The 262,428-nt window shown below is 32.9% G+C and overlaps 31 protein-coding genes, 2 non-coding genes and 2 pseudogenes across 62 annotated transcripts; 6 read left to right on the forward strand and 29 right to left on the reverse strand.

Annotated features, from left to right (window-relative positions):
- Window positions 1-3,832: 3,832 nt before the first annotated feature.
- On the reverse strand, window positions 3,833-12,550 carry LOC107422298 (uncharacterized). 9 transcript variants are annotated; one of them, XM_048477975.2, is made up of 9 exons: window positions 12,433-12,550; window positions 11,264-11,817; window positions 10,319-10,759; window positions 9,616-10,129; window positions 6,737-8,184; window positions 6,116-6,621; window positions 5,536-5,741; window positions 5,155-5,319; window positions 4,297-4,571 (listed from the first exon to the last, which is right to left on the reverse strand). In XM_048477975.2, the coding sequence occupies exons 2-6, from the start codon at window positions 11,796-11,798 to the stop codon at window positions 6,506-6,508; spliced, it is 3,054 nt and encodes a 1,017-aa protein (XP_048333932.2). In that variant the 5' UTR covers window positions 11,799-11,817; window positions 12,433-12,550; the 3' UTR covers window positions 4,297-4,571; window positions 5,155-5,319; window positions 5,536-5,741; window positions 6,116-6,505. The 9 variants fall into 9 exon arrangements, with proteins under 9 accessions (XP_048333934.2, XP_048333932.2, XP_048333935.2 ...); XM_048477978.2 differs by having other exon boundaries at window positions 11,264-11,805; window positions 12,433-12,503; XM_048477979.2 differs by lacking the exon at window positions 12,433-12,550 and having other exon boundaries at window positions 5,536-5,611; window positions 5,714-5,741; window positions 11,264-12,426.
- Window positions 12,551-15,734: 3,184 nt separating this feature from the next.
- LOC112492447 (small nucleolar RNA SNORD14) lies at window positions 15,735-15,858 on the reverse strand. The gene has a single exon (XR_003056831.2). It is a non-coding gene; the product is annotated as a small nucleolar RNA SNORD14 (small nucleolar RNA).
- A 145-nt stretch (window positions 15,859-16,003) lies between these two features.
- On the reverse strand, window positions 16,004-16,127 carry LOC112492446 (small nucleolar RNA SNORD14). Its single transcript, XR_003056830.2, has one exon. It is a non-coding gene; the product is annotated as a small nucleolar RNA SNORD14 (small nucleolar RNA).
- Window positions 16,128-17,766: 1,639 nt separating this feature from the next.
- On the forward strand, window positions 17,767-38,218 carry LOC107422300 (uncharacterized). Of its 3 annotated transcripts, none has more exons than XM_048478348.2 (31): window positions 17,767-18,104; window positions 18,274-18,396; window positions 18,525-18,682; window positions 19,460-19,504; window positions 19,653-19,731; window positions 19,855-19,928; window positions 20,951-21,057; window positions 21,550-21,732; window positions 22,832-23,035; window positions 23,139-23,355; window positions 23,441-23,527; window positions 23,617-23,966; window positions 25,074-25,266; window positions 25,362-25,611; window positions 25,696-26,035; window positions 26,626-26,806; window positions 26,890-27,030; window positions 27,138-27,399; window positions 28,099-28,557; window positions 30,355-30,818; window positions 31,149-31,285; window positions 31,364-31,545; window positions 31,650-32,039; window positions 32,216-32,338; window positions 33,048-33,113; window positions 33,239-35,040; window positions 35,119-35,398; window positions 35,962-36,201; window positions 36,484-37,008; window positions 37,255-37,387; window positions 37,582-38,218. In XM_048478348.2, exons 1-31 carry the CDS (start codon window positions 18,036-18,038, stop codon window positions 37,833-37,835), a joined length of 8,118 nt encoding a protein of 2,705 aa, XP_048334305.2. In that variant the 5' UTR covers window positions 17,767-18,035; the 3' UTR covers window positions 37,836-38,218. The 3 variants fall into 3 exon arrangements, with proteins under 3 accessions (XP_048334305.2, XP_015887217.3, XP_048334306.2); XM_016031731.4 differs by having other exon boundaries at window positions 23,453-23,527; XM_048478349.2 differs by lacking the exons at window positions 17,767-18,104; window positions 18,274-18,396; window positions 18,525-18,682; window positions 19,460-19,504; window positions 20,951-21,057 and having other exon boundaries at window positions 19,657-19,731.
- A 1,926-nt stretch (window positions 38,219-40,144) lies between these two features.
- On the forward strand, window positions 40,145-44,240 carry LOC107422305 (autophagy-related protein 13a). Of its 6 annotated transcripts, none has more exons than XM_016031739.4 (5): window positions 40,145-40,647; window positions 40,994-42,692; window positions 42,807-42,834; window positions 42,902-42,988; window positions 43,663-43,904. In XM_016031739.4, exons 2-5 carry the CDS (start codon window positions 41,316-41,318, stop codon window positions 43,758-43,760), a joined length of 1,590 nt encoding a protein of 529 aa, XP_015887225.3. In that variant the 5' UTR covers window positions 40,145-40,647; window positions 40,994-41,315; the 3' UTR covers window positions 43,761-43,904. The 6 variants fall into 6 exon arrangements, with proteins under 6 accessions (XP_015887225.3, XP_015887224.3, XP_015887222.3 ...); XM_016031738.4 differs by having other exon boundaries at window positions 40,154-40,647; window positions 40,994-41,109; window positions 41,186-42,692; window positions 42,807-42,988; window positions 43,663-44,240; XM_016031736.4 differs by having other exon boundaries at window positions 40,154-40,647; window positions 40,994-41,109; window positions 41,221-42,692; window positions 42,807-42,988; window positions 43,663-44,240.
- A 3,379-nt stretch (window positions 44,241-47,619) lies between these two features.
- Window positions 47,620-53,087, forward strand: LOC107422307 (probable magnesium transporter NIPA1). 4 transcript variants are annotated; one of them, XM_048477629.2, is made up of 9 exons: window positions 47,620-47,925; window positions 48,070-48,249; window positions 48,370-48,426; window positions 49,474-49,564; window positions 49,777-49,937; window positions 50,356-50,480; window positions 50,600-50,737; window positions 51,807-51,899; window positions 52,616-53,087. In XM_048477629.2, the coding sequence occupies exons 2-9, from the start codon at window positions 48,123-48,125 to the stop codon at window positions 52,796-52,798; spliced, it is 975 nt and encodes a 324-aa protein (XP_048333586.1). In that variant the 5' UTR covers window positions 47,620-47,925; window positions 48,070-48,122; the 3' UTR covers window positions 52,799-53,087. The 4 variants fall into 4 exon arrangements, with proteins under 4 accessions (XP_048333586.1, XP_048333587.1, XP_015887227.2 ...); XM_048477630.2 differs by having other exon boundaries at window positions 48,084-48,249; XM_016031742.4 differs by having other exon boundaries at window positions 47,621-47,925; window positions 48,176-48,249.
- A 1,018-nt stretch (window positions 53,088-54,105) lies between these two features.
- On the forward strand, window positions 54,106-56,138 carry LOC107422306 (uncharacterized). Its single transcript, XM_016031740.4, has one exon. The coding sequence runs from the start codon at window positions 54,546-54,548 to the stop codon at window positions 55,896-55,898; it is 1,353 nt and encodes a 450-aa protein (XP_015887226.2). The 5' UTR covers window positions 54,106-54,545; the 3' UTR covers window positions 55,899-56,138.
- A 5,044-nt stretch (window positions 56,139-61,182) lies between these two features.
- Window positions 61,183-66,332, reverse strand: LOC107422284 (uncharacterized). Of its 5 annotated transcripts, none has more exons than XM_016031711.4 (12): window positions 66,171-66,332; window positions 65,936-66,044; window positions 65,727-65,790; window positions 64,997-65,098; window positions 64,842-64,906; window positions 64,501-64,599; window positions 64,068-64,159; window positions 63,770-63,986; window positions 63,249-63,304; window positions 62,247-62,342; window positions 61,626-61,809; window positions 61,183-61,475 (listed from the first exon to the last, which is right to left on the reverse strand). In XM_016031711.4, exons 1-12 carry the CDS (start codon window positions 66,248-66,250, stop codon window positions 61,350-61,352), a joined length of 1,290 nt encoding a protein of 429 aa, XP_015887197.2. In that variant the 5' UTR covers window positions 66,251-66,332; the 3' UTR covers window positions 61,183-61,349. The 5 variants fall into 5 exon arrangements, with proteins under 5 accessions (XP_015887197.2, XP_048332994.1, XP_048332995.1 ...); XM_048477037.2 differs by having other exon boundaries at window positions 65,727-65,809; XM_048477038.2 differs by having other exon boundaries at window positions 65,727-65,809; window positions 65,936-66,083; window positions 66,171-66,292.
- A 1,512-nt stretch (window positions 66,333-67,844) lies between these two features.
- LOC107422277 (uncharacterized) lies at window positions 67,845-72,047 on the reverse strand. Its single transcript, XM_016031706.4, has 5 exons — window positions 71,674-72,047; window positions 70,315-70,586; window positions 70,152-70,230; window positions 68,815-68,915; window positions 67,845-68,531 (listed from the first exon to the last, which is right to left on the reverse strand). Exons 2-5 carry the CDS (start codon window positions 70,546-70,548, stop codon window positions 68,286-68,288), a joined length of 660 nt encoding a protein of 219 aa, XP_015887192.2. The 5' UTR covers window positions 70,549-70,586; window positions 71,674-72,047; the 3' UTR covers window positions 67,845-68,285.
- Window positions 72,048-73,431: 1,384 nt separating this feature from the next.
- Window positions 73,432-77,210, reverse strand: LOC107422308 (uncharacterized). Of its 2 annotated transcripts, XM_016031743.4 has the most exons (6): window positions 76,767-77,190; window positions 75,829-76,076; window positions 75,675-75,753; window positions 74,668-74,777; window positions 74,036-74,296; window positions 73,432-73,826 (listed from the first exon to the last, which is right to left on the reverse strand). In XM_016031743.4, exons 1-5 carry the CDS (start codon window positions 76,780-76,782, stop codon window positions 74,066-74,068), a joined length of 684 nt encoding a protein of 227 aa, XP_015887229.2. In that variant the 5' UTR covers window positions 76,783-77,190; the 3' UTR covers window positions 73,432-73,826; window positions 74,036-74,065. The 2 variants fall into 2 exon arrangements, with proteins under 2 accessions (XP_015887229.2, XP_048333273.1); XM_048477316.2 differs by lacking the exons at window positions 73,432-73,826; window positions 74,668-74,777 and having other exon boundaries at window positions 74,051-74,296; window positions 76,767-77,210.
- A 1,861-nt stretch (window positions 77,211-79,071) lies between these two features.
- LOC107422299 (beta-galactosidase 9) lies at window positions 79,072-94,565 on the forward strand. Of its 2 annotated transcripts, XM_016031730.4 has the most exons (19): window positions 79,072-79,371; window positions 80,581-80,676; window positions 80,793-80,905; window positions 81,306-81,372; window positions 81,786-81,878; window positions 82,526-82,669; window positions 82,831-82,919; window positions 83,068-83,173; window positions 83,661-83,748; window positions 83,938-84,059; window positions 84,883-85,044; window positions 85,971-86,200; window positions 86,860-86,972; window positions 87,429-87,526; window positions 88,669-88,779; window positions 92,292-92,402; window positions 93,095-93,303; window positions 93,502-93,850; window positions 94,183-94,565. In XM_016031730.4, the coding sequence occupies exons 1-19, from the start codon at window positions 79,180-79,182 to the stop codon at window positions 94,321-94,323; spliced, it is 2,634 nt and encodes an 877-aa protein (XP_015887216.1). In that variant the 5' UTR covers window positions 79,072-79,179; the 3' UTR covers window positions 94,324-94,565. The 2 variants fall into 2 exon arrangements, with proteins under 2 accessions (XP_015887216.1, XP_024931807.1); XM_025076039.3 differs by lacking the exons at window positions 79,072-79,371; window positions 80,581-80,676 and having other exon boundaries at window positions 80,892-81,012.
- Window positions 94,566-96,085: 1,520 nt separating this feature from the next.
- On the reverse strand, window positions 96,086-100,683 carry LOC107422274 (RPM1-interacting protein 4). Of its 2 annotated transcripts, none has more exons than XM_048477314.2 (4): window positions 100,406-100,683; window positions 97,408-98,196; window positions 96,595-96,786; window positions 96,086-96,400 (listed from the first exon to the last, which is right to left on the reverse strand). In XM_048477314.2, exons 2-4 carry the CDS (start codon window positions 98,092-98,094, stop codon window positions 96,362-96,364), a joined length of 918 nt encoding a protein of 305 aa, XP_048333271.1. In that variant the 5' UTR covers window positions 98,095-98,196; window positions 100,406-100,683; the 3' UTR covers window positions 96,086-96,361. The 2 variants fall into 2 exon arrangements, with proteins under 2 accessions (XP_048333271.1, XP_015887188.2); XM_016031702.3 differs by lacking the exon at window positions 100,406-100,683 and adding an exon at window positions 100,179-100,399.
- Window positions 100,684-102,589: 1,906 nt separating this feature from the next.
- On the reverse strand, window positions 102,590-121,638 carry LOC107422309 (uncharacterized). Of its 3 annotated transcripts, XR_007242099.2 has the most exons (17): window positions 121,131-121,638; window positions 120,836-120,937; window positions 120,656-120,722; window positions 120,284-120,465; window positions 119,760-120,020; window positions 118,836-118,919; window positions 118,674-118,721; window positions 118,505-118,569; window positions 118,058-118,106; window positions 116,375-116,633; window positions 115,286-115,407; window positions 114,732-114,812; window positions 114,568-114,642; window positions 113,811-114,019; window positions 113,556-113,706; window positions 112,333-112,921; window positions 102,590-104,120 (listed from the first exon to the last, which is right to left on the reverse strand). XR_007242099.2 is itself a non-coding variant. In XM_016031744.4 (16 exons), exons 1-16 carry the CDS (start codon window positions 121,509-121,511, stop codon window positions 112,724-112,726), a joined length of 2,334 nt encoding a protein of 777 aa, XP_015887230.2. In that variant the 5' UTR covers window positions 121,512-121,638; the 3' UTR covers window positions 112,292-112,723. The 3 variants fall into 3 exon arrangements, 2 of the variants coding, with proteins under 2 accessions (XP_015887230.2, XP_024931644.2); XM_016031744.4 differs by lacking the exon at window positions 102,590-104,120 and having other exon boundaries at window positions 112,292-112,921; XM_025075876.3 differs by lacking the exon at window positions 102,590-104,120 and having other exon boundaries at window positions 112,292-112,921; window positions 120,836-120,947; window positions 121,131-121,269.
- Window positions 121,639-122,043: 405 nt separating this feature from the next.
- On the reverse strand, window positions 122,044-122,939 carry LOC107422273 (major strawberry allergen Fra a 1.05). Its single transcript, XM_016031701.4, has 2 exons — window positions 122,666-122,939; window positions 122,044-122,570 (listed from the first exon to the last, which is right to left on the reverse strand). Exons 1-2 carry the CDS (start codon window positions 122,847-122,849, stop codon window positions 122,272-122,274), a joined length of 483 nt encoding a protein of 160 aa, XP_015887187.1. The 5' UTR covers window positions 122,850-122,939; the 3' UTR covers window positions 122,044-122,271.
- Window positions 122,940-124,536: 1,597 nt separating this feature from the next.
- Window positions 124,537-125,408, reverse strand: LOC107422286 (major strawberry allergen Fra a 1.05). The gene is made up of 2 exons (XM_016031715.4): window positions 125,133-125,408; window positions 124,537-125,029 (listed from the first exon to the last, which is right to left on the reverse strand). The coding sequence occupies exons 1-2, from the start codon at window positions 125,314-125,316 to the stop codon at window positions 124,731-124,733; spliced, it is 483 nt and encodes a 160-aa protein (XP_015887201.2). The 5' UTR covers window positions 125,317-125,408; the 3' UTR covers window positions 124,537-124,730.
- Window positions 125,409-126,919: 1,511 nt separating this feature from the next.
- On the reverse strand, window positions 126,920-127,772 carry LOC107422288 (major strawberry allergen Fra a 1.06). Its single transcript, XM_048477297.2, has 2 exons — window positions 127,495-127,772; window positions 126,920-127,378 (listed from the first exon to the last, which is right to left on the reverse strand). Exons 1-2 carry the CDS (start codon window positions 127,676-127,678, stop codon window positions 127,080-127,082), a joined length of 483 nt encoding a protein of 160 aa, XP_048333254.1. The 5' UTR covers window positions 127,679-127,772; the 3' UTR covers window positions 126,920-127,079.
- A 2,364-nt stretch (window positions 127,773-130,136) lies between these two features.
- Window positions 130,137-131,076, reverse strand: LOC107422289 (major strawberry allergen Fra a 1.05). The gene is made up of 2 exons (XM_016031718.4): window positions 130,798-131,076; window positions 130,137-130,613 (listed from the first exon to the last, which is right to left on the reverse strand). The coding sequence occupies exons 1-2, from the start codon at window positions 130,979-130,981 to the stop codon at window positions 130,315-130,317; spliced, it is 483 nt and encodes a 160-aa protein (XP_015887204.3). The 5' UTR covers window positions 130,982-131,076; the 3' UTR covers window positions 130,137-130,314.
- Window positions 131,077-132,699: 1,623 nt separating this feature from the next.
- Window positions 132,700-133,594, reverse strand: LOC107422291 (major strawberry allergen Fra a 1.05-like). The gene is made up of 2 exons (XM_016031720.4): window positions 133,310-133,594; window positions 132,700-133,178 (listed from the first exon to the last, which is right to left on the reverse strand). The coding sequence occupies exons 1-2, from the start codon at window positions 133,491-133,493 to the stop codon at window positions 132,880-132,882; spliced, it is 483 nt and encodes a 160-aa protein (XP_015887206.1). The 5' UTR covers window positions 133,494-133,594; the 3' UTR covers window positions 132,700-132,879.
- A 2,635-nt stretch (window positions 133,595-136,229) lies between these two features.
- LOC107422287 (major strawberry allergen Fra a 1.05) lies at window positions 136,230-137,153 on the reverse strand. The gene is made up of 2 exons (XM_016031716.4): window positions 136,874-137,153; window positions 136,230-136,714 (listed from the first exon to the last, which is right to left on the reverse strand). Exons 1-2 carry the CDS (start codon window positions 137,055-137,057, stop codon window positions 136,416-136,418), a joined length of 483 nt encoding a protein of 160 aa, XP_015887202.1. The 5' UTR covers window positions 137,058-137,153; the 3' UTR covers window positions 136,230-136,415.
- Window positions 137,154-139,100: 1,947 nt separating this feature from the next.
- Window positions 139,101-139,676, reverse strand: LOC107422268 (major strawberry allergen Fra a 1.05). The gene is given in 2 exon segments (XM_060816046.1): window positions 139,101-139,399; window positions 139,493-139,676. Coding segments are annotated over 2 exon segments (483 nt in total).
- A 5,487-nt stretch (window positions 139,677-145,163) lies between these two features.
- On the reverse strand, window positions 145,164-146,085 carry LOC107422290 (major strawberry allergen Fra a 1.05). The gene is made up of 2 exons (XM_016031719.4): window positions 145,801-146,085; window positions 145,164-145,636 (listed from the first exon to the last, which is right to left on the reverse strand). Exons 1-2 carry the CDS (start codon window positions 145,982-145,984, stop codon window positions 145,338-145,340), a joined length of 483 nt encoding a protein of 160 aa, XP_015887205.2. The 5' UTR covers window positions 145,985-146,085; the 3' UTR covers window positions 145,164-145,337.
- Window positions 146,086-149,048: 2,963 nt separating this feature from the next.
- On the reverse strand, window positions 149,049-149,887 carry LOC132799062 (major strawberry allergen Fra a 1.05-like). The gene is made up of 2 exons (XM_016031721.4): window positions 149,614-149,887; window positions 149,049-149,522 (listed from the first exon to the last, which is right to left on the reverse strand). Exons 1-2 carry the CDS (start codon window positions 149,795-149,797, stop codon window positions 149,224-149,226), a joined length of 483 nt encoding a protein of 160 aa, XP_015887207.3. The 5' UTR covers window positions 149,798-149,887; the 3' UTR covers window positions 149,049-149,223.
- Window positions 149,888-151,725: 1,838 nt separating this feature from the next.
- On the reverse strand, window positions 151,726-152,644 carry LOC107422275 (major strawberry allergen Fra a 1.05). The gene is made up of 2 exons (XM_016031704.4): window positions 152,368-152,644; window positions 151,726-152,195 (listed from the first exon to the last, which is right to left on the reverse strand). Exons 1-2 carry the CDS (start codon window positions 152,549-152,551, stop codon window positions 151,897-151,899), a joined length of 483 nt encoding a protein of 160 aa, XP_015887190.1. The 5' UTR covers window positions 152,552-152,644; the 3' UTR covers window positions 151,726-151,896.
- Window positions 152,645-161,603: 8,959 nt separating this feature from the next.
- Window positions 161,604-164,776, reverse strand: LOC107422264 (cysteine-rich receptor-like protein kinase 25). Its single transcript, XM_048476721.2, has 7 exons — window positions 163,914-164,776; window positions 163,603-163,743; window positions 163,300-163,421; window positions 163,004-163,214; window positions 162,505-162,742; window positions 162,190-162,340; window positions 161,604-162,104 (listed from the first exon to the last, which is right to left on the reverse strand). Exons 1-7 carry the CDS (start codon window positions 164,764-164,766, stop codon window positions 161,772-161,774), a joined length of 2,049 nt encoding a protein of 682 aa, XP_048332678.2. The 5' UTR covers window positions 164,767-164,776; the 3' UTR covers window positions 161,604-161,771.
- Window positions 164,777-172,057: 7,281 nt separating this feature from the next.
- On the reverse strand, window positions 172,058-172,928 carry LOC107422301 (major strawberry allergen Fra a 1.04-like; annotated as a pseudogene).
- A 20,499-nt stretch (window positions 172,929-193,427) lies between these two features.
- On the reverse strand, window positions 193,428-196,621 carry LOC125423508 (cysteine-rich receptor-like protein kinase 25). Of its 2 annotated transcripts, none has more exons than XM_060815223.1 (7): window positions 195,790-196,621; window positions 195,479-195,538; window positions 195,176-195,297; window positions 194,880-195,090; window positions 194,382-194,619; window positions 194,066-194,216; window positions 193,428-193,980 (listed from the first exon to the last, which is right to left on the reverse strand). In XM_060815223.1, exons 1-7 carry the CDS (start codon window positions 196,610-196,612, stop codon window positions 193,648-193,650), a joined length of 1,938 nt encoding a protein of 645 aa, XP_060671206.1. In that variant the 5' UTR covers window positions 196,613-196,621; the 3' UTR covers window positions 193,428-193,647. The 2 variants fall into 2 exon arrangements, with proteins under 2 accessions (XP_060671206.1, XP_048333928.2); XM_048477971.2 differs by having other exon boundaries at window positions 193,430-193,980; window positions 195,479-195,619.
- An 11,123-nt stretch (window positions 196,622-207,744) lies between these two features.
- LOC107422270 (major strawberry allergen Fra a 1.05) lies at window positions 207,745-208,585 on the reverse strand. Its single transcript, XM_016031699.4, has 2 exons — window positions 208,311-208,585; window positions 207,745-208,219 (listed from the first exon to the last, which is right to left on the reverse strand). The coding sequence occupies exons 1-2, from the start codon at window positions 208,492-208,494 to the stop codon at window positions 207,921-207,923; spliced, it is 483 nt and encodes a 160-aa protein (XP_015887185.1). The 5' UTR covers window positions 208,495-208,585; the 3' UTR covers window positions 207,745-207,920.
- Window positions 208,586-210,551: 1,966 nt separating this feature from the next.
- On the reverse strand, window positions 210,552-211,465 carry LOC107422265 (major strawberry allergen Fra a 1.05-like). Its single transcript, XM_060815274.1, has 2 exons — window positions 211,192-211,465; window positions 210,552-211,014 (listed from the first exon to the last, which is right to left on the reverse strand). The coding sequence occupies exons 1-2, from the start codon at window positions 211,373-211,375 to the stop codon at window positions 210,716-210,718; spliced, it is 483 nt and encodes a 160-aa protein (XP_060671257.1). The 5' UTR covers window positions 211,376-211,465; the 3' UTR covers window positions 210,552-210,715.
- Window positions 211,466-213,521: 2,056 nt separating this feature from the next.
- On the reverse strand, window positions 213,522-214,354 carry LOC132803210 (major strawberry allergen Fra a 1.05-like). Its single transcript, XM_060815540.1, has 2 exons — window positions 214,067-214,354; window positions 213,522-213,974 (listed from the first exon to the last, which is right to left on the reverse strand). The coding sequence occupies exons 1-2, from the start codon at window positions 214,248-214,250 to the stop codon at window positions 213,676-213,678; spliced, it is 483 nt and encodes a 160-aa protein (XP_060671523.1). The 5' UTR covers window positions 214,251-214,354; the 3' UTR covers window positions 213,522-213,675.
- A 3,334-nt stretch (window positions 214,355-217,688) lies between these two features.
- Window positions 217,689-218,655, reverse strand: LOC107422293 (major strawberry allergen Fra a 1.05). The gene is made up of 2 exons (XM_016031722.4): window positions 218,381-218,655; window positions 217,689-218,289 (listed from the first exon to the last, which is right to left on the reverse strand). Exons 1-2 carry the CDS (start codon window positions 218,562-218,564, stop codon window positions 217,991-217,993), a joined length of 483 nt encoding a protein of 160 aa, XP_015887208.1. The 5' UTR covers window positions 218,565-218,655; the 3' UTR covers window positions 217,689-217,990.
- A 1,910-nt stretch (window positions 218,656-220,565) lies between these two features.
- On the reverse strand, window positions 220,566-221,383 carry LOC107422294 (major strawberry allergen Fra a 1.05). Its single transcript, XM_016031723.4, has 2 exons — window positions 221,121-221,383; window positions 220,566-221,023 (listed from the first exon to the last, which is right to left on the reverse strand). The coding sequence occupies exons 1-2, from the start codon at window positions 221,302-221,304 to the stop codon at window positions 220,725-220,727; spliced, it is 483 nt and encodes a 160-aa protein (XP_015887209.1). The 5' UTR covers window positions 221,305-221,383; the 3' UTR covers window positions 220,566-220,724.
- Window positions 221,384-229,899: 8,516 nt separating this feature from the next.
- Window positions 229,900-230,818, reverse strand: LOC107422297 (major strawberry allergen Fra a 1.05). The gene is made up of 2 exons (XM_048477865.2): window positions 230,550-230,818; window positions 229,900-230,391 (listed from the first exon to the last, which is right to left on the reverse strand). Exons 1-2 carry the CDS (start codon window positions 230,731-230,733, stop codon window positions 230,093-230,095), a joined length of 483 nt encoding a protein of 160 aa, XP_048333822.1. The 5' UTR covers window positions 230,734-230,818; the 3' UTR covers window positions 229,900-230,092.
- Window positions 230,819-232,864: 2,046 nt separating this feature from the next.
- Window positions 232,865-233,714, reverse strand: LOC107422285 (major strawberry allergen Fra a 1.05). The gene is made up of 2 exons (XM_016031714.4): window positions 233,414-233,714; window positions 232,865-233,315 (listed from the first exon to the last, which is right to left on the reverse strand). The coding sequence occupies exons 1-2, from the start codon at window positions 233,595-233,597 to the stop codon at window positions 233,017-233,019; spliced, it is 483 nt and encodes a 160-aa protein (XP_015887200.1). The 5' UTR covers window positions 233,598-233,714; the 3' UTR covers window positions 232,865-233,016.
- A 1,916-nt stretch (window positions 233,715-235,630) lies between these two features.
- On the reverse strand, window positions 235,631-238,156 carry LOC107422262 (major strawberry allergen Fra a 1-3-like; annotated as a pseudogene).
- A 9,082-nt stretch (window positions 238,157-247,238) lies between these two features.
- On the forward strand, window positions 247,239-253,828 carry LOC107422414 (probable sucrose-phosphate synthase 2). Of its 2 annotated transcripts, XM_048478168.2 has the most exons (12): window positions 247,239-248,020; window positions 248,820-249,052; window positions 249,656-249,719; window positions 249,826-250,521; window positions 250,915-251,052; window positions 251,138-251,269; window positions 251,353-251,529; window positions 251,610-251,663; window positions 251,753-251,815; window positions 252,124-253,077; window positions 253,158-253,285; window positions 253,393-253,828. In XM_048478168.2, exons 1-12 carry the CDS (start codon window positions 247,742-247,744, stop codon window positions 253,679-253,681), a joined length of 3,207 nt encoding a protein of 1,068 aa, XP_048334125.2. In that variant the 5' UTR covers window positions 247,239-247,741; the 3' UTR covers window positions 253,682-253,828. The 2 variants fall into 2 exon arrangements, with proteins under 2 accessions (XP_048334125.2, XP_048334126.2); XM_048478169.2 differs by lacking the exon at window positions 247,239-248,020 and having other exon boundaries at window positions 248,914-249,052; window positions 249,579-249,719.
- Window positions 253,829-262,428: the final 8,600 nt, after the last annotated feature.

Here is a 262,428-nt window from a genome sequence, read left to right on the forward strand (position 1 = left end):
GTCACAATTTGGGAACAACCACGGCAAAAACAAGTTTTCCAACCGAAAGCACCTTGAAAACCAAGTAATCAAAAATTATTAAACCCATGAAGCTAATCAGGAGAAAGAACAGCAAAATTTTCAAAGTTTGACAATTGGAAAACAGCCAAATACCTGTCCAGCTATTACAATTATCCTTTTTGGTGAAATATTTATTGCTTTCCTTGACAATGCAAACTTTTGCTGGTCCGAGATTTAGCATGTAAAGCAATCAATACTCTTTCTACTCTTTTTCCTTTTTAAAACTAAAAATATTTGTTTGTATTTATGACTTGTGACCTTTCCCCCACAGCTTTTTCCTGATCGTCCTTTTTCCGAAGAGAAAAAAACATGGAATTCAGTCCATACAGGCTGTCCATTTCTCTGTAAACGTTTTTCTTTTTTCTTTTTTATGTTTATAAATCATGTGTTGGGTTCTATGAATAGGCTTCCACTGGATATTCATTTAGGATGCTTTTGATATTGGAAATAATTATTTCATTATTTCTTCATAAATAAATTAGATATTTTTTAAAATAAAAATTATAAAATAGAATACTATTTTTATTTTATGTTTGATTGATTTTATGAAATAGAATGTTAAATCTTTATTTTTGTTATTTAAATAAATACTGAAATAGACTTATTATTAACAATTTTTTTTTTTGAAAAAGAAAATAATTTTACATTTGACTTTATCATAGTCTTTGCTATCTGAATATAAATATATATATATATATATATACAATATCTATGAAATACACAACAAAAATTGAAATAATTTTTTATTTGCTAAAAAATAAAATAAATACATAAATACATACATCCAAGAATTTTGATGGAAACCATCCAACATAAAAATTGGAAAGCTTAACTATTTATATCCTTCCAACTGGAACTTCACAATTGCAATATGCAATAGGGGGTGATGGGAAGCCAAAAAAATGGAAAATATACCCAAAGTAAACAAGAGTAATAACACTGTAGGTATAACAAACCGTGAAATATGCACGGTGAGGAAAATAGGGGAGAAAATATATATATTTATATATACATTTATTCAATAATATATAATAAGTCATAAATCATGTAAATTTAATTTTAACTATAGTTGAAGTAAGAATACAAAGTTGAGAATCCTAATATATAGGTATCTAAGAAAAAGTATTGGAGGTCTCAATGGTAAAATCCAGCTTTTTTAATTCGGTGATGAACTTCAGGTTTTGGCTTCCCAGTTTGCTGATCAACACCAAATTTTCTAGTTCAGCTCTAACACTTTGCTTTGACTAAAGTGCTTTGACTAAAGTGCCTTTTCTAACCTTCAAGAGTGGCTTCTAATTCTTTCAGAATCATACCCAATTGAATTTAAACCACTCTCATCCAAGACAAAGACGGAGTTAAAAAGATGAATATCATAAGTTAAAAATAAAAAATAAAAAAAATTTATCTTTTGTAGATGAATTGAGAGAGATGGAAACCTAATGCTCAAAATCAATGAAGTATAGAAATTTTTTCGTGAAACATCAAAAACTCAAAGCCTAATCTTCACTTTACATAAATGTGTTTTTCTTAGCTTCTTTATTCCACCGTATTAAGGAATATGTATTTTTTTTTTTTACCTATTTTGTAGAGATAAGTTAATTTTTAAATCTGAAAAATACTTTAAAATAAACAAGATATCCAACGAAATAAGTTACTAATCACTCTTAAAAAATGGTTATGTTCCCTTCTCCAAATTTACTCTTAATGTTTTAAATCCTATCACCATTAATAAACCACAATGACACCCATCATAAGCCCTATTGAGTCTAACAGAAAACTTTTGTATTATAAGATGAAAAATGTAACCTACTAAATAACAATTACCATGAGTATTTTATTAGACGATTTGTCATTTGATTATATATAATCCATGTTAAAAAAATAAATTAAAAAAAAAACTTTTTGTGTTAAAGATTATCAATGTCCAAGGTAAAATGGACAACATCAGACAATAAAATAAAGTTATATAAGGATATTGTCAAACTAAATCCTTAAATTATATGATTTGCATCAATTAGGTCCCCAAACTATTTTTTGATCACAACTAAGTCTCTAAACCCATTAAAATTGTGCATCTTAAGGATAAAATTAAAATATCATCCAAAAGCCTAATAGAAAATTTAAAGAGGATATTGAAGGCATTTGCACCCATCTCATTTGCACCCATCATTCTCGCATTCCTCTATGCGACACTAATATATTCTAGGGCCCTTTGAAATCTTTTATAGAATTAGAAACTAATATTAATACTTAAAAGCATCTCTAATATGCTTTTTTTAAAATCTTATCTTTCTTATTTTAAAGAATTAAATATTTTTTCATAACTTTAATATATTTTTTAAATTAAAAAATTAAAATAAAAAATAACATTTAGCTCTTCCACAAAAAAATAAAAAATCAAACTCACTTTCAGATAAATATTTTTACTGCATACATTTATTACACGAAAATTTTTCCATCCTTGTACAATTAATATAATTTATTTGATTATATATATATATATATATTATATGTAATGAGAGAAGCTATCGATTGAAAAAAATTTAAGACAAGTAAATATTAATTATTTGTTGAAAAATGTAAAAGTATTGATGTGATAAAAACCAAAAAAATATCATCGGAGTTTGATTAAAAAAATAAGGGTGTATTACATTGTAAGATTTTTTTTTATTACAACCGATATTTTTGTATTTATATTTTTATAGTTTCATAAAAATATCTAATTAAATTAAGAAAAATTTAAAAAATATACAAGATAATATATCCAAAAAATAAACTCTTTATTTACCGTTATTCAAAAAGATGGGAAAATAAAAAAGAAATAAAGGAACCTTGGAAAAGAACAGCTCTTTCCTTATGAAAAGATCCTGCTTCTCACATCTCATGGAAATGGATTAGACTAAATGTTTCCATCAATCATTGTCCAAAATAATAATAATAACAACCTATTGGACTGTTTACAGTGTAATAGAACAATAGGCTTTTCTCCAAAAACGTAATTTAATATTTTGAATATAAAAGAGATGTGCCACTTCGAATTCGATTAGTAATTAGCAAAATATTGTATTATGACAACCCAAACGAATACTTTACAACATCCAATACCAGATTCAACCAGTCACCCTCTAGATTCAGAGCTAGTCTTGCTAAGAATTTTTCTGTTTTAAATTTTATTACTATTATTTATTTATTTTTTTTTTTGGGACCTTTTTGGACGCCATGTTTCTGGGATTGAGCTACTTTTTATTCCTCTTCCAACTCTTTATTTTTTCCTTTTTCCCTTTCATTCCTGCTGTGAATGAACGTGCAGATCTATCAGATTCTCAACTAGCATAAAGAATCTTTTTACTAATTAACATAAGAACATCGGATCAAAGTAAAAAAACACTACCAAATTGAATTAGAATGGTCACCACGGTATGCCACTGACATAAAAAAAAGAGGAAAGTATGCTAATGGCCACCATGTGCATTTTCTATTAGGTATTTGGATGGAATTTTAATGTTGTCCTTGCGTTGCACACAGTTTTAACAGGTTTGGGGACTTAAACTGTCACAAAAAATAGTTTTGAGGACCTAGCATATACAACCCATATAGTTTAAAAACTAGACGTCATCCCAATTATATATACAGAGTTTTGCTATAGTTGATTTGCACATCCACCACTTTTGGCGTTACCAGTCTGTCTCAAGAGATTGGCATAATCAAACTCAGCATAGAAATTTGTTATGCCCATGGTTTAGTGGGCAAGCAAAGTTGCTAAAGCAAAGACTACATTAATATATATATATATATATATTTAACGCAGACATCCACATGTTTTATTTATGAATATCTACATCAGACAACATTTTACCAAAAAAATATCCACACTGTATTATTCCAAGGGTTATGGCATAGTTGATAATTGATCTCGAACAGGTGCTCATAATCTCACATTATAATTCACATGAAAAAAAATAAATAAATAAAAGGGAAGCTCGTAGAGAAACAATCCTATCACTCACCGATAAAAGGATTCATTTCCCACAACCAATGACACAATTCTTATATGACCACAGCCATAAGTAATACCATCTCTTATTTTCTTTTTCTTTTTCTTTTTTTTTTTTAATTTTTTTTCCCCCGACATTTTCTATTCAAATCTTAAAGAGGGTAAATCCATCTGCCCTGCAAGAACAAAGATCTGTTCGTGCAAAAATTAAAGTTTGCGACAATGATACCAATCCAAGAATAAGACCTCCCAAGCAGTAATCTCCAATATCATGCAGTACCAATCTAAATGCCAAAACAAATATTAACGTATCTATACATATGAGGGATTCCTTTATTAGCCAAATCCCCACAGAGAGGATAGAGGTTCTATGAAAAACATAAAACAATATCGAACACCAAAACCAAAACCAAAAACTGGAAGAATAAAAGACTTGGAGGATAACTTTTTGATATCCGTAACTTATTCGCCAAGTTGAGACCCAAAGGACGCTCTCTAAAATCATCCATAGCTTACCCTTAAAAAAAAAAAAAAAAAAAAAAAAAAATAGAAGAGAGAGAAAAAAGAGGAAGAAGAAGATGAAGATAAAAGAAAAGAAAAAAGGGAGTGATCCATGGGGAGAGAAAAGTGGAGACCTTTGAGACAATATATACATTAAGAGCCTTCCAGAGAGAATGCAATATTAACAAAGCATTCGACATGTAATCAAGGTTAACATAATGGTTTAGAGATAAAAGGGAAAAATAAAATAAAAATTATTGAGGAAAAAAAAGAATCATAAATGGGTCCCAGATTTCTCTACAGAATACCTAGTCTAAGGTTATCAAAGAGTTACCTTGCCTAAAATGCATAAACCCCTCCTAATAATAAATAAATTAAATCTGGAAGCATCATAAGGTAAAATTTCTTTTACCCCAAATGGTTAATGATCACAATATTTACAACTTTACCCTACCAATTTACTGCGCAGTAAGGTTTGTTCATCCACCAAGTTCACATCAACACACAGGCACTAGAGCTATACTTTTATAAATTTCATGTCTATACATAAGCAAAGGCTATACCGTAAATGGAACTCAACCAGTTTCGAGAAAAATTACCTGTTACAACGACAACATTTGCATTTCACCATGCATTTAAGCAAAACATTGTTAAGTGATGCCAGTCTGTTCATACTCAACATGGTGGCATTTTGATGCAATTCATCCCAGCAACATCTGAATTTCACTTGTACTTAGACGTACCATTGCCTAACCAGACATGTCCTTGGGAAAGGGGAGGAAAAAAAAAAAAAAAAAAAAAAGAGAGAGAGAGAGAGAGAGATGGTGGAAGAATAAGGCACACGGTATATAACATATTGGCATAAGTTACTAATGTCTATTTCAAACTACTACAGCCTAACTCCCATAAACTTTCAAAAGTTGGCAGAACCTAATAGCACAAGTCTCCATGTACAACCATCAATATCTTTGACTGCATACCTTCATTTTACATCAGAATAATCGACTCTGCCAAAAAAGAATCTCAATATGCTCCAATGTAATCACCATGAATAACCTGCATGTGTTTGAGACATAACAGGCCCACCACTCCATCAAATGTTTCAAAAAAATAAAAAAAGGGGGGGGCTAAGATCAACCACATGAAAGAAAGGCCAACCAGAGGCACAGATACTTCGAGTATGCACCTACAACAAGAACACAAAAACCCAAAAAAAAAAAAAAAAAAAAAAAAAGGAAAAAAAAAAAGGCCAACAAAAAGGTAAATATTAGACAAAAATTGACTCAACTTGAAAGCAGACATAAGTTTGAGCTTATTAGAACATCAAGCATGCTTATCCTCTCATTTGACAAAACTATATAACCAGCGTGGTAAGGTCATACATTGTTCATGTATCAGGAACTCCACTATTTCATAAAACTGCTAATGGAATGTATAAAAAAACAAATGACATACGTCTGGAAGACAAAGTCTAAAAGCGCGCAAAGTAGCATCCTTTAAATAAACAACTTTAATTGAGGAACTCATGTTCGAAATGATAAAGGTGATGGTCCAACATACATCAACCAGTAAAAGAAGCTTGCTACAAACACCGCATGGCTGATAGCAGAGCAAAGTAGAACACCCTTTTCATACTTATAGAACATCCCATGAGCTCGGACATTAATCCCAGTCAATTCCACAAATACCTGCAAAAGATAAAAAAAAAAACACAGAGCATGTTCATGAAGAGATGCACCAATTGAAACATTAAGCAATCTTCCGAAAACACCGCCGTTCTTGCAAGTCATTTATCAGAAATTCAAAACTTTTGACGAGCTTCTCAAATCAGAATGAGGTTTGGCAAATGGCATGAAAGATTTTAAACTGCAAGCTGCCTGTGGTCCACATTAACTTTTTCATGTAGATTTTCCGTCTTCTGCAATGGGGATAGCTGAAAACACATATATATCAGGTGTTGGCAAGTTCTTTTCCCAAGTCTTCAGAAATTTCAGACCTGCCAGAGCCACTTCTACTGATATTACCAACATGCCTTGACTTTTCACAATCAATATGATGTTCCAGTTCTGTTAACCACACAAAAAAAACAATTGAGCTACTATAAGTTTGATTAACTGGAATAATTAGTTTCCTTTCCAGTTCTAGAAAAAAAGTTTCAATATTCAAAATTATGGGTGATACCAGCTTTGTCAAGGTCTAGATGCTCAGCGATAGGCAATTCATGTGTACTTGCTTCCTCTGCATCCCAAGAGATTCTAAAAGTTTGAGCTCCCTGACCAACTCCAATAGAAACATTTTCTCTTGAATCCTTCAACTTATTGTCCTCATGTAAGTTACTAACCTTTGATTCCAGATCCATATTGGCATCTTCGCAATTCTTTGATTTTTTGTCGTTGTTTCCATTTTGATACTTACCTTCAGAGTCTGACCGATGGTATCTTTTCTGCTTTGATTCATCCTCATCCAAACCTTTTGGAGATAACTTTCTTCCTCTGTTATACTTCCGTTCTTCGGATACTGACCTAGACCGTCTTCTCCTACGACTCCGTGACTTTTCATCTCTACTTTCATTTATTTTATCGCTGGAATGCTGCTTGTAATCAGCAGACTTTGATCTGGAGCGCCTTCTGTGTTTCCTTTTATTTTCTTCCAAACCTCTTGGGGATGACTTGCCTCCTCTGTGATGCTTAGCCTCAGCAGATGATGACCTGGAACGCCTTCTTTCACGATGCTTTGGTTTCTTGTCCCTGCTGATAGATCTCGACCTAGAACACCTCCTATCTCGATTTTTTGATTTTTCATCTTTGAATTTCTCATCAGAGTGAAGCTTCTCGTCCAAAGATTCTGATCTGGATCGTCTTCTACCACGGTGTTTTGATTTTTCATCTCTCGTGTCGGCCGCTTTCTCATCAGAGCGATGCTTACCTTCCAAAGATTTTGACCTTGACCGCCTTCTATCACGATGCTTGGATTTTTCATCTCCCGCTTCATCCACTTTCCCAACAGAGGGCTTCACTTCAGCAGATTTTGACCTGGCCCGCGTTCTGTGTTTGGATCTATTTTCCTCTGGACTTTTTGGGGACGACCTCCTTTTCTGATTCTTATCTTCTACAGATACTGACCTGAATCGCCTTCTTTCACGATGTTTTGATCTTTCATGCCGAATTTCATCTCGTTTATCGCTGGAATGATGCTTGTCCTCTAGAGATCTTGATCTAGAGCGTGTTCTGTGTTTCAACCTGTCCTCATCGCCAATTCTTGGTGATGACTTATTTCCCCTATGTGGAGAATTTTCTCGGCGGTGTTTAGGTGAAGCCGAATCAACTCGATATGATTTTCTTGTACGACTACCACTTCTACTCCTATTTCTTCTAGAACTCAATGAATGAAGATCACGTGATCTACCTGAATCCCGCCGTCTAGCTTTATCACTGCCATCCCTATCATCCCTATAAGATCGTCGCTCACTGTCATAGCTGGAATAATGGCGAGACCTCAATGGGGATCTGGATCTACGATCTCTTAGGTGACGGGATGGGGGAGAGTAAGAAGGGGATCTCCGCCTTCGACGGTAATTGATTGGTGATTTTGACTTGGACCTGGACCTTGCACCAGAGGGTGAAGGGGACCTGTAGATTGAATAATTAATTAGCAAAGATATTTAAACCACAGATCTGTAATGATAAATAAAGAAGATTACAATTGAATTATCCGAATCATATTTTTAAAATGAAAATAAACATGGGATATTATTCAAAACAGAAAGAAGCAATGTGTCAAATTCATATCTGCTACATTCTGTCACCTTGAACCAATATTGTAACAGCATCTTGATTTATAATTCACACCTAGCCAAATAAGTGGCTAGTATGAATTATAATGTAAAAAAGGAATTAACAAAATAAACTAATATATAAGCTTTTTGTTCAATATCACTTTTCAGCAGTTTGTTCACAGTAAACTTCCAAGACTATTTTGACTTTTCACAAGCTATCATACCGAATTAACCTTCAGTTTGCCAATATTTCGTACAACACTTTTCGGTAACAATCAAAGGTCTGGTTAAGTAATGCATGTTGCATGACCATGCCTATAAGCTCTTCTGTCAAGTAAATAAGCCTACACCACTATTTCTGCTTCTATTTTTCTTGAGAAGATCAGATTCTTTTTTTTTTTTTATCAACTCCTAAACATTATCATTGCCAACAGAAAACTAATGCAACTTACTTCAGCAAACATCCACATCAAATTTTAATTATCCCCTAAGACTGTTTCAGTATTCTCCACCCAAACAAAAGCTATATCACCAAAGAGCTAAAATTTCCCAATCTTAACAAATATAGAATGCATCGACTCAGGACTTCTTAAAAAAAGTAAAAAAAAATAAAAAAAAGGTCACATCTTGGGATTTGCCATAAGAAAAAATGGAAGGTAACCTAGAAAATTCAGGTCAAATCATGCTAAGTAACAACTTGATGAGTTAGCAGATCAAAACCATCAATTAATGTTGTGTGTTGGCGTGTGGGCAAAATGATTTAAAATGCTAAATTACAGAAACATTTTTTTTAAATCCAGCCACATAAAATTAAACCCAAATTCTAACAAAGAAAACATTCCATATCCGTTTACACTCAATAAATTTAAACGACAACCCAAGAGCAATCTTTTACAAACTAGATATCTAAGTAAGATTCCTTTGATGTTCCTAAACAAAACTAAAAATCCCATTAAAACACAGGATACATCTTATCTATAAAACATTGATTTATCTTCTATATAAAATCTTCTTCTTGTTGTCAACAAAGAAAACTTAGTAAATTTCCTTTATCCTTAAAAACTAGTAGCAATATAGGCAAAATTTATACATATGGCAATAATATAACCGATTTAAAACTTAAAACAGCATCACATGCAATTTATCCACTGTCTAGAGGCAACTGAAGTTTGTAAATCCATAAAGTTGCAATGTCAAGCATCACATGATACAAAATCATCATGCTGATAACAAGCTTTGACTTAACATTATACTTCTCACGAGAGAAATTAGCAAGTTAACTTACCTAGATTTCGGCTTTGTTTCTGTCTCTTCAGTCACAAATCCATCAGCCTTTAGTTTCTTACTTATTTCAGCAGCTCTTGCTGCTGCCAGCTCTGTTGCAGACTTCATGGTCGCAGCTCGGTTAGCTGCCTGCTGTGCAGTCATAGTTTGCTGCATAAGCAAAGCCTGCTGGAATTGCATCTGTTGCATAGCAACAGCTTGCTGCATCACCATAGGCAGGGAGGTAGAGAGTTGAGAATTTATAGCTGGTTTTTGAGGAAGTGATTTTGCCATTTCAACATTCATGGGGCGACCACCAACATCCATATTATTCAATGCCAAAGCAGCCGTTGCTTCTTCAGGTTTTGAGTATTCTATGTAAGCAAAATGCTTTGAATCAGTTATGGTACACTCAACAACCGTACCACAAAAGCTAAAAAGTTGTTTCAGTTGCTCCACCGTAAGAAGTGGGCTAAGATTGCTAACTTGTAGTGTTTTCTTCAGTGCGTCACCCTTGCTAGCTTTGTCAGGCGAACCTAATTAGAGGAGCCATGTATAAAGTAAGTTGTTCTTTACATAAAAATCTTAAGCAATTAAAAACCGGAAGATACATAATATAAAGAAAGAACAAACATTGGATAAAGAAAAGACAGCAGGAGATAGAAGAAGCTAGCAACTTAGGAGCCATATAAAATATTAATCATGTAAATGCATCAAAAGAATACCAGATAAGTCTTTGGCTGACTGAGATTGTGATTGCACCTGTGCAGCATGGGCCTGAAGTGCCTGAGCAGCAACAATTGCCTGAGCAGCAGCCATTGCAGCTGCAGAAGGGGCCATAGGAACTTGACTTACAGTACCCATGGTGGTTGTTGCAGCTAATGCAGTCATTAGGAGGTTGTGGGGCGGATGATTCAACTTACAATCAGTTTTAGGACACCGACCATTAAGGTATTCTCGACAAACTTCACCAAGAGATGCTCCAATTCCAGGCAAAATAGCCCCCCCTAAAGCTCCAGGAATGATGCCAGGAATCATTCCCAGTAATCCAGGCAATGCCCCTGAAACTGATCCAGAATAATTTGGCATGTTTGGCATGTTTTGGTTAACTAGATTTGGAAATGTGGAAGGAGGAGCCAAACCCAGCAGTCCTCCACTACTAGTACCTGCTAAATACAAATCAATTTTTTAAAATAACTAAATAAATAAATAATTAGCCACCAAGGACATATAAGTTTAGATGCCTAGCAGATTGCAATTTATACAAGCCTAAAAGTACATTGTAAAATCTTCAACAATGGATCAGACAAAGTACAAAACAATGTTTCTTATAAAGAGAAAACAAAATAATCCCCTCACCCAAAATTACTACCAGTAACATTCCAAAAGTTTTCTTCCTCCCAAAAACAACATTTTCCCTTGTTGGATATATAAATATATTACCTTCAATCCTTTCCTACTTCGCCTGCGAAATCGCATCCACCATACCTTATAAGTGAAAACATATTTCAGATAGACTAGACGTTGCTTTCAACATTCAACATGCTGACATTAAATACTACCCAGAATACCCAATAAACCACAAAGTATCAACAAATATGTTTTGACAATTACTATCTACAACACAAAACAAAAGCAAAGACAACCATGCAAAACGTCATAAAGAGTACCTTGACTGAAGAAAACAGGGAATGGGCTACCCATGATTGGCTTCCCATTACATTCAACATGCACCATGTAATTCCCTCTTTTTGGCACCACATATGTAACTGTGTAAGTCCCATCCCCCATATCCTTCACCATTCCTTCTTGCTCCGATCCTCCAACTCCCACTCCCGGCAATACCTTCACCTTGATTTGGGCACCGCCATTCGGCACCTTCCTCCCGTCGGCATCCTTAGTCAATAGTGTAAATGAAGATGGGGCACATGCAGTACCGCCAGCAATCCCACCCCCGAGTAACATACACTTGGCCGGGTCCACCGGCCCAATGGGCTTGTTGGACAAATCCTCGGCTTCTTCTTCGCCTTCACTATCCGATGAAGCCGTTGTTTCCTTCTCGCTTCGACTCTTTTCCACATCTTTGAATGTGGCTTCGAAAGCAGCTTTAGCTGCAGCGGCTTTCTCAGCCTCGCTTTTCAGTTTTGCCTCCTCAGCTTGTTTCATCCATATCGGTTTAGCAACCGCAGCGTTCCGATCCGCCATCAGAAACCTACCCAAATTTCTAGAATCACCAAATTCAGAACACAAATCCTAAATGTTATATCTTATTCCCCCAAAAAAAAAAAAAAAAATTCCTCTAAAAAAAACCCTAGTAATTCAACCAGCAATAACCACCGTTCACACAGTTATATGAAATCAACGCGACAAAAAAAACCCTAAAAGTGAACCCCAAGAAAAAAAGCAGATCAAGCAAAACAACACGGTTTTGTATCAGATAATCGCCCAAAAAAACAAAACCCAGATAAGCTAAGCTTGAAACACGCTGTTTGGTGGCCGAGATTTTAGGTAAGGGTCAATCTTGCAAAGTAAAAGAGTTGATAAGCACAAATTCTTTTTTTTCTTTCGCTTTTTTCACAGAACAAAACGATGGGGGAAAAAACACAAAAATAATGAAACAGCAATAATAAGATTTGATTTTTGAAATCCTTTATTGGGATTTTTCTTTTTCTTTTTTTCTTTTTTTTTCCCAGCAACCAAACATGAAAGAGGAAGAGGGTGTTAAATAGAGGTTTTTTGGTCCGCGATCTGTTTGACGAAATTCCTGAATGGGCGGAGAATAATATTTTGATTGCGACGAATCGATCTATGGGAGTGGAAAAATTAAAGGGAAACGAACCTGTTCTGTTCTGTTCTCTCTTTTTTCCTCTGACGGCCCTTTTCCTTCACGATAGGGCGACTGGGTTGGGATATTTAAAAATGGTGGGGTAATCAGAATAATAATATAAATAAATTTTATTATATAAAATTATTTACAATTTTATTAAAGTTAGGGATTTATTAACATTAGGTATATAATTTTACAAACGTTTTTTTGAAAGTTTTACACCATCATCGTTTTATTCTCATCCTTTCTTTTTTTCTTTTTTTCTTTTTTTTTTCTGAAACTTCCTTTATTGTTTTATTTTTATTGCATATTTCATTTTATTTTTCTTTATTTTTTTAAGAATAAAAATATAAATTGGATTAAAGTTTTCAAATGAAAAGACATAATAAATAGATAAATAAAATTCACTATTTCATTAATAGATTATAATAAAATAGTTAAATTTCATAATGATAATTATAAATAGTTAAATATGAAAGGACAATATTTACGTGGATAAATCTTTTTGTTTATTTTTTTAGGTAATAAATAATTTCATTATTTAAGAAACAAAAATACAACCATCAACTCTAAATATATTATTAAGCCAGAACGAACCACCCTCAAGCCAAGATTCAAAATCTATTAAGCATGTTGCATAATTAGCAATACAGCACGCCCCATTGTTAGTCTCTCTATAATCTAAAGAGCACACCAAAACCTTTATGGACTGAACGCCCTGCACTAATGGAATCACTTACAATTTCTCCAAGAAAAAAAAAATGCCTCAAAATGGAAAATAATTGCCTCACGAATAGTAATAAGCTTTGCACATTGGATTGACCATAAAGCAACAAAAGGTTTTGCCAAAGCCACCGTAAACTCTCCATAAGCATTTTTTGAACCACAACTCGACTTACAAGTCTAAGATTATTAGCTTATATAGAAGCATCTGTTAGAAATTTATAATGAATAAAAATTATTTCTGAAACATTATGATTTTTTATAAAAAATTACAACTTATATTGTTTCATTTATATCTTTTCCCAATCAATGTGTTTTTTTTTTTTTTTTTGAAACAATGCATCCTTTTGAAATTGTGTGTTTTTTTTCATTATATCCCTTTTTAATATCCTTTTGAAGTCAATATTAATTGAAAGAATTGAAAAATAATTACCAAACGTATAAATAGAGAAAATTGAAACTTTATTTGGTTTGTAGTTATTTGAATTTAAAATGCTATTATTCAAAGAAAAAATTATTATATCCTATAAAACAATCGCTGTAAAACTGTAAACACCATAATAGAGCGAATATTATTTAAAAAAAAAGAGTTCAACTCTTACTTCGATCGTTATATAAAAATCATCTTTATTTGGAATTATAATATAAATATAATATCTATAAGCTGTTCTTCTTTATCTCACTATAATTGTATATATATTGTTTCATATATTTAATATACATGGAGATATTTATATATATATATACACACTTTGGTTTTAGGTATATTAATTTCCTAACAGCATCAACATTTATTTAAGTTTCTTTCCAGCTGGTAGTAACCAACAATGCTCATTACGTTCCGTCGGTTGCCCAGCCACGGCCCCCATAGCTTCCTTCAACTCAACATGTAATTTGCTATTTAATTCAGGACTTGAATATCAGATTTAACGTAATTCCCATGTAATAAAGCATTTCTATTATTCCAAAGACAGCAGTATGTCCATGCAAATCGCTCTCACTAACAGATCGATAGACGTATAAACCAAATAACAGATAGAAGCAAACGAATCATATATACCATATCTAAGAACATTATAGAATTCTAATTATTTCCATATTCTAACCACTTCTGCACAATGCCATAGAGCATGGAGTGTCATTTCCTCCGCATTGAAACAAATAGGGAATCGACTATTATCATCAATACACCAAGAAGCTAAAGAATGCAGACATGGAATTGCGTTGTTACATGCATGCCATAAAAACATCTTAATCTTTTTGTTTATTTAAAAATATAGAAAAAAAAATCGATCAAAAATATATACACAGGAAGTTCATAAATCTGATATGTACGTGTATAATACATTGTTACATATTAAAATTAATTATTTTTTTATATATATAGTAAAAGTATTAGTGAGATGATAATAGTATAATATGTTAACAAATCAATAATAATAAAAAATTGAAAGAATAAAATAAAAATATATATTTTTATACATATATATGTTTTTTTTTTATGTTGTCGTATAAGAGAAAAAAATAAAAATTATTTCTTATTTAAAAAAATAATTTTTTCCATTTATATCATACGACAATATATTTAATATGCATTTTAAATTTTTTTCTTTAAAAAAATGCATATTTTTTCATATGCTTGCAATCGATATAAAAAATGGAATTCTTTAAAAAATACGTACATATGCCTATTATGCATATACTATTCGCAAATTTACTAACTAGTATGATAATATTTAAATTATAATGTCTTTAAAAATTAATTTTTAAGTTATTAGTTGTTATGCTTTTACTATTTTGATAATATATGCTATAGTCTTTTAATTAATTTTTTATTTCACCATCAATTTTGATCAAATAAATTTAATTCAATTGATAAATTATTTACTGTATTTAAATTCTGAGAGATGATGGGAGAGAAGGAATTTATTGTAAATTTTTTTAAAAAATGGTTCAATATCATTTTTTATCCTTAAAAAGAGAAATTGCAAAAAATGAAAATTTAAAGGGAAATTTCATTAAAAAAAAATTGAAAATAGAAGGACAAATTATGCAACAATTTTCAAACTATGAAGAAAGTTTATGCAAAATAGAATGGTAAATATGAAAAGCTTTTTAAACTAAAGGAAGTTCATAAAATTATCAATTCATATTAACGTTTATTTTATCCATTTGAAGCTCATTATTTTTTAATATAAAAAATTAATGGATTTTTTTTTTCCTAATTGTATTTTTACACAAGTTTTCAAATTTTATTTTTTTTTTATGAAAAGAAAAACAAATGATATTGTATTTAGATTTCGTTTAGAAAGTATCAAAATTAAAAAAAATATATATAATTGTTGATAATTAGTTTATCAAAAATTAATTTTCCAGTATTTAATTTCTTAATTAATTTCAAATGTTTAGTTTGTATAATAATATTTAGAGTTTACAAGTAATTAATTAATTTTTATTTTAAAATTTAGAGTTTACAACTAACAAAATCAAACGAACCAAAAAAAAAAAAAAATAAAATTCTAGAAGCAACACCACGAAGATAAAATTCAACAATTATTTAAGAAATTAATGCATACAACAGAAACAATAAAGGCCTCAGACATCCAAGGAAGGATAAATGCAGCATCAGCTCTCTAGCCCCGCATAGGCGAAAGCTCTTAGGCGGCCACTGCGAATGTTTTGAGAAACAAGCCTTTGGATATGTCATCATAAGCATTAATATTCAGACAACAAAATCAAAAAAACCAAATACTTTTGACAATTCTAAATGAAACACCAAAAAAACAAAAAAATCATTGCATTAAGGAATGTATGCACAGAGTAAGAGCAACCAAAACATTAAAAAAAAAAAAAAAAAAAAAGCCTCAGACATCCAAGGAAGGATAAGAGCAGCAACAGCTCTCTAGCCAGGCGTAGGCGAAAGCTCTTAGGCGGCCACTGCGAATGTTTTGAGAAACAAGCCTTAGAATTTGTCATCTTAAGCATCAAGATTTGACATAAGCACATAATACTAATAATAATAAAAAAATCCTACGAGTTACCACCTTAAATTTCATTAGGGCATAAGTAAAAGACAGAAGAGGTCACACATCCAAGGAAGGATTAGGAGCAGCATCAGTTACAAAATCATCACAAGTATATGATACAGCAAAGTTTGAAAAGATGCCATTCCAATCCTACATAGCATAAGAACATTACAGTGTATACCATTCCAATCCTACATAGCATAAGAACATTACAGTTTATGCCAACCAGTTAAAAACATAACTAAAATACCCATACAAAAATGAGACCATTCACAAAAATGAGATAAACTTTTACACAGAAAATATAGCATGTTACAGAAAATAACAATACCATAATTTGAGTTAGAACATATGAGCAAGAATAGTACTTGAATCTGACACTGAATATTCGACATATTTCATAAGAACAAAGCCAAAAGGGACAGATTAACTAGACAAAAACTACTAATCCAGCATATATCACTGTAAATCACCCTAAAAAATTAAAAAAAAAAAAATTCTAAAACGAAGCCTATAGAGAAAAAGAGAGAGAGACAACTCAATCCTCACATCAAAACCACCACTCTGAAAAGAAAAAAAAAATAAAAAATGAATGCATACAAAATCGATGAAAACGATAAAGATGGATAATTTCTTCAAATATTAGTAATCATAGAGAGACAACAACAACAATAATAATAATAATAAATAAAAAAAACCCCTAAATGTGGAGACCCTTTTATAGATGCAGGGTTTGATAATTAGGGTTTTGGGTAGTAGGGTTTGACGGCCACGATTTCTTGTACCACAAAGATTTTGGAATAGAACTATCTAGAGAATTCGGCGCCATCTTCAAGAGAAAATAAATATATATTAAATTTTCTTTTCTTCTTTTTTCTTTTTCTTTAATCAGGTTTTTTTATAAAAATAAAATATTACAACTTTTTTTAATATATTAAATGTAATATATGACCGTTCTTTTCGGATAGGAAATCTAGATTTTTGAGAATTTTAAAGGAGTTTTATAAGTTTGGAATATTTAATATAGAGTTTCCAAGCCACTCTAAAAAAATCAAGGATATTTAATATAAATTTTTAAAAAATAGAATTTTTATTAACTTTTTTATATTTTAAAATTTGAGGATAAAATTATACTTTAATAAAATACATATTCTAAAGCATATTATTCATTTTTCAATCTAATTTTTCCACATTATAATGATATTTAGTTTCCTTTGAACCTATAATTTTTCTCTTTTAAAAACCATTCAAATTCATATTAATTTTGACAATTTTCAAACAAGACTTAAAAAGTTAAATTCTAAAATAAGTAAAAACAAAAATAAATTAAAGCTCTATATAAAGTAAAAACAAAAATTAAGCTAAGCTCTTAATGGCACACATCTATACATTTTTATCGTGTAAATTTATAAATGTCCTTATTATATTTTAATAAGCATCCTGAGAGAGACGCCCATGAGCTCCTCTAATCCAAAACGAACCGGGTCGAATATGATCCAACGACCATATTGTTACTCGTACTAGCATTCACTGTTCAGCGACAGGTCGTTTAGACGTGTATTACTGTGATTGATAAAACCTTGTTAAAACCCTCAAAAGAGATCCGTTTATTACTCAGTTATCACGCGCCGGCGAGAACCACTCTGCCAAAGCATCAGCCAATCTCTCTGTCTGTCTCTGTCTGTCTCTCTCTCTCTCGCTCTGCCGCTTCTCTTCCTTGAAAACCCTTCCACTGGCTTTTAACATATATATATGAATATACATATATACCCAAGAAGGAAAAAGGCTGTCGAACTGTAACATTCAGATTTTTCTGGTTATCAAAAACTTGAATTTTCCATAGAGAGAGAGAGAGAGAGAGAGAGAATGGCCACGCCGTCGCATGCTCAGGCCGTCAAGTCCCTCAACAAATCACCCGGACGCCGTCGTTTTGTTGTGAGTTCCCTCTCTCTTTTTCCCTCTCTGTTTCTGAATTCGCACACCGATTCACACTTCTTAAACCCTAAACCCCATGGGGATAGTAGTGAATTTAGTACTTTATTTTATTTTATTTTATTTTTTTGGAGGGGGTTTATGATTATGTTTGGGTTTTGTATTTCTACAGTTTAAGACTTTCTCTGAGAGGATAGAAGACATCGACATTGATGTATACCATAGCCTTGTCCCAATTAAGGCTGAGCCTTCCGAGGGTTTGTCTTTCTTCAAGGACTGTCTCGTGGAATGGAGGGTATGGATTTTTTTATTTTATGCTCTACTAGAAATTTTATAATTTTTATTTATTTATTTATTTTTTTCCAAACACCAAAAAAAAAAAAAAAGGAAGAAAAATCTGATTTTTCCAATGGCATTTTCTAGGAATTGAACACCGCAGAGGATTTTATTTCTTTCTATGAAGAAATGCTTCCCTTGGTGCAAACATTACCGCTGGTGCTTTTGCACAAGGAGTCTATATTAACGAAGCTTCTATCCAGACTACAAATGAAAGCAAGGCTTTCACTTGAGCCTATTCTAAGGTATAAAAATGAAATCCTTGAGTTTATCTTTCTATGCTTGTAAGGTTTCACTTGTGTGTTAATTTTTATGTTCCTTTTTCACTATTTCTTTATGAAAAATTTGATAGAAATAAGTTGAGTTTGGATTCCTAAGATTGCACCGATAATAGTGGCCTATAACAAAACAATGAACTCCAATATTGTCTAGAATTATTTTCATGGAAGCCCTAGAGCACCTTGCTTTAGCTTAAAAATCAATTAGTAGGAGTACAGGCAAGTATGTCATCATTGTATCCTTTGTAATTTGAGGGTTTGCTAACCTGTGAAATCAATTGATACTACTTCAGCAGAGGAGATAAATTAGATTGTTTGTTGTTTCTTTTTAACTTGTATCTGGGTACCAATTTGATTCTTGTTGAATGTAATGCGATACTTTTGTACAGCCAGTTATGATAACAATCAGCAACATTAATTTATGTAAAAATATTAAATGCTTCCAAACCTATCCAAGTCTCTTCTGGTGATGACATTTGGTGTCATATAAGTAAATCTCATAATAGCAACCATTAATGGTGATGTTTGGTCATTTTTTTTTATTCTACAACTCAGGCTAATAAGTGGCAGAGTCTTAACAAGTTAACATTTAGTCTTGAAGACCTGAAGGCTGCTGAAGTCTTCCAAAATTTCTTTTCTGTTATTTAATTTTCTTGCATATTGATTTTTTTATTCTTCTTCTTATTATTTTTTGGTTAAATTTAAACTTCCTATAGGTTGATAGTGAATGTGGTTCTTTTGCAGGCTAATTGCAGCTTTATCTAGAGACATACTGGAGGATTTTATACCGTGAGTTCGTCCTCCCATAAGTTGACTTTTGGAGGATTGCTGTTGTTTTGCTATTGTATTTCAATGCTAGTTGGCAATTGAGGAAGTTCTTATCTTTTTCCTTTTCGTTTTTTGCATTTTGACTCGTCTGGATATGGGTTGCTGCCAGCTTCTTGCCAAGATTTGTTGATTCTCTAATTTCTCTCCTAGAAAGTGGTGCAGATAGGGAACCAGAGATTATTGAGCAGGTCTAAGCTGTTTCTTAATTCTGGTGTTGTTTATAAGCTGTCTATTTTTTGTTGCCTTTTTATTTCTGGATATATGGCTAATATTGAGATGAATTCCCTTTCCATGTGTTGCTATACATGCAGAGTTTTACATCCTGGTGTCAAATTATGATGTATCTACAGAAGTACCTTGTAAACGATATTGTAAATGTACTCAAGTAAGTTGCTGTATTGCACTGTAATTTTGGTTTGCAAATTCGTGTAAAAGCACTTGTGTTATTAAGAAGTATGAAGCTTTTAGATTTGTTCTGAAGAAGGAAACATATTTTTGGTATTTTGCTGGATGAGCAGAGAATATTGTGGTGATAAGTTATGGATGTAAAAAAGAGATAAAAATCAAAGTAGCATTAATTACAAATTAGTGTGGGATTTATTGGGGGAAATCTAGAAATAAGTAGCATTAATTACAAATTAGTGTGGGATGATTTAAATGTCATAGTTAAGTATCTAATTTGTGGGAGAAAGTGATCTAATCAGGGTTAAGAGACCTGCATATCTTGAGGTTGGTGTGAAGAAACTGTAATGTTTTGTTCCTTCAGTGTGATGTTGCTGTAGTATAAGTTGCTATTTGAAGTGAAGGTGTGTGTGAATCACTACTTGGTGGTTGTCTTTAATTTTTAAAGGTTTTGATGGTTGGAAAAGGGGAAAGTGTTATGGAAATGTGCTGTGTTGGTTCACTCATTTGGCTTTTTGGATGGAAAGGAACGGGAGAATCTTTGAAGAAGATCTCAAGATCTTGAAATCATATAAAGTTTCTGCTTCACTTTGTGCATCTACAACAAAAAAGTTCAATAATTTTCCATTTTATTTGTTAAAGTTGAGTTGGCTAATGTTTTAGTTTGTAGAATAGCTATACTTGTGTTTTGTATTTTTGATTATTTCTTATTCTCTTCAAAATTTAACAGTTTTTCCTGTTTTGGTATAAGTTTATGTTTCTTGTCAAAAGAAGTAAATTACTTGGGATGATAATGGCTTGTTCATTGTAATGCGTGTACAATAGCACAATTAACTGTGATGATTGCCATGTAAATTATTTATGAGTTAATCAAACAGGAAAGAATGAGATGGTATGGTGTCTGTTTGATATTTTTATTTACATAAGTATAAATGTGTTCATACCACTGTATGTACTCCCATGGATGTTGCTGCTTAAGTTCTCTTTTCTTCTGTTATTCTTTAGGGTTACAATGAAATTAAGGTTTTATTCGAAGGAATACATCCAGGAATTTATGGCAGAGGCAGTGTCCTTTCTGCTGAGAAATGCACCGTCTAATAAGCTCAGGGAAGGTATAATGAGGCTATATTCTGTCATTTATATTGGGCAGTTTGCTATGCTGACATAATTAAGTGGGGGAAAAGGATGCAAACATCTTTATGGCAGTTATATTTGTTTGTATTTTTTAATGTATAGTAATTATCTTTTCTAGATTGATTATTTTTTTTATTATAATTTTGTCGTAAAATGTGGTGTGGATTAGCCTTTTGTTGATGACTCTCAGAAGTTGGAAAGTATTATTACAATGCTTTGCAATTTTTGACAAACTTTCTTAATTTTTCTAAATGAGAAATTAGTCTCTTAGTTAATGATATATGGTTTGAGCAGCTCATATATGTATAGAATTTCATTGAATTCTGCATCTTCTGTATATTTATTATTTACACTTATTTATTTGTGTTCATGTGGTTCTGATGTCTTCAGCAAGTGTTGTTATCTTGAAATTGATTTTCGTTTTAAAAGATAGGCGATTTCTTTCCTCTTTAATTACTGGATTGGAACAGGTGTCAGGAAAATAATATTTGAAGTTGTGAAGAAACCTCTAGCTACCAGAAAATATGGAGTCAGTGCTTTACTTTTTTATGTTATGAGAGGAACCTCATCAAAGCTCCATTCTAAAGCAGAGAAAGTATTGCAGTTACTGATGGATGATTCAATATTTGATATTGGTGAAAAATTCAATCGAGGTAAACCTTTCTATTAACTTGTTGTGAACTTCTTACACATGCGCGCGCACACACACACACACACACACACACACACACACATATATATATATATCTATTATAATTTTCAATTGACATTCTTTTTACCATTCCCTTCACATCCTTGAAATGATTGATTTTCCTTTGCTGATCATATTCATGTGGACTTGTTAGAGAGCAACTTCATATGACTTTGTAATTGATAATTGGCTGAGTTTTGCTTTACTTACTGGCCTTTTTTGTGACATCATTTCTTTGTTTGTCTCTTTTCTTTTTTTTTTCTTTTTTTTTTTTTTGAATAATAAGATGGCCTTTTTATTGATTTCCTAGCAATAAAAGGATGTTTTATATTTAAACAAAGAAAGTAAAATAATAGTACTTGTAAGATGCACTACTACAACAACATAGTGTCTTGTCTATCAGTATCCATATGTACTAGACTTGATCCACGTGCAATGCATGTCTTAGAGCTAATTTTTATCAAAAACAATAAATAGGTTTTCAAATAAATAAAGGAGAGAGGATACTTAAGAGGTGAGGATAGCTTAAGAGGTGTTGTACAGAGGTATGAGAGACTTGGAAGACCTAATTTGGGAAGCTTAAATGGTGGGTTTTAGAGTTGCTTTTTTTGTGATTTTTTTTACTTTGAATTAAAAGCTAAATATTTCGTCCTAAATACTTCATAGCTTGGGTTTTATGGTAAGAAAGTTTGAATCAGTAACGTCTTTCAAGGGGTCACATTGAATGGGAGAACTGTCTTAATATAGTGGAACTGATTTTAAAATACCAATTATATTTAAATTCTTGTCTATCTGTCTGTCTCTCTTTTATGTTTCATTTTGTTTTTTGAAAAGTGATATAGGACAAATCCTCTATCTTTATCTGATTTCATGTTTGATTGGTTGGTTATTTTTAATTTGGTGGCAAAGTTGAAGTATTTTATCTTTTCATTATCGTTTAAGTTGTTGCTGATAACGCACTTACATTGGCAGAGAAAATCTTTAGTCAATGATCAATCTATTTTATGAGGAGTTAATTTTTGGAAGTTCTTATCCTCTGTTTGTTCCTCTGTCTATCTCAGGTTCAGACACTATTGTTGAAGTTCTGATTCTTGCCTTCCAAAGATTATGTGAAGAGATAGAGCCCAATGAGTTGAAATTAATGTGGAAATGCTTATATGTGGAAGTAGCTGACTGTATAAAAAACAAACGTGTTGTTCGTTTGAGTTACTTGTTGTCACTGCTTGTTTCTATGGTTCAAATTAATGATGGGCGAAGAGTTTCTGGTGAGCAATAATTTGTCTATTTCATGTTATTGGTGTTCTTTAGTATTTATTTGCTTTGGTATACAAGTCTATAGTATGCTTAAACCTTTAAAATGTTTTGTAGATTACCAGCCAATGCTTGATGCTTTGGATTTGCTTTTGCGGACATTAATCTTGCCTACTGGCATCTTGATCGAAGAAGATAATTTATTACAGGTTCTTGATAAGGTTTTACAGCTGATGCTATGTATTCTCAGTGGGCTCCATAATCATAATGACATGTCAACCATCTCTGCGTGTTCATTGCAATGGGCTCCTGTGTTTGGGTTAAAGAACTCAAGGTAAGCTTTCACTGGTTTTTGGCTTTTTAAAGATCTTTTTTTATTGGTATTTTTTATTTTATTTTTCTTTATTGATGTTTTGAAGGCTTGGTTTCAGTTTGTTAACTTTCATGCGAGGGCTATTACGGAAGGATCCTTCCATATTGAATATTTTCAGAGTTAACATTTTAAGGTAAAATCCATATGTTAATTATTTTGTGGATGTTTCTATGGTTCCTTTGTCTGGACTATAGTTCTCAGCTTTTCTGATTGAATTTTCAGAGCCATGAATACTTTAATAGAAACTTCACAAGAACAAGTTGTGTACCTGTTACTTTCTGTTTTTGAGAGGCTGCATGTGGATGTGAAAAGCTTTAACTTCTTAGATGGAAGATCTGAAGACGTACTTTCAAAGATCCAAGATTTTATGCGGAAAGCTGTCAGCGATTGGATTAAGGTGATAAATGATATTTTATCCGGGAACGCATCATGTACTCAAGTGCATGAAACTGATTTGGCTCTACTATGGGGAATCGTTAGCTGCTTTCCTTATATGTTTGAGGTTGAAGCAGATTCATCCTTGTTGATTGATTTGAGAGGTGCTCTTGATGAGCTTTTAATGGCTGAAACTGGTAAAGCACCTAACTTTTATTGTTAATTTAATTGTTGGGGACCCTTTTGTCCTGCTTTATGATCTATTCAATGAGTAAAATGTAATATTGAACAAGATGCTTTAGGACTTGGTGCATGTTAAAGAGTTAGGATTGACATAATAAATCTGAAACCAAAAATGGTTCGAGCAGACCTGTAAAGAACTCTGATGTATTATTTCTGATTTTAGCAGCAAACTAAGAAGAATATAAGATCCTACAAGGCTACTTTAAATGACTTAAATAAAAGGCTTGGGCTCTTTGCAAGTAATAAAAAACGGTTGCTTTTCTGATTAGGTATTTAGGGTGGAGAAAATTGTTTGAAACCAAAGTGGAACAGGTTATAATGGTCAAATAGCAGACAGATAGTACAAAAAGGATTCTAAGCATTCTATCTAGGGTTCTCAGCATCATAAACCAACAGAAGATGCAACCGTATTAAGCAGTGACATGTCTTTGTTGGATCCAAAGAATATTCTTATACAATAGCTCTTCTGACTCTGATCTCTAACCTGTCACACATGGAATTAGAATTTGTACTGGGAATTTTAAAGATCAATAAGTTGATGTTGACTAATATATAAAGCTTAGAAAACAAAGCCAAACATTAACTTATCAAATTGGCAAAGAAATAACAAGTAACCAATTACATGATAATGAGAAGCTGCCCGTCTCCACCCCTATCTTTTAAGGTATAAAACTAGCGTACAATGGAATATTTGTTAGAAACGTAATTAGTATTCCAGCATTCACTGACTTTGGGTTTCAATTATTGCCACTCATTAGCTGGGTTTTTGAGTTTTGCATTGCATTTGATATTGAATTTTATGAGCCAGTCATATTTGTTTTATCTACCATCTTACTGAATCTCTTGGTAGGGGCTTTTGGCATGGGTCATTGGGAATGTCTACATTTTGTGTTTGCTATTTGCATGTTATTCCTTCACATTAAATTTTGGCTGATACTCTAATAGTTGGAATTTAGTAACTGAATCTTATAGAGGTAGTTTGGGCTGCTCTTTTGATGAGCTCCTGTCACCTCCTTTATTTTCTTTTAGTATTAACATTCAATCTATTGGTACTCTTTCAGAAAATGTCGCTAGTCTCCCTAGAAAAGCTTCCGAAAGTATAATTGGAGCTGCTTTAAAATCCTATTCCCAATTGCTTTGTGGTAAAAAATATGGGTTCGATGAAACAAGAGAATTTTTGCAGCTTGCAAGAAGGCACAAATCGTGTTCACAAGTATTGTCTGCTGTAGCAGATTTTTTGGATTCTTTTCATGGGTAAGCTGAAATGCATGTACATTTTGACATATTGATTTGCTTGCATTTTAAAATGTATATCCTTTTAAAACCTTCTTCTAACATTCAAATCATAGGCCAATGGAAGAAGAATCCAGCTGTAGATTATATCATCCTGAACTTAGTGCAGAAAGGATCACAGATGCATTAAGTGTATTTGCAGATAATTTGTGTCACTGGGACAAAGGAATTCGTGTTGCTACTCTTAGAATCTTGTGCCACTATGAACCTCTGAATTATGATACACGCACAGAGGATCAGCCAGTGGCAAAGAAAATGAAAACAGAAGCTTCTCAGACTTGTCATATGGATAGCAAGAGCTGTAATGTATGATTGGTTTTTGCTGCTTTTATAGTTCGATTTCATGTTCTAATTATACAATATTATGCTGAATTTCTTTTTAAATATCAGGTTCTGCGGCAACTTCTCTCAATTGAGACAACTCCTCTTTCAGTTACTACCAGCAGGAAAGTTACTCTGTTGATCTCTAAAGTACAGATGGATCTCTCTGCTGGAAGGATTCCTGAAGCTTATGTGCCTCTTCTGTTGAATGGAATTATAGGTGTCTTCCATAACCGGTTTAGTAACCTTTGGAATCCTGCATCAGAATGCCTTGCGCTGTTGATAAGCCAAAATTTTGGACTTGTATGGGAAGAGTTCATAAATTATTTTGGAAAATGCCTGAGCATATTTCAAGACTCAAATGTTCAACTTGACAAAATGAATGCTAATTTTGTTAACAAGTCGAGTGGTATGTGTCTACTTATTTATGATGATTTCTTGTGTTAGTTGTGATTTTTTATCTGTATCTTAACTTTATTGTCTCGTATATTAACTAGGGTTATGTCCTTGTGATGACTGGTTTTAGCAGTTGTATTTTTGAAATATCAGTATATCAATAGACGCAACAAGTGATTGTTAAGTGACTTTTAGTTTTTGGATTTTGGACAGTGGAAACAACTTTGGATATCTTCTCCATGGCAGTTGTAGATTATTTCAGTTGGATCTAAATGGCCATTGTTTCTGTACCAAATATCAATATGATTCACATGGTTTTTAGTGTTTTACAATAGCTGATAAGTCATATTGTTTAAAAGTCTTGGAGATTGTTATGTATTGTCCGATACACTAAATTACAAAATGATACATACTCAAAAATGATCCATATGATAGATGATACTATTTGTGTAAATTTATGTTGTTTTGTCAAATTTGGGAAGCAAAAATTTCGTGGGATCTAAGGAGGATGATGATCATATTGCAAATGAAATAATGAATGGATTATGAATAGTTTGCTAATTTGGTTTAAAGTTCATCTATTAACTTGGTTTTGTTTTTCAGATCTGGTTGAACGATTTAATTTGTTTGTTACTCCTGCATCTGATAGCACACCATCTGCAACAGTATTGTCTTTGTTGCTCCAGTCTTTACAAAGAATTCCAGCACTTGTTGAGTCTCGATCTCGACATATTGCACCTTTGTTTTTTAAGTTCCTGGGCTATAAGTCTGACGACCTTGTAAGGTAATGGTTGCTTGGTATTATACTTCCTACTGATGCTTATTTTTCAGAGGTTTAATGTTGCTTTTTATAATTTCTGATTGTAGTTCGGGACAATTCAATTCACTTGTTTGCAAAGGTAAAGAGTGGAAGAGTGTCCTCAAAGAATGGTTAAACTTGCTGAGATTGATGCGGAACCTTAAGTCCTTTTATTTGAATCAATTCCTTAAAGATATATTGCAGAATAGGTTTGTAAAAAATCTTATCCATTTGTGTTTTTTGTTTCATTTGTTAACTTGAATTTAGTAGTTTCACCAAGGAAGTTTGAATGAAATTCTTTTTGGTGTTCTTCAAGGCTTCTGGATGAAAATGATGCTGAGGTACAGATGAAGGTTCTTGATTGCCTGAGTGTATGGAAGGACAACTTCCTTCTGCCATATGAGCAGCATCTTAAAAACTTATCTAGTTCTGATAGTTTTAGAGAGGAACTAACAACATGGAGTCTTTCCAGAGAATCTCATCAGATTGAAGAACATCACAGAGCCTATCTTCTGCCCCTTGTTATCCGTATTTTGATGCCAAAAGTCAGGAAATTGAAGAAACGTGCCTCTCGAAAGGTGTTCATATTTGAGCTTTCTTGTGGTATTTATACTTTGTGTCCCACATTCTTTTCTCTTTTCCCACCATTGATATCCGTATACATACGTGCATATATATATATATATTGAGTTATGTGTCTGTTGGTTTACATATAATGTACAATTAGTTAATTTAGTATGTCCCCTTTTATTGGAAAAGAAATCCCTCCCCAGTTATTGGAATGAAGTGATTTCCTTCCTCTAGAATCACACACACACACACACACACACACACATGCACACATACACACGCGCGCACACACATGCACACACCCCACTTTCAATAAATCCATTGTTTTCTAATTGTTCATCGATGATTTCAACAAATTTATACAACATTTTTAATCCTTCGTTAACGATTTCAAAAGATATATGTAATAATACATAAGATACCTTCAATAGATCTATTGCTTTTTAATGGTAACAGTGTATGTGTGTTTTGAATAATAAATTTTGAAATACCTTCTTTCTCAATAAATATCCTTATATTTGAATTGTATTCTCAAAAGTTCATTTCTTTGAGAATATGATCTTCTGAATCCATTTCCATTTCTTACTTGCAAAAGTTGCTGATTGGTTCTTATAAAAATGCTTAGTTACTGCTGCAGTTTTATGTGTTACAATTCCATTTTATCATTCACATTTTATGCTTGCTGAGTTGATTTATCTTTTGGTCAGCATTCAAGTGTAAATTTTCGGAAGGCTGTTCTTGGTTTCATTGCTCAACTTGATGTTGATGAGCTCCCTCTTTTCTTCACATTGTTGATAAAGCCATTGCAAATTATATTTGTGGGAAGTGATGGTACATCTGACTGGTATTGGGATTCAGCCATAATTTCTATAGAAAAGTTTCGGGCATTGAATTTCTTGAAGCATTTCTCTGTTGACAGTATAACTGCCCTATCTTGGAAGAAAAGATATGGTTTTCTGCATGTAATTGAAGATATTCTTGGAGTTTTTGATGAATTGCGTGTTAGACCTTTTCTTGATTTTTTAATGGGATGTGTTGTTCGGATATTGGGAAGCTGCACTTGTAATCTTGATATTGCAAAAGGCTGTAGTTCATCAGTTGAAAATCATTCTGGTGCCAACATGACTTTGCTCGAGCAAGACAGTGCTGCACAAAATATGTTTCTGGTAATTTTTCTATCATTCTTGAATGTTGCATCTGGAAAACATGTATGGTTAGGTATTGCTTTGCGTTATATCTCTCCTTTTATTTATCAGTGCTTCCTAGTGTAGATGTGGTATTTCCTAGTGTAAATTGGAATGATGTCAGGGGTGGTTGTTTTTCTTTTTTTTTTTTTTTTTTTTTTTTTTTTTAATATGTTCTTTTGTTTTTTGAGGATTTCTTATCCTGCCCTTTATCTTTTGTATTGATTCCTATGAATGAAAGGTTGTCTTTTATAAACAAAAAAAAAGTGTAGATGCGGTGTTACCAGGTCAAAATGCTTTGCTTCTTCGGTAACTTATGTGTGTTATATGTTGATTGATTTTTGCATCAAAATAGCTTTCCACTTGTTTTGTTTAGTATACATGTGGTATTAAATTCATTTACCAGAGCAATATATTTGGTGTTAAATTATCAAAATGCTTTTTCTTCTGATTAGGTTTATACTCTCAATAATGAATGTGTGATACTGTTACAATATTCATAAAAGAAAATTTCCATCCAAAAGGCTGTTGAGGATTTCAAAGAGAGTAAATAAATATGATTATGGACATGTACAGGGTGTGTAAGAAACATCAAATCCTAAAATATGGTCACTGAAATGCCGTATAAGTGATTCTTTATGATTTATGATGTTAGATAATTAAATCCAAGCAGCTTTCTTGAAAAATTGTAGATAGTGAAAGATTAGGGTTATAGTAATTTTTGTATAAGTTGGTCTAAAAAAGCATTGCTTCTTTGTTGGTGATTTGAGGCAGCTTTTACTTTCACTTCTGTTATTTATATTTTAAAAGTAAACTTTATGGAACATTGGATTGCCATTAAAAGAGGATCAGGAGTACATACTATATGACCATCTAATTATAATAAACGAGATACCGTACCAAGAAGCATGAAGATCAGTCCTAAAGAACACTCTTCAACACCCTAAAAGATAGATGTTATGGAAATTACATAGAGGGATTTTGAAATTGAAGCCAGAAACTATTTTTCTCTATCCATTTAAGATGATTATTTATTTTTATCATAGCAATCCCGTAGCCAATGACCAAAACAAAAGAAAATAACTGATAGCAATTTGTTCTCGTAGTATCCAATCTAATTTCTGACACCAGTTCAGAGTCAGCCATGTATACAGTGTGTTCAATTTTTTCTCCATAAAAGGTGTCCACAGATTCTAATTCTTCATGCAAACGTTTTATTCACAAAGGAACAAAACTAGAGGCTAAATCCACAGAAGTATCCTAAAATCTTACCAAAATATGCTGACATCTTTCTACATATTTGAAATAATTTATTTTCCTTTCATTTTAAATTATTGAAGATAGCAGCAGGAAAGAGATTGTCCTCTGGAAGTTTATAGTATTGAATTTATTCTTTTGTTGCTGCAAAGTAGTGGAAAAAATTTTGAGGATAGATGTCGAGGTGAATCTTGTCTTTGTCATAGAAGAATCATATTTTTAATGTCCATGTGAGCTTCCTTGTGGTAGGATTTTTAAAGTATGCCTACCTTAATGGATTTGTCATTGTAAGAGTACTTCTTGTACTCATAAGACCCTGCATATAATATATATCTTTTTTAATAAGTATTTATATCTCCTGTCAAGAAAAAGTTACCGAACGGAGTGAAACTGCATTTTCCAGTTTATTACTTATAATCAAGTGAACTGTATGTCACAATGGTTCATTTTTTTGGTAGCTTAGTTCTTTTTTAATATAACTATTGCTGCTTGCTTAATATAAACATTATTGTCTTTCTGCAGACCAGCTCTGCTCAGAAGCAGTTCAAGGATTTGAGGTCTTTATGCCTGAAAATTGTTTCCTTTGTTCTTAATAAGTATGAAGATCATGATTTTGGCTGTGAGTTTTGGGACCTTTTCTTTAATTCAATTGAAACTTTAGTCGATGGTTTCAAGAAGGAGGGTTTTAGTGGGGAGAAGCCTAGTTCTCTTTTTTCTTGCTTCATTGTTATGACCAAAAGTGACAACCTTGTACCACTTCTGTACAGAAAAGATAATTTAGTTCCTGATATATTTTCATTTCTAACTGTTCCATCCGCATCAGAAGCTATTATAACAGGTGTCCTTAAGTTCATTGAGAACCTACTGATTCTTGATAATGAGTTGGATGAGGAAGAGAGTGCTGTAAGAAAAGTTCTGCTTCCTAATGTTGATGCACTTATCTCTAACCTGCAATGCTTTTTCCTAAGTGATTCTGCAATCAAAAGGTATGATGCTGGCATGGTGCCATATTAATGATTATCTTACACAATACTTCCTCTTTACTCAAAAATATATGAAAGAAGATGTTCAATCACTAAATTTTTATTAACATATAAAAGGCATATGTGAAGATATTATTCAAATAGAAAAATATAAATTTCTTTTCTCTGTCTTTTTTAATTTTTATTAATCTGCTTTACATAGTAGTCAACAATTTGTATTTCATGTTGGCATGATATAGATTACTTTGATCTTGAAAGAAATTCTAGCATAGCAAATGAAAGAAATTGTTAGTAAATCATTCCTCTTTAAGATATACTCTTTTACTGTGGCAGAAAACTGGTCAAATCTCCCGGGGAGACAGAATTAAGAATTTTTAATTTATTGTCGAAGTACATAAAGGATCCACCATCAGCCAGGAAATTTGTGGATATTTTGCTACCCTTTATAACAAAGGGGGTTGAAAATTTGGGTAAGTAATATAATTTTTGAAATTTGATAGTTTAAAAGTTCTGCTTGATGTTTAAATTTTCTTTCATTCATATTGCAGATGTTTGTTTAGGAGCTATAGAAGTTGTACGGTATATGATCCCAATATCAGGGAAAGAGATGACCAGAATAATTCTGAATGCAATTTCTCCACTGTTTGTTGCCATTGATCGAGCTAAGCGATCAAGTCTCTGTGATCTTGTGGACACTCTTGCTGTAGTGGACCCATCTGTGCGCATTTTGGTAATGCTTGTTCCTTGCTTTTCTTTTACCTTATTATTGCTTTTTATGGAGCTTTATTTTTCAGCTTCATACTTGTTGCTGTTCTTTCTCTTGATTGGTTGCAGGCTGAACTGGTACATGAGTTGAATGCAACCTCTGCTATGGAACTGGATGACCTTGATTATGACACTATACAAAAAGCTTATCAAAAAATTACTGTTGATTTCTTCTATACGATTAAAGATGATCAAGCATTGGTCATTCTGTCCCATTGTGTGCATGATATGAAAGTGAGGGAGTTAATGCCCAGTGCTTTTAACTCATTAGTCGAATTTGTTAAATTTTCTGCTCTCATTCTTGGTAAAGAAGTGAATGATAACCATGACATGCCGCACACAAGTAGAGTGTCTGATGATGGTTGGTGGACAAAAGCGTGCATTCAGCGTATGATTAGCAAGATTCTTCTGAAGCATATGGGAAACACTATGAAGGGAGGGGATACTTTTGTCTGGAAGGTATATAGATTAGTTTAGCATTCTTATAGGCACATGCCTTGAGGCTTTAGGCAAAAATGCCTTGAGGCCACCTTAAACCTTTTAAATCCTAACAAGTTTTAGAAAAATTATACATATAATGATATAACTACTCTTTATTGTTGTCATTCATTTATGATTATTTGATTTGGTTTCAGGAATGGATTAAGTTACTAAATGAAATGGTGAAGAAACTTCCACAAAAAAGCTTTAATTCATTGAAGGCTCTTTGTGATGAGGATCCTGAAATGGATTTTTTCAACAATATTATCCATGTACAGGTGAGATTTTGAGCTCAGTCCCTCTAAATCTTTATCTTTTTTCAATTTTTTATTTATTTTTATTTATTTATTTTTAAATAAAAAAAAGTCAATCAGTTCCTTTACCATTTATTTGTAAGCTGTATACGTTCTGTGTTTTTGTACTAATCACTCATAGGTCAATTCAGAATAAATGCTTGTTCTCAAATGGAGTGATTAAAATTGTTCTCAATGGTTTTTTTTTTTTTTTTTTTAAAATTTTTTTTTTTTGGGGGGTTAAAAGTCATTTAACTAAACAAAAAAGTCAAAAGGGCCCATTGCGTAGAAATGGAAAAATAGTCGCCACTAACCCTAGAAGTTGTCTTCCCAATTGGGTAACTCAGAAGGGACATGGTAACAGTCAAAGAGTCACAATCAAAATTCAAAGCCTAATGGTTTTCTCCAACGAGAAATGACAGTTTCGTACCATTTGCATATAAGCTGTTTACCTTCGTATTTGTTGTGATCAATTCTTGGACAACTCATACAAATGCTTCTTCTCCAATGCAATGATTGATATTGATCCCAATGTTTTTTTCCAGTAAGAAAAGCATCGTGTCTGGTGTTTATGTAGTAAAGATTGCTGTATTAACTTGTATAGCCTTTAAGAGAAATAATTTCATCATTTTTGCTGCTTGCTATTACATTACTATTACTTCCTATTCTCACAGATTGGTATTTATTTTTGCAGAAGCATAGAGTAGCAAGAGCATTATTACGCTTTAAGAATGTTATCAATTCAAGCTGTATTTCGGAGGTAATGACTTCTTCTTCTTCTTCTTTCTTTCTTTTTTTTAGTTTATTTTATTATTATTATTTTTTTTTTTACTACAAAGGTTTCTTCAAACTCACTGAATTTATTTTGCTGCTGTTTTCTTCCAGGACATTACAAATAAAGTTTTCATACCTCTCTATTTCAATTTGCTTTTTGATGAAGGAAAACAAGAACATGTAAAAAATGCATGTATAGAGGCCCTTGCTTCAATTTCTAGGGACATGGATTGGAAATCATACTATTCTTTGTTGACTAGATGCTTTAGCGAGATGGCCATGAATCCAGATAAGCAGAAGATTCTAGTACGGCTAATTTGCTCTATTTTAGACCAGTTTCATTTTTCAGAAGCCAAGGACTCATGTGACAATGCTTCTGATTCTGGGACCAAAGCAACTGGTTCTTCACTAATGTTGCAAGTGAGTAGTGATTCTGCTATGGCATCTGAGATACAAACCTGTCTTCATAAAGTTGTGCTTCCAAAGATACAAAAGTTACTTGATTCGGATTCTGGTAGGGTCAATGTTAACATCAATCTTGCTGCACTGAAAATTTTAAAGGTGCTTCCAGGAGACATAATGGACTCACAGCTTCCAACCATTGTTCATCGTATATCAAACTTTTTGAAGAATCGTCTAGAAAGCATCCGTGATGACGCTAGGTCTGCCTTGGCTGCTTGCTTGAAGGAGCTTGGGTTGGAATACTTGCAGTTCATTGTCAAGGTTTTGCGAACTACCTTGAAGAGGGGGTTTGAGCTGCACGTGTTGGGTTACACACTGAATTCCATTTTGTCGAAGTTTCTTTCGACTCCTGTTACTGGGAAACTTGATTACTGTTTGGAAGATCTTCTGTCTGTAGTGGAGAGTGATATTCTTGGAGATGTTTCCGAGGAAAAAGAGGTGGAAAAAATTGCTTCCAAAATGAAAGAAACTAGGAAGCGAATGTCTTTTGAGACACTGAAATTGATTGCACAAAGCGTTACATTCAAAACTCATGCTATGGAATTACTGTCACCTGTTACCTCTAACTTGCAGAAGCATCTAAATCCAAAAGTCAAAACAAAATTAGAAAGCATGTTAAATAGCATAGCCTTAGGTATTGAGTGCAATCCATCTGTGAATCAGACTGATCTTTTTATCTTTGTATATGGCCTTGTCGAAGATGGGATCAAGAATGAACATAACAAGGGAGAAAGTTCTTCAACCGCAGGGGTGAATGGGCATGGTGAAAAGGTTGTGCGTGGAAAAAGACTATCTTCACGCCGGATTATAGATACCAAATCACTATGTTCACATCTTATTGTAGTGTTTGCACTTAAGATATTGCATAAACGTGTAAAGAATGTTAAAATGATCAAAAGTGATGCACGATTATTAAGTATGTTGGACCCTTATGTCTCATTGCTGGGAAATTGCTTGAGTTCCAAGTATGAAGACGTTCTATCTGCATCCCTTAAATGCCTGACTCCGCTTGTAAGGATGCCTTTGCCATCTATTGAATCCCAAGCTGATAAAATAAAAGCGGCATTGTTTGATATTGCCCAAAGCACAGTAAATGCTAGCAGTTCTTTAATGCAGTCATGCCTAAACTTGTTGACTGTGCTTCTTGGGGGTACCAAAATTACTCTTTCCTCAGAAGAGCTACATTTGTTAGTTCAGTTTCCACTGTTTGATGATCTAAAAGGGAATCCTTCTTTTGTTGCCCTTGCACTTTTAAAGGCAATGGTCAAAAGAAAGCTAGTTGTTCCAAAGATATATGATCTTGTGACTCAAGTTGCAGAATTGATGGTAACAAGTCAAGTAGAACCGATACGCCAGAAATGCAGTCAGATTCTCTTGCGGTTCTTACTCGATTATCATCTGTCAGAAAAACGTTTGCAACAGCATTTGGATTTTCTGCTTTCTAATCTGAGGCAAGTTCTGATAAGTGATAACAATTGCTGATATTGTTATATATTATTTTTATTTTTAATGAGATAATTGGCTTGCAGGTTTGAACATCCGATTGGAAGAAAAGCTGTGCTTGAAATGCTACATACAATTATCATTAAGTTTCCAAAAAGTGTTGTGGATGAGCAATCACAGACGTTTTTTGTCCACTTGGTTGTTTGTTTGGCTAATGATCAGGATAATGAGGTCCGTTCCATGTCTGGTGCAGCTATAAAGCATCTCATTGGCCATTTAAGCCAACGTTCACTTCATTCCATCCTAGAGTACAGTATATCTTGGTATTTGGGCGAGAAGCAGCAATTGTGGAGTGCTGCAGCACAGGTAAAATTCGCTGAATTGTGTAGTATGTCTGAAGTTGCTACAAAAGCCTTCTCCTCTGGGTGGTTATTGTTGCTCTGTGTTGTACCTTGTCCCCATTATACTTAAGTATTAGCAAGCAGTCAGGTTTGCAGTCAAAAATAGGAAGAAAGGTTCTAATTTTTTGAATAGTCAAGAGCATCAATCATCTATGGTTATTATTATTACCCATCAAAATTCTGATTACCGAATACGGAGTTTATGCAAATCACAATTGAACAAAATATTCTTCCTTTTCTATCATCTGTGCTAAAGCTTCAAACTCTTTGTTGCTATAGAACTTCTGCAATTTTCAGATGGTGGTTTTTATGATAATTGATGGTACATGGGAGAAAATGTGTGCTTTATTGGAGTATTACCAAATATGATATTTTGACAAATATGGAATATTTCCACATGTTGGGTGTGTTCTCCCGTGTCTACTAAGGTTTACTTATATTTAGAGGTCTGATAATTGATGGCTCTCTTTCTTGTCTCCATTCTTTTATAGTGATCCTTGTTTGATGGCTACGACTGTGTTTATACAGGTTTTGGGACTATTGGTTGAAGTTGAAGTTATGAAGACAGAATTCCAAAGACATATTAGTACTATATTGCCTGTGGCTCGTAGCATTTTACAGTCCACTATCAGTGGTGTTACCAATACGCCACTTACTGTTTGTGATGAATTTATTGTTCCTTTCTGGAAGGAGGCTTATTATTCACTTATTATGTTGGAGAAAATGCTGCATCAGTTCCAGGACATGTGCTTTAAGAGGGACCTTGAGGTAAGCAACAAATTTAACTGTTCCAGTCATGTAACGTGAAAATGTATGTTAGTTTGTTATTCTATGCTTGTGCACCCAATTTTTTCTTACTTGACTCAGCCAGTTAACCAGTGGTAAAGAAACTATGGCCGAATTGTATTGACATGGCTAGTTGTTTGCATGCCTTGTCAAGTGATCTAGCTGTAACACTCATATACTTTTTGGTTATTATGGTTTGAAAATTGTTTCCATGATATTTTTATTTTCATTATGTAATTATTCTATTATGTTTCATTATTTTAGGACTTATGGGAAGCTATATGTGAATTGCTCTTGCATCCTCACATGTGGTTGCGCAACATTTCAAGTCGATTAGTGGCATTGTACTTTGCCACTGTAACAGAGACTAGTAAAAAAAATCATGAAAAATCAATTCAAACTCATTTTCTTATGAGGCCAAGTAGACTGTTCAAAATAGCTGTTTCACTCTGCTGTCAACTGAAGACAAAACTTGATGATGACACTGCACGTGATCTGATAACTGAAAATCTTGCCTTTGCTATATGCGGTGTGCATTCTCTAATGGGGCTATTGGAGCATGGAAAGCCTCAAAAGTTTTGGGCTACCCTTGAACCACTTGAGCAAGGCTGCTTTCTTAAATCCTTAGAGTTGCTGGAAACTAAAAAGGGCCAAAGCATGTTTTTATCTCTTACCTCTGGTGTATCTGACAAAAATGATGAAGGCCACCCTATGGACATCCGATTCTTGCTTGTTTCCAATCTGCTTAAGAAGATGGGTAAAATTGTGCTTCAAAAGGAGGATGTTCAGGTTTGTTTTCTACATTGTTGTTATACTCATTGAAGTTTTCTGTGCATATTTCTACATGCTATTTTTCCTTAATGATTTATGTCTTTTGGATATTTCTTGATCTGCATGTATGGAGAGAGAGTGTATACCTTATTTTCTAGTTTATCAAGCTGCCATTAATTCAAATTGCTTAAAGCTTTTAGCTATGTATGTCAAGCTAAATACATTAGATAGTTTTAATGAAGTTCCTGTTGGTTGTGCATGCAGATGAAAATCGTCTTTGGTACTTTCAAAAAGATTTCTGTACAAATTTCTGGGGAGGACCATGCACTTTATGCATTTGACATTCTGCTGCCATTGTATAAAGTTTGCGAAGGGTTTGCTGGGAAAGTGATCTCCGGTGATTTTTCTCTCCCCAATACTATTTCATACCTGTTTGATAGAATGACATATATAATTTATGCCTTAAGTAATCACATCTATAATTTGATAGAATGAGCAAGCACCGTATATTATGTTATCCTTTTATTTCATTTTACTTTCAGAGTGTAATCTGTATGAGTTGCTTATCAATGGGGTTGTATTCTTTTCCAGACGATATCAAGCAATTAGCTCAGGAAGTTTGTGAATCCCTACGGAAGACGTTTGGCACCCAATTATATGTTGAAACTTACAATGAGATCAGAAAACATCTCAAAGCGAAGAGGGATAAGAGGAAAACTGAAGAAAAGCTCATGGCCGTCGTCAATCCCACACGACACGCCAAGAGGAAATTGAAGATTGCTGCTAAGCATCGTGCCAACAAAAAAAGGAAGATAATGAGACTGAAATTCGGAAGATTGATTTAACCAAATGTTGCTAAAGCATTTATACTGTGTTTCTGAAAGTTTGATCTCTCTTGTGAAGCCCACTTCTTCAGTTCATACACCTTCTGTTGTCGTTACGACCATTTTGGAAGCCTACGAGAAAGACTGGGAGTTTGGTGCAATTTTATGGTCTTTGCCGCCATTTAACATGTAGAAGAGCATGGAGCGGAGACTGATTTTGGCAACACTTCAATTTTGTAGCCTATAGGACTGTCCTTTGTATATATATATATATATATATATATATATATTCAAGCATATATTTATTTGTTTAGATTTCTTTTCATGCTTGTATAATGTTTTCAGTGTCTCAATGGTACTATCAATTTGGTTAACCAAATTACATTTTATTCAAGGCCTTTAAATTACAATACAGCACAAGTTATTTTTTCACTGCCCCGATTTTTGCTTGGCACCAGGTGTCCCAAAAAAATAAAAAATAAAATAAATATATTGCCTAAGCTACATAATGGAGACTTAGGGGAGGAATAAACTCGTGGTAACCACATTTTTTCACTTGAGAATTTTATGGACCTCCTTGTTAAAGTTTGACATAATTATATTTCTATTGGTTTTAGAGTAAAACCAAAGTCATTAAAAGGGAAATAATTAAGTGAGCTTCACTGGGCTCTCTTCTTCATTTTTTTTGGTTTTTTTTTTTTTTGTAAAAGGAAATTCATTGGGACTGGATAAATTGTAAATAGTGCTGTAAATTTATTGATATGCTTTTTCTTTTAAACAAAACAATTGAAAGTCTGGTGGTTCTCTTCAAAATAAAAAGCATCCCTAACAAATTATTGAAACAAATATTCAAATTTTAAACAATAAATCAGGTCATTAAATGAATTGAGAATAAGAGCATTTCTCTTCAACAGTGAATGTTGAATGTGAATTGTGACTTATATGATATAAAAATTGACATAGTTTAAATTTAAATAGTATAAATAATTTTAAAATTATTCTTAAATGGTAATATATAGAATGTAATTTATAATTATTAATTAATTATATTTTATTGAGTTTTTTTTTTTTTTGAAAAAATGAACTTTTTATGAAAAATTTTGTTTTTAAAAATACTTCATAATATCTAATAAAGCTTCGAGAAGTAAAAGAATTATTTTGATAATGTCTATTTTTTTAAATTACGATAATAGCTTGATAGGATATATAGACAAATTTTTTGAAAAAATATTTTTTTTTATAGCTGTCTGATAAACAAAACCTTTAAAAATGTTCTAAAAAATCACTATTCAAATAAAAAGTGGCGTCAACTATAAAAACATTTTATTTTTAATCGTGGTTACTATTATTTAGAACTTTTTCAATTTTTTTTTTTTAAATTACATCTAATTGGGGTTTTAAATTTATAAAAGTTACAAGGCACTACTCCCACGATTTCGATCCATAGTAGAATTTTGAAAGTATAAATTTAACTACAATTAAAACAAAATTAAAAGGTTCTAAATAATTTTTTTTTTAAATTTTAAATTTGGCTTAAATATTCAATTTTTAGTTTTAAAGTACACTAAAATGTATATTTCTGATGTTGACTATGAAAGGGCTTGGGATGCTTCTATTAGTTGTGAAATGTTATTTTAGTTGCTTTAAAAGTTTGTCTTTCTCATACTGCTACTTTTTTTTTTTTCTTTTTTTTAATATATATATATATATATATATATATATTTTAGCTACCAAATCAAATAACTCTTTTTTTGGGTAAATTTTGGTTCCATTAGTTGAGACATTCTTTATTTACTATTTATAATCCTATTTCTTCGAAAAAATTTCAAATATCATTTATTTTAAAACAGATTTTTTTTTTTTATATATAAGAAAATCAATACAAAATACTTATTCGAAATTCTCTTTATTCATTTAGAACCATCAGATTTACTACTTTTCTTTGCACAAATTCTATAATATATATATATATATATATATATATTTTTTTTTTTTTTAACATTTTAAGAACATAATGTACCTAATTAATTTTATTTTATTTAAAAAAAATCAAAGCAATATTCCTACTCTCTGTGACAGGAAAAATCCATGCATTTTTGCAGTTAGAGCATACATGGTTCAATTAATTAATTAATTTTGGGGGGCAATAAGGACAATTTAATTATTTTCTATAAAACTTAAAAGAAAAACAATTTATTTTATTTTCAAAGAGTCGCTGAATGTATACAGTTAGCACAGAAGAAAGAAGAAGGCATTTGAAAATGATATACATATAAAAATAAAATTTGATGCCAGAAAAGGACGCAAAGTTTGTTTACTTTCGACACATATATATGTATATGATATATGAGATACCCAAATGGTTCATTTCTACCATATCATATAAATATAAATTTATTGAAAATATTGCATAGAACTCCATTGGGATTGAAACCTGAAATTCTATCCTTCTTTTTTATTTTTTTGGTTTTTTGCCAAAAGTCCATCCAAAAAGCACAAGTTTTGCAGCTAATCCCACCGAAATTAATTAGTCCCACTTTGTGTTTTTCCAAAAACCACTTTCCCAACTTGGATTTGCATTTTCTCAGATCCATTACAAAGATTGCTGACACCCATCTTTTTTAATAATTTGTTGGGTTTCTTGGGTTGATCACTTAGTTATGGGTTTCTTTGATTGTTTATGACTGTTTTTTTATTGGGTTTTCCTTTTTGAGCAATAAAAAAAGTTGAAATTTTGAGGATGAGAGAGACTTTGTGTGCTCTACGCAATTCCTGACGTTGTGGATGATGGTTTTGGATTTTTTAGTTGCTTCTACGTCTTGTACACTAACTGGTAAGTTTAAATTTCAAATGCATTCCTTTTATAATTTGTAATTTTAACGGTTTTAAATGTTTTGTAGAATTGCTACTCTAAATCCTGCTTTAGATTCCGCTGATTGTACATGAATCTAATACTTTCCCATAACTGGTGGGTATTTTTGCTTTGATTCTTTGATACCCAGATGAGTGATTCTTGTTCCTTTCACGTCTCTTCTTTTTCTTTTTTTGGATGTTGAAAGATTTGGCCTGCTTTGTTTGTTAATTTTGAAATGGGTCATTTGGGTTGCTGATTTTGATCCATATGTTTGTATAAATATATATATATATATATATATATATATATATATATATATATATAGGGTTCTAGCTCGTTGGTTGGCTGAATCATCATCAAGTTCAATTTTTGGATTGCTTCTCTTCTAAAAGCTTCCGAGGTTACACATTTTTGGAGCACAAAGTTTCTTCTTTGGACAAGGTAATTTGATCTTCTCGGTTTCTTTTAGTCTTAGATATTATGGGAAAGCATCAGCAATTTTATTATTGAATCCAAGATTTTGTTTTGTATGGTAATCTGCTATCAAATTAGGAAAGCGGAGGCTTTCGTGGGTTGTATTATGTTAGTGGAAATGCTTTTATGAGAAGGATTGGGAATGCAATTGGAGATTTTGTGATTTAAGGAGTATGGATGTTCAGAATACTTCTCAGCCTGAACTGGCGAAATTGGAATACATTGTTTCCCAATTTCTTCTGAAGAGTTTGCACATTATTTTGGACTCTAGAATTCCTTCCCTTCATCCACATGATCGTAGTGGTGATCTTTCATCAGTTCCTCGAGTGAGAAAGAGTGACAAATGGTTCAACTTAGTACTGGGAGATCGTCCTGCAGCTCTAGATAATTTGAACTTTTGGCATAAAAATGTTATGGATCCGATGATAATTGACATAATACTTGTTCGGGAAGGGCTTGGTTCTTCATCTGTGGACAATCTCTGTAGTACTAATACAGTTGGGACGTCTGTTGAGACGGTGATAGAGAGATGGGTTGTTCAGTATGAAAATCCTCGGGTTGTGGTTCCTCATGTAGGGGAAACTTCTGCCTCCTACAAGAAGGTATATAAGAAGTCAATCATACTTTTACGTTCTCTGTATTCGCAAATGAGGCTTCTCCCAGCATACCGGGTTTTTCGACAGCTAAATACTTCTAGGCATGCATACAATTTTGGCATTATTTACAAGGTGTCCTCATTTGGTGATCCATTCTCAAGGGCAGAAGAGGAATTGATGGAGGAATACAGTTTCACTCCCATAGAGGCGCATCCTGGTCGTCTTTGCGTGTCTGTCAGTTACCGCTCATCACTATCTGATTTCAACCTTGAGTCTTCTATAATGATGCCACCTAAGATAATTACCGATTACGTGGGCAGCCCCGCCACCGACCCGCTAAGATCTTTCCCTTCTTCAGACAAGGGTGTTAGTGCAACTTCTTTCCCAACGAGAGGAATAAGACCTCCATCTTCTACACCTCTTCAACGTCCACATAGCTGGACTAGTGGTTTTCACAGAGCAGCTCCTTATATGCAGAATCAAATCCTTGTTGGGTCGCCACCTGCATATCGTCCATCTCCAATGTCATATGATTATCCATCACCTCCTACTGATATGGGCAGTAACAGAGCCCAGAACTACAGACCCCTAATCAATCAAAGGGCTTTTAATTACGATGAGTATCAGCTTTCACCTCCCTTTTCGCCATCCCCATCCCCATCTCCCCCAACATACTTCTCAAGTGGAACTCCTAATTCAGGGCTAACTCGTATGCATTCAGAAACTGCTCCTGTAACTATCCCACTTCCAATGGCAGGCCGAAGCTCGAGATACCTTTCTCCCAATTTTTCTGATTCAAGCAGAAATTCACTTCCTCCTTTATCTCCCAGAAGCACAAGAACTGATCAATCTTCTCAGGAGTCTCCATCAGGAATCAGGTCATTTAGAAAATTAGAGCTTTCAAGGGCTGGAGAAATGCACTCCGGGGTAACAAATCATTATGCTGGTCAGAAGGTAGTTGTGGTTCTTCTTATTAGCTATGCTACTTTTTCTGTGTTTATACCTTTTTAAGTGCAATTATATAGTATTGTGATAGCTGCTAAGTCCCAACTGTTATTTGTTTCCTAGGTCATAAAAGACAGCAAAGATGATTCAGGTAGGTTTTCAGGGCCATTATCTTCTTGTGACTCACCTCGAATTGGATTTTCTAGAAGCTCTAGCAGATTGTCTTTGCAGGATGACTTGGACGATTGTGACTTTTCTTGTCCTTTTGATGTTGATGATGTCGATACATCAGATTTTCAAGCCAGGTACTTGAGATTATTAGTTATGTTGCTATATTAAAGTCATAAGGCATTACAGCGTAGCATCATATTTGATCCAGCGATGATACTTGTTCAACCGTTTTTATTAATTATTGCTTTTTCTATTTGCTTGCATCCTTTATTGCTTTTCTTGTTGGTTTTGTTTTCGAATTACTAGGCATGCCTCTCAGGATCATTGAATCAGTTTGTTGGTGGGTGATTAGGAGATATTTTACCATGTTTAATGTTCAAGAGGTGTTCTTTCGAAATTTAACGTAGTTGATTAGTCATATTGTCAAATAAAGATGTTTTTCATGCAGTTTTACTTGTTATTCCCTTAGCATTAATACACATGATTAGTGCCATGATGCACTTGACAATTCAATATGGTTTTGACTTGTGAACAATCACTGGGTTTCATGGACTATTCATTCATTGTGCTGTACCGCGTCGCTAGGATATATGGAATTGGCAAGGGTGTTTCCAATAGTTCTGATCCCTTTGGTTTTTTACCTGCTCTTATATCTGTGGTTTAGCTTATGCTACCTCTTCTGGCTTTTCTTTAGTCTCTTATGAGGGTATATAATCACATTTTCATTTTCCGTTCGGCTTTCTTTGTCAGCAAAAACCATGCTTTAGTATTTATATGTTTGTCTGTATTCAAAATTTTGTGTGAACAGTCAAAATGTTGATGGCAAAAATGCCTCTGAGTCCACTTCACAGTCACTGCCAAAAACATCGCAAGGCGCTGCTGTTGGTGTTCTTGTTCACATGTTGAGGACAGCACCTCCTCTGCGCCAAGATGCAAGTTGTTACTCATCCCACTCCTTGAAGCCTGAACCCGGTGAAGGGCTTTCTACAGCTTCCGACTTCTTCGTGCCTCGAAAAACAGCAGATGCTCTTGAAGAGCTTAACAGTTACAGAGAAATGAAAGACCTTCTTCTCTCTAAGAGTGGAATTAGGGTGGTCACAAAAGAAGCATAAGGTGCTTCTCTGGTGTGCCGGATAATCAATGCCCTTGTATGGGGAGGTGTAGAGTCAGTTGCCAGTATCAGATAAACAAAGCATAGTTTTTTCCTTTGAAGGGAGGACTAACAGACTGTACATATTGTGGTTGAGAATTGAATCTTGATCATTCTACTGTTTTTAGGAACTTTTAGTGTAACTCTCTCTGTTGTAAACTTTGCTAGCTTTTGTAATCTATATACTGTGTGATCTTTGAAATGGGAGAGAAATGGAATGGGTTACTTGCTTTTCAGATAGTCTTACTAGAGCTGCCAATGGAATTGATAAGTAGTAAATTTTCGTGAAAGTTGTTTTAGTTTTTTTTGGAAAAAAGTTCTAAATTGGAACCTTTCATTCACAAATTGTGTAAATTATCAAACTGTTCTTTTCTAATGAAGCTGATCTGTAACGATTTTGAAAATATATTTAAAAAAATATATATACTTGAAAGAAATTTGACTCTCATTATCTCCTCCAAAATTTAAAAAGAAAATTTATTGTTTTTACAAAATTAATAAAAATTTAAAAAAAATATTATGTTTCATTGAAATGAAAATTTAAAGCAGAAGTTATTGCTTATAGAAAAGAACTAAAATTAGTGCTATATATGCTCACCCGAGCATGCTGAGGCCTAGACTTGTTTTGCTGCACTCCAGTTTCCAATTTTTCTCTTTCGCACTACTTTTAAATGACAAGGTCAAGTCAAAATTTTTATACAAGGCCTTTAATTTCACCCTTCCAATCAGCAATTTAACTGCCACAGTAAACCATGCAAGTCAAAAATTTTACTTTGTAGGTTATGTTTAGTTGATAGAATATTTATTCTTAAAAAAAAAAAAAAAAGATTAATAATTCCTAAAAATAAACCAGTGATGGAATAGAATAGTTTTTTTTTTTTTTAATTTTGGTAGCAATAATAGAATAAAACATTAAATGAAAAAAAAAATAGCAAGAAAAATGTCTCCAAAAAAAAAAAACTGTTCAAAAGGAATATGAATTTTTTATTTTTAAAAATTAAAATTTGAATAATAATAAATAAGTTCAATTTTAAAAATCTAACCAAATAAAAAAAAAAAAACTAAAATTTTAGCTATGTTTATTTTATTCTACCATTTAATCCACAAACCTTTTATTTACGAGGTAACAAAAGCAATATAATATAGCCACATTTTCTTTTCACCATCTATGTGCTTCCTACTAATAATGTTCCAATGTCCATATATATGAACTGATAAACAGAGACTCCGGGGTCAAAGTTAAATATAATAACACAGTATGTGTGTCAATGGTGTGATATTACCTGGAAGACAAATTGCAAAAATGTAATGCTTCAAAACCTATGTCTATATGAGCATAGGCTTAGACTGTTTCCTTGCTCTAGTACTTATTGCTGCACACTGTGAAACAGAACGTGAGGGGAGGATAATAACGATCTACAACAATTTGAAGAATGTCAGTGGTGCAAAATATCCCAAAACAGCTGCAACTGAAGCAGAACATGTGAAGTCCAAAATAATACCATTAGTTAACTTGTTTATCTTATAACATCTTACCAAAACTTGATATTTATTAATGTCTTAGATTTTATATATATATATATATATATAATTTTGATAAAAGTTACCATGTCCATATATAAAATTGATTATATATATATATATATATATGGATTTTGATATATTAAGGATGCTGTAAGAATTTTATAGTAAAGACATCTTATGTTACAAACCATATCATCCATTTTTAAAAATAAATTATCAATCAATTTTTAGAAAATCCAATACCTTTTTAAAACAATTATTCCTAATTAAGATTTATTTGAAAATTATTCAAATATATTTAAATGAGATGGTATTATTTCGATGATATATATATATATTTTAAATAAAATATCTTTACTATAAATTTATTATTGTAACTCTAAATATCATTTTAAATCTCAACTTTAGCCACTAAAATAAACAGAAACATCGATTTTTCGGCTTTGTCGCATGGCATCCCTAGTCTCATTATTGGCTCTGGTGATCTTGGCGGAGCTTGGCGGTAGATTTGGGAGGCATTGCCGAAGAAATTGTTAAAGGCAACTGGTGGAGCCTGGAAAAAAGAGGTTTCCAGAGCAAAAGGGCATCAAACTAGTGAAGGAACATTTCGTAGTAGTTAAGGAAATTCACTTTAGGAGTTATGAGGGTAATTATTTTCTTCATTTTCTCCAAATCCTGTAAACAAGCTGTAAGAGAAACTTTTCAATTAGAACGTACCACATTTGGTGGTTAGGAAATTCCTTTTTGAATCTTTAGTAATGCCTCTCTAGAAAATCAATTTACTTGAGTGGCTAGTTACATAATGTTATATTAATTTGTATATTAATATGAGTGCGTGACAATCTTCCATCTTCCAAGACACCCACAAGCAAGTCAAAAGTTAAATTCATTTCTCTCTCACCATCCAAGCCACTCAAGAATTAAAAATTAGTGTTATATATGACAAAATAATAATAATAATAATAAACTAAGATTTTTTTTAGTCCATGTTTACTATATGTCCTAATAAAAAGGTAGAAAAACATTCAATCTATTGAAATTCATTTATTTTTAAATATTCAAACGTGCTATTGCTAAAAATTAAATAAATTCAATAACATTCATGCCTATAACATGCGTAGCGTAATCAAGTAGAATATAAAATTCTATGAAATTATATAATTTTTATTTATTTATTTTTGATCATGTACTTAAAAGTATAAAAATATTCCTTTATGAAAAAGAAAAAGTATAGCAATATTAGTTGTTATCCTTTAAAATGAATTAACCCTAATTTGCAAGCAAAATGCAAAGTTATCTTAAAACGACAGCCAAGTTTTTTTTAGAATCTAAGGTTTTCCTTTCTTTTCTTTTTTTTTTTTTTTTGAGTGTAATAGTAATAATTCTACATTGATAACCTTTATCCATTGGTGGCAATAATAATAATTTGAAAAAAAAAATAATACCGTTCATCTTCTATAAAAGGTTTAGTTTAAATTCTAAATTATTGTGGTTTTATTGAATCATATTATCTATATCTTCTTCTACTTTTACATTGACAACTTTTATTGATTAATGATAATCACCACTAAGGTCTATGTTATAGCAACCCATATTAATACAGCAATAATTAATTAAAGCTACTATAAATTTTTGATAAAAATTTGAAACTAAAATCCTATATGTAAAAGTAAACAATTAATAGCGACATATATTGAAACTCATATCAATATTTAAGAAATCGTGAGTTTGAAACATAAGATAAAGAAGAAAATTAATTGTAATTGCAAAAGGTGTATTATTAAAAATAACAAAAAAAAAATATTAAAGAACAACCAATTGATTATAATAAATTATGTCAAATAATATTTTTCTTATTTAATAAAAATAAATAAATAATATTTTTTAAAATTCTATACCGATATAAAATAAAAGAATTAGTATCCTTCTTTTTTAAGTAAATCTAATAAATAATAAATTAAAAAAAAAAAAAGCAAAAAGGAAAAAGAAAGAGTTGGGGAATGATAGTAAATATGCAAGAGTAGATGGGGCAGAAAGTGAAAATAAGTAAAAGTGCGGTGTTTGGCATTTAAAGGAGAACGCGGGATGCGGAAGCCATGTTAAATTGTGGTTACTGTTTTTTCTGATTCGTTTTCTCTGATACTCTTTGTAACGCCCTTTACTACTCCTCTCTTTCACTTTCGCTCTCTCCCTCTTCTTCTTCTTCTTCTTCTTCTTCTTCTTCTTCTTCTTCCCAATTCCCCCACAGAAAGCTTCATTCTTCTTCCATGGAGGCATAAGCACACTTTCCCAGAAAAACCCATCAACCATTTTTCACCAAATGAGCCTCTTTTCCACGTGAAGGACTTGGGTTTCAAGAAAGTTTGTGTCTTTATTTGGATATACGCTTACATATATGTACGTTATTATATAATTTGGAGTTGGGCTTTGTGATTTTTTGTTTTTTTGAATTAAAATGTTTGTAGATAATATATATATTTATATATATATATATTGTTTTTTTTTGTTTTTGATATAATCTGTATATCTTGGCTCTGCAAGGTTTGAAATTTTAGTGTTTCTTTCTATTTTTGCTCTATTCCCTTCTGTAACAAATGGGAATGTCTGTTGATAATATTCGTGGATTCTCATTGGCTGTATCTTCAAGTATTTTTATTGGGACTAGCTTTATCATCAAGAAGAAAGGTCTTCTTAATTCTGGAGCCACTGGAACCAGAGCAGGTTTTATACTCTATTTTTTTCTCTTTCTTTTTTTCTTTTTTTTTTTTTGGGTTTTTTCAATTTTTTATTTTAGATTTTCCCAAATTATACACCCCAGTAATATAACTTTAATTTGTGCAGGGTCAGGAGGTTATTCATACTTGTGTGAACCTATGTGGTGGGCAGGAATGTTGACTAGTAAGTTCATTCAACTATTCCATTTATTCTTTCTAAATGTATTTTACTATTATTTTTTTTAAAAATCTATTTTAATATCTTTTATGTTGAGCAATTTTGATTTGAAAAGACTCTGCCCGTGTTGATTATGTTTCAAATGGTGGCAATATAGTTTATAGAAAGGTGTTGGCAAAGAATATGAGCTCTAAGGAGGATTATAATGCTCATTTGAAATAATAATTGGAAAAACATTTTGCATTAGTTCTCTTGTTGAAAAACTTAGAGCCTAAAAAGCATAGGTAACAGAGAATTGCTGGTATTGTGTTTGGAGACCCTTGAGAAAGGTGAAAGTGGTGTTGCAAAATGTTACCATTCTTTAAAGATGAAACTTTATCTATGAGGTTGGGATCATATGCAAGATGAGAAGAGATGGAGCACTTCATTCTTGATTTCTCCAACAGAAGATGTTATCTTTGTGGATTCTTGCTCCTTGTTAAAGCACCATTGTTTCTTAAAGCTCAAGCTTAGAAGATAAAGCCAAGATCCAGTCAACTGATAATAACATGGTTGAGGATTTTAAATGTGACAGCTGTTTAGATTTAAGGATATAATTACGAATGGCATGTTCAACAAACTTCAGAATCTTTGTAGGAGAGAAGAACATAATAAACATAACCAAGTTTGTTCCTCTTCTCAGACACGCTAAAATATCGTCGTGCGAGTGGGCCTGATATTGTGGTGGCTTTAAAGTCCTAAAATATTTGTTCCTTATATATTAATCCTTGCATGTGAAAAGCTGAATGAAGGAAAGGGATTTATTATTTCTTAGATTTACTTATTTCCACCGGCACTAGATGTGCCATAACTTCAGTAAAGGGTTTTATCAAGTTCAATCATCATTGCCTTTTTAACAAAGCACATGCTGTTGCTTGGTATTTGCTAATATTTATTTTTGTTACTTTTTCCCCTTTATGATATACAAGTTGTTTAAGATTCTACTTGGAATCAAAAAGTTGATTTTCTGGGATATTCTGCCTGTTCTAATGCTGAGTATATGTTCTTTTACAGTGATCATAGGGGAGATAGCTAATTTTGCTGCTTATACCTTTGCTCCAGCTATTCTTGTGACTCCTCTGGGAGCTTTAAGTATTATCTTCAGGTACGGAACATTTTACATTCAATTTGAAAGAGAAACTTATGCAATTGCGCAGACATAAAATTACACTTTCTCCTCAAATGTTCAAATACCTTTATGCTTGTGCAGTTGCATGCTTGTATGTAAGCATGCTAATGCAGGCATTTGTATTTATATAAACGGCTGTTGCATCAGTGTGTGTATGCAAGTAAATTTATGTAGGTGTTATTATGCAGTGCAGTGCTTGCTCATTTTATTTTGGAAGAAAAATTGCATATCTTTGGCGTGTTAGGGTGTGTTCTCTGCGTGGTAGGCTCAGTAAGCATAGTTTTGCATGCTCCACAGGAGAGGACTATAGAATCTGTGAAGCAAGTATGGTCCCTTGCTACAGCGCCAGGTACTTGATCAGTGTTAATTTAGTCTCTTGATTTGATATATTTTTTGTTTAGGTTTTCAAAACTCAAACCTACTTCTTCTTTTTTTTAATTATATTTGCATGAGCCCATGAGAACAATTGTTCCAGAAAATTTAATAATATTTTTGCTCTTTTGAAAAATCTTGGAGATTAGATCTTTTGCACAAGAATTATTGGTCGCTACCTGCTAACTTTTAAAGTTATGAGTATTGGATGTGATTATATTCTTGTACAAAATGCTATGCCTGAAAGAATTATCAGGAACTTCATTAGATGTAAAAATAAGTCAGTCAAGCGCCTCCTAGATGATAACAATGTGATTAGTTGGACACTCGCAAAAGCAATCAGAGAATCACTTAGGTGTGTGTTACACTAACTATCTTATTTTTGCAATTAACAGGTTTCATTGTCTACACTTGTTTAGTTGTACTTCTGGTTGTTGTTCTCATTTTGCTTGTGCCACGTTATGGGACAAGTCATCTTGTGGTTTATATTGGAATTTGTTCTCTCATGGGCTCTCTTACGGTCTGTTTTTCTCTTTTTGTCTTTCCCTTCATTTTTTTTTTTTTCCTATTGTGGAAACTGAGTAACATGATTACTTTCTTTCTTATGTACTAGTCCTTATACTATACCTATTTCATCAGGTTATGTGTGTGAAAGCGGTGGGAATTGCTTTAAAGCTGTCATTTGAAGGAATGAATCAATTTAAGTACTTCCAAACATGGATTTTTACTGTTACTCTGATATTTTGTTGCCTTTTGCAGATCAACTACCTAAACAAGGTATATTTTATTCAAGGAATTTGTGTTTATTATGATGTTGTCTCTGCATGCCAAATATAATCACTGTGATACTTGCAAATAATATTAGAATCCCTGGTAGTTTAGCAGTTCCTGGTGTTTTGTAATGCATGAAATTTGTAGAAATTTCCTATTTTTTAAGGGGATAGATGCAAGTCTGCATCAAGTGTTTCATCTCTCTCTAGTAAACGCATCTGAACTTTTGAGTATTAACATTTAAAAAAAAAATAGAAAAAAATAAAAAAAACAAAATTGTGGATTTACTCTGAATCCAACTATCAAGGAATGGTAAGCGGAAATGGGATCACAGGGTTAGATACTACTCAAGTTTTGACATATAAGTCATGAAATTTAAGCAATGGACATCGTCATGACAAGAAGTTAATTCCAACTTATATTTCTAACCCTGCCCCCCACCCACACCCACCCAAAAAAAAAAAAAAAAAAAAATGTTAAGTTAGTGTCTTGTAAGGATTGAAGACCATTGGCTTTTGATTCTTGTAGTGGCTTCTTGATGCTACAGGTTGTAGGCGGAGATGATCTTGGCATAATAAACAGAAAAAGCTTGATATGTGAATGATTTATGGATCCACATATGTTGAGCCACATTTTGAACCAACAGTTAAAGAATCTTTGGAACTTGGAGTAACTGGCATATTGAAAGGAGACAGACAAAGAGAATAGGAGCAGAAAGTAATAGGGACTGAAATCTATATTGTCTTGATAATGTTAGACCTATTTATATAGGTAGCTTAACATTATAATTAGAAACTAGAACAACATGCTCAAGTAATACCCTTGCACTTATGGTAAAATATGTATGGAAAGCATCAGTATAATGCTTAACACTTCTCTTTGAGGTATAATTCTGATATTATGTATGGAAAGCATCAGTATAATGCTTAACACTTCTCTTTGAGGTATAATTCTGACATTGCTGTATAAGATCAGGATCAATGATGTGAAATTCACTGATTTTCTATTCTCTTTTTCATAATATATGGGGATTATCAATGATCAATCTTGCTGGAATGTGGATACATCCTTGCAGGCTTTGGACACCTTTAACACGGCCGTTATATCTCCAGTGTACTATGTTATGTTTACAACATTTACCATTCTTGCAAGCATGATCATGTTTAAGGTGATTCGGTCTCTATCCTTCTCTAATTGTTTGAACTGTTTTGCTCTTTTTCAGCTAAAATGAAATGGAGATCATTCTTTGTAGTTGTTAGGAATCATTACGAAATTTTATGTAGCTTGTGGTAAGCAAATGGTCTTAATATCATCATCGGTGAAATGGAGCTCTTTTGCTCTTTTACAGCTGAAATGAAATGGAGATCGTTCTTTGTAATTGTTAGGAATCATTACAAAATATTATGTAGCTTGTGGTAAGCAAATGGTTTCATAATGTGATTCAAGGCACTATAGTTGAATAAGAAACGGGAAGTTTGTCAATATCTAAACAAGGAAACAGAGGGAAAAATTAAAAGGGAGGTGGTTATTATTCATATGAATCAACCGTGCTCTTAATATCTCTGATACGAACTGCATTTTTTATGCATATATTTGTAACCCTGTTGGCAAACACCAACCATGCTTCACATGTATCAAGTCCTGATTTTGGATAAAACCACGGTTTCAGAAGACAGTAAAATTTTTCATAAAATGTTTTTTCCTGGCTTGAACTTTGAGTTAAATCCCGGTCTGCTTATTCTCGTATAACATTTGTAACACATCTTGCTTGTCTCTTGTGATTTTATGTCCAAAGAATTTCTTGAAATTCAGTATGCAAGTTAACTATATCCTTATGGTTTTTGTGTTCTGATTTTCTGCCCCCTTTCTCCTTTACAACTTCAGGACTGGGATTTGCAAAATGGATCGCAGATTGCGACGGAGTTGTGTGGTTTCGTCACAATTCTAGCAGGTACCTTTCTTCTTCACAAAACCAAGGACATGGGAAATAGTGCATCAACAACAGAAGTTACAGAACCTCCAGTTTGTGAAAGTCCAAACCACCAAAATGAACCTTCTAATCCCTGATAGCCTTAGATACTAAAAAGTGCTATCTTGTACTTATGCTACAAAAAAAGGTAGAATTAGAGGAGATGGACAAGGTTGTAAAACGGTTAGGATTGAAAAAGAAAAACTGAACCAGCCTGGTATAAGAGGAAAAATATTTAGGTTCATAAAAATGAAGATTCAAGATTGTTCAGTTATCTTTAGTGATTCCAGGATACAGTTTGTCTTTCTTTTTTCTTTTTTCAGGACTTTTATTCTTGAACTGATTCTTTTGTGAAATGAACACCATCAGTGAAAGATTGTGGCTTTTTGGGTGAGATTCTGTCAAAAGGAAGAAAAATAAAAATAAAAATAAAAATACAAGTGAACATAACATATATGTAGTGCATCGTATTTACCACAATCAAGTAGCAAAGCCACCAATTTCTCGAACAATAAGTTTGAATCCTCGTACTGTAATGGTTAAAAAAAGATTAAAAAAAAAAAAGGTTCTTGCCTGAGCAAAATGCAATGACAGTGCAGACTAGGCAAATTGTGAGGCTATATTGAAGTGGACTTGAGCGCTGTCTATGAGCATGCCAATTCAGTGTTTGAAATTTGAACTTCTGCTTTTCTTCATTTCAAATGTGAACTAACTTTTTTGTAAATGTATAGTTAATTCATTTATTTGTGAACTCTATTGAAATTTGACAAAATTAAAAAAAAAAAAAAAATTCAATGAAAAACATTATTACCAAATCCATTACATTTATGTTTCTGTATTTTTAAATATAGTTTATTGAACAAACTACACATAAACATCCCTTAAATTTTTACCTAGCGACAATTAACCTAATTGATCTCTCAAATAACTGTGCTAAACAAAACTGGGGGCCAAATTATTGAACTCTCATTGATAATTACCAAAAAAAAGGGTCATTACAAACAAATTCCATAAACGCTGTACCCCAAAAAAACAAGGAAAAAAAAAAAAAGGATTATTAGATGGAACCTTTCACCCAATATTAAACAATAAACCATTTTAATATATATTATATAATACAAAAAAATGTTTCTTTATTTTCATTTTAAAAAAATGTTTTATTTATACTCTTGATTTTTTTTTTTCATTTTAATAACTACATTTATCCAAACATTAATATTCAATTTACTTTTACATGTCCAAAAATAAATTACTTTCAAATTAAAACAAAATAGAAATTAAACCCTATTTTTTGGTGGGTGTAAGCCACGAAGTAAGCCCATGTAAAATTACATTACAACCCACAAACTCATATTCAGACAAGCTGAGCTGACAACTACGTTAATTGGATTGTCGTCTCTTGCCTATATTTTCTCCCTCAGATTCCGCACAAAATTCTCTCTGCTCCAAAATTTACTCCGCCTCTCAAAAATTGAACCCAAAAATAAAAAATAAAAAATAAAAAGACAAACTGTTGAGTTTCTAACTCTCAACTGCTCTGGAAATTTCACTGCTCACCCACAAAAAGACCGTCGCTTTCTTACATTTGCCCAAGAAAGTCGAACTCCAGAGCTTCGAACACTCCAGCTTAAGGTGAGTACTGACTATCTTAAGCGCTTTTATGCTCGATTCTGATGTTTTCTTGATCTGGGTCTATCAAATTTAAGCTGCTTTAGGCTGTTGGTGATTTGGGTTAGGCTTGAATTCCGTTCGATGCCACACAATCTGGTTTTGGGGTTAAGATTGAGGTTATTTTCTTAGGAAAGTTGGTATATATATATATATATATTTCTTTTTTTTGGCCCAATGATGCCGCCAAGAAGAAAGAAATGGACGGAGGTGGAAGAGAAAACCCTGATCGACAAGTATGGAGAGATGGTTTCCGATGGGACCCTTTTGAAAATGAAAACCCGTGAGAAGAAGTTCAAACCCATTGCTTCTTATGTGAACTCTGTGCACCATGCTCAAGATCCTATTGCCTATCCATGGCAATGGTCTTGGAAGGATGTTTCCACTAAGGTTCAGAACATGAGGCATCAGTATTTACTTGTCAAGCAGAAGATTAAGAAACAGCCTGAATGTAACTCTGGAGGTGGTGGTGGTGGTAGTGGTAGTGGTGGGGAGTGTAGCGTTGAGGAATTTGATTGGATGGAGGGACTTAGCCATTGGTCAAATTTCTTGAGGTACAAGGAGGTTTTTGGGGATGTTGGGATGGTGAATAATAATGGCAATGATTTGACGGCAGTTGTGAATGGGGATGGTGAGAATGGTGGGGGTTTTGTGGGTGGCAGTAGGGGAATTGAGCTTGTGGAGTTTGAGCAAATGGGTCATTCGGGTGATGGGGATTTCGGAGTGGGGATTGATGGAGTCGAGAATGGGGTAATCGGCTTGGGTTTTGAGTATGATGGGGAGGAGGCTGAGGAGACTTATAATGGTAATGGTCGGGTGAGGGAGGATGGAGATGATGGCTTTGTTTATGAAGAAGTTGAGCCAAATGGGTCTAGTCTGAAGAAGAAAAAGAAGAAGAAGGTGTTGAAGGGAATGGGGAAGAAGGCATGGGGGTTTCTTGGTAACCAGCTCTCTAAGTTGAGGGAAATGGAGGTCCGACTTGAGCAACGTGAGGTGGAAAGAGAACGGGAAAGGCAAAGAAGGGAGAGTCTTAGATTGGAACGTGAGCGAGAATGGGAAAGGAAATGGGAGGAGAGGGAAAAGGAAAGGGAGGAGAAGGGGAAGTCTAGGGAAAAGTTGAGGTTGCAAAGGATTCGAGAGTGGGAAGTTATGGACAAGGAGACCGAAGAGAGGGAAAGAAGAAGAAGAAGAGAAGAGGAGTTGATTCGTGAAAGGGAATGGGAGGAAAGAATGAACAGGAGGAGATTAGAGTGGAAGAAGAGGATAGACGAGATGTTGAATCAGCACCGTGAAGAAATGGGTCAGATGCAAACTCGCATCCTCCATGAGCAACAAAACCTTACCAACCAGTTACTTGGAATTGTGTCTCAGTGGACTACTCATCCAGCTGGACTTTCTGATCATACCGGTGCTAATAACCATTACATCTCACAAATGATGCAGAATTTGCACCATGTGAACAGTTTGGTTCATGGTGATGCTAGGGTTGAAGGAGAAAATCAAGATGACCAATTCATTGTTGATGCATGATGACTTTTACTGAGACATTGTTTTCTGCTCGCATGTTCAAGAATATTTTGGAGGGGAGAATTTGGAGTTCAGCAGATTGTTGAATGCACTCTTAACGTATTTTCTTTAAATAGGTATGCATGTATACAAATATGTTTAATTGCAATTCTAGTTAATAATAGATCGGTATTCATCTATTTCCAATTTTTTTGTAACTATGTTGTTTAATATGAATAAAGGTTGTTTTTCTTGGTAATACAAGTTCAGATCAAATTTAAAATGTTGGTGAAGATTTATCAATTGAAGTTTACCTAATTTACTTAGACAAAGGCGAGCAATTTAGTACAGATCTTGGAACAGCGCAATAAGGCATGAAAAACGGCTAACTCTTTCTAGGGAAGAATTTAACTTAAGTCAAAGACAGTTTGCTTCACAATCTACCATCAATTACATTGGCAGATTGGCCTTCCAACATCATTTATTGTCATAAAATTAGTTATTATATTTCTATTTTCATGTACTTTTTATGTTTATTTTAGCAAGAAATACTTACTATTTGTAGTGGTTAGTTTGTTTTTATTGGTTGTAAATACAGAGAAGGAAGTGCAAGTTCACTTTTATGCAGAAGAAGAACCAGAAAAAATCTTCTTTTTGTTGAAAATAAGTTTGTTCTGGAACATGTGGTTTTCAATATCATTATTGTTTAAAAAAGCGTCAGAGATGATTTTTGGTGCACTCTTGTAATATTAATTTCCTTACTGCCATCTTGGTGTTCTAGTCATATGAATTTGTATCTGCCAATTAGTGTTGTATCAGGTTATTTTGGATATCTCCTTAAAAGAACCTTGTGAAAACTTTTGCGTGTTTGACAGCTTTTGTGTGGAATATAGAAAAGCATTCTAACAAAAAGTATTAGAGATGATTTTGGTGCACTTTTGTAATATTAATTTCCTCACTGCCATCTCGTCTTTTCTAGTCTTATGAATTTGTATCTGCTAATTAGTGTTGCATCAGGAAATTTTGGATATCTCCTTAAAAGAACCTTGTGAAAAATTTTGCATGTTTGAGATCATCAGCTTATTTTGTTTCTGTGGATTATTGGATTATAGAGAAGCATTCTGTTTTTATATGCTAATGTTAACTTATTATACGTAATAGGCTTCTATAACCTTCTAATTGATCTACTTAGAAATTCTAAATTTTGAAGTTTCCAGTAGGTATAGGTTAGACTATAATAAATTTTGGCTTCTCAAGCATTGGTAGTTGTAGCTGAAGATCATATTGTCATAGAAAAGTCATTCAAGTTGTATGAGACAATATAATGTTCCATATTTTTATTATCTCGAATTGTAAAAGGACTTTTAACTTGTCATTTATCTCAGATAATTCCATTACCCTGAATCCAATATTTTTCAAACTACATGAAAGTGGGAAAAAAAAAAAAAAATTCAGTAATCTTTCCTAAGTTCTCTAATTCGTATCAAACTATTGCACTGACTTTCCGATTATACTTTGTTGTTATTGTTCTTAAATATGTTGCTAAACATATTATATCCTAAATAAGAGATTTTCCCGGTGGCACGTTCATATATGTTGAATAATATGCTAGCACTGGTAGAATTTGTGTTGAGAATCATGATCTACTCCAAATCGTTGGAAATATTCAAGCATCAGAGGTTGCACTCTCGCACAGGAGAGAATCATGGTAAGGTTTTGTTTTCTGATGAATCATAATTTGTATTCCTCTTTTGTTTTCTGAATCAGAAAACCACAGCACGAACATGACATTAGGTGCTTGTAATAACGATGTATAGTTATATTAAGTTATTGGTGTGTGGATTGTATGCAGAGGCTAACTTTGTTGTCATAGAATCAATTTCTCTCACAAATCGTTGCATATAATTTCAAAAACCTGACTGGAAATTTTAAGGTTCATTGTTGCATTGTCGTGTTTAAAGATTATTGCATGTTTGAGAGCATCAGCTTTTTTTGCTTTGTGGATTCTAGAAAAGCATTATGTCGTCAGAGGCTAAAGAATAATTTACTATATGTAATAGGCTTCTATGACCTCATTAGTTGATCTAACGGGGAAATGCAAAATTATGAAGTTTTCCAGTAGGTATGGGATAGACTGTAATAAATATTACTTCTGAAGCATTAGTGGTTGTAGCAGAAGATTATGTTGTCATAGAAAGACGTGCAAGTTGTGTGACACAATATATTATTCCATATTGTTCTTATCACAAATTATAAAAGAATTTTTTATTTTTTTTTCCACATTTATCTCTGATAATTCCCATACTCTGAATCCAATATTCGTCAAAGTACATGAAATTGAAAATAAAATAAATACTATTCTTGTAAAACCTATTTGTGACCTTTCCCATTAGGCTCAAGGTTTTGTTATACAATTTTCTTAAATATGTTGTTAAACATGTTATATACTACTAAATAATAGATTTTCCTTTGTGGCATGTTTATATTTGATTAATCGAATATGCTAACACTAATTGAGAAATTAAAGGAAAAGATTAGAATAAAGGCAGTGAGGTAGATGCTGTGTGGTGATGATAATCATTGCTTCTACCTTGATGACCAGTAACCCTACCATGTGCTCACATTCAAGAGGAGAGAATCATTGTAAGATTTTGCTTTTGATAAATCATCATGTCAACTCCTTTTTTTGTTTTCTGAATCACCCAAAAAAAAAAACCAAACAAAAAGAAGGATCCTTGCACTTCGCTGCTTAAAGCTGGTGCAAACTTCAAATAACAGCATAGCAATATGTGCTTGTAATAAAAATGTACGGTCATATATTAAAGTTTCGGTGGATGGGGTTACATGGCAAAGCAAACTTTGTTTTCATATAATCAATTTTCCTACACAAAAGCTAAGATGGAAATTCAATGCATTGGAGGTCACAGGCTGAACATGTTCTGTAGAATGGAGATGCATCAATTTGCAAATGCAGTGTCGGAAACAAGAGATTGCCATGGCTTGCAGACGAACCTGAACTGCATAAGTGACAACCATCCTGAGGGAAAACAGTGGACATTGCTGTTTGCTTCTCTGCTTCTCTTTCTTCTAAAGATTTAGCATGGTCAAGATCATATGTAACAAAAATAACAAACTTAAACGTTGCTTGGAAAAATGTAAAAAATAAAAATAAATAAATAAACAAAAAAAAAATGAAAAAATAAAACCAGGGTGTCAGTGTCACATTATCATTGTCCAATATAGACTCAGTAATATGACACAATACTAATACTAAATAAGGTTAAATAAGGGTAGAAAAAGAAATACACAAAATTTTCATTATCTTTCAAAAGAAAAATCGAGTGTAATATATATACTAATTTAATAGTTTGTTATTAAAGGGAAATTTTATGTATTAAAAAATAAAAATAAATATTATAAATTCATATTGTCATATATGATTTTATCAATCGTATTTGTACGTAGACAACTATGAGATACGTTAGGCAACTTATTAGTAATTCTACACCAATATATGGCTACAAAGAATCCAATACTAAAAGAAATTGTCAATAATTTTTTTTCTAGCCATTAATGCATTTTGTTAATAAAAGTATGATTAGGAGTGATTCCTAAAAGTCTCTTAACAAAGATGTTTTAATGTAATTTAATCATAGTAATTTTATTTAGTGAAAATTAGCAATAACTCAATTCCAAAAAAACAAAGTCCCGTGGAGCATTTTTATTCTTACTAAAAATTATGAATATACTATTATATAATACAATCTAGAGATTTTAATGAAAATTTTGTAGAATAATTTTCTTAAAAATATATAAACATTTTCATAATTACTCATACCGCATTTAGACTCATACTACATTTCGCTTGATCAGTGACAACATTATGGAAATGCTTAGGTGCCCTTTATCTCTGCACAGGAATATATCTACAAATATCCATAAGGATTGTTGTTAAAAATGATACATTCAAATTTCTAATTTTGAAATTTTTTTCAGAGTTTTTGATACGTTTTTTAAAATATATTGGATCGAATTTTTACTTTTAATTTAACGTTTGAATAAAAATAGATTACTATAATTTCGGACAAGTTCTTATGGTGAAATCTGTAGACATGCTGCTGTTAGAAAGCAGTGCTAGAGTCAAGTCCCAGTGGCAATATTTAAAATAATTTTGAAATTTTTTTATATAATTGATAAAAAAGAAAATAGCTTATGCTCGTTGAAAATTTTAGTTATTTACATTTTTATAAAAGGATATCAATTTGGATTCACCATTTTATGCCGTTTTGACATAATAATTTTAATGGTTAAAATTATACCAAATCTTCCTTTATATTAGAAACTGTTATACTACTATAAGTTTTTATTAATATATAAGTATTAATTTGATTCTTAATTTTCCTTTTATATCTATATTGAACTTGTTAAAAATCATGATATTTTAATTCAACAAAACACTCAAAAAATCATTTTCTTTTAATTTATATTTCTTTGTTATTTTAATTTTATAAAAAGTTTTTCAACAAAATTTATAATCTAGTAATAAAATTTGAAATGATTTATTCTAATGGAATAACTATTTTATTCTTGCAGTTAATCTGCCAATTTAGACATTCATTAAAGATATTAACAAAAAAATTATAATATAATTGTTGACATAAACAATTAATTGAAGTTAATATGGAACTTTCAAATTTTGATTTCACAATTTTATTACAATTAAGAAACTTTATGTTTTAAATACAACATTCTAATATATCCAACAATTATATACAGGGATATTCTTTTTAGGTGACCATTTTTTCTCATTCTACTTGATTTTGCATAAATTTTTGTTTTTATAGAAGACAAATTGTTAAGTTTTATAATATCAAACATTGTTTGAAAGTTTGGTAGGTTCCAGCAGAACAATATTATGATGTTCAATATATATCATCTAAACAATATATAGATATTGTTTATAATAAAAACTTAAAAATAGAACTACAACATTTCATATATAATATATTTCATCTATATACTTTATTAAATTGTATTTTAGAACCTAAAAGTTATCGAAATAAGAACTTAAAAATAGAACTACAACATTTCATATATAATATATTTCATCTATATACTTTATTAAATTGTATTTTTTGACTAATCAATTGATACTATTTACCTTACCTTATCTTTTTTTCCATTATTTCACAAGCACAGAAGAGTGGACTTTCCATTTTTTTATCATTATTTTTTGGTCGGTAATAAGTGGACTTTCTATCCTTATTCAGTTCGAAGTTGGGGCTTTTAAATGCCAAAAAAGACGAAATGTTTGAAGTGACTGATTTTTATTGCCACAAGAGATCGGACCAGATTCATTCCAATCTTGAGACATCTCATAAGAATTTAGTCTACCGTTGCAGAAAATGCTAAACACTTTTAGCTAGTGACAGCACTCAAATTAAAGACTACACTAAACCTGAAAGGTATTTAACATCACTGAATGGTATTACTATCAGAATTCAGTTCTGAGCTCATCTGGTCGACTAGTATTTTTTCAACAGCATCCACAAAGCTTGACAGATTCTGCCGAATGTGTAATGCCAAGGAATTTGCCCCTTCCTAATCAAACAAAAAATTAATCCAGAAAAAAAAAAAATGTAAGCAAAAAACAATCAGACGTGAAATAGATGAATGTAACATGGGAAAGCAAACCTGCTTCAAGGGCAACACAAGAATAGAAAATAAAAATAAACAAAAGTAAAACCTTACCTTAACTTTGCATAGGAAACTTAAAGAAACTCCCTTAGAATGCTGATCTGAGCTCTTAAGAGATGTTAGATTCAATGGAAAACTTGATACTGGCCAACCTTGAGAGACCTTTATGTAAGCGTCAATTCCTCCAGCCATATGAGCTACTATCATCTCATCTCTGTCCAAGTACTCCAAGGAGTGTCTGCATGCAAACTGTTCTAGTGAACATTTCTCTAAATGATATTGCTAAGTGTGTGCTATGTTGACTTGATATATAGAGCTGGTCCACTTTCTATTAGCTAAAGATTTTGGAAAATGATTACGTGGATCAAAGCCTGAGTTGCCATTATGGTCTATGTTCAAATCCTAGTGATCTCATTCCAGTAAATTGGTAACATATTTTTCTGCACATATAAAGCCCATTCAGTTAGTGGATGTGCCAACAAGGCACGTGTTAAACGTTTTAAGTTTGTCATGTTGACTACAAAAACGTAGTTGAGTCAATTTCTAATTAACTACGTTTTAAAATTAGAATAGATGCAAACTTAACAAATACCAATATTACAGGAATATAAATATAACATCATTTGAGAAACTCAGGAAGTAAATGGACCTGAATTATGACGGTAAATGTTTTACCTTGATTTATTTGCACTCTTCACCAAAAGTCGCCTCATTGTGCATAGAATAATTCTATCTTGAACTTTTGTCACAAACCACTGCAATGAAGACTTACTGCAGAAATGGGTTCCAAATATCTAATTACAAAATATAGCAATTGGTTTTGTTTTAGAGTAAAAGTTCATGTTTCATGAAAGAGTCCAAAATAAATAAATTAAACAAAATCATCAAAATAAATAAATTAAACAAAATCATCTTCTTTTCTCACTTTCAAAAGTGAAAATATGAATACCCTGCACTTCCATGTACAGCCATAGCTGGACAGATAAAGGAAAACAAAGCAAGTATTGCAAGAAAGAAAAGCCAGCAACCACTAACCAATACTTTCAAGAACTTTTTTCAAAAAGAAGAAAACAGGACTAGTGTTGGTGAAAGACCAACAAATTTAGATTTCAGTTCATGCAATTGGAGGACAGATTTACATATTTGTTCTTGCCTTATCTCCTTAGCTATATCTTATGCCTCATTTCAGCGTTACAGAAGTTGCTGATTCAAATGCTTTGTAATTCAGTTCAAGGAAGACCTTAGCTCCTAGCTAATTCAACACATTGTTATTGGCACATTTTCAAGTGTACTTATCCTAAGTACAAGTTATCTCCTATGCTTTGTAGAATACGAACTGTATAAAAATATTTTCAGGTCAGAAAACTTAGGACCCAACAATGGTGCCCACTTGTGTCACTATCAAATAGTCATTAGGACACTTTCGCCTTGATCTACTTGAAAAAGAATGCAAATTATTGGAGGTCCTATGCATTTTGCCTATAAATCATTGACTATAATTCATAAACTGAAAAAAAAAATTCAGAAGTGTGAGACTTAAGCCAAAAAAATAACAGAAGTGTGACAGTTTTATGGTCTTTTTTACAGATTATGGTTCAGACATAATTCAGCAACAATGAAACACAAAACTCAATGGTACAACCTATAATTAAAAATTGTAGGTAATGGATAACAAACCTGAAATGTTTTGCAGCATCAAGAATGTCATCAATACATACATCATTTGGAAATATCTGTAATTCATTACAAATGGCATTAATACCCATCCAGATAATACCTAAAAGAACAAAAATAAATAATAAATGAAAAACAAAAGTCGTTAAGAACTATTTTGCATCAACATTTAAGAAGAGGCAAGATTGTAACTTTATGTTTTAGCTCTAATCTAAATAAGCGTGCCTACTCTAGTTTGAGTCTGAAAGTTGTTAACAATTGTAATTTTGTATTTTAGCTCTTACGTCAAAAAAAAGTTGTCAACACTGTTTAACTTTTTAATGCTCAGTTGGTCTAACATTAAGAACGTTGGATTTTTCATAGAATTTTGTAGGACATAATTTTGAGCTTGCAAGTAGCAAATTATCTTCTTGTTGGAATGGCTAAGATTTAATGTTAAAGTACCACCAAATTATTGGCTAATAATTATTTTTGACAAAGATACATTAAGATAAAGAAATAGGAAGGAACCTCATTGCTAATACCTCAACATTCTTCATATCCATACTCCCCTCTAGAACTTCAATTAGCAACTCATGATTTAATTCATATGGCTCATTGACACCTTCAACTTTTTGTTGGGATATAAAGCCTTGTAACTTTGGAAGGTATGTCTGCAATGATAACCTAATACAGTTTTCATCCAATGCAATGACCTTTAGACCTGTAAATATATCTTCTATTTGCTCTATAGCATCAGACCTGCAATAACAAATGAATTATAAAGCACAGTTGCATAACATAAAGCACACACCAGGAAAAAGAAAAAGAAAATGGAATTACCATTTACATATATGATCTAGATCTTCCAAAGTCTTCAAGATTATTTTTTTGTTCTCAATCTCATTTTCAAGCTCCAGTTGCTGCATGGTACACTGCCAATATCATAAAATGGTTAATCACATTATAAGGGGAATATCCTAAGTAAAGAAACTTCAAACGGAATCATCAGATAATTAGTTGAGTACAGTAAATATACGTTGCATTAATTTGAAGCAGACTAGCATTAGCACTTCGTACAAATTATGTTACCATAACTCTAAAACATGTCCAAGTGGAACACAACAAAACACTAGACAAGCTATTTAGATCAAAGTTCCATGGGCATATGAAGCCATCTCAAGTAAATCCCTCCCTGCATCTGAATTGTCAATTGTTAACTAAAACAGCATCCTAAAAACAAATAATGTTTGATCATATGAGCTTTCAAAAATACCTGCAATGCTTGGTCTCCGTAGACATTCATCACATCCAATTGACCTTCACCATTTGTGGGACAATCATTAATTGCATCCACTTTTCTTTTCTCCAGATCCTACAAAATGATACACAAATATGTTGCTGTAAAGACATGACATAGGATTTCCTTGATAACCTTAGATATGTAAAATACAAAATGAGGTAGTGAAACAGAGAATAAAGAGGTGAATTCCTGTATAATTACTAAACAATGAAAGTCATAAACTAAAACAATCAATATAAGCAGAAATCAAACTTAAAAAATGTACCACCCAATTTGAAAATGAGTTTTCTCACTACCCAAGAATCTAAACGTACCTGCGATGCAGTAAAGTCCAAGGAACATTTCAGTCCTTCAAGATCAACCCCCAGTCGATTAAAATCTACAATTACAACATAAATGAGCTGATTGGCAAACATAAATGTGTATTCACACTGATGCACGTATATCAACACTGAGAATAAAATCTCACCTTCAACATATGCTCTTGTAAGAACTTCGATTTCATTGGACATGTTGGCGCTTTCAGCCTCCACAGAATTGAGCTCCTCACTCAAGCGTTGAAGGCATGCATCTACAACAAAACTTGACCCAATTAAATATCAAAAGCTTAAGGCAGGCAGACAACTTATTAGACTGATTCTTTTTATGGGGAAAAAAAAAAATGGAGCAAAATGTCATAAGAAAGTAAATTTTGTCTAAACATAACTTCTATATCTTTTACATTTTCCAGACTCCTCCCAAGAAGCTTAGCTATCATATCATCTATATCGTACTCCACTTCATGAAAACCTTCTTGGAATTCAAAGGTTAACGAAAACATTTTGCGTTTTATGGTTTAATAACATATCAAAACCACATAGCACCCTTGAAATGGTTGAGAAACGAACTGTACTACAAAAACACAAAATTGAAACGATTATCTTTCAGTATCTTTTCTGTAATATCCTATTTTTCTGAAAAAAAAAAAAAAAAAAAAAAAAAAAAAGAAGAAGGTTTTGCAGTGCATATTCATAAATTTTGACCCTCATTTTCAATTAACTTTCCAACAATTTTGCATATTTCTAGTACTGCATTTCTAACATTTAAAAAAAAATGGAAAATAAATAAATCTGAATCTGAATCATCAAAACAAACCCAATTTTTAAATAATAATAATAATACGAAAAGATTTTTCATTAAAGAGCAAAAAACTGACTAACCCAAGTCGCTATCCGAAGAGAAATCAACATCCGAGCACTCCGAGACTAATTCCTGAACTCTATTCTGCAAATAAATCCCATTTCTCCATCCATTTATATTCCCCATATAAATATATACTCAATTAATACTAATAGTAGTGAATAAAATAGGGCATAGTTTTAAAATTATTTATAAAAAAAAAAAAAAAAAAAAAAAAAAAAAAAAAAACCTGGAAATGGAGAATACAATCTGTGAGTAATTTCTCAGCGTCCGAAGGGCATAATTCGCAAACATCTTCCTTACAATTCCTTTCCATATCTTCCAGCTCTCCCACTCGCCTTTTGCTCAACAAAACCCAAACTTTTTAGCAACACTCACTATTTATAAAAAAAAAAAAAAAAAAAAGAAAAACTGAATAATTTAGAAATATATATATATATATATATATATTGAGAGAGAGAGACCTGTGAATTGCTTGAAGGTCTAGGGTCTCTGAAGAAGTATTAACGATTTCCATCGCATTTTCCACTTCGCTTTCTTCCATTTTGCTACCACTCTTCTCTCTCTCTCTCTCTCGCTCTCAGTCTCTCTGTGAATATCCCTTTCCCGCCCTTCGAAATTGCTTTTTGTTCTACTTTTTCAAAAAAATGATGAACCACCCCAACCCAAAAACTTGTTTTGGGCTTGGGTCGGATCCAGAGTGCACAAAATTTAGCCCACCTTTTTCTTTTATTTTCCCTTAATTGCATTTTATACTTAATCTTATAAAGCACGTGTGATATGCAGAATATTAATAAAAATATAATATTTATTTTATAAAATTGACTAATACTTTATTTTCGTATATGTAAATTTCAACAATATCAATTTCATAAAAATAGATCTTTAATTTTAAAAAATATCTACTCTTTTCAATAAAGTAGAATTATTATTCCTTCTTTTGAAAAATAAATATTTTTATCATGTTTAAGATATATTCAAATCAAAATTAATTATTTTAATTAATAAATACATATTTAGTTAATTTTTATCAAATTTTATATTTTTATAAAAAAAATGTCTTTATAAAAATTAATCGTTGGACCTAATTCAAAATAATAACTAATAGGAATATATATTTATTTTTCCTTTTTTTAATTCTTATTTTCTATTTTATTATAAATAACTATTTTATATGTGACGTTAAAATTTTGTAATTTAGATTCTAAATTTTCAAAAACAGTGATTTAAACTTGATTACCGCAATATCCAATTTAGCAAATGGATTAGCATCGATTTCATTCGTATGGACAAGGTTGAGGGATGGAATTTTTCCTATTTGACTTGAGGGATGCCATGTGAAACTCACGCGTAATTAATCCTAATTATAATTTAATAAATGAAATTATTGATAAACTATTTAATCTGTATTTTTTAAAATTTGATAAGTAAATCTGTTATAAAGTGATAAAATTGAAAGGATAATTTGTGTATTTATCATTATTTGAAATAAAAAAGGATGTCAAAGACATATTTTACAAATAAAATTGAAATCTCCTAGAAAAATAGAGGTGGAAAATTTGAATTGAGCCATAGAATTATGAGGAATGTCTCTAAAAGGCCACAGTTATTTATGTTTAGTTTTATGAGGGATTTGCAACCAAAAAATAATAATAATAATAATAAAATTAATAAATTCAAAAAAGAATTAAGAGGGATAAAAACATAATTGTGACATGGTCAATGCTATCCCTAATACTCTTTCACTTTTACTTTCTTCATTTTTCCAATCTTTTATTTCATTTTCCATTTTGCTACCCTTTATTTTCAAGGTCGCATTGCCTCTTTATGTTATTTATTTAGCAAATAAATTCAAAACTTAAAAATAATAATAATAATATTAATAACAATAGCTGATTCAAGAAAAGAACTATTCCTTCTCTCCCTTGGTGTTAAGAGCTTCAAATTTCACAAAGCTACCACTATTCTCTTTCAAGACTTGAAACTTGAGAAACCAAGTTTTTTTTTTTAAAGAATAAAGTGCCTTAATCTAGCAACCATTATAAATTGCTGGAAGAATAACCGACAAGCAAAGAATCAACTGGACAAGGAAATCAAACCAGTTAGCAATGATCAAAAGAAAAATAAAATAAAAAATAAAAAATAAAATACAATTCCTTTCCTGACAACATCAATTAACAACTTTAGCGTCCGAATGAAGAAAAAGGTTACAGGTGAATTCACCAAACAAAGAAAAACATTCAACTTTCTCGGTGATTAACACATGTTCAAGGATATGCGCCCTCAAAAAAAATTCTTTATGAAGCAAAAGAAAAGACAGAAGGTACATTTGTTGAGCCAAGTAAATGATCTATAGGGAGAGCTATTCTAGTTTCCTATAATAGATCAAATCTGTATCAACTAAGTTTTCTACCAAATAAGAGATGGTGGGTTAACAAGAATTTGGAGAAAAATACCTAATATGTCAATTTTTTTATTTTTTTATTTTTTTATTTTTTCAGTTTCATGCACAAGAAAACGAAAGCATCTAAATCAATTGAAAACACAGAAACTCCACCAAAAAATTTGTGATCTTGGAGCTAATTATTTAGCAGGTGCTGAAGGTAGATCCTGATGGTATCCCGCTTTGTAAGTTTACGGCGGCAGGTAGGGCATTTGTGCTGAGTATCTATCACTTTGTTAATGCACTTCTTGCAGAAAACATGACCACACTTAGTTGATGTCTCTTCAACCAACTGATCCATGCAGACTGTACAGGTGAAGGTAGGTGTGTCAGGAGGGGGATTAATCTGGGTCAGTTCTGGACGAGTGGGGAAATTAGGTGCCTGCAATCAGCATTTCCAAAAGGTTAAACTGAAACTTCCAAAAATCAGCAGATTCAAGCTAGAACGTGTTAGTGTTATACACTTCCAAGACAGTAAGCAAGAATCAAAGCTAGAAGATACAGAAATGGATACACTAGTCCATAGCTTGTTTGTATATAGCTTGAAATGATAGGAGATATGCCTGAATCGAAAATGAGTTGCACCATTCTCCACCAAGAAAGAAATTTAGAAGATAGAACCAGCTTAAGCAAGCAATGATAAATATAATGAAACAGCTTCTTACAGTATCTGGGATTGAGTTAAAGAGTCCAACGTAGCAAACCTCCCACATCCAATCTGGTTGGTCTTGTCGAGTGGGGTTAGAAATAAACCAGTTTGTCAATTCTGTTCATAACAATCCACAAAAAAAATAAATATCACTCCAAGTATTCAGAAACAGCTTACATAAGAACTAACTGAAATTTGGTTTGTACATCTAGCAACTTCCTTCATTACAGCATATTGAGTGGGAAAATTGCTTGCAATTCAAGTAGAATAATGCTAAGCAACATTGTGCAGTATAATACAGCCAATTCAATATTTAACATGCATCGCACTCTGCACTGAACTGTTAGTGGAGCCAAATGATCCTCATAGATCACCATAAAATCTAGTTAAATATTGATAGTTGCCTCCAATAATCAAAGAATGCATTCCTCAAAAAAAAAAAAAAAAAAAAAAAAAATTAATACATTTCTGGTTCCAAAAAGAAATTTTCTACTTTATATCAAGAAAAGAAAAAAAGGAGACCGAACTGAATGTTGGTATCGTGAATCGATTTTAAATAACTTATTTACAGTAATAATATGTTGATTTAGAGTTCACATATTAAAGATATGCTTAACAATCTTGTCAATAAGTTACCTAGGATAATTGTCTTGACCATTTTCTTGCCTAACTCATATAAAAATTTAACAGGATGTTCATCACAGAGCATTTGCCTAGTTTTTGTTCAGACAAAGAGCACATGTATCAAATGAAGCCTAAGAAGTTAAAAAAATCTCCTCAAGAACCAAAAGATGCACTCACTCAAGAAAATCAAGAAAGGTGTAAATTTAGGAAATTGCAAGCCAGTAAGCACATTATTAGACTTCAAAGACAAGTTTCTTCCAGGAACAGGATATTGGTGTGGTCACAAAGCTAAATGAAAGCATGGGCCACAATCCCCAATTAAATCCTACTACAAGACCAATCAACATTTTTCTTAGAATATGATATAGAAAAGCCTTAAAGTCCTACATCACAATAAGCTATGTGAATTTTAATCCTACACTGTACTTAAGCGTCTAAAGTTAAAATTGCAAAGGTTTGGCTGATTATAGTTGCTCCAATAATATTTAAGTTTCTCTAAATCATAATATTCAGCACTAACAAAGAGATCAAGAGTAAGTTAAATATAAAGGATAAATCAAAGATGTGTACAGTGCCTTTTGGGTGTCAACTCACAAATATACCTACATATTAAAATAAAATGAAAATTACCAGAGTAAATAGTCTTCCATGCAGAACGGTGAGCTATTGCAGATACTTAAAATCAGTTATAAAATATAAGGTGTGCATGCAGAAAAAAGGACATCATACCTGTAAGGCTGGGATGAAATTCTTCAACTTCAGTAAGCCTGTCTCTCCCTCCACGACTTCTCAGAAAATTGTTCCTTGCCTAACAATGAGGTGACAACAAAAATCAGCTCAAAAGACTCTTCCATGAAATGTTAAATTGGCTTCAATGGTAAAATTTTCTTACTTCTGCAAATTTTTGTGGAGATATTATAACGACATCATCATCTACGAACCCAGCAGCAGTTATAGCTTGTCCTTGAGAGTGTCCACCTTCTTGAGTTTGTATTTCAGAAGGACCACTTGGACCCCTGTCCTCAACAGGAGGTGGATAATTAAGGTCGAAATCTGTTATCAGCCTTCTTTCCCGAGCATCTCTTAAATTCCCATGTTGATGTTCACTTGATCCCTGTGCGTTCATGCTAATAACCTGATTTATAAGTCCTCAGCCAAGAAGTCCTGAACATCCAGCAATATAAGTAATTTACTAGCAGATTACTCATGATTCAATTTCATAATACTGAATTAAGATATCTGAAATCGCTATTAAATTTTCCTAATGATGCATCTGCTTGCTTAGAAAATGATTGGAAAGGTTAACATATTTATTCTACCTTCATTTCCATAACCATCACATAAGGCATAGGAATATTATTATAAGTTTAAAATACAAATAAAGAATCGAAAACAATATATAATTCGCATTAACATCATAGTACAATAAGAAAAAAATATATACAATCACAACTAGTATCCAGGTCAAATAAACCAAATGGCACATGAAAACAGTTGAGCAAAAAGAAAAGAGAAGTCTGTCAGATAAAACCAGTCTTGATAAAAGTATAACATTTTTCTGTCTTCATTCTAATGAAACCTTAATTTAACTCAGGCAACCTCTATTTGCAAAATTATTGAATTCTTGATCTAGTCAATTTACATTAGGAAACAGTCAAACACAAGTTTTACCACCTCGAGTAAAGTAGATATTAACAAGGTGGTGAAAATTTGAGCAATTCCATAAACAATTGGAAGAAAAGCTTCCCTAAAATGTGATTCTTCATCTGTTTGATATCAAAAATCTCATTTGAGGATAAATGTGTGAAAGAAAATCTCAAACTTTGTCATTTTGAAGGTTTGAACAATATCATCATATCGAAGTTCTAAATAGAACCCCCAAAATGCACATTCACAGAATCAAAATCTTTTAACCCCAAAAGATGCGAACTTCATTGCTTCCTTTCTGTTTTCTTAATCAGCTTGCAAAAATCCAAACCTGGCTCACAAACAAATCATAGAATATATGCCCAAAAGATAAAAGATTAAAAAAGAGGAAAATCAACAGCACAAACAAACCCAGATACCCAAAATAAAAAATAAAAAATAAAAATAAAAAAGGAGAAAAACCCAGAATCAAAATTCTTCAAAAACTCAAAAACAAAAAAAACGAAAATCACATAAGAATCGAAAAACAGGCAACTCCAACTATTCAAAACAGCCAATGACATAAACAAAACAAAAAGAAGATAAAAAAGAAGAAAAAGCATACCTTATGACGGAGAAAAACAGTAAAAGAAAGAGAAAGAGAAAGAGAATGAGAGGCTGATATGTGAAGGAATGAGAAGAAGAAGAAGAAGAAGAAGAAAAAGACATAAAAAGACAACTGGGGTTGAGTGAAGAAAAAAAAAATAAAATAGCCGAGTCTTTGTTTGGCAACAAAATCAATACCCAGAACAGCTAATTTATTGAATTTGGTTTTGGACGTTTATGTCTGATTTCCGTTTCAATGTTTGTGTTTTTTTGGATTTACAAATAAATATTGCCCTTTTTTCTTTAGTTTTCTTTCCCTTCATATTCTCCGCCTTCCCGCTCTCACTTGCTATGGAAGAGAGATATGACCAGTGGCAATGAACCGAGTTTTCAGTTGGAATCGTTCTTTTTAGCCGAGTTTAAAAAATGGACTGCTAAAGCCCAATTCTTATTGGGCTTTCTTTGGCCCATTTACAATTTTCATTAATAGTTTCTATTTAATCAATTAATTCAACCTCTCATATTGAAAATAATAATAATAATATGTTATGAATTTTTTTCCCTTTTCAAAAATTTATAATAGTGGTCTTGTGGTCTAATTTCAAAATAATATATTCTGTTTGCCCTTTTTTATTTTATCAATTCTCAAATATAATTCTTAAAATAAATTTTTATTTTAGAATTATACATAAAAAAAAAATGTCAAATAACAAGGTAGAGATTCAATGTATACCATCCACAATTGGGAAATTTGTAATAGTAGTGGGGCATAGATTGTGTTGGTGTTTGTGTAGTTGGTAGAACTCTCTTGGTAGAAGAGTAGGAATTGATAAATTTTTCCTCTCGCTCTGCCCTAATAGAGTGGGGATTCTCTATTTAATTTTAGAAAAATGTGAACAATAAAAAAATAGTTTTGATTTTATATATTCAGTTTGATTGTATATATACATTTATGTTTATATATTACTATATTCTGTAGATATTATTATATTCAGTCATTCTCTTATTTTATCATTGAATAGTAATTTAGTTAAATGAGGATGTTTTTATATAGCAAGTGCTTAGTAGTTTAATATATTAAAACCATTATTATTTCAACATGTTTGTTTAAAATATGTAGATTTTATTATTCAAAATAAATATTTTTAAAAATATTGCCCTCTCTTCTGCGGCGCTAGTCCCATTACAGGAAAGCAAAAGTCAAAAGCTTCAATAGGAACAAATCCCCCATTCACAAGCAAGCTTTGCGGCCGATGTGGGATTTTCATTGCTTTTCCAATGTCGGGTGGGAAAATAAATAAAGGGTAAAAAAAAGATTTTATTTTATTATAGTTTTTGCCGAGAAAAGGTAAAAGAAATTTTGCAACGTTAAAATCATGCTTAATATTATTATATAATGCCAAAAAACCATTCAACTTACGTTTCTTCCACCTTTTTTTTTTTTTTTGGTCAACCACTTTACTTATCTTTGACTCCTTTGCAATTTTGTACCTTAATATGAGCAATGAAAACCCCACCACATGTCCCTTTAAAGTCATCATATTCTACTGGTAATTTAGGCATTACAAATAAACCAACAGTAACAGACAGCTCCTTTACCTTTCCCACTCTTTGGGAACCCACATATATCTGGTAGATAATCACCCATAATGACAAATAGCAATACTTTTTTCTTTTTCTTCACAATTCAATTGAAAATAACTCATTCAGCATCCCTAAATTACAAAATTGTTTCAGGCAGAAATGTAAACGAGATAGTGTTGTGCATTTTCGAATATAAGAAAAACATTAGATAGAATCATATTACATTAATAACCCAATTGGGAGCAGAAACTGGCTTTTATATCAACAAATTTAATTAACCATAATCCTTCAAAACAAATGCTACAAACAACGAATACATCACAAGGAAAACTTTTCAAGTACCAACAATGTTTTTGTTTACGAATCATTTGAGAAATCAGAAATCCACAATTAGAACAACCCTATGCATTTTAAGTATAGACAAAACATAAGCAAGCTAACCTATTAAGTTGTAGAAGTCCTTGGCCAACACCAAGAAGATCCACTGGTAATTTGTAAATTAAATGAGGTCACGAAAACAAATTGTCCTTTGTCATAAATGTTGCTGTGTCATTGTTCTTTACTTTCCTCCAAAACGAGTCCTAAAGCCTGCATAAAAGGAAATATGTCTCGATGAATAACTAGAAGCAATAGTCTAGTCAAAAGTTCTCTCTATCTTCAACACCAACCTCAGAAACATGCAAAAGAAATGTTTTACAAGACAGAGTAGGCACATGAGGTAGAGCGTTAAGACCAAAAAAAAGAAAAAAAGAAAAAAAAAAGAAAAATAGTGATGGACAGCTCAGAAAAGAACTTACTTTACTGTTATGGGATTTATAGCTTCATTATTAGTTGGTATTAAGGTAGATTCTGATAGTGTCCTTCACTTTAAGCTTACGACGACATGTCGGGCACTTGTGCTGAACTTTTATTGCTGCTTCAATGCACACCTTGCAGAATATGTGACCACACTTGGTAGAAGTTTCTTCGCTCAGTGGGCCCATGCATATTGGACAATTGAAGGAAGGTGGCTCAGGCAAGCTCTGTGTAGTTTTGGGATGAATGTTCACATTCTTTGTCTGCAATGAGAAATCTCTTTGATTAGATTTAAACCTCAACCAGTTTGCCTTTCTTACTCCAGAAAGAATGAAAAACATATATAGTCAGGCCTTGCAACCATAAATAGATCATCGCCTCTCTCAAATCCTATTGTCTGTTTTCGACCTATTTTTCCCATGATTTAAAAAAATATATCAAATATCAACTTAACCTTTGTACACGGTGCGAAAATCATGACAAAACATTTCAATAATTTCCAGGCTTAAGCAAACCTGATAAGTTTTCACAGTAGCAAACTGTCCTCTCTCACTCTCTCCCTCCCACACTCACACACAAAATACCAAAGAGATCACAAAACTCGATCAGCAGAAAGAAAGAATAGTTGAATGACCTGAATGTTGCAACTGTTGTCCGAGTTCATGTAATTCTCCCAATTCGAAACTGCTTTATTTTTTAATTTTCTACGCTTGTTGCAGTTAAGATGATATGATGTTGACAAATCTACAAATTAATCACAGATGCAAATGAGTCAAAGTAGCAAAGAAGCAAGCCAAATAGAAAATCAGCCAAAATTGAAAACACAAACAAAGTCAATAATCACCCTTCGTGACCGAAGCATGCCCAAAAATATAGGCAATAACATATCATGCATATAACACAAAACATGCAGGGTATATTGTGTATAAGAGTAGCATAATTCTTTTAATAAACCATATAAGAAATAACATAAAGACTTGCCAACAAGAAACAATAATTACTAGCTTTTATGACAGTCAAGTGAACAAGAAACTGAATTATTGAACAATTTCATTACTTGAAACTAGTTCCAATTTTAATTTTGGCTGGGTGAGGGAAGAAAATAAAGCTTGTTATATAACTGCTTTTGGAAATTTGAAGAAGTGATAAGAAAGAGGAGATATCAAGGTGAAGATGGAAGAGAGTGGTTTCAAAAGTACAAAACCATTTGATATTGTTTTCAAAATCAGCCAACTTTTAAAAGCACTTACTAAAATATTTTTTTTTTGGGGAAAAAAAAAAAACCAGAGACAAAAATGGTATTGAATAAAGCATATATACAAATTTGAAGTAAAACTAAATAAACTGGAATATTAATAGTCTCTTAAACATGAATTAAGTCCATTAACATCGCAGGAAAACAATTATTTGCAAAATAAAGAGATCAACAAAAATAGTAAACGCATTCAATAGAATTCAAAGCAATCAAATGGGTTCTAGATAGCATGAAATTGCATAAGTAGGGCCCGAACACAACAATCAGAGAAATGATTACAATCTATCACCATATAGAATCAATTGATTCAGTGATGAACAGGTTCCCACATGCAAAACGTCAAGAAGTGCATTCAAAAAATTAAATCGAAGCATATGCTAATGAACCTGAATGGCCAATATTAACTTCTGGTGCTGTGACAACCACATCTACCACCTCAACATTTCTCCTTGAATTGCTCTTTGCCTGACAATACAAATATTGGTCAATAAGCATGTAACTACAAAAATAAAGAATCACAAGAGGAAAAGAGGTACATACCTCAGCAAATCTCCTTGGAGAGATTATAGTAACTTCATCATCAACACCACCAAAATCCTTTGAAGTTTGCGGTTGAAATTGTCTCCAAACTTCAGGAGTGGGTATAACATCTCTAGCCATGTTAAGAAGAGGAGGATGGTTGAGGTCCAAGTCTATTATCACGTTACCATTTTGAGAATTTTGAAATTCATCTTCTACACGCTGGCTTGATTCCCATGAGAACGCAATGTTATCGATGTTCAACATCCCTATATAAGAATATGATGTACGTACTAAGTCAAACCATATACTATGTTCGAAAGAAACCCAGATTTGGCTATAGTATCAAAATTCATCTAAAATACAGGTAAACATGAGATAAAAAAATTAAAATAAAAATTTAAAAAATGGAAAGTAATAACAGATAAGCATTAAATTGACATATTAAGAACCGATGGTGCAAATTTCTACCCTATTTGTGGTTGACGAGAACATAACAAAGCCATTTAGATGAACTTTTCCCCGGGTAGGAAAACAGAAACTCAAGTTAAAAAAAAAAAAAAAAAAAAAAAAAGGATATCAGCAACACAATTTGTTCAACTGGAACATTTTATCTCAAAAGATTAGGCTTTTGAGCTTGAAAACTCACAAAGAAAGCTATTAAAAAAAAAAAACCAACAACAACAACAACAACAAATATGAACATGATAATATCCAAAAACAACCCAAAAACATCTGAATCTGTTTCTGAAAACAGATTCAAAAACTAAGAACATGGTTAGAAAAAATTTTAAAAAAATTTGAACCCACAGAAAAACCCAAACCCAGCATATCAAAGACCGAATCTTTATCATCAAAATCAAAAAGTCAAACCAAAAAGGTTCAAAAGAAATAAAACCAATAACACCATCAAAAAAATTTATTAAAAAAAAAAAGAAGAAGAAGAAGAAAAAAAGCACCTGTTTGATGATTCATGGAGACAGACAGAGAAAGGAACCAAATCAAAGAAATCGATCGGCAGCAACAAAGAAGAAGACGAAGAAGAAGAAGGGAAATGAATAAAGGAATAAAGAGAATTTCAAAGTTTGTTTAATGAAAATAATATTTTAATAGTTGTAGAAGTTCGAAAGGCAAAAGGGTAAGGGAGGTGTGGTGGTGGTGGTGGGTATTTATAAAAGGCAAGCGGTGCTTGGAAAACAAAAAGGCTTTTATGATATGATGATGATGATGATCTGTGATGGTGGTGGTACCCTTTATGGTGCTCTGACCAAGACTGCTTTCAATTTCTTTACCCATTTTTCCTCTTCACTTTCCCAATTCTCTCTCTCTCTCTCTCTCTCCCTCTTCTTCCGCGTCACTGCGTCTCTCTCTCTCTCTCTCTCTTTCTTGTTTTTCAATAAAAAAAAAAAACACCAAATGCTAAACTACAAACAGGGATTTTCTCAGTGCAGTTTCCTATTGGGCCGCCTTCATAGTGTCGATTTCTCACTGTCCATGTTAGCTTAACCCTTTCAATTTCAATTTTTCTTCTTCTTCTTCTTCTTCTCTTTCTTAACAAAAAATAAAAATAATTACGTAAATGTAAAATAATATACCCTTTATTTATCTATTAAGATGTTGTTTAATAATGGTGTCGGCTCTTGTTTTTTATTTTCACTTAAATGTATACAATTTGTTCACCTTAAAGATATTGTTGATATTTATAATTTTTTAAACATTTAAACTAACGAGAAAAAATTTATGTAATCAACATAATTTCAAATTATGTTTGTTTTTTTTTTTAATTATGGTTATTAAAATCTAAAATAAATTATGACCACGGTTAAATATTACATTTGAGATAAATAATTTATACATAATCATATAAAAAAATTTTAAAAAAACTAATTGTGAAATGACACTTTAGCGTAATAAACAATGAAATAGAATGTAATTTACACCTAAGTGTCTGTTTTAAAATACATTGCTCTTTTATAAACCTTTCAGTATTTATTAGTAATATTTAAAGTTTATAAGATATTTCAAATAGATATAAATTTAAAGTGACTAACAAAATTTGAACTAAATGACCAAACATGGAATTAAATAAAAAATAAAATAAATGAAATAAAAACGAAAAACATTGCACTATCAAACTACATTTTTTTTTGTTGTTTATTTTAATATGAGAATATGAATTTATATCGTTGTTGTAAATATATTGTCTCCAAAATGACTTTCTTTGCTTATTATATCAAATTTTCTTTATGCATAAATATTCAACAAACTATTAAGATATTACCAAAAAACAAAAATGAGACAATCATCAAGATTAAATATAGATTATGTAAATATTATAAGTTATTGCTTTTTCATTTAAAAAATTATTTTATTTATGATATAATGTTGATTAAGGGGTGTTTTATTTTTATTAGAGTAATGCTATGAATTTCAAATTGATTTACTAAAATTTTAGATACCAAATGGTGCTAGAGTTTTTTTTTTTTTTTTTTTTGGGTAAGACAAATGGTGCTAGAGTTAATTAAACAATTGATAAGTTCAAACAATCTAAATATCTAAAAATCTAACCTAATACCCAAATTTAGTAATTTCATAATATGATATCCATTTTTATTATTATTAATCACCGATTGAACAAAGTACTTCCTGTGAGGATTTTTTCACGTGCTCATATTATTCTTCTCAAAAAGCTCAATAATTAGCATTTGGACGACTTTAATAGATCGTTGGTGACCGTCTGGTAGTTTCCAATGGTTTTTCAACCACTAGATAGTTGACTTTTTGTTTTATTTATTGCTTTAAAGAAAATACCTAGATTTTGAAATACGGTGTGTGTGAAAGGTTTTAAAAAAAACAAGGAAAGCAATCTAGTCTTTATCTTGTCCAGAGAATAAGCAATCTATATTATCTCGTAGTGAGAAATTGATTGGAAATTATTAATTTGACCCAAAAAAAAAAAAAAAAAAAGAAATTTAACTATACATTTTGACTCAAACTAATCTTATTACTATTATTTTCTTAAGCGAAAAACCGGACGAAACGTTTTTTTTCTTTGAAAAAAAAAAAAACGGTTTCGAAATTTGGAATGCGTCTCATTGCCTCATTGGTTGGCGCGAATAGAAGACACGTAAACGCAACTGTAACCCGACCCGAAAAAAAAACACTGATAAACCGTAACAATCCACAACCCGAACCCGATAGATACGACGTCATTTTCAAAAAATTAATTAATCATTTTCCATTTTTGTTATCTTCTTGAATTGTTTGCTTCATCCGGAGCTCCGTAAACTCCACTCTGTGTCTTTCTCTTTCTCTGTCTCTCTCTCTCTCTCTCTCCAGAGTTTCAGACGGAGAAGTGAGAGCAACTAAAAAATGGCGGTGGCTCAGAGAGCTCGGCGATGGCTTCAATGTCTCTTTGTGTGTTTGACAATTCACTTTTCTCTGGTTTCGGCCGAGTTTTTCAAGCCGTTCAATGTCAGTTATGATCACAGAGCTCTGATCATCGACGGCAAACGCCGCATGCTCAACTCCGCCGGTATTCATTACCCTCGCGCCACTCCTGAGGTACTTGGTTTTTTGATTTTCTACTTAGCTTTTTCGTGTTTCGAATTTTGCTGAGGAAGTGAAAAATTTTAGGTGGAATTGGAATTATTGTTTGGATTTTGGATTTTTTGCGCTGTTTGGATGGTTTTGAAGTGAAAGAACGAAAATTGTTGAAGATATGGTTTGGTTAATTCCATTGCTAATAAAATAATTATTTTTGAACCGTAATTTCATGCTGACTAATGGTTGTCTAAGTTTCGTTGAATCTATATTGTTAGTGAAATCAAATATTTTTATGTACAGCCGTTTTTATGAGTGTGCATTTCAAAATTTGGTCGCTTTTGAAGTTTGATCAATCCCATACATATGGAATTTCCGTCGAAATTAGTTAATATTAGCATTAGAACTTGAATATACCCAAATAAAAAGAGAAGCCAGCATGCTGCACAGCATAAGAATATGATATAGTCTTGGGTTTACCATGTGTTTTGGAACACTTAGTCTACTGTGATAATTATGAACATTGCATTTGTTTATGCAGGATTTAATTTAATCTGAATGAACTTATCTGTTGATATAAAACTGTTATTGTCAATTCTTTTCTTTTGAAAGTTCACCCTGAATGAATATATATTAATGCGTAAAGGTTGGTAGAGCAAGCAATGGGCCAGGTTGCCATTTGGTATGACTGGAGGGTCCTGAAACAGAACACAACTGAATTTAACTGCCCAGTGCCCCCTTTATGTGATCACTATCATATGATAAAAGGAAATAAATTTTTTTTTTCTAATAGGATTTCGAATTTTTGGTCTCTCCTTTCGCTTTTTCCGTAGATTCCATTTTGGTTCAAATCATTTACCTTAGTTTTATGGTAATGGTTGGTACTCTAGGTTTTTGTTCCTCTACAAACTAACATGGTTCACTAATGGACCTCTGAAGTTCAGACCACTGGCTAAGCTGTTATATTGATTGGTATATTGGCCTACCTTCAGAAATCTAATTTTTAAATTGAGTTTCCTCCTTTCTTTTTGGTTAGATTCCAATCTTCCATTTTGAATTCTTGGCTTGGTAGGCTATCATACTTCTATATTGCAAAAAATAGTTTCATATGATCAGCAGTCCTTGAAGCTTTCCTCAGCATGGTTTATTAGACGATTGTTTTTGTATTTTCATGTAGTTTTTCTTTAATCCCTTTTTTAGCATGTATTAAAAACTTTTACATGATGACAGATGTGGCCTGATTTAATTGCCAAGAGCAAGGAAGGTGGTGTAGATGTTATCCAAACTTATGCATTTTGGAATGGGCATGAACCAGTTAGAGGACAGGTGCCATCGATATTATTTTGTTGCTGAACTAGTTTGAGTAGCATTTTACGTTTCTTGAATATAGTTAATATTTTTTCTGCTAGATTACTAACTTTGCTTCTGAACTTCATTGTTAGTATAACTTTGAGGGGAGATATGATATCATCAAATTTGTGAAGCTAGTGGGGTCCAGTGGACTCTATTTCCATCTTCGCATAGGTCCATATGTATGCGCTGAGTGGAACTTTGGGTATTGCTTTCTTTCTCAGTACTTTGGTATTGATGGTAACTTCACAAATATAACTTTGAAACTACAATGCATAACATCCTTCCAGCTCAAATATGTCAAAGGCATAGGTAAGTCCCTGAATTCCTTGGATGTAGAAGCCTATAAATACGTGAACAATATTGTTCTACCCATAGAAGCCTCACAAGTTAAACCTTGTCTTTGAAGAAATTTTAGTTTTTGCGATATCTTCATATCAAAATTTATACCTACAATCACATTCTTTGACATACTTTGAATAAACTTTAGTTTTTGCAATATAGCTGATTCATAAATGCTATCTTTATGATAACACTGTTAAACAGTTGCCTATCTTTTAGTTATTTGATGATTCTTATTATATAAGAACCTTATAATTTTCCAGAGGCTTCCCAGTGTGGTTGCGTGACATTCCTGGCATAGAATTTCGGACAGACAATGCCCCTTTCAAGGTATATACACCTAATTAGCTCCTAGGATTGCACATGTGCACTGCCTTTTAATTTTATTGTATATTAATTTAATGATTGTTCAAATTTCATTGTGTGTGTGTGTTTGTGTGTGTGTACATATATCAATCCGCCTCATGTGAAAGAAACATTATAATTGTGTCTAGATCATTTCCCACTCTTCTAACGAAATATAGCTGAATGTATAATACAGTAATAAAGGGCTTCTCTACCTGAATATAACAGAATATCATATTTTATTGAGGATCTTACTTTGGTGTTGATGATGTGGAGTTTCTATAGTACCGTTGTTTGTTCTAACAAGCAAGGAACTTAAATTGAGCAGCCTAGTTTGTACCCTATAGCTGGTTGTTATCACTATACTAGCATCTTAATGTCGCTTCAATTTTTTCCAGGAGGAGATGCAGCGTTTTGTCAAGAAGCTTGTGGACATGATGCGAGGGGAAAAGCTATTTTCATGGCAGGGTGGTCCAATTATTATGCTGCAGGTTGTCAGATAATTCTGAAATTAAACTTGAAACAATATAAATTAGGAACTTGAATTTGTTATTTGTATGCATAAGAGGCTCCATTTGGACTGTGAGAGTTGGAAGTTAAGAGTCAGAATCATGTTCTTGTTCTACATTCAGAATCATTTTCTTGTTCTACATGGCTCCTAAGCCCGCGTTGCTTTTATTGGGAAGTGACTAGCAAGTCTCATTTTTAGCAGGCAAGGGTTCTCTATAAGTTGTGGTATCTTATAGCATGTGGTACATGTTATTCTTATTCCAGTTTGGTTGGAATCTGACATAAGCAGGAGAAAGGCCAAAGCCCATATTTCCTGGCAAACGACCATGAGGGCGCCTGTGGTCTGGAAAACTTGCAGGCAACAATTCCAACTGTGACTGTCATTCAGTTACTTACATGTGCAACCTGACAATAAAATGAGAATCACCCATTCCAAGTCCGTAGTAAATGTCTGTCTATTTGAGTACAAAATGCAGATTTAACATCCCTGTAATTTATAGTCCATTGGTGGTTAGATTACTTTGATTACTATGGGTTGAGTTGTATATAATCTTTAATCAAGCAGTTTTTTCCTTAAAATATATGCTTTTAAATCAGATGTTCTGTTACTGATTAGAAATTTTATCAGATTGAAAATGAGTATGGAAATATCGAAAAGTCATTTGGCCAAGGTGGCAAGGAATATGTCAAGTGGGCTGCTAACATGGCTCTAGACCTTGGCGCTGGAGTTCCATGGGTAATGTGCAAGCAGACTGATGCTCCGGATAACATTGTAAGGTCTTAGCTACAGATTTTTATGTGTTTTAGTTTTACAGAATCAATGCTTATGAATAATTGCACTAGAGAATGAAAGAGGTGAAATCCTCGAGAGTTTATGGATGGTACAAACTAACTAGAACAGGTACCATTTTGTTTTATTTTGTTCATAAACAGATTGACGCATGTAATGGATACTATTGTGATGGCTACAAACCAAATTCCTTTAACAAACCAACAATTTGGACAGAAGACTGGGATGGATGGTATGATTTAGACATTATTATTTTCTTGTGTTGAATATTGTTTATTTCATTTGGTTAAATGGTATTTTTTATTTTTCTTTTAAAAAAAAAATATAAGTATGTTTTTATTTATAATGGGTAACTTAACTATTTGTATTTTATAATGTAGGTATACATCATGGGGTGGAAGATTACCTCATAGACCTGTTGAAGATCTTGCATTTGCAGTTGCACGCTTTTTCCAGCGTGGAGGGAGCTTTCAGAATTACTATATGGTATTATATGATGACATGCTGTGATTAAGGTTGAGAAATATGTACAAGATATAGTTCTGTCGACATGGTATCAAAGTATTGAGAGAATAAATGTCTCTTACATACACTTCTTTGGTAGCATCACTTGTGTGATTAAAGCCATGTTGGTTTCCTTAGGAGTGATCATTATAATTTTTTTGGGGCCAAAATCAATTTCTCTATTGATATTGTTATTTAAGTTTGGTAATAGAAGATGAATTTAAGTATCAGTGAACTGATAAGGGGGGACTGGCTAGCCCAGAGTGGCAGCAAAAACATCTCTAATTGTTGACTAGAGTCTAACGTGGATTACTTTTGAAGTAAAATTTACAACTAAAACATGTGCAAAGTGTGGTTTCTCCAGATTTTATCAATGTCACATTGATTTTGTTTGGATCAAGTATCATATTTATGATCCATGGATTATATGTGCATGCTGCATCTTGATGAATCTGCTGCGTTGTTGCAGTATTTTGGTGGAACAAACTTTGGCCGGACTTCTGGGGGCCCATTCTACATTACCAGTTATGACTATGACGCTCCAATTGATGAATATGGTAGATGGCACTGTTTCCAAAAAATAAACTTATTCATTAACTGGCTTTTATATTTGTCTTTTTTCCTTTTATCTGTATTTTATTATTTCTTCTTATTTAAACATGTTTCCTGTATGTAGCCTAAAATTTAAAGGTCAGTCTAAATGCTAACATTTGAGTCTAATATAAATAAATGTTTTCTTGCTACAGGTCTACTTAGTGAGCCTAAATGGGGGCATCTGAAAGATCTACATGCTTCTATAAAGCTTTGTGAACCTGCACTAGTTGCAGCTGATTCACCCCAGTATATTAAATTGGGACCAAAGCAGGAGGTTTGTGCTAACTATTGTCTGTCCTTGTTCTTGCTTAACTATTTAGTACATAATATCTACTTGTATTATGTCTGTGATAATTGATATATAAAACGAAATATGTATTTTCTTCATATGTGTGATGAGTCATTGTCATCTACAAACTCTGATGTCCTAGCATGAATTTTTTACATTTTTAAATGTGATATGATCTAGAAATTTTTTAGAGGAGTTAAATAGAGATTGGTCCACTTGACCATAAATTCACAAAGGTAGATCACCATTGTGTACTGTCAATTGTTTCATGTATACTTCAATTCTCAATTATAGTCTTAAGTTAGTTATCTATTATTCCTGTCATATGAAGGACCTTTATAATGTACTTGCCTTTCCTGGTCAGAAAGATAAGTGAGCAGTCCTGTTTTTTCTTTTCTTTTTTCTATTATCCTCTTTTATGATTCCCCCCCAACCCCCTCCTTCTCCTCCTCCTCCTCCTCCTCCTCCTCCCCAAATAAGCACTAAAAATTACAGAAATTACCATAGGCACTAATTATTATGAAAACAGATAACATGTGCAAATTCTAATGATTTCTCACTTCAAATGTATGCTATTATGAAAGAATTTACTCATATGCAATCAAAACAACAAACTTAGAGATGCTTTTAATCTATTAGATGCATGACTGCCAAACCATCATTTTGAAAATTAATTATACTTCCAAACTATGGGAATTATCCCCTGTTCTTGTATAATACCTGTTGAAAATTGTTCTGACATGGAACTTGTACTATTTTTTGTTGTACTTTTGTCTTCAAAGATTATGGTGTTTATATTATTATTCAGGCGCATGTATATACAAGCCAAGGCAGTTGCTCTGCATTTCTTGCAAACATAGATGAACAAAAAACAACAACAGTAACATTCAAGGGCCAAAAATATGATTTACCACCGTGGTCAGTGAGTATTTTACCTGATTGCAGGAATACCGTGTTCAACACTGCCAAGGTATGTTTTATTCCTCTGCATTTGTAGAATTTGAAGTCTCAAACATTGAAATTATTGATGGAAATAAGTAATAGTTCAAGATCACTGACGAAATAAGTATACAAGCTGTCTTAGAAAGTTGATATACGTAACTGTGACTGTTAGAAATTTACTTTTCCATTAGCACTGTTAGTCCAGTTATGGAAGCACCAAAATTGGTTCACTGGAAAACAGTATGTAGAATTATCATAAATCTAAATATCATCACTGGTAAGTGTGGTTAGAGTTATTTAGCTTAGATTAATCATATTTTGCACTCTCATACTGATTGGGAAAGCCCTACTGATAGAAGATCTAGTGGTTACTGTTACTTTGTTTTGTGGAATTTAGCCACTTGAATCTTCTCAAATAATTTGGATTCTCTCTTGATGTGGATACAGGTGAATTAAATATGTTGTTGTACTGCAATAACTAGATTACTAAGCCATTAACATTTTTCTTTTGTCTCAAATTTTGTTGAAAGCCTGAAAATTTTGCTAAACATATAGATATAAAAAGAAATATTGTGCTGCCATCTTAGAAGTTGATGCTGAAGACAAATATGTAGTTTTTACTATTCTAGGTTGTTAACATTGTAAAATTTTTGGTTAGAAATATTACTTAACAGTATCATAGCAGTGCTGGAAGCTTTCTAAAGTATAATTCAAGCTTATAATCATGAATAAAAGGTCAGTTGCATCTGACCTTTCCATATCAGATTATTTTTAGTTCTGCTCATCTTATGTAATTTTTTTATAAATTGATCTTAAATGGTCTATCATTGTTACAATTCATTGGTCTGTCCTACTTCCTTTCTTCTTTTTGGATTTATTTTTGGAAATGCATACAATTCTACCTTTAGTGCATGCTTGTGATATTTTCCTTTTTCCTTTGTTGTGATTGAGCAGGTTGGAGCACAAACTTCTATCAAAACAGTGGAGTTTGATATGCCTCTTTCATCAAATAATTCTCTGCAAAAAGTGATAACTGAGAATAATGGTTCCTATGTCACAAAGTCCTGGATGACTGTTAAAGAGCCCGTTGGTATTTGGGGAGAGAACAATTTTACTGCCCAAGGTATATTGGAGCATTTGAACGTGACAAAGGACGTATCTGATTATCTCTGGTATTTAACCAGGTACATATTATTCTTCAATGTGATGTCAACCAGATCAGATAGTATCATAACTCTTTCCTTAAGTAATCAATTTTCATGTATCCTACCTATGGGATAGTAATTAACATGATTGGCATATATAAGATGTACATTTTCTTATGCAGAACCCCTCTTGTCTTCTAAGCCCTCACTCTCTGCCTTTGTGCTCTTTCCCATGTTATTTGCTGTCAATTTATCATTTATTTATTTTAGTTTTATTTCTAAAGAATTTTGTTTGTATAGATAAATACTACGCTTTTGTGGAATAGATAACTGGAATAATGTTAAACCTTTTCAGCAACCTAGCCATTTGGGAAATTATCATATTCTTTTCTGATTATTGAAAATTAAAATCTCCTTCAATGGGAACTTACCACTAAGCAACTCCTTTTGGTGGAGTTGACAATCAGTTATTCTTACCTTGCAATACATCCTTCAAGTGTTTTCCTGCATCTTATGCATCAATGCCCCTTACCTTATGGTCCCTATCTCTGGGTTGTCTGTGCATAAGGCCATGTCATCGCAACAAGTAATCTATTCTCATACCGGAATGAAATCATTTCTACTCTTTATGCAGTATATTCTAAAATTTTTACCAATGATGACTGTTAGTAAGCGCTTAATGCTCTTATGGAATGTAGAATATTTGTTTCGGATGACGACATTGCATTTTGGGAGGAACATGGTATTCCAGCACTTACAATTGATAGTACTCGTGATGTGCTGCGTGTTTATGTTAATAGCCAACTTCAAGGTAAATTAGCTTTACGCACCGAAATTTTGTTAGAAAATTTGATGAATTATAATATAATGCAGCTAATCTCAACTTGGTAGCATTGAGTTAGTGACTTGGATAAATATATATTGCTTTCAATACATGCTTAAAAAAATAAATCCTGTTTGAATACTTTAAGAACTTGTGCTTGTTGAAAGGTTATTCTGTTTCACCGGTCCTTATGAACAATAAATGTGGGGAAAAAAAAAAGGGGATAAAATGGAAATATGTGGGATGGGCCATAAATCCACAGATTTTCTCATTTTACACTTGAACGAGGTTAACTGAACATTACAGGGAGACATTCATTATTACATTTTCAACCTCCTGTATGGAACAGAATTGAAATGGTTGTTGCCTTTTATATGTGTTATGTAGATAATTACCTCCTGTTATGTTCATTGCTTACTGGGTTTCATGTTTTCCAAAACGAAGGCAGTGTAGTTGGTCGTTGGGTCAAGGTTTTCCAGCCTGTTCGTTTTCACCAAGGATACAATGACCTACTGTTGTTATCTGAGACAGTCGGCTTGCAGGTAAATTTTAGTATTTTCAAACCAACATTCAAATGTCTTCTTTTCAAAAGTTTCTCATGGTAGAGAAATGCTTGTCACTTGTGCTAATTTAAGAGGTGTATTTTTTTGGGGGGCTTCAAGCTGAGTTTTGAGTGCATAGAGAGTGAAGTGTTATAATATATACAGTACCAAACTAAAATGTTTACATCTTATTCAACTTTCTGGGTATCAAACAATTTGCAAGTAAAGCATACATTTACAATGGTGCTAAAAAATGAACTTGGAAAAAAATTAAAAATATGAAACTTGATTTGATTATTGATTTAGGCATGTTTTTATGGAAAGATAAGCCAAAGAAAATTGTTTTCCTAAAAGAGAAACCACTTGTTGGATAAAGATCCCTTTTGTTTGATGGAATTCATCTTCTAGAAATCTTTTTTTTGTTTTTTTTTTTCTTCGTCTTTTTGGTGTGTAGAAAATATCTGGTCAACCGGAAAACAATTTCTTTTTTAAAGTGGAAAAGGGAATATATTCATAAAATCCAACAGTAATTTTCACGAAAAAAAAAATAAAAAAATCCAGCAGATTAAACACTCTTACGTAAATGTTGCTGCTGGTGCTGTCAAAAACTAAACCTTGCCCATGGTCCATTCAAACCAACAGCATCCTCCCTTCTTTTCTGATGCCAAGCATCGCTATGAAATATAGAACAGAACTAATTTCAATCAATAATAGGTTTCTACTTTGGAATTTATTACATCAAGTTGTTTAGAAAAAGCATATGAATTCTGTATAAATAATCTGATAAGTTACCAATAAGTCCAAAGAGCTAGGTTCATAGGAAACCCGATTATGCTTGTGCAGAAGATATTTTTATCTGCCCGTGTCGATCACTGTTGCATTTCCAATTCTATCAGTCTAGTTGCACCACAAAAGTTTTGCTGTAAAGAGATTGAAAGGATTATTAGCCTTTCTTTTAAGACTGCAATTGAAATGGAACGTTGATGAAGAGATTTTACATCTTTTCAATGAATTATGTTGATCCGTATTTCTTTTAATCCTTTTGATTTGGCACATTATAAAAACTTCTTGTATTATATTCCTATAAAGGAATGGTGTTTGCTGATTTTGCATATTCTTTGGTATGGTATGGGACAATGCAGAATTATGGTGCTTTCATGGAGAGAGATGGGGGAGGGTTTAGAGGACAAATTAAACTCACCGGATTTAGAAATGGGGATATAGACCTGTCAAAGTCACTATGGACCTACCAGGTACGCATTCACTTCCTTAGGTTGATCAAATACTTGTTTACTTTGTGCTTTTATGTTTGTAGGGATTTATATAATTAGTCCTTATAGGAATTTTATGTTTCTTACAAATTTTCTTATATAAAAGTTGAGGGATACCTTTCTTAAAATTACATGTAGCCCTAGCTGCAGTTAAAAAGAAAATTTTAAAAATTAAAAAGATATTTTAAAAGGAAAAAGGGAAAAACAGAAAAAATGTATTTTGGGATTTTTTAAAATTATTTATACATATATTTTTTATATTACTAAAGAGATTTTTATTGGATAAATATGCATAAATATCTTATTAAAGAGGTTAAATATGCATAAATGATTAGTGATTACTATAATAGTCATTTACAGCCAAAAAAAGAATTATTATCAAAAAGTACCTAGTCTAATAAATTATTTGAGAAGTTTGAGTCTTTTTTATTTCATTATTTGCTTCCATAAAATAAATAAATACATAAATGATAACTATAAACATTATTTGAAGATTACAGTAAAAATAAATAATTTGAAGAAAAACGTGGACTTTGCATATGGTGCATTTTAGTAATGATTTGGTCCGTTTGGATGATGAATGTAAGAAGAACAAAAGTAGACTACGAAACAAGACCGTTTGGGTCATTGGTCAACGCTAAATATTGAGGGCCAGCTCCACTCAATTCAAACCTTTACCTGTCAGGCTTTAAATCAGGGGTCAAATTCACATTTTCAGCAAGTGGGACCCGTGTCGGGCTTGAGAGCCTACTTTCGTTTAGTAACCACGTGGAACTACAGCAGTGGGCCTGGCCACATGTTCATTTGAGCCAAGAATCATAATTAATTCATTTCATTTCTGATTAATTTATACTTGCCGAGACATGTGCCGTTCCACTGGTCCGTACCCATTGGACCAGCTGTACAGATGATGCCTGTTATTTCGACGCCGTGTGATTCGGCCTCGGCCTTCTGAGCATGCGCCGATGGCCAAGCCCATAGCCAGGTGTTATAGCCACGTGTCATGACCCCATATCCTCCCACATGGTTATTATAGCAATTGGGCATAGCCTTCTGAGGAACGTGTCAATGGGATAAAGGGCCTTGTGGCCGATGGGTCTAATGGGCCAAGACACGTGTCATGGCGACGTGTCCATGCCAGCCACGTGTTAAGTATCCAATTCCGCGTGGTGCCACATGCGAATCATGTGTCATGACACCTATACTAACTCTGTGTCACTTGAAACGTGTAAGGTTACCGTTGGCTAGTTATCAATAAGTGCCACGTGTCTTTCCCACGTGGATATTGGGCCTGGGCCTTCTCAGTTGCGAGCCAATGGGCAGATGGCCCAAGAGCCTAATGGGCCAATGACGTAGCCACATGTGCGGCTAGGCAAATGTCAGTAATCTGTTCGTTGAGACTCTATGGAATGCTATGTCTAGATCCCACATCTCATAGATACGTGCACCGCTACTGTTGGACCAGTTTTGAAGAAGGACCACGTGGGTATTGGGCCTGGGCCTTCCTAGCTACAAGAAACACTGCCAATGGACCTTGGGCCACCATAGGCCAAGACTCCATGTCTATGTCAGCCACGTGTTTGTTATTCATTAGTCCAGAGTCCATTGACAGCCACGTGTAAACACACGTGTTACAACCATTGTGGTACCATGTGTCATTACCTGACAGTTTAAGGTTAATGTTCGACCACTTGTTAAGAAGAGCCACTTATCTTGCCCTCGTGGATATTGGGCCTGGGTCTTCACAACTACAAGCCAATGGGCCAGTGGGCCAGTAGGCCTATTTGCCATAGTCACTGCTTATGGCAACATGTTCATGTCAACCATGTGTCAGTTATTTATTGGCCCAGTTTCCTTGAAGTGCCACGTGTAAATCCCACGTCATGTGGAATATCTATGTGTCATATTATGAAACGTGTAAGGTTATTGTTGAACCAGTTGTCAGGAATGCCATGTGTCTTGCCTGTGTGGACAATGGCCCTGGATCTTCTTTGCCACGGGCAGATGGGCCTTGTTCCCCATGGGCCTATGACTGTAGACACGTGTCATGTCGACATGCTATATCAACCATGTGTCAACTATTCATTAGTTCAGATTCCACGGAGGGCCACGAGTAAATCTTGCCTGTCATGACACGTCTAGTATCTATGTGTCATGTCTTGGGACGTGTAAGGTTACTGTTATACCGGTTGTCAAGAATAGCCACGTGTCGTGCCTAAGTGGAAATTGGGCCTGGGCCGTTTTTGTTACTGGCCTTGGGCCATGTGGCCTGTGGAGTAATTGGCCCAAGACAAGTATCCATATTAGTCATGTGTCAGTTATTTATTGGTCCAACTTTTACGGAGTGCTATGTTTCGGCTCTTTTGTGTCATGAAATGTGTAATATCAACTGTATTTATTGACATGTGTGAGATTAATGTTGGATCAGCTGTCAGGAACTGTCACGTTGTTGCCCTTGTGGACTTTGGCCCTGGGCCTTTTAGCTATGAGTTAATGGGTCTTGTGGCCCATGGGTCTATGACCCATGACACATATCTTGTCCATGTGTCCATCTCAGTTGTGGGCCACGTGGACATTGGACCTGGGCCTTTCTAGCTAGGGCCGATTTGACTAAGGGCCTTTTAACCAATGGGACAAATGAGACAAGATAATTGTTATATCCACGTGTCCGTGACCGCGCCAGCTCACTTGGTTATTGGACCTGAGCCTTCTTTGCTATGGTTCAATGTGACTATGGCTTGCCGCTTGCGTGTGCCCAGCGTCTCAGCTCCTGTTTTGTTAATTTGTGGCCATGGGGCTGCTACGTATGGCCAGCCGCTGGGGGGGTCAGTTGAGCAGTGGCATGTTGGTCTTGCTGTGTTCCACGTGCCATTGTGGCCTCCTGGCCTTGGATTTGGGCCGGATCCAGGGGGGCTAAATGGCCGAAGAGGCTCGAAAAGTTGAAGCGGTTGTTCGAAACATAGACCAGCACCATGTGGTCCGACCGTGCTCGTGCTTCCATCCATCCCAAAGCATTTTGTCGCCCTTTTCTGTAATATTTTTCATTTGGTCTATCTGACGACGTCGTGCGAAGCATCCCTTCTTTCTAAGCAATGTTCTTTTTACAACCATACTTATATATTTATTTTATATATATATATATATATTTATATACGTATATACTTTTTTTTTTTTGGGGTAGACTTTTCGACGATAGGTGAATAATAATGAAAAACAATCCTTTGGTTTGTTATTTTTATCAGAGATTTTGCAAATCAGGTACATTACAAATTGGGGATTATACTTGGGTTTGAGCCATTTAACAGAGATAGACATTGGACTCTGTTTTTATTTGTTGTTTTTGTTTTTCGTAAATTACTAATTGCTATCACATGGTTTATTTACGGCCCCACCACCATTACAAGAATTTAGAATTTTTTTCAAAAGTGTACTTCTGTTTTAGGTAGAAAAGGAATAAAGGTGGATTTTTTATTGTTGTTTTGATATGTTTGTAGGTTGGGCTTCAGGGAGAATTTCTGAAAATTTACAGCATAGAGGAAAATGACAAGGCTGGATGGAATGATTTGACACTTGATGCTGATCCTTCCATATTTACCTGGTACAAGGTAACAAAACAAAAAGATTTTTTTTTTTTTTTTTTTTTTTAGAGAGAAATTTATGAAGTAATTTAAATGTTACATCTGTAAGTGTTCTCTTTGAAATTTTTTCTTATGACTAACATATTATTTGGCACTCCTTTTATCTCATAATAAACAAAATTTATAATTTAAGTTGACATTAGAAGCAGGGAGTATGATTTTCAATCTTTTGAGGCCTTAAAAGTTAAATACTTGGGAGCACAAATAAAGTAACTTCTATTTTTCTGTTACAAACTGATACACTATTTGATTGTATGAAATTATACTGCCATTAGGGTATGATTAATGGCATGATTTTATTTGATGGCAGCCCCAGTGACATTCTCCTTCTAATTAGAAGTTGGGAAACTCATCCAAACAATGAGTTATGGAAAAATGGAATTAAAATAATGAGAAAAAGATTGTCTCCTAGAAATTTATCCAAATTTCCTTTTAGTACAAGTTACTTGTTTTTTATAAGCTTTATAGATGAGTGGTAGGAATGCATTTAAAAGCTACAATGAGTGCTTTTCCATACAGAAAGAGCTGTCTATGTAGTTATTGCTTGCTACATATTTAATCTTTTAAAATGGTAATCCAAATACCTGCACTCTCAATGCATATTTAAATATAATCTCATCGTTATTTACACATATCCTTCTTTTTTCCATTTGGAACAGACATACTTTGATGCTCCTCCTGGTACAGATCCAGTTGCTTTAGATTTAGGAAGCATGGGAAAAGGCCAGGCTTGGGTTAATGGCCACCACATTGGAAGATACTGGACTCTGGTTGCCCCTAATAATGGATGTCAAAATACTTGTGATTATCGCGGAGCATACCACTCAGACAAGTGTACAACAAATTGCGGGAAGCCTACTCAAACCTGGTATGTCCTACCTCGGAATGTGCAAATATACTGGAAACTAGCTCAGAGTGGCATTCTGTCAGATTGAAAAAATCTTGTTCCCTTTTAAAGAATATTCAATTATCGGACAAGCATACATTCAAATGTTTTCTCCCTTGTGTAATTTATATAAGCAATGAATTTTATTGCCTAAAACAGTCTGTATTAATCAATATCCAGGTATCATGTACCCCGGTCGTGGTTACAGGCTTCAAATAATTTACTTGTCATCTTTGAGGAAACTGGAGGGAACCCTTTTAAGATTTCAGTCAACTTACGTACAGCACAAACCATCTGTTCTCAGGTCTCAGAATCTCATTATCCTCCTCCCCAAAAGTGGCCTAAGCAAGATTCATTTGATGGAAAATTATCAGCAAACGATTTGACGCCAGAAATGAACTTGCGGTGTCGAGATGGATATATGATTTCCTCCATAAAATTTGCAAGCTATGGAACTCCTCAAGGTAGCTGCCAGAAGTTCTCTAGAGGCAATTGCCATGCACCCAATTCACTGCCCATAGTCTCTGAGGTAATGTGATTACCAATTTTTTAGTCATTTTTCGGACATGTATGTATGAGACTCAGCTTGAATTACCAATGAACTTGAATAGAAGTTTGGTTTGGTAAGGGAGGAGAACATGTTGGCTTGAGCAGTGATTAATTAAACCTCTCTCTCTCTCACGAGCAACTTATTAACTAAATGTTGGTAGAGTTAAGTTGATTGGGCTAAACAAAACAAGGTAGGTTGCAGAATTGGGGCTCTTGCTATCTAAGACAATTGAAATGACTTATAGTCCTGTACATTTGAAATGACAATTGCACATTTTATATAATGGAGTTTGAAACTTTACCCTTATGCAGGCTTGCTTAGGAAGAAGTAGCTGTTCCATCAAAATTTCAAATCCTGTATTTGGAGGCGATCCATGCAGGCACACTGTCAAGACACTGGCTGTTGAGGCAAGATGCTCTAGATCATCGAATATCGGTAAGTCTCAGTTTTAAGATTAACAAGCAGCAGATGGAAGGAGTTGTCAGCCTCGTAATCTAATCCTTGTAGCAATGATATATATGTGTTTCTTATCATCAAGACTGTTTGGATCTGATTCTTCAGTTGTTATGTTTGTATAGACGATGATATGAGATCACTGCTAATATGTTTATAGTCTGCAAATGTAATAAGAAAACTCAACCCAATGAAATATTGCTTGATTAGGGTTGGCATAATGGGCCATTATATTTTTATAGCTCACTTTTACACACATCACCTTTATGCCATAGGAAAGCGAAATACGTTAAATTTTTGGTCACATTCCTATTCAACCCAAAGCTAAGGAGTTAAACATCAAAAGGTCATTGTCATTTGGACCATCTTTTTCAAAGCATTTTAGAATACCATCTCAAGGTAAATTCCGTGCAGAAAATTTTAATAGCATGGTAGGTCATGGAGTGAATTCAAAGTCGTGACTAGCCCATGGAGGATTCAGTTTTCAACCCTGAGAAAGATTTTGCGGGATCTTTTTGTGTCTCGGTTCAATCATATTCAATATGGTAGGTAGTTGCTTGTATCATACATCATAAAGACATTTTTCTTGACCGCTATTGTATCACATGCAACAGGAAAAAGCCCTTTACGGAGAAATTATTTGCATTACAAGGAATAGAAGTTAAGAGAGGCTACATTTTGTCATTAATAAAGAGAAGCTGAATTTCATCATCCCATGTAATCAAATTGTTTTTAGTCCCATCCATGTTGTAGGTAGATTCACAAGTTACGATTTCTTTTCCTTTATTATTTTTATTCTTTTTTCCTTCACATCATTAATTCATTATTCAATTGCCACTCTTTTTCCCTTTCCAAAATGAGAGGAGAAAAATTAAAATAAAAAATAAAAAATATGTATATCCACCCTTTGTTCCTTTTCTCTTTTCTCTACTCATGGACAACTACTTTGAATACGAATCTCCGCGACCCTTTTCTTCCTGATGGATGAATTGAGTTTTGGCTATTTCTTATATCCTGTTGGCCTGAGAGGCTTCACAGTGTGCCAAAGTGTTAATTCTCAATATACAACTTCAACAGGACTCACCTGTTTATCTTGAGTTCATTCCTAGTCATTATAGTATTTGGAATTAATTATTAATGTAATAAATTAGACAAAAATATTTGAATCATTTTCCTGAGGAATAAAAACTAAAATAGTTGCATATGAATTTTGAATAACAGGCTGCATTGCATTTTCCTTTCTGAATCATTCAGGATTCTCATTCATAAATTGTTCAGTTAAAACTAAAATCTTCATTAACAAGGTAGATGATTTTTGCACAAATTACTATCTGAATACACCACCAAATTATATTATCATGCATTATATTCCTTAAATCAGTACTTAACAAAGATCAACACTAATTATGCATTTTAAGATAAAAATATCGAAATTGCTCAAATGACGTTTGTCCATATCATTGTTGTAGACCCTTGAGCAGATGCCTTTTCCACAAATCCCATATGGTTAGCATTGAAGCTCTCATCATAAGTTTCAAAAGACATCCCACTATGTCAGACTAATTCACTATAGCTATGTATAAGTTTTGTATTCTTATTGTTAATTACCAGAAATCCAAGGTAAGGATACCTAAAAAATCTGAGTAGTTTTCAATAATATCTATACAAGGTCATTCAGCATTCATGATTACAGTTTGTATTCTTGTTTTCCTTCTTTAGTTTGAGTATTGGGCTGAAAAGGACACAAAATCAGACAAAAACTGAAAAAAGAAATGAGAAATGTTTTGTTTCATATAGGTTTATCTCAACAACTTAAATAGGACACATAGGCATACAAGATACAGGAAGAAAGAAAATTATGTGAGATACCTTTTGCATCAACCTTATTTTTGCTCATATTTTTCATCACATAAAGAAAATAAGTAAAATGAATGCACTTAACAAGTGAAGAGTTTATCATACATATAAGAGTCTTCTGAGATACATTATATGTACATGCCCCCGCACACACACTCTCTTTTTGTCTGTAAAGTTGTTTCATGTTTTTCTCCATGTAAAGCAGCAACATCTCTGAGACTGAGAGAAAGAGAGAAGCATCAGGAAAATTTTATTGACAGGATGAAAGCATTGGGAAATGCTGCAATGAATAATTATAAAAGACACGACCAACTTCCTATAATCTTTTAGGCCAAGGTCTGGATTGGAAAGCTGGCTGTCAGTTGCAACAACTATTAAGAAACTATGATTCTTGGTAGTATACAAACACATACCTTTGTATTCTCATTGCTATATTGCACCTGACCATTTGAATGAGAAGTTCCGTTTGTCAAAACAGGTCCTCTTCCTGCCTCGTTCTGCTTCTCTTCACGCACTAAATTGAAAATCTTAGTGTAACCTTCACCAGATGCAGGGTTGCTGTCATCCCAGTCACCAAATTTTGGAACAGCAGAACCATGATCAGGCTGCCAAATTAAAATTATAATCATAAACCAAAGAAATAACTTATTAAAGATGCTCAATAAGATTTGGTCAAGTAACAAGAGCAAAACGTAATGCGATTTGCTACTGGAAAATGTTAAAAAACATATTTTAGCTCTCTCCTCCACATACTCATAAGAAATAAAGAAAGCTAATGTATTAAATGAAAATCAGACAGAGAACAGAAAACTGTAGATAGAAAAGGAATGGAGTAGTAAATTTATTAGAAGAAGAGAATTTTCAGATAAAATTTGATGAGTCTCCATCAAAGTAACTATATTATTTCCTTTCAGCCTTCAACTACCGAAGTTCCCATTATTGCAAACAATAGACAAGAAAATAAATTAATTTGGAATTGCCCATCTTGAGATTCCAATTGTATCAAAGAGATGTTTTAAAAGGAAATATTATATGAGTGCACTATTAGCTATTCTAGATACATGTCTATATGTATATTTATACACATATTCATATTCATATCTTTTCTAGTGCGATAAAGGAGAATATGGTTAGATTTCATGTAATTCTTAGAGCGAAGCAAATATTAACAAGAAAAATTTAATGTTTTCTAATTAAAAAAGAAAAAGAGAGAGAGAGAGATTTACAGTTTCATTGCCTCGGGTAATCGATTTGAGCCGGGATCTTCCAGGAGTTGAAGGAGCAAAGCCATGGCTACTATGTTGAGATGAACCCTTTCTCTCCCATGAGGGAGAAGAGACTCCATTGCCTTTGCCTCCAATCCTTGCCTGGTAATGTTGGTGTAGAGGTGAGTTTTCAATGCTGCGCTCAGACACTGGATTATGCTGCATAGCCTTTGCAGGACCATTACTAGCGACCCTGCCACCTAAAGGGTGAAGAGGTGAATTAGAAGTGACTCTCCGACCTATGGTTTCATGGTGCAACGAAGAATCAAGAGATCTTCTTGGGCGACTATCTTCCTGACTCAAGTGCTGCTTTTGCTTTGACATTGTTGATTCTCTTTTGATAAGAAGCATTAATTCTTCTGGACCCTTTGGTGCCTCAGGCTGTGCCTTTCCATGTGATCTTAAATGTCCATGGGGTTGCTCACTTAAGGTTATCCCCTGGTCTGCAGTGTCATTATGCAACAAAGAGTTATTTAGTCTCCTTAGATCAGCCTCTTCTCGACTAGTTCGGCGTTCATGCTTTGGGCTTACAATCTCCGGCTCCTTCGATGCCTTTCCTTCAAGCTTTGTTTTAAAAGAAGATGCTTGAACTTGAGTTGAGTTATTTGAAAACATATTGGGTTTAGCTCGAGGATAATTAAGATTCATATTTTCACCAGCTTTAGCCTTACTGGCAGCATCAAAGTAGGCTGAATACTCAACATTTTCTTCACTTTCCCAGTCTCCAAACTTGGGCACATTTGAGCGTTGCTAAAATAATAAGCAAATACATAATAAGGTGAAAAAAAGACACATAGAGAAAACAAGAAACATGTATTCTATCAAGATCCAGACTGATCTGAGTACCATAAATAAGTAAATGCAGAAAAATTCCAAACCATTACTACTACTCGTGTTTGTAGTTGAAAGAAAGATAAAGCATGTACTTCTGTCAAAGTGTTTGTTGGATTAGCTTTATAGTTATACATAGCTAGAATCACTTTGTAGCAATTTACGGCAACCTAAAACAGTAACAGATTGATGATAACTGAACTTGGTATCTAATCATTATACCTAAAGTACGAGAATTGGCAAAAGTTACCAAACAATTTTTATTACCAAGCTTCTTATCATTTATCATTCTCCATTCTCCCCTCTATTTTAGTCGTTTTCCCATATAGAGACATGATACTTCAATGTTGTTCTAGTCTTGCACAGAGAGAAAATGCTACAATCTCATTTTAGCAGTTAATCTCCACCCAAAACACTCTTATGGACTTGACACCTCCATACGAGTTCATAGGTGCCTCCCGTTTTTAAAACAATATAGAACTAAGTTAATGTTATTGACTGGGATCTCTAGGCTAGCATAATTCCATCCTGTGGCAATTCGGATAGAACTATGACTAAAAGGCAAGGCATTTCTTTATTACAGAATTGTTTTGAGATTCAACCAAAGAAAACCTTCACAAGCCATATCTGTCACAAGACTCACAACTATGGATTAGATTTTAACCTTAACGGTCAGATTGAGGTTGCTTTACCCTAGCCAAGGCTAGTTGCATGCACAAGTATGAACTCTCACCTATTACCTACTGAAAATAACAAGTTGATTCTATCAGTAATATTATCAACATATCAAACAAAACTGTTTCAAAAACCTTCTTCCAGAAAATAAAAGACCGTGTCTAAAGTGTATCTCAGATGAGCAGCTTTCCTCCACGAAAGCAAAATAATAAACTCCATAACATGCACAATAGATCATGAGTTTCTTTAGAATTTCAAGAAACGGGAAAGAAAGGAAAACATGTTTTAAACTGAACAATCTCTTTAGGACGAGAAATGTCACCTCCCTTTTGATTAAAATAAAGTTAAAATTACGCGACCTTCAAACAAGAATTAAAATTCATGCATAGAAAGCTTATGTGCAGATAGTAACCTAGAAAAGCTCAATAACCAAACTTTCTAATTCAAGAAAAGGCTAACATTCAACCTAAAAACCCATAATTTATATAATGCTTTTCCGCACTCTAAGTTTCGAACACAGCCTCTGATTACCATAGAGATATTTATTGATTCACATCATATCCATCCCTGTCCAATACTCTTCACTAGGATAAAAAAAGAAGTCTATGATAGAGTAGATACCTATAACAAAATTGCTAAGTACAAGAATCCAGAACCATTCTAATCACGGCTAATATAAAATAATATAACCAAGGTGAGCTTATGTCCAGCTAATAATATAAATATAAATATAGAATCTAGCTTATTTCCAATAATATCCAAAGCAGAGCTTCAATTTCTAATATCCTGAAGTAAAATAACCAAGATGATAGATCACACAATCCATGTAACCAACTTTAGAGACTTCAATTCCCAGCTGAATTTTGAAAATCACTACCATATTAGAGAGAGAGAGAGAGAGAGAGAGAGAGAGAGAGAGAGAGAGAAGCAAAAACTCATCTGAATTTCCAAACTATAAAGTTTCCGATCCAACCACAAAAACCATATACACGTAAACACATTATATATCAATTTTAAGACTCAGACAACTACAAACATATCGAAGAAAGACAAACCCATTATGGAAAACAGATAAATTTGTCAAACATAGAAAGCCATGAACTTAGAAAATTAATACCCAGTAAAACAAACGTAAAAGGAACATAGAAATTTCAAAAAGAAACAAAGACCGTAAGAAAGAAATGGAAAAAAAAAAAAAAAAAAAAAGGGGAAAAAAGATACTCAACTGCCATCAGTTTCAGACAAAGCTTAATTTGGATGTATACCAAATCCCAATGAGAAAAGAAGTTGCTAATAAATGCAATCAAACAACTTTTACCAGCTTCACAAGAGAAAGAAACTTTCTAAAAGTAAAGTTTCTTCATCAGAGCCAACAAACGAGAAGACGAAGTGGAAAAATTAATTTGACCCATTAAAAAATAAAATAAAATAAAAAATAACAAAAGCGCTTTACCCTTGACCATAGTCAGCTCTCTCAAAGTTTTCTTCTTCATCTTTTTCGTTATTTGTAATCATAGATTTGATCCGGTTGTAAATTTATTAAGATTACACTTTTTAAATTGAAGATTTGAATCTTAACTAGGATGAAAAAGTAATGATAATATAATTTCAAAATTTAATGGTCTTTAAAATAAAAAAAATTATCACATCTTTTATATATGAATTTTAGAAACTACAAGTCCAAAATCTATGGAATTATTTGCTTGGATGAAAATAATCCTCCCTTGTTTATCATAATAATATAAAAATAAAAATAAAAAAATCTTTCTCGTTATTTTAATTATCTGAACTAACCCCAGTTCCACATTTGCCTAAGGCACCCACTTTCAGTGACTTAGAAAAACATATTTTATAGTAAATAAATCGAAATAAAAACGACATCAAAGAAAATAAAATACCCATGTGGATGGCAATCAATCACATTATCCTTTAATTCAAAGTTTTAATTTTTAAAAAATAATATTAGAGGTAACAAGTAAATCTATCAAGATTTTTTTAAGCAAAAATTTTTTTTTTTTCTTACAAAAATTTTTTGTATGAAACACCATACCTTGTATTAATATTTCATTAATTTATTCTTTTAAAAGCTCATTTATCCATAATTAAATTATACTAATATATTAATCATAAAAAAGTTAACATATTTCAATTGATATTTATATGTTATTTATTTATTTTTTGGTAGTTATTCATATGTAATTGCTGACTGAAATGCAGTATTAAAATTCACAATTTAATTACAAACAGATTTTAAAAATTAAAAGTCAAACCTTAAAAGTTAGAATAGAAATTAAGAGGGTTTAAGGGGAAATGAGGTTTAGTGAATTGGTGAAGATGCCGTGGATAGGTATGAGAAATTTGTGTTTATGATCAGCTGGATAGATTAAACCCACATCAAAACTCATTCTCATAAATTCTTGGTTGATTGATTTTGATTATAAAATCACTTTCTATGACAAAATCTTACATTTTAGGTTAGATTTTGATACGTCACTTAGCCAGAAAAGAAAAAACATAAGCAGTGATGTCACTTGGATAAGTTTTTGGTTTTTTGTATATTTTTTATTAGAAAAACTGATCATTTATCAACTTTTATGGACAATATACACTAAATTAATTGTTCTTTTTTAATTATTATTAAAAGATAAAAATATTGTTTGAGTATTTTTTTTCCTACCAATTTCATTTTGGAAATTTATAAATTAAGCTAGCATTGTTCATATAATATGCTTACGAGTTATATGTTCTTTTTCCTTTTTGTTTTATTTTATATTTTTAAACATGATTATGTATTAGATGAGTGTGGTACTTCAGTTGATAAAAGCAATCTTATCTATATCTATTGGAAGACAATGAATGCTTACGAACATGTAATCAGTCCAAAAAAAAAAAAAATGCTTACGTGTTACATTATATGACCAATTCCACCAAAACCTAACAAGAAAATATTGTACTAAACATTGTATCATATTCATGAACTGCTTTTTCTTTATTTTTAAAAAAGAAAAAAAGAAAAAAGAAATTAAAGCCTGCATTGAGACATTTCAGTAAAGCAAAATTTACATCCTAAAGAGATTTTAACCCAGTGTAGCCTTCAGAAAGACGGAAAAATTTCTAATACTCCCGGAGTACCCACAGCTCAGTCCTCCTCCCCTTCAATACTTGACACGTGTATTAACTTTTCCAGATCATAACCAGCCCCTTTCTACTCCTTATGCACGTTATCTCACTCCGTTTGTCTCGATTTTCACGCCCTCTCTTTCCCTAAAATGCAGCCTTCTCCTTTCCTAAAACACTGGCTTTCTACCTTTGCTGTTTCAAACTCACAAAACAAATTTTATACAAGGAAATAAAGAAATCTATGTGAATGGGGCTGAGGTGGAGAAGAGAAGAGAGAAAAGGGAAAGAGCATCCGATTGCAAATTTGCAAAAAGACAAAAATAAAATAAATATATATATATATATATATATATACTGGAGATAGAATAAGGGCTGAGGGGGGAGAGAAAGAGAGAAGTGCATTTGGTGAGTGTTAACATTGTTGTGTTGCTGGGTTTTTATTTTTAAGTGAAATTATGTCTTGGACCTTTAAAATGGAAAATTTTTTTGTGATCTACTATTTTTATTTATTTATTTATTTTTCCTTTGGGGTATGTAAATAGATGAGTGAAGAAAATGTTAAATGGTTTTGGATATTCTATTATGGAAATGAAGATTATGATTCTTTGGTGAAAAAAAATTTTGAAGTGTAATAATTTATGGGTGATATGGTTGTTTGTAATCTGAGCAAACTAGAAAACTAGAGTTGCAGCATATTCTTAACAAAATTGTCAATTTGATGACCCAATCTGATCAAATTATCATCCCATTTCGACTTCTGCAATTCCATAATCATAGTTCTTTTTTTCCTCTCGACAAAATCTATGCTTGAGTTGTGAGTTTGAGAATTGCTGGAGTAGAAGGGATTGCTCATGAGTTTTGACACATTGAAGACTACTGGAGTGTATGGAACAACCTGGGCATCTATACTTTGATGGGTTGGATTTGCACTCTGCAAAAAATTGACTCTATGGGATTTGGGTGTGCTCTCAAAATGGTGGTTTTCATTCCTTTCATACATGGACATGGTGCTGCAGAGAGATCCAGAAGGTTTTGGCCGTCAACACCAACAGAGAATTATGATTCAAAGCATGGACTCGTTTGATATTACAAGAGAAGCGGAGAGCAGAGACAGAAATGATAGGGAGAGAAAGAGGGAGAGAGGAAGGCGTGGAACAGAGAGAAGAAATGAGCTTGAAGGGCAAAATTCCTTCTTTACTGTTGCTACTATGAAAATTTCATAATTCAAAAAAAAAAAAAAAATTCAAAGAAGAATATTTGGTTTCTGAAAATATTGAGACTAGAGTTGCATCATTTTCTTGACAAAATCGTCAATTTTTATTTATCAATTCGTTACCCAACTCAGACCTCTGCAATTCCAAAATCGTAACTTTTTTTTCCCTTCTTGGTGCTTGATTTGTGAGTTTGAAAATTCCTGGAGTAGGTAAACTGTAGAAGTTGTGTTAGCGAAGGAGATAGCCGTCAAAACCAGGAAAAAAGTAAAAAATGTACATACGGAGTAACAAAGATCCGTTTATGACCTGACAAGATAATAGACATGTTAAATATTGAATGGAAGGAGTTCTGAGCTGTGGATACTCCGGGAGTATTAGAAATTTTTCCCAGAACGACATATCTCTTCACGTGAATGATCAAATAAAAACATGCATATTGATTCATTCAACCAAACAAGCTTTAGCTAACCCCAAGAGGATAATAATAATAATAATAATAACAAGCTTCAGGCATAAAATAGTATTTTAGCTAAATATTCAATTTCACCATTCAATGAACATATGCATATATATATATATATATATATACGGAAATTATATGGTGAGCACGGTCTGCATGAGGATCGCAGTATTAGTGACGGTTTTTCATAGTATTAACGACGATTTTTTAGAAAATCATCACCAATACTATGAAAAACCGTCACCAATATTGTGGTCCACATAAGAACCGTCCGCACCATAGACGGACTGTATATATATATATCGATTTATTTAGTAATTAGTGGAAAAAAAAAAGGGGGCAAAAAACAGAATGGAAGCTATGATAATTTTAACCTACGATAATTTTAACTTTTTAAAGCACATTCCATAAACATTATCCCTTAGAGAAGAAATATGAGAAGAAAAATAAAAAGAATTCTATTACTCTCTTGGAAATAGAATACAAAAATACAAAAACTTCTCTATTGGATTCTCACGTGGAACCTCTCTCTACACTCTCAAATTCTCTCTGGAATTGCTCACTCTTCTCTCAAGCTCTCTCTGGAACTTAAACACTCTCTCTCTCGGAGTTTTCTCTCAATATTCCTCACTTGGGAAGAGTGAGCAATTCCAGAGAGAATTTGAGAGTGTAGAGAGAGGTTCCATGTGAGAATCCAAGAGAGAAGTTTTTGTATTTTTGTATTCTATTTCCAAGAGAGTAATAGAATTCTTTTTATTTTTCTTCTCATATTTCTTCTTTAGATGAGGGGCACAATCTCTTACTTAACTTGAAATGATTTGCAAGTGGAATGCTGACCGGTTTGGCTTTATCCATGTTGAATCTCTTTATCACCCGTTCAACATACTTCTCTTGAGATAACCATAACCTTCTATTCTTCCTGTCTCAGATTATTTGCATTCCCAAAATTTGTTGAGCTGGTCCTAAGTCTTTCATATCAAAGGACTTAGACAATTCTTTCTTCAGCTGACTAATCTTCATTGTATCTTGTCCAACGATCAACATGTCGTCCACATATAGCAAAAGTGCAATGAAGTTTCCACCTGAAAATTTTTGAATATAAACACACTGGTCTGCTGCAGTTCTTTTATAACCTTGACTCACCATAAACGAGTCAAACTTCTTATACTATTGTCTTGGTGCTTGCTTGAAGCCATACAAGCTCTTCTTTAGCTTGCATACGAGGTTTTCTTTCCCTTAAACCTCAAATCCTTCTGGCTGCACCATGTAGATTTCTTCATGTAAATCACCGTGAAGAAATGCTGTCTTCACATCCATCTGTTCAAGCTCTAGGTTTAGACTTGCTACTAAACCAAAAATGACTCGAATTGAAGTCATTTTTACCACTGGTGAAAAAATCTCATCAAACTCAATTCCTTTCTTCTGAAGAAATCCTTTGACCACCAATCGGGCTTTGTGTTTCACCACCTTTCCGCTGCCATCTTTCTTGAGCTTGAACACCCATTTATTCTTTAGTGCCTTCTTTTCTGTTGGAAGCTCAACCAACTCATAAGTATGATTTTTCTGCAAGGATTCCATCTCATCTTGCATTGCTTGCAGCCACTTTTCCTTCTCTTGATGAGAAACAGCTTCCTGGAAACTCTCTGGCTCCCCCTCTTTAGTAAGCAGAATATACTCAGATTTTGGAAATCTCTTTGATGGAATTCGGCCTCGCTCAGATCTCCGAACTTGTAAACCACTTGTTTCAGGAGATGTACCATCATCTGACCGCTGGATGGCCCTGCAGCTGCTTGAGAGGATTGAGTCTCCCCCTGCTCAATATCCCCTTCTTCCTCCTGGTCTGCTTCTGGTATATCTTCATGCACCTCATTATCTTCTGTGGCTATTTGTGCTGGTGCTGGATTAGGACAAAAATTCTCGGCACTAGAACTACAATTAGGAGACATTTTGGGCTTTTCAATGTCTTCCATTTTCTGATTTTCATGGAATACTACATCCCTGCTTCTAATAACCTTCTTTGTTTTCGGGTCCCATAACCTGTATCCGAATTCTTCATCTCCATATCCTATAAAGATGCATGGAGTAGATCTTGCATCGAGCTTCTGTCTGAGCTCCTTGGATACATGTACATAAGCTAAACAACCAAACACTCTTAAATGAGAGTAGGAGGGAATCTTACCCGACCACACTTTCTCCGGAATGTCAAAATTCAACGGTACTGACGGTGATCTGTTGATTAAATAGCAGACGGCACGAACAGCTTCTCCCCAGAATGGCTTTGACAGCTTAGCCATACTGATCATACTTCTGACCTTTTCCATAATGGTTCGGTTCATTCTTTCGGCTATTCCATTATGTTGTGGGGTGCGAGGGACCGTCTTTTCATGTCGAATGCCGTGTATTCTGTAGTAGGCATCGAACTCCTTGGAAGTATACTCCCCTCCATTATCTAAGCGGAGACATTTCAGCTTCTTTCCTATTTCACGCTCTACCATGGTATGAAACAGTTTGAAGTAATCCAATACCTGGTCCTTTGTCTTCAAGAAATATACCCACACCTTCCGATAAGCATCATCAATGAAGGTCAGGAAATACTTGTTGCTACCTAATTATTCCACCTCCATGGGACCACAAACATCAGAGTGCACCAGACTAAGCAACTCTGATCTTCTCAATGCAGAGGAACTGAAGGAGACTCTATGTTGCTTACCAAATAAGCAGTGACTATAAGGATCTAGTGCAGCATCCTTGCAAACAGTGATAAGCTTCTTCCTTGCCAAAGTGGACAATCCTTTTTCACTCATGTGACCGAGTCTCTGGTGCCACAAATTCTTGTTGTGGTTCTCCGACCACTTTAGAGAAGAAAAATAAAAAGAATTCTATTACTCTCTTGGAAATAGAATACAAAAATACAAAAACTTCTCTCTTGGATTCTCACGTGGAACCTCTCTCTACACTCTCAAATTCTCTCTGGAATTGCTCACTCTTCTCTCAAGCTCTCTCTGGAACTTAAACACTCTCTCTCTCGGAGTTTTCTCTCAATATTCCTCACTTGGGATAATATTGAGCTTGCTCTCTTGGCTTGCCTTGCATGCAACGGGATGGAGCCTATTTATAGGCTTACAAGGTCGGTTGCATGGCCACAATCTTCAACAGCTTCTGACAGTAGCCCACAATTGTTGAGCAATCCATTTTCGGTGCAGCAATGGCCATTGTCAAAAATGGTGGCTGTGCAGTCTTCACACTATCGTTGCAGTGGTGTCAAAAATGGTGGCTGTGCAGTCTTCACACTGTCGGTGCAGTGGTGGTGCGGCTGGACTTCACAATTCTCCCCCTCCAGCCGCATTTAAAACTGATGGTCATCTGCCATCCATTCCGGCTATGTCTCTGCATAGCTTCAGCTTCTCTTGAGCAACAATTTTTGTTAGCATATCTGCTGGATTCTCTTTTGTGTGGATCTTCATCAGTTTCAGCAACTGTTGATCTATTACTTCGCGTATCCAATGATAGCGGATATCAATGTGCTTTGTACGGGAATGATACATTGAGTTTTTGCTCAAATCCATGGCACTTTGGTTATCACAATGTATCATGTAATCTTCTTGCTTGATGCCCAATTCTGTGAGAAAACGCTTTAACCACAACATTTCCTTACCCGCTTCCGCTGCGGCAATGTACTCTGCTTCAGTAGTGGATAAGGCAACACACTTCTGCAATCTTGACTGCCATGACACAGCTCCCCCTGCAAAAGTGTAGAGATAACCTGATGTAACCTTTCTATTATCAGGGTCTCCGGCCATATCTGCATCTGTATAGCCTTTTAAGATTGGAGCACCTCCCCCGTAGCACAAGCACAGCTTCGATGTACCTTTAAGATATCTGAGAATCCATTTAACTGCTTCCCAGTGTTTCTTTCCAGGATTTGAAAGAAATCTGCTCACAACACCTACTGCGTGAGCAATATCTGGTCTGGTACACACCATTGCATACATCAGACTTCCTACCGCTGAAGAATATGGTACTGAAGCCATCTCCTCTATCTCTTCTTTGGATGAGGGGCACAATCTCTTACTCAACTTGAAATGATTTGCAAGTGGAATGCTGACCGGTTTGGCTTTATCCATGTTGAATCTCTTTATCACCCGTTCAACATACTTCTCTTGAGATAGCCATAACCTTCTATTCTTCCTGTCTCGGATTATTTGCATTCTCAAAATTTTTTGAGCTGGGTCTAAGTCTTTCATATCAAAGGACTTAGACAATTCTTTCTTCAGCTGACTAATCTTCATTGCATCTTGTCCAACGATCAACATGTCGTCCACATATAGCAAAAGTGCAATGAAGTTTCCACCTGAAAATTTTTGAATATAAACACACTGGTCTGCTGCAGTCCTTTTATAGCCTTGACTCACCATAAACGAGTCAAACTTCTTATACCATTGTCTTGGTGCTTGCTTGAGGTCATACAAGCTCTTCTTTAGCTTGCATACGAGGTTTTCTTTCCCTGAAACCTCAAATCCTTCTAGCTGCTCCATGTAGATTTCTTCATGTAAATCACCGTGAAGAAATGATGTCTTCACATCCATCTGTTGAAGCTCTAGGTTTAGACTTGCTACTAAACCAAAAATGACTCGAATTGAAGTCATTTTTACCACTGGTGAAAAAATCTCATCAAACTCAATTCCTTTCTTCTGAAGAAATCCTTTGACCACCAATCGGGCTTTGTGTTTCACCACCTTTCTGCTGCCATCTTTCTTGAGCTTGAACACCCATTTATTCTTTAGTGCCTTCTTTCCTGTTGGAAGCTCAACCAACTCATAAGTAGGATTTTTCTGCAAGGATTCCATCTCATCTTGCATTGCTTGCAGCCACTTTTCCTTCTCTTGATGAGAAACAGCTTCCTGGAAACTCTCTGGCTCCCCCTCTTCAATAAGCAGAATATACTCAGATTCTGGAAATCTCTTTGATGGAATTCGGCCTCGCTCAGATCTCCGAACTTATAAACCACTAGTTTCAGGAGATGTACCATCATCTGACCGCTGTGATGGCCCTGCAGCTGCTTGAGAGGATTGAGTCTCCCCTTGCTCAATATCCCCTTCTTCCTCCTGGTCTGCTTCTGGTATATCTTCATGCACCTCATTATCTTCTGTGGCTATTTGTGCTGGTGCTGGATTAGGACAAAAATTCTCGGCACTAGAATTACAATTAGGAGACATTCTGGGCTTTTCAATGTCTTCCATTTTCTGGTTTTCATGGAATACTACATCCCTGCTTCTAATAACCTTCTTTGTTTTCGGGTCCCATAACCTGTATCCGAATTCTTCATCTCCATATCCTATAAAGATGCATGGAGTAGATCTTGCATCGAGCTTCTGTCTGAGCTCCTTGGATACATGTACATAAGCTAAACAACCAAACACTCTTAAATGAGAGTAGGAGGGAATCTTACCCGACCACATTTTCTCCGAAATTTCAAAATTCAACGGTACTGACGGTGATCTGTTGATTAAATAGCAGGCGGCACGAACAGCTTCTCCCCAGAATGGCTTTGACAGCTTAGCCATACTGATCATACTTCTGATCTTTTCCATAATGGTTCGGTTCATTCTTTCGGCTATTCCATTATGTTGTGGGGTGCGAGGGACCGTCTTCTCATGTCGAATGCCGTGTATTCTGCAGTAGGCATCGAACTCCTTGGAAGTATACTCGCCTCCATTATCTGAGCGGAGACATTTTAGCTTCTTTCCTATTTCACGCTCTACCATGGTATGAAACAGTTTGAAGTAATCCAATACATGGTCCTTTGTCTTCAAGAAATATACCCACACCTTCCGAGAAGCATCATCAATGAAGGTCAGGAAATACTTGTTGCCACCTAATGATTCCACCTCCATGGGACCACAAACATCAGAGTGCACCAGACTAAGCAACTCTGATCTTCTCAATGCAGAGGAACTGAAGGAGACTTTATGTTGCTTACCAAATAAACAGTGACTACAAGGATCTAGTGCAGCATCCTTGCAAACAGTGATAAGCTTCTTCCTTGCCAAAGTGGACAATCCTTTTTCACTCATGTGACCGAGTCTCTGGTGCCACAGATTTTGAGACGCCTCTCCTTCTGCAATATTGAGGCTATCTGCACATATCTTCACATGAGTCTTGTACAGCATTCCACAAATATGCCCTCGGGCGACAACTATGGCACCTTTCGTCATTTTCCATGTGCCTTTGCTAAAGTAGTTGTCATAGCCTTGCTTGTCTAAGGCTGCTCCCGAAAGTAGATTAAGCCGAATGTCTGGAACATGACGGACATCCTTCAAAGTGATTGTACAACCAACATTCGTTTTTATCTGAATATCACCAGTTCCCATAATCTTTGCGAAACTGGAATTTCCCATCTTTACCGTACCAAAGTCTCCTGCTTTGTACGTTTTGAAGAAATCTCTGTGTGGAGTGTCATGGTAGGATGCTGCAGTATCGACTACCCACTCAACATCTTGGGTTGATATATGAAGGCATGTCTCTTCTTCGGTGGAGCAGAGCGCCACTTCTCCTGTAACAATGACTAGTGTTTCTCCATCCTTCTTCGGCTGATTACCTTGGAGTCTCTGCTCTCTCAACAACTTTCTGCAGTTCTTCTTCATGTGACCCTCCAGGCCACAATGATAGCACTTATATGATGATTTTCTACCGTCTGTAGATCTGCCTCTGCTCTTCCTCCTGCCTCTCCCCCTATCTCGACCACCTCTTTGCTGTCTTCCTCTCTCTGTGACGAGGGCATGTGACTGATCCATGCCAATGTCCTTTCTCCTGGCCTCTTCATTAAATAGGGCATCCTTAACCATAGACATAGTAAGTTTGCCATTCGGGGCCGAATTACTGAGAGAGACTACCAATGTCTCCCAACTGTCTGGAAGAGAGCTTAGAAGTAGGAGGGCTTGATCCTCATCCTCTAGTTGATAATCCACAGCAGATAGTTAATTTACCAAGCTCTGAAACTCACTGGTATGCTCGGCTACAGAAGTTCAACTCTGTAATTTTAAATTTACCAATCGCTTAAGCAACAGGGCTTTGTTCCGAGCAGTCTTGACCTGGTACATGTCCTCCAATTTTGTCCAGAGGGCATATGCATCCGTTTCCTTCGCTACATGATGGAAGACACTGTGAGAAGTATGTTGAACAGGTGATAAAGAGATTCAACATGGATAAAGCCAAACCGGTCAGCATTCCACTTGCAAATCATTTCAAGTTGAGTAAGAGACTGTGCCCCTCATCCAAAGAAGAGATAGAGGAGATGGCTTCAGTACCATATTCTTCAGCGGTAGGAAGTCTGATGTATGCAATGGCGTGTACCAGACCAGATATTGCTCATGCAGTAGGTGTTGTGAGCAGATTTCTTTCAAATCCTGGAAAGAAACACTGGGATGCAGTCAAATGGATTCTCAGGTATCTTAAAGGTACATTGAAGCTGTGCTTGTGCTACGGGGGAGGTGCTCCAATTTTAGAAGGCTATACAGATGCAGATATGGCCGGAGACCCTGATAATAGAAAGTCTACATCAGGTTATCTCTACACTTTTGCGGGGGGAGTTGTGTCATGGCAGTCAAAATTGCAGAAGTGTGTTGCTTTATTCACTACTGAAGCAGAATACATTGCCGCAGCGGAAGCGGGTCAGAAAATGTTGTGGTTAAAGCGTTTTCTCACAGAATTGGACATCAAGCAAGAAGACTAAAAGATACATTGTGATAACCAAAGTGCTATGGATTTGAGCAAAAACTCAATGTATCATTCCCGTACAAAGCACATTGATATCCGCTATCATTGGATACGCGAAGTAATAGATCAACAGTTGCTGAAACTGATGAAGATCCACACAAAAGAGAATCCAGCAGATATGCTAACAAAAGTTGTTGCTCAAGAGACCGGAATGGATGGCAGATGACCATCAGTTTAAATGCGGCTGGAGGGGAAGAATTGTGAAGTCCAGCCGCACCACCACTGCACCGACAGTGTGAAGACTGCATAGCCACCATTTTTGACACCACTGCACCGACAGTGTGAAGACTGCACAACCACCATTTTTGACAATGGCCATTGCTGCACCGAAAATGGATTGCTCAACAATTGTGGGCTACTGTCAGAAGCTGTTGAAGATTGTGGCCATGCAACCGACCTTGTAAGCCTATAAATAGGCTCCATCCCGTTGCATGCAAGCCAAGCCAAGTGAGCAAGCTCAATATTATCCCAAATGAGGAATATTGAGAGAAAACTCCGAGAGAGAGAGTGTTTAAGTTACAGAGAGAGCTTAAGAGAAGAGTGAGCAAATTTCAAAGAGAGTTTGACAGTAAGGGGAGAGATTACACGTGAGAATCCAAGAGAGAAATTTTTTGTATTTTTTGTATTCTATTTCCAAGAGAGTAATAGAATTTTTTATTTTTCTTCTCATATTTCTTCTTTAAAGTGGTATGAGAACCACAACACTGTATATATATATATATATCGATTTATTTAGTAATTAGTGGAAAAAAAAAAGGGGCAAAAAACATAATGGAAGCTATGATAATTTTAACCTACGATAATTTTAACTTTTTAAAGCACATTCCATAAACATTATCCCTTAAAGAAATACCAAACTAAGCCTCTATAGTGCACCCCCTTACCATGACAAAAGAAAAAAAAAAAAAAAAAAAGAGGGGATAATACATTACTGCTTTATGTGTGCAACTTGATGCGAACCGTGGTTGGAAAAAATGATTTCAGAGATCTGAAGCATCTGAAGCACATCCTTTAACAAATTCTGCACGTGCACACGCCCTTGCACCACCTTTCACCATGTATGGTTGTGCCACCACAGCGGGTGACCGAGTTTGTTGATATTTTCTTGTTCAACAAACTATGAGAAAAGCTTGCACCCCCACAGATTGAACTGGTATAAAAATTTCAATGAGGAAGACAGATTACTTCAATAGGCTATAACTCACTTCAAACATCTGATCTTCTTTGTAGTATCTATGACACTTCGGCTAATCTCAGGGTGTTTCAATTTCAACAGTTTCTCAAGCTTACAAGCAGCTTCAGTGAAGCAATCCTCTTTTACAGAAGACTCTGAACATAGAGCAAAGATTACTTCGTTTACATCTTCTTCAAGTTGAAGGCGGAAAAGATGGTCGAACACCTGAAAGATAGATATCACATTGCATATGTTAGAATTAGTGCCACCTGAATTTTATTGATGCTTTAGTTGAGTAAAGTATCAGCATTACATAATAAGACAATTTTACAGGAAAGACATTACATACAAGTCTACAGATAACTAGACATCAACTTGGGGAAGATTCTACAATTTACTTTGATTAAAAAAACATTGGAGTAAGGTAAACTCTGCAGAGTCTGCACCAAGTTATCACACTCATAATCCTAAAATGTGTTTTTGTTGCTCAGCATGTGCATTTCTTTTTCCCTGGCATTGTCCATACTTTGGACAAGAATGCTTGGGTTTAGTAACCATGTGGACACTCAAGGTAGGAACATTTTTTGGAATCTTTTACTTCATGAACTTTCGGTGGGAATTCAAGGCAAAAATCTTACAATATCCGTCAAGTCTATATCATTCTTCTTTCACATGAATTTTAGAAAACGTGACACCGAATTTGGGTCTTTTTTTTTTTTTTTTTTTGTCTGGCCTTCTACCAGAGAATACTTGATAGATAACTTGATAATTTAGGGATAGATGCTTGCCAAAAGACACTACATGTGCAGAGGAAAATATCTCTAATGAATATTAGCATATAAGAAATCTAAATTCTCACCTCTTTCATCCTTGAAATAACACTTTCTTTAATGGCTTGGGATCGTGAAACCAAATTAATAACAAATAAACCTTTCTGAGAAAGGGCATCCTTTACAGTATGCAGAAATGACTCTTCCACAAAAGCAGCAGCAGGACATGTCATCCCAGAGCTGTAAATGACAAACCATAACATTTACAATTCATTTCCAGGCTTATAAAATCTGCTAGCACTTCTCAGTGGTAGTTGATTGCAAAATAAAATACTACGTTTTACCTTGAGTCTGCAGAGTCTACATCAATGATAACTATGTCAACCTTTGTAGTCACCTTGCCTTCTCCATGGGATAGTACACTGCTTCCATTGGAAGAAGCAGCCTCTGATTTAGAGGAAGCATGCTCATTTACTTGAACAGGGGACATTTCATTAGCCGATGCAGAATTTGCAATGTTTTTAATAAACTGAATGCCATCAGCAATATGCACCTGGTACATGAGATACGAATCTAAAATTGATGAAATACATTTCATTAAATTCAATTCAGGATACGAAAGATAAAGATCTATTAAGGAATATTCTTGCTTTTGGTGATTACAGAATTTCAAATCTTTATGAAGTATGATCTAATGTCATTGTCCAGATTCATTCAAAATGCAGTAAATTGCAACTTTTGCCTCATTTTTCTATAGCTATGCTTTCCTCCATTACTGTTCTAATATCTTAGTATGTTCTAGAACATACCATATTAAAAGGCCATATCTCTTTCCCAAAGGGTTATCAAAAACATTAAAAGGCTGGTAGATTTGTTAAAATTGACAAATAAAAGTAAAGCATGCCCCAAAAAAAAAGAAAAAAAAAAGGAAAAAAAAAAAAAAAAAAAAAAAAAAAAGACTTCTCTAGAGCTTTAAATATGATTGAAGATTCTTAACATGTAGCTACTTGTTTTAGAAGATATTGTTATCAAACAAAAATCATTGCTTGAAGCAAGACTTGGTAACATATACAAAGAAAAAATCATGATAGATATTATTACCTGTAAACGTTCATCTTCGGTAAAACCAAAGTAGCCCTTTGCAAGATTGAGGACTGTTGGATCCAATTCCACCACCTGTAAGTATCATGTGCCATCATCTTCTTTGAATTCCATCTTAAAAAACAATATGAAACATTGTTCATTCTTTTTGTGACCAAATATACCTCAATGTGTAAAAGGGGCATACATCCATGAAGAAACATAGGAAGTAAACCTGCTCCAAGACCTATTATAGCTGCTTTAACCTGAGAAAAATAGCTTCTAATTTTCAGACGTATAAAACAGAGGACCCATAAATATCTTGAAAAATAAAATAAAATTGAACATTCTCAAGATTATATAATATTTCAGGTACGGAAACAAGCAGTGGTTGACTTTTAAACTTGATAATTGCACATGTAGGCTTGAATCAGTGAATGAAAGGAACATATAACTATTCCATGTTCCTTTTGATAACAACAATAAAATATTTACTTAGTTTGGTCAAGCAATTATCAGAATTGCAAATTCCCCTCGTCAAGTAACCAGACAAAGAAAAAATAAAAAATCTGATGACTAGAAAAACCACGGTTGTTGACTTAAAAGGTAAAAGCTATTCAATACAAAGTTAAAATTATCTTCAGTTTTTATTTTCTATTCGTAAGACATACAGGAAATGAACCCATAACTTTATCAAGGGAAGAAAACTGAGAATTACAACTTGAGTAGCATCACTTACTGATTTTCCAGCTGATGCCAAACTTTCCATATGAGAAGAAATCAACACAAACCCAGACAGGATCCCTGTGTGATAAGAACTAGCCATATAGCCATGATAGACCATCAGCTGGTGGCTTGGTTCTATAAAATTAAGTAAATGTATCAATAAATACATGAATATAAGAATAACAACCTTTACAGCTGCACCATTGCTTTTACAGAAGAAATGAGCAAGTACAACCAACAGTCAAAACAATAAACCCAATACAAACAGTAAATGTTGATGCTTATTAACAATAAGACCAAACTCTTAAAAGTGTAGAGGACATCCTTTAGCACGTACAATTTCTGAGACTAGGTGAACTTAGCATGAGATAGTATAACTGGGTTTTGAAGATACAGCAACCTCTATGAGACAATACTAATATTTTATATTGCCTATTATCTATACACATTTAATATCCAAGGGATTTCCACTCATATTAGAACAGTGAACTAATCTTATATTGGCCATTTTATATATGCAATATCTATAACTCCTGGTTCCATCTCCATAAGCTAAACATGTATATCAAAACAAAGGCAAAGTAAGAGAATCTTGATCCCTTACTCACCGGTAAGCATGAAATTAATCCATATGGACCATTGCATCAATTTATAATTACTTATATTTATTTCAAAAGAAAAGTAATTTTGTAGAGATTTATTTGAATATCCAGAGGCTGGTGATCGATAAGTTTCCAAACTCAACAGTGAGGAGCTCAAGAACATACAAAATGGGAAAAGTGTACTACCTAAGCACTCTAAAGATACAAGCCACAAAAGGAAATAAAATTGCTCTCCAATTACTTCAAGAAATAAATAAAACTTGACCATGTAGAACATGTGATTCAAGTAAAGCCAAACAGCATAGAGTCACTGACTTTTAATGGTAACACTAAAAGCATTTATTAAATACTTTACTGTCTGATTAATTCCAGAAAAGGAAGAAGTTTTTATCTTATAGATATTTTACAAATTGCTAATTAACCATGTTCAATCCCTGATTCAAGCATAGTTCAGTGGAGTCATTCAATTTTCACATAACATCAAAGCCATGAGTTCATACCAGCATTTCTTCTCTGACTTCCTCTTTTTTTAGATTTTGAAGATGAGTTGGACTTCTTCTTCTCTATCCCACTAATGGTTTTATCAGAATCTCCTTCCCTCGTTAGTAGAGCTTCGGACTGTACAAGACCTTCACTTCTTTGAAAAACAAGACGGCGAAATATTAACTCTTTGGACGGTAGAACGTGACTGACATCACCATCAACATTTTCATAAACCACATCCTCGACAACTATTGGTCCAGTTACAGAAGATGTAACCTACAAATATAGGCAGGCAAAACAGAGGTAATGAATATGGCTGGCACTGAAAAGAAAATACATATAGTTAAAATCTAATACAAATTTCCAATGTGATTCATAAAAGGAAGAGAGCCATTTGCCAATGAATATCTGTCTATAGAAACTTTCATTTTGATATCTGAAAATTAATTTAAATATTTGGCTCCCAAATTTTCATGAGAAAGTTTATAAAAATTACTTATGAGTTGTATATAATTTTATGGTAAACACTACAAGGAAGAAAATGAGTTTTGACCATTATGGTACCTCCACCAGAGGAGCACTTTAAAAGGACTTCCACTTATAGAAAGTAGGCTTGTGGAATACAATGAAAAAGTCTAACAGTCATGAACACTGATCAGTGCCATTATTATGCGTGAATAGGACCACACATAGCAAACATCTTGCTCATATTAAGCTGATGTGCCAAGATGCACCACAGAGGACCTTTGATGCGACAAGAAAGGGAGTAGAGAGATTCCAATCACTCAATGTACACTGCTCCATCCAAACCTGAATGACAGCATACTAAAGGAACTTGAGTTCCATGAGGGGCAAGGGCACAAAATTATTTGGATTGTCAGCTACATTAGGCAACCTCAGATCCTTAGGACAAACAACCTCTCTCATCACTATTTTCCCTCTGAAGTAAGGATCTAAATAACCTTTAAATCAAATTCATTTAGAAACCACTAGATCAGACTAGTGTCGAGAAAAATATCTCATGCATATCCATCAAGATGATTGACAGTGACTTAGTTTGCTTATTGCATAACTATGAAATATATAATACAAGAGCAATTCCACCATCTAAGGCATATTTGACTATGGAAGGAGCATTTTTCCCCATCTCAATGTTTCCTCTGAACCCACAATATAAGGCATTTTATGTGATGAATTCAAGGTCATGTTAGTACCTGCAAAGGCATGTAGATGGCGGTTATATCTTAACCGACAATCATTACTGGCAGTGGCACTACATGTCTGGCCAGCCATTTGGACCAAAGCTCAATCACTGCTAAACTTTTATGTTATTGACAGTGGTGAAGACTGAATTGCGTAATAGTGCATAAACACAACTAGGGTCTGCGGTACAAGCACTATAATGGTTGATGGTATCTTTGACGCATGATATGTAGTCTAAGCAAAACCCTGCTATTCAATTGATAGATGCATAAAGCAATTCACAGAAACACATTATCGTTCTGCAAAATGTGCACATATCCAGTCCAGTTTAGTAAAGAAGGAACAAGAGAAATGGCATTTCCTCTACAATCCCCACCAAGATTATTACATCTTGCTCATAAATAAACCATATTAACAGCCAAATTCCTCAGAGACAGCAGTCACATAAAATGACTAAATTGGGAACCTTAGCATTTAAAAGAGGAAAAAACAAAAACCTGGTGAACAATGTTTCGCTGTTTGATCCCATCACCCGCCATCATGAACCTGAAAACACATCGAGTCCATAGCACAGATGAAGTAGATTTTATGAAGTATCAAACTTCTCCAAATGTTTAGTAGCACAAAACAAAAAAATAGATACACTAATTCATACATGAATAATAAGTTTCCCAAAAGAAATCACTAGAAACGAAAATATTATGGATCCAAGGAACTTCCACATCAAATTTCAAAGTACAGTATGATATCCACTGATAATTGCCTAATGCAAGTTGCTTCAACAACTGTCTGCAGTCTGTTCTAGTGACAGATACCAGGATAAAAAAGTTCGACTATAAATAACAAAATTATGGCTAAACTTTCTTTTCACTATCAAAATAATGGTTTTACTTAAATGCTACCCTCACAATGAAAAAGAAAAGCAAAAGGCACAAGTGACTTACGGAATTTGAGCTCCATCACCATCTTTTTCAGGCGCCAACTGTTTAACCAGGGGAGATAAATCCTTCTGAAAAAGAGTCCAAAGCAAACATTTTAGCAAAAAGCCATAACTGATGTTAGATTGTTATAATGCTAATTCTTTATCAAAACATAGTATGTAATAAAAATGACCTGAATATCATCCATGCTTGCATTACTGTGGCTAGAATCCAGCAAAACCTTAATACAGCACATAAAATTTCATTTAGCTATAGCAATTAATAGTGCGCAATCTATGAACAAACAGATACACCATGCATCTTAATGAAGATGATTGCTATACAGAAATTTCACCATTATGAGACGAGCTGCCTTTGACCTTTCAACTAGCATCCATTGTCCTTCTTCAGAAGAGAATAACCATTCATGAGCTCGAGTCTGGAATCTAACATTCAGTTACATATTTAAAAAATAACTTTTGCACAATGTAGGCATGCAAAATAAAGATTAAAGAAAGCAATCATCGGTAATGAAAAGAAAATAGATAAACATAAAAGTAAAAAATTTTCCACTATAATTGTCCATGTCAGCAGACAAATATAAATAAAAAGTCTAACAGGAAAAAAGATTTAAAACAAACATCCCAGACACATTTTTCTTCAGTTTTACAAGCCAGCCATGTCAACCAATAAGAAAATATCAATTATTGTTACAGTTACTTCTTCTTTTCCCTTTTTTTTCTTTTTTTTTAAATTTTTTTAAATTTTTTTTTATAAATAAGTAACCCTATTAGTTAGTTCAATATTTTCCCAAAACATAAGAATTAAAATATTATTACAGCATACCATAATATAGAATTACTACATCTTGCAGATCAAATGTCAAAAGATGAAATAGATCATTTCAATTTTTCTAGGGAACTGCACAATATTATTTTGCCTTTGCTCAGTTAAGTAAAAAGCTAATTTTGAAATTTACTCCCAAAATTTAGTGTGAGCATTCCATTATAATATAAGTACTGTGAATATCACTGATATTTCCTGCCTATTTGGAAATCGGGTATAAGATAGTTCAAATTGGATTCAGCTAGCCTTAAATGCACACAAAAGGAAAAGCAAATTTAAAATTACTAAAATGGAATATCATATTATAGCCAAGCTACCTAACACTAACTGCAAAGTTGATTAAAAAAACATTTTCTTATGCATGCATATGTACATGGGTGACGTTACCATCACCGATGCAATGAAAAACCCAGATAGATAATATAAGACACACCATAGGTACAATGAAGACCCCGCAATGATATGCAAAAGGACCAGACTGTTCTTGAGCATCAAGAAGTACAGCTCTATAACCGAAATGGGAATCCCCCTGTCCACCCAAATTAACCTTCAACCTCCGACCTTGGGAAAGCTTTCCCAAATCCCCTCTAGCTCCAAGTTGCAGGTCTTCAATAGAATGAATTATATCAGAACCACTGGAGTACTCTGCACGAATTTTATTCTCAATTTCAAGAGCTTCAACAAGCCCACGAGCCTAAGAAACAAATACAACAACTTGTATCAAGCTTTTGAGAAAACTTTATCCCAAAGTTTACATAACCAGGCTAGCAATGAATTTGATATATTTAAAGATAGCCAATCCTTCCTACCAAAATGTTATAACATGATTAACAGGTTCCTGATAAAGTGTTTAATAACTTCTTTTCCTAAACATTTTTGTGTAACGTTATTTATTGCTAATTATTGCTAATTAAATACTCCATTCTTCACCAAAGACATGTAAACCAGTTATTTTACCTGTTCACCACAACCAAGAGAAGAATTGTTGAATACTGTTGTTATCTGGTTCAATAAAGTAGTAGATGTTTCTTTCTCTGCAACCACCATAAATGTTTGAAGGCCAGGCTTAGTGGAAGCTTTCTGGGTTATGGCATGAATACTCGTTTTCCATCCAAACCGGAATTTGGGGAAAAGCAAACCTGGAAATAAGTTAAGAAAACAAAAATGACAAAAAAATAAAAAACCTAAAATTCATCATAAAATGATTCACTGATCTATGACCCTCCGAGGCTCACACAGTAAAAGTTCACCATTAACAAGATAACTAGAAAAAGAGTGAAAAAACAAAATGAAAGATAAACAAATAACAGAAAGAACTGGGAACACTACCTAGAACATGGGTCTCGGACAAGGTAAGGCAAATAAATTTCCCACCAAATTTCAAAACCCTTTTCACCTGGAAAACAATACCATTTTTTCTAAATCCAAGAAAGAATTGCATAAGAAAAAAAACAAAGAAAAAGAAAAAGAAAAAGAAAAAAAAGGGGCACATATAAAAGTTTAGGACACCTCTGAAAGATATTGATTCCCTAACTTAGGCCCAAGCTCTGGCTCCATCAAAGCATCCAATCCACCTTTATCAACTACAGCGTCAAAAGTCCCATCCTCAAACTATATAAAGCTAACAGTTAGAAAAGAAGAACAATAATCATAACTTTTACAACATTGGGTATTCATCAATATGTATTCAAAAGCCCCAGAAAGACCAATTCAGAGGCAAAAAATAATAATAATAATAATAATAATAAAAGCATTCTCTTTTAACATTGAAAACCCATTAAACAATCCAAATTCAGAAGCAAACCTGCATGGCAGTCATGTCCATCACCCGCCACCGCATATCGGGTCGTTGTCGCACATTCCGGCGCAACATGTCGGAAATGACAACCTTAGAGAAATCAATGTTGATGATGGTTTTGAACCCGGCATCGTAGACGTGCTCGGAGAGCCGGGAATTTCCACAACCCGGTACGAGTATCTGCATCGACGCCGTTTCGGACTGTGGGGTTCCATTGGGGCCGGAGAGGTGGGAGAGAAGTGGGTCCCTGAGCTCGTCCCACTCGGCGTACCACTCGAAGGAATCGCCGGTTCCTCTGATGGTGAAGAACTTGTCCCAGTTTTCTTTGCTGGTGAAGTCCCCTAGAGTTTCCAGTATCTCCTCCGACTGACCCTTCTTCTTCCCCATTTTTGCTTCTGTTCTGTTCCAAGAAGTTCAAATTTATGGGTTTCAGAGGGTTTGTGTCCTAAATTCTGTGTTAGTTGGCTAGTAGGGTTTTAGGCACCAAAGAAACGTTTTGTTTTTTTTTTTTTTTTTTTTGGGTGACTTAACAATTAAACCATTTTTTTTATCTATTTATTTATTCATTTTTTACATTGAATATAAAATTGAAGAAAGTTTTTATTAGAGGTCATTTGGTGTGGGAGTGTTTTTTTTTTTTTTTTCTCATATTGAAGAACATATTTAAAAGTTAAAAACAGATTGGAATTTATAATTTTTTTTTTCTTAACAAACAAAATATAATTAATAATTTATTTTTTCTTTTAAGACAGAACAACAATCGGTTCTCCACCCCATAAAAACCCCAAAGACAAAAAAAGACCTTTCTTCCCTTTTGCTTAAGGAATTGCTAAAATCCTTAAGCAAAAAATATAACTATTTGCTAATGTTTTCCAACCCATCAAAAGCATACAAAAGGGAAAATGTTACAGCTATAGGATTTTTCATTTTGGTATTGGAAGTAGAAAATTCATTATATGCAAGTAATATCCTTGATGATCACTATTTAAGATGTTTTTTATTTTCTTTTAACACAAGAAAAACAAATTTCCACACTTCAAAATCCTAAGGGAAAAAGAAAAAGCCCAAGCCAGAAATTGATGGGCATAACAGCAACAAACCACACTTTAATGAACAATATATGGAGAAAACATTGGTAAAACTGGTTTCAGTTGTAGGCATCAGGATTCTCCTGGAGGTACTTCTCGACAACCTTGAAGAGATGAGCTGCCTTTTCTTTCCCTGCCTTGATTTTGTCTTCTGTGATATCATGGTCGTTGCTCTTGGTGTGGTATTTGCTAACACTCTTGATGATGGATCCTCCATCAGCTGCTATAAACTTGTTCTCATAAGAGATTTTCTCAAGTTTCTCTGTCAAGGCATCTCCTTCGATCAAAGTATAGGCGTAAATGAAGTTGTCTTTGTCGACTGTTTCAATCTTTTGCTTTGAATAGTTGAAGTGGCTGCCTGCAAATTCATGACATTATGGTAATGAGAAAATGACACCAAAATACATGACAATAATGATTGAGATAATGATGTAAGAACCAACAAATACTAACCTTCACCGAAGGTGATCTTCTTGATGGTTCCAGCTCCTCCATCTCCTTCAATGATTTCAACAGACTTAACTGCATTAGGAGCAATCTTTGGAAAGAGGTTGTCTGCATCAAGGACAAAGGCCTTGAAAAGCCTTGCTGGAGGGATAGAGGAAGTGAATTCTGATTCATAAGATAGAACGCCCATGATGGCTGAAAGGGGTATGAAGAATGAGATCAAAGGAAAGAGTTAAAAGAGTGTGTTGCCGAAAATTGAAGGAGTTTTTAAGGTGATGAGAGATGCATATGCAGTTGCTATTTATAGGGTTTGTTTGATGGGTCAATCACTTTAGCCATGCAGTTCTTGCAATTTAATTTTTCATTAATTTAATTTTTTTAAAATATGGAACCTTCTATTTGGTCAAAGAAATTCATCTGTGAACATTGAATATGAAAAAACTACATTTGCCATAGAGGCTTGCTCTTTACTGAAGAAAAGAAATATAAAGAAATTGATTACAAAGAAGTCAATTTGGGTATGTTGTTACCTGTTTTCTGTTTGGTCAAAAAAAAAAAAAATCCCCTTTGTCGATCCAAAGAAAGGCTCAGTAGTTGGTGTTAAAGGTGTTTTTCCTTTAAAAAAGGCCCCAAAAAATAATCTTTTAAAAAAGTTGTTTCTAGATGATGTGCTATTGTTTAATGTTTATTAAGTTCACATGGACTGAAAAAAATTTGTGGATCATGTGCCTAGCAATTTAAGATATAAAAGCTGGAGAATCTTGGATTTTATAATAACATTTTAATTTCGTTAGACTGATTATTTTATTATTTATAACTTACAACAACAACATCATATCTATTTTTTCTCAGTTATCAGTGGCCAACAAATTCTGAATTGACATTTTTATTTTTTTATTTATTTTTCCTTTTTATATAGATTTAGATTTGTCATACTAGCTGTTGCCACTTGTTCTCATCATTAATGTTGACATAATAGCAATAATCTCAAAGAAATACAAAGTTATTTGGATACTGAATATTTAGTTTTGAATAGTTTAGCATATAAGATGTGCACAATCTTTTCATCTCATACATTTTACTCGTTTCTTCAGTTATGAGTATAAAAATAAAAACAGCTATATGTTACAAAATCCTGTCTACAGAATAACATTTGACAAAAATTTCAAATTGTTTTCACTTTTTCAAAACCCAAAACCACAACATCCTTTAATTTTCACTCAAAAATGGATCCTTAACAAAATAGACCCAGACCTGAAATGCAGTTGATGCTTTTTGAACTAGAAAAAAATTGAGCAAAATTGGAATCGAGGAAAATTTTTGAACTATGCTTCAAAGTTTTATTATTATGACTTATGAGAGTCTATTATATTAGAAATTTAACTAAGTCATTTAGCTATTGTTCACTATAAGGGGCCAAAATAGTCACTGGTTAGAGAGATTTTCTTTGGATATTTTCACAAGGGAAAGAGGACAGAAATCTTTTCATAGCCAGTTTTCTTTTCAGCCAAGCAAGATTGTAGGTTTGCTTTGCTTAAATAAAATAATCTTCAGAAGGTCATGTCTTAAATAGGAAATTGTCCATGCTTAATCTTCATTAATGAATTTGAAATACCAGACAACAAACCAACAAGTTCAATACTGAACCAGAAATAGGTATTTCCCAATGTCATAAAAGGATATTCATTGGATAGTTGCTTCTAGATAAAGAGTTAAAAGTTAATTTTGTTAATAGTCTAATTTCATTTGATTGATATTATTTTTGTGCTAATTTCTGTTTCTGTTATTGAAAGTTCTATGCTCTACATTTCTCTGTTTTGTACTCTGCTTTTACTATGCATTCTTTTAAAGGAAGTGAAGCATTCACTATTTGCAAGTTATATCTTTGATGATCACTCAACATATGCTTTTATTTGATTATAATAAAAGAAATAAAATGTTCACACTTTAACATTCTGAGGAAAAAGAAAAAGAAAAAAAAAGAGCCCAAAATCCAGAAATTGGTGGGAATGACTATGGGAAAACACACTTCAATGAACAATACATAGAGGTAACATTGATAAAACTAGTTTTAGTTGTAGGCATCAGGATTCTCTTGGAGGTACTTTTCAACAACCTTGAAGAGATGAGCTGCCTTTTCTTTCCCTGCCTTGATTTTGTCTTCTGTGATATCATGGTCGTCGGTCTTGGTGTGGTATTTGCTGATACTCTTGATGATGGATCCTCCATCAGCTGCAGTAAACTTGTTCTCATAAGAGATTTTCTCAAGTTTCTCTGTCAAGGCATCTCCTTCAATCAAACTGTAGGCGTAAACGAAGTTGTCTTTGTCAACTGTTTCAATCTTTTGCTTTGAGTAGTTGAAATGGCTGCCTGCAAATTCACGAAATTAAGGAGTGAGAAAATCACTCCAAAAAATAAAAATAAAAAAAAGGGCGATCATGGAGATAATGATGTAAAACCAAGTAGTACTAACCTTCACCAAAGGTGATCTTCTTAATGGTTCCAGCACCTCCATCTCCTTCAATGATTTCAACAGACTTAACTGCATTGGGAGCGAGCTTTGGAAAGAGGTTGTCTGCATCAAGCACAAAGGCCTTGAAAAGCCTAGCAGGAGGGATGGAGGAGGTGAACTCAGATTCATAAGATAGAACACCCATGATGGCTAAAAGTGTTCAAAAAATTAGATCAAAAGACGAATGAAGAGTTAAAAGAGTATTGCAAAAACTTGAAGGAGTTTTTGAGGTGATGAGAAATGCATTTTAGAGTTGCTATTTATAGATTTTGTGTGATGGGTCAATTACTTTAGTCAAGCAGTTGTTACATTTTATTTTTTATTTTTTATTTTTTGGCATGCTTGCAAATTTAAAGGGGAACCTTCTATTTGGTCAAAGAAATCCATCTTTGAAAAATATACTAAAAAACCTCCATTGGTTATAAATAAAGGTTTGCTCTTTACTGAAGAAAATAAACATGAAAAATTGATTAAAAAAACACGTCATATAGTCAATTTAGGTATGTTGTTACTTGTATTCTGTCTGGTCAAAGAATTCCCTTTGTTGATAACAACAAAGACGAGAGAAGACAAAAAGTGCTTCCAGATGTTGAGCTATTGTTGTATAAGTTCACATGGACTGAACGAATTGTTGATCATGTGAATAGCAACCTAAAATATAAAAGCTGGAGACTCTTGGTTTTTTTGTACCTTTTTGATTTTGTTAGGCTGATTATTTTATTTTTTTCTCTTATATCAGAGGCCTGAAAATTCTGAATTGAATTTATTTAACATAGATCTTATTAGCAGCTGCTACTACTTGTGTTTATCATTAATGGTGACAAAATAGCAATAATCTGAAAGAAATATGAAGTTATTTTGACATTGAACACTTACTTCTTAAGTAATACAATTATTTTCCTGCAATATCATAATTGAACCAAAAAAAGAAAAAAAAAAAAGGAAAAGAAAAAAACGTCCTCATTCTTTTTCAACCTATAAGACACTTTAGTCTGTATATGATGCGTACAGTCTGTTCATCTCATACATTTTACTCTGTTTAGTTATGATTAAAAAAAATATAATTATATGATACAGAAACCTTTCTAAAGAATAATCTTTTACAAAAACTTATATTTTTTTCACTACTTCAAAACTCGAAGTCACACATCCTTTAATTTTCACTTAAAAATCAATCCCCTACAAAGCAGACAGACCTGAATCTGGTTGATGCTTTTCGAACTAGAAAAAAAAAATGGAGAAAATGGAACCAAAGCAAAATTCTTAAACATGATTCAAAGTTTATTATTGTGTCTTATGAGAGTATATTATTAAGGAATTAAATGAGTCAATTACATATTGTTCACTGGTATGTTATAAGGTGCCAAAGAAATCTCTGGATATGAAGAAGCTCTTTGGATCATGCATAATTAAAAGAGAATAAAAATATTTTCACAGCCAGTTTTCTTTGCAGCCTAGCAAGTTTACAGAAAGCTTTTTCCAAAGATCTTCATTTTCATTAATGAATTAGAAGATATATATCTTACTGTCTTAAAAGATATTCATTGGATAGGTGCATATAGAAGGAAGTAAAGAAACTGATGGTACAAGGCTTTGAAATTTACCTTCTAATTTATTTGATTGGTATTATTTTTGAGCTAATTTTGTATCTGTCATTGATTTTTGTGTTTCTTTGTTATTGTGCTAATTTTCTTTCTCTATGCATTTATCAAAACGAAATGAAGCATTCATTATTTGCAAGCAGTAAATCTTTGATGACCACTCAACATATGTTTTTATTTGATTGTAGCAAAAGAAATACAAATGTTTATACCACAACATTCAGAGAAAGAAAATGAAAAAGACCAAGATAAGATATTTGTGGGCATAACAAGAGGCAATCACACTTCAATGAACAACAAAACTGATTTAGTTGTAGGCATCGGGATTCTCTTGGAGGTACTTCTCAACAACCTTGAAGAGATGAGCAGCCTTTTCTTTTCCTGCCTTGATTTTGTCTTCTGTGATATCGTGGTGGTCGGTCTTCGTGTGGTATTTGCTGACACTCTTGATAATGGATCCTCCATCAGCTGCTATAAACTTGGTCTCGTAAGAGATTTTCTCAAGTTTGTCTGTCAAGGCATCTCCTTCGATCAAACTGTAGGCGTAGACAAAGTTTTCTTTGTCGACTGTTTCAATCTTTTGCTTTGAATAGTTGAAGTGGCTGCCTGCAAATTCATGTAATTAAATGAATGAGAAAATGACTCCCCCCCAAAAAAAAGAAAAAAAGAAAAAGAAAAATGATGGGCATGGAGATAATGAAGTAAAACCAAGTAGTACTAACCTTCACCAAAGTTGATCTTCTTAATGGTTCCAGCTCCTCCATCTCCTTCAATGATTTCAACAGACTTAACTGCATTGGGAGCAAGCTTCGGAAAGAGGTTGTCTGCATCCAGGACAAAGGCCCTGAAAAGCCTTGCTGGAGGGATGGAGGAAGTGAACTCTGATTCATAAGATAGAACAGCCATTGTAGCTAAAAGGGTTTGAGAAATGAGAGAAAAGGAGGATTGAAAAGACCTAAGAATGTATTGCTGAAACTTGAAGGAGTTTTTGAGGTGAAGAGGAATGCATATTAGAGTTGCTATATATAGACTTCGTCTGAACCATCAATCACTTTAGCCATGCAGTTGTTACATTTTTTATTTTTTATTTTTTTTGTATGCTTGTAAATTTAGTAATGGAAGCTTCTATTTGGTCAAACAAATCCACCTTTGAATATTGATTCTGAAAAGCTTAACTGATTATGGAGGTTTGTTCTTTGCCATTAGAAAATCATATAAAAAATTGATAAGAAATAAGTCAAAAAGTTTAAGCTGCCTCCAAGTAGCAGATCAAGGTCTTCTTATTTTCTGTTAAAAAAAAAGAGAGGGGGGGAAGACTTTTCTTATTTGAGCTCTAATAATCTCAACAACTTTCATCCATAAATGCTGTTCTCGCACATAAATTAATTTGAAATTTATAAAATATTTTAATATTTTACTAGTCCATGTTGAATTCTGTTATTATTCTCATGTTAAAACCCTTTAGGTACTTTTTTATTGTGCTGCTATTATTCAAGCTGATATATAAATCGTAATAAATAAAAAAAAGGTGATAATGAATCTTTCTTATCAATCATAGTGGTCAATATATGTAACTATGATATTCTATATCCTATAAAACCTATTTATCTTAGTAATCTGGGTGTCCTTTTCTATGGATAAACATATCATGATTAGAACTGGAGGAAAAAAAAAAAAAAATCAGAAGATCATTGAAAAAAGTTGCTCAGTACATGTAAATAATTTTTATGAGTAATTTTTGGAATTTGAATAGAAAACTCCAAAAAAGGAAAAATCTTGCTTGAAGTAGTATAGTTGGGGATATGAGCAATGTGGGACCAATCTAGGGACCAATATAGGCATGTTGTTACTTGTTTTCTATTTGGTCAAAGAAATCATCTTTAGAGTTGATCCAAAAAAGGCTTAGCTGGTGTTAGAGGTGTGCTGCCTTAACAAAATACCAAAAGTGCCTTTTCTTTAAAAAAAAAGAAAAGAAAAAAACATGTTTTCATAGAATTGTGTATATGAGCAGTGTGGGACCAATCTAGGCATGTTGTTACTTGTTTTCTTTTTGGTCAAAGAAATCATCTTTAGAGTTGATCCAAAACAGGCTTAGTTGGTGTTAGAGGCGTGCTGCCTTAACAAAAGACCAAAAGTGTTTTTTCTTTAAAAAAATAAAATCAAAACAAAAATGAAATAAAATGTTTCCAGATAGTCTGCCATGGTTTTATTAGTTTACAAGGACTGAAATTTTGAATCATTTGATATCAACTTAAGTTATAAAAAAGTTGGAAAATCTTGGTTTTTAGTATCTTGTTTTTGTTGCTCATACTTATAATTTAATGTACATTTGGAGATGACTCCCTTCCCCAAAAAACATTAGCAGTACAAAAATATGTTCTTTCTCTAGCAATGGTGATTGTCGCTAGATGACCCCACAGCTTACTTTAGGATTATTAATTGATAAAATATTTTTAAGGTACCAATGTATTTTGAAATTGGTTGTTATTTTTGAGTAATTTAGGAATACTTTGTTCTGCAATATTTTAGTATCTATTATGTATACAATCTTTTTCATTTCATACATCTAGTCCTTTGTTTAATTATGAATAGTAAAACACAACTATATGTTATAAACCCATTAGATACAGAGTAACCTTAGAACAAAAACATTTCACATTGTATTCACTTAAAAAAAAAAAATCAATCCTCATTTGATGCTTTTGGAAATTGGAAAATAATTATGCAAATGAAATCGAAGCAAAAATTCTAAAATATGCTTCACTGTTTTATTTGTTAAGACTCATGAGAGTATATTTTTAGGGCCAGAGAGGATTAAAAATATAAGAGATTTACATATGGTTCACTGGTATAAGAATTCAAAGGTGTCTCTCTCATTATAGAGATTTTCATTGGAACATGCATAATGAAAACAGAACAGACATACCTTGAAAGCCAGTTATACCTGCAGCCTAGCAAGTTTTAGAGGTTGCGTGGTTTTTGAAGTTTTTTAAAATGTTCTCCTGAAGATCAGGTCTCTGATTGGAAAGAATGCATGCTTAATTTACATAAATGAATTAGAAACACAAAAGACCAAACCAAAAAGTTCAATATTGAGGCAGAACAGAAATATTTTTTTTTTTACTGTCATAAAAAATATTCATTGAATAGTTGCTTGAAAACTTTATGATAGTAGAAGGCTTTGAAATTTTGAGAGAAGTAGTTGGGTACTAGTTTCTAATTTCATTTTGATTGGTTTTCTTTGCTGTGATAGTTTATGTTTCTGTCATTGATTGTTCTATGCTCTAGGTTTCTCCTGTTTTACTCTGCTTTTCTTATGCTTTTACTTAAGGAAGTAGAGCATTTACCATTTGCATGTAATATCTTTGATGATCACTCAATATACGTTTTCATTTGATTATAATAAGAGAAATAAAATGTTGACACTTTAACATTATGAGGAAAAAAGAAAGAAGCCCAAAAGCAAGATTTTGATGGGCAAAACTATAAGAAAACACATTTCAATGAACAATATATAGAGGGTAACATTGATAAAGCTGGTTTTAGTTGTAGGCATCAGGATTCTCTTGGAGGTACTTCTCAACAACCTTGAAGAGATGGGCAGCCTTTTCTTTGCCTGCCTTGATTTTGTCTTCTGTGATATCATGGTCGTCGCTCTTGGTGTGGTATTTGCTGACGCTCTTGATGATGGATCCTCCATCAGCTGCTATAAACTTGTTCTCATAAGAGATTTTCTCAAGTTCGTCTGTCAAGGCATCTCCTTCGATCAAACTGTAGGCGTAGACGAAGTTGTCTTTGTCAACTGTTTCAATCTTTTGCTTCGAATAGTTGAAGTGGCTGCCTACAAATTCATCCAAATCCAATGAGGTTATGAGAAACTGACTTTGAAACATGGCTATAATCTCAAGTACTTATTTTTAAACGGTTCGAAAAGTACTTCCAAAATACTAAATGAGCATGATGATCATGGGAAAAAAAAAAAAAAAAATAATTTAAAATTGTAAACTAAGTGACAGTATACTAACCCTCGCCGAAGGTGATCTTCTTGATGGTTCCAGCACCTCCATCTCCTTCAACGATTTCAACAGACTTAACTGCATTGGGAGCAAGCTTTGGAAAGAGGTTGTCTGCATCAAGGACAAAGGCCTTGAAAAGCCTTGCTGGGGGGATAGAGGAAGTGAACTCTGATTCATAAGATAGAACAGCCATGGTAGCTTAAAGGGTTTGAGAATAGAGAGCGAAGGAAGATTAAGAACACTGAGAATGTATTGCTGAAACTTGAAGGAGTTTTTGAGGTGAAGAGAAATGCACATTGGACTTGCCATTTATAGACTTTGAGTGTGGGTATCGCTTTAGCCATGCAGTTGTTACAATTTATTTATTTATTTATTTTTTTGGCTGCTTGCAAATTTAATGACAGAAGCTTCTATTTGGTCAAGGAAATCCAACTTTGAATATTTATTCTGAAAAATCTTCACTGATTATGAAGGTTTGCTCTTTGCTATAGAAAATAAATACAAAAATTTAATTAGAACTAAGTCAAAAAGTTTAAGCCACCTCTAAGTAGCAGATCAAGGTTTTCTTATTCCAAGATTAAAAGGAAAAAAGTTATCTTATTTGAATTCTAATACACTCAACATCCTTGATCCATAAATATTTGTTCTTGGATATAATCAATTTGAAATAAGAAAATATTTTAATATTTTTCTAGTCCATCTAGAATTCTACAAGTATTCTTTTCTTAAAACCCAGGAGGTACTTTTTGTTTCGTTATTCTGCTATTATTTGAGCCGACATATAAATCTTCCTCATCAATTATGGTAATCAACAAATGTAATTATGATGTTTTATAAAACATATTTATGAAAGTATCCCGGTGCTTTTCATCTGGACAAACATATTGAACCTCAAAATCATCAATGTTCAACGTGCAAAATATCATGATTACAACTGAAAAAAAGAAATCGGGGCTCTAATTGAAAAAAAGTTGCTCAATACATCTAAATCATTTTCATGAGTTATTTTTGGAATTTGAATAGAAAATTCCCCCCCCCCCCCCCAAAAAAAAAAAAAAAAAAAAAAAGAAAAAAGGAAAATCTTACCTGTAGAATTATAATTGTATATACGAGTACAGTGGGACCAATCTAGGCATGTTGCTTCTTGTTTTCTATTTGGTTAAAGAAATCATCTTAGAATCGATCCAAACAAGGCTTAGTTGGTGTTAGAGGTGTGCTGCCTTAACAAAAGACCAATTTTTTTTTTTTTCTTTTATATATATATATATATATATATATTTTTTAAAAAAGGTTTCCAGATAGTATGCCATTGTTTAATAAGTTCACAAGGACTGAACAGAATTGTGAATCATTTAAAAAGGAACTTAGGAAATAAAAAGTTTCGAAAATCTTTATACCTACTGATATTTTCTTGCATATTTGGAGATCACCTTTTTTTAAAAAAAAAAAAAAAAAACATTTTAAGTGCAAAAAATATGTTTGTCACCAATAGTGATCTTCACTAGATTATTCCACAGCTAACATAACTTATTAATTGGCAAAATACTTTTTATGTACCAATTTATTTTGACATTGGCTGTTAACTTTTAAGAAATTTAGGAATTCTATTTTCTGCTCTATCATGATGGAAAAAAATAAATAAATAAAAAATCCCTCCACATTCTATTTCATTCAATATAAACACATTAGTGTCTATGATGTTTACAATCTTTTTCATTTCATACATTGACTCCATTGTTTAAATTATGAATATCACAACTATTTGCTACAAAATTAATCTATATAGAGTAATTTTTTCAGCAAAAATATTTCATATTGTCTTCACTTAAAAATAAATCCATATGAGCTAGGTTTCCCCTGTTTTTTACTCTGCTTTTTCTTATGCATTTTTGTAAAGGAAGTGGTGGAGCATTTACTATTTGCATGTAATATCTTTGAGGATCACTTGTCATGTATTTTTATTTGATTATAATAAAAGAAATACAAATGTTCACACTTTAACATTCAGTGTAAAACAAAAGCCCAAAAGCAACATATTGAGGGGTATAGCTATAGGAAAACACAAATAGAGGTAACATTGGTGAAGCTGTTTTAGTTGTAGGCATCAGGATTCTCTTGGAGGTACTTCTCAACAACCTTGAAGAGATGAGCAGCCTTTTCTTTCCCTGCCTTGATTTTGTCTTCTGTGATGTCGTGGTTGTCGCTTTTGGTGTGGTATTTGCTGACGCTCTTGATGATAGATCCTCCATCGGCTGCAACAAACTTGTTCTCATAAGAGATTTTCTCAAGTTTGTCTGTCAAGGCATCTCCTTCAATCAAACTATACGCGTAGACGAAGTTGTCTTTGTCAACTGTTTCAATCTTTTGCTTTGAATAGTTGAAGTGGCTGCCTGTAAATTTATACATAGAGGGAATGAGAAACTGACACCAAAACTTGCCCACAATCTCAACTACTTATTTGTAACAGTTTGATAAGTACTTCCAAAATAGTAATAATCATGTAAAAGTAAATAATACTAACCTTCGCCAAATGTGATCTTCTTGATGGTTCCAGCTCCTCCATCTCCTTCAATGATTTCAACAGACTTAACTGCATTAGGAGCAATCTTTGGAAAGAGGTTGTCAGCATCAAGGACAAAGGCCTTGAAAAGCCTAGCGGGAGGGATAGAGGAAGTGAACTCAGATTCATAAGATAGAACAGCCATGGTAGCTACAAGGTTTTTAAAAATGATATCAAAGAAAGAAAGAAAGACTAGGAGTGTATTGCTAAAGCCTGAAGTTGTTTTTTTGATGAAGAGAAATGCATATTAGAATTGCTATTTATAGACTTTGTCTGATTGGTCAATCACTTCAGCCATGCGGTTGTTGCAATTTTTTTTTTTTTTTTTTTTTTTTGTATGCTTGTAAATTTAATATGAAAACTTCTACTTGGTCAAAGAAATCCACCTTTGAATAATTCTGAAAAAAAACTCCATTGATTGTGACGATTTTCTCTTCAATGTAGACAAGAAATATTAAAAATTGATTACTAAGAACTTAAGATGTTTAAGCCTCCAAGTGATAGATCAAGGCTTTTCTTATTTCAAGATTAAAAAGAAAAAAAAAAAAACTTTTCTCATTTCAGTTCTAATACACTCAATAACTTTGATATATATAAATCTTCTCATCAATCATAGTAGTCAATAAATGTAATTATAGTATTCTATCAAAGTAATCTGGGTGTCTTTCATATGGACGAAGATATTGAACCTCAAAATCAGCAAATTTTAACTTACAAAGGATTATAATCAGAAGAAAAGATCATTGGAAAATAGTTTCCCAATAGATGTAAATCTTTAATGAGCAACCTTGGAATTTGATTAGAAAATTCTAAAACAGGAAAAATCCTACACTGTAGTATAACTGCATATATGAGTAGTGTGGGATCAATTTAGGCATGTTGTTACTTGTTTTCTATTTGGTCAAACAAATCGCCTTTGAGTTGATCCAAAAAAGGCTTAGTTGTTGTTAGAGGTGTACTCCCTTAACCAAAGACCAAAATTGTGATTTTGTTTCAAAATAAAAAGAGAAAAGATGTTTCTAGATGGTGTACCATTGAAATTGATAGCAATTTAAGATTTAAAAAAGTTGGGAATCATTTTTTTCTTTTTTATATTTGTGTAGAATGATTAATTAATTTAGTCCTTATAGCAACCAAACTTTAACTACATAGATGAGTCCCACAATTTACATGACAATTATTAATTGGAAAAAAATGCTATAAATTTACTTTTCTCATGTACGTTTTTGGTTTTACAAAAATATATGGCATCTCTCGCTGCTATTAGCAATGTTATGACCAAGAAAAAAAAAAAAAAGAGTTATTTTGAAATTTGACGTTTAGTCTTGAGTAATTTAGATAATTATTTTCCTGCAACATAAACATTAAAAACAAAAAAATCCTTCTCATTCTATTTCATCCAATATGACTTACATTCACTCTACTATATGTTATATAAAAATTTGTCTGCAGCGAATTTTTGAACAAAAATTTCACATTGCTGTCAATAATACTTGAAAAACTATAGCCACACATCCTGGAAAAAAAAAGAAAAAAAAGAATTGCAAATATGGAATCAGAGTTAAATTCTGAAATATACTTAACAATTTTATTATTATGACTTGGGAGATTATATTTCTTTTAGGAGAGGATTAAATGAGTCATTTACCATTTTTCCTATTGTTCACTGGTATAAGGAGCCAAAGCAATCTCTGGTAATATAAAGATTTTCATTGAAACATTCATAATGAAAACAGCAGAGAAATCTTTTGACAGCAGGTTCTTTAAAAATCTTTTGATACATGCAAAATATTTCATAGCATATGTGAACAGTGTGGACCCAATTTAATGTTAATGTTAAAAAGTCTCAGTTGGTGTTAGAGATTGATTCCTTAACCAAAGGCTAAAAGTGTTTTTACTTTAAAAAAAAAAGAAAAAAAAAAAGTGTTTCCAGATGGTGTGCCATTGTTTAACAAGTTCACATGGTCTGAACAAAATTGTGAGTCATTTGAATGGCATCTTAAAGACATAAAAAGGTTGGAGAATCTTTATTTTTAATGTCTTTTTAATTTATACATACAGATGATTTTATAGGTTTCAACAACCAAATGTAGATTATTCCTTTTAAATATAATCAAAGGATTAAAAAAAAAAAAAAAAGAAAAGTTATTTGCCTGCCTTTATTTTGTCTTCAGTGACATTTGAACAAAAAATTCCATGTTTTTTCACTACTTCAAAACCCAAATGCAAACGTCCTATAATTTTCACAAAAATCCATATTTTTTTAACTACTTCAAAACACCCAAATGCAAACATCCTTTAATTTTCACTTCAAAATTGATCCCCCAACAAAACAAACAGAAGATAAATGTGGTTGATGGCTTTGGTGCCGGGAAAAACAAAATTGCAGAAATGGAATTGAAACAAAAAATTCAGAAATATGCTTCAACGACTTAAATTTTTACTCTTATAGCTTACGAAAGTATATTTTTTAAGACTAGAGAATCAATATGAATAAATTATTATTATAGCCTAAGTTTATAGGTTGACTTGTTAGAAGATTAATAAAATGTTGTCAACAAGTTCAGGTCTCAGATAGGAAAAGTATGCATGCTTAATCATGTTCAATAGTGAACTAGAACAAATATTCCTTTTTGTTATAAATATTAATTGGATATTCTAGATAAGGAACTATAGAAATTTTTTTAACAGTAAAAGGATTTGAAATATGGAGACAAGTAGTTGTGTGGTATCTTTAATTTAATTTGATTGATATACTTTGTTGGTCCAATTTTCTGTTCTGCCTTTGATTTTTCTATGCTCCAGGTTTCCTCTGTTTTATACTCTGCTTTCACTACGCATTTTTTTAAAATTGAAGCATTCACTGTATGCAAGTCATACCTTTGATGATCACACAAAAAATATTTTTATTTGATTATAATTAAAGAAATACAAATGTTCACACTTTAACATTCTGAGAAAAAAAAAAAAAAAGAAAAGAAAATCACAAGCCAGATATTGTTGGGAATAACTGTAAGAAACCACACTTCAATGAGCAACATATATAGGTAACATTGGTGAAACTGTTTTAGTTGTAGGCATCAGGATTCTCTTGGAGGTACTTCTCAACAACCTTGAAGAGATGAGCAGCCTTTTCTTTCCCTGCTTTGATCTTGTCTTCAGTGATTTCATGGTCGTCGGTCTTGGTGTGGTATTTGCTGACACTCTTGATGATGGATCCTCCATCAGCTGCGACAAACTTGTTCTCATAAGAGATTTTCTCAAGTTTGTCTGTCAAGGCATCTCCTTCAATCAAACTGTAGGCGTAGACAAAGTTGTCTTTGTCAACTACTTCAATCTTTTGCTTTGAATAGTTGAAGTGGCTGCCTGCAAATCCATACAATGAAAGAATAAGAAACTGACTTCGAAACTTGGCCATGATCTTAAGTTCTTAATTTTTAACTTTGAAAGTACTTCCAAAATACTAAATGAACATGATGATCATGAAAAAAAAAAAAAATGATGTAAACTAAGTAACATACTAACCCTCGCCGAATGTGATCTTCTTGATGGTTCCAGCTCCTCCATCTCCTTCAATGATTTCAACAGACTTAACTGCATTGGGAGCAAGCTTTGGAAAGAGGTTGTCTGCATCAAGGACAAAGGCCTTAAAAAGCCTAGCTGGAGGGATAGAGGAGGTGAACTCAGATTCATAAGATAGAACACCCATGATCACTAAATGGTTAAAAAAATGAGACCAAAGGAAGAAGAATGAAGAGTGAAGTGTGTATTCCTGAAACTTGAAGGAGTTTTTGAGGTGATGGGAAATGGATTTTAGAGTTGCTATTTATAGACTCAGTGTGATGGGTCAATTACTATAGCCACGCAGTTTTTACATTTTTTTTTTCCTTCGTTTTTTTCATGCTTTGAAAATTTAATATCAAACCTTCTATTTGGTCAAAGAAATCCACCTTTGAATATTGGTTATATAAAGGTTTGCTATTTGTTGAAGAAAATAAATATAAAAAATTGATTAAAAAGAAGTCAAAAAGTTTAAGCCTCCAACTAGTTTTTTTTGTTTTGTTTTTTTTAATAATTTCAAGATTAAATAAATAAATAACTTGCATAACTTATTGTCACATGAATGACAGTTCAGATAGGGGAACCTTCAACCTCAACTAGTAGATCAAGGTTTTCAATATCAACATCAGCTGATGGTAGTAACTATAATATTGTACAAAACATTAATACTATTCATCTGGACAAAGATATTGGACCCCAAAAGTATCAATCTCCTACTTACAAAATATCATTGTTATAGCTGGTGAAAAAAATTCAAAAGATCATTCAAAAAAATTGCTCATTACATGTAAATAATTTCTGAGTTGTTTGGATTTTGAATAGAAGATTCTGGAGAGGAACATTTACCTGTAGTATAATGGTATACATAAGCAGTGTGGGACCAACTCAGGCATGTCATTACTTGTTTTTTGTTTGATCAAAGAAATATTCTTTGAGATGATCCAAAAGAGGCTTAGTTGGTCTTAGAGGTGTGCTTCCCTAACCAGAGGCCAAAAGTATTATTGCTTTAAAACTGATCAGGAAAAAGAAATGTTTCCAGATGGTGTTCTATTGTTTAATAAATTCACATGGACTGAACAGCAACTTAAGATATAATAAAGTTGGGGTACCTTGGTTTTTAGTACCTTTTTAATTCGTATATACTGATATTTTATTGTACTTTTGGAAATGATACTTTTCGAAAATATTCAAGGTATAAAAAAGAAAAAAAATGTTGTTAATCACCAATAGTGATTGACACTAGATGATCCCACAACTGACATAATGATTATAATTGGATTAATATTTAGAAAGTCCACCACGTCAGCTGTTGGGTTCCACTCCTCTGTTTGATTATAAATTGTAATATATAAACATATGTTACAAAATCAAAAGCTACACAACCTTTAATTTTCACTTAAAAATCAACACTCATGTGGTTGATGGTTTTGAAGTTGGAAAATAGTTGCGTTGAAATCAAAGAAAAATTCTTAAATATGCTTCACAATTTTAAAACTTATGAGAGTATATTTGTTGGACTAGACAAGACTAAATTTGAGACATTTAGCTATTGCTCACTGGTATAAGTGGCCAAAGGAGTCTCTGGTTATAGAGATTTTTATTGGATCATGCATAATGGAAACAGTACAGAAATTTTTTGGTAGCTAATTTAGTTTGCAGCCTGGCAAGTATTATAGGTTGCTTAGTTGGAAGTTAAATAAAATATTCCTCAGAAGGTTATGTCTCTGAAAGGGAAATACTCATGCTTAATTATGTACATTACTAAGCAGTATTTCCTAATTTCATAAGAGGTATTCATTGAATAATTGGTTCTAGACAACGAATTAAAGAAACTTTTGATGGTACAAGGCTTTGAAATTTTGAGGCAAGTGGTTGGGTGGAACCTACTAATTTCATTGCAATGACATTCTTATTTGTGCTAATCTGTTTCCCCTGTGTTGTACTCTGTTTTTTCTATGTATAATTTTAAAGGAAGTGGAGAATTCACTATTTGCAAGTAATATCTTTTATGATCACTCATCATATGTTTTTATTTGATTATGGTAAAAGAAATGAAATGTTCACACTTTAACCTTCTGAGAGAGAAAAAAGAAAAAAAAATAAAAAGAAAAAAGAAAAATAAAAAGCCCAAGCTAGGTATTGATGGGCATTACAATAGGAAAACACACTTCAATGGACTACAAAACTGGTTTTAGTTGTAGGCATCAGGATTCTCTTGGAGGTACTTCTCAACAACCTTGAAGAGATGAGCAACTTTTTCTTTCCCTGCCTTGATTTTGTCTTCAGTGATGTCGTGGTTGTCGCTTTTGGTGTGGTATTTGCTCACACTCTTGATGATGGATCCTCCTTCAGCTGCTATAAACTTGTTCTCACAAGAGATTTTCTTGAGTTTGTTAATCAAAGCATCTCCTTCAATCAAACTGTAGGCGTAGACGAAGTTGTCCTTGTCAACTGTTTCAATTTTTTGCTTTGAATAGTTGAAGTGGCTGCCTGCATATTCATGACATTGATGGAAATAAGAATCAGACTCCAAAAAACATGATGATCATGAAGATTAGTATGTAAAACTAAAATAATACTAACCTTCACCAAAGGTAATCTTCTTGATGGTTCCAGCACCTCCATCTCCATCAATGATTTCAACAGACTTAACTGCATTGGGAGCAATCTTTGGGAAGAGGTTGTCAGCATCAAGGACAAAGGCCTTGAAAAGCCTAGCTGGAGGGATAGAGGACGTGAACTCTTATTCATAAGATAGAACAGCCATGGTTGTCAGGACCCGTCCAAAATTCCTCACTGGAACCCTAGACAAGCCCTGATCCCAGGGAAACCCTACCAGATCCTTCAATGGAAAATTCGGCAGAACCTCCCCTAAGGGTTGGACTTACCACAAATTTCCTGCCCTGAAAACACACTTCTATATACATCCCCTTATTCCTCTCACATTACTACAATTTAATTCCACAAATTTACAGCACTCCAAAATAGTAACAGGGATTTAATACAGTATTTAATAAAATGTGTCCAATATAGTATACGGATCATTATACAAATAAATATGAAATTTATTCAATGTCAGATAAGAAAGCAATACAAGATGAAGAGGAAAAAAGGGAGGAAATGCTTCTTGGACTATTGACAATGAACTGGACGTTGGACTCGCCCCGCACGATCAACGTCTCCCAATCCTTGTACCTAGGGGAACGGAATTTAAAAATATAAGATGCTAATCATTTTAGTGAGTGACCCTATCTAATGTACAATTATAATAGTAACGATAATTATCGTACACTTGATTAATTAAGAATAAATAAGTAAATAAATAATAATTAATTGGAAATAATATTTTCTCTCAAAACCCTCACCATTCACTTCGTTGGAAAGGTTCCCCTTTTAAAACATTTTCGCAAAACCCAATCTTTTATGCCCCAAAAATCAAGAAATAATTAGTCAAATAAATTTCAAATAAAATACAAGAATTTAAGGATCTAAATTTGTAATGGAAATATAGAATAAGACATCATTGGGTACAATAAATAAAATCTTAAATAAACTTGTATTGAAGAAATTTGGCATAAGAACAAAAATAAACCCAATATATAAATTATAAGATTTATTAATTAAATCAATGAAATAATCAAAAAACATTTTAAATTAATTTAAACATCTATATAAAACAAATGATAAAAATATAACAGAATTTATCCTATAATACCAATCGATTTAAATGATAAAATCAAGGCAAATAACTTATAAACATTAATGAGAATAGGTAATAAAATCACGATAACAATTTCATAAAATTTGTGTAAAGCTTTAAATTTAAATAAATAATAAAAACAACATTAAATATATTCTTAATTTAAATACAATTTCAAATATTTATTTTGAAATCCATGTTCTAAAAATCAGTTGATGCATCCACTATATACCAGTGACGCCAATGGTACCCAGCGTCCCAAGGTACCGCCAGACAGGAGGTTAAAGAAAGAAACCGGCATACGGTCGCATGGCATCCCATCGCGCCGCTGCAAACAGGCATCCCGGCCATGGAGGGGCGGCCTACCCTCATCCAATGACAACCACAGGATAACCCCATAAATCACCTGTGCGCTACTCACACCCACCTGCACGCTAATCATATCCATGTGCGCATTAATCACATCCATATACACAGAACACCAATATGTGTATGGTGCATCTAAAACAAATAACCATATTATTATTAAAATGCCCAATTTTTCCAAAATTCACTGTGGGAATTATACCATTTTTCAAACTCACATTCCCACATTTTTCTTTAATCTTCATCATAAATCCACCACTTTAAAATCCATCAAGTTCAAATCCATCAATTTGAATATACAAAATTTTCATTGGCATAAGGTCAAGCCATTAGTATTTGAATGCATAAATATTTTTGAAACATAATAATTTAAATCCATATTTTTCTCAAATTTTCAAAAATTAATTTAAATCAACATATCCTTTAAACCCATATAAACTTCATAAATAATTAAATTCCACGATTCCTCAATATATAATAAATTTAAAATAAATAATTCCCTTCAAATCCGTAAAATCAATCCATACCAAAGTAATATTAAATCACATAATTTCATAAGTATTAAAATCATATAACTATGCACAATAAATCTAATAATAAACATAACAATAAATTAAAGGAATTAAAACCACAATTCCTTTAATTCACAAATATATTTTTGGCACCAAAACACACATTGAAATTATCATAAATTAACAATATAAAATTAAAGAGTAATTTTATTAAATCACTAACACATAAAACATAATTTCCAAATAATCAATTAATAAAAAATATATAATTAATCACCCAAAATAATTTTGAAGGTGGGTTACTCACCTCGAGCACGCAATTAACCCAAGATCCTCCATGGGATAAATTCCACGACGCACACGTGCTCCTAGAACAACAATATTGTACAACTCAAATAAATTAATATTTTATTCGGATAAATAATACCCGGTACCCAGGGGAACTAACACAAACATTAACCAAAATTTACGAGTAATATATCGAAACGAAGCTTATGGTACGAGGATCGCATTATCGGCCTCCATTGACCCCAATTCCGCCGGTGGTGGTTGGAATTTGCCCGGGAAGTACCGGCCGAACTTCACCTCCTCATAACTTGCGAACCACTTCAAATTTAAACAATCGGAGACCATATTTGAACTCAGAGGACCCAAAATAGGGGAAAAGAGGTGGAAGATTGGATTGGGTTGGCCAGAAACGGTGAGAATGGCCGGAAAAACAAAATGAGCCGCCTCCGCCTTCAACCGCCGATCTGGGCGCATCACTGATTGGCCGGCCGCCAAACTTGGGGCCTGAATTTAAGAAACGGCAAGGACCCGAGAGGAGAGGAAGAAGAAGAAGAAAGAATTCGGGGGAGGGGGGGGGGGGGCTGTTTTTTCCCACGTGGGGGAAGAAAAAAAGGAAAAAAGAAAAAAGAAAAAGAAAAAGAAATAAAAAGAAAAGAAAATAAAATAATTAATTAATATTAAAATAATATTATTGTATAGAATAATAATAAAATAATATGGTATTTAACCATAGTTAACATGTGGCATCTCATCGTTGTGACACATGGCACCTTTTATTAAGTCACACGTGGTATACTGTTCATATATTTAAAAATAATATTAAAATAATATTGTATTTGAAAAACTCTACAGGTCCATAATTTTCAAACCACATGTCCAAATTGGACGTACCACTAGTCTATGAACTCGTATCGACGAGTACTTCACAACCATGCATGAGTCAAAGCTCGACTTTGCATGAACAAAAAGTCAACTCCGACATCCCTTGGACAGTTTGGACCTTAACTTGTTTTGCTCATAACTTTCAAACCGTAGCTCCGTTTTCAACATGCTACTAGTTTATGGACTCGTGACAACGTGTACTTTTTAGTGGTACCTCGGTCAATGTGAAATTCCATCAGGAACAAAAAGTCAACATTTGATCTCTTCTCGATCAACGACGGTCAAACCCGGTTAACCTTGGTCAAATTTTAGAAATTTCCAATGTACTTTGGGATGGGATGTTACAATGGTTGTTAAAAGGGTTTGAGAAATGAGAGCAAAGAAAGAATGAAAGACTAGGATTGTATTACTAAATCTTGAAGTAGGATTTAAGATGAAGAGATATGCATATTAGTGTTGCTATTTATTGACTTTGTCTGAAGGATTACCCTGAGTTAATTTCGGCATAAGGTTTTTGCAAATTTTGCATGCTTCCATATTTACTATGGAAGCTTCTACTTGGTCAAAGAATGATGCTTTATAATATTATGAAAAAGCTCCACTGATATAAAGGGTTTGTTTGTTTCAAATATATATATATATATATAAAGGGTTTGGTCTTTATAAGTCCTATGATTGAAAAGAACCCATACAGTTTCTGGCTGCTAACTAATCTCATAAAAAGGACAGTTTATATAACTTCATTAGTTTGAAGAAACTTAAGGCAAATTAGAATATTGTTGTTTAAATTATGAAAAAATGACGTGTATTGATGGTCATTGGTCAATGATGTCAACTCTTCTTGTCTGCTATTCGCTGAATTCAAGCTTTCAACTCTGCATCACAATATCACCCTCTAAAAATTAAAGGGAAAAGTAAAGGAGGCTGTTCAAATACTAATTTTGTTTAAGATGGTGTTCTCATAGGCAAGCATGTTGTGCGAAAAGAATAAAAATTAGTTCTCCTATAAAAGAGTGCTTTGATCTAAAAGTTTTGAAAAATGCAATTAAATAACATTGACTACATTTTAATTTTTCAAAGTCAAGCAAATTAAAAAGCTGGAGTGAGTTACCTAAACTAAGCGTGAAAAACTCATAAAAATTTCCCACTGGATTACTTAATCATTAATTATTAATTAATTAATAGATTTAATACTTCTTTCAGAAAATAATTATTAGGTCCTATCCTATGCTTTTTGAGCCTCATGCATGGAAAACAATAATTCCTCTTTGGCAGTTTCAACTCAAATAGTACCATTTGATATCTTTTCACTAAAATTTCTGTTGGGTTACTTAATTATTAATTAGTATAATGTACTTATATTCGTTCTGATATAAAGTCATAGTCAATATATTACATATATTTTACAACACCTATTTACCAAAGTACAATGGGTGTATAATTCATCTGGATTAAGATATGAACCTCTCAAAATGATCAATCAATTAGAAAAAGGTTCCTCAATACATATACATGTGATATCATTCAATTCCTCAAAAATTTTGGAATTTGCATAGAAAATTCCAAAAAGGAAAAATTTTAAAACTGTTGTATAATCTTCTTATATATGGAAAATGTGGGACAAATTTTGGCATCTTGGTTCATATTTTATGTTTGGTCAAACAACTCTGCCTTTCAATTGACCCAGAAAGTCGGTGTTAGAGGTGTGCCCTCTTAACCAAAGACAAAAAATCATTTTCTTTATTTGGGAAAAAAATAATAATAATAAAAAAGAGAAGAGTTTCTAGATGGTATATATTCAATTGTTTAATAATTCCATGTGGATTGTACATAATTGAGGATTATTTTCTGAGTAGCTATTTTGGAGGTAGAAGTTGTAGAATCTTGGTTTTGGGTACATTTTCTAATTTGGTGCAGTCTAATGATTATACATTGTTGGAGCGGTATTCAAAACTTTGAGACAATGCCTTTTGGAAATATTCAATCAAAGGATCAAAATTGGAAATTATTTTTTGTGCAATTTAGAACATTTTTTTGCCATGCAGTAATGATTTAGGATCATTCATAATTGTTCATAGTAATTCAAGAAAACCCACATATCCTCAAAGGTGGTCGATGGAAAATTCCGAAATATGTTTCACAGTTTCTTAACCATTTGAAGTTAATACTTTGATAGCAGGCTTGCTAAGCAGCCTAACAAATTTATTTTTATTGGTTTTTGGCTGCAAGTTCTTTGGAATGCTCTTCCAAAAGGTCGAGTCCTTGATAACCATACTAGTTATCAACCTAACAACTACTATATATGGTGGTTAAATTGAGTTGGTTAACTTTTATTTGAAGAAATATGAGATGGAAAAGTATATGTAGAATTGTACGTTCAACTCTAACTATTTTTTTCTCTATATTCATTGATAAATAGCCATTGACTGTTCTATGCTATAGGTTTCCCCTGTTTTGTACTCTGCTTTTGCTATGCATTTTGTTAAAGGAAGTAGATAATTCACTATTTGACAATGCTATATTTGGTGATCGCTCACCTGATGTTTTTATTTGATCATAATAAAAGAAATACAAAATGTTCACACTTCAACATTCTGAGAAACAAAAACTTGCCGAAAGAAACTGATATTTATGGGCATAAACTATAGGAAATCACACTTCAGTGAACAATAAAATTGGTTTAGTTGTAGGCATCAGGATTCTCCTGGAGGTACTTCTCAACAACCTTGAAGAGATGGGCAGCCTTTTCTTTTCCTGCCTTGATTTTGTCTTCTGTGATATCATGGTCATCGCTCTTGGTGTGGTATTTGCTGACGCTCTTGATAATGGATCCTCCATCAGCTGCTATAAACTTGTTCTCATAAGAGATTTTCTCAAGTTTGTCTGTTAAGGCATCTCCTTCTATCAAACTGTAGGCATAGACGAAGTTGTCTTTGTCAACTGTTTCAATCTTTTGCTTTGAATAGTTGAAGTGGCTGCCTGCAAATTCATACAATGAGGGAATGAGAAACTTTCTATGAAACTTTTCTATAATCTTAAGTGCTTATTTTTAATAGTTTGAACAGTACTTTCAAAATACTAAATGAATATGATGATCATGAAAAAAAAAATACATGATGTAAACTAAGTAACATTATACTAACCCTCGCCGAAGGTGATCTTCTTGGTGGTTCCAGCTCCTCCATCTCCTTCAATGATTTCAACAGACTTAACAGCATTGGGAGCGAGCTTTGGGAAGAGGTTGTCTGCATCAAGCACAAAGGCCTTGAAAAGCCTAGCCGGAGGGATAGAGGAAGTGAACTCTGATTCATAAGATAGAACTGCCATGGTAGCTAAAAGGGTTTGGAAAAATGAGATCAAAGGAAGAATCAAGAGTTAGGAGTTAATTGCTGAAACTTGAAGGAGTTTAAGAGGCGATGAGAAATGCATATCAGTTTTGCTATTTATATAGTATGTGTGATGGGTCAATTAATTTAGCCATGCAGTTGTTACATTTTTTTTTTTCTTTTTGTTTTGCGTGCTTGAAATTTAATATGGAACCTTCTTTTTGGTCAAAGAAATCCATATTTGAATACTGATTATAAAGGGTGGGCAATTTTCTGAAGAAAAGAAATAAAAAAATAAAAATAAAAATTGATTCAAAAGTAGTCAAAAAGATTAAGCCACCAACTAGTAGATCAATGTTTTCTATTTCAACATTTAAAAAAATAAAAAATAAAAAATACCCGCATAAGTTACTGTCACAGGGGAACCTTCAACCTTAGCTTATAGTATTATTCGGGTATATAAAATGTTTGTAGATACTTGTCTAGGCATGTAGTTACTTGTTTTCTGTTTGGCCAAAGAAATAGCCATTGAGTTGATCCAAAAGAGGCTTAGTTGGTCTTAGATGTGTGCTAAAGACTAAAAGTATTTTTTCTTTAAAAACGAAAAGAAAAAAGGATAGGTTTCCTTATCATGTGCTATTGTTTAATAAGTTCACGTGGACTGAACAAAATTGTGAATCATTAGAATAGCAAATTAAGATATAAAAAAGTTTGAGAATCTTGGTTTTCAGTGCCTTTTTAACTTGTACCTACTCATATTTTACTGTATTTTAGGAGATGATCCTTTTTGAAAATATTAAGTATAAATAACAATAAAAATGTTGTTTGTCCCGGATAGAAGCTATACTCTATCTGGTGATAATAGCAATATTCTAAAACAAGGTACCAACTTATTTAACAAGTGAGATTGGTCTGGTGGTAAGACCCTCATATTCACATTATTGAAATTTGTCTTTTCATCCAATGTGAAACTTTACTCTATATGACATGTACAATCATTTTCACTTCATACATTCACTCCTTTGTTTGATTATGAATAGTAAATCTAAAAATATATGTTACAAAATGCAAATTTTCATTGGACCATGCAAAATGAAAATAGTTTGCAGCCTAGCAAGTATTATAGGTTGCTCTGTTGGACTTGGAAGTGTTTTTTTTTTTTTTTTTTTTTTTTTTTTTGGTGTGTGTGTGTGTGAAATAATAGCGGAAGGGTTATTGCATTACCAAGCCTTGAACCCAAGATCTAGGGGTAATTACCAGTGGTTATTGCCAATTAGTTGTCCCGATGAAAGTACTATTTGTTAACGTAGAATAATTTTGTTAAAACTATGGAAAAATGACATGCACTGATGGTCATTGGTCAATGATGTCAACTCTCCTTGTGTGCTACTGTCTGAAATCAAGCTTTTAACTCTTCATCACACTCTCAACCTCTAAAAATCAAAGGGAAAAATAAAGGAGGTTGTTCAATCATAATTTTATTTAAGATGGTGTTCTCATAGGCAAACATGTTCAAATGAAAGAATAAAGATTAGGGATTCTAGATGGTCTACCATAAAAAGAGTACTTTGGTGGAAGTTTTGAAAAAATATGAGGAAAAGTTTTGAAAAAATATGATTAAATAATATTGACCATGTTTTAATTTTCCATAGTCAAACAAATTAAAGAAATGGAGTGAGCTACGTAAGCTAAGCATGATAGATATTTCCCATTGGATTAAGTTGGTAGATTTAATGTTGTTTTCACGAAGTAATTAAAAGGTCCTATGCTTTTTGAACCTCATGCATGAAAAGCAACAATTTGCCTATGGTATTTTCAATTCAAATAAAACTTTCATAAGTTTCATATCTTTTTCACTAAAAATTCATGTTGGATTACTTAATTAGTAGAACATACATACATTCATGATGATATATAGGTAGCCAATATATGTAATATATTTACAAAAGCCATTCTACCAAATTATATTGGGTATTTTGTGAAAACATATATATATATATATATATATATAGGGAGTTTTTATGGTGTAGACGTTCGTATGTTTTTATTGTATGAACGTCTGTACCATAGAATTATCCTATATGTATCTTTCATTTGGATTAATATTGAACCTCAAAATGATCAATCAATTAGAAAAGGTTCCACAATATATGTAGTTATGGATCATTCATTTAATGGGCAATTTTGGAATTTGAATATAAAAAAAATAAATAAATTAAGGGAAAAATCTTGAAAACAGTTGTATAATCTTATATATGGACAATGTGGGACCAATTTAGGCATCTTGGTTCTTGTTTTCTGTTTGGTCAACAAGCCTGCCTCTCAAGTGATCCAGAAAAGGATCATCGGTGTTAGACGTGTTCTCCCTTAACCAAAAAAAGAGTTTCTGAGCAGCTATATTAAGACGTAAAAGTTCTAGAATCTTGGTTTTGGATACATTTTCTAATTTGTGCAGTCTAATGATTATACATTATTACAACAATATTCAAAACTTTGAGATAATGCCCGGAAATATTCAATGAAAGGATCAAAATCGAGTATCAATCATTATTAACAGTAACTCAATAATGATTAAATTGAGGATCATTCATTATTGTTCACAGTAATTCAAGAAACCTCATATCCTCAAATGTGGTTGAAGCTTTCAAATCTGGAAATAATTGTCTAGTGGGGGTTGATGGAAAATTCTGAAATATGTTTTGCTGTTTCTTAACCATGAAAAGCTTATATTTTGATAGCAGGCTTGCTAAACAGCCTAACAAATTTATGCTTATTGGTTGTTTTGCTGCAAGCTCATTGGAATGCTCTTCAAAAAGGTCAAATCCCTGATAACTATACTAGTTATCAGCCAAGCAACTAGGATATATGATGGTTAAATTGATTTGATTAACTTAAATTTAAAGAAATTTGAGATGGCAAAGTATAGGAAAAGTTGAATATTAAGCAACAAATATTTTTTACTGTATATACATTGCATTGTAGCCATTGATTGTTTTACGTTGGTTTCCCCTGTTTCTATTCTGCTTTTGCTATGCATTTTGTTAAATGAAGTTGATAATTCACTATTTGCAACCACTATATTTTGTGATCATTCACCTGATATTTTTATTTGATCATAATAAAACAATTACAAAATGTTCACACTTCAACATTCTTGAAAACAAAAGCAAGCCCGAGAAACTGACATTGATGGAAATAAATAATAGGAAATATTACATTTCAGTGAACAGTAAATTTGGTTTAGTTGTAGGCATCAGGATTCTCCTGGAGGTACTTCTCAACAACCTTGAAGAGATGCGAAGCCTTTTCTTTCCCTGCCTTGATTTTGTCTTCGGTGATGTTGTGGTTGTCGCTTTTGGTGTGGTATTTGCTGACGCTCTTGATGATAGATCCTCCATCAGCTGCAACAAACTTGGTCTCATAAGAGATTTTCTCAAGCTTGTCTGTCAAGGCATCTCCTTCAATCAAACTGTAGGCATAAACGAAGTTGTCTTTGTCAACTGTTTCAATCTTTTGCTTTGAATAGTTGAAGTGGCTGCCTGCAAATTCATGACATTGAGGGAAATAAGAAACAGACTCCAAAAAACATGATGATCATGGAGATAATTATGCAACTAAAATAATACTAACCTTCACCAAAGGTGATCTTCTTGATGGTTCCAGCTCCTCCATCTCCTTCAATGATTTCAACAGACTTAACTGCATTGGGAGCAATCTTTGGGAATAGATTGTCTGCATCAAGGACAAAGGCCTTGAAGAGCCTAGCTGGAGGGATAGAGGAAGTGAACTCAGATTCATAAGATAGAACAGCCATGGTATCTAAAAGGGTTTAAAATGAGATCAAAGAAAGAATAAAAGACTAGAAGTGTATTGCTAAAATCTGAAAGAGTTTTTGAGATGAAGAAAACTACATATTAGAATTGCTATTTATAAACTTTGTCTGAAGGTTTAACCCGAGTTAATTTAGGCATGCAGTTTTTGCCCCCCCTTTTCTTTTCTTTGCATGCTTCCAAATTTAATATGGACGCTTCCATTTGGTCAAAGAATGATGCCTTAGAATATTGATTATGAAAAAGCTCCATTGATATAAAGGTTTGTTCTTTATAAATCCTATTGATTGAAAAGCACGCCAAGCAGTCTCTGGCTGCTAACTATTTTCAATAAGACCATTTTTCTAACTTCATTATTTTATAGAAATTAAAGGCAAACTAGAATATTGTTGTTGGAACTATGGAAAAAAAATGACATAAATTGATGGTCATTGTTCAATAATGTGAACTCTCCTTGTCTGCTATTGGCTGAAATCAAGCTTTCAACTCTTCATCACACTTTCACCCTCTAAATGTTAAAGGGACGAATAAAGGAAGCTGTTCAAACGTTAATTTTGCTAAAGATGGTGTTCTCATAGGGAAACAATGTGATAAAAGAATAAAAATTAGGGATTCTAGATGGTCTACTATAAAATAGTGCTTTGGTGGAAAAGTTTTGAAAAATATAATTAAATAATATTGACTATGTTTTAGTTTTCCAAAGTCAAGCAAATTAAAGTGATGGAGTTAGTTAACAGAACTAAGCATGATAAAACTCGTAAGAGTTTCCCATTGGATTAAGCTGGTAGATTTAATGCTTCTTTCATAAAAATTCCTCTTTGTCATTTTCAACTCAAATAGTACTTTTATAAGTTTCATACCTTTTTTACTAAAATTTCATGTTGGATTACTTAATTATTAATAAGTAATATGCATACCAAAGTATAGTGGTAGTCTATTTATGTAATATATATACAACACCTACATAATGTCATTTGGATTAAGATATTGAACGTCTCAAAATGATCAATCAGTTAGAAAAAAGGTTCATCTTTTCATGAGCACTTTGGGAGTTTACATAGAAAAGTCCAAAAGGGGAAAAATCATGAAAACTATTGAATAATCTTATACATGGATAATTGTGGGACCAATTTAGGCAACTTGGTTCATGTTTTCTATTTGGTCAAACATGTCTGGCTTTCAATTGATCACAAAACAGTCGGTGTTAGACGTGTGCTCTCTTAACCGAAGACAAAAAGCATTTTTCTTTTTTTGGAAAGAGAAAAAGAGTTGCTAGCTGGTATATATGCAATTGCTTAATAAGTCCATGTGGGTTATACATAATTGAGGATTATTTTCTAAGTATCTATTCAAGATGTAAAAGTTGTAGAATCGTGGTTTTGGGTACATCTTCCAATATGTGCAATCTAATAATTATACATTGTTGCAGCATTATTCAAAACTTTGAGATAATGCCTTTTGGAAATATTCAATTAAAGGACCAAAATTGGAAGTTCATTTTTATGTAATATGGAAAAACTTCTTGACATGCAATGATGATTGAGGATCATTCATCATTAATTCAAGAAAAACCCACGTATCATCAAATGTGGCAGAAATTTCAAGAAAAACAAGTTTATGTTTATTAGTTGTTTTGCTGCAAATTCTTTGGAATGCTCTCCATAAAGGTCAAGTCACCGATAACCATACCGGCCTAGAAACTACCATATATGGTGGTTAAATTAATTAGGTTAGCTTTAATTCAAAGAAATGTGAGATGGAAAAGCATATATAGAGTTGAATTTTTAGCTATTAATATTTTTTACTGTATATTTATTGAATAGTAGCAATTGATTGTTCTATGTTAGGTTTCCCCTGTTTTCTACTCTGCTTTTGCATGCATGTTCTTAAAGGAAATGGAGAGAAGTCACCATTTGCAACTACAATAATTGGTGATCAATCACCAGATGCTTTTATTTGATTATAATAAAACAAATAGAAATGTTCACACTTCAACATTAAGAGTAAAAAAACGAGCCCAAGAAATAGATATTGATGGACATAAACTATAGGAAACAACGCTTCAGTGGATAATAAAATTCGTTTAGTTGTAGGCATCAGGATTCTCTTGGAGGTGCTTCTCAACAACCTTGAAAAGATGGGAAGCCTTTTCTTTTCCTGCCTTGATTTTGTCCTCTGTGATATCATGGTTGTCGGTCTTGGTGTGATATTTACTGATGCTCTTGATGACAGATCCTCCATCAGCTGCAATAAACTTGGTCTCATAAGAGATTTTCTCAAGTTTGTCTATCAAAGCATCTCCTTCGATCAAACTATAGGCATAGACGAAGTTGTCTTTGTCAACTGTTTCGATCTTTTGCTTTGAATAGTTGAAGTGGCTGCCTGAAAATTCAAACATTAAGTGAATGAGAAACTGACTCCAACATCTTGCTCACAATCACAATTTATGACTCATGTTTTCCAGTTTCGGAAATTCTTAGTAGTTTGAAAAGTACTTCCAAGAACTATATGAACAAGTTGATCATGAATATAATGATGCAAAGTATATACTAACCCTCTCCGAAGGTGATCTTCTTGATGGTTCCAGCTCCTCCATCTCCCTCAATGATTTCAACAAACTTAACAGCATTGGGAGCAATCTTTGGAAAAAGGTTGTCTGCATCAAGGACAAAGGCCTTGAAAAGCCTAGCAGGAGGGATAGAGGAAGTGAACTCGGATTCATAAGATAGAACAGCCATGGTAGCTAACAAGGTTTGAGAAATGAGAGCAAAGGAAGATTAACAAGACTAGGAATATATTGCTGAAACTTGAGGGAGTTTTAGAGATGAAGAGAAGTGAATACTAAAGGTTATATTTATAGACTTCGTGTAAAGAGTTATCTTATTGCATGCTTCCAAATTTGCTATGGGAACTTCTATTTGGTCAAAGAATGGTGCCTTACTAGAATATTGATTATAAAAAGAGATCCATTCATTATAAAAGTTTGCTCCATTTTATAAAACCTATGAAAAACAAGAGAGTAATTTTTTTCTGACCTCATTAGTTTAAATAAATGTATAACGAATTAGATGTTATTGTCAAAAAAAGAAAGAAGGAAAAATGACAGATATTGATGGTCAATGGTCAATTATGTCAACTCTCTGGCTCCTTATTGGCTGAAATCAATATTTTAACCCTTTGATCAAACTTTTTTCTTAAATTTAAAACTTGCATTTGTCTACTTCTAGTGTTTTCTTGAAATTCTTCTTGCAACTTTAACCAATCTTCTCTAGAAGTTATACAAGATATGATTCTAGTAAAGATGGAGTTACTCATTGAAGAATGAAAGGCTATCAAGGCTTTGAATCCTTTAGCTATCTCAGCTTCATGTGCAAGTCTTTGTGCTTATGTAGCATTTGCTCTCAACTCCTCAACTTCATAACCTTTTTTTATCACATCTCAAAGTCCAAATACCAGCTGCACATATAAGTGTACAAAGATGGTAAAGGTTGGTGAGATTTTGAATTCCAAAGATTGTCTCTTTCCAAATCAGGTAAAACTCCTTTGATCTGATGGAAGACTGGGATATCTTTATCCAAACTACTTGAAATTTGATATGTGGCATGTTGAAATATTGAGATGAAATATGGAGAAGACTAGGTCCAAAGGAATTGGGTAGAGCCTCCAATTCATCTCAAATCCATGGGCCATAACTGCTGGAAATCTCACCAGTTGTGCCAATTGCAACCTACATATCTTTGACTTCCCATGTCATTTTTGAATCATTCTTTTTGATATATTTTCTTATACAAGTCTATTACAACATATCAAAAATTCATAACTTGGTTCAAACAACACAGAACATGCCAGCTCCCACAATGCACCTATGTTGCTGGAAATATAATTTCCAGCTAGCCATTCTACAAGTAAATAGCAATACTTAACAGAAAAAAAGACAATTCCTAAGATAAATACAACAATACTTAGGCATTCCAAAGATATGAAAAAAAAGCATAAAATATAGACCTAAATATTTAAGATATTCAGCAAAACATTTCTTGAGATATTAAAAAGAGCATAAAACATAGACCTAGATATTGTTTTAAGATATTTAACAAAACATTTCTTGTAAAGAAAGAAGAAGGTGAAAACCTTGGTAGACTTTGGCCTGCACAAGGTGGCAAGATTATCACATTTTCAACAACAAAATGGCTTTGTACTTTTTATACCCTCTCTATATGTTGGAAAATTTTCATTTGTCCTTATATTCTAATTTTATTTCAAGCGAGGCCAACAACGTATAACCTTGGAGCTCCTTAGGGTTTGTTACTATATTAAATTATTATCTATTTTAAAAATAGTTATGAGTTGGGCTTTAGAGCTAAGTATGGAATATAATTAAAAATTGGTTGAATGGAATTCATGATTTTTTTTCCTTTATTAATTGCTAAATAATTTGTTGTATTTTTAATTTGCGTATTTTAGTATGATTGCACATTTTTTTAAAAATAAAACTCTAATTCATTTTAATTGATTAATGAGGAAACTAATTTATTTTTTTAATTTTAAATTTTCTATTAGTTAATTTGAAAATCAATTTGGAAATTAGACTAGGATAAAATAAATTATAAATTAAAAAATTAATGTAAAACCTTTTAAATTTGAATGTTCAATATTGTCTAATTTAACTAAAATACAAAATACATGAGTACTAAAATGCAATCAATTAACCCTATAATCTCTATGACCATAATGACAGTGTTATATGTGGTGGATACATTTGATAGTCTGGATGTTGCTTGATATTATCGGGAGGAGGAGATGGTGATAATATTAGAGTTGTGTGTGGTGGTGGTGTGGCACTTCTAGTGCTAGGTTCATAGAAAGGGTAAACCCCATATCTAATTTCGCAGCTGGGTATAGGAACTCTTCCACCTTCTTTCTCATCACAACACATATATATGTTGGAATTCTTCCGATAATGTCGTTTTAGCAATTGCTGCAACCTTGCCGGGATAAATTTACTGGGGGCACTGCACAAGTGGATATGTAGTTTTAAAGTTTCCTGTTGCATGCTTCGGAAGAGAACCACAGCCGTAGGCCGCATTATTTTTAAGTCGGTCAATAGTCCTGTGTACTACCCAATAAGAAGTTTAAGAAGTATTAATACCATGGAATTTCCACTGGAGCTGTCACATTTGTTCATCCCCAAGAAATTTCCAATGAAATTTCGGGTGATCCAGGTCCACCGTCGAGTAAATTGGTTTTCTATTTCTATTTTGGTAATGGGTCCAATGCGAATATGTGACTTAAGCACGTGCATTATCCAATCCACCATCTTATCGGTTTTCAGACAACTTAGATAATAAGATGTCCTACGTATAACTAATTAAATAATGGCATACGTATACATTGACACTCAGATTGAACAGTAAAAAAGAAGCCGTCTGATGCCTTTTTCTAATGTCTCTCTTTCCTTTATATGTTTTCTTTCCTTTGCATATCTCTATATTCTTCTCCTCCCCTCTATGATAACACTATTGTGTAAAGCCTGTGCTCTACTCATCAACATTGAACGACATTTATACAGATACGGGACGATAAACATAGTAAATCTACATATTACAAAGGAATTAACAGTATAAACTATATATATATATATATATATAATATTTATCTAAGATTCTTTCCTAATAGGCAAATACCCTCCAAGTCTCCATTTCTTCTCAACTAACAAGGCTTTATTTATTACTTCTCCATCTACATGAAATTTTTTCTCTTAAATATTTATCAAATGGTGGAAAATCTCTCCAAGTGCTGATTTTGAGAGACGCATGGAGCAGACACTTTAAAAACAAAATTTAAAAATTCGCAAAGGGAAAAAAATATTATTCATGTCATTCAAACTAAAGGGTAGCAATATTATAAAGATGAGTTAAATATATTACGGAGCTAATGTGAATTGCTTGAAAGTAATACTAATTTTCGATATGGAAGAAATTGTTTGGCACAAATATGTGATTAAGCGATTTCAAAAAGGAAAAAGAAAGAGAGAGAAAAAAGAAAAAAAGAAAGAAAGAAAGTATGTGCTTAAGCTGATAAAAAATGAGGCCCCAACAATATATACTGGCTAAAGAAAAAAAAATGTGATTAAGCTCATACAAATTGAGTCCCAACAAAATATGCTAGCCAGCGCGCAACTTGTTATCACCATGTTTGACTTATAAGCCTATCCTTCATAGGCTGAAAGCTATCGTTACATTGCTGTAAGCCTGTATCAAGAGGAGGAATCAACAAAAACATCGATTGCAAGCCTTGTCATCTATTATAGATCCTATTCACCATAGATGTATTGTTGAGGATGAAGGATATGCTTTGTCTGTTTCCTAATTTTGATATCACTTGTTTGTGGTTCTATGCTAATTCTATATAAGGAGCAATTCAAATCTCTTATATACTTTTTAAAATATTCGTATCTAGCTAATGTAGAATTTATGTTCATATACTCTTATAGTTCCTCTGTCATTCCAAATACAAGCCATGCCCTTTTTGTCCTCTCTCTCTCTCTCTCTCTCTCTCTATGTGTATATATATATGTATCTATTAACTTTGACTTGGTGGCTTGAATGACGAAATCGTACCAAAGACTTGTTGATGGAGAAGACCATTTAACAGCTAAAACGTTGTCATTCCATTTTCAAAATCCTTGTAACCATTGCAAGTGGATGATGACATGTTGGGCTGAGGAGAGTTATAGAGGCTGTGGGATTTGAAACCGAAAACACAACAAAAATGAAAAGAAGAAAAATGAAGCTTAATCTGGTGTGAAAAAATACAGTACATTCATTTTTGGACAGAAACCATATAAACACAAACTTACAACAGTGATACACCTAATTTTCACCTAACACTGCAGAAATCATACTACCAAAAACCAAGCCATACTTTGGCTACCTAATACCATAGTATTTTTAGCATAAAGCTGAACATAAAGTAACTAAAGTAACTAATGACAGTAACAAAAGTGTCATTACTCTAACACTCCTCCTTGGCACTTTTGCTGGAAACATTAAGATCATCTCTTAATGTTTCAAACCTGTTTCTTGGCAATGCTTTTGTCAAAATATCAGCAAGTTAGACCTCAGACCTGCAATGAACCAACTTCACTTCACCATTTCTTTCAGCTTTCCTCATAGCATGATATTTGATTGGAATATGTTTTATTCTTCGATGTTGACCTGGATTTTCTATAATGGAAATTGTAGATTTGTTATCACAATATATAATGGTAGCTTCTTCTTGCCTTTCCATCAAATCCATAAACAACTTTCTTAGCCATAAAGCTTGATTCGAAGCAGCTATAGCAGCAATATATTCAGCTTCAGTTGTGTATTGAGCAACTGAACCTTGTTTTTGTGAGGTCCATGAAAATGGATTTGAACCAATAGAAAATAAGTAATTGAAGTACTCTTTGAATCCTCCATGCTACCAGCCCAATCACTATCAATATAGCCTATCAAAGTGCCTTCTTCTTGCTGCGAAAACCAAACACCATAATCTATAGTACCTCTAATATACCTTAGCACTCTTTTAGCTATAGAATAATGCATATGTGATGGAGCATGCATAAATCTAGAAAGTAAACTCACAGAAAACATAATATCAGGTCTAGAATCACATAAATATAGCAAACTCCCTATAAGGCTTTTATAAACTGAAACTTTAATCTTGGTAGCACCATCTTCGAGTTCAAACTTTTGATTGTGAACCATTGGAGTATCAACTGGATTACACTTCTTCATATCAAACTTTTTGAGTAGTTCCACAACATACTTTTTTTTAGCTAAGAAAATGCCATAACTAGATTGACATATTTCCATGCCAAGAAAATAGTTCATCAATCCCAAAATTCTGCTATACCAAGATCTAGGAGGTTGTTTCAAGCCATAAAGAGCTTTATGCAGCTTGTAAACTTTGTCTTCCTTTCCTTGAACAACAAAGACTTCAAGTTGAACAACAAAGCCTTCAGGTTGTTCAACATACATTTCTTCTTGCAAGTAACCATTGAGAAATGCAAATTTCACATCTAAATGATATACTTTCCAACCTTTTTGAGCATCAAGAGCTAGTAGTAATGTGATTGTCTCATGCCTTGCAACTGGTGCAAACGTATCTCCATAATCAATACCTGGTTGCTGCACATAACCCTTAACTACCAACCTTGCCTTATGATTTTTTATTGTACCATCTGCATTGAGTTTGGTTTTAAAGACCCACTTCACTCTAATTGCCTTTTTTGCCTTGAGGTTTGTTCACCAATTCACAAGTCTTATTTTTGTTTATCATGCTGATTTCAGTTTCTATGGCCTCTCTCTATGTCTTAAACCGATTTGCATCATAGAAAGTAATTAGATCACCCAATGCTAGGTTGCATCTCTCATATACATCAGTCAAGGATCTTGTACCTCAGATTCCAATAGTATTTTCATCATCTGAATCAACCTCCTCTTGAATTTCATCATGCTTTTGGATAAAATAAAGATGTGAACATTACTTTTTTCCCAATTCCAAACATTAGCTTCATCAACGTTAACATTCTTACTAACAATCAGCTTGTTAGTCTTCAAATGATATACTCTGTATCCTTTGAGTTGCTGCTATAACTAACAAAATTCCTACATCAGCCTTTTGAACCAACTTGTCTCTTTTAATTCAAGAACATGTGTATAACAAATGTTCCCAAATATTTTCAAATGCTCCACAGTAGGCTTAGCTCGATACCACACTTAATATGGAGTTTTGGACTCCAATGCGTTAGTTGGTAATCGATTTAGCAAATATACTGAAGTATTCACTGCTTCAACCCAAAACTTCTTTGGTAATTGCTTCTCAAACAACAAGCATCTACACATCTCCATAATAGTCCTGTTCTTCCTCTCACTAACCCCATTTTGCTGAGGAGTATAGGGAGAAGTTAGCTGATGTTGAATTCCAGCTTCTTTGCATTGCTACTTAAACTTTTGATTTGTATATTCAGTCCCATTATCTAATCTTATCACCTTGATGCGACACCTTGTTTGATTTTCAACCATGAGTTTAAAGGTGGTGAATATCTCAGTAACTTCAGATTTTTGTTTCAGAAAATATAGCCAACATGTTCTAGAGAAATCATTAATGAAAGTGAGAAAATATCTGCTAGCATTGATGGAATTCTCACTCATAGGTCCGCATACATCACTATGAATCTATTGAAGCTTTTTAGAAGCTTTCCAAGCACTTTTTGAAGGAAATGGAAACTTTTGTTGTTTACCAAGCTGACAAATTCACACACTTCTTGATTTTTGCTAACAGTAGGCATATTATCTACCAATTTCTTTTCATGCATTAGATTTAAGGAGTCATAGTTAAAATGACCAAGCCTTTTATGTCACAACTTAGATTCGTCACTAGATTTGGTATAAAAACATTGTTTCCCTTATTGTTCCACTCTGCTATGAAGCTTTTATCTTTCATTGCAACATTAGAAATTTCACTTCCATGTTGATCATATATTATGCAAGACTTATCTTGAAAATTCAAAAAATATCCATTTTCAAGCATTTGTCCCACATTCAACAAGCTTTGATTAATTTCAGGTACATATAGCACATTTGAAATGAGTTTAGTACCTATTCAAGTTTCCACAGCCACATCTCCTTTGCTTTGAACTTGAATATAATCTCCATTTTTCTATTTGGACTTTGGAAACAAAGCTTCATTCCAAGCTCTTGAAGAGATCAGCATCATGAGTCATATGTTGAGTGCAGTCACAATCCACCAACCAAGCTTCTTTGCTGTCGTTTTCTGCATAACATGTCGCAACAAATAACCGTTCTTCATTTTGCTGTGCTTCATTAGCAACTTGTACTTGGTGTGCTTATTGCATTGGTCTTCCTATGTTTTTGCAAACTTTTTCAATATGTCCAAGTTGTTTTCAAGCCCTACATTGAACATTAGGCCTAAACCAACAATACTTTTCAGAATGATTGTTCTTTTTACAATGAGAACACTTCATAAACTTCTTTCTTTCACCATCTCTATTCGTACCAGCACCATTTCTTCCTTTGTCATTACTTCCTCCACCTTGCTGTTTCCTTTAGTTATTGTTTGCTGGAGCCTTTCCTTTTTATAGTGCTAGAAAAGCACTTTCTGAGGTTTCTTTCTTGTCTTATAGATCTTCTTTGTTCAGTTACTTGTAAAGCATTAACAAGTTCCGACAAAGAAAATTGATTAAGGTCTCTTGACTCCTCCAAGCATGAGATCTTTGCTTCAAACTTCTCTGCCAAGTTAACCAGCACTTTCTCCACCATTTTTCTATCACTTAGCTCCTCTCCAAGAATTCTGATATGGTTTATTACCTTCATAAGTCTATCTATAAAGTTTTTCACCAACTTAGAATTCTTCATTTTTAGAGTCTCAAACTCCCTTCTTAAATTCAATACCTACATCTGTCTTGTTCTTGCACTTTCCCGGAAATCTTCATTCAGCTTGTCCTATACCTCTTTGGCTGTAGTGCAAGCCATAATTCTGGTGAACATCACATCTGAAACACCAGCATGTAAAGCAGATAAAGCCTTAAACTTTTCAGTAACTTCCTCACTATGTTGCTTTATTTGTGCAATAGTGGGATTTGCTGTCAAAGGAGAAGGATCTCTATTAGTTTCCACAACTTCCCACAAGTCAAAAGCTTGAAGGTAAGCTTTTATCTTTATAGACCACACGACATAATTTTCTCCAAAAATATAGGAGGTGATGGAGCAGAAAAATGAGCTGAAGCCATTTAAAAAAGGAAGGAAAGGTAGAAGGAAGGTTTCTGTATTTTTCTTGCTATTTCACTCACGGCCCCTCAAGATCATAGAAGCTCTGATACCATTTTGTGGGATTTGAAACAAAAAACACAGTAAAAATGAAAAGAAGAAAAATGAAGCTTAATCTGGTGTGAAAAACTACATTGCATTCATTTTTGGAAAGAAACCATATAAACATAAACTTACAAAAGTAATACATCTAATTTTCACCTAACACTACAGTAATCATACTACCAAAAACCAAGACGTATTTTTGGCTACCTAATACAACAGTGTTTTAAACATAAAACTGAATATAAAGTAACTAAACATAGAAAAACAACTAATTGCAGCAACAAAAGTGTCATTACTCTAACAGAGGTGAATGCGCACCCTTTCATCAATAAGTTTTATTATTTTTAATAAGTTCCAATTAGTCGTTTGTTTTATTTTGTATTTGATCATTATTTAAACGGTGTTGTTGAGGTCTTCTTTGTATAAAAGGACCATCGGTCTAACATGGATCTAGGCCTGTTTTGTTGTTCAATTTTCTTGAAGTTGAAGCTTCTATATTAATGGAATCTTAGCCTTCATTTGGTTATCTGAGTTAAACATCTGGAATTTCAAAGTTTTCTTTCATTTCCTTGCAGCACTTGTCCTTTTGTCAAAATTTTAAAGTAAACAAAGTCATTTGGGCCACCAAGATCGCCATGCATATCAGGCTCAAAAGATGGAATGAGGTATTTTGAAACAAGTTTAGGAAAGTCACACAATTGGACTTAAGCAAATAAGAACTTGTAATTTTGATTCCAACAACATGAATTGGAGGATGGAAAATCTAATCTCGACCTTCCAGCAAATGATAATAAAACATTAAAAAGAACTTCAATTCCACATCTTTAATATATATGGATACCCTTGCAAATATTTCTAAAATTATTTTTGATTGTCAATTTTTAAGATAGATACTTTTTTATAGTGTTTGACAAGAAATATTAAAACGAAAATTTCATTTACAATTACAAAAAACAGAATTGAATACTTCGAGAACTAATACTTGTCTTAAAAAACATTGATACTTGTCTTAAAAAACGGCAGATGCAGTAGAAAAGCTGGCCTGGCAATGGACAATGCCTTCAATGATAAATTAACCCTACCGAGGAAAAATTTCAGAAATGGACATATTATTAATAGTAGTTGACTTAGACTTGCTTGTAGATTTGTTGGATTCGATCCCAACTGAAGGCATGTCTTGGTTAGTTCGAGTTTGCGGTAAAAAAGCTGGCTTGCGAGGTAATGCCAATGAGACAGAGTAACTGCTTAACATGAGAACTATCGTTGCCATGGTGGGTCTGCTCACTGGATCTTCCTCTACACAAAGTAAGCCAATATGAATACATCTAATTACTTCATTTCTCGAATAAGAATTTCCTAGGCTAGGATCCAACATCTCCAATATTGTCCCATCCATCCAATGTTTCCAAGCCTGTATTAATTCATAGTGCCATTTAAAATGTCACGACAACAAATGATGAAATAGATTACATAGTTTCATTTTGGTTCATACTCACATAGCTCAGGAGGTCTGTGGGACCATCTGATTGAAGAAAACTGCTATTTTTCTTGTCAGTTACAATCTCCAAAATTATTACACCAAAACTGTAAACATCGGACTTCACAGAAAATTTTCCATGAAATGCATACTCTGGTGACATGTAACCACTACAGACAACCAAATATGAACTAAAAGTTTAGTCACATAGGAAAGTTTAAAAATGTGATAATTTAAATTGTAGCTGGTAAAGGTATCAGAATTCCATTAAGATGGAAAATATATAATTAATGTACTAATTTATAGTTTAGAAATTAGTAATATAAACTCTTACTATGTCCCAACAATCCTACTTGTGTTCCCCTGAGTTTGGTCAACTCCAAAAATCTTTGCCAGCCCAAAGTCTGAAATTTTTGGATTCATTTCCTCATCTAACAATATATTGCTAGATTTAAGATCACGATGTATAATTCTCAATTGAGAATCTTCATGAAGATAAAGAATCCCTCGAGCAACCCCATTAATAATTTTGGAACGCCTCGACCAATCCAAATGTCCTTGCTTGTCAAGGTCTACAAATATGTAATTAGTAAAAATATAAACTTAGTATAAAACAATTAAGATTTTGTCTATGTGTGTCTATAAAGAAATCATTCAGTTCCAGGAAAACAAGAAGAAAACAAGAATACAAATATACATATAGATATATATAGTTTTCCACAAATCTTGTAGATTTTTTAGAATGAGCAAGATTTTAAATGAAACTATATTTAAATCTACTTTAAACAATTGACAGCTAATGCTGAAAGTTTTAAATATGTTAAAAGACAAACCAAATAGGAAGTGGTCAAGGCTATTGTTGGGCATAAATTCGTAAACAAGAATCTTTTCTTCTCCTTCCAAGCAAAATCCCAATAGCCTAGCCAGATTTCTGTGGTGAAGCTTCGCTACCAATACAACCTCAGTCTTAAACTCTTCTCCTCCATGCCCAGAGCTTTTTGAATGCCTCTTCACAGCTATATGTTGCCCGTTTGGAAGTATTCCCTGAATGTATTGCTAAAAATCAATTTTGAGAAAATATCAAAAGTCTGAGTTGTATTGAAATTTTAATTTCTGAAAACCTAACTACCTTGTAAACCTCGCCAAATCCACCTTCGCCTATTTTGTTACCACCAGAGAAGTTGTTTGTGGCTACTTTAATAATACTCAAATCAAATTGCAACGATTCTACAGTAGATATATCATTGCCATCTACAAAATCATTAATGTACAGTTAATTTTTTTAAAATAATAATAATAATAATAATAATCGGGCATATATATGGTTGAAGCTTTTAAATAACAGAATCAAATCGAGCTGTAGGTGAAAATAATAATAAATGACTTAAATTTGACAAGGAAATAAATTAATTCTCTCCCTATAAAAATTTACCATTTCTTTCTTGTATAGCATTGTACTTTTCCTTTGTTCTTCTTCTTAGGAAACAGTATCCTACAGCGGAAAGGAAAAAAATAACAGCAAATATTGGAACAACAATGGAAACTATAAGTGTTGTTGAGATTTGATTTTTTCCTGCAAAGACATGAAAATGTAATCATATATCAATGTGCTTGAGACTATTTAAGTTCTCCCATATAAACAATCACACTTTTCAAAGGGAGTATACAACATATGGATTAGTAAAACAAGCTAAGTTAGACTTGGCTAGTAACATTAACATAAGAAGATGCGTTTCAATTTACCGTCAGATCCGGATGAAGGTGGAGGAGGAACAAGCAACGGTGTCGGGGTTGGTGCAGCCGCCAGCTCGTAAAAAGGGTAGATTTCGTATCTAATATTACAACTGGGACTCAAAATATTTCCCCCAGGCCGTCCGAAACAACAACTCGTAAGACGTGCAACCATTCCTCGGAGACACCTATCACAATCGGAGCTGTTCAGGTCTGGGGTGCATTGGACAAGGTTGTACAACGTGTCGTTTGCTGTAAATCGTGCTTCTTCCGTGGCAAATTTTTTAGCCCCTGTTGGAGCATCCGCGGCTCTTGTCACAGAGTTGTTCATCAATACCTGTAACAGCTGATTAAACCGGACTGGCTCGGAAATATCTTGTGTGTTTGACATCGAAACGGAAGGAGAATCGTCCATGTTGCCAAAGAAAGATTCATTCGAGTAACGTATCATGCAACGATCGTACCATATTACACCCACCTTTGCTACGGGACAGTATTTCTCAACTAAATCTTTGGTTGCAATTGTCACACATTCTTGGCACATATCTATGGTTACGTCACCACGACATAGAATCGAGCCGTAAACAACATTTCCAGGGTCTTGGCCAGCAGAGGTGTTGTAGAATCCGGTGTCGCGAGTGGAATTGGAGGTCAGGTAAGACAGGAGTTGATTGAGATTGGATTGGTAGGTGCTGTTTGGTGTGAAAGTGGATGTGTTTGGACATACACTGTATCGGTATTCAGGGATAGCTTCAATAGTAAGGCTAAGCCTGATAAGAAACCAGATGATCAGAACAAGAAGCGCCATGTTCATATAACCTGAAGGAGTAGCCATCTTGATATGATCAGCCCCACGACTTCCCATTTGTCGTCATATCGATTTAAAGAGATATACGTATAACGTGGAGGTGATGGGAGTGGCAAGAATGTAAATTTTAGCGGTGACATATGGCCTTTGACCAAAAATAGTCATATGTGGCTGGGCCATTGTGTCAGGTTTTGTTTTTATTTTTTATTTTTTTATCAAACATTATGTCAGGGTGGTTTGAATAAATTAGATATTGAAAAGTCATCGATTATACAACTGGAAGCCCGTGATAAGTGATTTATTATTATACTTTTCCTTGTCAAATTATTCTTCTATAAAATATTTAGTTTTCTTCTTGTACGCGGTTCTTTTTCTTTTTTTTTTTTTAAATTTTTTTTTTTTTCCTTTTCATCAAGTTTACGTTTATAGAGATTACCTTAAAAAATAACTTCACTTATACTGAATGTTAAATCCTGACTACAATTTTTGTATTTAATTTGCTTCCTTGGCACTCTCTAAAGATATAGGTATTAATTATTAATAAAATAGGACAATTGCACTTTAATATTTTCTAATTTGGAATAATTACATTTTTCACTCGTTTCACAAAGCTTTGCATAGCTCACTGTCAATCTACAAATTTTGTTACAATTTTGGCAATTGGATTTTTTTTTTTTTTTTTTTGGGTTCTAATAATAGTTAATGGACATTTTTGTATGCAAAAAATTTAAGACTTGTTTGATAGGAAGTAGTATTGTATTGAAATGTATTATATATTGGAGTAGATTAAAATATATTGTATTGGAATAAACTATAACATTTGATAATGTAACTTTACTAGAATGATCATATATCTAAATTTATATATTTTATCTAATTTATTATTATAAATAATTTTCTATTGAATGCTATATATTTAAGTATGTGGATGGCAACTTGCTTTGGAAGGCAACCCTAGAATCAGAAATCCATTAATTAACTCACTTTCAACAATTCCCTTTCGGTTCCTCCTATTTATTAATATATATTTGGATACTCCAACTATCTCAACAAAAATATATATATATATATATATATATATATTATTTATCATCATTAATAAACCAGCAAGACATATATACCGAGTAATAATTTAAATAGTTAGTATTAAACAATTCACTTTTACTGTTTTAGTAAAAAAAATAAAAAAAAAATTAAATCCACCAATTTAAATTTATCATATAAGTTTATAATTGTCACTAATAGTAATAAATAGCAGAATTTAGTTGGATACAACAAATTATTTTAGTTAGTACCTACACTTTAGTTGGATTGCACATTTTTTTCCCTAAATAAAACTCTAATTCATTAAAAATTGATGCCTCTCTCCTTTTTATGTTTTTCTTTCCTTTGCATATCTCTACATCCTTCTTTTCCCCTCTGTACTAACTAAACTAAACAATATTGTGTAAAGGCTTGCTCTACTCATTAAGTTAAAATATTACATTTCTACAGATAAAATGATGATAAAAATGGTAAATCAAGAGATTACAAGGAACTAACAGTATATATTATATATATATATATATATATATATATATCTAGATAAGATTCTTCTCTAATACCCTCCAAGTCTTCATATCTTGTCATCTAACAACGCCCTATTTATTACTTCTCCGTCTATATGAAATTTTTTCTCTTAAATATTTATCAAATAGCTAGTGGAAAATCTCTCCAACTGCTGATTTTGAAAGACTAATGGGAGCAGATAGTACTTTAAACACAAATTTTTTTTAAAAAAAAAAGGCAAGGGAAAAAAGATTATTTATGTCTTTCATAATAACGAGGTAGTAAAATTGTGTAGATGAGTCAAATATTAAGGAACTGATATGAATACATTGAAAATGGTATTAATTTTCAATATGAAAGAAATTGTTCGGCACAATATGTGATTAAGAGAATTTAGAAAGAAATATATATATATATATATGTGTGTGTGTGTGTGTGTGTGTGTGTGTGTGTGTGTGTGTATGATTAAGTTGATATAATATTAGTCCTAACAATATATACTAGCCAGCATTGGGTCCAATCTCTTCTTAAAACCACCCTATTAAAGTTTTTGCTTGTTCTCTAAATTTATTTGGTGGTTAAGTTTGTTTGGTAGCTAAGTTAGTTTGTAAAACAACAACCTTATTATCTTATAAATATGTGTTAGGCTTTTAGTCTTATATCATAGGCAACATATATTTTTTAGAGATTTCAAGAGGAGAGTTTCTAGAGAAGTTTTTTTATGTATGGATTTTAAAAAAATAATATATCTTTTACTTTTAATTCCTTTGTTTTCTGTGTTTTTAATGGTCACAAAATCACAACAAGTGGTATTAGAGCCAAAAACCATATGGGGCATCTGTATGCATGATAAAAAACCCAATGTAATCGAACGATGGTGGGCCCTTGGATAATAGACCTCAATGGTGAATTTAAACCCCATAATCAACTATTGAAGTTTGGTGAGTTACATTTTTGCCTAAATTTTCTAAAATCTAGATTTTGAAGCTAGAAGAGTCAAACAAATATTTTGACCATTTCAAATGCATTGGTGGATTTCTTTTTGCCAAATTCAGCTCTAATTTTTTGATCAAGCCATTATAACTCAATATGTCAATGGAGGAATCATTTTCAGATGTTATAGTGAAGTTTATTGCTACGAACTATACATTTTGGAGACTTTGGATGAAAGATCTCCTCAATTGTAAAGATTTTTTTGACCTTTTAGATGCCAAAGGAAAGAATCTCGATCCCAACAAAGAAGCAAAATGAAAGAAACTAAACAAGAAAACGATCTATTAAATCTAGGGGTAGATTGATCATAGTGTCTTCCATCATGTTGCACAGGAGATAGACTTATACACACTCTGGAAGAAGTCGGACGACATGTACCTAGCCAAGATTGCTTGGAATAAAGTCGTGCTAATAAGGTGTTTAGTGAATTTGAAGTTGAAGAATGGAACTTTTGAAGCCTAACACACTAGTGTGCTTTAGAGCTTGGTAAATCAATTATTTGTGGTGAAGTTATAACTAGGGGATGAAGAGCAGAAACTTTTACTTTCTATTTTTCTTCTAGATAGTTGGGAGACCATGTGGTCTTTCTTAGCAATTCTGCACCAAACGATAAACTTTCCATGGCTATGGTAATTGATGCCGTATTTAATGAGGAGGCCAGAAGAAAAGACATAAGCAATGACTAGTCACATGCATTTGTCAAAAAGAAATGAGGGAGACAACAAGAAAGTAGTCAAGGCAGGGGGAGAGGTAGATCCACAAATGAAAGGAGACTAATATATAAATGCCTTTATTATGGCTAAGAGGGTCACTTGAAGAAGTACTAAAGGAATATATTGGTAGAGTGGGGACTAAATAACAATTAGCCATAGAAGGATGGTAAGATTTTAGTCATTGTTAAAGGCGAAGTGACATGTTGCTCCACACATGAAGAGATGTGTCTTCACATTTCAAGCCAAGACGTTGAGTGAATAGTTGATACTGCAACATCCTACCACATTACTCCACACATAGAGTTTTTCAAAATATACAAAATAAATGCCAGGACCCATCCAGGATCCCTTCCCAGAACACTAGATAAGCTGTGATCCCACAGGAAAACCCTACCGGACAGTCCTACGAAAAATCCGGCAGCATCTACCCTAAGGATTGAGCATGCCCAAAAAATTACCTGTACAAAAATACATTTCTATACAGTACCACCTTATCCCTCTCACTTTACTACAATATATTCCACAAATTTTCAGAACTTCTATATAAAAAATAGTACAAGTATATAGGTGCGAGGAATAATTTAATAAAACACAAATACCTTTATATTTTGTGTCTACCCACATGACCCACTTAGTACAATTCTATATCTCTATACCACGTTCTGAACATATCAAATGCATAAATAGAAAGAAAGGTAATAAAACAATGACCACAATAACAATAATAATAATAATTACTATTATATTAACGATAATAATGATAATGATGGTATTAGTACAACTTGCATGAGGACTACTATATAACCGTACTTGTTCAAGGGCTACCATATTTGTCTGAAGGCTACCATTTGCCCAAGGCTATTACATAACTATACCTACCCCAAGGCTGTGGATTAATATACAAAATAGCTTGGATTCATGATACCCAAGCTAGACATTTTAAACTCCTCCTCAAGTTCACGCTTTAGCTTATACACATTCCTTGGGTCCTCGCTGATGACCAACAAGTCATCCACATACAAAGAAACCACTACCATGTTTCTTTCAATCCTCACATACAAGGTGGGTTCATTTTGACTCCTCCTAAAGCCATGGTTATCAACCCTTTCATACCAAGCCCTGGGTGCTTACTTAAGATCATGTAAGGCTTTGTGAAGCTTATAAATCTTATCTTCATGCCCTTGAACCATATAGTCCTCGGGTTGCTTCATATACACTTCTTTTTGCAGCACACCATTCAAAAATGTCGATCCAGTAAAACACGCTCCATTGCTTAGTAGTCGAAAGAGTCGGGATGAGCCTAATGATTTCCATCCTTACTACGGGTGCAAACTTCTCCCCATAGTCAACTCCGGCTTGTTGTGCATAACCCTTGATCACCAACCTTGCCTTGTGTTTACAAATGGCGCCATCTAGATTGTATTTGGTTCTAAAGATCCATTAGACACCAATTGCTTTCTTATTTTTCAGTTTAATAACAAAGACTTAGTCTCATTCTTCTCAATCATCTCCATTTCCACATCCATTGCTTCCTTCCACTCTTTCTTCATCATGCCCTCTTGCACACATGTAGGGTCAACAAGTGCAACATTACACCTTTCATAAATCTCAGACAAAGATCTCCCCTCTAACACAATCACCAACCTCCAAATCTGCTCCAATGATTTCTTTGAATAGATCATTATCCTTCTCATTGTCTTCATCATTGTTGTTTTCAACATTTCTTTCTTCATTTTCTTTCTCAAACCGTGGCTCATCCTCATTCACCAATAGCTCCTTCTTACTCCAATCCCATTTTGGATTTTCATCAATCTTCACATCTCTAGTTACCACAAGCTTTTTATATATTTTTAGAGGAAGTGAACTCTAATTCATAAGATAGAACAACCATGGTAGCTAAGAGGGTTTGAGAAATGAGAGCAAAGAAAGAATGAAAGACTAGGATTGTATTGCTAAAATTTGAAGTAGGTTTTAAGATGAAGAGAAACGCATATTAGAGTTGCTATTTGTAGACTTTGGCTGAAGGATTACCCTGAGTTACTTTAGGCATGAAGTTTTTGCAAATTTTGCGTGCTTCCATATTTACGACGGAAGCCTCTACTTGGTGAAGAATGATGCTTTATAATATTATGAAAAAGCTCCATTTATATAAAGGGTTTGCTTGTTTCAAATATATATATATATATATATATATATATAGAAATGGGTTGGTCTTTATAAATCCTATGATTGAAAAGCACCCAAATAGTTCTGGCTGCTAACTGACTCCATAAAAAGGATAGTTTATCTAACTTCATTAGTTTGAAGAAATTTAAGGCAAATTAGATATTGTTGTTTAAATTATGAAAAAATGATTTGCATTGATGGTCATTGGCCAATGATGTCAACTCTTCTTGTCTGCTATTGGCTGAATTCAAGCTTTCAACTCTTCATCACACTCTCACCCTCTAAAATTAAAGGGAAAAGTAAAGGAGGCTGTTCAAACATTAATTTTGTTTAACATGGTGTTCTCATAGGCAAACATATTGTGATAAAGAATAAAAATTAGTGATTCTAGATGGTCTACTATAAAAGAGTGCTTTGATGGAAAAGCTTTTGAAAAATATAATTAAATAATATTAACTATATTTTAATTTTCCAAAGTCAAGCAAATTAAAGAGATGGAGTGAGTTACCTAAGCTAAGCATGAAAAACTCATAAAAGTTTCTCACTGGATTATTTAATTGTTAATAAGTATGATATAAATATTAATTATTAATTAATTATTAGGTTTAATACTTTTTTCCGAAAATAATTATTAGGTCCTATGTTTTTTGAGCCTCATGCTTGAAAAACAATAATTCCTCTTTGGCATTTTCAACTCAAATAGTGCTTTTATAAGTTTCATATCTTTTCGCAAAAATTTCTGTTGGATAATATACATATATTCGTGCTGATATACAGTCATAGTCAATATATTACATATATTTTACAACACCTAGTTACCAAAGTATATTGGGTATATAATTCATCTTGATAAGATATTGAACCTCTCAAAATGATCAATCAATCAGAAAGGGTTCCTCAATACATATACATGTGGATCATTCAATTCCTCAGAAATTTTGGAATTTGCATAGAACATTCCAAAAAAGGGAAAAATTTTAAAACTGTTCTATGATATTATGAATGGAAAATGTGGGACCAATTTTGGCATCTTCGTTCGTATTTTATGTTTGGTCATATAGGTCTACCTTTCAATTGATCCAGAAAAAGGATCAGTCGGTGTTAGAGGTGTCCCCTCTTAACCAAAGACAAAAAAAACATTTTCTTTTTTGGGACCCAAAAAAAAAAAAAAAAAAAAAAAAAAAAGAGAGATGAGTTTCTAGATGGTATATATTCAATTGTTTAATAAGTCCATGTGGATTGACATAATTGAGGATTATTTTCTGAGTAGCTATTTTGGAGGTAGAAGTTGTAGAATCTTGGTTTTGGGTACATGTTCTAATTTGTGCAGTCTAATGATTATACATTGTTGGAGCATTATTCAAAACTTTGGGATAATGCCTTTTGGAAATATTCAATCAAAGGATCAAAATTGGGAATTAATTTTTATGTAATTTAGAACTTTTTTTGGCATGCATTGATGATTGAGGATTATTCATAATTGTTCACAGCAATTCAAGAAAGCTCACATGTCCTCAAAGGTGGCTGATGGAAAATAATCTAAAATATGTTTCACAGTTTCTTAACCATACGAAGTTAATATTTGGATAGCAGGCTTGCTAAGCAGCCTAACATATTTATGTTTATTGGTTGTTTTGCTACAAATTCTATGGAATGCTCTTCGAGATGGTCAAGTCCCTGATAACCATACCAGCTATCAACCTAACAACTACATTATGTGGTGGTTAAATTGAGTTAACTTTTATTTGAAAAAATATGAGATGGAAAGGTATATGTAGAATTGTACATTCAACTATAACTATTTTTTTCTCTATAGTCATTGATAAATAGCCATTGATTGTTCTATGCTGTAGGTTTCCCCTGTTTTATTCTCTGCTTTTGCTATGCATTTTGTTAAAGGAAGTAGATAATTCACTATTTGGCAGTGCTATATTTGGTGATCGCTCACCTGATGTTTTTATTTGATCATAATAAAGAAATACAAAATGTTCACACTTCAACATTCTGAGAAACAAAAACAAGCCCAAGAAACTGATATTGATGGACATAAACTATAGGAAATCACACTTCAGTGAACAATAAAATTGGCTTAGTTGTAGGCATCAGGATTCTCCTGGAGGTACTTCTCAACAACCTTGAAGAGATGGGAAGCCTTTTCTTTCCCTGCCTTGATTTTGTCTTCTGTGATATCATGGTCGTCGGTCTTGGTGTGGTATTTGCTGACACTCTTGATGACGGATCCTCCATCAGCTGCAATAAACTTGTTCTCATAAGAGATTTTCTCAAGTTTGTCTGTCAAGGCATCTCCTTCGATCAAACTGTAGAAAGTTGTCTTTGTCAACTGTTTCAATCTTTTGCTTTGAATAGTTGAAGTGACTGCCTGCAAATTCATACAATGAGGGAATGAGAAACTTTCTATGAAACTTGGCTATGATCTTAAGTGCTTATTTTTAATAGTTTGAAAAGTACTTCCAAAATACTAAATGAACAATATGATCATGGGAAAAAAAAAAAAAAAATGATGTAAACTAAGTAACGTTATACTAACCGTCGCCAAAGGTGATTTTCTTGATGGTTCCAGCTCCTCCTTCTCCTTCAATGATTTCAACTGACTTAACTGCATTGGGCGCGAGTTTTGGGAAGAGGTAGTCCGCATCAAGCACAAAGGCCTTGAAAAGCCTAGCGGGAGGGATAGATGAAGTGAACTCTGATTCATAAGATAGAACACCCATGATGCCTGAAAGGGCTTGGAAAAATGAGATCAAAGGAAGAATTAGGAGTTAGGAGTTTATTGCTGAAATTTGAAGGAGTTTTAGAGGTGATGAGAAATGCATATCAGCATTGCTATTTATATAGTCTGTGTGAAGGGTCAATTTATTTAGCCATGCAGTTGCTACATTTTTTTATTTATTTTTGTTTTGCATGCTTGAAAATTTCGTATGGAACCTTCTTTTTGGTCAAAGAAATCCACCTTTTAATACTGGTTGTAAAGGCTTGGCAATTTTCTGAACAAAAGAAATAAAGAAAGATTGATTCAAAAGAAGTCAAAAAGTTTAAGCCACCAACTAGTAGATCAATGTTTTCTATTTCAAGATTTAAAAAAAAAAAAAAAAAAAAAAACACAAGGGTGACAGTTCAGACAGGGGAACCTTCAACCTTAGCTTGTAGTTTTATTCTGATAGATAAAATGTTTCAAATTACTTGTTTTGGCATGCTGTTACTTGTTTTCTGTTTGGCCAAAGAAAAAGGATATTTTTCCATATGGTGTGCTATTGTTTAATATGTTCACATGGAGTGAACAAGATTGTGAGTCATTAGAATAGCAAATTAAGATATAAAAAAGTTGGAGAATCTTGGCTTTCAGTGCATTTTTAATTTGTGCCAACTGATATTTTATTGTATTTTAGGAGATGATCCTTCTTGAAAATATTAAAAGTACAAATAAAATAAAAATGTTTGTTTGTCACGGATAGAAGCAATACTATAAAATATTGTTTACTGTCTGGTGATAATAGCAATACTCTCTAAACAAGATACCAACTTATTTGACAAGTTAGGTTGGTCTAGTGGTAAGCCCCTTATATTCACATTATTGATATTTATCTATTTCATCCAATATGAAACTTTATTTTATATGATATATACAATCATTTTCACTTCTTACATTCACTCCTTTGTGTGATTATGAATAGTAAATATAAAAATATATTTTGCAAAATGCAATTTTTTATTGGGCCATGCAACGTTTGTTTGATTATGAGTAGTAAATATAAAATATATTTTACAAAATTCAATTTTTTATTGGGCCATGCAAAATTTGTTTGATTATGAATAGTATATATAAAAATATATTTTACAAAATGCAACTTTTTATTGGGCCTTCCAAAGTGAAAATAATTTGCAGCCTAGCAAGTATAGGTTGCTCTGTTGGACTCGGAACTTTTTTTTCCCTGGAAAACTGGGGAAGGGTAATTGCATTACCAAGCCCTGAACACAAGATCTAGGGGTGATTACCAGTAGTTATTGCTAGTTAGGCTGTCAAATTTAAAAGTACTATTTGTTGACGTGGAATAATTTTGTTAAACTATGGAAAAATGACATGCGTTGATGGTCATTGATCAATGATGTCAACTCTCCTTGTGTGCTATTTGCTGAAATCATGCTTTTAACTCTTCATCACACTTTCACCCTCTAAAAATAAAAGGGAAAAATAAAGTAGGTTGTTCAATCATAAGTTTGTTTAAGAGGGTAATCTCATAGGCAAACATGTTGAAATGAAAGAATAAAGATTAGGGATTCTAGATGGTCTACTATAATAAGAGTACTTTGGTGGAAAAATTTTGAAAAATATGATTAAATAATATTGACCTTTTTTGAATTTTCCATAGTCAAGCAAATTAAAGAAATGGCGTGAGTTACCTAAGGCAAGCATGATAAAAGTTTCCCATTGGATTAAGTTCGTAGATTTAATGCTTTTTTCACAAAATTATACAAAGGTCCTATGCTATTTGAACCTCATGCATGAAAACCAACAATTTCTCTTTGGTATTTTCAATTCAATTAATATTTTTATAAGTTTCATATCTTTTTCACTAAAAATTCATGTCAAATTACTTAATTATTAATTACTATAATATTCATACATTCATGATGATATATAGGTAGCCAATATATGTAACATATTTTGCCAAAACCATTCTGCCAAAGTATATTGGGTATCTTGTGAAAACATATATAATGGAAAATTTCTCAACTGGGTTGTTGGTCCCACAAATTGATGGAAAAAGGCATCCTTGGCGCTTTCAAACCATTCAATGTTTCTCCTTTTTTACCATTCAATGTTTCTCCTTTTTTCACGGAGGTCATGCAAAATTCCATGCAAAGTGGACATATATATATATATATATATATATTTCATCTGGATTAATATTGAACCTCAAAATGATCAATCAATTAGAAAAGTTTCCTCAATATATGTACCTATGGATCATTCATTTTATGAGCAAATTTGGAATTTGAATAAAAAAATTTCAAAAAATGTAAAAAGCTTAGACAAGCTTTTAAAATTCCTCAAGACTGTCAGGACCGTCTAAAATTTCTCACCGGAACCCTAGACAAACCCTGATCCCAGGAAAACCTTACTGGACCTTCCAATGGAAAATCCGGCAGAATCTCCCCTAAGGGTTGGACTTACCACAAATTTCTTGCACTGAAAATACACTTCTATATACATCCCCTTATTCCTCCCACATTACTACAATTTGTTTCCACAAATTTACAGCACTCCAAAATAATAACAGGAATTAATGCAGTATTTAATAAAATGTATCAAATACAGTATACTGAGTATTATACAAATAAATATGGAATTAATACAATGTTAGATAAAGAAGCAATACAAGATGGAGAGGAAAAAGGGAAGAAATGCTTCTTGGACTTTCGGCAATGAACTGAGACGTTGAGCTCGCCCCAGACGATCAACGTCTCCTAATCCTTGTACCTAAGGGAACAGAATTTAGAAATATGAGATGCTAATCATCTCAGTGAGTGACCCTATCTACTGTACAATTATAATAGTAACGATAATTATAGCGCATTTGATTAATTAAGAATAAATAAGTAAATAAAAATTAATTAATTGAAAATAATATTTTCTCTCAAAACCCTCACCATTCACTCCGTTGGAAAGGTTCCCCTTTTAAAATATTTTCGCAAAACCCAATCTTTTATGGCCCAAAAATCAAGGAATAATTAATCTAATAAATAATTAAATAATTCAAATACGAATAAAATGTAATGAAATATAATAAAATAAATTTAGAATACTTGCATGAAAGAAATATAACATAAAGGAAAAAATTCAATATATAATTCATAAAATTTGATTTAATAAATCAAAATAAACAGTACCAAAAATATAATTACAAACAATAATGTAAAATAAGTAGTAAAAAAATACTATAATATTCATTTTGAAATATTCAACCAATCTATATAATATTTTTATGGCAAGATGCATTTTAAAAACATTAATTTAAAATAAGTGACATAAAATATGAATAAATAAATTTTAGAAAATACTACTTGGAAATAAGTGATAAAACAAATTAAATACCTTCAATTTAAATGCTGCTTTAAAACTTTAAGATTTGAAATTTATATCTAAAAAATAATACTTGACGCACCACACTATATACCAGTGATACCCTATGATACCCAGCGTCCCGAGTAACGTCTGGCGGGAGGTTAAAGAGAGAAACTTGCATACGATTGCTTCGGCGTCCCGACAGCGCTGCTGCTTAAACCGTCATCCCGGCCACAGAGGGGGGCAGCTTATGGCCAATATCAAACTTGCCTACCCTCGGTCCAATGGCAACTCACGGAAGACATTATAACTTGCGTGCTCATCCACATATACAGTACAGAACACCAGTACTGTATGAGAGCGTCTAAAACAAATAACCAAATTTATTATTGAAATACGCAATTTTTTTCCAAAATTCATCGTGGGAATTATACCATTTTTCAAACTCACATTCCCACATTTTTCCTTAATATTTCCAGCATAAATCCACCGATAATAATATACAAATAATTTTTTCCCCAAATCATAAAATCAATCAAATAATATTCCAAAGGCATAATTATATATTTTGATAGCACCATAACTTAAATCAATATTTTTCTTGAAATCTTTAAAATCAAATCATACCAAAAATAATATTAAAACTACATGAATTTCATATATAATTTAATTCCACAAATCCTCAATACCATAAAATAATTTCCACAATGCATAAATTTATATAAATGCATTTTTTTATTAATCAAAATAAATTCACAAATAAATTCCGTAATAAATCAAATAATATTAATTTTTAAATTCCTTTAAATATCAAATTGTCATAAAATCTAGATTTCCATAATTTATCAAAAATCATATATTTCAATTTATTCAAATATGGGCATCAAAATTTAATTCACAATTTATCTAACAATTAACATAAAATAAAAACATTCAAATATTAAAATATCACAATATAATTAATTTGACTCCCAAAATTAATTTCGAAAGTGGGTCACTCACCTTGAGCACGCAATTAACCCAAGATCCTCCATGGGATCAATTTCACGACACATCCATGCTGCTCCTGGAGATCGGACCCGAGGTGGCCGGAACCTCGTCGGAAAGCTCACGGATTTTAAGTCCTCGATTCTCTCAATCCATTGCAAATTGAGGAAATTGGACATCGGATTTGGGTTCAGAGGGTCGAAATTAGTGGGAAAGGAGGGGCAGTGCAACTGGAAACTCGTCGGATAGTCGATTTCCCGACGAGCCGTCATGGTCACGGGAATCTGCCACCTCCGGCAGCGCGTCCGGTGGCCACTAGCCGTGTTTTTTGGTGGTAAGGTAGATCGGGGAATGAGTGACTCAACGAGACTGGCGGTGAGGCAAACGGAGGCCGGAATAGGGAGAAATCTGGGTTTGAAGTATCGGTGCTGCCGCTGGAAAAAGCCTTGATCTGGGCGTGTCGGCGGTCGGTTGGCCGTGATTTTTGGCTGGCCAGCCGATTTTTAGGTGGGTTTCAAGGTGGGATGGTGCGTGTACTATTTCGGTGGTTGGAAATGGGTGAACAGCGGTTGGCCGGTTGGGTTTCTCTCTCTAGTGCTCTCTCTCTCTCTCTTCCTTCTCCTTCTCTCTCCTCCCTCCCCTTCTCAGCCAGTCAAACGCCGGTGGGTATCACTGTGCACTCACAGGTGGGTCCATTTTTTTTACATGTGGCACCACTGTTCACATATTTAAAAATAATATTAAAATAATATTGTATTTGAAAAATTCTACAGGTCCATAACTTTCAAACCACATGTCTAAATCGAACGTACCGCTAGTCTATGAACTCGTATCGATGAGTACTTCACAACCATGCATGAGTCAAAACTAAAATTTGCATGAACAAAAAGTCAACTTCGGCATCCTTTGGACAGTTTGGACCTTAACTTGTTTTGCTCATAACTTTCAGACCGTAGCTCCGTTTTCGACGTGATACTAGTCTATGGACTCGTGCTAACGTGTTCTTTTTAACGGTACCTCGGTCAATGTGAAATTCCATCAGGAACAAAAAGTCAACATTTGATCCCTTCTCGATCAACGACGGTCAAACCCGGTCAACCTTGGTCAAATTTTAGAAATTTTCGATGTACTTCGGGACGGGGTGTTACATAGTGGTGCATGATATTTCTCAAAATTGGACTTGCGATAAGGATATCATCAAATATAGGTGCGAGAGGAGGATGTCCACAAGACTACTTTTAGGACCTATGAAGGCCACTATGAATTCGTGGTGATGCCGTTCGGGTTGACAAACGCCCCTGCCACATTCCAAAGTTTGATGAATGATATATTTTGTCCCTACTTATGTCATTTTATTTTGGTATTTTTTGATGACATTTTGGTCTATAGTAGAAGTTGGAAGGAGCCTCTTGAACACTTACGATGTATACTAGGAATTTTATCTGACAACCAACTATATGCCAAGGCATCCAAATGTCAATTTGGAGTCTCACGGGTGGAATATTTAGGACATATAATTACTCAAGAAGGAGTTAGTGTGGACCCATCAAAGACAAAAGTCATTAAGAAGTGGCCAACTCCCACCACTGCTAGAGACGAGCGAGGATTCTTAGGGTTGGCTGGTTATTATCGAAAGTTTATAAAGGATTTCAGAGGTATAGCCATGCCATTAATAAAACTCCTTACAAAAGAAGGATTCCATTGGATAGATGAAGTGGCAGAATCATTTGAGAAGTTAAAAGAAGCTCTTACCACTCCATCGGTGTTATAGCTTCCAGATTTCTCTCAATCTTTTATGGTAGAGAGTGATGCATCTAGAGTTGGACTTGGAGCAATATTGACACAAGATAATCTGTCAATAGCCTTTTTTAGTGAAGCACTTAAGGGATCTGCCTTGTCTCTATCCATATATGAGAAAGAAATGTTAGCAATCGTGAAAGCAATCCAAAAGTGGCGGCCATATCTGTTGGGGAAGCCCTTTATGGTACGGACAGATCAATGAAGTCTAAAGTATTTGATTGAACAATGTATCACTACTCCAGCACAAACACGATGGTTGCCTAAAATCATGGGTTACGATTATTCTATCCAATACAAAAAAGGGCAAGAAAATCAAGGGGCCGATGCATTGTCACGTATAGGAGAAATTTTCTATCAAGCCATCTGCTTGCCAAATCCTGATTGGTGGAAAGACCTTCATTAAGAAGTCTAATAAGACCCGTATTATAAAGAGCTTCACAATTCTACTCCAACTCAACCTTATCTATTTCGAGATGGAGTCTGGGTCCATAAAGATAGGGTCTGTTTGAGTCCAACTTTGCATTTAATACTTAAAATCTGACAGAGGCCCATTCTACTTCTATAAGTGGCCATTTCGGGTATCACAAAACTCTCAGCAAAGTAAAAAACGACTTTATTTGGCCAAAGATGCGATCCATGATCAAAGAATACATTAAGGAATATCCAATTTGTCAACAATGTAAAGCCAAATGTGTTAAAGCTGCTGGTCTTTTGCAACCACTTCCCATTCTAGCCAAGATTTTGACCGAAGTCTATATGGATTTTATTGAAGGGCTGCCTTTAACTCGAGACTATTCTATGGTAATGGTGGTGGTTGACCGCTTAACAAAGTATGCTCATTTTGTTCCCTTGAAACACCCCTACACAGCCACGACGGTAGCAAAAGTGTTTATTGAAAATATTGTGAAATTGCATGGTATTCCTTCCTCTATTGTTAGTGACAGAGACAGGGTCTTCACGAGCCTCTTTTGGAAGACATTGTTCCAGTTTTAGGGGACAACTCTTCGAATGAGTTCCAGTTACCATCCCCAGACAGACGGGCAGACCGAAGTTGTGAATTGCACTTTAGAGCAATATCTTCCTTGATTTGCTGGAGAACAACCCACGAAGTGGATTGATTGGCTTCCATGGGCTGAATACAGTTATAATACCTCCACCCATACGGCAACTAAGATTTCTCCTTTTGAAGCAGTATATGGTGTTCCACCTCCAACACCACTCTCTTATGTGCCAGGCACCACTAAAGTACATGATGTGGATGAAATACTTCGAGACAGAGCACAAATTTTGAAAGAGTTGCACCAGAACTTAATAATTGGTTGGGACCGAATGAAAACAAAAGTAGATTAAAATCGTAGGGAGGTAATTTTTGACATTGGTGATTATGTCTATTTGAAATTACAACTGTATCGATAGAGGTCAGTTGCGTTTCGTCGATCTCTCAAATTGTCACCAAGATTTTTTGGGCCTTACCGGATATTGGAACGCATTGGACCAGTCACCTACTGTTTAGAGCTACCCCAGGAGCTACTATTCATGATGTTTTCCACATTAGCTTGCTAAAAAAACAAGTGGGACAATTGCCAAACTCATCTCCTTTATTGCGACCGACAACTGATGAAGCAACAATTTTACCTCAACCTCAAGTTATAATGGACAACCGAGTTACTCAACAGGGAAAATTTTGTCCAAAAACAGAGATTTTAGTTCAGTGGCAAGGTACTATAGCTGCAGATGCTACTTGGGAAAATGCTCGGCAGTTTGCGAAACTTTATCCAAATTTTATCCTTGCGGACAAGGATACACTCAGGGGGAGGGAATGATAGGATCAGGTCCTATTTCCATGCACCTTCTTCTCTTCCCCAGACACGGTTCCCATGTTTCCATGCATGACCCATGCAACCTGCATGGGTTTTGACGTGTCGCTAACAGTTGAAGTGAACGATAACCGTAGCAAGTTAGGAGCAGTTGTTGTAGATGTTAGCAAAGCATATATGAGTTCCAGAAATGTAAATATGGGAATTATGAATGATTAATCTACGTTCATTTCATTTCCTTTCCCTTTCTTTCTTTATTTCTTCCTTTCTCTCCTCTGTTCTACTCTGTTTTACCATACTTGGAGCAGAGCACATATCGGAAAAATCATGAAAACTATTGAATAATCTTATACATGGAACATTGTGGGACAAATTCACGCAACTTGCTTCATGTTTTCTGTTTGATCAAACATGTCTGGTTTTCATTTATCAAAAAACAGTCGGTGTTAGACGTGTGCTGCATTTTTTTTTTTTTTGGGACAAAGAAAAAGAGTTTCCAGCCGGTATATATGCAATTGCTTAATAAGTCCATCTGGGTTATGCATAATGGAGGATCATTTTCGAAGTATCTATTTAAGAAGTAAAAGTTGTAGAATCTTGGTTTAGGGTCCATTTTCTAATTTGTGCAATCTAATGATTATAATTTGTCACAGCATTATTCAAAACTTTGAGATAATGCCTTTTGGATATATTCAATTAAAGGATCAAAACTGGACGTTCATTTTTATGTAATATGGAAAATTTCTTGACATTCAATGATGATTGAGGATCATTCGTTATTGTTCACACTAATTCAAGAAAAACTGGAAATGTGGTTGAAACTTTTAAATGTGGTTGAAAATTTTAAAACTGGAAATAATTGTCCAAAGGGGATTCATGTGAAACTCTGAAATGTGTTTCAACGTTTCCTATCAGAAAAGAAATTGATATTTTGATAGGAGGCTTCCTAAGCAGCCAAACAAGTTTATGTTTATCGGTTGTTTTGCTACAAGTTCTTTGGAATGGTATCCGAAAAGGTCAAGTCACTGATAACAATACTAGTTATCAGCCTAGAAACTACTATATATGGTGGTCAAATTGATTCAGTTAACTTTAATTTGAAGAAATATGAGATAGAAAAAAGTATATTTAAAGTTGAATATTTAGCTTAATATTTTTTACTGTATAATGATTGAATAATAGCCATTGATTGTTCTATGTTAGGTTTCCCCTGCTTTCTACTCTGCTTTTGCCATGCATTTTTTTAAAGGAAATGGGGAATTCACCAGATGGTGAATGGTGAATTCCCCATTTCAACATTCTACTATAAATGGTGATCGCTCACCAGATGGTTTTATTTGATTATAATAAAACAAATAGAAATGCTCACACTTCAACATTCTTAGAAACAATAACAAGCCCCAAGAAACGGATACTGATGGGCATAAACAACAGGATACCACACTTCATTGAATAATAAAATTGGTTTAGTTGTAGGCATCAGGATTCTATATTTTTGGACTTTGAGTAAAAAGATTCCCAAAAAGGAAAAATCTTATCTGCAGTAGTATAATTATGTATATGAGCAGTGTGGGACCAATCTAGGCAAGTGGTTACTTGTTTTCTATTCGGTCAAAGAAATCATCCTTCAGAGTTGATCCAAAAAAGGCTTAGTTGGTGTTAGATTTGTGCTGCCTTAGTGTTTTTTTCTTTTAAAAATAAAAGTATAAAATATATATATATATATATATATATTCTGATGGTGTGCCATCGTTTTACAAGTTCTCATATGCCTGAATAAAAAGCTGGAGAATCTTGGTTTTTATTACCTTTTTCATTTTCATAGACAGTTATTTTATTGTATTTTGGAGATTGTCCCTTGCCAAAAAAAATAAAATAGAATAAAATAAAATCCAAGTATCTTTGGAGATTATCCTGTTTGTCCCCATAGTGATTGTCACCGATAATGATGTATACAATCTTTTTCATCTCATACATTAGCTCCATTATATCATTGTTATTTAATTATGAGTGATAAATATAACTGTAAGTTACAAATCTAGTTTTTGAACAAAATTATTTCATATTATTTTTACTACTTCAAAACCTAAAGCTCCACATCCTTTTAATTTTCACTTTTAAAAAATCAATCCTCATGTGGTTGAAGCTTGTGGAGCAAGAAACATAATTGCACAAATGAAAGTGATGAAAAATTATGGTTATACAGATTTTCATTGGAGTACTATTTTTCACTGGTTACGCTTCACGATTTACCATTTAGAAGGGCTTGTCATAGATAGGAAAGTTTTCTTGGTTAATTTTCACTAACCAAAGTAATACCAGAATGCAAACTATCAAGTTCAAATGAGCAATATTGAGCTAGAACAGATAGTTCTTATTGTCACAGAAAATATTCACTGGCTAGGAGGTTCTGGATAAGGAGTTAAAGAAAATTTTGATGTTAGAAGGATTTGAAGTTCTGAGACAAGCATTCATATTCTTTGTTGTACTAAGTTGCTTTGGTGGAAAAGTTTTGAAAAATATAATTAAATAATATTGACCATGCTTTAATTTTCCAAAGTCAAGCAAATTATAGTGATGGAGTTAGTTAACAGAACTAAGCATGATAAAACCCATAAGAGTTTCCTATTGGATTAAGCTGGTAGATTTAATGCTTCTTTCACAAAAATTCCTCTATGGCATTTTCAACTCAAATAGTACTTTTATAAGTTTCATACTTTTTGACTAAAATTTCATGTTGGATTACTTAATTATACACACCAAAAGTATAGTGGTAGTCTATTTATGTAATATGTTCACGACATAATGTCATTTGGATTAAGATATTGAAAGACTCAAAATGATCAGTCAGTTAGAAAAAAGGCTCCTCTTTTCATGAGCACTTTGGGAGTTTACATAGAAAAGTCCAAAAAGGGAAAAATCCTGAAAACTATTAAATAATCTTATACATGGACAATTGTGGGACCAATTTAGGCAACTTGGTTCATGTTTTCTCTTTGGTCAAACATGTCTGGCTTTCAATTGATCAGAAAACAGTCGATGTTAGACATGTGCTCGCTTAACCGAAGACAAAAAGCATTTTTCTTTTTTTTGGAAAGAGAAAAAGAGTTTCTAGCTGGTATATATGCAATTGCTTAACAAGTCCATGTGGGTTATACATAATTGAGGATTATTTTCTAAGTATCTATTCAAGATGTAAAAGTTGTAGAATCTTGGTTTTGGGTACATCTTCCAATTCGTGCAATCTAATAATTATACATTGTTGCAGCATTATTCAAAACTTTGAGATAATGCCTTTTGGAAATATTCAATTAAAGGACCAAAATTGGAAGTTCATTTTTATGTAATATGAAAACTTCTTGACATGCAATGATGATTGAGGATCATTCATCATTAATTCAAGAAAAACCCACATATCATCAAATGTGGTAGAAATTTTAAAACTGGAAATAATTGTCCCAAGGGGTTTATGCAAAATTCTGAAATGTGCTTCACAGTTTCATAACAGAAAAGAAAATGATATTTTGATAGGAGGCTTCCTAAGCAGACAAACAAGCTTATGTTTATTAGTTGTCTTGCTGCAAATTCTTTGGAATGCTCTCCATAAAGGTCGAGTCACTGATAACCATACTAGTTATCAGCCTAGACACCACCATATATGGTGGTTAAATTAATTAGGTTAGCTTTGATTGGAAGAAATATAAGATTGAAAAGCATATATAGAGCTGAATTTTTAGCTATTAATATTTTTACTGCATATTTATTGAATAGTAGCCATTGATTGTTCTATGTTAGGTTTCCCCTGTTTTCTACTCGGCTTTTGCATGCATTTTCTTAAAGGAAGTGGAGAGAAGTCACCATTTGCAGCTACTATAAATGGTGATCAATCAGCAGATGCTTTTATTTAATTATAATAAAACAAATAGAAATGTTCACACTTCAACATTCGGAGTGAAAAAAAAAAAGAGCCCAAGAAACAGATATTGATGGGCATAAACAATAGGAAACAACACTTCAGTGGATAATAAAATTCGTTTAGTTGTAGGCATCAGCATTCTGTTGGAGGTACTTCTCAACAACCTTGAAAAGATGGGAAGCCTTTTCTTTTCCTGCCTTGATTTTGTCTTCTGTGATATCATGGTTGTCAGTCTTGGTGTGATATTTACTGACGCTCTTGATGACAGATCATCCATCGGCTGCAATAAAATTGGTCTCATATGAGATCTCAAGTTTGTCTGTCAAAGCATCTCCTTCGATCAAACTGTAGACATAGACGAAGTTATCTTCGTCAATTGTTTCGATCTTTTGCTTTGAATAGCTGAAGTGGCTGCCTGAAAATTCAAACATTAAGTGAATGAGAAACTGACTCCAACATCTTGCTCACAATCACAATTTATGACTCATGTTTTCCGGTTTGGGAAATTCTTAGTAGTCTGAAAAGTACTTCCAAGAACTTTATGAACAAGTTGATCATGAAGATAATGATGCAAACTAAGTATATACTAACCCTCGCCGAAGGTGATCTTCTTGATGGTTCCAACTCCTCCATCTCCCTCAATGATTTCAACAGACTTAACTGCATTGGGAGCAATCTTTGGAAAAAGGTTGTCTGCATCAAGGACAAAGGCCTTGAAAAGCCTAGCAGGAGGGATAGAGGAAGTGAACTCGGATCATAAGATAGAACAGTCATGGTAGCTAACAAGGTTTGAGAAACGAGAGCAAAGGAAGATTAATAAGACTAGGAATATATTGCTGAAACTTGAGGGAGTTTTAGAGGTGAAGAGAAATGAATACTAAAGGTGATATTTATAGACTTCGTGTGAAGAGTTATCTTATTGCATGCTTCCAAATTTGCTATGGGAACTTCTATTTGGTCAAAGAATGGTGCCTTACTAGAATATTGATTATAAAAAGAGCTCCATTCATTATAAAAGCTTGCTCCTTTTTATAAAACCTATGAAAAACAAGAGAATAATTTTTTCTGACCTCATTAGTTTAAAGAAATGTATAACAAATTAGATGTTATTGTTGGAAAAAAAAAAAAAAAAAAAGAAGGAAAAGTGACAGATATTGATGGTCATTGGTCAATTATGTCAACTCTCTGGCTGCCATTGGCTTAAATCAATATTTTAACCCTTTAATCAAACTTTTTTCTTAAGTTTAAAACTTGCATTTGTCTACTCTTAGTGTTTTCTTGAAATTCTTCTTGTAACTTTAACCAAAGTTTTCTAGTACTTATACAAGATATGATTCTATCTAGTAAAGATAGAGTTACTCATTGAAAAATGAAGGGCTATCAAGGCCTTGAATCCTTTAGCTATCTCGGCCTCATGTGTAAGTCTTTATGCTTATGTAGCATTTGCTCTCAACTTCTCAACATTAGAACCTTTTTCTATCACATCCCAAAGTCCAAATAGCATCTGCACATGAAAGTGTACAAAGATGGTAAAGGTTGGTGAGATTTTGAATTCTGAAGACTGTCTCATTCCAAGTCAGGTAAAACTCTTTTGACCTGATGGAAGGATATGATATCTTCATCCAAACTGCTTGAAATTTGACATGTGTCATGTTCAAATATTGAGGATGAAATATGGAGAAGATCATATCCAAAGGAATTGGGTAGAGCCTCCAATTCATCTCAAATTCATGGGCCATAACTGTTAAAAATCTCAGTAGTTATGCCAACTTGCAACCTGCTGCAACCTTTCTAGGATAAGTGGATATATAGTTTTAAAGTTTCTTGTTGCATGCTTCGGAAGAGAACCACAGCCGTAGGCCGTATTATTTTTAAGTCAGTCAATAGTCCTGTGTACTAGCCAATAAGAAGTTTAAGAAGTATTAACACCATGGAATTGCCACTGGAGCTGTCACATTTGTTTATCCCCAAGAATTTTCCACTGAAATTTTTGGTGATCCAGGTCCACCGTCGAGTAAATTGTTTTTTTGTTTTTATTTTTGGTAATGGGTCCATGCGAATATGTGACTGGAGCACGTGCACTATCCAATCCACCATCCTATCTGTTTTTAGACAACTTATATAATAATATGTCCTACGTATAACTAATTAAACAATGACATACGTATACATTGACACTCAGATTGAAAAGTCAAAAAGAAGCCGTCCGATGCCTTTTTCTAATGTCTCTTTCCTTTTTATGTTTTCTTTCCTTTGCATATCTCTATATTCTTCTACTCCCCTCTATGATAACAATATTGTGTAAAGCCTGTGCTCTACTCATTAACATTGAACAACATTTATACAAATACGTGACGATAAACATAGTAAATCAACATATTACAAAGGAATTAACAGTATAAACTATATATATATATTATATTTATCTAAGATTCTTTCCTAATAGGCAAATACCCTCCAAGTCTCCATTTCTTCTCAACTAACAAGGCTTTATTTATTACTTCTCCATCTACATGAAATTTTTTCTCTTAAATATTTATCAAATGGTGGAAAATCTCTCCAAGTGCTGATTTTGAGAGACGCATGGAGCAGACACTTTAAAAACAAAATTTAAAAATTCGCAAAGGGAAAAAAATATTATTCATGTCATTCAAACTAAAGGGTAGCAATATTATAAAGATGAGTTAAATATATTACGGAGCTAATGTGAATTGCTTGAAAGTAATACTAATTTTTGATATGGAAGAAATTGTTTGGCACAAATATGTGATTAAGCGATTTCAAAAAGGAAAAAGAAAGAGAGAGAAAAAAGAAAAAAAGAAAGAAAGAAAGTATGTGCTTAAGCTGATAAAAAATGAGGCCCCAACAATATATACTGGCTAAAGAAAAAAAAATGTGATTAAGCTCATACAAACTGAGTCCCAACAAAATATGCTAGCCAGCGCGCAACTTGTTATCACCATGTTTGACTTATAAGCCTATCCTTCATAGGCTGAAAGCTATCGTTACATTGCTGTAAGCCTGTATCAAGAGGAGGAATCAACAAAAACATCGATTGCAAGCCTTGTCATCTATTATAGATCCTATTCACCATAGATGTATTGTTGAGGATGAAGGATATGCTTTGTCTGTTTCCTAATTTTGATATCACTTGTTTGTGGTTCTATGCTAATTCTATATAAGGAGCAATTCAAATCTCTTATATACTTTTTAAAATATTCGTATCTAGCTAATGTAGAATTTATGTTCATATACTCTTATAGTTCCTCTGTCATTCCAAATACAAGCCATGCCCTTTTTGTCCTCTCTCTCTCTCTCTCTCTCTATGTGTATATATATATATGTATCTATTAACTTTGACTTGGTGGCTTGAATGACGAAATCGTACCAAAGACTTGTTGATGGAGAAGACCATTTAACAGCTAAAACGTTGTCATTCCATTTTCAAAATCCTTGTAACCATTGCAAGTGGATGATGACATGTTGGGCTAAGGAGAGTTATAGAGGCTGTGGGATTTGAAACAGAAAACACAACAAAAATGAAAAGAAGAAAAATGAAGCTTAATCTGGTGTGAAAAAATACAGTACATTCATTTTTGGACAGAAACCATATAAACACAAACTTACAACAGTAATACACCTAATTTTCACCTAACACTGCAGAAATCATACTACCAAAAACCAAGCCATACTTTGGCTACCTAATACCATAGTATTTTTAGCATAAAGCTGAACATAAAGTAACTAAAGTAACTAATGACAGTAACAAAAGTGTCATTACTCTAACACTCCTCCTTGGCACTTTTGCTGGAAACATTAAGATCATCTCTTAATGTTTCAAACCTGTTTCTTGGCAATGCTTTTGTCAAAATATCAGCAAGTTAGACCTCAGACCTGCAATGAACCAACTTCACTTCACCATTTCTTTCAGCTTTCCTCATAGCATGATATTTGATTGGAATATGCTTTATTCTTCGATGTTGACCTGGATTTTCTATAATGGAAATTGTAGATTTGTTATCACAATATATAATGGTAGCTTCTTCTTGCCTTTCCATCAAATCCATAAACAACTTTCTTAGCCATAAAGCTTGATTCGGAGCAGCTGTAGCAGCAATATATTCAGCTTCAGTTGTGTATTGAGCAACTGAACCTTGTTTTTGTGAGGTCCATAAAAATGGACTTGAACCAATAGAAAATAAGTAATTGAAGTACTCTTTGAATCCTCCATGCTACCAGCCCAATCACTATCAATATAGCCTATCAACGTGCCTTCTTCTTGCTGCGAAAACCAAACACCATAATCTATAGTACCTCTAATATACCTTAGCACTCTTTTAGCTATAGAATAATGCATATATGATGGAGCATGCATAAATCTAGAAAGTAAACTCACAGAAAACATAATATCAGGTCTAGAATCACATAAATATAGCAAACTCCATATAAGGCTTTTATAAACTGAAACTTTAATCTTGGTAGCATCATCTTCGAGTTCAAACTTTTGATTGTGAACCATTGGAGTATCAACTGGATTACACTTCTTCATATCAAACTTTTTGAGTAGTTCCACAACATACTTTTTTTTAGCTAAGAAAATGCCATAACGAGATTGACATATTTCCATACCAAGAAAATAGTTCATCAATCCCAAAATTGACATTTCAAACACCTTTTGCATTTTATATTTAAACTCCAACACACTATATGAATCTCCTCCCATAACAAACGAGTCATCAACATATAGAGAAACAATTAATTTTTATCATTTGAATGTGACTTCACATATAAAGTAGGCTCATTCTCACTTCTTTTAAATTCATTTTCCACAAGGTGTGAGTCAATTCTGCTATACCAAGATCTAGGAGGTTGTTTCAAGCCATAAAGAGCTTTATGCAGCTTGTAAACTTTGTCTTCCTTTTCTTGAACAACAAAGACTTCAGGTTGAACAACAAAGCCTTCAGGTTGTTCAACATACATTTCTTCTTGCAAGTAACCATTGAGAAATGCAAATTTCACATCTAAATGATATACTTTCCAACCTATTTGAGCATCAAGAGCTAGTAGTAATGTGATTGTCTCATGCCTTGCAACTGGTGCAAACGTATCTCCATAATCAATACCTGGTTGCTGCACATAACCCTTAACTACCAACCTTGCCTTATGATTTTTTATTGTACCATCTGCATTGAGTTTGGTTTTAAAGACCCACTTCACTCTAATTGCCTTTTTTGCCTTGAGGTTTGTTCACCAATTCACAAGTCTTATTTTTGTTTATCATGCTGATTTAAGTTTCTATGGCCTTTCTCTATGTCTTAAACCGATTTGCATCATAGAAAGTAATTGGATCACCCAATGCTAGGTTGCATCTCTCATATACATCAGTCAAAGATCTTGTACCTCAGATTCCAATAGTATTTTCATCATCTGAATCAACCTCCTCTTGAATTTCATCATGCTTTTGGATAAAATAAAGATGTGAACATTACTTTTTTCCCAATTCCAAACATCAGCTTCATCAACGTTAACATTCTTACTAACAATCAGCTTGTTAGTCTTCAAATGATATACTCTGTATCCTTTGAGTTGCTGCTATAACTAACAAAATTCCTACATCAGCCTTTTGAACCAACTTGTCTCTTTTAATTCAAGAACATGTGTATAACAAATGTTCCCAAATATTTTCAAATGCTCCACAGTAGGCTTAGCTCGATACCACACTTAATATGGAGTTTTGGACTCCAATGCGTTAGTTGGTAATCGATTTAGCAAATATACTGAAGTATTCACTGCTTCAACCCAAAACTTCTTTGATAATTGCTTCTCAAACAACAAGCATCTACACATCTCCATAATAGTCCTGTTCTTCCTCTCACTAACCCCATTTTGCTGAGGAGTATAGGGAGAAGTTAGCTGATGTTGAATTCCAGCTTCTTTGCATTGCTACTTAAACTTTTGATTTGTATATTCAGTCCCATTATCTGATCTTATCACCTTGATGCGACACCTTGTTTGATTTTCAACCATGAGTTTAAAGGTGGTGAATATCTCAGTAACTTCAGATTTTTGTTTCAGAAAATATAGCCAACATGTTCTAGAGAAATCATTAATGAAAGTGAGAAAATATCTGCTAGCATTGATGGAATTTTCACTCATAGGTCCGCATACATCACTATGAATCAATTGAAGCTTTTTAGAAGCTTTCCAAGCACTTTTTGAAGGAAATGGAAACTTTTGTTGTTTACCAAGCTGACAAATTCACACACTTCTTGATTTTTGCTAACAGTAGGCATATTATCTACCAATTTCTTTTCATGCATTAGATTTAAGGAGTCATAGTTAAAATGACCAAGCCTTTTATGTCACAACTTAGATTCGTCACTAGATTTGGTATAAAAACATTGTTTCCCTTATTGTTCCACTCTGCTATGAAGCTTTTATCTTTCATTGCAACATTAGAAATTTCACTTCCATGTTGATCATATATTATGCAAGACTTATCTTGAAAATTCAAAAAATATCCATTTTCAAGCATTTGTCCCACATTCAACAAGCTTTGATTAATTTCAGGTACATATAGCACATTTGAAATGAGTTTAGTACCTATTCAAGTTTCCACAGCCACATCTCCTTTGCTTTGAACTTGAATATAATCTCCATTTTTCTATTTGGACTTTGGAAACAAAGCTTCATTCCAAGCTCTTGAAGAGATCAGCATCATGAGTCATATGTTGAGTGCAGTCACAATCCACCAACCAAGCTTCTTTGCTGTCGTTTTCTGCATAACATGTCGCAACAAATAACCTTTCTTCATTTTGCTGTGCTTCATTAGCAACTTGTACTTGGTGTGCTTATTGCATTGGTCCTCCTTTGTTTTTGCAAACTTTTTCAATATGTCCAAGTTGTTTTCAAGCCCTACATTGAACATTAGGCCTAAACCAACAATACTTTTCAGAATGATTGTTCTTTTTACAATGAGAACACTTCATAAACTTCTTTCTTTCACCATCTCTATTCGTACCAGCACCATTTCTTCCTTTGTCATTACTTCCTCCACCTTGCTGTTTCCTTTAGTTATTGTTTGCTGGAGCCTTTCCTTTTTATAGTGCTAGAAAAGCACTTTCTGAGGTTTCTTTCTTGTCTTATAGATCTTCTTTGTTCAGTTACTTGTAAACCATTAACAAGTTCCGACAAAGAAAATTGATTAAGGTCTCTTGACTCCTCCAAGCATGAGATCTTTGCTTCAAACTTCTCTGCCAAGTTAACCAGCACTTTCTCCACCATTTTTCTATCACTTAGCTCCTCTCCAAGAATTCTGATATGGTTTATTACCTTCATAAGTCTATCTATAAAGTTTTTCACCAACTTAGAATTCTTCATTTTTAGAGTCTCAAACTCCCTTCTTAAATTCAATACCTACATCTGTCTTGTTCTTGCACTTCCCCGGAAATCTTCATTCAGCTTGTCCTATACCTCTTTGGCTGTAGTGCAAGCCATAATTCTGGTGAACATCACATCTGAAACACCAGCATGTAAAGCAGATAAAGCCTTAAACTTTTCAGTAACTTCCTCACTATGTTGCTTTATTTGTGCAATAGTGGGATTTGCTGTCAAAGGAGAAGGATCTCTATTAGTTTCCACAACTTCCCACAAGTCAAAAGCTTGAAGGTAAGCTTTTATCTTTATAGACCACATAACATAATTTTCTCCAAAAATATAGGAGGTGATGGAGCAGAAAAATGAGCTGAAGCCATTTAAAAACGGAAGGAAAGGTAGAAGGAAGGTTTCTGTATTTTTCTTGCTATTTCACTCACGGCCCCTCAAGATCATAGAAGCTTTGATACCATTTTGTGGGATTTGAAACAAAAAACACAGTAAAAATGAAAAGAAGAAAAATGAAGCTTAATCTGGTGTGAAAAACTACATTGCATTCATTTTTGGAAAGAAACCATATAAACATAAACTTACAAAAGTAATACATCTAATTTTCACCTAACACTACAGTAATCATACTACCAAAAACCAAGACGTATTTTGGCTACCTAATACAACAGTGTTTTAAACATAAAACTGAATATAAAGTAACTAAACATAAAAAAACAACTAATTGCAGCAACAAAAGTGTCATTACTCTAACAGAGGTGAATGCGCACCCTTTCATCAATAAGTTTTATTATTTTTAATAAGTTCCAATTAGTCGTTTGTTTTATTTTGTATTTGATCATTGTTTAAACGGTGTTGTTGAGGTCTTCTTTGTATAAAAGGACCATCGGTCTAAGATGGATCTAGGCCTATTTTGTTGTTCAATTTTCTTGAAGTTGAAGCTTCTATATTAATGGAATCTTAGCCTTCATTTGGTTCTCTGAGTTAAACATCTGGAATTTCAAAGTTTTCTTTCATTTCCTTGCAGCACTTGTCCTTTTGTCAAAATTTTAAAGTAAACAAAGTCATTTGGGCCACCAAGATCGCCATGCATATCAGGCTCAAAAGATGGAATGAGGTATTTTGAAACAAGTTTAGGAAAGTCACACAATTGGACTTAAGCAAATAAGAACTTGTAATTTTGATTCCAACAACATGAATTGGAGGATGGAAAATCTAATCTCGACCTTCCAGCAAATGATAATAAAACATTAAAAAGAACTTCAATTCCACATCTTTAATATATATGGATACCCTTGCAAATATTTCTAAAATTATTTTTGATTGTCAATTTTTAAGATAGATACTTTTTTATAGTGTTTGACAAGAAATATTAAAACGAAAATTTCATTTACAATTACAAAAAACAGAATTGAATACTTCGAGAACTAATACTTGTCTTAAAAAACATTGATACTTGTCTTAAAAAATGGCAGATGCAGTAGAAAAGCTGGCCTGGCAATGGACAATGCCTTCAATGATAAATTAACCCTACCGAGGAAAAATTTCAGAAATGGACATATTATTAATAGTAGTTGACTTAGACTTGCTTGTAGATTTGTTGGATTCGATCCCAACTGAAGGCATGTCTTGGTTAGTTCGAGTTTGCGGTAAAAAAGCTGGCTTGCGAGGTAATGCCAATGAGACAGAGTAACTGCTTAACATGAGAACTATCGTTGCCATGGTGGGTCTGCTCACTGGATCTTCCTCTACACAAAGTAAGCCAATATGAATACATCTAATTACTTCATTTCTCGAATAAGAATTTCCAAGGCTAGGATCCAACATCTCCAATATTGTCCCATCCATCCAATGTTTCCAAGCCTGTATTAATTCATAGTGCCATTTAAAATGTCACGACAACAAATGATGAAATAGATTACATAGTTTCATTTTGGTTCATACTCACATAGCTCAGGAGGTCTGTGGGACCATCTGATTGAAGAAAACTGCTATTTTTCTTGCCAGTTACAATCTCCAAAATTATTACACCAAAACTGTAAACATCGGACTTCACAGAAAATTTTCCATGAAATGCATACTCTGGTGACATGTAACCACTACAGACAACCAAATATGAACTAAAAGTTTAGTCACATAGGAAAAGTTTAAAAATGTGATAATTTAAATTGTAGCTGGTAAAGGTATCAGAATTCCATTAAGATGGAAAATATATAATTAATGTACTAATTTATAGTTTAGAAATTAGTAATATAAACTCTTACTATGTCCCAACAATCCTACTTGTGTTCCCCTGAGTTTGGTCAACTCCAAAAATCTTTGCCAGCCCAAAGTCTGAAATTTTTGGATTCATTTCCTCATCTAACAATATATTGCTAGATTTAAGATCACGATGTATAATTCTCAATTGAGAATCTTCATGAAGATAAAGAATCCCTCGAGCAACCCCATTAATAATTTTGGAACGCCTCGACCAATCCAAATGTCCTTGCTTGTCAAGGTCTACAAATATGTAATTAGTAAAAATATAAACTTAGTATAAAACAATTAAGATTTTGTCTATGTGTGTCTATAAAGAAATCATTCAGTTCCAGGAAAACAAGAAGAAACAAGAATACAAATATACATATAGATATATATAGTTTTCCACAAATCTTGTAGATTTTTTAGAATGAGCAAGATTTTAAATGAAACTATATTTAAATCTACTTTAAACAATTGACAGCTAATGCTGAAAGTTTTAAATATGTTAAAAGACAAACCAAATAGGAAGTGGTCAAGGCTATTGTTGGGCATAAATTCGTAAACAAGAATCTTTTCTTCTCCTTCCAAGCAAAATCCCAATAGCCTAGCCAGATTTCTGTGGTGAAGCTTCGCTACCAATACAACCTCAGTCTTAAACTCTTCTCCTCCATGCCCAGAGCTTTTTGAATGCCTCTTCACAGCTATATGTTGCCCGTTTGGAAGTATTCCCTGAATGTATTGCTAAAAATCAATTTTGAGAAAATATCAAAAGTTTGAGTTGTATTGAAATTTTAATTTCTGAAAACCTAACTACCTTGTAAACCTCGCCAAATCCACCTTCGCCTATTTTGTTACCACCAGAGAAGTTGTTTGTGGCTACTTTAATAATACTCAAATCAAATTGCAACGATTCTACAGTAGATATATCATTGCCATCTACAAAATCATTAATGTACAGTTAATTTTTTTAAAATAATAATAATAATAATAATAATCGGGCATATATATGGTTGAAGCTTTTAAATAACAGAATCAAACCGAGCTGTAGGTGAAAATAATAATAAATGACTTAAATTTGACAAGGAAATAAATTAATTCTCTCCCTATAAAAATTTACCATTTCTTTCTTGTATAGCATTGTACTTTTCCTTTGTTCTTCTTCTTAGGAAACAGTATCCTACAGAGGAAAGGAAAAAAATAACAGCAAATATTGGAACAACAATGGAAACTATAAGTGTTGTTGAGATTTGATTTTTTCCTGCAAAGACATGAAAATGTAATCATATATCAATGTGCTTGAGACTATTTAAGTTCTCCCATATAAACAATCACACTTTTCAAAGGGAGTATACAACATATGGATTAGTAAAACAAGCTAAGTTAGACTTGGCTAGTAACATTAACATAAGAAGATGCGTTTCAATTTACCGTCAGATCCGGATGAAGGTGGAGGAGGAACAAGCAACGGTGTCGGGGTTGGTGCAGCCGCCAGCTCGTAAAAAGGGTAGATTTCGTATCTAATATTACAACTAGGACTCAAAATATTTCCCCCACGCCGTCCATAACAACAACTCGTAAGACGTGCAACCATTCCTCGGAGACACCTATCACAATCGGAGCTGTTCAGGTCTGGGGTGCATTGAACTAGGTTGTACAACGTGTCGTTTGCTGTAAAGCTTGCTTCTTCCGTGGCAAATTTTTTAGCCCCTGTTGGAGCATCCGCGGCTCTTGTCACAGAGTTGTTCATCGATACTTGTAACAGCTGATTAAACCGGACTGGCTCGGAAATATCTTGTGTGTTTGATATCGAAACGGAAGGAGAATCGTCCATGTTGCCAAAGAAAGATTCATTCGAGTAACGTATCATACAACGATCGTACCATATTACAGCCACCTTTGCTACGGAACAGTATTTCTCAACTAAATCTTTGGATGCAATTGTCACACATTCTTGGCACATATCTATGGTTACGTCGCCACGACATAGAATCGAGCCGTAAACAACATTTCCAGGGTCTTGGCCAGCAGAGGTGTTGTAGAATCCGGTGTCGCGAGTGGAATTGGAGGTCAGGTAAGACAGGAGTTGATTGAGATTGGATTGGTAGGTGCTGTTTGGTGTGAAAGTGGATGTGTTTGGACATACACTGTATCGGTATTCAGGGATAGCTTCAATAGTAAGGCTAAGCCTGATAAGAAACCAGATGATCAGAACAAGAAGCGCCATGTTCATATAACCTGAAGGAGTAGCCATCTTGATATGATCAAGCCCACGACTTCCCATTTGTCGTCATATCGATTTAAAGAGATATACATATAACGTGGAGGTGATGGGAGTGGCAAGAATGTAAATTTTAGCGGTGACATATGGCCTTTGACCAAAAATAGTCATATGTGGCTGGGCCATTGTGTCAGGGTTTTTTTGTCAAACATTATGTCAGAGCTTGAATAAATTAGATACTGAAAAGTCATCGATTATAAAACCAGAAGCCCGTGGTAAGTGATTTATTATTATACTTTTACTTGTCAAATTTTTCTTCTATAAAATATTAGTTTTCTTCATGTACGCTGTTCTTTTCTTTTCTTTTTTATTTATTTTTTTTTTCCTTTTCATCAAGTTTACGTTTATAGAGATTACCTTAAAAGATAACTTCACTTTTACTGAATGTTAAATCCTGACTACGATTTTTGTATTTAATTTGTTTCCTTGGCACTTTCTAACGATATAGGTATTAAAATCGGACAATTGCATTTTAATATTTTCTAATTTGGGATAATTACATTTTTCACTCGTTTCACAAAGCTTTGCATAGCCCACTGTCAATCTACAAATTTTGTTACAATTTTGGCAATTGGACTTTTCTTTTTTCTTTTTTTTTTTCTTTTTTTCTAATAATAGTTAATGGACATTTTTGTATAGAAAAAATTTAAGACTCAGTTTGATAGGAAGTATTGTATTGAAATGTATTATATTGGAGTAGATTAAAATATATTGTATTGAAATACACTATAACATTTGACAATGTAACATATTATACTATCTATTTTTTTATTAAAATAATCATATATCTTAATTTATATATTTTATATAATTTATTATTATAAATAATTTTCTATTGAATGCTATATATTTAAGTATGTGGATGGCAACCATGCATTGGAAGGAAGCATTGGAAGGCGACCCTAGAATCAGAAACCATTAATTGACTTACTTTCAACAATTCCCTTTCTGTTCCTCCTATTTATTAATATATATTTGGAGATTTCAACTATCTCAACAAGAAAAAAAATATTATTTGTCATCATTGATGAACTAGCTGACATATATACTAAGTAATAGTTTAAATAGTTAATATTAAAAAGTTTACTTTTAGAATTTTAGTAAAAAAAAAAAAAAATGAATCCACCAATTAAAATTTATCATATAAACTTATAACTTGTCACTAATAGTAATAAATAGCAAAATTTAAATAAAAAACAATTGATTACTTAAAATAATCAATAATAGAATGATTACTTAAAATAATTAGGAAAACAAAAATAATTTTTATATTTCGATTAAAAAAAACAAAAATAAATCGAAGTGCAAGCAAATGAATAGTCAAGGTAGTATTGTAATTTGTCTACTCTTTATTTCCTGCTAAACGTGCGGAAAAGTATTATAATTCTTGTTACAATGGTTAGTTTGGGATGGTCAAAGTTTGGGAATCTAAATTAATGTATACGTTGTAATTATTTATAAGATAAATTTCAAAAGTGGCCCCTCTATTTTGTACTTTTTTATTATACTCTTTCTCTGTAAGTTCGAAAATTGCTCGGAGTTGTCCTCGTATTCTAATTTTTTAGGTGAGACCCAACAATGTATAACCTTATAATTCTTTAAGATTTGTTAGCATATTAAATTGCTATCTATCTTAAAAACAGTTATGAGTTGGGCTTGATAAGTATGGTATATAATTAAAAATTGGCTCAATGCATGAAATTTTTTTTCTTTATCGATCAATCACTGAAATAATTTATTGTATCTTTAATCTAGGATGAATTGCATTTTAATTAGTACCTACACTTTAGTTGGATTGCACATTTTTTTTCCTAAATAAAAGTCTAATTCATTAAAAATTGATGTCTCTCTCTTTTTATGTTTTATTTCCTTTGCATATCTCTATATTCTTCTTATCCCCACTGTAATAACTGAACAATATTGTGTAAAGGCTGTGCTCTACTCATTAAGTTAAAACATTACATTTCTACAGATACATGATGATAAACATGGTAAATCAAGAGATTACAAGGAATTAACAGTATATATTATATACATATATATATATATATATATATAGATAAGATTCTTCTCTAACACCCTCCAAGTCTTCATATCTTTTCATCTAACAAGGCTCTATTTATTACTTCTCCATCTATATGAAATTTTTTCTCTTAATATTTATCAAATAGCTACTGGAAAATCTCTCCAACTTCTGATTTTGAAAGACTCACCGGAGCAGACAGTACTTTAAACACAAATTAAAATAAAATAAAATTTAAAAAAAAAAGCAAGGAAAAAAAGATTATTTATGTCTTTCAAAATAACAGGTACAGTAAAATTGTGAAGATGAGTCAAATATTAAGGAACTGATATGAATCCATTGAAAATGGTATTAATTTTCAATATGGAAGAAATTGTTCGGAACAAATATGTGATTAAGAGAATTTAGAAAGAAATATATATATATGTATATGTGTGTGTGTGTGTGTGTGTGTGTGATTAAGTTGATATAACATTAGTCCTAACAAGATATACTAGCCAGCATTGTGGGGTCCAATCTCTTCTTAAAACCAACCTATTAAAGTTTTTACTTGTTATCTAAATTTATTTAGTGGTTAAGTTTATTTGGTAGCTAAGTTAGTTAGTAAAACAACAACCTTATAGTCTTATAAATATGTGTTAGGCTTTTAGTCTTGTATCATAAACAACATAGACTTTTTAGAGATTTTAGAAAGAGAATTTCTAGAGAAGTTTTTTTATGTATGGATTTTTAAAAAATAATATATATTTTTCTTTTTAATATTTTGTGTTTTACTTTCCTTTGTTTTTTGTGTTTTAATGGTCACAGAATCACAATAAGTGATATTAGAGCCAAAAACCATATAGAGCCATGTGTATGCATGAGAGAAAACCCAATGTGATCGAATGGTGGTGGGCCCTTGGCTAATAGACCGCAATGGTGAATTTAAATCCCATAATCAACGATTGAAGTTTGGTGACACAAAATTTCATGTCGAGGTGGTGCGGCAATGGGGATCTCCATGCATGGGGTATATGGGGGATGCCATGCAAGGGTGCCATGGTGTGTTATGTGAGTCACCATAGTAAAAGAGTTGGTGACATCTCAATAGATGGGGACAAAATAGTGGTTGTTGGTTTAAGAGGGTGTCTGTGACAGTACAAACCATCCGCATGCGATATTATTCTCTTTGGGCCTGGAAAATCCTCTTACAACCCAGCTCTCAAGGTTTTAAAAGGCCTCGCAATAGTTTGGAAAAATCCTCTTCCAACCCCTACCTACCAGTCCCACTGGCACGGGCTTCTAGGTCCAATCAGAATATTGTCTACTTTGGACCCAGCCTGTACGGTTTTACATTCTCTCATGGGAAGACCTCGTAAGGGAAAGGTATCCACACCTACTTATGTGGGGTGTTTCGTTCCCCTTTCCAACCGATGTGGGACTTCACAATCCTTCCCCCTTGGGGCCTAGTGTCTTTGCTGGCACATCGATCCAGGTCTGGCTCTAATACCATCTGTGACAGCCCAAACCACCCATATGCGATATTGTCCTCTTTAGACTTGAGAATCCTCTTACAACCCAGCCCTCAAGGTTTTAAAAGGTCTTGCAATGGTTAGGGGGAATCCTCTTTCAACCCTTACCTACCAGTCCCACTGGTATGGGCTTCTAGGCCTAATCACGATATTTTCCGCTTTGGGCACAGCTCGCACGGTTTTACATTCCCACTTATATGGAGTGTTTTGTTTCCTTTTGCAACTGATGTGGGACTTCACAGTGCTAGCTTAGGAATAAAAAAAAAAAAAAAAAAAGGCTAGTGGTCATTAGTTTGAGGGGGTGATTGTAGAGTGTACCAACATAACTCCCACATTGATTAGACATGGATATTAAAGGATATATAAGAGGCTTGAGTTACTTTCCTATAGGGTTAACTTTTTAGAGTAGAATCCAAAGCCTCAATAAGTGGTATTAGAGTCAAGTTTAGAGATAGGGCCCAATCGGCGGTCCACATGCCGGTGTCTTCATGCGCTTCCAAGTGCAGCTTATCCAAGCTGTACTAGATCTGGGCCATGTCATTGGACACGTCACTGACATGTTTTCTACCATGTGTACAACGTAACTGACACATCATCATATCATCTGTCACACTAGCATGGTAAAATTTTTTTCAAAAATTACAAGAATATCCCATATTTTCTAGTATTTGTAGGTTTACCTTAGAACTTTTGTATTTGTAATTTGACCCAGAACTTTTAGAAATTACACTTTTGCCTAAATTTTCTAAAATCTAGATTTTGAAGTTAGAAGAGTCAAATCAAACATTTTTGAACATTTCAGATGCATTGGCAGATTTTTTTTTTGCCAAATTTAGCTCTAATTTTTTGATGAAGCCATTGTAAAGCAATATGTCAATGGAGGAATCATTTTCAAATGTTATAGTCAAGCTTATTACCGCGAACTATACACTTTGGAGACCTTGGATGGAATATCTCCTCAATTGCAAAGATTTTTTTGACCTCTTAGATGCTTAAAAAAAAGAATCTCGATTTTACCAAAGAAGTAAAATGGAAGAAACTAAACAAGAAAATGATTTATTAAATTTAGCAATAGATCGATCATAGTATCTTCCATTATATTGCACAGGAGATTGACTTATGCACACTTTGGAAGAAGTTGGACGACATGTACCTAGCCAAGATGGCTTGGAATAAAGTTATGCTGATGAGGTGTTTAGTGAATTTGAAGTTAAAGAATGGAACTTATGAAGCCAAACACACTAGTGTATTTTAGAGCTTGGTAAATCAATTATCTGCAGTGAAGTTATAACTAAGGGATGAGGAACAAACACTTTTAATTTTTAGTTTTCTTCTAGATAGTTGGGAGACCATGTGGTCTTTCTTAGCAATTTTGCACCAAATGATAAACTTCCCATGGCTATGGTAATGGATGCCATATTTAATGAGGAGGCCAGAAGAAAGGACATACGCAATGACTAGTCACATGCCTTAGTTATAAAGAAATGAGGGAGACAACAAGAAAGTAGTCAAGGAAGGGGGAGATGTAGAAGCCAGAGAAAAGGCAAATCCACATATGAAAGGAGGCCAATATATAAATGCCATTATTATGGCTGAGAAGGTCACTTGAAGTACTAAAGGAATATATTGGGAGTAGGAACTAAAAAATAATTGGCCAAAGAAAGATGGTAAGATTTCAGTCATTGTTAAAGGAGAAGTGACATGTTGTTCCATACATGAAGAGACGTGTCTTCACATTTCAAGCCAAGACGTTGAGTGGATAGTTGCTACTGTAGCATCCTACCACATTGCTCCATACATAGAGTTTTTCAAAATATACAAAGTAGGTGTCGGGACCCATTCAGGATCCTTTCTCAAAAACCCTAGATAAGCCGTGATCCAGGGGAAAACCTTACCAGACAGTCCTACGGAAAATTCAGTGGTATCTTCCTTAATGGTTGAGCATGTCCAAAAAATTACCTGTACAAAAACACACTTCTATACAGTACCATCTTATTCCTCCCACCTTACTATAATAGATTCCATAAATTTTCAAAACTTCTATGTAAAAAATAGTATAGGTATATAGGCAGGAGGAATAACTTAATAAGAAACAAATACCTTTATATTTTGTATTCGCCCACACCACCCACTTAATACAATTCTATATCTTTATACTGCTTTATAAACATATCAAATGCATAAACAATAAGAAAGGTAACAAAACAACAACCACAATAACAATAATAATTATTATTATTATATTAATGATAATAATGATAATAATGGCATTAGTACAACTTGCATGAAAACTACCATATGATCGTATCTGCACGAGGGCTATCACACATGTCTGAAGGCTACTACTTGCCCAAGGCTATCACATAACCACACCTACCTAAAGGCTATCGTACCTGCCCAAAGACTACCACTTGCCAAGGGCTATTATACTTATTCGATGGCTATTGTTCTAGCCCATAAGCTATGATACTTGACCAAAAGGTACCGTATGATGATAATGATAATAATAATAATAATAACAACAACAACAATAAATGATAATAACAAATACAATTATGATAATAATAATAAACAATAATGATATCAATAATGATGATGATGATGATGATAATAATAATAATAACACAACAATATTAGTAACAATAATAATAATCACAATAATTAATAACAACAAGTACAGTAATAATCGACAACAATTTCAATGGTAAATAACATTAATAAAAATAGTAACAACCATAATAATAATGATAATAATAATAAATAATGAAAATAACAATAAAAATTATCATAATAAATAATAATAACAAATACAATAAGAATAACAATAACAATAACGATATCAATAATAATAATAATAACAATAAAAATTATCATAATAAATAATAATAACAAATACAATAAGAATAACAATAACAATAACGATATCAATAATAATAACAATAACAATAACGATATCAATAATAATGATAATAAATAAATAAACCATAATAACAATATTAATAACAACAATAATATTAATAATAATAATAACAATAAAATAAAGGCAAATAAGGGTAATATTAGAAAATCAAATTATGAATAGATTAGATAATATAGAGTAAAATGAAATCTTAAAATACATAAAGATACCACAAAATATGCACACTCATATCGGAGGTACATACGATACCATGTAACAGGCTATGCGATTCATGATATCAACTGTCGCTGGTACTCTAATATTAATACAGCCAAGGATGGTTGCCTATAAATGTCATATGATCCCTTGGACACGTAGATAACAGAGTTATAAGGCTAAGCTATTCATGGGCCGAATCAGATCGTTGTCCCTGTACGGTATGATACATACAAACATAATGTAATATATCTATATATATACGTATATATATAAAAAGATACTTGATACATCATATGATATACTAGTGGTGACAGACAGTACTCGGCATCCTACGTACTACCTGACGGGAAGGTTAAAGAGAAAAACATATAAACGGTCGCTTTGGCTTCCCAAAGGCACCGATGGTAACAACAATCATTCTAGCCATGGAAGGGGGGCGGCTGATGCTTACTGTAAAATACTTATCAACCATTAGGTCCATGACTCCGATAGAAAAACCTTATATACTTGCGCGCTAACAACAAATACAATACAAAACACCTATACTGTGTGGTATATCTAAAATCATAACAACTTGACCCACCGTACTATATACTAATTGTGTCAGGTGGTACACAGCATCTCAAGTACCACTCTGACGAAAGGTTAAAGAGAGAAACCTATACGGTAGCCTTAATGTCCTAATGACGCTGATGCTATCAACAGTCATCCTAGCTATGGAGGAAAGTAGCTGATGCTCACTATGCATTATACCTGCCTATCCTCAAGCCAATGGCATCCGATAGGACAACTATACAAACTTGCGTGCTAATCAACAATACAGTATAAAATACCAGTACTATATGGTGCATGTAAAAACTATAAAAAATTTATAATACTATAAATATCGAAATTCGATAAATTACAATCAAGTTTGTACATTTTTAGCAAATCTATAAAATTCCATGCTTCATTTTAAACTATTGCATAAATCCAATGATTTTATTAAATTAATTACTTCTACAATGATCTCAATTTCACAAATTTTCCAAATACACAAATAGATTTTTATACACTAAGAATTATTATCCTTAAAATTTTATTTATGCAAAAATTATATTAAATCACATAAAATTTACATATAATTTAATCTCACACAAACACATTTTATCATACAAAATAAATATAACATTGAGTTGAACAGTAATTAAACACAATTAATTTCTCCAAACCATATGATAAATATAATCTAACAAATATATTTAAATAACATAAAATGGCTTAATAAAATCAAATAACAATTTTTTTAATTTTTAAAACATAAATAATACTTTACAAAATGTTAAATAACACAAAATATACATACACAAATATGTACACATTCATATATATAATTTGTTTAAGCAAAATTTTGTTTAAGATGGTGATCTCATAGGCAAACATGTTGAAATGAAAGAATAAAGATTAAGGATTCGAGATGGTCTACTATAAAAAGAGTACTTTGGTGGAAAGGTTTTGAAAAATATGATTAAATAATTCCATTGTTCTAAAAGACGTAAGGCGTTGTAAGGCGGCAAAGTCAAGCCTTAAGCCTTATGAGCCTAGGCATGCCTAGGCGAAGTCTAGGCATGAAAAAGCGTTTCACAATTATATTATTATTTTAATTGTCATAAGGTTACTAAATAAACAAAATAATTCATATTTTAAATGTCAAAATATATATATGTCTATATTACTTTTGTATGTACAATAAACATGAATTAGCATGTAAGTGATCACAATAGATTTATGAAATTCATGTTTTCCAAGTTTCCAACAATAGATTAGTTTCAAAACATATATATTACAAATCAATGAGTACCTAATAATTCCTATATTAATACATACTTTAGCTATTACCATAATCTACCTCTTATTTAATTTTTTATTGGACTCCAATTCAATATCTACATTTTCATCCAACTCATCTTCATGTCATTCGATACAAAATCATTTTCCTTGGGCTCCCTAATTTCCACTTGAGCATTTCTAGAACCTTTTTTTAGTGGTAACATATCATTCTCCATCTCATCATCATTTTTATCATCATTACAATCTTCGGCAATCTATGATTGTGCATTATTAGCATCACTTGCTAGTAGAACCTCTAATTTATTACTCTTCTTTTTCTTATTCATCATTTTCATTTTTTTTGTTTAAGAAAAAAAAAAACTTAATCTTAAAAAAGTTTCCATTTTTTAACAATATGTTTTTTTAATTTCTTATGAATTGTTTTTTAACATTTTTTAAAAAATAATCTTAGAAAAAAAAAAAAACTTTGAACAAAAAGGCTTCCACCCTTTAGCGCCTAAGCGCACATTAGGCGGTCAATACAGTGTTGACCACCTTTTTCCAAACTTTATTACTATGCAAGACATTATCTAAAAGCATCATGCCTAGACAGTGCCTTTTTCCACCTTTTAGAACACTGAATAATTCTGACCATGTTTTAATCCTTAGTCAAGTAAATTAAAGAAATGGAGTGGGTTACCAAAGCTAAGCATGATAAAAGTTTCCCAATGGTTTAAGTTGGTAGATTTAATGCTTTTTTCACAAAATAATTAAAAGGTCGTATGCTTTTTGAACCTCATGCAAGAAAACCAACAATTACTCTTTGGTATATTTAGTTTAATTAATACTTTTATAAGTTTTATATCTTTTTCACTAAAAATTCATGTCGGATTACTTAATTATTAATTTGTATAATATACATACATTCATGATGATATATAGGTAGCCAATAAATATAATATATTTTAAAAAAAAAACCATTTTACCAAAGTATATTGGGTATCTTGTGAATATATATATATATATATATGTATGTATCTGTCATCTGGATTAATATTGAACCCCAAATGATCAGTCAATTATGTACTTATGGATCATTCATTTCATGAGCAATTTTTGAATTTGAATAAAAAAATTTCCAAAAAAAAGGAAAAATCTTGAAAACTATTGAATAATCTTATATATGGACACTGTGGGACCAGTTTAGGCATCTTGGTTCTTGTTTTCTGTTTGGCCAAATAAGCCTGCCTTTCCTTTGATCCAGAAAAGGATCAGTCGGTGTTAGACGTGTTCTCTCTTAACCAAAAAAAGAGTTTCTGAGGAGCTGTTTAAGACGTAAAAGTTATAGAATCTTGGTTTTGAATACATTTTCTAATTTTTGCAGTCTAATGATTATAATTGTTACAGCAATATTCCAAACTTTGAGATAACGCCAGAAATATGCAATGAAAGGATCAAAATTGAGTATCAATCATTATTGTTAATGTGAGAATTTAATCCTCAAAATTTCTGTAAAAGTGTGTTTGCTGGTTTGAAATTGTGACAGAACAAAGAAGAGTAGGAGCTGAGTAGAAGCTGCAGTTTGATGGTTGCTGATTTTTTGGTAGAATGGCATCGTTCATGAATTTAAGTTAGATTGCCACATTAGCAGAATGACTAAGCTCACTTAAGTAATGATATGCCGTTTTGCATCTTTAATGAACCTGGTTGAAGTGGTGTCGTTTAGCAAAGATGGAATATCAAAAAGGCTTTGTTTCATTTAAAGAAAACGCTGCGTTTTAAGGGGAAAGAAGACTATACCAGATTGAATAGGAATGGTTTTCTTCAAGCATAAAAGAACAGAGCAGCTGGTTTTCTTCTTCATAGTTTTAGAGAGAGAAAGTTCCAGATTAACTTTAGAGAGAGAAATTCCAAAGTTCTTCGTATGAGTTTTCTATACCTTGTATCTTTTTGTGAGATTGAGTGGTTTCTTTGTGAAATACAGGAGTGAGGTTGTAATTGGGACTTTGGGATTGGTTTTGGGTTTCTTGTGTGAGACCACCATTGCTAGTCTGTTTTGAGCTTGTAAACACATACTTTCTTATAGTGCAGAAGCTTCACACCGGAGCACGAGGGCGTAGGTCAATTTTGACCGAACCTCGATAAATTTTCTGTGTTGTTTTTAGTTTTAGATTCTTGGATTTTGTTCTTAGAATACATAACAGTTAACAGTAACTCAATAATGATTAAATTGAGGATCTTTCAAAGGATCAAAATTGAGGATCATTCATTATTGTTCACAGTAATTCAAGAAACCCACATATCCTCAAATGTGATTGAAGCATTTAAATATGGTGTCCGGTGGGGGTTGATGAAAAATTCTGACATATCATTTGTAGTTTCTTAACCATGAAAAGCTGATATTTTGATAGCAGTATAGTTATCAGCCAAGCAACTCTATATACGGCGGTTAAATTGATTTGACTAACATAATTTTAAAGAAATTTGAGATGGCAAAGTATATGTAAAGTTAAATAGTGAGCGACAAATATCTTTTTACTGTATGTACATTGAATTGTAGCCATTGATTGTTCTATGTTGTAGGTTTCCCCTGTTTCTACTCTGCTTTTGCTATGCATTTTGTAAAAGGAAGTTGATACTTCACTACTTGCAACCACTATATTAGGTGATCATTCACCAGATGTTTTTATTGATCAAAACAAAATAAATACAAAATGTTCACACTTCAACATTCCGAGACACAAAAGCAAGCCCAAGAAACTGATATTGATGGGAATAGACAATAGGAAATATTACATTTCAGTGAACAATAAAATTGGTTTAGTTGTAGGCATCAGGATTCTCCTGGAGGTATTTCTCAACAACCTTGAAGAGATGGGAAGCCTTTTCTTTCCCTGCCTTGATTTTGTCTTCTGTGATGTCATGGCCATCGGTCTTGGTGTGGTATTTGCTGATGCTCTTGATGACGGATCCTCCATCAGCTGCAACAAACTTGGTCTCGTAAGAGATTTTCTCAAGCTTGTCTGTCAAGGCATCTCCTTCAATCAAACTGTAGGCGTAGACGAAGTTGTCTTTGTCAACTGTTTCAATCTTTTGCTTTGAGTAGTTAAAGTGGCTGCCTGCAAATACATGACATTGAGGGAAATAAGAAACAGACTCCAAAAAACATGATGATCATGGAGATAATTATGTAACTAAAATAATACTAACCTTCACCAAAGGTGATCTTCTTGACGGTTCCAGCTCCTCCATCTCCTTCGATGATTTCGACAGACTTAACTGCATTGGGAGCAATCTTTGGGAATAGGTTGTCTGCATCAAGGACAAAGGCCTTGAAAAGCCTTGCTGGAGGGATAGAGGAAGTGAACTCAGATTCATAAGATAGAACAGCCATGGTAGCTAAAAGGGTATAAAAATGAGATCAAAAAAAGAATAAAAGACTAGGAGTGTATTGCTAAAATCTGAAAGAGTTTTCGAGATGAAGAAAAATAAATGTTTAGAATTGCTATTTATAGACTGTGTCTTAAGGTTTAACCTGAGTTACTTTAGGCATGCAGTTTTTGCAAATTTTTTTTTTCCGCATGCTTCTAAATTTAAATGGAAGATTCTATTTGGTCAAAGAATGATGCCTTAGAATATTGATTATGAAAAGGCTTCATTAATATAAAGGTTTGATCTTTATAAATCCTACTGATTGAAAGGCACCCCAAACAGACTCTGGCTGCTAACTATTTTATAAGACATTTTTTCTAGCTTCATTAGTTTAAAGAAATTAAAGCCGAATTTGAATATTGTTGTTGAAGCTATGGAAAAAAATGACATAAATTGATGGTCATTGGTCAATAATGTGAACTCTCCTTGTCTGATATTGGCTGAAATCAAGCTTTCAACTCTTCATCACATTCTCACCCTCTAAAAATTAACGGGGCAAATAAAGGAGGCTGTTCAAACGTTAATTTTGTTAAAGATGGTGTTCTCATAGGGAAACATGTGATGAAAGAATAAAAATTAGGGATTCTAGATGGTCTACTATAAAATAGTGCTTTGGTGGAAAAGTTTTGAAAAATATAATTAAATAATATTGACCATGTTTTAATTTTCCAAAGTCAAGCAAATTAAAATGATGGTGTTACTTAGCTAAGCATGATACACTCATAAACAGTTCCCATTGGATTAAGCTGGTAGATTTAATGCTTTTTTCACAAAAGGTCCTATGCTTTTGAACCTCATGTATGAAAAACAAAAAATCCTCTTTGGCATTTTCAACTCAAATAGTACTTTTATTAGTTTCATATCTTTTTTACCAAAATTTCATGTTGGATTACTTAATTATTAATTAGAAATATACATACAATTGTGGTGGTCAATTTATGTAATATATTTACAACACCTACATAATTCATTTGGATTAAGATACTGAACGTCTCAAAATGATCAATCAATTAGAAAAGGTTCCTCTTTTCATGAGCACTTTGGGAGTTTACATAGAAAATTCCAAAAAGGGAAAAATCATGAAAACTATTGAATAATCTTATACATGGACAATGTGGGACCAATTTAGGCAACTTGGTTCATGTTTTCTGTTTGGTCCAACATGTCTGGCTTGCAACTGTTCAGAAAACAGTCGTTGTTAGACGTGTGCTCTCTTAACCAAAGACAAAAGGCCATTTTTCTTTTTTTGGAAACAGAAAAAGAGTTTCTAGCTGGTATATATGCAATTCCTTAATATGTCCATGTGGGTTATACATAATTGAGGATCATTTTCTAAGTATCTATTTGAGATGTAAAAGTTGTATGACTCTTGGTTTAGGGTACATTTTCTAATTTGTGCAATCTAATGATTATACATTGTTACAGCATTGTTCAAAACTTTGAGATAGTGCCTTTTGGATATATTCAATTAAAGGATCAAAATTGGAAGTTCATTTTTATGTAATACGGAATAAATTCTTGACATTCAATGATGATTGAGGATCTTTCATTATTGTTCACATTAATTGAAGAAAAACTGGAAATGTGGTTGAAACTTTTAAAACTGGAAATCATTGTCCAAAGGGGATTGATGCGAAATTCTGAAATGTGTTTCAACGTTTCTTATCGGAAAAGAAATTGATATTTTGATAGGAGGCTTCCTAAGCAGCCAAACAAGTTTATATATTGGTTGTTTTGCTGCAAGTTCTTTGGAATGGTATCCGAAATGGTGAAGTCACTGATAACCATTCTAGTTATCATCCTAGAAACTACTAGATATGGTGGTTAAATTGATCCGGTTAACTTTAATTTGAAGAAATATGAGATAGAAAAGTATATATAAAGTTGAATATTTAGCTATTAATATTTTTTACTGTATAATTATTGAATAGTAGCCATTGATTGTTCTATGCTAGGTTTACCCTGTTTGCTTTTGCCATGCATTTTCTTAAAGGAAGTGGAGAATTCACCATTTGCATCTACTATAAATGGTGATCACTCACCAGATGCTTTTATTTGATTATAATGGTAAAAAATAGAAATGTTCACACTTCATTCTGAGAAACAATAACAAGCCCCAAGAAACGGATACTGATGGGCATAAACAACAGGATACCACACTTAAATTGAATAATAAAATTGGTTTAATTGTAGGCATCAGGATTCTCTTGGAGGTACTTCTCAACAACCTTGAAAAGATGGGAAGCCTTTTCTTTTCCTGCCTTGATTTTGTCTTCTGTGATATCATGGTTGTCGGTCTTGGTGTGATATTTACTGACGCTCTTGATGACAGATCCTCCATCAGCTGCAATAAACTTGGTCTCATAAGAGATTTTCTCAAGTTTGTCTGTCAAAGCATCTCCTTCGATCAAACTGTAGGCATAGACGAAGTTGTCTTTGTCAACTGTTTCGATCTTTTGCTTTGAATACTTGAAGTGGCTGCCTGAAAATTCAAACATTAAGTGAATGAGAAACTGACTCCAACATCTTGCTCACAATCACAATCAATGACTCATGTTTTCTAGTTTTGGAAATTCTTAGTAGTATGAAAAGTACTTCCTAAGAACTATATGAACAAGCTGATCATGAAGATAATGATGTAAACTAAGTATATACTAACCCTCCCCGAAGGTGATCTTCTTGATGGTTCCAGCTCCTCCATCTCCCTCAACGATTTCAACAGACTTAACTGCATTGGGAGCAATCTTTGGAAAAAGGTTGTCTGCATCAAGGACAAAGGCCTTGAAAAGCCTAGCAGGAGGGATGGAGGAAGTGAACTCAGATTCATAAGATAGAACAGCCATGGTAGCTAACAAGGTTTGAGAAATGAGAGCAATGGAAGATTGAAAAGACTAGGAATATATTGCTGAAACTTGGAGTTTTAGAGGTGAAGAGAAGTGAATACTAGAGGTGATATTTATAGACTTGGTGTGAGGAGTTATCTTATTGCATGCTTCCAACTTTGCTATTGAAGCGTCTATTTGGTCAAAGAATGACGCCTTATTAGAATATTGATTATAAAAAGAGCTCCATTCATTATAAAGGTTTGCCCTTTTTCATAAAACCCATGAAAATAGGAGAATAATTTTTTATAACCTCATTAGTTTAAAGAAATTTATAACAAATTAGAATGTTATTGTCAAAAAAGTAGGAAAAATGACAGATACTGATGGTCATTGGTCAATTATGTCAACTCTCTGGCTGCTATTGGCTGAAATCAATACTTTAACTCTTTGATCACACTCAAACCCCCTAAAAATCAAAGGGAAAGAAACAAACAAGGCTTTCCAAACATTGATATTTTTAAAGAGCGGTGTTCTCATTTGCTAAAATGTTGTGATAAGTAGAATAAAAAAAGAAAATAAATAAGGGATTCTAGATGGTCTACCAAAAGTGGTTTGGTGGAAATGTTTTAAATAAAATTTTAATAATATTGACTATGTTTTATATTTCATATTCAAGCAAATTAAAGTGATGGACCTTGAGTTACGTAAACTAGGCATGATAAAAAGTGTCACTGTGGTTTAATTTGGTAGATTTATTTCTTTTTTCTCACAAAATCATTAAAGTAGCAATACTAGTTTTAAGGGGAAAAAAAATTAAAAAAAGAGAAGAATAGTGACAGTCAATTTTGACTGCACCCAATGCATGAAAAACAATGATTCCTATTTTAACTTTCATCTCTTTTACACTAAAATGTCATATTAGATTATTTAATTGTTCGTTAATGTTATATGCATACATTCAAGATGATATATAGAGATAGATCTATGCCATCAATTATATATAGTCAGCATATGAAATAATGACAAAAACCTATCTAACAAGCATGTTGGGTATCTTTCATCTGGATTATGATATCATAGATATTTTTCTTTTTTGGCCAAAGAATTATGATATAATAGATATTGAACCTCGAAATGGTCAATCAATTAGAAAAAGACGTTCCTCAATAAATGAACATGTGATCAGTCATTTCATGAATAATTTTGGAATTTCTATAGATAATTCCCAAAGAGGAAGGGGGGGGGGGGGGGGGGGGGGGGGGGGGGGGGGCTGTGTTGGGGGGGGAACTTACCAATTGTATTATAATATATATAAACAGCGTGGGACCAATTTTGGCATGTTGGTGTTACAGTTAGAGGTGTGCACCAAAGACAAAAATCCTTTTTTTTTCCTTTCTTTGAAAAAAAAAAAATGCGTTTCTAGTGTTTAATAAATCATTGTAGATTTTTTAAAATTGAGGATAATTTTTTGAGTAGTTAACTTGTGCAATCTGATGATTATATATATTGTTGCAGCAATATTCAAGTAGTTTTCTTTGAGATAATGCCTTTTGGAAATACTCAAAGCATCAAAATATTCAAAGCTTATTTTTATGTAATTTAGAAAATTTCTTTACAAGCAATAATGATTCAGGATCATTCATTATTGTTCACAAAAAAGCCCAAATATCCTCAAATGTGGGTTAAACTGTTAAAGCTGGAAATAAGTGTTTCTTAACCATAAAAAGTTGATATTTTCATAGTAGGCTTACCATGCAGCCTAACAATTTTAGGTTTATTGGTTTTTTTGCCGCAAGTACTGGAAAATATGCTTGATATACATTGTCAAGCAGACTTCCTACAATCTATATAGCATTTGGGATAGATGGCGTGTTAACAGCAAGTTTTTTGGAATGTTCTCCAGAAAGGTAATCCTAGATAACTATTAACTAGTATAGTTATCAGCCTACCAACTACTATATATGGTGGTTAAATTGATTTGGTTAACTTTAATTGAAGAAATATGAGATGACAATGCATGAATAAAGTTGAGTATTGAGCTACAACTATATCTTATTGTTACAATATGTATATTCATTGAGTAGTAGCCATTAATTGTTCTATGCTGTAGGTTTCCCCTGTTCTATGATCTGCTTTTGATATGCATTTCGTTAAAGGAAGTGGATAATTCACTATTTGCCAGTACTGTATTTGATCGTTAAAAAAGAAATAAAATTGTTCACACTTCAACATTCTGAAAAACAAAAACAAGCCCAAGAAACAGATATCGATGGGAATAAACAATACGAAACCACACTACAGTGAACAATAAAACTGGTTTAGTTGTGGACATCAGGATTCTCTTGGAGGTACTTCTCAACAACCTTGAAGAGATGAGCAGCCTTTTCTTTCCCTGCTTTGATCTTGTCTTCAGTGATATCATGGTCATCGGTCTTGGTGTGGTATTTGCTGACACTCTTGATGATGGATCCTCCATCAGCTGCAACAAACTTGTTCTCATAAGAGATTTTCTCAAGTTTGTCTGTCAAGGCATCTCCTTCGATCAAACTGTAGGCGTAGACAAAGTTGTCTTTGTCGACTACTTCAATCTTTTGCTTTGAATAGTTGAAGTGGCTGCCTGCAAATTCATAAGGTTAAGAGAATGAGAAAATGACTCCAAAAAAACATAATGATCATGGAGATAATGATGTAAAACCAAGCAGTACTAACCTTCACCAAAGGTAATCTTCTTAATGGTTCCAGATCCTCCATCTCCTTCAATGATTTCAACAGACTTAACTGCGTTGGGAGCGAGCTTTGGAAAGAGGTTGTCTGCATCAAGGACAAAGGCCTTGAAAAGCCTAGCTGGAGGGATAGTGGAAGTGAACTCTGATTCATAAGATAGAACAGCCATGGTAGCTAAAAGGTTTTAAAAAATGAGATCAAAGAAAGAATGAAGCACTAGAAGTGTATTGCTAAAACTTTATGTTGTTTTTGAGACGAAGGGAAATGCAAGGTAGGATTGCTATTTATATAGAATTTGTCTAAAGGGTTTAGCCATGCAATTATTACAATTTTTTTTTTTTTTTTTTTTGGATTCTAGCAAATTTAATAATAGAAACTTATATTTGGTGAAAGAAATCCACCTTTGAATATTGATTCTGAAAAACTTCATTGATTATGATGGTTTGCTCTTTGCTCTATTAAATAAGTATAAAAAATTGATAAGAAATAAGTCAAAAAGTTTAAGCTGCCTCCAAGTAGCAGATCAAGGTCTTCTTATTTCCAAGATTAGAAAATAAAAACTTTTCTTATTTGAGTTCTAAAACACTCAACAACGTTCATCCATAAATGTTTTTCTAGCACATAAATTAATTTGAAATCTAGAAAATATTTAAATATTTTTGCTAGTCCATCTAGAAAAAAAGCATCACAAGATCATTGGAAAAAGTTGCTCAATGCATTTAAATGATTTTCATGAGTTTTTTTTTTTTTTTTGGGGGGAATTTTAATAAAAAAAATTCCAAAAAAGGAAAAATCTTATCTGCAGTAGTATAATTATGTATATGAGCAGTGTGGGACCAATCTAGGCATGTTGTTACTTGTTTTCTATTGGGTCAAAGAAATCATCCTTGAGAGTTTATCCAAAAAAGGCTTAGTTGGTGTTAGATGTGTGCTGCCTTAGTGTTTTTTTCTTTTAAAAATAAAAGTTATAAAAAAAAAAAATGTTTTCAGATGGTGAGCCATCGTGTGATAAGTTCTCATATGCCTGAACTAAAAGGTGGAGAATCTTGGTTTTTATGACCTTTTTCATTTTATAGACAGTTATTTTATTGTATCTTTGGAGATTGTCCCTTGTGAGGGAAAAAAAAAAAAAAAATCCAAGTATCTTTGGAGATTATCCCTTGTTTGTCCCCCATAGTGATTGTCACTGATAGTGATGTGTACAATCTTTTTCATCTCATACATTTGCTCCATTATATCATTGTTATTTAATTATGAGTGATAAATATAACCTGTAAGTTACAAATCTAGTTTTTGAACAAAATTATTTCATATTGTTTTTACTACTTCAAAACCTAAAGCTGCACATCCTTTTAATTTTCACTTTTAAAAAATCAATCCTCATGTGGTTGAAGCTTGTGAAGCAAGAAACATAATTGCACAAATGAAAGTGATGAAAAATTATGGTTATACAGATTTTCATTGGAGTACTATTTTTCTCTGGTTATGCTTTCACAATTTTCCAATTTAGAAGGGCTTGTCATAGATAGGAAAGTTTTCTAGGTTAATTTTCACTAATAAAAATAATACCAGAATGCAAACCATCAAGTTCAAATGAGGAATATTGAGCTAGAACAGATGGTTCTTATTGTCACAGAAAATATTCACTGGATAAGGAATTAAAGAAAATTTTTTTTATGTTAGAAGGATTTGAAGTTCTGAGACAAGCATTGATATTCTTTGTTGTACTAAGTTTCTTTTTCTGCTATTGATTGTTCTATGCTCTAGATTTCCCCTGTTTTCTACTCTGCTTTTTTCACTTTATTTTCAAAAGGAAGTGGAGCATTCACTATTTGCAAGTAAAATCTTTGATGGTCACTCAATATATGTTTTCATTTGATTAAAATGAAAGAAATAAAATGTCCACTTTGACATACTTAGAGGGGAGAAAAAAAAAAAAAAAAAAAAAAGAAGCCCAAAAGCAAGATTTTGATTGGCATAACTATAAGTAAACACATTCCAATGAACAATAAATAGAGGTAACGTTAATAAAACTGGTTTTAGTTGTAGGAGTCGGGATTCTCTTGGAGGTACTTCTCAACAACCTTGAAGAGATGGGCGGCCTTTTCTTTCCCTGCCTTGATTTTGCCTTCTGTGATATCATGATCGTCACTCTTGGTGTGGTATTTGCTGACGCTTTGGATAATGGATCCTCCATCAGCCACAATAAACTTGTTCTCATAAGAGATTTTTTCAAGTTTGTTTGTCAAGGCATCTCCTTCGATCCAGCTGTAGGCATAGACAAAGTTGTCTCTGTCAACTGTTTCAATCTTTTGCTTTGAATAGTTGAAGTGGCTGCCTGCAAATTCATGATATTAAGGGAATGAGAAACTGACTCCAAAAAGCATGATGTTGATGGAGAGTGCTTAATTTAGTGGAAAAGTTTGAAAAACATGACAACTAATATTTACCATGTTTTATTTTTCATAGTAAAGCAATTAAAGACATGGAGTGAATCATCTAAACCTAAGCATGATAAAAAGTGTCCCATGCGTTAGAGTTGGTAGATTTAACGTTTTTTTTTTTTTTTTTTTTCCCTCACAAAATAATTAGAGTAGTAATACCTGTTTATGGAATTAAAATAATAATAATTAAAAAAAAAGGAAAAAAAAAAAAAAAGAATAGTGATGGCCAATGTTGACTGCAAGGTCCTAAGCATTTTGAACTCCATATTCATTCCATGCATGAAAACCAATCATTCTTCTTTGGCATTTAAATTGGACAATAATCTTTTTGCAAGTTTCAGCTCACTTCACAAAAATTTAATATTGTATTACTTAATTGTTAATTAGTGTTTACTATTTAGTATTATATACATACATCCAAGCTGGCATAGAGAGATAGATCTTTGTCACCAATCACATATAGTAGTCAATGTTGAATTATGTGTTAGCTTGATTCGTATTGTTGGCCCCACTTCTTAAAAGCTATAACTTTTGGGATTAGTAGTGAGTCAACACATGTTATATATTTTACGAAAGCCTATCTATCAAAGTATATATGAATTAAGATATTGAATCTGAGAATGATGAACAGATTAGGAAAAAGGTTCTTCAATAAATGAGTAATTGACCAAAGTGAAAATAATTGAATAATGAAATGGAAGCAAAATTCTAAAATATACTTCATAGTTTTATTAACTGATAAGAATATATTTTTTAGGACTAGAGAGGATTAAAATGAGACATTTGCCTATGGTGAACTGGTATAAGGAGCCAAAGGAGTGTGGATATAGTGATTTTCATTGGAACATGCATAATGAAAACATGATATAAGTCTTTTAGTAATCAATTTTCTTTGCAACCTAAATAGTTTATAAGTTGCTTTGATGGAAATTCTTTAAAATTTTCTCCAGAAGGTCATGTTTCAGATAGGAAAAGAAATCCATCCTTAACTACAACAAATATTTTTTACTGTCACAAAAGATATTTATAGGATAGTTGCTTCCAGCTAAAATATTTGTTGTGCTAATTTTCCTTTTATGCCATTGACTAGTTTTATCTCTCGTTTCCCCTGTTTTATACTCTGTTTTTTCTATGCATATTTCTAAAGGAAGAGAAGCATTCACTATTTGCAAATAATATCTTTGATGTTCATTCAACAGATTGTTTTATTTGATTACAATGAAAGAAATATCAAACACTTAAATATTCTGAGGAAAAAAAAAAAAAAAGAAGAAAAGCACGAAAGCCAGATATTGATGTGCATAACTATAGGAAAACTAACTTAAATGAACAATAAAACCGGTTTAGTTGTAGGCATCAGGATTCTCTTGGAGGTACTTCTCGACAACCTTGAAGAGATGGGCATAACAGCAACAAACCGCACTTCAATGAACAATATGTGGAGAAAACATTGGTAAAACTGGTTTCAGTTGTAGGCATCAGGGTTCTCCTGGAGGTACTTCTCGACAGCCTTGAAGAGATGAGCAGCCTTTTCTTTCCCAGCCTTAATTTTGTCTTCTGTGATGTTGTGGTCGTCGGTTTTGGTGTGGTATTTGCTGACGTTCTTGATGATGGATCCTCCATCAGCTGCAACAAACTTGGTCTCATAAGAGATTTTCTCGAGTTTGTCTGTCAAAGCATCACCTTCGATCAAACTGTAGGTGTAGATGAAGTTGTCTTTGTCAACTGTTTCAATCTTTTGCTTTGAATAGTTGAAGTGACTGCCTGCAAATTCATGACATTAAGGGAATAAGAATCTGACTCCAAAAAACCATGATGTCAAAGAGATAATGGTGTAAAACTATCTAATACTAACCTTCGCCGAAGGTGATCTTCTTGATGGATCCAGCTCCTCCATCTCCTTCAATGATTTCAACAGACTTAACTGCATTGGGAGCAATCTTTGGAAAGAAGTTGTCTGCATCAAGGACAAAGGCCTTGAAAAGCCTAGCAGGAGGGATAGAGGAAGTAAACTCACATTCATAAGATAGAACACCCATGATAGCTAAAAGGGTTTCGAAAATGAGATCAAAGAAAGAGTGAAAAGACTAGGAGTGTATTGCTAAAACTTTGAATTAGTTTTTGAGATGAAGAGAAATGCATATTAGAGTAGCTATTTATAGACTTTGTCTGAAGGTTTACCCTATTGGTATGTCCATGCAGGTCAATTACTTAGGCATGGTTTGAAATTTACTATGGAAGCTTCTGTTTGGTCAAAGAATGATGCCTCATTAGAATATGGGCTATGAAAAATGTGTTTATTATTTCATAAAATAGGACTATTTTTCTAACTGCATTATTTAAAAAAAGAAAAATTAAGTCAAAGTAGAACATTGTTAGTCAATAATGCCAACTTCCCTGGCTGCCATTGGATGAAGTCAAGCTTTGAACTCTTTATCACACTCTCACCCTCTAAAAACCAATGGAGGCCTTTCAAACATTAATATTGTTTAACATGGTGTTCTCTTAGGTGAAAATGTTGTGATGAAAGAATAAAAATAAGGGATCCTAGATGGTCTACTGTAAATGAGTGCTTTTGGTAGAAAAGTTTTTTTAAAAAATAATTAATGTATTAACTATGTTTTATATTTTATAGTCGAGAAAATTAAAAAGATGAAGCTACTTAAGCTAAGCATGATAAAAGTGTCCCATTGGTTTAAATTTGTAGATTTGATGCTTTTTTCTCACAAAGTCATTTAGAACAGTAATGATAGTTTTATGGGTAAGAAAAATGAGAGGAATAGTGATGGTCAAAATTGATTGCATGGTCCTAAACTTTTTGAACCCCATGCTTCGAAAACAATCATTCCTCTTAGGCGTTTCAACTATTGTTTTTAATAAAAGTCATTTTTAATTTAAAATATTCTTTTTTATAAGTTAAATCTATTTTTCACTAAAGTTTCATGTTGGATTACTAAAATTTTTCACTAATTTTTTTTATTGTTAATTGATAATTTATATAGTCACTCTATTACCATGATTTTCTAATAGAATTATCATACAGTTTCAAACGTATCCTATCAAAATACATATGTAGATCCAATAGTTTAGTATCCTTGAAAGGATATGCTTGAATTCACAAGATAATTCCATCAGGATGTCATGATGTTATAACTGTTAATTACATACATAGATTCAAAATGATATATATAATGAGATAGATCTATGTTACATAGTAGTCAACATATGTAATACATTTTACAAAAATCTATTTAGCAAAGTATATTTGGTATCTTTTATCTGGATTAAGGAATTGAATCTCAAAATGATGAATTAATTAAAAAAAGGTTCCTCAATAAATGTGGGCCATATAATGAGTAATTAATTATTGGGAATTGGATAGAAGATTATAATTTTATATATAGACAATGTGGGACCAACTTAGGTTCTTGTTTTCTGTTTGGTCAAACAAATCGCCTTTCGGTTTATCCACAAAACCTTTTTTGTTTTTTTTGTTTTTTTTGTTTTTTTTTTTTTTGGGAGAAAAAATGTGTTTGTAGATGTTATACAATTGTTTAACAAGTCCATGTGGATTTTACATAATTGGGGATCATTCTTTTGAGTAGCTATGTAAGATGTTAAATTTGGAGAATCTCTTTTATCAGTACCCTTTTTATATATTTTTAAAGATGATTCCATCTGGAAATATTCAAAGGATACAAACTGGAAGCTCATTTTTTATTCTATTTAGAAAATTCTTCACAGTAATTCAAATCCCCACAAATCCTTAAATGTTATTGAAACTTTTACAACTGGAAATAATTGTTCAAAGGGGGTTTGAAGCAAAATTCTGGAATATGCTTCACAGTTTCTTAATCATAAAGAGTTGATATTTGTTGGCAGCAGGCTTGCTAAGCCGCCTAACAAGTTTATGTTTATTGGTTCTTTTGGTGCAAGTTATGTGCAATCAAAACTTATTTTAAGGTACTGACACCCAACTATTTGTTCCTGTCAGAGTAGCTATTCATTGAATAGTAGACATTGATTATGATCTAGTAATATATTCGGTTATCACTCATCAAATGTCTTATCTGATCATAATAAAGAAATACAAATGTTCACACCACAAAATTCTGAGAAGAAAAACAAGCCCAGATATTGATGGGCATAACAACAGGAAACCACACTTCAATGAACAACATGTAGTGGTAAAACTTGTTTTAGTTGTAGGCATCAGGATTCTCTTGAAGGTACTTCTCAACAACCTTGAAGAGATGAGAAGCCTTTTCCTTCCCAGCCTTGATTTTGTCTTCTGTGATGTCGTGGTCATTGCTTTTGGTGTGGTATTTGCTGACAGTCTTGATGATTGATCCTCCATCAGCTGCTATAAACTTGGTCTCGTAAGAGATTTTCTCAAGTTTGTCTGTCAAGGCATCTCCTTCGATCAAACTGTAGGCGTAGACGAAGTTGTCTATGTCAACTGTTTCAATCTTTTGCTTTGAATAGTTGAAGTGGCTGCCTGCAAATTCATGACATTAAGGGAAATGAGGAACCTACTCCAAAAAACATGATGATCAATTAAGGAGATAATGACGTGAAAACCAAGTAACACTAACCTTCACCGAAGGTGATCTTCTTGATGGTTCCAGCACCTCCATCTCCTTCAATTATTTCAACAGACTTAACTGCATTGGGAGCAATCTTTGGAAAAAGGTTGTCTGCATCAAGAACAAAAGCCTTGAACAGCCTAGAAGGAGGAATAGAGGAACTGAACTCTGATTCATAAGATAGAACAGCCATGATGATCACTAAAATGGTTCATAAAATGATACCAAAGGAAGAATGAAGACTTGGAATTTGGTTCTGAAATTTGAAGAACTTTTCAGATGAAGAGAAGTGAATACTAGAGGGTGGTATTTATAGACTTGGTGTGAAGTGAAGGGTTGCCCCATTGGAATGTGTTGCATGCTTCCAAATTTCTATGGAAACTTCTATTTGGTCAAATAAAAGTTTGGTCCAAGCTTCAGAAAATAAATATAAAAAAAAATTATAAGTTGTTAGAAGGAAGTCAAAAGTTTAAGCCTCCAAGTAGTACTTCAAGTTTTTCTTATTTGAGTTCTAACTAAACAACCTTGATCCATATTTTTTTTTATTATGAAAAATATAACCATTTTATAAAATAGAAGTAAAAAAATTTAAGCCTCCAATTACATATTGGTAGATGGAGGTGTCCTCATTTTTTCTGCGCAGAAACTGATTCAAGAAGTAAGGAAACTTTTTTTTTTTTTTTTTTAATCAGAAAGGAGGATAAATGCCAAGGAACTACATCAAAAAGTAGGAAATATTTAATATATTTCTAGTCCATCTAGAATTCCTCTATTAATTTTCTTTAAACTATGAGGGACTTCCCATATATAATTATTGTCAAAAATCAAAATTGTGAAAGCCCAGACAGAGGGAACCTTAACCACAGCTTGGAGTTTTATTCAAGCTGATATACTAATCTTTCTCATCAGTTATATTAATTAATATATATGTAATTATGACAGTCTATATCCACCAAAGTAATCTTGCCATCTTTCATTGACATAGATTTTTGAACATCAAAATCTTCAATGTCCAACACACAAAACAGAAAAAAAGGAAAATAATAAATAACAATAAAACAGGACGAGAAAAAAAAAAATTCAAAAGTTGCTTAATACATATAATCACTTCATGGGTACTTTTGGCACTAAAAAGGAAAATTCAAAACGTTAAAATCTTACCTAGTATAATTGTACATATATATATATATATATATATATCTGTTTAATTCATTCATTTCCTTGTCTTAATTTTTAAAGGTTTATTAAGCCAACTTTATTGTTGTCCTTCGTGTTCGTCCCTAGCTGAATAGTAAATGGTCCGTGTCTGAACAATAAGTCCCAGGTGAGGCATGAGAGGAGCGGTCTGAGAGGTCAAGGGAAGAGAGCAATCATATGACAATAGTAAATTTGAATTAATAGAGTTTTAAAAATTAAAATTTGAAAATGGATAAATTATTTAGATCTAATTCTTCTACTAGTTCTAGATTAAGTACTAGCTCTAGATCATCGCTTAATGGAAATCAAATACCCGATATAATTAATGAAGAACATTATAGTTTCACCTCTAGTGAATCAATCAACCCAGACTGGAATATACCCCCAGTTTCCCCTCGTGAAATCTACCACCATAAAACTTGGTCTTTGTCCTCCTTTAAAAGTGAATCACATATTAAAACTGTTGAACAAGTTTACACAATCAATAAAGATCATGAAACCTGCCAATTACTCACTAAATCAAACATCAATCAACATTTAAAAGATGGTTATAAATTTATGCACATAGGCTTAGTCCAAATAGGAATCAAACCCCTAACCAAATTAGGAACCAATTCATCTATACTACTGTGTCTTAGAGATGCAAGCTTTAAAAACTTTAATCAAAGTGTTTTTGGAGTTATAGAAACCAGTTTATGTAATGGTCCTGTTCATTTTGACTGTTATCCCAATTTTCCAGTCAGTTTAACAGACCCATGCATATTAAAGGTCTTAACTCTTAATTTAAAAACTTCGGGTTATCACTTTGACGAAGGTCGTTAACCCCTAGCCTTAATTTACAGAATTCATTACAAAGTCTCAGGAACTAATATGAACTTTAAAGCTAAACAACATAATGCTAAAGGTCATACTATGTTAATCCAGAGTCAATATCAAGATTTAAATATTCAAATTCCTAAATTAATCAAATGGTCAGATGTTAATTTACCCTCTGATTGGGTATTAACTGATGTCCGAAGTCCAACACCTATTCAAAATATATTAACCAACACTGAGTTCATCTCACAATCTGATGATGGATCAGTTCGAATCTCTTTTGATAGAAATTCTAGATCTAATCAACCCTTAGGAGAAACCTCCTCCCGAAGATCCCTTAATCAACCAATCATCGAGTCAGTCTCTTCTGATAGTATATCTCGAAGAGATCATGAAATAGAAAAAGATTTACAAAGAATTAAAATTCAAGAATTGGAACAACAACTACACAAACTAAGATTAGAAAATGAACTTAAAAATCTTAGATTAAAATCAATTCACCACACTGGACAAGTAAGTCAACCTCGTTACAGTGATGAAGAAATCCAATCCACACAGTCACCCACAGCTTCAGATTTTATAGATCCCCAATTAAACACCTTAGATACACCCTTTAAACCACATTGGAAACAATTAAATCAAGAAATGATGTCTGATAAAAATCACGACAAACTAATCAAATATAGACAATCACACACTAGAGAACAGAAAGAAGAAATTTGGCAAACTTGGAAACAAACAATGTTACAACTTAAATTTGATATTAAATTTTTTGATTTTCTTGAAAAATTCTACTATCCCTTAAACAATTTAAAAACTTTAACAAAAGAAAAATGGATTAAATCAGATAAATCCACAGTCCTGTCTAGTCATCCTCCAGTTGAGAAAATAATCATTCCCCATTTAAATAACCAAGTCATAGCTTCACCCTTTAAAACTTCTACAAATGAAAATAACGATTTAATTAATGAAACTAGGAAAGTTATTGAACAAAATAATTACACCAATCAAAGTCTAATTACAATAGGTAAACAGTTAGACAAAATAGAAACTAAAATTGATAAATCCTCTAAAGAAGAAATTAAACCTCAACCACTAATAAAATTTCCAGATATTACAAAAGTCCCAACTCTTCCAACTAAAACTAATCAACTGAGTCAACTCTTAAAAGAATTACAATTAAAAACTTCAAAACATGAAGCCTCTTCTTCTAATCTAGCTACCATCAACAATAAATCTTCTTCTGATACAGAATCAAATCAATCTTCCTTAGATAATCATATTAATAGACTTAAAAATCACAAACCAAGATTTAATAATTTTAAACAATGGAATAACAAACCATTACCCCCCGAATTTCAAGAATCCACCTCTAAAAATCAATTCTCTGTTAGTTCTGATAAATTATACGAATGGAATATAGACGGTTTAAAAGAACAAGAAATATTAACCAAATTACACCACATGTCCATGGTTGCTAATAGTTATTTTACTAATCAAAACCTTCCCCAACCTGAAATTGTTGAATTATTAGTCACAGGTTTTACTGGTACGTTACACTACTGGTGGGAAAAACATTTAACAGATCAATCTAAATCAGAAATCATTCATGCCGTCAAATTAGATGAAGAAGGATTCCCCATATTTGACGAATCAATAGGTCAAGGTGTCCCTGACGGTGTCAATACCTTGTTAGCCACAATCATTAGACATTTTATAGGAACCCCTACAGCTGTCACAGAAAGAATTCATAGTCAATTAACCAATTTACACTGTCCCACTCTTAGTGATTTTGAATGGTATGTCCAAACATTTACCACTGGAATCATGATGAGAGATGATAGTAATCAACCTTTTTGGAAAGAAAAATTTATTAATGGTCTACCCCAATTATTTGCTAGAAAAATCAGAAATGTCTTAAGTAATGATAGTGGTCACATAGACTACGATTCATTAACTTATGGCGATATAGTCTCAATAATCAAAAAAGAAGGATTAAAAATGTGCACTGATATGAAAATAGCTAATCAACTAAATAATGATAAAAAGAAAACTAAATACGAATTAGGAAACTTTTGTCAACAATATGGTCTATCTACTATAGCACCCTCTAGGCAAAACAAAATCAAAAACAAATCATACAAGAACACTCTTAGACATAATAAATATTCACATTCTAAACCTTATTATAAATCTCATAAGTTCAATAAATCTAATCCTAATAAATTCTATAAATCAACTAAACATAAAAAAGATTCAAAAGATAATACTAAAATTAAATGTTTTAAATGTCATAAATTTGGTCATTTTGCTAATAACTGCAAAGCTAAGCAAACAATCAAACAATTAGAAATACCAGAAGATCAAAAACAAAACTTAATCAATGTTTTAGGTCTACATAACACAGATAGTGAACATAGTGAAAACAATATTTACACTGAATCAAGTTCTGACGAATCAAGTATTCACACTAAATCAACTAGTGACACAGACAACCCTAAAATTACTTTAGGATGTTTAGATGCTTGTTGTCTAGATACCTGTTGTAATCAATCACTTAGTGTCTTAACTACTTCTACAGAAGATGAAGATATCATTTTAGAATTACTTAGTAAATTAGAAAATCCTGATGAAAGAATATAATACATGAAAAAATATAAAAAGATAATCACCGATAATCACAAAGAAACAAATCAACATCATAAAAGTACTCAAAAAATATGTTTAACAGAAGCCTTACAAACATTTAATAAATCCAAAAATAAACCCATCACTGTTCAAGACTTACAAACAGAAATTAAAACAATCAAGTCTGAAATTAAAGAATTACAAATGGAAAATCATTTAATCAAACATCGATTACAATTTATTCAGGATAATCCTCATCATCCTAGTCAACCTGATGAACAGGAAGAAGGATCTTCCCATCATAATTGTATAGCTTCAATTCAAAAAATCAAACTCAGAAAATGGCATATTAAAATCACCTTACTCATAAAAGATTTTCAATTAACAACAATTGCACTTTTAGATTCAGGTGCAGATTTAAATTGCATTCATGAAAGTCTTATCCCTAATAAATATTATACCAAAACCAAAGAAAAATTAAATTCTGCTAATGGTAGTAAAATGGATTTAAAGTATCAAATTAATCAAGCCCATATTTGCCACCAAAATGTTTGTTTTATCACCTCCTTTGTTCTAATTAAAAATTTAATAGATCCAGTCATATTAGGCACCCCTTTTCTCTCTTTGTTATACCCCTTCACCACAGAACATGATGGAATCATCAGTCACCCTTTAGGTGAACAAATCAAATTTAAATTTATTCAGAAATCAAACAATATACACCAAAATTCTAATTTCATTCAACATAAAACTAAACATCTACATTATTTACAGGATGAAATTAAATATAAACACATCGAAAATCAATTATCTACTTCTTATAATCAACAAAAAATCAATGATTTCCAACAACATTTAATCAAAGAAATCTGTGCAGACATCCCTAATGCCTTTTGGCATAGAGCTAAATATATTGTTAAATTACCTTATATAAAAGATTTTGTTGAAAAGAATATCCCTACTAGAGCTAGAGCTATTCAGATGAATCAAGAATTAATGGAATATTGCAAATCAGAAATTAATGATCTTTTAAATAAAAAATTAATTCGTCCTAGTGAATCCCCTTGGTCTTGTTCTGCCTTTTATGTCCAGAAAAATGCTGAACTAGAAAGAGGATCCCCTAGATTAGTAATCAATTATAAACCCTTAAACAAGTGTCTTCAGTGGATTAGGTATCCTATTCCAAATAAACAAGATTTAATCAAAAGACTTAATCAAGCTACTATTTTTTCAAAATTCGATATGAAATCAGGATTTTGGCAAATAGAAATCAATGAATCAGAACCTCCACCTTGGTCTTCCACCCATACTAAGCTTGTTCAAGAAATCAAACTACATGTCAAGACTCTTCCTTGTCTTGGCATCCCTTCCCCTTCTGCATTTAAAATTGTTCAAACTGATGCCTCCGACATAGGTTTTGGAGGAATTCTATTACAAAAAATCAACTCTGATTCCCCAGAACAAATCGTCCGGTTTCATTCTGGAACATGGACATCTTCTCAAATCAATTATAGTACTATTAAAAAAGAAATTTTATCTTTAGTATTATGTATATCCAAATTTCAAGACGATTTACTTAATCAAAAATTTTTAGTTCGCATTGATTGCCAAAGTGCCAAATATATTTTAGAAAAAGATGTTCAAAATCTTGCATCTAAACAGATTTTTGCCCGATGGCAAGCTATCTTAAGCGTTTTTGACTTTGACATTGCATACATTAAAGGAAATCAAAACTGCATACCTGATTTCCTAACCCGAGAATGTTTACAGGAAAAGAAATCTCTCTGCAGGATTATCATGCCTCCCAAGAAAAAGGGGTCATCAACCCCAAAGGAATCCTTGATTCCTTCTTCCAATCAAACAGGATCGTCTATCCCACTTTCTCCACATCACACCCAATCACCCCATAATCAACCACTCCCCGATGAGGATCAAATAACCACTAATCACTCCCTAATTCCCATGGAATCAACTCATCTTTCTCATCCTATCCCAATCAGACAAATCAATTACCAAACTGCTTTGACCAAACCATACAATCTGTATAGTTTAATGACTAGCCAACCATTCACTCCTCTTAATCAATCACAAGCCAAATCAACCCCTTATTTTGATATCTTCAAACAACTCTTATTTTACATCGAACCTCCTCTTACTAAATTAACTTCTATCCCCCAAATTATTAATCAATTTTTACCGCCTAATTTTCATTTCATACCCAAATCACCTAGCATGACTCTAAAATACTATACTGCCATCCTCAACCATACTCAATCAGCAACCATAACCCCACTTTTTGACAAAAACGATAATCAAACCATTATCTCCAACAAACTTTGGATCCACAAATTAATCACTCTAGAAGAATGGAACCAACCAGCCTATAAATCAAAAAAGATCACTTATCCTGGTGACGTCCCCATGATTCCCTACACCTATACTTATTATGATTATATGGATGCTTGGGAATATATCTTCTATCACCAAAATGAATCATTTAATCACTCCTGGTTTATCAGTTGGGATTCAAAATTTCAACGAAATTTCCCTAGCTGGTTTTTCCAATGGTGGTGTGATCATGGTCCTAAAAAGGAACATCTTCCATCACAAATTCAAAACTTAATCAATCATTTTTACAAAAAATATCAAATCACTTCCAAAGAAATTGGATTTCCTATTGAATTAATTTTTATGTCTAAATATAAAGTCTCTTGGATATTCAAATGGCAATATTCTAGAGAACAGGATATTATTCACCGAATTCATTCAGTTAAATGTTGGGATAAATGGAATTCAGACCGAACTCAAAAAATGGTCATGGATGAATTTCCCATTTCTCCTCCTAAACCAATTAAATCATCATGTAGTCAAACTTCCAGTAAATCAACTAGATCAAAGAAAGAAATGCTTGCTCACATTCAAAAATTAATTGAAGAAGTGGACCAATTATCAGATGACTCAGAAACATCTGATGATGCCTCCAGTCAACCTATAGCAGAATCATCCAAATCACAAGGCATTTTTGGCACAAGATGGGCTGACTACCAAGACAGTCAAGATCCATATGATTTAGGGTCTGACTAAATCATAATCACCAGAAGGAATCTTTGACAGTACAAAGTTACTTTCAAAATTCCACCCACAAAAGCAGATCACGAGACTTACTGTTCAATCACTATTCATGAACAGTAAAAGGAGCCGAAAGCATATCACTGTTCAATCAACTATTCATGCACTGTTCACCGACAGAGCACTGTTCAATCACTGTTCAATCACTATTCATCAACAGGAACCGAGCCCTCCTTTGCCTATTTAAAGGAGCCCCATTCCTCTTCCAAATCAAGTTTTGTTGAAGGCAATATTGAGAGAGAATTAGAGAGTTTTCTTGGCAGAGTTTCTCCTCTTTTCTTCTTCTCTTTATTCCCCACAATTCTTCAATAATCAATTGTAATCAAAATATTTGAGTGTTAGTTTGAGTGTTTTGTAATCAATTGAGATACCAATTTTGTGGATCTCTCCATAATCAAGTAAGCATTTATCATTCATTTATTTCATTTAAATTATATTGCTTGGCTGGTACAACCGCCTTCAATATTATTGTTTTCATTTAATCAATTATTTTAATTATTTATTTTCATTATACTTGGCTGGCTTTGCCGCCTCTATATATTATTCATTCAATTCCTTCATATATATGTACAATTAGACCTGCATAATAGGTTTTTATAGCCTGCTTTGCTAAAAGTGCTATAAAATGCTCTCCAGACGGTCACGTCTCTTATAGAAAAGTATGCAATTCAGATATATGCGCATTAGTTTTTGTCTAAGAAGAGTGTTAGTTAGCACCATGGTGCTCGGTTTTGCGTAGCTTTCATAGAAAGAAATATTGGAATCTAAAGTAAACATTTCTATTTTGAGCTAGAAAAGATAATTGTTCTTGGAACAGAAAACATTCATTGGATAGTTATTCCTAGAATTGGAATTTAAGAAACTAGGAAAAGTAGAAGGCTTTGAAATTTTGAGACAAGTAGTTGGGACATGGGAGGTACTTTCAAATTACATTTCCATAGTTTTCCCCTATTTTGATACTCTGCTTAATTTTTCTATGCAATGTTGTTGAACAAAGTGGAGCATTACTATTTGCAAGTAATATAATTTCTGATCAATCACCAGATGTTTTTATTTGACCATACAAAAACAAATACAAATCTTCACACTAAAACATTCTGACAAAAAAGATTAAAGAAGAAGAAGAAGAAGCACAAGCCATTGATTGGCGCAACAACAAAAAACCACACTTCAATGAAAATGACACAGAGGAAAACATCATAAAACTGGTTTTAGTTGTAGGCATCTGGATTCTCTTGGAGGTACTTCTCAACAACCTTGAAGAGATGAGCAGCCTTTTCTTTCCCTGCCTTGATTTTGTCTTCTGTGATTTCATGGTCATCGGCCTTGGTGTGGTATTTGCTGACGCTCTTGATAATGGATCCTCCATCAGCCGCTATAAACTTGTTCTCATAAGAGATTTTCTCAAGTTTGTCTGTCAAGGCATCACCTTCGATCAAACTGTAGGCGTAGATGAAGTTGTCTTTATCAACTGTTTCAATCTTTTGCTTTGAATAGTTGAAGTGGCTGCCTGCAAATCCATACAATGAGAGAATGCGAAACTGAATTCGAAACTTGGCGATAATCTTAAGTACTTAGTTTTTAATGTTTGAAAAGTACTTCCAAAATAATAAATGAACATGATGATCATAGAAAAAATTGATATAAACTAAGTAACATTATACTAACCCTCGCCGAATGTGATCTTCTTGATGGTTCCAGCTCCTCCATCTCCTTCAATGATTTCAACAGACTTAACCGCATTAGGAGCGAGCTTTGGAAAGAGGTTGTCTGCATCAAGGACAAAGGCCTTGAAAAGCCTAGCTGGAGGGATAGAGGAAGTGAACTCTGATTCATAAGATAGAACACCCATGATAGTTAATAGGGTTTAGAAAATGAGATCAAAGGAAGAATATTGAAAAGTTGAACCTATTGCTGAAACTTAGAGTTTTTGTGATGATGAGAAGTGAATGCCAAAACGTTGTATTTATAGAGTTGAGTTTATTTCAAGGCTTAATTTAGACATGCAGTCGTTAAAAAGTTATTTTATTAATGCTTGCAAATTCAATATGGAAGATTTTATATGGTCAAAGAAATCAGCCTTTGAATGTTGATTCTAAAAATAAATAAATAAATAATAATAATAATAATAATAATAACCTTATTAATGTATGAGAAAAACACTTCCAACAGTCTCTGGCTGCTAACTAATTTCACAAATAATATAATTCTCTAATTTCATTAGTTTCGAGAAATTTAAGGCCAATAAAAATATTGTTGTCAAAAGAAAAAAGAGAAAAGATAACAATTAGTGAATGGTTAATAATGTCAATTCCATTGCTGCTATTGGTGGAAATCATGCTTTAAGGAGGCCTAGCAGTGATATCCACAAGCAGTTTTATGGCTAAAACAAATAAAAACTCCAAGCCTCCTTAAAATATATATGAACAGGCTGTCAACTAAACTAAATTATAATTGGTAGCAAAATATCCTTCTCAACTAAAAAATTTAATGATAAAGATGTGACCAAAATTTATTTCTCGTTCAACCACGTATAGCTGATGATTTTAGTTGAGTAACTAAATGTCTGAAAACAATTGTATGTATTATACTGCAAATATTCTTGATTTAGAGTAAAAGAGTCGGTCACAAAATTTTGCTCCATAATAATTAATGGATGATTTTGGAATTGGAATTGCTGTTCAAACTTTATTTATTTATTTATTTTTTTTTTAAGATGGTGTTCTCAAAGGCAAAAAAAGTTATTATGAAAGAATAAAAATCAGGGATTCTAGATGGTCTACTGTATGAGAGTGATTTGGTGGAAAGGTTTCGTAAATATAATTGAATAATATTGACTACGTCAAGCAAATCAAAGAGATGGAATGAGTAACGTAAACTAGAGTGAGTTACGTAAACTAAGCATGATATATAAAAAGTATCCCATTGGATTAAGCTGGTAGCATATCAATTTTGTCACAAAATAATAAAAAAGTAATATGCTAGTTATATGAGAACAAGAGAAAAATGAGAGTAGAATACTGATGGTCAACGTTGACCGCAAGTTCATAAACCTTTTACGGTCGTGTTTGAAAAAGAATCATTTTCTTTTATAAGTAGTCAAAATATATGCATTATGAAATATATTTTACAGAACCTATCAATTAAAGTATATTGGTTAACTTTTTTTTTTTTATCTAAATTAAGATAATGAACCTCAAAATGATCATTCAATTGGAAATGGTTCCTCAATGCAAGTACATGTGGATCATTCATCTCAGTGAGTAATTTTGGAATTTGAATAGAAAATTCTCCCCCCCCCCCCCCCCCAAAAAAAAAAAAAAAAAAAAAAAACAAAACAAAACAAAAAGAAGAAGAAGCTTAAAACTTTTGTAGAATCTTATACATGGACAATGTGGGACCAATTTAGGGTTGTTGATTCTTGTTTTGTGTTTGGTCAAACAAATCGACTTTCCAATTGATCCAAAAAAGGCTGAGTTTCTGTTAGAGGTTTGCTTTCTCTCCCAAAGGCAAAAAGCTTTTAGTTGTTTAATAAGTTCATGTGGATTGCACATAGTTGATATGATCATTTTCGGAGTAGTTATTGGATCATTTTATTTGTTCTCTTTTTTTATTTTATTTTATTTTTTTTTGGGTGGAGGGGGTCGTGTATTACAAACACCAAAAACCACTGTCAAAAGAATATTAAAAAAAGAAAAAAAGAAAAAAAAAGAAAGCATTTGACATAATTACTCTTTAAATTAATTAACATTGTTGCTCAATAGAATCTATAGAAGTAAATTTGACTGAGGCTTTTAGATCTGGAAATTATTGTCGAAGGGAGGTTGATGCAAAACTCTTAAAATATCCTTCATGGTTTCTTAACTATTAAGAGTTGACATTCATTTGAATAGTAGCCATTGAAAGTTATATGCTGTAGGTTTCCCCAGTTTTAAACTCTACTTTTGCTATGCATTTAGTTGAAGGAAGTGGAAAATTCACCATTTGCAAGCAATATATTTGGTGATCACTCACCAGATGCTTTTATTTTATCATTGTAAAAGAAATACAAATGTTAAAAACTGAAAGCCCAAAAGCAAGATATTGATGGGCATAACTGTAGGAAAACACACTTCAATGAACAATAAAACTGGTTTTAGTTGTAGGCATCAGGATTCTCTTGGAGGTATTTCTCAACAACCTTGAAGAGATGAGCTGCCTTTTCTTTCCCTGCCTTGATTTTGTCTTCTGTGATGTCGTGATTGTCGCTTTTGGTGTGGTATTTGCTGACGCTCTTGATGATGGATGCTCCATCAGCTGCAATAAACTTGTTCTCGTAAGAGATTTTCTCAAGTTTGTCTGTCAAGGCATCTCCTTCTATCAGACTGTAGGCGTAGACGAAGTTGTCTTTGTCGACTGTTTCAATCTTTTGCTTTGAATAGTTGAAGTGGCTGCCTGCAATTTCATGACATTAAAGCAATAAGAAAATGACTCCAAAAATACATGATGATTATGATTGAGATAATGATGTAAAAAAACCAAGTAATCCATACCTTCACCAAAGGTGATCTTCTTGATGGTTCCAGCACCTCCATCTCCTTCAATGATTTCAACAGACTTAACTGCATTAGGAGCAATCTTTGGAAAGAGGTTGTCTGCATCAAGGACGAAGGCCTTGAAAAGCCTAGCAGGAGGGATGGAGGAAGTGAACTCAGATTCATAAGATAGAACAGCCATGGTGGCTAGAAGAGTTTGAGAAATGAGATCAAAGAAAAGAATGAAGACTAGGAATGTGTTTCTGAAATTTGAATGAGTTTTTGAGGTGGAGAAAAGTGAATACTAGAGGGTGCTATTTATAGAATTGGTGTGTGAAGGATTGCCCTATTGATATGTCCCTTATAGGCTGTAGATCCAATACTTCTATGCATGAAGTTTTTGCAAAATCCTTTGCATGCTTCCCAGTTTCGCATAGAAACTTCTATATGGTCAAAGAAAGTTTGCTCATGAGGCAAAAAATAAATAAATAAATTAACAAATAAAAATAAGATATTGATAAAAGGGACTTAAAAAGTAAGCCTCACAAGTACAATAAATCAAGGTTTTATTTATTTGAGTTCTGATAGACTCAACAACTTTGATCTGTACTTTTTCTATCTCCTTATTATTTATTTATTTATTAAGCCGTACATGTGAGAACCTCTAGAAACCGTGAGGTACATACTGTCTGAACGTGCAGAACCTGCTTCATATATGTGAAGCAAAAGATTGATGCACTTGACAAATAATACACCACCGTATTAAACTTTAAATCTAAAGTCAAATACCAATTTATAATAGTTAACTGGCATTCTATTGGCTTTTTCTTTCATGTTGACTACTTAATTATTAATTTGTATTATACATTTGTTCAAGCTTACGTAATAGTCAATATATGTAAATATATATTACCTGTTTTATAATTTTTATATACAAACAATATTGGACCAATTTACACATGTTGGTTCTTGTTTTCTGTTTGGTCAAACAAATTGCCTTTCGAAATGATCCAGAAAAGGCTTGGTGTAAGTGGTGTGCTCTCTTAACCAAAGACAAAAAAAATTAACTGTTTAATAAGTCCATTTGTGGATTGTACAAAATTGAGGATCATATTTTGAGTAGTTATTTAAGATGTAAAAGTTGGAGAAGCTTTGTTTTGTTTTTAAGTACCGATTTAAAGTATGTTTTCGTAGTGCTTCTAAAACTCTTAAAACCAGTGCCAAAAATTAGTCCTTTAAATTAATTAAAAGGGCTATTGATTCTGTTATGTTTGGTTGCCTTTTGGTTCTTAAACCTTTTGTGTTTTTCTTTTGGCACGTTGGATCCTAAACTCCATTTTTTGGTGAACTTTGTTCGCTAACCTATTCGTTTTAGTAATTTCGAAACATGCAACAAAATCATAAAATCATACAACACCATACGATCCTTGCATGTTGCATCAAGTACACTACACGTGTCAAAAATGTTAAAAAGTAGACAATAAATAGTTTGAGGACAAAAGTACATCAAAACTAAAGTTCATGAACCAAAGTACTAAAAAAATAAAATAAAATAAAAAATTGGTTTAGGGGTCAAAGTGCAACTATGGATATATAATTCGAGAACTAACCTAGTTAATAACTCTAATCAAAATTGTCTAATTGTCAAAGGAGGTTGATGCAACATTCTGAAAAATGCTTCAAAAGTTCTTAATGAACATTTGTGATACGACGCTTGATAAGCACCCTAAGAGGTTTACTGATTGCTTTGCCGCAAGTTCTTTGGAATGCTATCCGAAAAGGTAAATCCCTATTAGGAATGTAATACAATCCAAATTTACTGGCTATGAAGCTAGAAATTCGATTACTATATATGGTGGTTAGGTTAATTTGGTGAACTTTAATTAAAGAAATAAGCTGCAACTATTTCTTCCTGCCACACACAATATATATTCATTGAATGGTAGGCAATGATTGTTCTGTTCTGTAGGTTTCCCCTGTTTTTTACTCTGTTTTTTCTATGCACTTCCTCAAAGAAAGTGGAGCATTCACGATTTGCAAGTAATATCTTTGATGATCACTCAAGTTTTTATTGAGTAAAATTTTAGAAATGGAATGTTTTCAATTCGGCATTCTGAGAAATAAAAAAAAAAAACAAAAAAAAAAAATTTCCCTAAAGCCAGATATTCGGTGGGCATAACTATTGGAAAATGCACTTCAATGAACAATTTGTAGAGATAACATGGTAAAACTGGTTCAGTTGTAGGCATCAGGATTCTCTTGGAGGTACTTCTCAACTACCTTGAAGAGATGAGCAGCCTTTTCTTTCCCCGCCTTGATTTTGTCTTCTGTGATATCATGGTCATCGCTCTTGGTATGGTATTTGCCGATGCTCTTGATAATGGATCCTCCATCAGCCGCTATAAATTTGTTCTCATAAGAGATTTTCTCAAGTTTGTAACCATCATATATGTGGTAACCATCATATATAGTAGTTTCTAATTTCTAGCCTTGTAGCCAGTAAGTTTGGATTGTATTGACTTCCTAACAGGGATTTACCTTTTCGGATAGCATTCCTAAGAACTTGCGGCAAAGCAAGCATTAAACTCGTTAGGGTGCTTACCAAGCGTCGTAACGAAGTGGTCAAACTGTACGCATAAACGAAGTGGTCTTTGTCGATTACTTCAATCTTTTGCTTTGAATAGTTGAAGTGGCTTCCTTCAAATTCATGACATTAAGGGAATGAGAAACTTACTCCAAGAAATATGATGATAATGATGATGATGAAGGAGATAATGATACAAACCCAAGTAATGAAGGATCAATATTGACTTAGAAGATTCTAGAATTAACTAGTATATTTGATATACTTGGTTGGAAGTTGAGCATTGGAATTTGTGAAAAAAATATCTAAAATTGGGGATGAGAGCAAGGACATAGTGGAGAAGTCTAGAAGCTTTGAGAACGCCAAAGCAACCGACTTTGTCAAGTATAAAAGGAAGCTTTGGCTTCCTTGCTTGGTGAGCTACACAAGTGAGCTCCAAGGAGGCTCTCGGTTGGTGTGAATGAAAGAGCTACTCAATTGAGTAGAGTAAGCTCTTAGAAAGAGAGAGCTTTCATGTGTTAATAAATGTTAAGAGTTGTGTTTATGTGTTGAGTCTTAATTATGTGTGTGGGTTCTGCTGCATGTGTATGAGTATTTTATATTATATCAATGTATTTGCTTGTATAAATTATTAGTATAGTAGAATTAATTTATTTTCTCCCCCAACAATTTGATATCAGAGCGGGGTAAGATTCAATGGGATAATAGTTTAAAGGGTTTAGTAAGTTTTGGTGTCTTGCTTGGTATAAAAGAGTGGTATGTAAGAGTTTGTTAGGGATCAAGGCATGAGCATTGGTGACCACAATATTGGAGGAAACGGTCAAAGACCGTATGGTGAACGGTTAGAGACCACAAGTGCCAGAGGATGGTCAAGGACCATAAAGTTGTGAGGCAATCAGGGATCGCGGTGATGCATGGAGGCAGTCTAGGACTGCAGTGGCAAGAGGTGGTCAAGAATCGTTGTTGGTGGAGCTTCGTATGATCGTGCACAATCTGGGATTGTGGAGCTTGCTGTTTGGGACCAAGCTTGTTTGGTGCGTGAGCGGACCACCAAACCACGATGAATGACCTTCAAAAGATAGAAGGTATGTGGAAGCTCAATAGCATAGATTACAATATATGTGGTCGTTGCAGGGATAGAATTTCTGGGAGATCGTTGGAGGCGACAAGATTATGTCGCTGGTGAATGTCGCTGCTTTGATGAAGTGGAAGATCAAAGCTAGTAAGGCATGTTGGTAATTAAGACTACCATGGAGGGGATAATTTCGAAGCCTACTGGAGATGCCAAGACACCAAAGGAAGAATGTGATAATTTTTCAGCACTCAAGAAGAAAAGAAAGAATGGGAAGTCAATATTGAGGGGGAGAATTGAAGGATCAATATTGACTTAGAAGATTCTAGAATTAACTAGTATATTTGATATACTTGGTTGGAAGTTGAGCATTGGAATTTGTGAAAAAAATATCTAAAATTGGGGATGAGAGCAAGGACATAGTGGAGAAGTCTAGAAGCTTTGAGAACGCCAAAGCAACCGATTTTGTCAAGTATAAAAGGAAGCTTTGGCTTCCTTGCTTGGTGAGCTACACAAGTGAGCTCCAAGGAGGCTCTCGGTTGGTGTGAATGAAAGAGCTACTCAATTGAGTAGAGTAAGCTCTTAGAAAGAGAGAGCTTTCATGTGTTAATAAATGTTAAGAGTTGTGTTTATGTGTTGAGTCTTAATTATGTGTGTGGGTTCTGCTGCATGTGTATGAGTATTTTATATTATATCAATGTATTTGCTTGTATAAATTATTAGTATAGTAGAATTAATTTATTTTCTCCCCCAACAAGTAATACAATCCTTCACCGATTTCCACCACCTCCATCTCCATCAATGATTTCAACCGAGTTCACTGCATTGGGAGCAATCTTTGGAAAGAGTTGGTCTGCATCAAGGGCCAAGGCTTTAAAAAGCCTAGCAGGAGGAATGAAGGAAGTGAACTTAGGTCCATAAGATAGAACAGTACTCATGGTAGCTCAATGAGACTGAAAAATGAGATTAAAAAACAAAATGAAGACTAGTAATGTATTGCTGAAACTTGAAAGAGTTTTTTGAGGTGAAGAAAATGAATACTAGAGGTTGGTATTTATATACTTTGTCTGATGGAATTCCCTGTTGATATTTCCCACAAAAAGACTCTAAGTACTTTTATGCATGCAGTTTTTATAAATTTTTTTCATGCTTCCAAATTTAGTATGGGAACTTCTATTTGGTCAAAGAAAATTTTTACCTGAAGAAAATAACATTAAAAAAAAAATTGATCAAATGAAGTCAAAAAGTTTATGACTCCAAGTAGTAGATAAAGGTTGCCTCGTTTGAGTTCTGATAGACCAACAACTTTGATCTGTACTTATTCTCTCTCATTATTATTGTTTTCTCTCTCATTATTATTGTTTTTTAAGTTCTTGGGCTGTATATGTAAGAACTTCTAGAAACCTGAATCAATTGTAAAGTGCCTTGGCCACCTTCCTCATCAAATATGCAAACAAAAAAAAAAATAAAAACAAAAAAAAATTAAAAAAAAAAAAGGAAAAAATCCTCCATTCAAGATTGACGGTGACAATCTCGTCCCAAATGATATTGCATGCATCTCAGGCTGTTAGGCAAACTCAAATATTCCTTGAATGGAGATGGTAGGGAGGGAACCATCAAGAATATCCATTTAATTTTAGGAGAAAGTTAATTAGTAAATTCATTACCATTTTGAAATTGTTTTTCTTTCTTCCAAATTTTTTAAAAAAATTATAATGTATGATTTATGAATCAGTGAGATGGATGATAAGCTAAATGTGTTGAATGTTTTGCATGTGAAAGCCAACTTCAAGTATGTGAAGCACAAGATTGATGCACTTGACAATCAATTTAGCACTGTATTAAACTTCCAAATTTAAAAGCCAGTGATTTAAAAACAAAAAAAAAAGACCTTTAAATATAAATTTTATATTTGTAATATATTCTGAACTTTTTCACATGAATTAAAATAACAAAATCCCAATTTTATAATGGTCAACTGGCATTCTGTTGGGTCTTTCTTTCATTGGGCCATCCAACAAAGTGAGTAGAGATGGTCCAATATTGATAGGTCAGAGAAGTAAAAATTTGTGAGAAACAAGGTTTGAGCATTTTAACTGGTAAGCCTAAAAGTAGGCACTTTTGTGTTTTTATGGAGGCTTTCCTACTGTTTTTGAAGTGTTTTCTGAGGCAGCATTTCATGAACTGTTTTTAGGTACTATATCTACGTAGTTACAAAGCAATTAATTTTTTTCTCTCTATCTTTTTGCAACTATAATTTCATTTAAAAAAAAATGATGCTTAGCAAATCATGCAAAGTGATTCAACCATGAAAAAGATTTAGATATCTGAGAGAGCATATACATATGAAATTAATATATAGTCCATTTCTTTGGGGAAAAATATATATCTTATTCTACAAGTAATATGCATATAATATCACTAGATTGTGTCACTTTTCTAATTAGCTGTAGTTTTTAATATTAAATAAACCATATAATGTCAATGACTATTACTCTAAATCCTTAAATCTTTATACCACCTTTATATTATTTGCATGCTAAAATGGCAACTACTTTTCTTATATCTATGAACTTGTTATAAAATAATAATAATAATAATAATAACAATAATAATTTACTCATGTTTTCCAACCCATCAAAAGCAAGGGGAAAAAAAAAGAGAAAAATATTACGTCAAGAGGTGGTTATTTTATTTTTTCTGTTTGATAGCCTACTCTGCAAACATGAGTGCGATTTTCTTTGCAATTTTCAGCAAATTAATATTTCATATGCGTGGCATCCATTTGAAATGGTGGTCCAAACAAGACTTCCACATAGATTTGACGACGGAGGTTCCAAATGCATCTCTTTTTGTACCAAAGAAAGTTGAGCAAACAACTAATAATGACTAGATCTTTTAGAAACTTCTTGTTTTTGGTTCTTTTTGGAACTGAACAAAAAAAAAAAAAAAAAAAAAGAAGAAGAAGCCCACCTGGGTTCTCCACATTTTTAACCAGAAAACTATCCTTTGTTTTTTTTTTTTTTTTTTTAAGATTTTATTGTTGCTTATTCTTTTTTTCTTTGTCTACTTGAACGGAAAGAGACTTTGATTTTATTATTCCTAATGTCTTCTGAATCTCAATAACCATCACGAAGAGGGATGGACAAAATCCAATCAAATCCATCCAATTTAGTTCATTTTTAATGGTTTGGATTGAATTTTTACATCAATTGGATTAGATTGGATTCAAAATATCATAAATTATATGGATTGGATAGGTTATGAATTGGAAATATATATCAAATCCAATCCAAATAATATATTATACAATTAAAAAATTATATATTTTTTATTTTTTTCATTTTTATATATTAATTTTTAACTTTTTTTTTCATTTTTATATATTAATTTTTAATATATATATTTTTTTTACATCCCCAAATCCTAAATCGATTCTTGAGTGAATGAATTTTGATGAATGTATTATTTTACATTAATTATTCTAACAATTTTAATTTGATTTTGTAGGAGTGAGATGATGACATTAATGCTTACTACTTGATAAGAGCATGATATGTATCATTTGCTACATTTTCTTCTTGAATATATTATATTATTTTAATTGTATTTTATGTTTGGATAATTATAATTTATTATTTGTATTTTATATTTGAAAATTTTTTTATTTGTATTATATATTTATAACTTAGTAAGTTTCAAACCGATTAATCAATCCAAACCAAACCGATCATAAATTATTTGGTTTGGATTTAATATTTTAATGGTTTAGCTTGAATTACATATTAAAAAAACCGATATGTATGTATTGAATTATATTTCGGTCCAAAACCGAACCAACTCAATCCATATCCATTCCTATTCACTAGGCAAGTTTTTTATGGCCCTTGATGGCTTTTCTTATAAGGACCACTTACCCTATGTTTTGGTCTCTGGTGCTCTAAACTTTGCTACATGTGAAGGCATACGTGAACGTGAACCTCACATACCCAAAACATTTATAAAAACTAAGAAAACTTTGTAAATTAAGCAATTTTCTAAGGAAAATTTGCACTCTCATACACTCTAAAATTTAGGATTTATGCCATTTGGATTATAAAGTTTTCATTTAAGCGATTTTGAATTTAAAGTTTCAAAATCAATATAAATAGATTAAATTTTTAATAAGGCTATTAAATTTAATATATTGACAGCAGTATGACATCATAATTTATTTTTTAAACATAAAAAACTGAAAAAATATATCTTACATTTGTTATTTTTTATTTTTTAATTAAAAAATTATATCTATTCCTTTTGTTTATTTAAATTAAAATACCCACAATCTTAATTAAATATTAAAATATCCACAATCTTAATTAAATTTTTTGAACCTAAAAACGGACCAAAACTAAAAATTATAAAAAATATATATATATTAGATTAAAAATTAAAAATAAAAATATTTTTTTTTTTTGCTTTAATTTTTAATTTTTATTTTCTGTCAAGTAAATTAATTTATAAGGATGCCATAATTCATTTTTCAGAAATAAAACAAATAATTTTTAACATTTATTACTTTTCCATTTTATAGACCAAAAAAAGACAAAGGAGTCTAATTTTTCCATTTGATCAAAAGAATTAAAGACAAAAATAACAATACGGAAATGAATTATGGCCTTTTTTTTCATTTTTGAAAACTTTTTCGATTTGACCAAAAAATGAACCTCAAAAATGAAAAAACAAAAATTAGACCAAAAAAATAAAATCTAGGCCATTTTTCTATTTTTGAAAAAATTTTCCATTTTCCATTTTGGTCTATCCTAATTAATTTTTTCATTTTTCCATTTTTGGCCTCCATTGTTTCAACTTTTTAAAAAAATTTACCTCTTTTTAAAAAAAAATATTTATTTTAATTTTTGACATAATTTTATTTTGGTATTTTGATCTAATTATTTTTAATTTTTGGTCTAATAAAATTATTTTTATTAGATCAAAAATTCTAATTTTATGTTAATTTTAATTTTTGGTTGAATTTTAGATCTAAAACTATTTAATTATGATTCTAAATATTTTAATTTAAGTTAAAAAAATGAATGTATATACTTTTTCAAATAAAAACCATAAATATGAAATAGAAAAAATAACAAACGTATTTTTTTCAATTTTTTTAAAAAAATATTTTTATTTTTAATTTTGGATCTAATTTTTATTTTGGTATTTTGGTCTAATGTTTTGTTGATTTGGGCATAGAAAATTATTTTTGAGTTTTGGTCTAATAAAATTATTTTATTAGATCAAAAATTTCAATTTTATTTTAATTTTAATTTTTCAATCTAATTTTAGGTACAAAATTATATAATTATGATTGTGGGTATTTTAATTTAAATAAAAAATAAAAATACAATTTTACAAGTAACAAACCATAAATATGAAATGGAAAAATGATAAATGTATTTTTTTTCAAATTGTTTCTAAGAAAATTATTTTAAAAAAATATCTTTATTTTTAAATTTTGGTCTAATTTTTTTTGGCTTGGGCACAAAAAAATTATTTTAAATTTCTGGTCTAATAAAATTATTTTTATTGGACCAAAACTTCCAATTTTATTTTTGATTTAATTTTGGGTTCAAAAATATTTTATTAAGATTGTAAGTATTTCAGTGAATAAATCTAGAATAATCAAATTTTTTTTTTTATCAAAATTTTGATATTCATAAATTTGCATCTGTTAAGTGGTTTATATTCCCATAAAAATAGGACAATATCAATTTAACAATATTAAAAAACTGTCACATAATTGGTTATCAAAATTTTGATAAAAAAATTTAATATGTGTAACATTGCTCTTAATTTATATCGATTTTAAAACGTCATAGCTGAAATTGTATATATTGAAATCTTAAATCCAAATCGCATAAATTTTAAACTTTATGATACTAAAATGTAATTTTCCTTTTCAATTTACCAAACATAAGAATAATTGTTGTATGGAAATATTATCAAAAATTTACCAAACAAAAGATTAATTTACCAACAAAAAGTTAATCAATTGTTTAATTTACGAAACATTGCACAATGGGCCCCACATGTCGTTCACAAAAAATATTACCGAACCGATAGAAAATGAACTTTTTTCCTTAAATTTTAGATTCTCACCAAGAATAACACGAAGTTGCCTTTTAGTGCATGAGTCTGGCAGTGAAAGATAGGTGCCAATCAAGGATTTGGCAAAGGATCATGAGCAGTGAAAAAAGGTTCATTAATTAATTTGGAGGCAAGATATATTAATAATATCGACAACTATCATGAAAATAACTAAGCAAATGAGAAGGACAAGCATTGAAAAAGAGAAAACCAGAATTAAAGGTTTTCATCCTATTTGAATAATTCATGAATGGATGGAGAAAGGTAAATTTATCTCTTTGTGTAAGTGTCACTAAATGAGTGATGGGCAGCCAAAAAATGACACAAATGCTAGCCTGTCTGGATGTGCGAGTGCCAATTCCCCAATATTGCATTATTTTGTTTTGGAATTTGGATGGTGATCAGGCACCTTTGGGTTTGCAATTCAATTCACTGAATAATTGGTGCAATTCCAACCCGAATTATATGTAATATTATTATAAGCTTTTGAAAGCTACTTATTTGAAAAAGGATAAAAATACCATTTAAAGACAGAGATGGCATACTAGTGATAAAGTTTGTCTGATGCTGGTTACCACAAAGGTGATATGATGCTTCTGCTGCCACAAACTTTTGCATCAAATGGATCTCTATATATATTTATATTTATATGTATGTCTATATATATATAAATATAGTTACTAAAATATATTAGATACTGAATATATCATATAAACATTTTTGCCTTACTTTCTTTAAGTTTCAATTGAATAATATTTGGGATAAAATTCTATGTAAGACTAGATTGTGCATATATTCTTTACTACAGAAACTAATTATTTCTAGCCATACACCAATATCACTTCTATTACAAATTATAATTTTGTTCTTGGAATCTTGCGGTTTAGATTTTTATTTTTAATTTTTGGTAGTGGGTTCACATACAATCTTTTATACTAAAACGAGGTTATTATAATAAAGCATATTGTTGATAATTATTACCCATAGTAAAGATTTAGTTTGAGATCAGATCATATTATGAAATTTTACAAATTCTTATAAGAATTATAGAAAAAAAGGCAAAAATATTATATATCATCACCACCATAAAACATTAATAAATAATAATAAACGTCACATTAAATCTTATAGTGAAAATTGAAAAAAAAAAAAAAAAAGAAAAGATGATTCCACTATACTCGTTAATAGCGGCATGCATGCACGTATGAGACCATAAATATTGAAAAAAAAAAAAAAGTGCCAATTTTCTTTTAAAAAATATGAATATACAATACAATAAACTGGTTACGTTATTGTCATAACCAAAACTTATTTAAAAATATGACAATAAACTTAGGAGAAACCGAAATAGCACTCAATTATGTATTTTTATCTTTTCAAAAAAAAAAAAAAACTTTACATTTTTATATCTATATAATGCTCATTTCTCCTAAAAATAATAAAGAAAAAAAACCAAAAAGATGAAAGTTACATCAGCGATCTCCTGTTTGGTTACGTGGAAAAACCTCACATGGGGAGAAAAAGATATGTATAGGAAAATTAAATTGCATTTGAACACAAACCTTAAAAAGAAATCTCTTTTAAGATTTTGTTTTAGACTCTATGACTTTCTTTTTCAAATCTCACCTATATTTTGAGATGACCAAACTACCAAAGTTGAAAATTATATGCATTTTCAATTTAAAACTGGCAAGTCTACTCAGATTTGCATTAAAATGAAAGGGCATGCATGTATGTTTCTTAATTATTGTTATTATTTTTTTGAACAAATGTCTGTTAATTATTTGATCAAACATAAAAAGTTTCTTTTGATTCACGAAAAAATGAAAAGTTTCATTTGGGATTCTTTACAGCACTACAAAAGTCACAATAAAAATTCTAGTAATGTCACAACTCGTGAATATTCACAAGTGATGTGGCAAGATGTGGCCGGTGAATACTATATATGATGCTAAGCAATTAAATTCTTCCACATAATTCATAAATATTCACAAAATGTGATAGAAAGCATTTTTGAATTAGAACTGTGAATAAATAATATATGTAAGTCATACAATGATTCAATAATTACTAAGCATATAGTTATTATAATAAAAAAATTTACTTTTAAAAGATGCAAGCTTTAAGTTATAAAATAAATTTACTAGTGGATTTTTTCCTTTGCGTTTTTTTTTTTTTTTTTTTTCCCTCTTTAATGTAAACAGGATGGAGGTGATGTTGTATTTCCGTAGGAAAGAAAAGGCAGCTAGCTACTTGATTTCACTCTCTAACAGCATTTCATTATTGATTTCATTCGAAGTATAATAGCATTGTCATTGTAAGTGGAACCACTTTTTTTTTTTTCTTTTTTTCTTTTTTCGGTTTTTTGTGTGTGTGTGTGTGGGGCTTAAGAGGACACCTGTCTCTCCCTTCGATTTGCTCTTCTCTTTATTGGACAGAGAAAACAAATTAAAGTTTGAAAATATAAAAGCCTAACAGTTTTATGGACTCAAAAGATAAAAATTCGAGAAGATTTGGTGAAAGAAACTGGACCTCTTTTTTTTTTTTAGGCTAAAAAAAAAAGAAGAAAAATCTGGACCTTAATGCTTTTAAGTAAAGTATATTTATGCTAGTACGATTATAAAAGGAAATTTTTCAAAAAAAAAATATTATAAAAGGAAAACAAAATTCGTGTTATTATTATTATTTTTTTTATATTTTATATTGACGTTTTAGAAACCTAGTACATACAGTTGAATTCCACCTGTTTGTGAAAATTTGTCACTCTTTTATTATTACTTTTATTAATCCATTTGTTTTTTAATCATTTACAATAATTTTTCATAATTTTTCCTTTTATTTCTATCTTTCAAACCTATAATTTTTTATTTATAAATTTTATAAATGTAAGTGGCTTTCCAAAGAGTATTATTTAACAATCCAATCATCAATTAGATAACATATTTTACACAATAATTTGTAATTATGTTTTTACTTATTTATTTTATAAGAATAAATTTTTAAGCGTATATAACCTATTATTTTGTTTATATTAAAAAAATAAATAAATAAATAAAACCTTTACCCTATGATGAAAGAGATTATAAACTATCTTTGAAATTTAAACCAATTCATAGTACCGCCGAATATTATTTATATTTGATATTTGAGCATTGTTATTTATACTTTCGATAACAATATTAAAACTAGCTAGTTCATGATGGCCATTAATTTACTATTATTAAAATTTTTTAGGACTTTTAAAAAATGATTAAAAATATTTATTAGATAATTATATTTGTATACGGTTTATTGCCATATCAGTTAAGAAACTAGAGGATGAATAACATTTTACTTATATATTTAAGATTATATGAAATCCAAAAATAAATCATAACTCAATCCTTATTAATCTTTACTATAAAATATTATCTTAACTAATCATTTGCCTACTCATATCCACATAGTAATATTCATATTTTATCTTTAAATTAATAATTATTTAAATGAATATTATCAACAAAAAAGTAATAATGAGATTTTACAATTTCATTGTCTGCTTATTTCTTTTGGTAATAAGTTTCATTATCAACTCGTTACCAAGTAAATAAAATAATTATTAATCAGACACCCATTTGTACATTTTTTTTTTTTCAAAGAATGTAACTTTATTTAAAGAAAGAGTAAGAAAAATAATAATATTATTTAAAAAAAATAAAAATAATTAGGAAAAACTTGGATTAGAATGACCAAAACCCAAAACCATAGCAAATGTCCACCAAATCTCTCGGAAGAACCAAGCCAAAGCGAAATGCCCGCATTGGGAACCGGACAGCATTGGAAAGGGTGATGAAAGTCCCCACATGAACACCTACTCTTTACACGTGTGTTCTTTCTGGTCCCACCCTTTTCCTGCCACATGGCACTCTCTCTCTCTCTCTCTCTCTCTCTCTCTCTCTTCCACCATTTCTGCTTCACTCTCCTAAAACAACCAAAACTCTCCCCTACACACAATATATACGCACACCCTCAGAAAACAAATATATAATATTTATATAATTAACATATATATATATATATATAAATATAAAAAACTATCTGGGTATTTTTGTTACATGCCTCAGCAAATACTGTCCAAGTTTCTTCCTTTTTCTTTTCCTAGAAAGTATCCTAGAAAATTTTATTTTTATTAGTTTACTTTAAATAGTTTGTTTTTCTTATTGTATTTAATATAAGGCACAGAACCCAAGAAGGATATATATCTGCATGTAATGTTCATTATTGGCTTCTATGCTGGTCTGGTATTTTGTGTATCATTTTTGAAAAGCTAAAAATTTAAAAAAAAAAAAAAAAAATTTTGTTGGGTAATTTTTTCTTTGTTCATGTTTTATATGTGAAAATATCCAAGTGGGTGGAAAAGGGTTGTTCTATTTTTTTTTTTTTTTTTTTCCTCTTTTGCATGTGATGGTGTTTGAATAGCGTAATGTTTTCTGTTTTGATATATTTGAAAAAGAAACAGAAATCCCAGATTTTTGGATTTTTATGAGCTTGAGAAAATTTTGGTGAAAAAAGAGTGGGAAAAAATATGGCTGGAAATGAGTGGATTAATGGTTACTTGGAAGCTATACTGGATAGTGGTGCCTCAGCCATTGAAGAGCAAAAACCAGTCCCAGTGAATTTGAGAGAAAGAGGGCATTTCAATCCCACAAAGTATTTTGTGGAAGAGGTTGTCACAGGTGTTGACGAATCGGATTTGCACCGTACATGGATCAAAGTGGTAGCCACCCGCAATACTCGGGAGAGGAGCTCAAGGCTCGAGAACATGTGCTGGCGCATTTGGCATCTTGCTCGCAAGAAGAAACAGGTTAATTCTTCTTCTTCTTCTTGTCTCTGTTTCTGTGTATGAATGGCTAACAAAATTGGTAAAAAGTGAGAGACTTTTACGTAGATGCTGTTTGGTTTCAGAGAAAGTGGTTTTTTAATTTTATCAAAGATTCTAGAGTCTTTTTAAAATGGATTGTGGGTGAGGATTGGCTAGTTAAATAAATTTGTTCTTTTGTGTCAGAACTTTTGTGTTATATGTTTCCATATAATTTTTTTTTTTTTTCCTCTTTTCCCTCCCAATTGTTAATTTGAAAAGAATTCTTAATATTTGATGGGTTTGATAGAAAATCTATTGATAATGATATGGAGCTCATGTTGTTATGTCAACATTCGTAACTAACTCCATCTATTCATGAAGATCTCAAGGATAAACTAGTAATAACCTTCATAAATTGCATAAACAGGAGATGGGTTTTTTAATTCACAAGATAAAATTTTGGGCTAAAAAAGTCATAGTTGCATTAATTGATAGATGGATGACATTCCCATTGGTGAAGAATGCCATGAAGTTGAACTAATATGTCACTAACTAGTACCTAAATACTCAAGCACTTGCAAAAATAGTATCAATTCTCTAAAGAACAGATTGACTACTGTATATATATATATATATATTTTTTTTTTTCCATCCATGGTTGATACTGAAAATTTTCAAGGAGACTTTTTCAGTTGTCATTCTTTCCTTGCATCCTAGCTTCAAGTAAGAATATACAAGATGAAACCTTCTTCTTTTTTAATTCAAGATGAAAATTTTCTAGTGTTGCCACACTTTGATGTAGTTGGAATGGGAGCAACTTCAACGACTGGCAAACCGCAGATTGGAGAGGGAACAAGGACGAAGGGATGCAACCGAAGACATGTCCGAGGACTTGTCTGAAGGAGAGAAAGGGGATGCTTTGGGAGAGATGATACAATGTGATACACCGAGGAAACAGTTTCAACGTTCGATTTCCAATGTCGAAGTATGGTCTGATGACAAAAAGGAAAAGAAACTTTATGTAGTCCTTATCAGGTATAATTCTTTATGTTTAAAGTTAATCATGTTGAAGTTCATTGTTTCAAATTTAAGCTATGATCCAGCCTGCTTTTCATGCAATGTGCAAGCTGTTAATGTTCGAAGTTTTAAAGTCATTAAATATCGAACCAACAAAGTCATTAATTAGTCTGCACATCTGGTAGATGACTTTTGAGTTTTAATGATTTCTTTAATTGCTAGAATGATTTCAAATGCCACTTTTCGATATTTTTCTGTCTTTCCTTATTTTCCATCTATTCCTTGATAATTAGGGGAAAAAAGAATCAATATTGGATCCTTTTTTTTTTTTTTTTTTTTTTTTGTTTTGCCTTCTCATTTCTTTGTTTTTATAATTTTCTGTCCATTGCTCTACATAGATGTTTTGGAATCCTAAAGGCAAGCTTTCCTAGTTGTGACTTGCTATGGATTAGCAAACTGGCAAACTATAAATGTCATCAAAAGATTAGAGTTTAAATTCAAAAGTTTTCTCGATCTTAAAATTGCACGAAAATGTGCCTCTCAGGCAACTATAACAGTTCAATTAAAGAAATTTACATCGACGCATGTAAATTTGTAATTGCAACTACTCTTCATGGCCAGTTTGCATGGTTTGGTACGAGGTGAAAACATGGAGCTTGGTCGAGATTCTGATACTGGTGGGCAGGTAGTTATTCACCACAACATCCTTCCTTATATAGATGTTATTATGATTATGTGTTATTTTCCTCATTTAATCTTGTTTCATGCACTAATGGAAAAATAATAAATAGATCAAATACGTGGTAGAACTTTCTCGAGCTCTTGCAAGGATGCCTGGCGTTTACAGGGTAGATCTCTTCACTCGCCAAGTATCTTCTCCGGAGGTTGATTGGAGCTATGGTGAGCCAACTGAGATGCTAACGGCAGGCCCTGAAGATGATGGAGTTGATGTAGGAGAGAGCAGTGGAGCGTATATTATAAGAATTCCCTTTGGTCCTCGCGATAAGTACCTCAGCAAAGAATTACTCTGGCCCTATATTCAGGAATTTGTAGATGGAGCTCTTGCTCACATTCTTAATATGTCAAAAGTTTTAGGCGAACAAATTGGAGGAGGCCAACCAATTTGGCCATATGTTATTCATGGTCATTATGCAGATGCAGGGGATAGTGCTGCTCTTCTTTCTGGCGCTTTAAACGTCCCAATGGTTCTAACGGGACACTCACTTGGGAGAAACAAACTTGAACAGCTTCTGAAGCAGGGCCGCCAATCAAAGGAGGATATCAATTCAATGTATAGGATTATGAGGAGGATAGAAGCAGAAGAGCTTTCACTTGATGCAGCAGAACTTGTCATCACAAGTACTAAACAGGAGATTGAGGAGCAATGGGGACTTTATGATGGGTTTGATGTCAAGCTTGAGAAGGTTTTGCGTGCACGTGCTAGACGAGGAGTTAATTGCCATGGACGCTACATGCCAAGGATGGTGGTAAGTATCTAGAAACTAGAATTTGTTTCTTTTACATTTTGTTAATCTTTGCTGCCTTGTTTTAGGATGTTTTGACAGATGGGATTAACTGAAAGGGGAAAGGAAGAAATTTTGTTTTTGAAATTTTGTTCATTTCTATGCTGCTCACTTCCCCTTATATGCCTTGTAATCCCTTGTACTTCATGTTTTGAGTAAAAAATAATGCTTCCATAAATCAGATCTCAAAGTAACTTAAGGATTGAATTCGTCTAGTGAGCTTTTTCTGCCCTTATTTTACCTCCCTTTTTTGAGATGTAAAATATAAATATTGGCATGTCCATGATTACTGTGGCGTATTATACGTTAATATGGCACGGCTACATTGGCATTGATCCAATGGAATTCAATTTGCAGGTCATTCCTCCTGGCATGGACTTCAGCAGTGTTGTGGTCCAAGAAGATACCCCAGAGGCTGATGGTGAACTGACACAACTTATTGGTGGTAGTGATGGAATGTCTTCTCCAAAAGGACTTCCTGCAATATGGGCAGAAGTAAGTGTCTGATTTGTATTATTATAATTCCATACTGACTAATTATTTTATTTCTATGTAAATTGAAATAAACATATTTTGGTAGGTGTTTCGCTTTTTTACAAATCCTCACAAACCGATGATATTGGCTTTATCAAGGCCAGATCCAAAGAAAAACATAACCACTCTTTTGAAAGCCTTTGGAGAATGTCGTCCCTTAAGAGAACTTGCTAATCTTGTAAGTTGATTTATCTAATTACTCGATTAGACTATTTAATAATGTAATTCAATGTTTCCAACAAACTAATATGCTTTAAACAGACATTGATAATGGGGAACAGAGATGATATTGATGAGATGTCTACTGGTAATGCTAGCGTGCTTACCACAGTGTTGAAACTGATTGATAAATATGACCTGTATGGACAAGTTTCCTTTCCTAAGCATCACAAGCAATCTGATGTACCCGAGATATACAGGCTTGCAGCAAAGACAAAGGTTAGCCGAAGTTGCAATTTCTAGACGTAGCTTTATTATTATTTTTACATGATGAATAGCGTTGTAGTTGGAATATGCAGGGAGTTTTCATAAATCCAGCATTGGTGGAGCCTTTTGGACTTACTTTGATTGAGGTTGATTTTCCACCTAATACTGTCTTTTCTTGTGTGATCTTTGTTTTGTGAGAACTTATGATTCAATTTATGTTTTGAAATTTATGTAGGCATCAGCACATGGGCTTCCAATGGTGGCTACCAAAAATGGTGGACCAGTTGACATTCATCAGGTAAAGACCTCTGTCACTTCCTATATCCTAATCATATAATATGCAATTTGCTACTTGTTATATCTAATGAAGTCAAGCTTCCTTATATCTCATTTTCCTACAAGGAAAATACCAAAATAAAAATAACAGAGTAAAAATTTCAGGATCTTTTTGGTCATAGTTTGTTGTTGGAAACATCGTTATAGATCTGAGTTATCTACTTTCTACTTTCTGTCTTCCCACCAAGTAAATGCACGCAAAAGAAGAGGAGGTAGAGTGTATCTGACTAAGATTACCAAGTAATGTTTGTTATTTCTTGTGGTTTTTAGGCCCTCAATAATGGTTTGCTTGTGGATCCTCATGATCAGCAAGCCATTGCTGATGCATTGCTTAAGTTGCTATCAGAGAAGAACTTATGGCTCGAGTGCAGAAAGAATGGTTGGAAGAACATACACCTCTTCTCGTGGCCTGAACACTGCCGCACGTACTTAACTAGGATAGCTGCCTGTCGCATGAGGCACCCACAATGGCAAACTGACACCCCAGGTGATGAAATGGCTGCTGATGAGTCTCTTAATGATTCACTTAAAGATGTACAAGATATGTCTCTTAGGCTCTCAGTTGATGGGGAGAAGAGTTCGCTGAATGGATCTCTTGATGTGGCTTCGACTGGTGGTGATCCTGAGCTGCAAGATCAAGTGAAACGGGTGCTAAGCAAAATGAAGAAACCAGAATCCACTCGAACTGATAACAATAGTGGTAATAAAGCTGCTGACAATGTGCCAGGAAAGTATCCCTTGTTAAGGCGGAGGCGAAAGTTGATTGTTATAGCACTTGACTGCTATGACAGCAATGGAATGCCTGACAAGAAGATGTTTCAGATTGTGCAAGAAATAATTAAGGCTGTTCGATTAGACTCCCAAATTGCAAGAATCTCGGGCTTTGCTCTATCAACAGCTATGCCAGTGTCAGAAACATTAGAGTTCTTGAAGGCAGGGAAGATTCAGGTTACTGAATTTGATGCATTGATTTGCAGCAGCGGAAGTGAAGTGTATTACCCTAGTACTTATACAGCAGAAGATGGGAAGCTTTTCCCTGATCCAGATTATGCTTCGCATATTGACTACCGTTGGGGTTGTGAAGGTTTAAAGACAACCATCTGCAAATTGTTGAATGCCCCTGAAGATAAAGGAAAGAGCAACCAGTCTTCAAGCCCCATTGAGGAAGATTCAAAATCAAGCAATGCACATTGTGTCTCATATCTAGTGAAGGATACCAAAAAGGTAGATCAACGTTGGTGTTGATAGTGTAGAAAGCTTGGTTCTAAATTTTGAAGTATACTCAAGGTGGTGTGCTTTTGCAGGCAAAGAAAGTAGATGACTTGAGGCAGAAGCTAAGGATGCGAGGGCTTCGTTGCCATCCTATGTATTGCAGGAGCTCAACAAGAATGCAAGTTATTCCACTCCTTGCCTCTCGAGCACAGGCACTTAGGTACATTTTTCATTCTTTATAACATAAACTCTGAAAATTATGCTCTGACGTCTTTACATTTCAGGAATCTATGATCTAATTTGGATACATTTGCTTCTGATTTTTAGGTACCTTTTCGTCCGTTGGAGATTGAATGTAGCTAACATGTATGTCTTCCTTGGTGAAAGTGGAGACACCGATTACGAGGAAATGATATCTGGGAATCATAAGACCATAATCATGAAAGGCATGGTGACCAAGGGTTCTGAAGAGCTGCTAAGAACACCGGGAAGCTACCTTAAAGAGGATATTGTTCCTCCTGAGAGCCCACTTATCACATATTTGAGCGGCGAAGCAACAGCAAATGAGATTGCTAATGCTCTCAGGCAAGTTTCTAAATCTGGTGCTGGAATGTGAGTTGATGATGGTAATATATATATATATATATATTCTTTTTGTCTAACAAAAATTTTTTATGAAAAATATTTTGCAACGCATTTTTTAAATGCGGGTTGAGGCTATATTGGAGCAAGATGATGGCTCCTATTTTCAGAAAATTACTATCATGCCTTTTTTTTTTTTTTTTTGGGATATTTATATACAAGTTGAGTTTATTGTGGCTCTCTGTCACAAATTTACAATGATGCTGATTATAAAGACTTGGGAGGATTTATAAAATGGCAGAAAAGGATCAGTGTTGATTTGACGTGGTTATACAATGTGGGTTTTCATATTTTCCAGTTGTCTTTGCTATATATTTGTTCATATCTAATCAGATAATCTATGTCAATGACTTTGACATCCTACAAAAATAGCACCTATTAAAATTTGAAACAGCTAGGCTTTATCTTTTTGTATTTTCTGAAATTTAATATACTTTCTCTTCTGATATGAGGAACTCTGTTTTTCCTTTTTCGCTGAAATGAGGAACTCTGTTTTGAGAAATAGAAGATGAGTGAACGAATTAATTGCAATTAATTTGAAACCCAAATATAACCCCTTAAGTTTTGCTTAGATACGAACAAACAACACAAGTTCTAAAATTCATCAATTGGTTCTATTACAGTTTTGAAATCCATTAATTAGCTCCTTTTTTGCTATCTACAATTGATCGCAAAATTTCAAACCAGTGGTGGCGTCTTGTAAATTGTAACCATGTCAATTAGTAAGGGAGGGCATTACTATTTGGCTGATATAAAATTAAGACAAGTATGTTCTTATGTTGCATTTTTTGGAATATGGCTATTTATCAAAGTTCGTATTTTCGTGTTGTTTTAATTTATGTCAAGCTGCGTTCAATAAAAATTTCTATCAAAGACTGGAAATGAATGAAACACAAAATTTACTCATTATTACGTTGGCAAGCCTTGTTCATGTGCTATTGAAACCTTAACACTATGTTTGAATTGATAGAAGAGGAAATAGAAAAGAAGGTATTTAAATTTTTTAGTTGGATAGTTAAAATGTAGTGGAAAGGAAAGGAAAAAGAAGGAAAGAGAATAAATTGATTATTTTATTATACTAAGGTTTGTTTTCCTTTTAAAATTGGCAAGAAATTGATAAAAAATAAAAAATTTTAATAAATTTTTTTCAATATTCCAATATAATCTTATTATTATTATATAAAAATATTTATTACTTTTTATATTATTTTCTTTTTTTATTTGTTAATCATCCAAACAACAATTTTTACTAAATACTTTCATTCCTTTTTCTTTTCTTTTTTTTTTCTTTTCTTTCTTGTTAAGCTTATATTGTATTTCGTTTTTCTCCTTTCAATTCAAATATTGTTAAAATATAGTGTAAAACAATTACAACAAATAAATAAAAATCAAAACAAAATACGCAAAAATAGTTGTAGAATCCACCATCTCTACTAACGCTGCTTAACTATCACAATCTGAAGAAAAATATACGCATGGATGTCGTCCTTATTTTTTTGTAGACATCATAAATACATGTGTTGTTGGTGACGGTTTACTAAATATTTTAAAACTAAAAAATTTGGTTAGACAAATAGCAATTTAAAACACTTCATATTACCATATGTTTGAATATAAAATGAGATATAGCTTCCAAAAAATCAAAATTTTCAAATATATAAATTAAAAAAATATTATTTATCATTATTATTAATTATTATCTGTAATATCCATATTTATATGTCATGTCAATTATTAATAGGTTTATGTTAAGTATTTCATTTTCTACTTAAAATTTTAGGTTTAAATTAAGTTGAACGTGAATGCATCTCTATTTATTAATTAACATATAAATATGAATTAATGATAATAGCCAAAAATACTATATAGCAATATAATTATGTGTAAATTAACACGTGCAAGAAGTTATTGGTAGTGCAACCGTACCTATAGCTGCTCTGTTATGCACTTTTATTGGAATGAGCATCTCTTAGAACTAGTAGTAAGTAGGAGTGGGCTCGGTTCGGTTCGGTTTTGTGAACTTTTTTAAACCGAATTGATCGGTTCGGTTTGGGTTGGGTACAAAACCGAACCGAACCGAATGAATATTTTTCGGTTTGGGTTGGGTTCACGGGTTGGGCCGGGTTGGGCTTTCTGATGGGTTTCGGTCCAAATTTTTTTATTTTTGGTTTAGGCCGGTTTGGACCTTATGATGAGCTTCACTTTCAGCCCAATTTTTTTTATTTTTGGTTTGGGCCAGTTTGGACCTCATGATGGATTTCGGCCCAAACTTTTTTATTTTTACTATTTTGAGATATGAATTTTGATACATTGAGCCAAAATTGTTAAAAATCTCTTTTAAACCTTTTTAATTATCAATCTTTAATTATATTATTATTCATGCATTATATTTTAAATTAAATATCTTTTTCAAACTATTATCTAACTTAAATAATTTTAACATACATTCACCTAAGTAAAAATACTAAATAAACTAACTATTAAGCATCAAACATGTGAAATAATACAACATAAAACTATACAACTACAATACAAGTTTATAGCTATCACCTAATTATACAAATACATCATACAATAACAAATAAATTCTCCAACAAGTTTACAATCAATATTAGTTATAAAATAGAATACAACCATATTTGATATCTTAAACTTCAAAATTAACTTAGAATTTAATAAACTAACAATACATAAAAATAAAAATTATTTTAAATAGTCTTCTTCCACACACTTCATTCCACGAGCAACCACCATCAACCACAATCCCATTATCACAATATGCCATGCAAAGCCATATTCCATTCATCCTTCAACAAGCATTAAAATTACACATTAAATATTAAATGTAACTAGCAATCAATAAACTTAAGTGCAATTTAGTATATTACTAAAATATTATCTAATTTAAAAAATAATTGGAATTAACAACAAACTTACCAAGCAATCATAGATCAATTAGATAGAGGTAGATTTTGTTTTGTAACACAAGATGCTCCTAAACAAATTAAAATATAATATTAAATTAATCAATAAATACTAAAAAGACGTTGTAAATATTACTAAAAACATTTAAAAAAATATTACTAAAAACATTTAAAAAGCTCTAAAAAACATGATAAAAATAAAATTACAAATAATTAAAAAAAATCGTACCTGATTCAATAGAATCATAATATGCAACATCCTCAATTGGTACTTCAACTCTATAATCATATCTCATAGGATTTGATTTCAACCAATTTTGTGAACAAATCAAAGCCTCCACCATCTTTGGACCCAATGAACTTCGAAATGCATCAAGAATACGTCCTCCGGTACTAAATGCAGATTCAGATGCTACTGTAGAAACTGGAATGGCATATACATCTCTTGCAATTTGAGATAAAATTTGATATTTTGTGCAATTATTTTTCCACCAAGCCAAAATATCAAATTTCTCACTCTCCACATCCTCACATGGATCAAACAAAAATCTATCAACCTCATTCTTTATTTCCAATACATTTTTCTCCATTTTTCTTTTTTTAAATTGTGATTCTTTCAAACGCCGACGATCATCTATACTTCCATCATCCATTGAATCCACCATCATCCCACTTTGTTGTGCTTGTATTGATTGATTATCATTAGGATTAGACACTTTAGAACTCTCATCCATAGAATCAACTTCTTTATAAAAGTCATAAAGATTATATAAAGTATCTTTCACATCCTTAGTCAAAGATTCAACCATACCACTTTCATAAGCATCCTCAAAAAGATATGATACATATTCTAACTTATATCGTGAATCAAGCACAACGGCAATAAGTAACAACTTGTTGACATTTCCAAGTGAACCCCAATATTTCTCAAACTTTGTCAACATTTTCTGTGCCATATCAGCCATCAAATGGTTTTGACTATTACTCCATTCAACAAGTGCATTATACATCAAACTCAATTCATGAAAACATATATTAGAAGTAACAGTCAAAGAGACACTAAATTTTAAGGTAACCTCATAAAAAGTAGCAAGAAATTTCACAAAAACCCTTGCACTATCCCAGTCTTTACTTTGAGGTGGCCCAGCTCTCTTCCTTCCAACTTCATCCTCCTCAAAATATCCAAGAAAAAAACCATCATCATCTACCATCCTATCAAAAGCTTTTTGATACTTCAAAGCCGAATTCAACATCAAATAGGTAGAATTCCACCTAGTAGACACATCCAAAACCACGGTTTCTCTAAATTCCATCTTCTCCTTGTCTACACATTCTTTAAATTTGGATAACCTTGAAGGCGATGATCGAACATATCTAATAGCATTACGAATTCCAGCAATACTATCATGAATTTCCCTTAATCCAAATGTCACAATCAAATTTACAATATGTGCAGCACAACGAACATGCAAAAACTTACCATCCAAAACATTTCCTTTCCAATAATCTAATCTTTTGTTCACAAAATTAATAGCCACATCATTTGAAGAAGCATTATCAACCGTTATTGTGAAAACCCTTTCAATACCCCATTCAATTAAACAATTTTCTATAACCTTACCAATTGTCTCACCCTTGTGATTTTGGACAATACAAAAATTTATAATTCTCTTATGCAACTTCCAATCATCATCAATAAAATGAGCGGTAAGAGTCATATAATTGTTATTTTGAATGGAAGTCCATGTATCCGTCGTAAGACAAACCCTTTGCTTCCTCAATGAAAACACACTTTTCAAAAAAAATTTCTCATCTAAGTACAATTGAAACACATCTCTAGAAATTGTTCTACGAGATGGAGGTTCATACTTAGGGTTCAAAGTATTACAAAACTTTCTAAACCCTTCCCCTTCAACATGGCTAAATGGCAACTCGTCTATGATGATCATTTGAGCACATGCAAGCCTACATGCCTCTTTACTAAATGTTGTACTTGCAGACACCAAATTACTACTACTACTATCGAAAGAAAGAACTTGTTGGCTTTTCTCCACTGTCCTATTAGGGTATTTCTTGCATTGGTTCATCAAATGATTCCGTAACGTACTAGTTCCACACCTCTTAGTATCACATGCATAATCTACCCCACAATATTTACATTTGCATCTAGGATTACTTGGATCACTATCTGGAATTTTTTCAAAATGTTCCCAAACCCAAGATGGAGCCCTAGAAGGTTTTCTCTTTTGTGTCTTATAAGATTTATCCGATTTTGAAGGTTGAGACTCAGCTTTCTCTGATTCATTTAGATATTCTTCCAATTCATTAATATCATACAAATCATTGTGGTCCTCATCCATCTATAATCTATTAAAAACAAAAAAATCTATTGAAAAACATATAAAAAGAAACAAGAAAACAAAAAGTATAATAAGATTTCATGCACATCCATGTGCAAAGAATTAGTTTTACTTAATTTACTACATTAAGGTGCTTGCTGTTTTTTTTTTTTTTTTTTTTTTTGGTTATCGGTTTACTCAAAAAAGAAAAAAAAATATGTTGACACATTAGAATCAAATCCTTCAATCGAAAAAAACAGAAAAAATGAAAAATAAATTTAGGATCAGTTTTAAAAGATTTAGGAGTAAAGTCCATATCAAATAGAAGAAAAATGTGAAGGGTTTTTAGATGCATATCCGATGACACATTTAATGGTTTGATGTTTTGATTTTGTGGATGCAATCAATATGAGATTCAAACATTGTTCATAATAACTTCATAGAAATCAAATAACACAAATTTCACTTCACAATCTCCAAACTTCACAGCAAACAATTTCACAACCTAAGCTTCACTACACTTTCCAAAACTAATTTTCACCTTCCCACTTCTAATGAACTTCAAATTTCACAAATTGATGCAAAAATAATGAGAAAAAAGTCTAATAACTTACCTCCAAATTTCTCAACCACCAAAATCAAACGGAACTTGGAATCCTATCCTTCTTGAAGTTGTATCTGAATTTCTCAACCACCAAAATCAATGAGGTTGTTCCTCTCTGCAAAAAACATGTGCAAACCATTTTAGATCTGAATTTCCCTTACATATTTACTTTAAAAGAAAGAAATATAAAACTTTTTATGTCTTTTCTTTCCCTACTAAATAAAAAACAGCATATATATACATATAATCTAAACAAATGTTTAATGATTTGTTGAACTGTATGGAGTCTGGACGCCCACGGATTGATTGTGTAGGCAGGTGTCATATAACCAGTTTGCCCAAAATTGAAATTGAAATGATACATAAGACTCATTAATCGAACAGTGCTCAATGCTCATACAGGTTAACAGAAAATCAGCTAGAAAGTATGCCAATTTAATTGATTTACGAATACAAAATTTATGCACTAGATGCTACAATTATTTCAAAATCCTAATATATATATAAAAAAATATTGTTATTTCAAAATTATTTCGGAAGTGGAGATGCTTCAATTGTGGAAGACCTTCCACATCTAATTCTTAAACAACATTGTTAAAACCTGCTAATCCATTGAGATACAGCACTTCGGACTTTTTCAGTAACATTTGAAGACCATTCCCATTAAATACATCGCTGTTATTGAGCTTGAGGTTCAACTTTCTTGCAATTCCAAAATCAACGTATCTAACAAGGACATCTCCAATTACTATGTTATACCTTTCCAATTTCTCACTAAAAATTTCTTCAGACAGAATGCTGGCATCTGGTATCTGTATATGTAAAGTGGTAAGTTTATGCAAACTCTTTAACTCAATAAGACTTGCATTACTCCTTTCACCACCATCTCCTTCTACATCCCAGTCTCTAAAACTCTCTTCCATATCTAACTCTTGTAAATTTATCAAGTTTGATATGGTACCGGGTTGGACCAGTTTAAGGCTGGAACAATGCTTCAAACCTAACAATTGTAGATGAGTAAGTTGACCTATCTGATTTGGTAGCTCTTTAATATAAGATCCCGAAAGGTCAAGGATTTTTAAATTCTTCAACTCTCCAATCATAGCTATATCACTCATATCACAATACCACAAACATAGCGTTTGAAGATTCTGAAAGAAACCAAAACAAGAATCCAAAAAAAAAAAAAAAAGCTATTTCTTTTCATCATCCGAAATTCTAAGCAACCAAACAGTCACAAGACTCACAACTGCACATTTCCATTTCCAGAATCTCGCACTTTTATTACAAAACACACAAAGATTGAAAAACAAAATCACCGAATGCCTACTTTACAAACTGAAAAAAAAAATTGATTTTGCAATACAAATGCTTCACAAAAAGAAATAAAATTAGGGGTTTTTAGAGAGAGAGAGAGAGAAAGAAACTCACTGTGATGTTAAGAAACTACCATTGAAGCTCGAATGGTACCCTTCTCTTCAAATGCCACTGGCTAGATCTGCGAGAAAGAGAGAGAAACAAAGAAGCTGTCCGATTAGTTGTGGATGCCCGACGGTGCCAGAGAGAGAGAGAGAGAAGCAATAATACAATCTGAGATGAGAAATGGCTAACCTTAGAAAATACAAGCTGTCCTGGAGAGATGGAAAGAGAGGAGAGACGAAGGCAGACTGGCAAAGAGCAAGAGATTTCCTGAAGGCAGAGATTTCGACTGGCAGAGAGCAAGAGATTTCGACTGGCAGAGAGCAAGAGATTTCGACTTCGACTGGCAGAGGGCAAGAGATTTCGACTGGCAGAGAGCAAGAGATTTCGACTTCGACTGGCAGAGAGCAAGAGATTTCGACTGGTTTTCTTTTTTAATTTTCAAGCAAATTCCTGGAGAGGTGGAAATGAAAGAGACGAGAGGCGAGAGACGTATGGGTCGGTTCGGTTTGGGTTGGGTAAATTTTCTACCCACCCGTAACCCGAACCGAAAACCACGGGTTCAATCCATATGTAACCGAACCGACCCGCTTAACAGTTAAAAACCAACCCAACCCGACCTAAATAGTTCGGTTCGGACGGGTTGGTCGGTCCGAGTCGGGTTTTGCCCAGCCTTAGTAGTAAGTTGGCGGATCTTTGATTTACCAAAAAAAAAAAGGGTTGGTGGATCTTTGCCATCGAACCATCGCTCGTTCTCATGTGATTTTGTCCTTTTTGTGGTCCCTATCTCTTCTTCATTTTAACAAGTCTGGTACTCATAAATTTCACTTTCAAGTTGTAATCTTTCAAAGTACATAGGTATGGAAATGACCCACAAGCAATGAAAAAAATATCGATATCGATGAAAATATTGAAGTTATGAATTTACAGAAATATCGATGGAAATATCGATATCGATGGAAATATATATAAATTTACAGAAACTGTAAATTTTTAAGATATAAAATAATTAATATAATAAAATAATATAAAAATTCAATAATTAGAATATCATAATAATAAAATATAATAAAATACTTATCCAATTAAACATATACACTAAAATCTTATATATTATATAATAAAAAAACTAATAATATTATTTATTTATTTTTAAATAGATAAAATTAAATTTATTAAAAAAAATTAAATTAAATTAAACACTAAGATAAAAAAAAATAAAAAAAAATATATTAAAATACTATATATAAAAAAAATCATCTATTATCTTTTATATAATATAATATTATCATATTATTATTTTATATTATTTTATTATAAAATATTATCCTATTTTATTTATTTTTTTCTTTTTTCCTTCTCTTTCCTTCCCCCCACGTGGAAGAAAGAATTCTATCTTTCCCTTCGTCTTCTTCCTCCCTCTCTTCTCTGCCAC

This window comes from Ziziphus jujuba, chromosome 3 (genome assembly GCF_031755915.1).
Source record: "Ziziphus jujuba cultivar Dongzao chromosome 3, ASM3175591v1".
Classification (NCBI taxonomy): Eukaryota; Viridiplantae; Streptophyta; class Magnoliopsida; order Rosales; family Rhamnaceae; genus Ziziphus; species Ziziphus jujuba.

Bases quoted from the DNA above. Each gene is read 5' to 3' on its own strand.
- LOC107422299 (XM_016031730.4), top strand. From the start codon at position 79,180: ATGGCGGTGGCTCAGAGAGCTCGGCGATGGCTTCAATGTCTCTTTGTG. The intron at 79,372-80,580 runs GTACTTGGTTTT...ACATGATGACAG, and splicing joins ACCCTCGCGCCACTCCTGAG to ATGTGGCCTGATTTAATTGC. The intron at 88,780-92,291 runs GTACGCATTCAC...ATATGTTTGTAG, and splicing joins AGTCACTATGGACCTACCAG to GTTGGGCTTCAGGGAGAATT.
- LOC107422306 (XM_016031740.4), top strand. From the start codon at position 54,546: ATGATGCCGCCAAGAAGAAAGAAATGGACGGAGGTGGAAGAGAAAACC.
- LOC107422307 (XM_016031741.4), top strand. From the start codon at position 48,123: ATGGGAATGTCTGTTGATAATATTCGTGGATTCTCATTGGCTGTATCT. The intron at 48,250-48,369 runs GTTTTATACTCT...TAATTTGTGCAG, and splicing joins AGCCACTGGAACCAGAGCAG to GGTCAGGAGGTTATTCATAC. The intron at 49,565-49,776 runs GTACGGAACATT...GTTATTATGCAG, and splicing joins GCTTTAAGTATTATCTTCAG to TGCAGTGCTTGCTCATTTTA.
- LOC107422309 (XM_016031744.4), bottom strand. From the start codon at position 121,511: ATGGGGAAGAAGAAGGGTCAGTCGGAGGAGATACTGGAAACTCTAGGG. The intron at 118,107-118,504 runs GTAAGTCACTTG...ATGTGTTTTCAG, and splicing joins GGTGATGGAGCTCAAATTCC to GTTCATGATGGCGGGTGATG. The intron at 112,922-113,555 runs GTGAGAATTTAG...TCTATCTTTCAG, and splicing joins TTATTTCAAGGATGAAAGAG to GTGTTCGACCATCTTTTCCG.
- LOC107422273 (XM_016031701.4), bottom strand. From the start codon at position 122,849: ATGGGCGTTCTATCTTATGAATCAGAATTCACTTCCTCTATCCCTCCA. The intron at 122,571-122,665 runs GTTAGTATTTGT...ATGAATTTGCAG, and splicing joins GAAGATCACCTTCGGTGAAG to GCAGCCACTTCAACTATTCA.
- LOC107422308 (XM_016031743.4), bottom strand. The intron at 75,754-75,828 runs GTATGTACCTCT...TTGTATTGTCAG, and splicing joins CTCCAAGGAGATTTGCTGAG to GCAAAGAGCAATTCAAGGAG. The intron at 74,778-75,674 runs GTTCATTAGCAT...ATTAATTTGTAG, and splicing joins AGTTAATATTGGCCATTCAG to ATTTGTCAACATCATATCAT.
- LOC107422297 (XM_048477865.2), bottom strand. From the start codon at position 230,733: ATGGGTGTTCTATCTTATGAATCAGAGTTCACTTCCTCTATCCCTCCA. The intron at 230,392-230,549 runs GTTAGTATAATG...ATGGATTTGCAG, and splicing joins GAAGATCACATTCGGCGAGG to GCAGCCACTTCAACTATTCA.
- LOC107422286 (XM_016031715.4), bottom strand. From the start codon at position 125,316: ATGGGTGTTCTATCTTATGAATCTGAGTTCACCTCCTCCATCCCTCCT. The intron at 125,030-125,132 runs GTTAGTACTACT...GTGAATTTGCAG, and splicing joins GAAGATCACCTTTGGTGAAG to GCAGCCATTTCAACTACTCA.
- LOC107422414 (XM_048478168.2), top strand. From the start codon at position 247,742: ATGGCTGGAAATGAGTGGATTAATGGTTACTTGGAAGCTATACTGGAT. The intron at 250,522-250,914 runs GTAAGTATCTAG...TTCAATTTGCAG, and splicing joins GCTACATGCCAAGGATGGTG to GTCATTCCTCCTGGCATGGA. The intron at 251,530-251,609 runs GTTAGCCGAAGT...TGGAATATGCAG, and splicing joins GGCTTGCAGCAAAGACAAAG to GGAGTTTTCATAAATCCAGC.
- LOC107422291 (XM_016031720.4), bottom strand. From the start codon at position 133,493: ATGGCTGTTCTATCTTATGAATCTGAGTTCACTTCCTCTATCCCTCCC. The intron at 133,179-133,309 runs GTTAGTATTATT...ATAAATTTACAG, and splicing joins GAAGATCACATTTGGCGAAG to GCAGCCACTTCAACTATTCA.
- LOC107422277 (XM_016031706.4), bottom strand. From the start codon at position 70,548: ATGAACGCACAGGGATCAAGTGAACATCAACATGGGAATTTAAGAGAT. The intron at 68,916-70,151 runs GTATGATGTCCT...TGTTATGAACAG, and splicing joins ATTTCATCCCAGCCTTACAG to AATTGACAAACTGGTTTATT. The intron at 68,532-68,814 runs GTAAGAAGCTGT...TGCTGATTGCAG, and splicing joins TTAACTCAATCCCAGATACT to GCACCTAATTTCCCCACTCG.
- LOC107422285 (XM_016031714.4), bottom strand. From the start codon at position 233,597: ATGGCTGTTCTATCTTATGAATCTGAGTTCACTTCCTCCATCCCTCCT. The intron at 233,316-233,413 runs GTATGGATTACT...ATGAAATTGCAG, and splicing joins GAAGATCACCTTTGGTGAAG to GCAGCCACTTCAACTATTCA.
- LOC107422293 (XM_016031722.4), bottom strand. From the start codon at position 218,564: ATGGGTGTTCTATCTTATGAATGTGAGTTTACTTCCTCTATCCCTCCT. The intron at 218,290-218,380 runs GTTAGTATTAGA...ATGAATTTGCAG, and splicing joins GAAGATCACCTTCGGCGAAG to GCAGTCACTTCAACTATTCA.
- LOC132803210 (XM_060815540.1), bottom strand. From the start codon at position 214,250: ATGGCTGTTCTATCTTATGAATCAGAGTTCACTTCCACTATCCCTCCA. The intron at 213,975-214,066 runs GTTAGTACTGCT...ATGAATTTGCAG, and splicing joins GAAGATTACCTTTGGTGAAG to GCAGCCACTTCAACTATTCA.
- LOC107422298 (XM_048477977.2), bottom strand. From the start codon at position 11,798: ATGGCGGATCGGAACGCTGCGGTTGCTAAACCGATATGGATGAAACAA. The intron at 10,760-11,263 runs GTACTCTTTATG...TGTATTTAGCAG, and splicing joins CCCTGTTTTCTTCAGTCAAG to GTACTAGTAGTGGAGGACTG. The intron at 6,622-6,736 runs GTATCACCCATA...TGTGGTTAACAG, and splicing joins TCTAGACCTTGACAAAGCTG to AACTGGAACATCATATTGAT.
- LOC107422274 (XM_016031702.3), bottom strand. The intron at 96,787-97,407 runs GTAAATCTCTCT...TTAATTTGGCAG, and splicing joins TTACCCGAGGCAATGAAACT to CCTGATCATGGTTCTGCTGT. The intron at 96,401-96,594 runs GTATGTGTTTGT...TCTTTCTCTCAG, and splicing joins ATAGCAATGAGAATACAAAG to TCTCAGAGATGTTGCTGCTT.
- LOC107422288 (XM_048477297.2), bottom strand. From the start codon at position 127,678: ATGGCTGTTCTATCTTATGAATCAGAGTTCACTTCCTCCATCCCTCCA. The intron at 127,379-127,494 runs GTTAGTACTACT...ATGAATTTGCAG, and splicing joins GAAGATCAACTTTGGTGAAG to GCAGCCACTTCAACTATTCA.
- LOC107422270 (XM_016031699.4), bottom strand. From the start codon at position 208,494: ATGGCTGTTCTATCTTATGAATCTGAGTTCACTTCCTCTATCCCTCCA. The intron at 208,220-208,310 runs GTTAGTATTATT...ATGTATTTGCAG, and splicing joins GAAGATCACCTTTGGTGAAG to GCAGCCACTTTAACTACTCA.
- LOC132799062 (XM_016031721.4), bottom strand. From the start codon at position 149,797: ATGGCTGTTCTATCTTATGAATCTGAGTTCACTTCCTCTATCCCTCCA. The intron at 149,523-149,613 runs GTTAGTATTATT...ATGAATTTGCAG, and splicing joins GAAGATCACCTTTGGTGAAG to GCAGCCACTTCAACTATTCA.
- LOC107422287 (XM_016031716.4), bottom strand. From the start codon at position 137,057: ATGGGTGTTCTATCTTATGAATCTGAGTTCACCTCCTCTATCCCTCCA. The intron at 136,715-136,873 runs GTTAGTATGTTA...ATGGATTTGCAG, and splicing joins GAAGATCACATTCGGCGAGG to GCAGCCACTTCAACTATTCA.
- LOC107422289 (XM_016031718.4), bottom strand. From the start codon at position 130,981: ATGGCTGTTCTATCTTATGAATCAGAGTTCACTTCCTCTATCCCCCCA. The intron at 130,614-130,797 runs GTTAGTATACTG...ATGAATTTGTAG, and splicing joins GAAGATCACCTTCGGCGAGG to GCAGCCACTTCAACTATTCG.
- LOC107422265 (XM_060815274.1), bottom strand. From the start codon at position 211,375: ATGGCTGTTCTATCTTATGAATCTGAGTTCACTTCCTCCATCCCTCCT. The intron at 211,015-211,191 runs GTTAGTATATAC...TTGAATTTTCAG, and splicing joins GAAGATCACCTTCGGGGAGG to GCAGCCACTTCAAGTATTCA.
- LOC107422305 (XM_016031738.4), top strand. From the start codon at position 41,316: ATGGATGTTCAGAATACTTCTCAGCCTGAACTGGCGAAATTGGAATAC. The intron at 42,693-42,806 runs GTAGTTGTGGTT...TTTGTTTCCTAG, and splicing joins ATCATTATGCTGGTCAGAAG to GTCATAAAAGACAGCAAAGA. The intron at 42,989-43,662 runs GTACTTGAGATT...TTGTGTGAACAG, and splicing joins ACATCAGATTTTCAAGCCAG to TCAAAATGTTGATGGCAAAA.
- LOC107422300 (XM_048478348.2), top strand. From the start codon at position 18,036: ATGGCCACGCCGTCGCATGCTCAGGCCGTCAAGTCCCTCAACAAATCA. The intron at 31,286-31,363 runs GTAAGTAATATA...TTCATATTGCAG, and splicing joins AAAGGGGGTTGAAAATTTGG to ATGTTTGTTTAGGAGCTATA. The intron at 33,114-33,238 runs GTAATGACTTCT...GTTTTCTTCCAG, and splicing joins ATTCAAGCTGTATTTCGGAG to GACATTACAAATAAAGTTTT.
- LOC125423508 (XM_048477971.2), bottom strand. From the start codon at position 196,612: ATGGCTACTCCTTCAGGTTATATGAACATGGCGCTTCTTGTTCTGATC. The intron at 195,620-195,789 runs GTAAATTGAAAC...ATGTCTTTGCAG, and splicing joins ACCTTCATCCGGATCTGACG to GAAAAAATCAAATCTCAACA. The intron at 195,091-195,175 runs GTAGTTAGGTTT...CAATACATTCAG, and splicing joins GATTTGGCGAGGTTTACAAG to GGAATACTTCCAAACGGGCA.
- LOC107422290 (XM_016031719.4), bottom strand. From the start codon at position 145,984: ATGGCAGTTCTATCTTATGAATCAGAGTTCACTTCCTCTATCCCTCCG. The intron at 145,637-145,800 runs GTTAGTATAATG...ATGAATTTGCAG, and splicing joins GAAGATCACCTTCGGCGAGG to GCAGCCACTTCAACTATTCA.
- LOC107422264 (XM_048476721.2), bottom strand. From the start codon at position 164,766: ATGGGAAGTCGTGGGGCTGATCATATCAAGATGGCTACTCCTTCAGGT. The intron at 163,744-163,913 runs GTAAATTGAAAC...ATGTCTTTGCAG, and splicing joins ACCTTCATCCGGATCTGACG to GAAAAAATCAAATCTCAACA. The intron at 163,422-163,602 runs GTAAATTTTTAT...ATGATTTTGTAG, and splicing joins TGCTATACAAGAAAGAAATG to ATGGCAATGATATATCTACT.
- LOC107422284 (XM_016031711.4), bottom strand. From the start codon at position 66,250: ATGGAAGAAAGCGAAGTGGAAAATGCGATGGAAATCGTTAATACTTCT. The intron at 65,791-65,935 runs GTTTTTTTTTTT...ATTTATTTGCAG, and splicing joins ATTGTATTCTCCATTTCCAG to AATAGAGTTCAGGAATTAGT. The intron at 61,810-62,246 runs GTAAAACATTTA...GTTTGCATGCAG, and splicing joins AAGAGTGCAAATAAATCAAG to ACACTCCTTGGAGTACTTGG.
- LOC107422275 (XM_016031704.4), bottom strand. From the start codon at position 152,551: ATGGCTGTTCTATCTTATGAATCCGAGTTCACTTCCTCTATCCCTCCT. The intron at 152,196-152,367 runs GTTAGTATATAC...TTGAATTTTCAG, and splicing joins GAAGATCACCTTCGGAGAGG to GCAGCCACTTCAACTATTCA.
- LOC107422294 (XM_016031723.4), bottom strand. From the start codon at position 221,304: ATGGCTGTTCTATCTTATGAATCAGAGTTCAGTTCCTCTATTCCTCCT. The intron at 221,024-221,120 runs GTTAGTGTTACT...ATGAATTTGCAG, and splicing joins GAAGATCACCTTCGGTGAAG to GCAGCCACTTCAACTATTCA.